Below are 241,584 nucleotides of genomic sequence, written 5' to 3'. Positions count from 1 at the left end.
CCGAATACGCACCAGGTTGTAGGCACTCCTGAGGTCTAATTTGGTGAAAAAACGGGCCCCATGCATTGACTCAATCACTGAAGGAATGAGGATAACTAAATCGTACCGTCACATTATTCAGTGGTCGATAATCAATGCACGGGCGTAAACCGCCATCTTTCTTCTTCACAAAGAATAAACTCGAGGAGGCAGGTGAAGTGGAGGGACGTATATACCCCTGGCGCAGGGACTCTGTGACGTATATTTCCATAGCCTCCGTTTCAGCCTGTGACAGGGGATACACATGACTCCTGGGATGTACAGCGTCTACCCGAAGGTTTATCATGCAATCCCCCTCCAGATGAGGTGGTAATTTAGTCGCTTGTGTCTTGGAAAACGCGTGCGCCAGATCATGGTATTCGGGGGGAATGCGCATGGTGGGGGTACCGTCTGGACTTTTCACCGTGGTCGCACCAACGGCAAAACCTAGGCACCTACCCGGACACTTGGGGTTGTGAAGGGCTAACCACGGGATACCCAAGACTACAGGGTAAGCAGGAGACTCAATAATCATAAAGGTGATCTGCTCAACATGCGTCTCCTGCGTAATCATGGTGACTGGTACCGTAACTTCCTTAACCAACCCGGACCCTAATGGTCGACTATCAAGTGCTCTGATGGGGAGTGGAATGGTTAGGGGAACAAATGAAATGCCTTGACGGTGTGCAAATGGGTTAAATTCCCAGCTGCGCCTGAATCGACTAGCGCCTTACACTGGGAACCTACCAAGTGATCGGGAAAGGAGCTAGGTAAAGTACTGTGCGCCGCAAAGGGCTCTGAACATATTTGGGTGTTCGTTACCTGGGGTGATGCGTGAGTACCCTGCCTACCGCCTCCAGACCCAAAATAACGTTGACTGCGAAGTGAGGTGGATTGTCCCTTCGTGAAAAAAGAGTGGCACTGTCGCTGTCCTCCTGCGCTCTCTCGACCGGCGGCTCCCCCCAGCTCCATCTGCTCGGGGTCAGAGTCGTCCAGAGTGGGAACGGGCAGACCCCTTCCAGGACGTCCACTCGCTGCTAGCAGATTGTCCAGCAGGATGGCCATGTCCACCAGTTGGGAGAATGATAGCATGGCATCCCGGCAGGCTAGCTCCCGTCGGACATCCTCCCTTAGGTGGCACCGGAAATGGTCGATCAGGGCCCGCTCATTCCACCCGGACCCCGCTGCCAGCGTCCGGAACTCCAGTGCGTAGTCCTGAGCGGTCCCCGTCCCCTGCCTCAGATGAACCAGTCGTTCGCCCGCCTCTCGACCCTCAGGCGAGTGATCAAAAATGGCCAGAAAGAGGCAAGCAAACTCCCCATAGTTCTCCAACGCAGTACCTCCCTCGTTCCACACCAGGGCTCTCCCACAAAGGCAGGAAACGAGGACGGATACCTTCTCCCGCTCCCGGGGCTCCGGCCTGATGCTGGAGAAATACAGCTCCAGTTGGAGTAGGAATTCCTTAGATCGCGCTGCCGTCCCATCAAACACCGGTGGCCGAGATATCTGGATCCCTCCAGGGGCTGGGGTGTAGGTGGCTGGATCCGGTTGACCAGCTGGCCTCTCCTCTCCAGGCGTTCTACCACCTGAAGAACCCAATCCATCGATTTCCCCCAAGCTGGCCAACATCGAGGAATGCTCCTGGACCCTTGCCACAACTCCAGGCATGCGGTCTTCTCCTGCTGACTCCATATCAGATCAGGTGAGTATTTCTTTGACGAGGTGTGAATGAAGGAGTCAGGCGCAGGAGGTAAAATACCGAAGTCCAGAGTTTATTCCGTTTACATAAATCAAACGCCCCAAGCGTCAAACGAAACTATACAAGGGAAAACATCCACCTTGGCAATAACACAGTGAAATGTAGCTCAATCGAGCTACACGCTCTCACAACAAACAATCACTCACAAAGACAAGGGGAACAGAGGGAACACTTATACACATACTAATTAGGGGAATGAGCACCAGGTGTGTGTGATTGACAAGACATGACAAGTGGAGTGATGAGAATGGGATCTGCAGTAGCTAGTACTCCGGTGACGACGAACGCCGAAGCCTGCCCGAACCAGGAGGGGGGGCAGCCTCGGCAGAAGTCGTGACACTACAACCCATAGGAATCCCCACCCAGTTGACTACTTTGACTACTTTAAAATGGCTGAAGCATGGTGGAAGCCCTCAATGGCGCTGCCCACGCTAAAAACAGCCTTTTGGCCACTAGAGGCCTCTATCATTCTATGGCTTAACTCTAACCCGTTTCCTAAATTTAACCTTATTCTCCTAACCTGCCACATTCATTCTCCTAACCTGCTGTGTTAATTCTCCTAACCTGCCACGTTAGTTCTCCTAACCTGCTGTGTTAGTTCTCCTAGCCTGCCACGTTAATTGAGTCCCACAGTATGAGTCATAATCCCCATAAAACCTAGCGGTCAAACACGGAAATTGTTCCAATGATGATCTGGACGAGACTGCCAAATCAAGGCTACATTAGCCATCTATTTGTCTAGCCATTTAAATGCATGAGAAATTCATAAAAACGAGTTTAGCTTTCTTTGGCTTTTATAAACCAACAGTCTAGCTTGCTAGTTAACCAGCTAGATAACTTAGATGGTGAAGCTAGGGCTAGGTGTTCTTGATAATGTTTGTTTGTGTCTGTGGGTGAGCGGTGGGTAACCTACTTCAAGTACTACTTGACTTGTAGCTACCCTAGCTAGCTGTATTATTTTAGTCTGGCTTTTTGAGCGGTTTCAGCGATGGACTGATTAGCATCCTCTCGAGTCAACCGTGTGCTTACTTTACTGCGGGAAAACATTGATATGTTTGCTGTTACCCTCTGGACAGCAGATCATTAGTATAGCTAGTAGGCAAGGTTATGTAATCTTATTTAGTCTTACCTACTATGGTGGGTTTTAAATTAATGGCTTTTCACACATTTGTTTTTGAGGTAGATTTACTGTCATGTTATTGATGCCAAATTGCAAACCTTATTTGTACCGTCTCTATTCCAGGACCAATGGGTGTGCCTGAGTCTTATCACCTCTCAACTAGGTAAGCTGTTTTAACCTGGAACACTGTGCTCCTGCTTTGGTCCGTTTCAGTCATTGCTGGAAGTCCTGAAGAGCAGGGATGTGTGAAGGGTTTTGTCCCAGGCCAACTCTAACACCTGTGTTAAATAATATATATATATATATATATATATATATATATATATATATATATATATATATATATATATATATATACAGTGGGGGGGAAAAAGTATTTAGTCAGCCACCAATTGTGCAAGTTCTCCCACTTAAAAAGATGAGAGAGGCCTGTAATTTTCATCATAGGTACACGTCAACTATGACAGACAAATTGAGAAAAAAAAAAATCCAGAAAATCACTGTAGGATTTTTTATGAATTTATTTGCAAATTATGGTGGAAAAAAGTATTTGGTCACCTACAAACAAGCAAGATTTCTGGCTCTCACAGACCTGTAACTTCTTCTTTAAGAGGCTCCTCTGTCCTCCACTCGTTACCTGTATTAATGGCACCAGTTTGAACTTGTTATCAGTATAAAAGACACCTGTCCACAACCTCAAACAGTCACACTCCAAACTCCACTATGGCCAAGACCAAAGAGCTGTCAAAGGACACCAGAAACAAAATTGTAGACCTGCACCAGGCTGGGAAGACTGAATCTGCAATAGGTAAGCAGCTTGGTTTGAAGAAATCAACTGTGGGAGCAATTATTAGGAAATGGAAGACATACAAGACCACTGATAATCTCCCTCGATCTGGGGCTCCACGCAAGATCTCACCCCGTGGGGTCAAAATGATCACAAGAACGGTGAGCAAAAATCCCAGAACCACAAGGGGGGACCTAGTGAATGACCTGCAGAGAGCTGGGACCAAAGTAACAAAGCCTACCATCAGTAACACACTACGCCGCCAGGGACTCAAATCCTGCAGTGCCAGACGTGTCCCCCTGCTTAAGCCAGTACATGTCCAGGCCCGTCTGAAGTTTGCTAGAGTGCATTTGGATGATCCAGAAGAGGATTGGGAGAATGTCATATGGTCAGATGAAACCAAAATATAAATTTTTGGTAAAAACTCAACTCGTCGTGTTTGGAGGACAAAGAATGCTGAGTTGCATCCAAAGAACACCATACCTACTGTGAAGCATGGGGGTGGAAACATCATGCTTTGGGGCTGTTTTTCTGCAAAGGGACCAGGACGACTGATCCGTGTAAAGGAAAGAATGAATGGGGCCATGTATCGTGAGATTTTGAGTGAAAACCTCCTTCCATCAGCAAGGGCATTGAAGATGAAACGTGGCTGGGTCTTTCAGCATGACAATGATCCCAAACACACCGCCCGGGCAACGAAGGAGTGGCTTCGTAAGAAGCATTTCAAGGTCCTGGAGTGGCCTAGCCAGTCTCCAGATCTCAACCCCCATAGAAAATCTTTAGAGGGAGTTGAAAGTCCGTGTTGCCCAGCGACAGCCCCAAAACGTCACTGCTCTAGAGGAGATCTGCATGGAGGAATTGGCCAAAATACCAGCAACAGTGTGTGAAAACCTTGTGAAGACTTACAGAAAACATTTGACCTGTGTCATTGCCAACAATGGGTATATAACAAAGTATTGAGAAACTTTTGTTATTGACCAAATACTTATTTTCCACCACAATTTGCAAATAAATTCATTAAAAATCATTAATTTTGTCTGTCATAGTTGACGTGTACCTATGATGAAAATTACAGGCCTCTCATCTTTTTAAGTGGGAGAACTTGCACAATTGGTGGCTGACTAAATACTTTTTTTCCCCCACTGTGTGTATATATATATATATATATATATATATTATTTAACACAGGTGTTAGAGTTGGCCTGGGACAAAACCCTTCACACACCCCTGCTCTTCAGGACTTCCAGCAATGACTGAAACGGACCAAAGCAGGAGCACAGTGTTCCAGGTTAAAACAGCTTACCTAGTTGAGAGGTGATAAGACTCAGGCACACCCATTGTATTTGAACAAGTATTTGATACACTGCCGATTTTGCAGGTTTTCCTACTTACAAAGCATGTAGAGGTCTGTAAATAGGTACACTTCAACTGTGATAGACGGAGTCTAAAACAAAAATCCAGAAAATCACATTGTATGATTTTTAAGTAATTCATTTGCATTTTATTGCATGACATAAGTATTTGATACATCAGAAAAGCAGAACTTAATATTTGGTACAGAAACCTTTGTTTGCAATTACAGAGATCATACGTTTCCTGTAGGTCTTGACCAGGTTTGCACACACTGCAGCAGGGATTTTGGCCCACTCCTCCACGGACTTTCAGCTCCCTCCAAAGATTTTCTATTGGGTTCAGGTCTGGAGACTGGCTAGGCCACTCCAGGACCTTGAGATGCTTCTTACGGAGCCACTCCTTAGTTCCCTGGCTGTGTGTTTCGGGTCGTTGTCATGCTGGAAGACCCAGCCACGACCCATCTTCAATGCTCTTACTGAGGGAAGGAGGTTGTTGGCCAAGATCTTGCGATACATGGCCCCATCCATCCTCCCCTCAATACGGTGCAGTCGTCCTGTCCCCTTTGCAGAAAAGCATCCCCAAAGAATGATGTTTCCACCTCCATGCTTCACGGTTGGGATGGTGTTCTTGGGGTTGTACTCATCCTTCTTCTTCCTCCAAACACGGCGAGTGGAGTTTAGACCAAAAAGCTCTATTTTTGTCTCATCAGACAACATTACCTTCTCCCATTCCTCCTCTGGATCATCCAGATGGTCATTGGCAAACTTCAGACGGGCCTGGACATGCGCTGCCTTGAGCAGGGGGACCTTGCGTGCGCTGCAGGATTTTAATCCATGACGGCGTAGTGTGTTACTAATGGTTTTCTTTGAGACTGTGGTCCCAGCTCTCTTCAGGTCATTGACCAGGTCCTGCCGTGTAGTTCTGGGCTGATCCCTCACCTTCCTCATGATCATTGATGCCCCACGAGGTGAGATCTTGCATGGAGCCCCAGACCGAGGGTGATTGACCGTCATCTTGAACTTCTTCCATTTTCTAATAATTGCGCCAACAGTTGTTGCCTTCTCACCATGCTGCTTGCCTATTGTCCTGTAGCCCATCCCAGCCTTGTGCAGGTCTACAATTTTATCCCTGATGTCCTTACACAGCTCTCTGATCTTGGCCATTGTGGAGAGGTTGGAGTCTGTTTGATTGAGTGTGTGGACAGGTGTCTTTTATACAGGTAACGAGTTCAAACAGGTGCAGTTAATACAGGTAATGAGTGGAGAACAGGAGGGCTTCTTAAAGAAAAACTAACAGGTCTGTGAGAGCCGGAATTCTTACTGGTTGGTAGGTGATCAAATACTTATGTCATGCAATAAAATGCAAATTAATTACTTAAAAATCATACAATGTGATTTTCTGGATTTTTGTTTTAGATTCCGTCTCTCACAGTTGAAGTGTACCTATGATACAAATTACAGACCTCTACATGCTTTGTAAAATCGGCAGTGTATCAAATACTTGTTCCCCACTGTATATATAAACACAGCAAAAAAAGAAATGTCCTCTCACTGTCAACTGCGTTTATTTTCAGCAAACTTAACATGTGTAAATATTTGTATGAACATAACAATATTCAACAACTGAGACATAAACTGAACAAGTTCCACAGACATGTGACTAACAGAAATTGAATAATGTGTCCCTGAACAAAGGGGGGGTCAAAATCAAAAGTAGTATCTGGTGTGGCTTCATTAAGTACTGCAATGCATCTCCTCCTCATGGACTGCACCAGATTTGCCAGTTCTTGCTGTGAGATGTTACCCCACTCTTCCACCAAGGCACCTGCAAGTTCCCTGATATTTCTGGGGGGAATAGCCCTAGCCCTCACCCTCCGATCCAACAGGTCTCAGACGTGCTCAATGGGATTGAGATCCGGGCTCTTCGCTGGCCATGGCAGAACACTGACATTCCTGTCTTGCAGGAAATCACGCACAGAACGAGCAGTATGGCTGGTGGCATTGTCATGCTGGAGGGTCATGTCAGGATGAGCCTGTAGGAAGGGTACCACATGAGGGAGGAGGATGTCTTCCCTGTAACGCACAGCGTTGAGATTGCCTGCAATGCCAACAAGCTCAGTCCGATGATGCTGTGACACACCGCCCCAGACCATCACGGACCCTCCACCTCCATCACGGACCCTCCACCTCCAAATCGATCCCGCTCCAGAATACTCATTCCTTCGACGATAAACGCGAATCCGACCATCACCCTTGGTGAGACAAAACAGCGACTTGTCAGTGAAGAGCACTTTTTGCCAGTCCTGTCTGGTCCAGCGACGGTGGGTTTGTGCCCATAGGCGACGTTGTTGCCAGTGATGTCTGGTGAGGACCTGCCTTACAACAGGCCTACAAGCCCTCAGTCCAGCCTCTCTCAGCCTATTGTGGACAGTCTGAGCACTGATGGAGGGATTGTGCGTTCCTGGTGTAACTCGGGCAGTTGTTGTTGCCATCCTGTACCTGTCCCGCAGGTGTGATGTTCGGATGTACCGATCCTGTGCAGGTGTTGTTACACGTGGTCTGCCACTGCGAGGACAATCAGCTGTCCGTCCTGTCTCCCTGTAGCGCTGTCTTAGGCGTTTCACAGTACGGACATTGCAATTTATTGCCCTGGCCACATCTGCAGTCCTAATGCCTCGTTGCAGCATGCCTAAGGCACATTCACACAGATGAGCAGGGACCCTGGGCATCTTTCTTTTGGTGTTTTTCAGAGTCAGTAGAAAGGCCTCTTTAGTGTCCTAAGTTTTCATAACTGTGAACTTAATTGCCTACTGTCTGTAAGCTGTTAGTGTCTTAACGACCGTTCCACAGGTGCATGTTCATTAATTGTTTATGGTTCATTGAACAAGCATTGGAAACTGTGTTTAAACCCTTTACAATGAAGATCTGTGAAGTTATTTGGATTTATACAAATTATCTTTGAAAGACAGGGTCCTGAACTTGTTGACTGATGCCATGGCGGCAGCTACTAATTAGGGAGCAGCTGTGAACCAGAAGACTGCAGCCAAGCCAGCACTGGTCCACACCTGCCCTGTCTGTCGGGTGAGTAGTATTGATTGGTACTGTATGTGCCTTTTAGGTTTTTCTCCATGTGTAGGCTATTGTACTAGCCTGTGTGTTACAGTCTTTCATATGTGTAGTAGTTTGTTGCTTCGTATTGCTTAGTTTATCATTTGTGTCAACTTTGAATTCAATCTAAGCCACAGATTAACTTCCTCCATTTTGTACTTGACCTTTATAGATGCCATGTCTTTATAGAAGACATTCAAGCAGCACTTTGAGAGCAATCATCCCAAGTCTCTAATGGTCCCAGTACTGGTTAATGTGCAGGCCTAAGTGACCACACACACTCAAATGGACCTACAGCTGGGGTAAGATTCTTCCATCATTCACACACAGTAGACATAGTGTAAACCACCATGTTGTCAACAAAATGCTGTCCTCAATGCTTAAGTTGTATTGTCTATTGCTCAATCTGTGGAACTGCTGTGATCACTCATTATCTTTAATGTTGTGATTCACAGACACACGATGACCATGATTTGAATGCTGCAACTGAGACGGAATGACGTCATTGGGACACACGCTGAGACCCCCATTATGACTGGACTTGGGCCGGATATTTGCGACAGTGTTTTTCATTCTGCTGGAGTTGACCTAGTATTTTACATAAAACCTACCTTACGCATCCAGTTTTTCCATTTGTAACTCACCCACCAAAATCACAATATGCTGTTTTACATTGTGCTATTTGTGCTGGTTTAATTGCTAAAATGGAAAAGCAGAAGAATCTGTGCGCTCTCAGATAGTAATAATAGTTCATATGGTGCTCTTCAATGTCCCATGTTTGTGACATTGATCAATACATTTAAGGTTGACTTAAATTCAGATGTTTAGATATTATGTATAAAAGGTATATGTATGCATTGTTTACTATTTTTATTTATTTAAAACAATGTAATTGTTGGAGTTTAGGTGTTTGACGTGACTGATGGGCGACTAGGTGCATTCTTGTCAAATAAATATGCTTATTCATTCATGATTATGGATACATTCTGCAATGAGTTAATCTGGCTTTGAATCTGCAACAGAACATGTCAACAAGTTAGTTCTGAATTGCTTTAATACAGCAGTGCATTCTGACACTGACTTGAAACAGACTTCACCTTGTTCATGTAGTTGTCAGATATTATAAGGGATTCAATAAAGACCGCCACTGGCTGAAGGAGAAGAGGATCTGGTAAAATAAGAGTATGTTGCTAAAATCATCTACAGTGAGGGAAAAAAAGTATTTGATCCCCTGCTAATTTTGTACGTTTGCCCACTGACAAAGAAATGATCAGTCTACAATTTTAATGGTAGGTTTATTTGAACAGTGAGAGACAGAATAACAACAAAAGAATCCAGAAAAACGCATGTCAAAAATGTTATAAATTGATTTGCATTTTAATGAGGGAAATAAGTATTTGACCCCCTCTTTATCAGAAAGATTTCTGGCTCCCAGGTGTCTTTTATACAGGTAACGAGCTGAGATTAGGAGCACACTCTTAAAGAAGGTGCTCCTAATCTCAGCTTGTTACCTGTATAAAAGACACCTGTCCACAGAAGCAATCAATCAGATTCCAAACTCTCCACCATGGCCAAGACCAAAGAGCTCTCCAAGGATGTCAGGGACAAGATTGTAGACCTACACAAGGCTGGAATGGGCTACAAGACCATCGCCAAGCAGCTTGGTGAGAAGGTCACAACAGTTGGTGCGATTATTCGCAAATGGAAGAAACACAAAATAACTGTCAATCTCCCTTGGCCTGGGGCTTCATGCAAGATCTCACCTCGTGGAGTTGCAATGATCATGAGAACGGTGAGGAATCATCCCAGAACTACACGGGAGGATCTTGTCAATGATCTCAAGGCAGCTGGGACCACAGTCACCAAGAAAACAATTGGTAACACACTACGCCGTGAAGGACTGAAATCTTGCAGCGCCCACAAGGTCCCCCTGCTCAAGAAAGCACATATACAGGGCCTTCTGAAGTCTGCCAATGAACATCTGAATGATTCAGAGGAGAACTGGATGAAAGTGTTGTGGTCAGATGAGACCAAAATAGAGCTCTTTGGAATCAACTCAACTCGCCATGTTTGGAGGAGGAGGAATGCTGCCTATGACCCCAAGAACATCATCCCCACTGTCAAACATGGAGGTGGAAACATTATGCTTTGGTGGTGTTTTTCTGCTAAGGGGACAGGACAACTTCACTGCATCAAAGGGACGATGGACGGGGCCATGTACCGTCAAATCTTGTGTGAGAACCTCCTTCCCTCAGCCAGGGCATTGAAAATGGGTCGTGGATGGGTATTCCAGCATGACAATGACTCAAAACACACAGCCAAGGCAACAAAGGAGTGGCTCAAGAAGAAGCACATTAAGGTCCTGGAGTGGCCTAGCCAGTCTTCAGACCTTAATCCCATAGAAAATCTGTGGAGGGAGCTGAAGGCTCGAGTTGCCAAACGTCAGCAACAAGAAACGTCTGACCTTTGTGATTGCCAACAAGGGTTTTGCCACCAAGTACTAAGTCATGTTTTGCAGAGGGGTCAAATACTTATTTCCCTCATTAAAATGCAAATCAATTTATAACTTTTTTTTTTTTTTTAAATTAATTTTTGTTATAAATTGATTTGCATTTTAATGAGGGAAATAAGTATTTGACCCCTCTGCAAAACATGACTTAGTACTTGGTGGCAAAACCCTTGTTGGCAATCACAAAGGTAAGACGTTTCTTGTAGTTGTAGTTTCTTTGCATATCTTCTCCAAGTCATTAAGGTTTCGAGGCTGACGTTTGGCAACTCGAACCTTCAGCTCCATCCACAGATTTTCTATGGGATTAAGGTCTGAAGACTGGCTAGGCCACTCCAGGACCTTAATGTGCTTATTTTTGAGCCACTCCTTTGTTGCCTTGGCCGTTTGTTTTGGGTCATTGTCATGCTGGAATACCCATCCACGACCCATTTTCAATGCCCTGGCTGAGGGAAGGAGGTTCTCACCCAAGATTTAGACGGTACATGGCGACGTCCAGCGTCCCTTTGATGCGGTGAAGTTGTGCTGTCCCCTTAGCAGAAAAACACCCCCAAAGCATAATGTTTCCACCTCCATGTTTGACGGTGGGGATGGTGTTCTTGGGGTCATAGGCAGCGTTCCTCCTCCTCCAAACACGGCGAGTTGAGTTGATGCCAAAGAGCTCTATTTTGGTCTCATCTGACCACAACACTTTCACCCAGTTCTCCTCTGAATCATTCAGATGTTCATTGGCAAACTTCAGACGGGCCTGTATATGTGCTTTCTTGAGCAGGGAGACCTTGCGGGCGCTGCAGGATTTCAGTCCTTCACAGCTTAGTGTGTTACCAATTATTTTCTTGGTGACTATGGTCCCAGCTGCCTTGAGATCATTGACAAGATCCTCCCGTGTAGTTCTGGGCTGATTCCTCACCGTTCTCATGATCATTGCAACTCCACGAGGTGAGATCTTGCATGGAGCCCCAGGCCGAGGGAGATTGACAGTTATTTTGTGTTTCTTCCATTTGCGAATAATCGCACCAACTGTTGTCACCTTCTCATCAAGCTGCTTGGCGATGGTCTTGTAGCTCATTCCAGCCTTGTGTAGGTCTACAATCTTGTCCCTGACATCCTTGGAGAGCTCGTTGGTCTTGGCCATGGTGGAGAGTTTGGAATCTGATTGATTGCTTCTGTGGACAGGTGTCTTTTATACACGTAACAAGCTGAGATTAGGAGCACTCCCTTTAAGAGTGTGCTACTGATCTCAGCTCGTTACCTGTATTAAATACACCTGGGAGCCAGAACTCTTTCTGATTGAGAGGGGGTCAAATACTTATTTCCCTCATTAAAATGCAAATCAATTTATAAAATGTTTGACATGCGTTTTTCTGGATGTTTTTGTTGTTATTCTGTCTCTCACTGTTCAAATAAACCTACCACTACAATTATAGACTGATCATTTCTTTGTCAGTGGGCAAACATACAAAATCAGCAGGGGATCAAATTCTTTTTCCCTCACTGTAGGTAACAAGCTAGCTATATAGCTTCTTTGCAAAAAACTAGCCTATTCATGGCACATTATAAATATCTGACTGCTACTAGGATAGTATTCTGTACAAGACCAAATGCATAAATAAGAAAAATATTAGTTAAAATATGGAATAGTAAATTAATGTTCAATATCTTTCGTTTTGGATCAAGGTAGCTAGCTAGCTGACAGCAAAGGTGTCCGCTAGAGATGACAAGCAGGAGCTTGCAGTGATTTGTAGTCCTCTGTAGCTCAATTGGTAGAGCATGGCGCTTGTAACGCCAGGGTAGTGGGTTCGATCCCCGGGACCACCCATACGTAAAAATGTATGCACTGTATGCACGCATGACTGTAAGTCGCTTTGGATAAACGTGTCTGCTAAATGGCATATTATATTATTATTATTTGTAGTCTTGCATGAGGTCTACTTTGATGCTAATTAGCATTTTCGAATCTGAGAGTAAATAGGTTGTCAAAACGTCACGCCAGGGTAAGCCTACACAAAACAAAGCCCATATTTGAGGTGTTTCTAAAATCCACAATGGATAAAATGAATGGTGGAAAAAATTATTGAAACCATTTCAGTATTTGACCGCTAGGTTTTATGGGTATTATGAAGGGTCCACTGCAGGGTTCAAACAGAGCTTGTAGTCTTAAAACCTCTGGTTCGTTCAGCCATTCCTATGGGGAAAAGAATATGGTTTTGGGATAAACACCAAAAATAAGGCCGGAGGTTAACTGAGGCTTAGGAGATCTTATACTTTTTGTTCTATGAGATAACATTAACATTACCTTTATGTTTTGAAGCCTTTGTTTTTTTTTATTACATAAATGTTTCAAATTTCACAAAAAGTGACATTAGCTGATGAAGATGATCTTATAGTAAACAACGTATAAGATCTCCTATATGCCTGTGTTTACCACATACGTTATTTACAGCGTTTATCCAAAAACCCTATAAAAATTAAATTTATTTTCCCATAGGCTTTGTACATCGAACTATTGCAGAGTTAGCGCCTACAAAAAGACGGCATAACTATTGTTCTCTATTCTCCTAACCTGCCATGTTAATAATTAACGTTAGCTACTGATGAGTTAGAAAATGTTGGGTTTTTACTACGTTTCCCACAATCCCTCCCCGTACAAAAGAACAACACGCATCTTTCATCTGGGTCTCTATGGTTCCTGTTTGGCGACCTGTCGCCATTACGATCATATATTTTTTTGGGGGAAACCGCACAATTGTCCGTTTTCCAGAGTTTGGAGAACGGTCAACGCCTTGTTGGGGCCAAGTGTTTCCCAGATCGCGAAAAAGCTCAACTTTACGGGGTCTTGGCCCCACGGTGTGAGCCTTCGTTTTCGCTTCCTACACAGCCTCCATTACTGAGACGCCTAAATTGTGTCTCTATTTTTCTCTGCTTGTTTTGTTGTCAATATGTCGCCGTGATGGAGTCTCCGTGTTTGACAGAAATGAATCAGGGCCTTCGCCGCCTGACCCGCAGTCGCAACAACCCGCTCTCCTCTCCCTTTGCCCCATTTAATGCTAGAGAACTCGGACGCTCTCTCCCCGGAGCTCGGCCTAAATACCTATCACAGAAAGGAGACAACCATGGAGAAGAATCCAAACAGCAATGCCAACATCAACAAGGTTCCGCCCCGTTCGAGTTCTACAGGCACAACAGCTGGCGAATCTAAATCGAAAACAGGTGAACATTAATCAATAATTAGAACCAAATCCTAGGTAATCTTTCCTGGCTGGTTTAGCTACCCATCTAACGTTCGCTTAGCTTGCTAAATAGTTAGCTAGCCAAGCACGTTGCAGGGCCTAGTAGTGGTGCATGGTTTGTTTACTTGATATGGGAGATGACGTACCTTGACAGAACGTGTGCGTTCGTAAATTCGCTCTGGCTATCTACTCTGATTTCAGAGCACTCGTCTGAGTGTGCCAGAGCTCAGAATAACTGAGGAATTTACGAACGCTCAACACCCGTTGAAAATGGCAGGTGTCAGGAAACGTCGGCAAAAAAGCGTAATGAAATTGTTGCCAGCAGCACAGTTAGTCACCAACGCTCTGGATAACATAACAGCCTAACCAGCTCAGCTAGGGAGAGTAAAATGGCCAGTGAGGTGTTCTCTCATTTGTCTGGAAGTAGTTAGCTTGGGTGTTAACTACTATTCCAGGAATACCTGGAATAGTATAAAGTAATCCTTCTACCCCCCCCCCCCCCCCCCCCCCCCCCCCCCAATAAAAAAAGAAGAAAAGTGGTTGTCCCACTGGCTATCATAATTTGAATGCACCAATTTGTAAGTCGTTCTGGATAAGAGCATCTGCAAAATAATGTAAATGTGCTGCCGTTGTGAGGTCAGAACTCTTGGATCAACCCTACTCCTCAGACAGAGCGTCCAGTGTAAAAACGCTCTGAATTTACAAGCTCACTCCAGATTGAATTTACGAACACACCCAACATTGACACATTCACCAAGATTCCAATGCATAAATTAAGGATATATATACAGACAGACAGACTACCAGTCAAAGTTTGGACACACCTACTCATTCAAGTGTTTTTCTTTATTTTTAGTATTTTATACATTGTAGAATAATAGTGAAGACAAACTATGAAATAACACATGGAATCATGTAGTAAACAAAAAAGTGTTAAACAAATCAAAATATATTTTATATTTGAGATTCTTCAAATAGCCACCCTTTGCCTTGATGACAGCTTCATGAGGTAGTCACCTGGAATGCATTTCAATTAACAGGTGTGCCTTCTTAAAAGTTAATTTGTGGAAGTTTGAGCCAATCAGTTGTGTTGTGACAAGGTAGGGGGGTATACAGAAGATAGCCCTATTTGGTAAAAGACCAAGTCCATATGGCAAGAACAGCTCAAATAAGCAAAGAGAAACGACTGTCCATCAATACTTTAAGAAATGAAGGTCAGTCAATCCAGAAAATTTCAAGAACTTTGAAAGTTTCTTCAAATGCGGTTGCAAAAACCATCAAGCGCTATGATGAAACTGGCTCTCATGAGGACCGCCACAGGAAAGGAAGACCCAGAGTTACATCTGCTGCAGCAGATAAGTTAATTAGTTACCAGCCTCAAAAATTGCAGCCCAAATAAATGCTTCACAGAGTTCAAGTCACAGACACATCTCAACATCAACTGTTCAGAGGAGAATGTGTGAATCGGGCCTTCATGGTCGAATTGCTGCAAAGAAACCCCTACTACAGGACACCAATAAGAAGAAGAGACTTGCTTGGGTCAAGAAACACAAGCAATGGACATTAGACTGGTGGAAATCTGTCCTTTGGTCTGGAGTCCAAATTAGACATTTTGGTTCCAACTTCCGTGTCTTTGTGAGACGCAGAGTAGGTGAAGGGATGATCTCTGCATGTGTGGCCTCCCGAGTGGCGCAGTGGTCTAAGGCACTGCATCGCAGTACTAGCTGTGCCACTAGAGATCCTTGTTCGAATCCAGGCTCTGTCGTAGCCGGCCGCGACCGGGAGACCCATGGGGCGGCGCACAATTGGCCCAGCGTCATCCAGGGTAGGGGAGGGAATGGCCGGCAGGGATGTAGCTCAGTTGGTAGAGCATGGCGTTTGCAACACCAGGGTTGTGGGTTCGATTCCCACAGGGGGCCAGTATGGAAAAAAAAAAAATAATAATAATAATGTATGCACTCACTAACTGTAAGTCGCTCTGGATAAGAGCGTCTGCTAAATGACTAAAATGTAAATGTAGTTCCCACCGTGAAGCATAGAGGAGGAGGTGTGATGGTGTGGGGGTGCTTTGCTGGTGACACTGTCTGTGATTTATTTAGAATTCAAGGCACACGTAACCAGCATGGCTACCACAGCATTCTACAGTGATACTCCTTCCCACCTGGTTTGGGCTTAGTGGGACTATCATTTGTTTTTTAACAGGACAATGACCCAACACACCTCCAGGCTGTGTAAGGGCTATTTTACCAAGGAGGAGAGTGATGGAGTGCTGCATCAGATGACCTGGCCTCCACAATCCCCCGACCTCAACCCAATTGAGATGGTTTGGGATGAGTTGGACTGCAGAGTGAAGGAAAAGCCACCAACAAGTGCTCCACATATGTGTGAACTCCTTCAAGACTGTTGGAAAAGCATTCCAGGTGAAGCTGGTTGAGAGAATGCCAAGAGTGTGCAAAGCTGTCATCAAGGCAAAGGGTGGCTACTTTGAAAAATCTAAAATATGTGTTATTTAATAGTTTTGATGTCTTCACTATTATTCTACAATGTAGAAAAGAGTAAAAATAAAGAAAAACCCTTGAATGAGTAGGTGTGTCCAAACTTTTGATTGGTACTATATATATATATATATATATATATATATATATATATATATATATATATATATATATATATATATATATATATATATATATATATGTATGTATGTATGTGAGGGAAAAAAGTATTTGATCCCTTGCTGATTTTGTACGTTTGCCCACTGACAAAGAAATTATCAGTCTATAATTTTAATGGTACGTTTATTTGAACAGTGAGAGACAGAATAACCCCCTCTCAATCAGAAATATTTCTGGCTCCCAGGTGTCTTTTATACAGGTAACGAGCTGAGATTAGGCGCACACTCTTAAAGGGAGTGCTCCTAATCTCAGCTTGTTACCTGTATAAAAGACACCTGTCCGCAGAAGCAATCAATCAATCAGATTCCAAACTCTCCACCATGGCCAAGACCAAAGAGCTCTCCAAGGATGTCAGGGACAAGATTGTAGACCTACACAAGGCTGGAATGGGCTACAAGACCATCGCCAAGCAGCTTGGTGAGAAGGTCACAACAGTTGGTGCGATTATTCGCAAATGGAAGAAACACAAAATAACTGTCAATCTCCCTCGGCCTGGGGCTCCATGCAAGATCTCACCTCGTGGAGTTGCAATGATCATGAGAACGGTGAGGAATCAGCCCAGAACTACACGGGAGGATCTTGTCAATGATCTCAAGGCAGCTGGGACCATAGTCACCAAGAAAACAATTGGTAACACACTACGCCGTGAAGGACTGAAATCCTGCAGCGCCCGCAAGGTCCCCCTGCTCAAGAAAGCACATATACAGGCCCGTCTGAAGTTTGCCAATGAACATCTGAATGATTCAGAGGAGAACTGGGTGAAAGTGTTGTGGTCAGATGAGACCAAAATCGAGCTCTTTGGCATCAACTGAACTCGCCGTGTTTGGAGGAGGAGGAATGCTGCCTATGACCCCAAGAACACCATCCCCACCGTCAAACATGGAGGTGGAAACATTATGCTTTGGGGGTGTTTTTCTGCTAAGGGGACAGGACAACTTCACCGCATCAAAGGGACGATGGACAGGGCCATGTACCGTCAAATCTTGGGTGAGAACCTCCTTCCCTCAGCCAGGGCATTGAAATGGGTCGTGGATGGGTATTCCAGCATGACAATGACCCAAAACACATGGCCAAGGCAACAAAGGAGTGGATCAAGAAGAAGCATATTAAGGTCCTAGAGTGGTCTAGCCAGTCTCCAGACCTTAATCCCATAGAAAATCTGTGGAGGGAGCTGAAGGTTCGAGTTGCCAAACGTCAGCCTCAACCTTAATGACTTGGAGAAGATCTGCAAAGAGGAGTGGGACAAAATCCCTCCTGAGATGTTTGTAAACCTGGTGGCCAACTACAAGAAACGTCTGAGCTCTGTGATTGCCAACAAGGGTTTTGCCACCAAGTACGAAGTCATGTTTTGCAGAGGGGTCAAATACTGATTTCCCTCATTAAAATGCAAATAAATGTATAACATTTTTGACATGTGTTTTTCTGGATTTTGTTGTTGTTATTCTGTCTCTCACTGTTCAAATAAACCTACCATTTAAAATTATAGACTGATCATGTCTTTGTCAGTGGGCAAACATACTAAATCAGCAGGGGATCAAGTACTTTTTTCCCTCACTGTATATATCTATCTATCAATGAATAATACTGATATCTAACCACAGGTTAACTATTGTTCAGGTGGGCTGTCTCATAACTACAATATGAATCTAGTTATTCAAAGTGTCTGTTTCATGCATACAAAGTGTTCATTTAGAGTGCTCACTTAACTCCAGAGGCTGGTGGAGTTAAAAGTGAACTAGCCCAATAATGGACTAAAGCAGCCTTACATTACTCCTTATAGTCCAAGGACCTTACATGTTCTGTTTAGAGGGGAATTGTTCTGGCAGCCAAAACAGCCAAATACTCCATCTAAATGTGAATCGATTCTCAATTGCGTTAAGGTTCTAGAAACTGAAAGCCCTCTACATAAAGCCCTTTGGCTTTCCTGGCTATATGCTGGAAAGCCAAAGTTCCAACAGCTGGGCCTAAAATAGTGTATAAGAGATCATACAAAAGATTTTGCTGTGACTTATGTGGATGATGTTAAAAATATTTGTTGGTCTGATGTGATTAATAAGGAGCATCTAGACGCTGCACTTTGATGAATTTATGAAATTGCTTCTTACAATTATTGATAAACAAGCACCTGTTAAGAAACTGACTGTTAGAACTGTTAAGGCTCCATGGATTGATGAGGAATTGAAAAACTGTATGGTTGAAAGAGATGAGGGCAAAAGGAGTGGCTAATAAGTCTGGCTGCACATCTGACTGGCTGACTTACTGCAAATTTGAGAAATTATGTGACTAAACTCAACAAAAAGAAGAAGGAACAGTATTATAAAGTTCTTTAAATGAAATTATGGGCATAAAGACAAATTCAACTACATCTTTCATCAAATCAGATCAGGCTTATTCTTCACAAAACCATTTTGATGTTGCCAATTATTTTAATGACTACTTCATTGGCAAAGTGGGCAAACTTAGGCAGGAAATGCCAACAACTAACAGCGAGCCATCCTATTCATGCATAAAAAAACTAATAATGAAAAGCATTGCAAGTTTGAATTTTGTAATGTTAGTGTGGGAGAGGTGGAAAAATTATTATCGATCAATAATGACAAACCTCCTGGCATTGACAACATAGATGGAAAGCTACTGAGGATGGTAGCTGACTCTATAGCCACTCCTATCTGTCTTTTCTTTAATCTGAGCCTAGAAGAAAGGCTTTGTCCTCAGGCCTGGAGGGAAGCCAAAGTCATTCCGCTACCCAAGAGTGGTAAAGCGGCCTTTACTGGTTCTAACAACAGACCTATAAGCTTGCTGCCAGCTCTTAGCAAACTGTTGGAAAAAATTGTGTTTTACCAAATACAATGATATTTCTCTGTAAACAAATTAACAACAGACTTTCAGCATGCTTATAGAGAAGGGCACTCAACATGTACTGCACGGACACAAATGACTGATGATTGGTTGAAAGAAATTGATAAGAAGATGATTGTGGGAGCTGTACTGTTAGATTTCAGTGCAGCCTTTGATATCATTGACCATAACCTGTTGAGAACTTATGTGTTATGGCTTTTCAACCTCTGCCATATCGTGGATTCAGAGCTACAGTTGAAGTTGGAAGTTTACATACACTTAGGCTGGAGTCATTAAACCTTGTTTTTTCAACCACTCCACAAATTTCTTGTTAACAAACTATAGTTTTGGCAAGTCGGTTAGGACATCTACTTTGTGCATGACACAAGTAATTTTTCCAACAATTGTTTACAGATGGATTATTTCACTTATAATTCACTGTATCACAATTCCAGTGGGTCAGAAGTTGACATACACTAAGTTGACTGTGCCTTTTAAACCGCTTAGAAAATTCCAGAAAATGATGTCATGGCTTTAGAAGCTTCTGATAGGCTAATTGACATCATTTGAGTCAATTGGAGGTGTACCTGTGGATGTATTTCAAGGCCTACCTTCAAACTCAGTGCCTCTTTGCTTGACATCATGGGAAAATCAAAATAAATGGTAGACCTCCAAGTCTGGTTCATCCTTGGGAGCAATTTCCAAACGCCTGAAGGTACCACGTTCATCTGTACAAACAATAGTAAGCAAGTATAAACAGCATGGGGCTACGCAGCCGTCATACCGCTCAGGAAGGAGACTCGTTCTGTCTCCTAGAGATGAACGTACTTTGGTGCGAAAAAGTGCAAATCAATCCCAGAACAACAGCAAAGGACCTTGTGAAGATGCTGGAGGAAACAGGTACAAAAGTATCTATATCCACAGTAAAACGAGTCCTATATCGACATAATCTGAAAGGCCGCTCAGCAAGGAAGAAGCCACTGCTCCAAAACCGCCATAAAAAAGCCAGACTACGGTTTGCAACTGCACATGGGGACAAACATCGTACTTTTTGGAGAAATGTTCTCTGGTCTGATGAAACAAAAATAGAACTGTTTGGCCATAATGACCATTGTTATGTTTGGAGGAAAAAGGGGGTAGCTTGCAAGCCAAAGAACACCATCCCAACCGTGAAGCACGGGGGTGGCAGCATCATGCTGTGGTGGTGTTTTGCTGCAGGAGGGACTGGTGCACTTCACAAAATAGATGGCATCATGAGGAAGGAAAATGATGTGGATATATTGAAGCAACATCTCAAGACATCAGTCAGGAAGTTAAAGCTTGGTCGCAAATGGGTCTTCCAAATGGACAATGACCCCAAGCATACTTCCAAAGTTGTAGCAAAATGGCTTAAGGACAACAAAGTTAAGGTATTGGAGTGGCCATCACAAAGCCCTAACCTCAATCCTATAGAAAAGTTGTCTGCAGAACTGAAAAAGCGTGTGCGAGCAAGGAGGCCTACAAACCTGACTCAGTTACACCAGCTGTATCAGGAGGAATGGGCCGAAATTCACCCAACTTATTGTGGGAAGCTTGTGGAAGGCTACCCGAAACGTTTGACCCAAGTTAAACTATTTAAAGGGAATGCTACCAAATAGTAATTGAGTGTATGTAAACTTCTGACCCACTGGGAATGTGATGAAATACATAAAAGCTTAAATAAATCATTCGCTCTACTATTATTCTGACATTTTACATTCTTAAAATAAAGTGGTGATCCTAACTGACCTAAGGCAGGGAATTTTTACTTGGATTAAATGTCAGGAATTGTGAAAAACTGAGTTTAAATGTATTTGGCTAAGGTGTATGTAAACTTCCGACTTCAACTGTATCTATCTAATAGAACTCAAAGGGTTTTCTTTTAATGAAAGCTTCTCTAATGTCAAACATGTAAAGTGTGATGTACCGCAGGGCAGCTCTCTAGGCCCTCTACTCTTTTCTATTTTTACCATTGACCTACCCCTGGCATTAAACAAAGCATGTGTGTCCATGTATGCTGATGATTCAACCATATGTGACTGACCGGCTCGATTCCGTATTATGTAGCAAAATTGGAAAGTTTTTTTATATATATTTTTTTACATTGGATAAAAGTAGAGACTCAGAGCTAGAAAATTGTATATCATACACTACAGTTGAGGAACAATGGGAAAGTAATTCTGCTTTGAAAGTTGATAAACTTGTAACCTCACTTGAGAAAATGGCCCTCGAATGTTTTGGTACCTACTGGAGAGCTCTTCTTTGTCTACACCCATTCAGCATCGTTCACACCCTTTTTAAGCTTTAGCCCCACCCATCTCTTTAAGGATTCACATGTGAGGCTATGTGCTAAACAACCAAAGATTTCAAGACTAAAGGCTGGTTTACACTACAGGTGTGTTCGTAAATTTAATCTGGAGTGCCAGAGTGTGCTCTGGGCTTTCGTAAACTCAGTGTTGTCAGATTGGCCGTTCGTAAATTCAGAGCGTTTCGCTCTCGGAGCGCACACTGGACACTCTAGCCAAAAGTAGGGTTGATCCGAGCGTTCTGACCTAACAGCAGTCAAGCACCCAAGCTAACATTGGCTAGCTTGCTAGCTACTTCCAGACACAAATGAGAGAACAGCTCGCTGACCATTTTACTCGCCATAGCAGAGCTGGTTAAGCTGTTTTTATGTTTATCCAGAGCGTTGATGACTGCAACTGTGCTGCTGGCAACAATTTAATTACACTTTTTTTGCCAACGTATACTGACACCGACCATATTCAACTGGTGTTGAGCGTTTTGTAAATGTGTCAGTTATTCTGCGCTCTGGCACACTCAGACTAGTGCTCTGAAATCAGAGTAGATAGCCAGAGCGAATTTACCTACGTCTATCGACAGTTGTTGCAGTGACATCATAAACATTTTATTGAAATAGTTACTTGCATAGTGGAGTCTTTTGTTTAGACATGTAGCTAGCTAGCTAAACAATGAACCATTATCCCAACTCATAACGTTACTACCCTGCATGAATCTGCAGGTAGCTAACCAACCAGGTTCAATGTTAGCTAGCTAACATTAGGCTATAAATAGCAATGCAAATAACTCTGAGATACGAATAATATTACTACACAGATCCTACACTTTAACTTGAAATAAAAACAACTTTCTGACAAAATTAGAAATGTGTAATATCTGAAAATGTAGCTAGCTAGACACTCTTACCCATATACATGGATGGACGCTTCTCCCTCTCTGTCACGGATGCCATGGTTGCCCTTACTTTAAAGATGTAATCCGGTGCCTTTTGTGTTCTCTTTTCGACTCCGTCTGCATATTTGCAATCAAACGGCAGAATTTACTCCATCTCCTTAGCTATCATACTCCAATTCCACTGATTTCAAAACTCGGTCCTCCATAAAGTGGAGAGCAACACTTATACAATTCTACTACGTGATATCTTTCAAAAAAGCTGCGTTAGAAAGGATTTCCTACACATACTGACCAGCTCATATTATAGACAGAAACATGCTACATAGCAGACCAATCTGAACTCATCTCTCGGCATGTCCAGCCCACTCATTATCTCAGCCAATCATGGATAGCGGGAAGGTTGCTGTCTTTTTTTCCATGGCTAAACCAACTAGGCTCATAATTTAACAATTTTATTCGTATTTACAGATGGCATACAAGTTTGTTATTAAGGCACATGAAAGTTCACATGTTCCAGAAGACATTTCTGCCAAAAAACACATTTTGATTTAAAAAAAGTTTACGTTCAAATCGCGCTCCTGTGACGTAGTGACGTGCGACATACACCTAGTTTCCTGAAACAAGTCACATATTACGCATCAGCAACCACAGCTAATGAATTCACTGAAACCCTTAACAAATAGTTGCAGTCTGTTATGGAATGGGTGGCTAGTAATAAACTGGTCCTGAACATCTCTAAAACTAAGAGCATTGAATTTGGTACAAATCATTCCCTAAGTTCTAGGCCTCAGCTGAATCTGGTAATGAATGGTGTGGCTGTTGAACAAGTTGAGGAGACGAAATTACTTGGCGTTACCTTAGATTGTAAATGGTCATGGTCAAAACATATAGATTCAATGGTTGTAAAGATGGGGAGAGGTCGGTCCGTAATAAAGAGATGCTCTGCTTTTTTGACACCACACTCCAAAAAACTAGTTCTGCAGGCTCTAGTTTTGTCTAATCTTGATTATTGTCCAGTCGTGTGGTCGAGTGCTGCAAGGAAAGACCTAGTTAAGCTGCAGCTTGCCCAGAACAGAGCGGCACGTCTTGCTCTTCATTGTAATCAGAGGGCTGATATAAATACTATGGATGCCAGTCTCTTTTGGCTAAGAGTTGAGGAGAGGCTGACTGCATCACTTCTTCTTTTTAGAAGAAACATTGTTGAAAATCCCTAATTGTTTGCGTAGTCAACTTACACACAGCTCTGATACACACACTTACCCCACCAGACATGCCACCAGGGGTCTTTTCACAGTCCCCAAATCCAGAACAAATTCAAGAAAGTGTACAGTATTATATAGAGTCATTATTGCATGGAACTCCGTTCCATCTCATATTGTTCAAATAAACAGCAAACCTGTTTTCAAAAAACAGATAAAGCAACACCTCACGGCACAACACCTCTCCCCTATTTGACCTAGATAGTTTGTATGTATTGATATGTAGGCTACGTGTGGTATGTATGTATGTAGTTCTGTCCTTGAGCTGTTCTTGTCTATTAATGTTCTGTATTATGTCATGTTTTGTGTGGACCCCAGGAAGAGTAGCTGCTGCTTTTGCAACAGCTAATGGGGATCCTAATAAAATACCAAAATACATCAACATAATTTCACAAATGCAAAATATACACTTAATGTACACTGTTTTAAAACAGTTGCAGCCAACAGTATTTTTTTGTGACAACACGTTGGTAGCATCAGTCTTCAGTTTACACACAGGTGTTCGGACATGCAGATGGCTAATTGGCACAGGTACGCTTCTGGCTGTTTTCCGTAAACAAGCGCTGTAACATCGAAATATGGCCGTCTGGGTGTCCTAACCCTATAAAGGTGAGTAGTAATTTTAACATTTTTTAGAAGAAGAAGAAAAAATCTCGCTGATATGAAAGATACGTTCTTTATGTTTCCATAACTGTACAGCGAGCAATGCATTTTAACGTTCGGAACGAGCGTTGGGGCTCTTAACAAAACTCCCCCCGGCCAAAAGATATTATCGTCAATAGGCGCTAAGGTAGTTAGCGTCTATGAATTGTGTAAAAGTGAGCTATAAAGGCCTTAGACAGTGGAGGACACATCTAATTTCAGCATTGTAGATTGTCTCTCTTTGCCATTCATTTGTGATTGAGGCATATCCCAATAACAGGAGCTACACAACAGGTCCAACAACTCCTGACAAACTTTGATTTTCGATTTTTTCGATTTTCGAGTGGTTTTTGCTCTGACATGCACTGTCACCTGTGGGACCTTTTTATATAGACAGGTGTGCCTTTCCAAATCATGTCCAATCAATTGAATTTACCACAGATGGACTCCAATCAAGTTGTAGAAACATCTCAAGGATGATCAATGGAAACGGGATGCACCTGAGCTCAATTTTGAGTCTCATGCAAATAATTATGTAAATAAGGTATTTCTGTTAAATTTTGTATACAATTTTGTATACAATTTTGTATACAATTTTGTATACATTTGCAAACATTTTTAAAACCTGTTTTCGCTTTGTCATTATGGGTTGTTGTGTGTAGATTGAGGGGAAATAATTAATGTAATCAATTTTAGAATAAGGCTGTAACAAAATGTGGGAAAAGTAAAGGGGTCTGAATACATTCCGAATGCACATTCTAGTCGCCAATGACAAAATCTACCTGCATTTGGCGGGTGTTAATTTCCAATCCTGAATGCAGTGTTTCCCATATAGATGGGTTGGTTGTTTAACAACAAAACCGATGCGTGCACAACCATGGGCCATAACAGACTGTGTTGGCTTAGATTGACAACTAGTAAGCTATATTTATTCTCCAATGTATATTGAAAACATAAATACATTTGCATAATGAGCACTTGTCTCTCAAATACATCGTTACAGTTGTTGGTTAGCTAGCTAGCGAATTTTTGCCATATTAGCATTGACTTGAAATGAGTCAAAACTCCTCAAAACAAGACATGGTATCAAGAACAATATGAAACGAGACACCTTACAATTCCCCACATGGCAGTTTCTTGTCATTCTTGCCTGCAATCTGGCCATACAGAATCACAGCAAAACGCTGACTTCTGCCCCATTGACACACACACAATGTTTTCATGACGTTGTCAGCCAACCCACCTATATTCATCTAGCAGCTGCAGGCAGCAACTGCAAAAAATATGATTTTTGAAAATAATTTGTGATAAATCGTTTTCAGTGTGAACTTAAACATCTAAAACCAGATATAAAATATGTCAAAGATAATGGACCTATATGTTTTTATTAGATGAGAGCACTAAAAAGCATGGCATGGGGCCCCCATTGATTTTATGTTTGAGTCGCTAAAATAGCATAAAAATACGGCATAAGGCATGGCCAAATTTGTAGAATTGCAGGAAATTGACGTTAAACCTGTATATTTTCCTCTCGGGCCCCATGGCAAAATGTGTAGAAAGGAGTGGTGAGGAGGCGACTTCACCATACATTTTCTTGATTTAGGGTTCACTAAAACATCATTTTAAGCTTTGTTTTACTATTGACCGTTACAGCTGATTTCAGTATTGTATATTGATTCACTCTCTTTAAATAGAAGTAATCTGATTTTGATTTGTTTGTCTGAATTGTTCAGTCAACCTTTTCGCTGCCAGCTCCTGATATCCAGGCATAAAAACTTCAATCTGTCTCCTGAATAAGTTTTCGTCCTCATTGCCAAATCTCCTTTGCTAGTTATACAATCATGTAACTAAGAAATTAGCTGGAAAGAAAATAATGTATTGTTATGTTGAATAGTCATGACTGGTTTGAGATCTGTCGTAAGACGCGGATCCAAGTTCAGTTGAGAGATCCACCAGCGTCTTTGGCGTAAGGTTAGCTGGACGTTTCTGACTGGTCTTGGAACTGTGGCAACGGACAGCCTCTCCCCGCTTGGCTTGATGGGATATGTAGTGATTTTTGCCAACACAGCCAGATATGTACAGTCTTGTTTCCTTAAACTTTTTTAAACTGACTATCGTATTTGTTGAGGTAAATCGGACGTTTATTAATATAATGCGTAATCGAGGAATGTCAGGAGTTAATTGACACGAGAAAACTAGAGAATAGTAACTCTACAGAGCGCAATGACTACAATGAATGGCTAAATTACTTTCGGACATGAAGGGTCCGCAGAGTTCCTCACCACTCTATTGCAGGAAACTGGCTTTAAAACACGCAAACTGTGCCAGCATTGCTGAAAAAAATCCTAGAGGAAACACTGGAATCCTGCTAGAATGATAACTCTCCATATTGTCCCCTTTCATTCTCCCCAGATGGTAAGAATAATGGAAGCTCTAAGCGCTACAGCCGTAAGCGAGAGCCCTCCCTTCCCAAGAGTGAAAGTTTCCCTGGCCCTCGTCGCACCTATTCACAGAAAAGCAAGAATTTTGACAAGAGACCCACCCAGAGAGGTGAAGCCCGGCAGTATGGCATTACAGGTGGAGGAAGACGCGAAGAGGTGAGCTTTCGCAATACTTTACTTTAAAAAAAATCCTTGTTTGGATATGAAAAGAGAGCTTAGTTAAGTCCTATATTTGTATATTCCCACTGATTGTATTAATATCAATATAATAGCACTTATTGACAAATTAATGGTAGAATTATTTGAGTCACTGAACGGTAGAAACAAGGCAGCATCAACCCACATACATCTAACTGGAATATTATTATTCCTACCTGTGATTCAGGAAAGTCAGGCTCTAATTTTCTTCTCCCTTCCCCCAGGTAGCAGAGTGCCGCCGGGCCGAGTTCAGCCCAGCTCAGTTTTCTGGACCCAAAAAGATCAGTCTGAACCACTTGCTCAACTTCACGTTTGAGCCTCGTGGGGGCCATGGTGGCCTAGTAGGAGAGAAACACTCATGCTGGGGCCGCCGCAACAAGTGGGGCCACAAGCATAAGCCCTTCAACAAGGAGCTTTTCCTGCAGGCCAAGTGAGCTCCCGATCAATTCAGTCTACTTTGTACAGTATGAATTGTTAGGTTGGTATTTATTAACTAATTGGTCTCCTTTTGCCTTAGCTGCCAGTTTGTGGTGACTGATGACCAGGACTACAATGCTCACCTCACTGACCCAGACACTCTGGTGAACTGGGACTGTGTGCAGCAAGTGGTAAGTTCCATTTACATTTACGTCATTTAGCAGACGCTCTTATCCAGAGCGACTTACAAATAGGTGCATTCCCCTTATAGCCAGTTCCATACACCAGCCCTCTCTTACGCTTGAAATCTCCATGTCTAATTAGACTTTTAATGCAAATATTATTTACCCCCTCCAGCGCATCTACAGTCATGAGGTTCCCTCCTGCCCCATCTGCCTCTACCCCCCTGTAGCGGCCCATATCACCCGCTGTGGCCACATCTTCTGCTGGCCATGCATGCTGCACTACCTGTCTCTCAGTGACAAGAGCTGGTCCAAGTGCCCCATCTGTTATGAGGCTGTACACTCTGACGACCTCAAAAGGTTAGAGAGAGAGAGCGATGTTAAACAGCCTTATTAGAACATTCTGTATCGCAACCTTTGGGAAATAAAATATTATGGTTGAAAATGGTTAGTAACATGCTCTATCCCCTCATACCTCACTGCAGTGTGGTTGCAATGGAGACCAGGCAGTATGCAGTTGGTGACCTCATCACCATGCGCCTAATGCGGAGGGAGAAGGGGGCTCTGGTGGCCATGCCCACCTCCCAGTGGGTGAAGGTGGAGGAGCCTATTTGCTTTGGAGGTGAGACATTTTCACGGTCTTAATATCCAGTGACTTACAGTTAGTGCATCCATCTTAAGGTATCTAGGTGAGACAACCACATCAGTCATAGTAAGTACATTTTCCCTCAATAAGGTAGCTATCAGCAAAGTCAGTGCTAGTAAAAAAAGACAAGTGTTAGTGCAAAGAAGGTTGGAGGATGATGATGACCAAATGTTTACCATATACCTGTGTTTGTGGTATGGTATATGTGAGTTTTTTTGACATGGCTGTACCCCTGTGTTGTAGATGTGCATCTGAGCCCGTACTCCAAGCTGCTGCTTGCCTCTCAGGAGCAGGTGCTGGGCCTGGTGGCTGAGGAGAAGGTCGTTTTGCAGGCTCAGCTCACCCAGGAGGAGGATGCCACAGCCTGCTTCATCCAGAGCGCCTTGTGCAATCTCCAGGTAACACTGACCAACTAGCAGCTTTTTAATTTAAAACACAGGCAGTGTCTACTGTATTGTTACTCAAACTTAGTTCAAGTCATATAGGCCTAGATGGCATGAACTAACCCCATCTCTTTCCTCTGCTGTGGTCCAGGAGCGAGAGGAGGCTCTGCTGAAGCACCAGAAGGCATGTACTAAGAACAACTTGAACCTGTCAAGTCTCACTCTGGCAGACCCCCCCTCCCCTGAGGAGGAAGTGGTGACCACCTTCAGTAGTACCAAAGTAAGTGTTGTCATTTATAACCCCTTTCTGTAACGTTACTCTCCAAACTCGCCCTTGTTATTGGGTCTGAGAGATTCTCCATGTTTTGCTATTTCCAGCCGGTGCTGCAGTACTCCTCTGCATTTGATGATGAGGTAGCAGAGGAGGACCCAGATGAGGCCCCTGGTAAGGAACCAGAGCTCCCTGAAGGGCTCCTGGAGAGCGTGCTGGAGGAGTCCACTGAGGCCTCTGGGGATGCAGCTCCAGAGACCCAGCCTGCAGAGGAGAACCCTCCCAGCCAGGCTGAAACAGTGCGCCCCCAAACCTCAGAGCATGGACCCTCCTACTACTTCTACCAAGGTAGGATACCCTTTAGTAAAATGTCTTTATCAGTGTCTCTCCACACAATACCTACCTTGTCATCTATATTGTAATCAAAAGTCCAGTCTCTGTACTTACTCCTTTCCTTCTCCCTTCAGCGGAGGACTGCCAGCAGATGTTTTTGCACCCAGTGAACGTGCGCTGTCTGCTGCGTGAGTACGGCAGCCTGGAGGCCAGCCCTCACGCCATCACTGCCACTGTGGTGGAGATCGAGGGGCAAACTATCACAGAGGTAAGTGATTTAGATCTGTAACATACTACTTAAATATGTTTATTCATGGTAATGTACCAAGACTTCTGTTTCTTCTGGCTCATTTCATTGTTTTGATTCTCTTGGCTAAAGGAGATTCGCCGTCGACACCGCTACCTGGCTCACCTGCCGCTCACCTGTGAGTTCGGCATCTGTGAGCTGGCCCTGCAGCCTCCCACCCTGTCCAAAGAGACCCTGGACAGCTTTGCAGGTTAGATATCCTAACACACACACACACATAATGTATTCATGGGTTGCTGCAGTACTACTCCTCAAATCCAAATCTTCTTTCTCCTTCTCTCGTCACTCTTATCTGACTCAGATGACTTGGAGAAAAGAAAGCGTCTTAGACAAAAGAAAGCAAGGGATGAGAAGCGCAGGGAGAGGCGTATCGAAATGGAGGAGAACAAGAAGCAGGGGAAATGTGAGTACATTTTACTTTTGGTTGTTTCTCAATGTATAATGTGTAACTAAAAACCTGTGGTCAGATGGGGTATCTTAAGTTGACAGTTTTCTCTCTCTCAGATCCAGAGGTACATATTGGGCTGGAGAATTTTCAGCAGTTCCCGGCGTTTGGGTCCCCACCTCACAATGGCAGTCCACCAGTGTACCCTGAATTTCTGTTGGCCCCTCCCTCATTCCTCAGCAGCAACCCTGTCTCTGGTGAGACCAGCTCTTTCAACTGTCCTTAATTTTGATACGTTTGGAAATGTTAGTGTTCCCGTCTTATCGACTCAAGATATTTTGTGACATGGAATTCATATTTTGGACAAAATATAGCACATTACAAACAGTGCCTTGGAAGTGTGAGCCTTGTAAACTGAAAACACAATTTCCCTCTTGTTGCAGATGGGCTGATGTTCCCCAGTCTGAGTGGACACAGCCCTGTGCACAGCGTGGGCAGTGTGGAGGATGACTCTCAATGCATGTCGTTCGCTCAGGTCTGTTAGCCTAACTCATTAATTTACTCACTCCTACATGTATTATTTTCATTACGGACTGATTACCTTGGATGTCGGGATGTATCACAACTTTTGGATATGGACAATATAGACCAGTAATAGACAATTTGTATGACATTCTCTCTCATCATCCCTTATTCTCCCCTGTATAGATGCTGAGAGATGGGAAAGCCAGGGCAGATGCTGGGCCATGGACCACCTCCAAGAAAGGTGACAACTACTTGTCTAAATCCTTCATTTCTCCTCAGTGCCTGTTAGTACTTGCTCAAATCAGTTGGCCAGACAAGTATTGTCAGCTGAAACTGATATTGGACAATGGAGTGTCAATAATGGGCAGTGTTGGACCATGTTTGACTCCACTTTTTCTGTGCCGCTCCCTCAGACATGCTGCTGGCTCCTCCAGTGGCAGACAGCGATGGAGAGAGTGATGGAGAGAGTAACCGTGTCCCAGTTCCCAGCTTCCAGAACTCTTTCAGCCAGGCCTTCGAGGAGGCACTCCTGCAGCACCACGGTCCAACTGCTCCACCCCAGCTGGTGGTCATCCCTGGTCAGTATTTCACTGTCTTTGCTTGTGAGTGATGCCTTATTTATGGAGTTAGAAGACTGCATACTCATCTCTTCCTCACTCTCTTTCAGAGGAAAAGGGAGGGAAAAAGAAGAAGAAGAAACAGAAGCTTCTGTTCAGCACCTCCATGGTTCACACAAAGTAGACTACACTGAAGTTGAAACTTCTCCCTTTACCCTCACACTTTTTTTATTTGATCCATCTCCTGCTATCACTCTGTCATTTTTCCATGCAGCTCTATTTTAGAATTATAAGCAATGGAGAAAGTGTTTAGTATGTAGCCAAAGTAAGTAATACCTCCATCACAGTCCCACTCACTATTTCTTCACTGGAACACCATGCAATTGGTTTATTATGTATTCTACAATAATGCAGGCGCGCAAAGATTTTTTCCACGTCTAAGATTTTGTCATAGACACATACTTTGGGGTTAGACTGATCAGTTTACCATAGTAGAATCTACTTAGGGTTGATTTAGAATGGAATAGGTTTAAGGGGTGCATTTTATTGGGGTAGCAGTCAGACAGCTGTAGGTACGTTACACCCAATGAACCCTTCACAGATTTTCAATCCCGAGTCCAAACACTGTCAGCCCTGAATTTGATATTTTAAACACATTTCTACCTAACTAACTGGTAAAAGGCAGAAGCTGACACACACCTAAAACATTTTTAGAGGTGCAGACTGGGTAAACTATAAAAATAAAGATGCACACTCTGTTCCCAAACATTTTAATGGGTATAGTAACCAACGTTTCAGCATTGCCGAAACATTGGCTGCTCTACCCATTGAAATGTTTGGGAGCATAATTGGTGTGCAACTTTATTTTTATACTAAACTAACAAAAACTCTTCCATTGAAAGTTGTATGTTTATATTTGAGCACCACTCAGAGATGGCCTGAACATAGCAGAACCTCTCTCTATGCATGAGTCTGATTCTCATACCGGTCTGGAGGAAATGCAAGGAATACAGTGTAGCTTGTATTAAAGAAAGGCTTGAAAATCTGTGTGTTGGTGGCTGAGAAATGCACTGTAGACCTTGTTTGATTTATTAGACCATGCATATGCAGTTTCTTTGCTCTGTTCATTTTTCCCCATCTACCACAAGCATTTTTCCTTTTTCTTGCTCTGTAGAGCCAGTTTTCGGTCTAATTTGTAACATTGGCACTTTACCCCCTGGTTTCAATTCAGTATTGCAAATATATTTTGTGTGAAGCTAGAGATTTGCAGACGTTTGATTGCTTTCTATATAAGGAGTGAAAGGGTGGGATTTAAAGATACTATAGAAGTTTTGTTTGAAGGTTATTTTATTGACCTTTTTGATTATTTTGGAAGTTTATAGTGAACATGAAATAGGCTTACATTAATGTTCAACTGGCCTGACATTGGAATTAATAAAGGATTATGCACAAGCAAACTAATTGTCTGGATATTTTTGGTATTGCAGCAACATGAGAGGGTATTGATGCGCCATTGTACTAGGTAACAAAAATGTAACTAGGAGGAATGAGTTGATTTATGAAAAATGTATCGGAGTTGAAAATGTCCCTAATCAGAACCTACCCATACATTTACATCTCACCTGTCGCAGACCGTGTCAGTGTAGTAATGAAAACATTCCACACGGAGGGACACCATTCTGTACCTACCAACTTGTAGCTAGCAGGCAGCCAGCCAACTACAGTATCAAAACAAATCCCTCACCTCTACTACCAAGTTGGAGTGAGCCAGGCGGCAAGGGTGTGAGGAGAGAAAAGTAAGTCAACTAGTTACAGATAGCTATGAACTCAACTTTTTTTAAATAGCTAGTTTCAAATGTATCTATTGAAAGCTCATGTCTCCGAATAGCTGCGATTCAACAAATAATTTTGTTGACATTTGGTGCTGGGAGTCTCCCAGCACAATGTCAAAAGACAATTATTGGTTGAATCGCAGCTAGTCTCCGAACAACCTGGCTACTAGTGTGTTCGCAACAGGTTTGCCACTGCCTGACTGATATACCATTTCCCACACCGCAGAGCGATTGACTGAGACTTAGTTGAAGAAAATAATTAGGTCCTTGAGGAAAGGTGCGGATAAACTCGACAGGTGGATGGATTTCTCAGTGAAGTAAGTTCATTTACCGTCCACTCCTGTATTAACGTTAGCTAGCTAACGACTAAACGCTGATACGGGATAATAGTTCACACCAGCCAGGTTTTGTTGCTAGATACTCAGCTGGCGGTCAGTATCTATCCACTGATTGTTTAAACTAATCGATTCACATAAAACGCAGGGATATGCATGGCTAAGTTGGTAAGTAAGCTAGCAGCTAACGTTAGCTACTGTAGCTAGCTACATTGAGCTAATTGTCATATAGCTAGCTAACGACTTAGCTAAGTACTAGCTAATAATACTACGCTACGTATCTCTTACTAGTTGGTATTTTTCTCCTTCTCTGATCCTCATGGTTTCACATTTGCTAGATAATATTGTAATGTTTTGTTAACTCAGCGTCTCTTGACTTGAGTCAGACTAGTTAGCTAGCTCCGACTAGCCAGTTAACGTTACTAGCTATGTTCTGACATAGGTAAGACTCACTACTCGTTTGCTAACTTTTTGCAAAATTACATGAAATGCATTTCAAATAATTGATTCAGGATCGCATGTAGCAAGTGTTACATCAAAGGCAGTTTCAAAACTTGGCTAAAAGTTGGTTAGCCTACATTTTCTTTGTGCTCATGCGGTGGTGCGTAGCAGTTGCGCTAACGTTAGTTAACCATCTAACGAATAACGTTAGAGAACGTGTCTGGTCAAGACGACTGGCCGCCGAATTAAGTATCATAATGCATGATGTTATATAACTTTCTGGGCAATGAACTATCATCGATCTGACAGAATAAGAGTGAACAAGCTAATAGAAAAATAATCTCACCCTTATTTTCTACACCACCATACTACTAGTCTCACACAGCAACTTCTGTATTCATAGCTAGGTTCAAGTGTTGCTTAGTCTTTGTTCACGTAACACAGTTTGGGAAGTATTTTGTCCTCTGCAAAACTTAAACAGGATAAACCAGACTGTCATTAGCATGACAGTGTTACCCACACAAAGCCAAGGCACAGCACAGGAAATTAGGTTTCATTTGAACAATTCCAGATGCCTTTTTACTACAAGGGGACTCTAGTGTTACTCATAACCATTTCAGACAGAAGATGTGGTATATTTCCTGAAAGAAAATATAAGGCAATGTTTATATGACCCCCTTTCAAACAGCCCTTTATTTACCACTTTCTTGCAGGTACCTTAAAAAAAAATACATATCAGTGGTTAACTGGCAAATTGGGAGGGGTGGGGGGGGTGTTTTATTTTACCCTTATTTTACCAGATAAGTTGACTGAGAACACGTTTTAATTTACAGCAACAACCTGGGGAATAGTTACAGGTGAGAAGGGCCAATTGGAAGCTGGGGATGATAAGGTGGCCATGATGGTATGAGGGCCAGATTGGGAATTTAAACCATGGGGGGCTATTTGCATTTCAAATTAGGGGGGTATTAAACAGTGTTAATTAATTTTCATGCAAAAAAACAGAGAACCATTCACATAGACCCGGTACCTGTATTTTGGTTACAGGGTCTGTGAAAAATGCAGGAATCATGACTAGGTCTATCGGTGGCTTTCAATTGACCATGTTTTTTTTTACCCCCTACCCCATTCAGATGTGTGAAAAAGCTGGTATACAAAAAGCAGGCATGGTAAATTAGTGGGATTTTGGTCTGTATGAAAGGTATGTCAATGTTGTCACCTAATGAGTAATGACTAGTAGTGAGTACAATATGTGTATCTGGACCACACTGTCAAATAGATCCTTAGATCCTATTAAGAACAGTGACTTGAAAGTTTAAAGGTGTTGTCTATACTTACCAATATGATAGAGGACATAGTGGTGTGCATGCATCACACACTGACACTGGCAGGTTGCAAAAAATAATTTTGGCTGAGGAAAGTTGTGGGTCTAATAGTCAATTCTCTAAAGATCTTTATTTTCCTCTCTTCTTCCTCTTATGTTCGTATCTTTTCCTTTCATCTCCCAAATTACCTTTGCTCTCTAGTTCTTTGGTAGTCAAGTCACCACCAAGTTATTCCTCATGAGTGTCAATGTGTGTGTGTCACATATGGTTGCTTATGTTCTATACATGTTTTTCTAACCAAATGTAGGCTAGATGCAGTGTTAAAGCCTGCAGGATTGCTCTATGGACATTGCATTCTAGGCCTTTGCTCTGCAGGTGTACTGCACTCTACTGGTAGACATATTCTCAGTTAGAGCACAGAAGCTGAGCGGTTGTTGCTCCTAGACGTTTCCACTTCACAATAACAGCACTTACAGTTGACCCGGGCAGCTCTAGCAGGGCAGAAATTTGCCGAACTGACTTGTTGGAAAGGTGGCATCCTATGACGGTGCCACGTTGAAAGTCACTGAGCTCTTCAGTACGGGCCATTCTGGTGCCAATGTTTGTCTTTGGAGATTGCATGGCTGTGTGCTCGATTTTATACCCCTGTCAGCAACGGGTGTGGCTGAAATAACAAAATCCACTAATTTGAAGGGGTTTCCATATACTTTTGGCCATGTAGTGTATTTAGTTTTGAGAGAAAAAATCTGCCATCTGTAAGTTTAAGTTTAAGAAACATTGCCTTGTGCCTTGAAATTCCGTTACCAAAAACCCACATATCTTGAACAAAAATATATATGCATGTAAAGTGTTGGTCCCATGTTTCATGAGCTGAAATAAGAGATAATCCATCCACCTGACAGGTGTGGCATATCAAGAAGCTGATTAAACAGCATGATCATTACACAGGTGCACCTTGTGTTGGGGACAATGTGTGGTGTACAATGTAGGCCTACATTCCAAGTGACTTGGGAAAAAAGACATGCAGGGCTTGATATTAACCTGTTTATCCACTTGTCCTAAAGACAAGGAAGTGACTGAAAATGTTGTTGTGTTGTTTGATGCAAGAAACCACAGGCCCACCCACTTGGGAGCCAGGCCCAGCCAATCAGAATGAGTTTTCCCCACAAAAGGGCTTTATTACATACAGAAATACTCCTCAGTTTGATCAGCTGTCTGGGTGGCTGGTCTCAGACGATCCCACAGGTGAAGATGCCGGATGTGGAGGTCGTGGGCTGGCTTGGTTACACGTGGTCTGCGGTTGTGAGGCCGGTTGGATGTACTGCCAAATTCTCTAAAACGACGTTGGAGGCAGCTTATGGTGGAGAAATGAACATTAAATTATCAGGCAACAGCTCTGGTGAACATTGCTGCAGTCAGCATGTCAATTGCACGCTCCCTCAAAACTAGAGGCATCTGTCCTTGCGCATTGAGTTGTATGGTTTGTTAAACTTTGAAATCAATGGTTTTCGTTTGGCATACATTTTAATGCCCATGTCAAACACATTTTTATTTTTTATTTTATTTTTACATAATATGGCAGACGCTCTTAACCCTAATTGCTCCTGTAAGTCGCTCTGGATAAGTGCCTTGCTCAAGGGCACATCGATAGATTTTTCACCTAGTCGGCTCGGGGATTAGAACCAGCGACCTTTCGGTTACTGGCACAACGCTCTTAACCACTAAGCTACCTGCCACATTTCTATCTACTGTATTCTTTTCCCCAGTTGCGATGAGCTTATTTAGAATCTGTCTCATAGCAGAGCTCATTCTGTGTTTTTACCTCATTTGTCTCTAGTTGAAAGGTAGGCTAGTCCCTACTCAATTGAACTTGGTTAGATCTGGTCCAGAATTTGTGTTTGTACTTTAAAGCAAATGGCAGTTGTGCAGGGCGATTCTTACAGCCAGTGGTTTCTCCTCCAGTCCCTGCTGTGTTGCTAGACCCATCTACAGTGAATGTTTAGCATTCCAGCTTTTCAAAAGCGTTTCCTGTCAACAACCACTGCCTCAATTTATCAGACCCCTGTTAGCAGTAGCACACTCGCTTTCCCTTTACTCCCATTCTTGTTTTTCTCTTCTCCATTTTATCTATTATGCATGTTGTGAAATCTACTATTCTTGTTAGTAGTTTTTGAATCTTTGTTTACATCCTTCAAAATGTATGTTAGGGTGTTTCTCTGTGTGTGTCTTTCCATACATGAAAAATGCTAAATGGATTTCCGGTGGGAGGTCTGAGACTATTGTAATGATGTAGAAGTCTGTGCTACACTTTGATGTATACAGCCGCAGGGTCTACTGTTACAGGAAACAGAGTTCCTTCCTTTGTAATGACACCAAATTGTGCTCTCTCCTCAGGCTCCTTCTACTCCTTACTCAAGTGTGATATGACATCACTGAGTGGTTACCACAGAAAACAGGGCTCCACTGCAGACTGTTGACAGTCAGTCAAGTGAGTGATGATGGGATTGCCCACAACAACAACAACAACTAGGACGTGTATGCGACCAATACAATTTGCGACCAATGAAATTGTATCTGAACTGCAGTCAAAGCAGAATTAGATAATTGCACCACCAAACAGTTCTGTGCGTCCCCCTCTCACACCTTAGGAGAGCAGTCAATCCCTTACAGAGAAGCCTATCTCAAGAGAAGAACCAGTGGAATACATTATCAGATCTGGAGGAGCCTCTTAAAGGGCAGCAGTCCACCAAAATATCAGCTTTTTAACGTTGTTGCTTTGATGTTTTTGCTCTCCCTCTTCATGATTTGACTCAGTGTTTATAGTTATTACATACTTATCCCTTATACCACCACAACACATCTCTCAAGTGAACATGGTCCTCTGATAACTCCCAACATTCACAACAGGAGTCTAGCAAGTTTAGAGAAACTTTTAAAGGGTCTACGTAAATGGAGCCGACGGAGGTCAGTTTGCATCGCTCTCTATGTAGTTCTACGTACATTTGTGCAGCTGAATTTTTTGTCTGCTCCGTTTGCGTAGACTGTGTAGAGCCCTTTAGTAGTGGAGGAGCAGAATATCTAATTACTGGTGTAGTTTTTCAATGGAATTCCCCTTTTACTGCCATAGGCCAGACCTGCCCTGCATTACAACACTGACTGAATGGAAAAGACAACAATGAGCCTTCCTGCCTCTGCCTCTCTGGTACTGATATCTGGTGCAGCTCTGTAATCTTCAGATTACTGTTGATCTTCAAAACAAGCACCAGACAGTAATTGTGCTGGCAGGATTTCTGCTGTCTCACCTGTAGCTGCATCTATATTTTGAGATCTTGGGATTATAAGGTTCTATCTGCAAAAAGATGATTCTGAGATAATTGGCTTTAAAGTTCCGAACCCTAATTGATTTGAATGGTGTCAGCTATTTTTATTTTGTATTCTTTAGAATTTATATAAATTGGGGTGTTTTTAAAGTACTATATAGGTAGAAACATTGAACAGACCAAGGCTATGTCATTAATTCAATTTTGACAAAAATGCAGATAGAACCTCGATTTGTCTCAGACTATGGGTAATGGTTATCTCTGAGTCAGACCCAGTCACGGCAGACAGAGAAACAGTAGATGAAAACGATGCTGCCAGTGAACTGAACCCTTCCCATACCCAGGGAACTGAACCCTTCCCATACCCTGGGAACTGAACCCTTCCCATACCCTGGGAACTGAACCCTTCCCATACCCAGGGAACTGAACCCTTCCCATACCCAGGGAACTGAACCCTTCCCATACCCAGGGAACTGAACCCTTCCCATACCCAGTGAACTGAACCCTTCCCATACCCAGGGAACTGAACCCTTCCCATACCCAGGGAACTGAACCCTTCCCATACCCAGGGAACTGAACCCTCCAGAGGTGATGGATCTCCCCCTCTCCCCCTGGCGGAGGCCTGCCATACTGATGAATGGCCTCTGTTTAACAGCCCATCTGCTTCTAGAGCAGCCAGCCACATCTCTGGGTGCATGACGCCTCCCAAGGCAAAGTCCAGAGTAGTGCCCAGATAGAGGCAGTAAAAGCTGTCTTGGTTCTCCCATGTTCCTGATGTGAATGCACCAGTCGTAGTACAGTCAGTGCATTGCATCAGAGAAAGGAGTGGCAGTACGACTCACTGAATAGATGGATCATTTATTGGACTTTGTTTATAGTTTTATTGGTAGACGGACAGTTAATGGCCAAGGCTGCTGATAGAGATTTGTACATTCCTCTCACTAGGTGTTTTTCCACAGGGATGGCTGCACAAGTGGAGGTGCAGACAGGGGAGGTGGGAAGGACAGGTGTAGGTGGACGACTGCACCTCAGCCCTCTGGCTGACTCCAGCAACAAGAGCCCTACGGAGGGCCCCTCCAACACCCAGGGCTCCCTCATCATCACTCCAGAGCCTAGTAAAACTATGCCTGCACCCAAACCACGGCTCACTCCCAAACCTTTCACTGTGGAGAAAAACCCCACCATCCGGCCAATACTTGCTCCTAAGCCTAATACCAAGCCCCGATCAGCGCCCACTCGCCCTACTTCTTACAAACCTGACCCACCCAGCCCCCCAAAACCTCAGCAGCCAAATGTCACCAGCAAACACAGGCCAGTGCCGACCAACCCCAGCCGTCCTGCTCCTACCTCCTACAAACCCTCTCCCAAGTTGAGCACTGGACAAACCACAAAGCCTGTAGCCCAGCCCTTCAAACCCTTCCCTCTTCTAACCCTTGGGGACCCCAGCAAACCAACTCCCTCCCAACCGGTGCGGCGTCAGAAGCCAGCAGCGGCAGGCTTTTCCCACTCACGAGGCCCTAAGAAACCGCCTTCAGCAGAATGGTCCGGATCCACCAAACAGGAGAAGGAAAGGAACAAAACAGCATCCAGTATCAGAGCTGGGGGAGCCTCTATGACCAGAGCCAAGTCTATGGGCTTCCTCAGTCAGATAGGGCAAGATGAGGAAGAGAGGAAGGGGGATGAAGGGCCAAAGGTCAGAGTCCAACTCCGACCCCAGTCTAGAGGCTCCAGGCCCAGACCTGTGTCAGCCATCTTCCTGCCCTCTCCCACTCAGGCTGAGCTGCCCACCCCAGCTGCTCGCTGGGCAGTGAGACGGCCCCTCTCAGCCGACCTCACCTCCAAGTTTGAGTCCATTGGCCTGTCGCTGCACCACGGCCGACCTGCCAAGACAGACAGCAAGGAAAACACTCCAGCAGAACCGCTACGGAGGAGAGAGAAGGAGAAAGGAGCAGAGAGGACCACTGTTACACCACCAGCCCCAGACAGCAAGCCCTCAGCCTTAGCACGAGGGAGCGAGAAGAAAACAGAGGAAGAGAAAGAGGATGATCAGGATGAAGGGAAGGGTGGAGGCAGCATCAAGAGACGGATCAGTCTCTTGCTTGATTCTTCCTCTTCCTCTCCTGTGGTTCCTCTCCGTGTTGCTGCCCAAAGACCAGAGCCTCACTGTCCAGTACAGCCAATCCTAGAGGCAGATGTATCACTGGGTGCTGTTAAACAGCGAATCAGGAAGCTTACTGAAGATACTGTTACACCACCAGCCCAGACCCCTGCTGTTAGACCACCGTTTAAGTCCCGCCCTCTGCCCCCTGACCTGACCAAAAGGTAGGAGCTCCTCACCACACTCAGTCTGTCAGTCCTTTTATGGCTCTCCCATTGGCATGACCTGTCCTGTCCTGTCTTGTGTGATATGTATGTTTCTCTTCATCAGGTTTGGCTCTGAGAGGTCCACAGACCTCAGCAGTCCCTCCCCCAATGAGGCGACAGACTGCCATGAGAGTGACACTGATCTTCAAAGGAGGGTAAGAGAGGTTCTGGGATCTGCTTAGGTTAATCTGGTGTAGGTGGTTTGGTGTAGGATTGCAGTGAGCCCTGTGAGAATTTTTCAAACTCCCATGCCTACCAGGCAAATCCAGTTGAAACACTACTGTCTATAATAGGCAAGCAATGAGGTAACAGTTCAAGCTTGAATCCTTAATTGGTGAAACTGCCACGTCCGTTTGGGATATTACAATAACAATTAAGTTACTGCAAACAACAAACACTGTTTTTTTGTGATAGAACAGCAGAATATGTACTGCAGTTTATTTTACCACGTTGCCAGACGCTCACCTCAAAACAATAACAAAGGTGTTGGGACGAACAGTGACACTGTTTTCCCAAATGCCAATTTGATTTAAAATCTCTGGTCTTCAGTAACCAGTTTTTCATCCAACCTTTTTATGAGAGTAAAATACATGTTGGATAGAAAATGTCACGACGCGCCTGATGGAAACAGCTAAGTTGTCGGTAAACTTGACCAATGTCGACAAAACAAAATATGCTAGACAAGGTGGGGTCTTTTTGTGTCTGTACAATTAATTATGCCAGAAATGGCGGCGCAAATGTTTTTATCTGCAAATATTGATATAATAACCATCATATCGAAGTAAACTTGGAGTCACGTGATGGCATGTTGTATGGTCCTCCCACTATGACTCGGGAAACCACACAGTTTATTAGGCTTCACAGGGTGGTGAAAGTGCAAAGTGATGAGCTTGTTGCTCCTTTCAAATAAATATCAAGGGTCTTATTCTGATGACATGATAGGTGGCAGGTAGCCTAGCGGTTTAAGATTTGGGCCAGTAACCGAAGGTTGCTAGTTCGAATTCCTGAATAGGTGAAAAATCTGTTGATCTGCCCTTGAGCAAGGCACTTAACCCTAATTGCTACAGGATCGCCGTCAATAATGGCTGACCCTGGCCGTGACCCCGCTCTCCGAGGGTGTCAGTGGGATATGCAAAAAAAAACATTTCTATTTCACACCACACGTGTACAGGTTACACACTTGTACATATGTGAAACAGGACAAATATAAGCACCCCCTATTTGGCCTTTTACCTTTTGATGCTTGGCTGCCGTTTGAGAAATAAAAATAATCTTGCTGTTTTGTCCATTATAATTTCATAATGTAGGCTATACCTGCACTGTATATGCGATCTGTTGGCCAGGACGCACGTGACAATACCAGAGTGGGCACATACACTATATAACGCAACAGTTTTCTGTTGTTGTGACAAAACCATCAGTGGAGTTGAAAATGCGATGGAAACCCTTTTAACTTGTACTTTTTGTGGGAATTTAACTACAAAAGTTATTTTTATGTGCACTACGTCATCACGCACAGTCTTTTATCCGCAACAAGGCAATTTGATGGAAATGCATATCTCGTGGGAAATGCGCATTGTTTTTATGCAGATTTTAGAATATATGCATGAAAATCTGTCGCCAATTGGAAGGAAACTTAGCTAGTGACACAAAATAAAGTTGTCTGTTTTGCTGTAAAAACAGAATGAGAGCCATTCCAGCAATTTACTAATGCCCATCCAATTTGAGTTAAGTAGCAAATTACCAAAGATGATAATAATAATAATAATAATATGCCATTTAGCAGACGCTTTTATCCAAAGCGACTTACAGTCATGTACGCATAAATTTTTACGTATGGGTGGTCCCGGGGATCGAACGCACTACGTTGATAGATCAATGTTGATAGATCAATTGAATCAGCCTGTTAAATGATCTGTCACAACACTGGGGGATTGGTGAGTGCTTGGACTGTATGTGTCCCATCTTGTCTTGTTTTACGGTCACTGTTTGGTTGATTAGCAACATTTGAAGATGGTGTTAACTTAGTTAAAGCTTTGTGAATACAGTATTTTCCTTTATTTTTTTTTATAGTTTAGATTTGTGAAAATGTAATGTATTGATATAGTAGTTTCTGTGTTTGCCACTGTAAGCCCCCAAAAAATTACTTGATCATAGTTCTGATTTGCATTTAATCTCTCAAACAACCTGGGCACAAAACGTTTTCTCTGAATCAGTCTTTGCTTTCCTTATGGGAACGGGGCATGGAAGAGAAAAGGAACGCCACTGCCACAGAGGTACAAAGAACTGTGAAACCTAATCTGGGGCATTGCTCATCTCTGTTGGTTCTCTGTGTGTTGGTTATGAAACATGCTGAGAGAGAAGCACTGGGAAAAGGTCAACACGGAGAGGCTTTTATTACCACATCTGCACCACACCCACTTTTACGGCCCCAACAAAGAGGAGTGGGATCCCCTTTCTGCCCAGACACAGTTGCCTCACTCAATCACTTCCCTTTGTATCACCCTCTCCTTTTCTCTGTCATGATATAATGCTTACAACAAATTAGACTATTTGTTCAAACAGAATCCCATATCACTCCCATATCTTGTATTATAGACCAGCTAAGTGTATCTGTTTAAATGAATTTCTTGAAAGAAAATGGCAGATGATTTTGACTTTAAGCTAAAGGTTAGAAAATCGTCCCCTTATCAATTTCTTATCATTTACATCTACATTTACATTTTAGTCATTTAGCAGACGCTCTTATCCAGAGCGACTTACAGGAGCAATTAGGGTTAAGTGCCTTGCTCAAGGGCACATTTACGTCATTTAGCAGACGCTCTTATCCAGAGCGACTCACAAATTGGTGCATTATCCAATTTGGTTTATTGTTAGGTTTATTGACATGAGCACTCATAAGTAAATGAATAACTAGTTAATAAATATTGAAGAAAGAAAGCTTGATTTAAGATGACGTACAACTTGTCAAGGCAGTGCTCATAAGAACTATTGCAGAAAGTGTCCAGCCTGTCTGACTTAATGTAACCAAACTCATTAAATTACTTATATTTAGGTGGAGGACTCAGTTTTCAGCTTCAGTGACCAAAAAAAGGTGGATGAGGACATCAGAGGCATACAAGAGCAGCCCACCCAGACCTCCTCTGACTCCTCAGCTGTACTGACTGAGGCAGGGCGATGGATGGAGAGCTGCCCCAGCAGTGGGGCGCAGATGGTGCGTGCAGCCCTGTTTGAGAATGTGGTGGAGAGACACAGCGTGCTGTTGATGGAGGAGGACAGGGCACAGAGTGCCACAAAGGGCTGTCCCAAGAGAAGTGTGTCCCTCAATATGGGGGATGGGGAGAACGATGGCAGCCTGGTCACCGCCACCTACCGTGAGCCTGTGTCTCCCTCCAGTCCGCTTCTTGTAGAGCACTCGTTTGACACTGTGCAGGCGGTGGGAGAGAGGAGAGCTGTTAGTGAGAGTGTTCCTTCGGCTCAGCTGGAGGACAAGGCCATGACCCTCCGTTCCAGGCGTTCTGTGGGGAATAGGCCATCCAGGGCCGAGCCAGTGGAGGAGAGACATGCTCAGGTCCAAGGAGTCCTCAGTTTGGCTCAGAGGGGAGCACCAGCCTCTCAACAGGAACAGGTACCACGCTACCTGAGGGTTGGAGCTCTGCAGAAGTGGAATACCGCTGAGATGGATAGGGACGCAGAGGTAGAGAAAGGAAGGCAAATGGAGAGGGAGAGAAAGGAGGATGAGAAAGACAGGCAGAGGGAAGCGGAGAGGAGGATGAAAATGGATGTAGACAGAGAGAAGCCGAGAGAGCAGGAGAGGGAGAGAGAGGAAGTGGCAGCACCGAAGCGGTTGAAAATGCTGGAGGCAGATGAGCAGCCACCCAAACCCAGGGCCACCTACTTTGCTCTGACTGGTCAGATCCAGGAAGCCGTATCCTATGGGGACGAGGAAACAGAGAGAGGGGACATGGAAGTTCCCTTTGACGATTTCTCTTTGAAGTCTGGACAATGGGGCTCTCAAGGGAAGGTCTTGCAAGTACGAAGGAACCCCTCTCTAGATGAAGCTTTTGGAAAAAGCTCCCAAGAAGAAGAACTGATGGAGCGGAAGCAAACACAGGAAAGGGAGAGAGGAACGGCATGGGACAGACAGACATGGATGGAGGAGATGGAAATAGAAAAACAGAAACAAGTAGACCTTGAGAAAGTAAGAGAATTGGAGAGGGAGAAAGAACGGCAGAGGGAGAGAAAGGAGTTTGAGAGGGAGAAACAGACACAGCTGGAAATGGAGAGACAGAAACCGTTAGAATATGCAAGAAAGAGAGAGAAGGAGAAGCAGAGAGATTTAGAAAGAGAGAGACAAAATGAGTTGGAGAACGAGAGACAAAGAGAGCTGGAAAGACAGCGACGGCAAGAGCTGCAGAGGGAGAGCCAGAGAGAGTTGGAGAGCGAGATGGAGAGGGAGAGAGAGTTGGAGACAGAGAGACAGAGAGAGTTGGAGAGAGAGAGGGAGAGGGAGAGAGAGATAGAGAGGGAGAGAGAGTTGGAGAGCGAGATAGAGAGGGAGAGACAAAAAGAGCAGGAGAGGGAGAGACGGTGTGAGCTGGAGAGACAGAAAGAGTTTGAAAAGGAGAGGCAGAGACAGTTAGACTTAGAGAGACAGAAGAAGTTGGAGAAGGAGAGGACTGAAGAGTTGGAGAGATTCAAGGAAATGGAAAGAAGACAACTGTTTGAGTTAGAAAAACAGAGACTGAGGGAGAAGATGGAGAGAGAGGAGCAGGAGAAGATGAGACAGCAAGCCATACAACAGGAGGAAGAGAGACTGAGAGAGTTGGAGAGGGAGAGACAAAAAGAGTTGGAAAAGGAAAGACGGAAAGAGTTGGAGAGATTAAAGGAAATGGAGAGAAGACAACTGTTTGAGTTGGAAAAACAGAAGCAGGCTGAGAGAGAGAGAAAACAACTTCTGGAGCTTGAAAAACAGAGACTGAGGGAGAAGATGGAGAGAGAGGAGCAGGAGAAGATGAGACAGCAAGCCATACAACAGGAGGAAGACAGACTGAGAGAGTTGGAGAGAGAGAGGCAGCGTGATCTGGAAAGACAAAAACAGAGAGAGTTGGAGAGGGAGAAACTGCGAAAGTTGGAGAGAGAGAGGCAGCGCGATCTGGAAAGACAAAAACAGAGAGAGTTGGAGAGGCAGAGACAGAAACAGTTGGACTTTGAAAGACAGGAATTGGAAAACCAGAGGGAGAGAAAAAGGGAGTCAGAGAGGGAGAGACAGAGGGTAGAAGAACTGGAGAGAATAAAGGAGATGGAGAGAAGACAAGTGTTTGACTTAGAAAAACAGAAGCAGAATGAGAGAGAGAGACAACGGCTTCATGAGCTTGGAAAGCAGAGACTGAGGGAGAAGATGGAGAGAGAGGAGCAGGAGAAGATGAGACCGGTAGCCAGACAACAGGAGGAAGACAGACCGAGAATCATGGAGAGGCAGAGGAGAGAGAACCAGGAGAGGGGGGCACTGGACTCCTTACCTCTCAGACCTAAAGTGCTGGATCTAGACTCTGTGTCTCTGGGTGACCAGCACTCCAGAGGCAGTCCCCACTCACCTGGAGTCCGATGGAAGCAGCCCTCTCCCTGGGCAGACGACCACTACAGACCTGGCATCCTGGACATAGACTCATTCAGGTCCCAGACCGAGACACAACCCTTGTCCACTCGAGAGGTGTTCCCTGTCGCTGGCATCCAGGGCTCAGACCCAAGTAGTGTGGCGAGATCCCACCCCCACTCTCCAGAAAGGGAAGGTGGCCATAGGATGGCTCCCAAGGGCACAGTGGGGAAACCCAGTACAGTGCGGGCCCCCTCTCAGCAGGAGCTGTGGGAGCAGAGGCTAGGCATCAACGAGGAATCAGTGGATAGGCCCATGGCTGGACCAGAACCACCCAGGAAGCCTGCCAATAAACCCAGCCTGGAGCAGCTCCTCCACAGGCTGGAGGACAGGGCCACGGCCCCAATCCTGGTCCCAGAGAGACGCTGGTCTGGTATGCCCAGTGAACCATCCTTCCCCAGGAGAGAGCCCCACAGCTCTGGGTCCCCCATGGAGCAGACCTGGTTCCCCCAGGACTCAGAGCCCCAGGGGCACAGGGTAGAGGCCAGAGGACAGAGGAGATCTCAGGGCTCCCAGGTAAGAAACAGTATCATATAGAGAGACATAGGCTATGTGAGTCAGTAGCATTTATAGATTCAATTAATTCAACCAGTACAAGTGCTTTTGTGTAATGTTATGATTATGGGGGGTAGTTTAGTGTTGACACACAGTTAGGCAGTACACTACCAGGATACACTTCCACACTCCTTTCCCAGGTGGCAGCACCAACCGGCTCAGGGGCAGGTGCTATGCCAAGCCTTATTAAGCCCACAGGTGGAGGCAATCGAAAGATGATTAGGGTGCAAGCTTGCAGAACCGGGAGGATGCAGGTTTTTCTTTCTTGGTGGCCTTTGGTTTTGGGTTGAATCCTTAGTTTTGTCCATTTTTGTTTATTTTTGTATATATGTATTTCGTCCACCATTTTGAATGAACAATAATCTGCTTGGGCTAGCCGAGGAGGTGTTAAGACTGAGCTAGACCTAAGGTAAGGTTGCTGTCTCCTGGATACATGTACATACAACACGGTCCTCATACGCTGATTTCTCACATAGTGAACACCTTAAATCAGGTTACAGACCAGTTAACCAGGCCTAAAACCCCTAGACTTAGCGAGCGTATCAATATTAGCAGGCTAGTAAACTGTTCCGTAACAGCAAACATTCGATTTCTGTCTTAGGATCTGAACCGGATGAGGTCCCGCAGTGTGTCCCGTAGATCAGCCCCGTCTGAGAGTGCTATGGAGGGGACCCTGTCTAGGATGAGGAGTAGGAGTGCACATAGAGAGAGGGACCGACAGAGCTGGGTGAGTCATGATGCTCTGTTTCCATACACACACAATCACCTCATTTCTGACTCAAAGTTGGATCCGTTTCAGAAATGAGCTTCTGCTACAGTGAAATTACACTGCTTCATCATGGTAACAATTGAAGCCCCTCAATTCTTTTTCATCACTGTTTATACTTTTGAGCTAATTCTCCCAGAAGAGGGGAAAAAAAAGTAAATGCTTGTAAATGACTTAATTAGAAGATTTGGTTGTGTGAGTTAAAGTAGGGTGGAGTAGGAATGCAGTTAGTTCACTGGGAGAGTTGAGTGCTGTGCGGAGCACTGGAAGTAATGAGTTGATGAGTAATGTGAAAAGCATGGTCTCACTCATCTCTCCACCTCCTTTTACCGCACAAAGCAGAGAAATTAAATGATATTTTCAGGCCTGTAATTCAGGTTTGTTATTAGTCAAATAGTTAATAAGTACATGTGCTGCTCATTTTGACAGCTTTCTGTTTGCATAGCTGAAGAAAGGCTCTGCGGTGACATTTCCCATAGTGATATTGACATTCCTTTTATTCAAGCACCTGTCTAATACTTTAGTGTTTGCTTCTCCTTACCACTGGTACACTGCAGAGACCCATGCACCATGTAATTAGCCTACATATCAGCCTGTGCTACAAAGCAGATTCCATTCAGAGACAAAGCAAATGTGGGCTACACGTTTGCATGGATAACCATGTCCATCTGCCCAAGTGTAAATGGCTGAAAGTGAAATGTTTATAAGCATACAATACATTCATTACATTATTAGAGAATGGGCTGCCCCCCTCCCCCAATGAGCCCTCCCTCTCCAATGAGGCCTCTGTGTTACTCCATGATGTTTCTATTTGTGTGTCTGTCACCTCCTGCTGGTCTATGGTGTGAAATACAATATGAAGGCCTGAGTGATGCTGCAATTACCGCAGGGATTCTAGTTTTTAATTGTTTGTAGAGCAACTGGAGACACAGGTGTGAAATACCTTGTCTAGAATGAGTTATTGATGTAACGGCTACCAACCAGAACATTAAGCTATCCAAGACCAACAATACAAACAGACTATACTAAACGAGTTAAATGTCTTACCTGTAATGACAAGTTTTCCACACACATAGCTATGTGTAGCCTATTTAGATACTGGGTCTCCATAATTTCCCAGTCTCCCACGCCGAATAGCCTGAAGCCACAGGGCTCTTCTCGCAAGCTCTATTTCCCTATGTGTGTGCATGGCGAACCGTAGGTCGGGATCTTTTACATGGTTAAATCAACAACGAAGTTGGCTCTTTTACACTGGGGGTCAATGGGAAATAATGTTTTGCCCCAATTTGTGGGCGTGGTTGAGGGGAATTCCTTATTACGTGAGTATCAACATGTGTCAATGACTCTGTCGCTTGCTGTTGTGATGATAGTGTTTTTCTGTATCAGTGTGGAGGTTGGGCCTAGTGAGTGCGCACTATGGGAAATGTATGTCTATCTCATGAGATCACACGGGTATGATCACATCATTACTAATATCATGGTTAGCGAGGGGAGAGGTAAAGACGGAGAGATGGTTGCCAGGCTCAGAGACATGGTATACTACACGAGCTGTCGTGCTGTCTGGCTGTGATGGGAGATCATTCATCAGAGCAGGGAAGCCAGTGAGAGGACAGACGAGACGGATACAACTGAAGTCTGTGGTCCTCTGTAGCTCAGCTGGTAGAGCACAGCGCTTGTAACGCCAAGGTAGTGGGTTCGATCCCCGGGACCACCCATACACAAAAAAAATTGTATGCACGCATGACTGTAAGTCGCTTTGGATAAAAGCGTCTGCTAAATGGCATATTATTAAGTCATTAGGCTTACATCCCTTTGTGGACTCTGTTTAGAGGTGACTTGAGGGCTGTCATTTCTTGTTGAACAATTGTTAAAGCAGAGTTTTTTTTTTTTCTGTAGTAAAACGGTTATCTCCATAGTCAGTTGGTGTTGATGAAACTTGAGTCTGTGTTTGTGGAGAGAACTGTGATTTCCAGCTATAGGATGGTTCCTGGAGGGAGATGGTTTGTTTGCTTTTAGAATGTTGTTCCTCAGAACTATTCTCCAGAAGCCCACCAGGGGGCACTTGTGGGCAGCTCAGAGCAGCAGTCATCAGCCTCTGCCCCAGTTTGTTCTGAGGGGGGGTTCTGTTTGAGAATAAATCTGTGGTGCTCGGTTGTCTTACTGAGTGTCTTAACTCAGTGAGATGAACGGTGGAGGACTGAAAGGGGAAAGGAGAGTTCTGTGACCTGACATGCAGTTTACATGAGTCAGGGAGACATTTGTTAGGCAAACTCTGTCGTGATTCCTCCCTTTAGCCATGAGCTCACTGTGCTGCTGACAACCACAACCCCAGCTCTTGAAAACAGCCACACCTGTCTCCTCCACTCCTCCTCGCTCTCTTTTGCTCCCTCTCTTTCTTTCAGGCATGCATTTTCTCCATCTATTTGAAGGTATAGGCTCAACAACATAAACATCCACCCATGAACTTGAACTATGTCTCTTAGTTTCTATCACTGTCAACCCCCCCCCCCCCCATCCTTCCTATGTTTGCTTTCTACCCCCTCCGCCCTGTGCTGACTGCCTGTGAGAATTCTCTCTTGCGTGCTGCAAGCAGAAACAGGCAGGAGAGACGGAGCACCGCAGAACATATATCGCCCTCCCCTCCTGCACTGCAAATCAGGGCCCTCCCTCTCTCCACTTCTCCCTCGCTCCCTGCCTCCTCTCTCCCCTCCCTCACTTCGTTCGCTCAGTTTCTCCTTGAGCGTGAGTCCTGTAGCGCTGGGGACTGGGAGCAGGAGACTGACGCATTTCTCTATCTGCCTGTACCTGCAGGGGAAGAGGGAGGGAAGGAGAGTGCACTGGTCTTACTTTGTCTCTCATGGATTTGACCTTAGCATCACAATCTCCTCTCCTGTTTGTGCTTCTATATCCACGGTGCTGCTCTGCTGTTGGTATGCTGTGTACTCCGAGGGAATAGGAATCAGTACAGCTCTTCCTCCTGCCTGACACCAGCTGTTCTGTTCTTCCTGTAAAGTTTTCCACCAGGAAGACGACCGCAGCGTGGGCACTATGGAGAGGTAGATTTTATGAATTGTGTTCCTCTGTGATTCCGGACGTGTCAGAGCGATAGCAGCAGCGACAGCTTCAGAATCCCACTGTCAGGTTTGATGTGTGAGGGGCGTGAGAATCAGAACAGATAAGCTATGTTGTGACATTGCATTGCACTTCTACGTCTGTGGATTTATTGCTGCTACTTGGTGTGATCATCAGTATGTGGCTGAAGAACCCGTTTACAGACGGTGCAGCAGTATATCTGCTGTGATCACATCGTCACACCTGAGTCTCTACCAGCTGGGGTTGTCTGTAAAACAGCCGTAACCCCTTTGGGTTCCCGCTACGGTCTTGCCCTTCTGTATAACTGTGTATGGAAATAGGCATCTTGCAGAACAACAGAAAGCTTAAATATAGTTCACCTTAGCCCCAGATCCTGGGCCCCTCGCTACTGATGATGGACTGAAATGGAGTCATGATGGCTCCAGTGGGAATGGACAGCACAGAGGCTCACTGAAAAGCACTAAGGGACAGTGAAGCTGGACAGAGACACTAGGGCATCTGACTGGCTGTGCTATCCTTTACAAACAGCCCAGCTACTGCAGCATTGACCTAGCTACGCACCTCAACAGTATCCAGGACACCAGCTCTGGACCTGGATCACTACCTGGCTCAAGGGCTCACCCTCGACCACGGTATCACACTGGACTGCTACTGGACTCAGTAACCTATAGTAATCTGGACCACAGCCTGACTGAGCGCTTTGTCCGGACTTCATTCTGTGAAGTTGGTCTTTCAGTGTTCTGATCTGAGATGGAGTACCTGGGGGACAAGCTGTCGGTGGCCCAGTCCCAGGTGTCTGGGTGGATGGGGAACGTACGCCGCTCCCTGCAGGGGGCACTCAGCTTGGTGTCCAGTGCAGTGGAACGTGGGGGCAGGGGGGCCGAGGACAGCCCCGGGGGCTTCAAGAGGGCCAACTCGTTACGTTCTCTAGCCTCTCGCAGCCGGGACTCTTTCCGTAGGTTCTCTCTGCGCAGCCAGCAGCGCCTGTCCCTACGCAGGCGTCCTGGGACCAGCACCCCCAACACCCCCACTGCTGTAAGACACACACACAATTTGACACACTCCCCCGCATCAATCCTTCTCACCACCAACTGTCCTTCCATCACTCACTGCCCATTCCATGGACCTCAAACTTGTCAAGGCCTTCTCTACTTGTGTGTTTTATGTCTGTATTTGTGTTGCCATGTGCATTCTCTCTCTCTGATCCTGATAGTTCCTGACTGTTCTGCTTTTCTTCGCTGCTCAGTGCTCACCCCCCTCTGTGCCTCATCTGCTTCTGTGTCCTCTCTCTCGCCCTATGTCTCTCATACCATCTTTGAAATAACACTGACCTTTGTCTGTGTGTGCACCATAGCTCCCACTGCAGAAGCAGTGTCATTGGCTCCTCAGGTCATAGCTTACTGTGGGCTGGAGTTGGGTTTCTCGCCCCCTGTCCCTCACTCCTAAACTATGGTCTGGTTTAATCTAGTCTGTGTATAGAGCAGTCAACAACAGTGCTGGAATCCATGTATGGATATAGGCTATATAGCTATGGATCCCATTTAGTTGCAGTAGTTGTGTAGTGACACCCATTGTAGGTCAGTTGGGGGGGGGCTATCTTTTATTAGACAATGAAGTTTGGGTGTGAGATGATGATGAGGAAATGTGTTATTTGAACTGTTAGTCTGGAAACGGTTTGATTGCAGTTTTTACTAGATTTGCAGATTTGCTTGAATGGTGAGATGTGATGAATGGTCAGAGAACTGAGGCCAGTGAGATGTGGGGAGAAAGAGGTGGACAGGGGCCAGCCAGATAATGGAGCGGTAGAGAGGATGAGAGGAGGTTGGGGGGGGGGGGGGGGTCTACTCACTGAAAGGACCACAGGGATGGGGGTGCTGGGATGGATTGTACACAAAACTGCACATGCACAACTCCAGTCCTCAAGGACTGCAGTACTGCTGGGTTTTTCCCCTCCACGGTACCTAATGCCCAGAAAGTCCACACACCTGGACTCTTGTCTGAATACAAAGAAAGAACAAAACCCCACACAGACACAGCAGCCCTTTACTGATTCACTCTCTCGGTCTGGTTTGTGTGTACGTGTGTCCTGTTTTTAGCTAGAGCCTGTGTTGGTTGCCCGTACAGTACCTGAGAGCCAGCTGGTGGATCATCCAGATGCCCTGGTCTCCTTCAGGCTGACTCAGCTGACCTGAACCCACCACCTCTCCCTCTGGACCCAGTCCTCCACCCTGCAGCCTGTATCAGCCAGGCCCACTGGTCTTAAGTTCTTAAGCCGAGTCAGTCAGGTTTTAATTACATTCTGTTCTGCATTCTTAGCAAACACTTGTACATTGCTGAGCCCCTTGTCTGTACATTACACTTACAGTGGGGAGAACAAGTATTTGATACACTGCCGATTTTGCAGGTTTCCCTACTTACAAAGCATGTAGAGGTCTGTAATTTTTATCATAGGTACACTTCAACTATGAGAGACGGAATCTAAAACAAAAATCCAGAAAATCACATTGTATGATTTTTAAGTAATTAATTTGCATTTTATTGCATGACATAAGTATTTGATCACCTACCAACCAGTAAGAATTCCGGCTGTCACAGACCTGTTAGTTTTTCTTTAAGAAGCCCTCCTGTTCTCCACTCATTACCTGTATTAACTGCACCTGTTTGAATTCGTTACCTGTATAAAAGACACCTGTCCACACACTCAATCAAACAGACTCCAACCTCTCCACAATGGCCAAGACCAGAGAGCTGTGTAAGGACATCAGTGATAAAATTGTAGACCTGCACAAGGCTGGGATGGGCTACAGGACAATAGGCAAGCAGCTTGGTGAGAAGGCAACAACTGTTGGCGCAATTATTAGAAAATGGAAGAAGTTCAAGATGACGGTCAATCACCCTCGGTCTGGGGCTCCATGCAAGATCTCACCTTGTGGGGCATCAATGATCATGAGGAAGGTGAGGGATCAGCCCAGAACTACACGGCAGGACCTGGTCAATGACCTGAAGAGAGCTGGGACCACAGTCTCAAAGAAAACCATTAGTAACACACTACGGCGTCATAGATTAAAATCCTGCAGCGCACGCAAGGTCCCCCTGCTCAAGCCAGCGCATGTCCAGGCCCGTCTGAAGTTTGCCAATGACCATCTGGATGATCCAGAGGAGGAATGGGAGAAGGTCATGTGGTCTGATGAGACAAAAATAGAGCTTTTTGGTCTAAACTCCACTCGCCGTGTTTGGAGGAAGAAGAAGGATGAGTACAACGCCAAGAACACCATCCCAACCGTGAAGCATGGAGGTGGAAACATCATTCTTTGGGGATGCTTTTCTGCAAAGGGGACAGGACGACTGCACGTTATTGAGGGGAGAATGGATAGGGCCATGTATCGTGTGATCTTGGCCAACATCCTCCTTCCCTCAGTAAGAGCATTGAAGATGGGTCGTGGCTGGGTATTCCAGCATGACAACGACCCGAAACACACAGCCAGGGCAACTAAGGAGTGGCTCCGTAAGAAGCATCTCAAGGTCCTGGAGTGGCCTAGCCAGTCTCCAGACCTGAACCTAATAGAACATCTTTGGAGGGAGCTGAAAGTCCGTATTGCCCAGCGACAGCCCCGAAACCTGAAGGTCTGTATGGAGGAGTGGGCCAAAATCCCTGCTGCAGTGTGTGCAAACCTGGTCAAGACCTACAGGAAACGTATGATCTCTGTAATTGCAAACAAAGGTTTCTGTGCCAAATATTAAGTTCTGCTTTTCTGATGTATCAAATACTTATGTCATGCAATAAAATGCAAATTAATTACTTAAAAATCATATAATGTGAATTTCTGGATTTTTGTTTTAGATTCCGTCTCTCACAGTTGAAGTGTACCTATGATAAAAATTACAGACCTCTACATGCCTTGTAAGTAGGAAACACTGCCGATTTTGCAGGTTATCAAATACTTGTTCTCCCCACTGTATGTCAATGTTCTTTTCAGTTCTCCATCATAGGTCAGTGATTTGGTAGCTATGTGACGTGGCTGGAGTGCTGCTCTGTTGTTGACAGGGGATTGGTGCTCATGGGATCTGTAGTCATATTAGGATAGCTGCGGTGTCGTCATTGACCAGTCCACTCCATGATGAATGTGTTTACTGTTAAACATTCCTAGTGAGGAAGACTCCACCTAGAGGGGTTAGAACAGGAGGGAGGTGCTGGGGCGTACTGGGGGCGGTGTGATGTTTGTTCTGTAGTGTTTGTGTTGGGGTCATTGTACCTGCACTAACTAACCGGCCTGCTATATGTTGTCTGCTTCTAGGCAGTAGGACCATATGTTAAATGTCTTAGAGCTGCACAGCACTTCCTCATTCATAGAGCTGTGTGACTGACTGGCTGTTATTCAGGGCGGATATTCATTCTTGTTTTGCAGTAAGGAAGTGGATTAATAGAAATCATATCCAACTTAAACTGACTATGCCTTTACACAGTAACGTGATGGGCCTAGCGTGTGTTTTCAGCATCTCAACCCAAAGTAGGCATATTGGATTAAAATAAGAGGAAGGGCCTTTACGGTAAACATTTTCAGAAATGTGATGGTGATGGTGTCATAATAGCAGGCTGTTGTTCAGAGCCGTGATGTCTGACAGGTCTAACTTTCCAAGGCCTCGGCTCCTCCACTTCCTCAACCATGTGTCAGATTGTCAATCTCCCTTTCTCTCCTCCCTCCTGCCATTCATCCGCTCATTGTTCTGTCATTTCCCTTGACACACCCTTCCTGTCCACAGAGGGGGTATCTTAGTAGAGGGGGCTGGCCAAGGCTAATGTTATTAAGGAAAAGTCTACTTCACTACGGCTCTGATTCACAGCAAGAAATAAATATATTGGTCAGATAAGGTGCCTTGCAGGCCTGCTCCTCCCTAGTATCCAGAGGGCATTGTTGATAGCAGAGCCTACACCCTCACATGGTCTTTAAGCAGCACTAATAGTCAGCCTATGTTATTTCTTAACCCTCTCTGTCTTGTTGCTATTGTTTGTTTGGCAGGTAACCGGGTAGCCTCAGGAGCGGCAAACGCTAAGTGAGGGTAGGTTTGGGCGTGCTAAAGTTCAACCACGTACACTGTGTATGGTACATGTTCAAGGAATTTAGATTACAAGAGGTTTGCTTATTGAATCGTACATGCTTAGTCCTGTGAATTAGTTGTACTAAACCTTAGGGCTGAAATTCATGATATTATGGAGGGATTAAGAAGTCTGAGACGTCTATTTCTCTATATGACTGTCTTTTGACATATCAGAAATCATTCCTGCCTCTGACAAGAAATGACAGAGGATTTTAGAAGGCAACACTTATGCTTTCATATCTTACTGCACCTTGTTGGTCTCTTCACTTTCTCTTCACTGTGTTGCTATTGTTACTCCTGTGTTTCTCAGTAACCCATCACGTCGATAAACGTAGCTGTACCATAACACTGACCCAACCTCATCTGTTTGAAAGGCCTACGCATGTAGCTCGATTAGCATGCCTGTTTAATTGACTCAGAGCCCAGCCCACCTGTTAGCCTGAGGCATTAGTCATGTGACCACCAGCATGTTCAAACCAATAGTTGTAACTCTAATGCATGTTATCTGAAGCCAGATTTGGCACAGAGATCAGTGTGGATTTGAAAACAAGCCTAGGTTCCTGTGCTGTGGTGTTTAGATACTTTTTTAGCGCTGTAAAGCCTGGATAGGAGGAGCTAGTGTACAAATGCTTTCTCAGATGGAGGGAGTTTCTCACTGTTCTCCCTGGCCTTCTTTCTTCCTGTCAGGAAGGGCATTGATGATGAATGACATCCTGTACTGTTGTTCTCTCTCTCTCCCTCCCTCCGGCCCTGCTCTCACTCCCTTGCACAGTGCACACACAAACCAAACAAACACCTATTACATTTCCCTCAATCATTCTCTTTAGACATGGTGTTGTGGTGTAGCAGTGCGTCTGTATAGCACTGTCAAGGAAGTCAGTAGAGATCATGTAAGTTCAGCAACATTTCTCTATTTCTATACTGTGTGTGTGTGTACTTACACAGGCTTGAGTGCATGCACAGGAGTAGTGAGTGTGTGCTTTTAGGACAGTGTGCCCTCTGTAGAAGCCTCATTAAAAGAGCCACGGTCCAGTAGACTGCAAACACACAGTGGCTCACCAGTCTCTGTCCCTGAGAGCTCATCCCATTACCTCTCATTATCCTTCTCACCAACTGCTGGCCATAGCCACACAATACAGGGCTATCAGGACCAGCACCACTCTCTCTTTCTCTCTCAACTGGCCAACTTTCTGTTACTGTAGGCTGGGCGGAGCTTCACTCCACAGGCGTGGTGATGGATTGAACCGAGAGCCAATAAGATGCCTTGATAGTTTGATTCAGGCTGGTGGAGATTAATCCAGTTCTGTCATATTGGAATGTGTTCTCTCTGACCTCCGAGGGATACTCCAATGGCACATACAGTGCATTCGGAAAGTGTTCAGACCCCTTGACTTTTTCCACATTTTGTTACGTTACAGCCTTATTCTAAAATTTATTAAATTGTTTTTTTCCCCTCATCAATCTACACACACTACCCCATAATGACAAAGCAAAAACAGGTTTTTATACATTTTTGCAAATGTATTACAAATAAAAACGGAAATATCACATTTACATAAGTATTCAGACCCTTTACTCAGTACTTTGTTGAAGCACCTTTGGCAGCGATTACAGCCTCAACTCTTCTTGGGTATGACGCTACAAGTTTGGCACACCTGTTTGGCCGGGCGGCCAGCTCTAGGAAGAGTCTTGGTGGTTCCAAACTTCTTCCATTTAAGAATGATGGAGGCCACTGTGTTCTTAGGGACCTTCAATGCTGCAGACATTTTTTTGGTACCCTTCCCTAGATCAGTGCCTCGACACAATCCTGTCTCGGAGCTCTAAGGACAATTCCTTTGACCTCATGGCTTGGTTTTTGCTCTGACATGCACTGTCAACTGTGGGACCTTATATAGACAGGTGTGTGCCTTTCCAAATAATGTCCAATCAATTGAATTTACCACAGGTGGACTCCAATCAAATTGTAGAAATATCTCAAGGATGATCAATGGAAACAGGATGCACCTGAGCTCAATTTCGAGTCTCATAGCAAAGGGTCTGAATACTTATGTAAATAAGGTATTTCTGTTTTTGTATTTGTAATACATTTGCAATAATTTCAAAACCTATTTTCGCTTTGTCATTATGGAGTATTTTGTGTAGATTGACAAGGGGGAAAAATCATTTTATCCATTTCAGAATAAGGCTTTAACGTAACAAAGTGGAAAAGGGAAGGGGTCTGATTACTTTCCAAATGCACTGTATACACTCTACTCCTTTTTCACTGACTTGTCATTTTCTCCATCTCTCTCTCAGGAGCAGTTGAAGCAGAGTGTGGATGGTGAGGAGGAGGGGAGGGACATGGACACACTGGTCCATGAGACGGACAGCCAGTACGGGACCTGGGAGACAGGACTGCACACTGACGATAGGTGAATATACACACCCACAACCCATCACAGGTGTGGCTGCTGTGGGCTGGACCAACACCTGTTAAACAGGATGTGCTCATGTTTTTGACTGACTTGTTACTAAATTGGTTACTAAATATGCTGATCCTCATTCCTCAATATGATTACTAATTTCCCCTGAGGCTGTACCCTGATATCAAGACATCTCGACATCCCTAGTACTGAATGCCACCCAGTCCCAAATCCTGCTGATTTACTTCTCCCTCTAAATATACAATTCTCAACCGTTTGATCTCCAATTTAACACCCCCTGGATCGATAAGTAGTATCGAATGGATGCAGCTAAAGGGAGAGATGTACTCTATCATGTCTTCTCCTGGAGCAGCATTGACGTTAGGACAAAGTCACGGAGCCGCGTTAGATCCAGCCTTCTAGATAGGGCAGGGTAGAGAGTTAACCCGAGGCACTAATTCTCTGTTGTCCTACCATTATGGCTAATAATAATCATCTCAACCTTACAACATACATTTACATTTTAGTCATTTAGCAGACGCTCTTATCCAGAGCGACTTACAGTTAGTGAGTACATACTTTTTCATACTGGCCCCCCGTGGGAATCAAACCCACAACCCTGGCGTTGCAAATGCCATGCTCTACCAACTGAGTTACACGGGACCTACAACACCCACAAGCATCTCCTCCAAGTCAGAGACACAGTTACTGAGATTGAAATAAATCAACAGATACTATGGTATCTATAGGTACTTACTGTACAGATACTGTAGAATATCAGCACTCCTGACACATTGTGGTCAAGGAGCAGCAGCTCACTGAAATCTGGTTTACTCCAGCACTCAAAATGGCCTCTCTCAGCAGGACGATCTATCACTGACCTCCTGTGGCCAGGAGATGGTATCACAGCAACAAACTCAACACAGGTGGAAAATCTGGAGAATGTTTAGTAGAAATGACTGTATGCTGTAGTAGAGTTTCAGATAAAGATACAATATAACGAACTGTTAATAGACAGTGGGTCATTTTAATATAATTGAAATGAATCACCAGCTAGTATGGTTGTGTACAGTATGTGACTCCCCACTGTTTGCGTCCCTCATTGTGAAATAAAGAAAGTGAAGCATGAGTCTGCCCGGTCATCCATTGTCGTCATGCACATACATCCTCTATGAAATCTGATGCTCCTACAGTAAACCCATCAGGAGAATATTACTCGTTCACAGAGCTAGTAGACACAGTACCTGTCACATTGTTCTCTCATTGCCAATGCATGCATATAACAGACTGTAGTGTAGTTTTAGGAAGATAGCCTAAAGTACTAGTCCTGTGTTTGTTCCTGTCTGTCCTTCCTGTAGCCTGACTCCTGCCACGCCCACCTCAGACAGCCACCTCAGTCAGTCCCCTAGGAAACCCACTCCACTCTACACGCCAGAGGAAGATGCCCACACCCCGCCCAGCGACCTTGACACTCCAGACGGCTTCTCCTCCTCGGCCCAGCCCAACATACAACCACTCCCCTTCCCTGAGGTAAGACTGACTTCACCTTTTTAAAAGGACATATCAGTGTAGCAGTCAGAATTGCTTTGTTTCCACAGATTTGCTTTGTTTGTGTTTATGTGTTTCTCCCTCTCTCCAGGCCTCCACCATCCTACTGGACTCCAGTGCTCTGCGCTCCAGGGTGCAGTTGAGTAAGATGCGGGGGCCACGTTCGCGCCCCTCCAGGGTGGCTCGTCAGACTGCTGCTCTGTCTGTAAACCCAGAGGGACAGGCCACACCTACTGAGGACTGGCGCTCTCGAGACTCCACAGGTCAGCCTTGGACTCTGCTCTCATGTAGACCCGCTTGGCCATGTCTCTATCCAGTACCTTGTTCTGCCGAATACCTTTTAGTATGGATTGAGTGGACATGATTTGACCAGTTAGACTGGAGATGTGACTTAGATGGTCAAAGATCTGTTAGACTTCTGAATAACCTCTTATTTGTTTTGCTTGTGAAATGATGTACTCAGAGGTGTGTGTTGTCCTCTATAGAGGACAAAGTGGGGTCTTCCAAGAAGGAGGACTCAGACTCTGAGGAGCAAGCGAGAGGCGCTGACCCCCGCTCTGCTACTGCCTCCTCCCAGCCCCAGAGAGTCGCCCTCTTCCCTGGGATGGACCCCTCCGCTCTCATGGTGAGCCTCCCCAAGAGTTGACAAGGAGTGTAATGTCACTCATACTGCTCTGAAAAAGTAGTTTTTGATATGTTTTCTTGGTGGTTTCCCCCTCTGTTTGGCAGGCCCAGCTCAAGAAAAGAAGTGACTCTGACAATCAGACAGACGGACCCGCCATTTCTCTCTCCCAGCTGTCCCGTTCTCCTAAATCCCCCTTCCTGCCCCGGGCGTCCCGTGTGCTGCCCCCTTCCGGAGGGAAAGAAAATGGGTAAAATAGTGACCCTGTCTCTTCCCTCTGTTCAGCCTGGATCTAATAACCCAAACCAGGGATTGTTGATAGTTGGAACAGAAAGATTTACATTTTAGTCATTTAGCAGACCGAAATCATTACCAGTTGTAATGATTGTGCCTCCCTTTGTCTGTCTGTCTCTTCTTAGTGAGGAGGCCTCACCACAGTGGCTGAGAGAGCTGAAGTCGAAGAAGCGCTTCAGTCAGTATGAAAATGACAGCTAGGTGTGAATGAGCAGGTGAGCTCTCTTCTCACAAATGTTCCTCATGGTGAATCATTCTTTATCATAGGGTGATTGTGCTGTATGCAATAAACCTGACATTTTACCACATTTTCATAATTAGACAATATTCTAGTGTCTGTTTTGCAAATACGTAACCCTAAAATGCTGATGGTTTGTATCCGTTTGCATCCTCCCTCTGTAGGTTGCCTTAACTGGAGAATCTGGTGGCGAATCGGAGACAGTAGCCTTAACCTTTGACCCTGAGAAGATGGGAATTCTGCTGCTGACATTGTAATTTGTCATCTGTTTGTTTGTTTTCTCTGTTCTCTTCCTGCCTGGCTCAAATACATGTGCATGGTGCCTTCTTTCAGACAACCTTGGTCTTATGGATGAAACGAGCAAGGGAAACCACTACTCAGAGCGTCCATGTCACTACTAGCTTCTCCACCTCCTGTGTCAGGGAGGTCTTTGCATAAAGCCACTTTACCCTCTCACATGACAGGGAAGACTACGGAAGGGGGGATCCCATTCTCTCCTGTCAGGTTGTATTTCAGTAATGGTTAACTTGTGGGACCACATGCCTCTTAACCTGGAAGTGCTTCAATACGCTGGAGGACATATAGCACCTCCACAAGACATATTTTTATTTAGTTTTCTCTTTTAAATATAATTTTCAGGTTAGTCTATGTGTTAACTGTATCTGTTAGTGAATGGGTGTTGGTAAAACCTTTGCCATAGGATAACATTTCTGATTTGATTTTTTGTCATTGATCATAGAGAACAAAACACTGCTGAACTAATGGTCAGCCAGGCTGTATTATGTGTTAGTAATAAAGATGGTATCTGTAATCATGAAATGTTATATTTGTATTGTTGCTAATTTGAAAGATGAATCATAACATGTCAAAGAGTGCTAGGTTTGTATGGAGAGCATTTAAAGCATCTCTACAGCAGAGGCCCCCAAGCCCGTTCCTCTGGTCCACTCAGTGAACTAACTGAGAATATGTTGTGTTGACTTCATGCAGTCCCTTTTAAATTATGGGTAAAGAGGAATGCTTTGGGTTCGGTGTCTTTTATCATATGTCTGAATATCTGTTTCTACTGGTGGAAAAGGGGAGGGTTAATCACAATGGACATCTATCTCCATCTCAATTACACTCCTAAATGCATGAAAACACTAATCAGCCTGTTCTTCCTCCCTTTACCTCAACTTATCTCTTCAGCGTAAGATCAAATGATTGAGTGTGTAATACTGATGGATGAGTGAGTAAGGATTGCAAGGGAAATGTTCTAACTGTATATGTTACCAATGAGCCATACATTAAATGTGCACTCCCTGGGTTCTGTTTTACCAGCATGTCTGCAACACATCTCCCATTTAGCCACCTCCTGTGCAATTTCCCAGCATTTTTTGGAAAAAGATGTGCATGCACACTCTGCTCCTTTTCACCATGCTTTGCTCAGACACTAACTGAATGGCCACACCAAGTAGCAGTGGTACAATCATACAATCTGGATATCATGGCTTCATCCACAGAACTGTTATGGTCCCATTGTGCACATGGTCGATGCAGCGGTGGGGATGTATAGTGGAATGGTAGGAGTATGGCTTTCACTACTCCAGTGGGGAATGCCAGTAAAGTATATTGTTTTGAGATGAGGGTGGTTATTCTACCCTTTTTTGCTGCACATGACTTGGACTATTTGCACCAGTTGTTTAGGGCTTGTTTGAGCTGACTTAGGCCATTCCTCTGACCATGTTAGCCATGCTCCACTGTCCCACTACTTCCACTTTATTGCTTGATGCACTACAGCACTGACCGCATTCCACAGTTTCATAGACAGACATTGGAATGCTAATGCCATGCAAGTGAATGTGTTGATTGAATCTTTGGAGTTGTCGTCCCTATGGTATCTGTCCATGGCATTTGACTTTGTCATGACTTATTTTATTTTTTTCTCTGTTTCTCTTGTTTTATTTTAAAGTAAAATATGTATATTGCACTGTTGTAAGGCCGTTGTTCAAAAGTGTAAATTCTCAATAAAATTTACTGCGTTAATAAGCTTCTGACTGATGTAATTATTGGGCTAAATGTTACTTATGCATTACACCCATTTCAGGTCAGACCCACCCCCTCCAGTCGGCTGTTAAGTGTTAAGAATTTAAATTGGTGTGTCTATTGTTGGTGAGGGGTATAAGAGTGTTTGGTGTACCGGGTAACAGAGCGGTCGATAGTGTTTGGTCTAGGGAGGTATGTACAGTGCCTTGCAAAAGTATTCATCCCCCTTGGCGTTTTCCCTATTTTGTTGCATTACAACCTGTAATTTAAATGGATTTTTATTTGGATTTCAAGTAATGTACATACACAAAATAGTCCAAATTGGTGAAGTGAAATGAAAAAAAATTACAAATAACGGAAAAGTGGTGCGTGCATATGTATTCACCCCCTTTGCTATGAAGCCCCTAAATAAGATCTGGCGCAACCAATTACCTTCAGAAGTCACATAATTAGTTAGATTGCACACAGGTAGACTTTATTTAAGTGTCACATGATCTCAGTGTATATATACACCTGTTCTGAAAGGCCCCAGAGTCTGCAACACCACTAAGCAAGGGGCACCACCAAGCAAGCAGCACCATAAAGACCAAGGAGCTCTCCAAACAGGTCAGGGACAAAGTTGTGGAGATGTACAGATCAGGGTTGGGTTATAAAAAAAGATCAGGAACTTTGAACATCCCACGGACCACCATTAAATCCATTATAAAAAAATGGCGGCAGGTAGCTTAGTGGTTAAGCGCGTTGTGCCAGTAACCGAAAGGTCGCTGGTTCTAATCCCCGAGCCAATTAGGTGAAAAATCTGCAGATGTGCCCTTGAGCAAGGCACTTAACCCTAATTGCTCCTGTAAGTCGCTCTGGATAAGAGCATCTGCTAAATAACAAAAAAAGAATAATAAATAAATAAATATGCCACAACAACAAACCTGCCAAGAGAGGGCCGCCCACCAAAACTCACGGACCAGGCAAGGAGGGCATTAATCAGAGAGGCAACAAAGAGACCAAAGATAACCCTGAAGAAGCTGCAAAGCTCCACAGCGGAGATTGGAGTATCTGTCCATAGGACCACTTTAAGCCGTACACTCCACAGAGCTGGGCTTTACAGAAGAGTGGCCAGAAAAAAGCCATTGCTTCAAGAAAAAAATAAGCAAACACGTTTGGTATTCGCCAAAAGGCATGTGGGAGACTCCCCAAACATATGGAAGAAGGTACTCTGGTCAGATTAGACTAAAATTGAGCTTTTTGGCCATCAAGGAAAACGCTATGTCTGGCGCAAACCAAGCACCTCTCATCACCCCGAGAACACCATCCCCACAGTGAAGCATGGTGGTGGCAGCATCATGCTGTGGGGATGTTTTTCATCGGCAGGGATTGGGAAACTGGTCAGAATTGAAGGAATGATGGATGGCGCTAAATACAGGGAAATTCTTGAGGGAGACCTGTTTCAGTCTTCCAGAGATTTGAGACTGGGATGGAGGTTCACCTTCCAGCAGGACAATGACCCTAAGCATACTGCTAAAGCAACACTCGAGTGGTTTAAGGGAAAACATTTTAAATGTCTTGGAATGGCCTAGTCAAAGCCCAGACCTCAATCCAATTGAGAAACTGTGGTATGATTTAAAGATTGCTGTACACCAGCGGAACCCATCCAACTTGAAGGAGCTGGAGCAGTTTTGCCTTGAAGAATGGATAAAAATCCCAGTGGTTAGATGTGCCAAGCTTATAGAGACATACCCCAAGAGACTTCCAGCTGTAATTGCTGCAAAAGGTGGCTCTACAAAGTATTGGCTTGTATGTATAGCGCATAGAATTAAAAAGGTATTGTCGGACATTATTCATTCTAATCAGACAGGTTTTTTTTTACATGGAAGATACATTGGAGATAATATAAGGCAAGTACTGGAAACAATAGAACACTATGGAAAATCTGGGAAACCAAGCCTGCTATTCATAGCAGACTTCGAAAAGGCATTTGATAAAGGACGACTGGGGTTTATGTATAAAATAGTAAATAATGGCTATTTCTCCGAAAGTTTTAAACTGTCAAGGAGTGAAACAAGGTTGTCCAATATCGGCATATCTATTTATTATGGCCATCGAGATGTTAGCTATTAAAATCAGATCCAACAATAATATCAAGGGATTAGAAATCCAGAGCATAAAAACAAAGGTGTCAGTGTACGCTGATGATTCATGTTTTCTTTTAAATCCACAACTTGAATCCCTCCACAGCCTCATAGAGGATCTAGATACATTTTCTAACCTCTCTGGATTACAACCAAATTATGACAAATGTACTATATTACGTATTGGATCACTAAAAAATACAATTTTTACATTACCATGTAGTTTACCAATACAATGGTCTGATGGTGATGTGGATATACTCGGAATACATATCCCAAAGGAAATAAATGATCTCACTCCAATACATTTTAATAGAAACTTAGCAAAAATAGATAAGATCTTGCTACCATGGAAAGGTAAATACCTGTCAATTTGTGGAAAAATCACCCTGATTAACTCTTTAGTATTATCCCAGTTTACCTATTTGCTTATGGTCTTGCCTACGCCTAGCGAACAGTTTTTTAAATTATATGAGAAAAAAAGATTCCATTTTATTTGGAACGGCAAGCCAAACAAAATTAAACGGGCCTATTTATATAATGAATATGAATTCGGAGGACAGAAATGATTAAATATTAAAGCATTAGACCTATCACTAAAAGCTTCAGTCATACAAAAGTTATACTTAAATCCGAACTGGTTCTCTAGCAAATTAGTAAGATTGTCTCACCCAATGTTCAAGAATGGCCTTTTTCCCTTTATTCAGATTACAACCTCTCACTTTCAGTTATTTGAAAAGGAAATAATCTCCCAAATATCACTATTTCTAAAACAAGCCATAGAAAGTTGGTTGCAATTTCAATTTAATCCTCCAGAAACAACAGAACAAATAATGCAACAAATATTGTGGTTAAACTCAAAAATACTAATTGACAAAAAAACTCTATTTTTTGACAAAATGTTTAAAAAAGGTATAATCTTTGTAAATTATATCATCGGTAGGACTGGTGGAGTTATGTCGCACATGCAGCTAACAAAAACATATGGAAATGTCTGCTCTACCCAAAATTACAACCAAATAATTGCAGCATTACCGCAAAAATGGAAGAGGAAAGTGGAAGGGGGAAAAAGTAAGGAACTTGTCTGTCAGCTCTGCATTAAAGAACATAATTGGTTAAAGAAAATTGTGATAAATAAAAAAGTATACCAGTTTCATTTAAGGACCAAAGGATTGACAGCCGTCCCATATAGATTGCAAAATAGTTGGGAAGAGATTTTTTACGTACCGATCCCATGGCATAGTGTTTATGAACTGATACGCAAAACCACACCGGATTCAAAACTTAGAATCTTTCAATTTAAATTATAATATAAAATTATTGCTACCAATAGAATGTTATTTATATGGGGGATACAATCTTCCCAGCTCTGCAGATTTTGCTGCGAAGAGACAGAATCATTAGATCATTTGTTTTGGTACTGTCCATTTGTAGCTTGTTTTTGGACACAGGTCCAGGAATGGCTAAAGGATTGCAATATTTACCTGGAGCTAACCTTGCAGATAGCATTACTGGGTGATCTGAAAAGTCATAGTCAATCGATCAATAATATAATAATACTTTTAGCAAAAATGTTTATTTTCAATTTACAATCTGTAGAAACAATGAGAATAGAAAGGTCCAGAACTTTTGTAAAACATCACAGTACAGTTGAAAAATATATGGCAAATAGAAATCCTATATGGATGGTGTTAAGAGATAGAAGGGTGGTGTTGAATAGAGTTGAAGGATGGGACTAATAACAACTAACAACAACTAATAACAAGATAACTAATAATGTAAGCATACTGTGTCCATAATAAGTACAGTGAGGGAAAAAAGTATTTGATCCCCTGCTGATTTTGTACGTTTGCCCACTGACAAAGACATGATCAGTCTATAATTTTAATGGTAGGTTTATTTGAACAGACAGAATAACAACAACAAAATCCAGAAAAACGCATGTAAAAAATGTTACAAATTGATTTGCATTTTAATGAGGGAAATAAGTATTTGACCCCTCTGCAAAACATGACTTAGTACTTGGTGGCAAAACCCTTGTTGGCAATCACAGAGGTCAGAAGTTTCTTGTAGTTGGCCACCAGGTTTGCACACATCTCAGGAGGGATTTTGTTCCACTCCTCTTTGCAGATCTTCTCCAAGTCATTAAGGTTTTGAGGCTGACGTTTGGCAACTCGAACCTTCAGCTTCCTCCACAGATTTTCTATGGGATTAAGGTCTGGAGACTGGCTAGGCCACTCCAGGACCTTAATGTGCTTCTTCTTGAGCCACTCCTTTGTTGCCTTGGCCGTGTGTTTTGGGTCATTGTCATGCTGGAATACCCATCCACGACCCATTTTCAATGCCCTGGCTGTGGGAAGGAGGTTCTCACCCAAGATTTGACGGTACATGGCCCCTTCCATCGTCCCTTTGATGCGGTGAAGTTGTCCTGTCACCTTAGCAGAAAAACACCCCCAAAGCATAATGTTTCCACCTCCATGTTTGACGGTGGGGATGGTGTTCTTGGGGTCATAGGCAGCATTCCTCCTCCTCCAAACACGGCGAGTTGAGTTGATGCCAAAGAGCTCGATTTTGGTCTTATCTGACCACAACACTTTCACCCAGTTCTCCTCTGAATCATTCAGATGTTCATTGGCAAACTTCAGACGGCCCTGTATATGTGTTTTCTTGAGCAGGGGGACCTTGCGGGCGCTGCAGGATTTCAGTCCTTCACGGCGTAGTGTGTTACCAATTGTTTTCTTGGTGACTATGGTCCCAGCTACCTTGAGATCATTGACAAGATCCTCCCGTGTAGTTATAAAAATAATAATAATAATAATATGCCATTTAGCAGACGCTTTTATCCAAAGTGACTTACAGTCATGTGCGCATACATTTGTACGTATGGGTGGTCCTGGGGATCAAACCCACTACCCTGGCGTTACAAGCGCCATGCTCTACCAATTGAGCTACAGAGTTCTGGGCTGATTCCTCACCATTCTCATGATCATTGCAACTCCACGAGGTGAGATCTTGCATGGAGCCCCAGGCCGAGGGAGATTGCAGTTCTTTTGTGTTTCTTCCATTTGCGAACAATCGCACCAACTGTTGTCACCTTCTCACCAAGCTGCTTGGCGATGGTCTTGTAGCCCATTCCAGCCTTGTGTAGGTCTACAATCTTGTCCCTGACATCCTTGGAGAGCTCGTTGGTCTTGGCCATGGTGGAGAGTTTGGAATCTGATTGATTGATTGCTTCTGTGGACAGGTAAGTTGCTCTGGATAAGAGCGTCTGCTAAATGACTAAAATGTAAAATGTGTCTTTTATACAGGTAACAAGCTGAAATTATGAGCACTCCCTTTAAGAGTGTGCTCCTAATCTCAGCTCGTTACCTGTATAAAAGACACCTGGGAGCCAGAAATCTTTCTGATTGAGAGGGGGTCAAATACTTATTTCCCTCATTAAAATGCAAATCAATGTATAACATTTTTGACATGCATTTTTCTGGATTTTTTGGTTGTTATTCTGTCTCTCACTGTTCAAATAAACCTACCATTAAAATTATAGACTGATCATGTATTTGTCAGTGGGCAAACGTACAAAATCAGCAGGGGATCAAATACTTTTTTCCCTCACTGTATATATACAGTGGGGAGAACAAGTATTTGATACACTGCCGATTTTGCAGGGTTTCCTACTTACAAAGCATGTAGAGGTCTGTAATTTTTATCATAGGTACACTTCAACTGTGAGAGACGGAATCTAAAACAAAAATCCAGAAAATCACATTGTATGATTTTTAAGTAATTAATTTGCATTTTATTGCATGACATAAGTATTTGATACATCAGAAAAGCAGAACTTAATATTTGGTACAGAAACATTTGTTTGCAATTACAGAGATCATACGTTTCCTGTAGGTCTTGACCAGGTTTGCACACACTGCAGCAGGGATTTTGGCCCACTCCTCCATACAGACGTTCTCCAGATCCTTCAGGTTTCGGGGCTGTCGCTGGGCAATACGGACTTTCAGCTCCCTCCAAAGATTTTCTATTGGGTTCAGGTCTGGAGACTGGCTAGGCCACTCCAGGACCTTGAGATGCTTCTTACGGAGCAACTCCTTAGTTGCCCTGGCTGTGTGTTTCGGGTCGTTGTCATGCTGGAAGACCCAGCCACGACCCATCTTCAATGCTCTTACTGAGGGAAGGAGGTTGTTGGCCAAGATCTCGCGATACATAGCCCCTTCCATCCTCCCCTCAATACGGTGCAGTCGTCCTGTCCCCTTTGCAGAAAAGCATCCACAAAGAATGATGTTTCCATCTCCATGCTTCACGGTTGGGATGGTGTTCTTGGGGTTGTACTTGACCTTCTTCTTCCTCCAAACACGGCGAGTGGAGTTTAGACCAAAAAGCTATATTTTTGTCTCATCAGACAACATGACCTTCTCCCATTCCTCCTCTGGATCATCCAGATGGTCATTGGCAAACTTCAGACGGACCTGGACATGCTCAGGCTTGAGCAGGGGGACCTTGCGTGCGCTGCAGGATTTTAATCCATGACGGCGTAGTGTGTTACTAATGGTTTTCTTTGAGACTGTGGTCCCAGCTCTCTTCAGGTCATTGACCAGGTCCTGCCGTGTAGTTCTGGGCTGATCCCTCACCTTCCTCATGATCATTGATGCCCCACGAGGTGAGATCTTGCATGGAGCCCCAGACTGAGGGTGATTGACCGTCATCTTGAACTTCTTCCATTTTCTAATAATTGCGCCAACAGTTGTTGCCTTCTCACCAAGCTGCTTGCCTATTGTCCTGTAGCCCATTCCAGCCTTGTGCAGGTCTACAATTTTATCCCTGATGTCCTTACACAGCTCTCTGGTCTTGGCCATTGTGGAGAGGTTGGAGTCTGTTTGGTTGAGTGTGTGGACAGGTGTCTTTTATACAGGTAACGAGTTCAAACAGGTGCAGTTAATACAGGTAATGAGTGGAGAACAGGAGGGCTTCTTAAAGAAAAACTAACAGGTCTGTGAAAGACAGAATTCTTACTGGTTGTTAGGTGATCAAATACTTATGTCATGCAATAAAATGCAAATGAATTACTTTAGAATCATACAATGTGATTTTCTGGATTTTTGTTTTAGATTCCGTCTCTCACAGTTGAAGTGTACCTATGATAAGAATTACAGACCTCTACATGCTTTGTAAGTAGGAAAACCTGCAAAATCGGCAGTGTATCAAATACTTGTTCTCCCCACTGTATAAACATGGGGGATTGGAAGTGATGCAGACCATTACAGTGATGGAAGTTACAATCTATCTGCAATATGAAGCTGATCTACCCCACAAAAAAATAAAATAATGTATTGACTTTGGGGGGGTGAATAGTTTTGCACGCTCAAGTTTTCTGTTTTTTTGTCTTATTTCTTGTTTGTTTCACAAATTTTTTTATTTTGCATCTTCAAAGTGGTAGGCATGTTGTGTAAATCAAATGATACAAACCCCCCAAAAATCAATTTTAATTCCAGGTTGTAAGGCAACAAAATAGGAAAAATGCTAAGGGGGGTGAATACTTTCGCAAGCCACTGCATAGGAGAGGTAGTGTTTGGTGTAGGGCGGTATTGGAGAGGTAGAGTGTTTGGTGTAGGGAGGTTGAAGATAGATGGAGGGTCAGGGTTTGGTCAATGAAGGTATATGATGTCAACAGGATATATTAAAAGGAGGTCAATGTTATGTTTGTTTTTGGTGAATGGTTTGGTTCCTCATTGTGTGGTGGTGATGTCATTGGTCAGAGTGGTGTGAGGAGGTTAGGCGATGTTTAGACTGCTGGGTGTGGTTAGTGTGTGTGTGAGCGTGTATACCAGTTTGTGCTGAGTGGGGCTGTTTGCTGAATCCTCTTGGCTCCCTCTCCGTGTGCCCGTACACACCACGCACTGGCAGCCAGGCGGACGGGCAGGGTAGAGTGTGCCAACACAGCTGCGTATTGAGAGGCAGCGTTATGGACACAATGTGAGCGACAGACTTGCTGTATCAACAGCTCCCCCTTTTCTGCTGTTGTGGCCAGAAATAAACCATAAATACCCCCCCTGCCCCTGCCCTCCAACGGCTCAACCCCAAACACCAAGTGGCACCTAGAGAGAGAGGCTATCAATACACAGCAGGCATATCCAGGTAAAACCAGCTTGGTTCTGAACTTTGAAACCTATTTTTATATGAGAAGTAAAAGAGACCCCACAGTCATGGTTGTTGACGGATGGAGAAGGAGAGGTTGGATGGGGGGTAGGAACAATAGTATAGTATGATAGAGTGAGTTGAGTTGTTTGTAAAGCTGCATATGATAGGGATTCATAGATTTTTTGAGTTGGTAAAGATATCATTTGGTATGCTGAAATGTTTGTATTGAAAGATATGATTGAGCAAGTGAGGAGTTTGCAGAATAGAGTATTATGGAATGTGTGTTGTTTGTAGTGTTAGGTTTGATTGAGTCAGGGGGTTGCAGAACTGGTTATGACACAGACTGAGGCTTGCACGGTTGGACACGATAGACAGGGAAAGATGGAATCACTGATTTGAAAGGTTGCGCATTAGGCTATGAGAATAACATGGATCTTCTTAGGGGATTACTCTGGGCCCTAGTTATAGCCTACGGTCAGGAAAAACTCCTGGCCCCAGGACAAAGTGACCTCCTGGAGATAGAAAGGGTAGAATACAGCCCCTCAGGTCCTTATTCTCAGCTCAGGTTATGTCTGCACCAATGTGCTCTTCTGCTCTCTGAAGTGGACGCAAATCTTGACTGATTCAAAGGAGTAAAAGGATCCATTACTATTGAGAGGACTGATGGTCATCATTGTGAAATGAATGTCATCATGGTGTCTGTGTTTCTCTTCTCTCTGTCTCTCTCCTGATTGTGCTCCTGAAAGAAGAGTAACCAGTGGACCAGGAGGATGTCGGAGCAGCAGAGCGCCCCTGAGCAGCTGGCTGCAGGGAAAAGCCAGGGTGGAGCAGGAGCCACTTACAAGGTACTGTATCCTCCCTCTCCCCATCTATCATCTCCTCTGTGTATTTCTCCCTATACTCTTGTGATCGTTCTCTTCATTTCTTTTTCTCTCCTTTGCCCACTTCTCTATTTTCCCACTTCTCTATAAACCCTCTTCCTTAGTCCCCCATATATTTCCTCTATTTATACTGTAAGCTTGACTTTCTCAATATGACTCTTTCCTCCTCTTTCCCCTCTCTGTCTCTCCTCCTCTCTGATCCAGGTGGTGCTGTTTGAGTTCGAGAATTTCCAGGGCCACAAGGCTGAGTTTTCTACCGAGTGTAAAGATGTTTCAGAGAAGGGCCTGGAGAAGGTGGGCTCTGTGCTGGTTGAGTCTGGCCCGTGAGTACTGGTGCATTGGTGTCATTCACAGACAGTCATATTCTTACACATACAGAATATGTATTTTCAGGTTCAGGTTAAGTGTTAACTCTTTTTAAATTATACTGTATATCTGTTACCACATATTGCCAAATACAACGTCATACATGCTGAGGAGAGATATTCTAACTCAGCCTCGTCCTTGTCCTCTCTCCTGTCAGATGGGTGGGGTATGACCGCCAGGGGTTTGCAGGTGAGCAGTTTGTCCTGGAGAAAGGCGAGTATCCACGCTGGGACACCTGGACCAACAGCCAGTACAGCTACTCCTTCTGGTCCATGCGGCCTCTCAAAGTGGTGGGTAGCACTCAAACAATGTCTACACATACCCCGTGTAGCTCAGTTGGTAGAGCATGGCGCTTGCAACGCCAAGGTTGTGGGTTTGATTCCCACGGGGTACCTGTATGAAAATGTATGCACTCACTACTGTAAGTCGCTCTGGATAAGAGCGTCTGCTAAATGACTAAAATGTAAACATGCTCAACATACTCACTGACCATGTTCACGCGTTTACCATCTCACCACTCTGCATTCTCTATCAACATTCTCTGAGCCACAATCTATCTGCAGTATTAAAGCTGATTTATCCCTTTAAAAAAGTAATAATATATAAAAAATGTAATACTAAAAAAACGAACATTCTCTGAGTATCTCAATACTCCCGTTTATCATTTTTGGCATCTTTAGCATCTCAGTACTCCTCTGTTTATCTCAACACTCTCAGATTATCTCAACACTCTTTAACCATTGCAGAACTCCATGTTCATCTCAACAGTCACTTATCATCTCAGCAGACTGCTCTCATTTGCTATCTGAATACTCACTGATTACCTCAAGACTCTCTCTATCTCAACAGTCAGCTCTCAATAAACATCTTAACACTAAGTGTATCTATCTGTTTGTGTGTGTGCATATCTCAATTTCTCCTCTTTAGGATAGTGCCGAACACAAGCTCCATCTGTTTGAGAGCCCAGGCTTCACTGGTAGAAAGATGGAGATTGTTGATGATGACGTTCCCAGTTTGTGGGGACATGGTTTCCAAGATCGCGTAGCAAGTGTCCAGGCCCTCAACGGAACGTAAGAGCTCCATTTTACCCTCTCTCAATTTCTTCCCGTTTCACCTGCTCTCTCTCTCTCTCTGTCCTTTGGGCTTTTTCTGTTTCTCTCATGTCTCACTTCATCTCTCGTCTTTCTCCTGGAAACCTTTAAAAGATGGTCAATTATGCTAACTGTAATATTCTGACGTCTATTTTGGTCCTGTCTCATGGACTCCTTCTCTGTTCCTTTGTTGCAGGTGGGTCGGCTACATGTACCCAGGCTACAGGGGGTGCCAGTATGTGTTTGAGTGTGGAGACTTCAAGCACTGGAATGACTGGGATGCCCCTGCACCTCAGATCCAGTCTGTCCGACGTGTGCGGGATATGCAGTGGCACAAGAAGGGGTGTTTCACCGTCCCTGCTCCTGCCCCTGCCCCAGCTCCTGCCCCTGCCCCAGAACCCGCACCCCCTGCACCCCCTGCCGCCTCCGGGGCCAGCTGAAGAGGATTCTGATCCACTTCCCCCCCAGAGCCTCTTCCATGAGCCTCTTCCTACTATCAGTGCCTGCCCTCTGCCTCACCCTAACCATGGCAAATGCTGCTCCTGCTTAGTGAGGAGAAGTGCTATATATGTTTCAGTGGCAAATAAAGTTTGTTTGACCAGAAATGTATTGTGTTTGTTGGTGCTGTTTCTATTGTTGGTATCCCTGGGTTTGTCAGGTGTAGGGTTGCAACATTCTGGTAACTTTTCAAAATGCCCAGTTTTTCAAGAAATCCTGGTTGGAGGATTCTGGATTTCCTGCTTCTTTCCTCTTTATTCTGAGAATCCTGGGAATTTGGGGGAAATTACTGGAATTTTGCTAACCTAGTCAGCTGTGGTTGGTTATGAGTCAACATGAACAATGTTATTGTAGATTATTGTTGCCAAATGGCACAGACAGTCATAGAACACATATTTAAACACAAATTCAACAGTAGGCTTTAGTTACAAATCTGACTCATAGATTAGTTTCGACATAGACGTCTTATTTCTCCATTAGTTTTCCACAGCTTTTTTGTTGAAGTCATAGAGGGACAGGCTATTTAAGTCTTACTGACAGTTAGGGGAATTCTGACATGAACAACACATGGTATGTTAGAAGAAAGCTTTGATCCACATCTGCAGCACATCTCTCTGGAGATGCTGATCTCATCTCCACATTTCCTCAGCTGGCCATCACTGTCTTGAAATTGTGTGGTGAAATGCTCTTGATAAAAAAAAAGATAAATAGCCTATGTCAACAATGAGAATGAATTTAATTGGATCACACCAAGAATGATGTCTCAAGTTACAAAATTGGAGGCTGTGAGTGTACTAAAGTAATCGACAAACATTGCACTACTTCATATACTATTATTATCATAATATCATATTCTAATGGTTAAGAACCACAAATCCACTATCAATCAAACAAGGGTCCTATCATGGTCAAACACTCATCAGGGAGAGATATATGCTGATAGAGCGTAGACCAGCCCCCCACTGCCTTAGGTGGGTCAGTCTTCTCATTCTCTGAACCTTGGTCCGGTGAAGCCTGCATCGATGTGCTCTTCTGCTCTCTGAGATTTGACTGATACAGTGAAGTAAAAATAAACATTTATTGTGAGAGAATTGAAGGTCATCAATCATGGTGAAATGTTTAGGCTCAATTAAATCTCATAATAGTTATGTCTGTATGAAATGTTCAATGATAGAGTAGGGCCAGGATTAATTCAGATCAGTATTAACCCGCGGTAACCAACAATCGCATAGCTTTTCTTTGCTTTTGTGTGTTGGATGTGTAACTGCGTTGGAGCTGTCAAATCGGTGGGTGGGTGCTCTTGTTGTCATTCACGAAACGACACCCTTCCCAGAACGAGAAAGTGTAGGCTTTATAGAAATATTGATACTCAAATAGAAAATCATTAAACAAAATAATAAGGATTTATATCAGACTTATCAAGGTATAGATTACATCACACATTCCAGTGCATAGCTGCAGGAAGTAGGGGTGCTGAGGGTGCTGCAGCATCCCCTGGTAAATGATAATAATAATAATAATAATTGTAAAAACTATTCATTATTACTCCTGTATGCTCCTCATCATTTTTACTAATGCAATTTCTATGCTTTCAATGGCAATGTCTGCATAGGTATAACGCCGGGAGCCGTGGAGATTTGACAGCTCCAACGCAGTTATACCTCTGTCACCGGCTAAACAAAAGCAATGATAAACTATGCTATTTTTGGTTACCACGGGTTAACACTGATCTGATTGAATCCTGGCCTAGATTAGGCCTACACACTACAACAATAACATTGTGGGCCTGTGCTAACTGTATAGAGAAAGTGCCTTCGGAAACTATTCAGACCCCTTGACTTTTTCCACATTTTGTTACGTTACAGCCTTATTCTAAAATTGATTAAATAAAAAAATGGCCTCATCAATCTATACACAATACCCCATAATGACAAAGCGAAAAATGGGTTTTAGACATTTTTGCCAATTTATAAAAAATATTCAGATCCTTTGCTATGAGACTCGAAATTAAGCTCAGGTGCATCCTGTTACCATTGATCATCCTTGAGATGTTTCTACAACTTGATTTAAGTCTACCTGTGGTAAATTCAATTGATTGGACATGATTTGGAAAGGTACACACCTGTCTATATAAGGTCCCACAGTTGACAGTGCATGTCAAATCAAGCCATGAGGTCAAAGGAATTGTCCGTAGAGCTCCGAGACAGGATTGTGTCGAGGCACAGATCTGGGGAAGAGTACCAAAACATTTCTGCAGCATTGAAGGTCCCCAAGAACACAGTGGCCTCCATCATTCTTAAATGGAAGAAGTTTGGAACCACCAAGACTCTTCCTAGAGCTGGCCGCCCGGCCAAACTGAGCAATCGGGGGAGAAGGGCCTTGGTCAGGGAGGTGACCAAGAACCCGATAGTCACTCTGACAGAGCTCCAGAGTTCCTCTGTGGAGATGGGAGAACCTTCCAGAAGGACAACCATCTCTGCAGCACTCCACCAATCAGGCCTTTATGGTAGAGTGGCCAGACGGAAGCCACTCCTCAGTAAAAGGCACATGACAGCCCGCTTGGAGTTTGCCAAAAGGCACCTAAAGACTCTCAGACCATGAGAAACAAGATTCTCTGGTCTGATGAAACCAAGATTGAACTCTCTGGCCGGAATGCCAAGCCTCACGTCTGGAGGAAACCTGGCACCATCCCTACGGTGAAGCATGGTGGTGGCAACATCATGCTGTGGTGATGTTTTTAATCTGCAGGGACTGGGAGATTAGTCAGGATCGAGGGAAAAATGAACGAGCGATCCTTTATGAAAACCTGCTCCAGAGCGCTCAAGACCTCAGACTTGGGCGAAGGTTCACCTTCCAACAGGACAACGGCCCTAAGCACACAGCCAAGACAACGCAGGAGTGACTCAAGGACACTCAAGTCTCTGAATGTCCTTGAGTGGCCCAGCCAGAGCCCGGACTTGAACCCGATCGAACATCTCTGCAGAGACCTGAAAATAGCTGTGCAGTGACGCTCCCCAGCCAACCTGACAGAGCTTGAGAGAATCTGCCATAAAACCCACAGAAGAAGAAGAAGAAGAAGAAGAAGAAGAAGAAGAAGAAGAAGAAGAAGAAGAAGAAGAAGAAGAAGAAGAAGAAGAAGAAGAAGAATTGGAATTCGACAGTAGGACTATCTAAAGGATATAGCAATAGCGAATTTGATCAAATGTTGGCAGAATGTTTCCTTTTGCAGTGATATTTGCTGTAACATATCTGACGTTTCTGAAAGACAAAAACAATAGCAAATTGTTGTGGACCTGTAAGCAGATCGTTTGAATTCAATAATGTTTTGCATTTACTTTTTCCCGAAACCTAAATAAAGGCTACTGCACTGCCTGCGAATTCTGAAACAATGTCTACTCAGGGGGAAAAAATAAACTAGGCTACAGTAGGCCAATTTACAGTGGTAGCCTACACACTTCAATGCTAAATATAAACTGTCAACATGTTCAATTCTACTGTATGTTATAGACCGTGCTCCCTTTTGGAAATAGATTCTAATTTCTAATCATTTTAGAATGTAAAGATAAAACAAATAGATTTTTTGCTCTTCTCACTAACGGCAAATTATTGCATCTTGTTATTATATTTAGCTACCTGTTTTTTGTTGTTGTTATGAATAAGAGTGTCATCATATTTTCCTGCACAAGGCTAGTCTACTTTTGCCTTCTTATCATGCAAACGTTATTCCAGGTTGAAGATTGAAATGGGGCAATGATTTAGGTAGGTGGTCAATGCCATGGGATGTCCATCTTGGATTCAGCCCATACAGGCCAAGGGTTGTGTAAATAGCACTGATTGCCAATGTACTTTTTCCTATTTAATAAACATACTTTTCAACCATGTATCTCATTGTCCTCTATTCATTTCCCCATTCCATCACAACCACAAAAATCCTAACCCTACGCTACCTTTATCCAGTGCAATGCATTTGATTCTATTCACAGCACTGCACATGTTCTTCTATCTGTGCACTAGGCCAACCTCTGATTCCTCCAACCACGGAACTACCCCTGCTCCATCTTACTATTGTGCCACGTTCATTACCTCTAACTCCAACCATCTATAATTACTCGATCCAACTATATTTATTTCGACCAATTTACAGAATTATCTACATTCAACAAGTGAAATGTACTCCAGTGACTGCATCCAACGAGTGAAACACTATGCCCTCTTATTGACAGCTCACATGTGTGTGCAACTCTGCACTTCTCCTGCCAACAGCAGAAAGTTAACTTGGCATGACAAAATTTTTGTCAGCTTAGTGCAGATGACTTCTGGATGTGTAAGCTTCCATATGTGGCAATGATAGGAAAACTGTTATATTATACCTTGCATGCACTTACAGTAAATGCTCTCCAATAGAAAGCATTGCCAATAACGACCCAAATGAATACTATGTTAACCTATGTAAGAGTAAACGGAAATATACTAGATTTTGTGAGTTAAATCAGTCTCTTTCTATCAATTTGGCACTCTCCCTTCTCTCTATCATCCTCTCTCTCTATCCCACTCTGGTGGTCCAGGCATACAGGCAGCTCTCATTGTAAGTGTGGGACTCTTGGCACAGGTTGTGCTGAATCATGTGGATATCGAACAATGACCGGCTGGATGAAATTGACAAGTAATGAAATAACTTTGAGGGGGAGTGAGAAGGGGGGCCAGGCAGAGCGGTGACCCCACAGTCCCGTCTGCTCAGCCTATTGCAGGCTGATCTGGAGGGTGGCTTGGACACAGAGGAGTGTTGGCAGAGTTTCCACCCCTGAGCGCGCCGTATATATTGAGCTCAGCATGCCATCGCAAACACACTGGCACAGACAGGTACTGGTAAGAGATTCACGACCGTCGCTCTCCACATTATTTTATCTAGTTTTTAAAAAACAAACATCACTTTGAAGTTAATTTATTTAACATGTTGGGGTAACACACTTCTTTGTCATTCACTATACATAAAATTATTTAACTTACAAACAAATAGATTAACATGAGGACTGTTGTCAATTTCACTTTTTTGCCCCGAATATTTTTTAGTAGAGAAAGGGGCAGGGACTTTTGTTTACATACATGAGAGAACCAGTTTTGTGCAGAATTTAACTGCAGATTTTCTGGCACTATTATTTCATTATTTTTGCCACTATCCTATCAAACTGCAAACTACCCATTGGAATATAAAAATGTTCAACTAGTCTACTGGACCCTAAAAATATATGTTATGCGCTCCATAATTTCTCCTTTATCTCTGTACAGTTTCATCATAATCCATCCTGTTCACTATGGCCACAGACCACCAGAACCCTGCATCCAAGCAGCAGCAGCCAGGCACCAGTGCTTTCAAGGTGAGGGGGAGAGAGGGAGAGGGGGAGAGGAAGGGCAGAGGAGGGCAGGGCAGAGGAGGGCAGGGCAGCGGAGGGCAGGGCAGGGCAGAGGAGGGCAGGGCAGAGGAGGGCAGGGCAGAGGAGGGCAGGGCAGGGCAGAGGACGGCAGGACAGAGGAGGGCAGGGCAGAGAAGGGCAGGACAGAGGAGGGCAGGGCAGGGCAGAGGAGGGCAGGGGAGGGCAGGGCAGAGAAGGGCAGGACAGAGGAGGGCAGGGCAGAGAAGGGCAGGGCAGAGGAGGGCAGGACAGAGGAAGGCAGGGCAGAGGAGGGCAGGGCAGAGGAGGGCAGGGGAGGGCAGGGCAGGACAGAGGAGGGCAGGGCAGAGAAGGGCAGGGCAGAGGAGGGCAGGGCAGAGGAGGGCAGGGCAGAGGAGGGCAGGGCAGAGGAGGGCAGGACAGAGGAAGGCAGGGCAGAGAAGGGCAGGGCAGAGGAGGGCAGGGCAGAGGAGGGCAGGACAGAGGAGGGCAGGGCAGAGAAGGGCAGGGCAGAGGAGGGCAGGGCAGAGGAGGGCAGGACAGAGGAGGGCAGGGCAGAGGAGGGCAGGGCAGAGGAGGGCAGGACAGAGGAAGGCAGGGCAGAGAAGGGCAGGGCAGAGGAGGGCAGGGCAGAGGAGGGCAGGGCAGAGGAGGGCAGGACAGAGGAAGGCAGGGCAGAGAAGGGCAGGGCAGAGGAGGGCAGGGCAGAGGAGGGCAGGGCAGAGGAGGGCAGGACAGAGGAAGGCAGGGCAGAGAAGGGCAGGGCAGAGGAGGGCAGGGGAGGGCAGGGCAGAGGAGGGCAGAGGAGGGCAGGGCAGAGGAGGGCAGGGCAGGGCAGGGCTGAGGAGGGCAGGTGAAAGGAATGGATAATGGTGGGGCAGGGTGGATCAAGGACAATGCGACACCGTGGGATTGTTCAAAGCAAAAGTTACACAGTATTCTACATAATTTCCCTGTATAACTTGAGAGGCCATCAGGACGAGCAAGGAGACCTACACATCCATGTTGTCTCTCCTTGTCTTCCACAGTTGATCATCTATGAACAGGAGAACTTCCAGGGGCGTTGCCATGAGCTGACTGGTCCCTGTAACGACCTCCAGGAAGCAGGCGTGGAGAAAGTGGGCTCCATACTGGTGCTGTGTGGACCGTGAGTGTGGCTCAGAGATAGTATGATAGAGAGAGGGAGAGGGAGAGGGAGAGGGAGTACGAGTGAGACAAAGGGTGAGAGTTAAACAAAAGAGAAAGATAGAGACAAAAACAATAGGAGTTAGATAGTGGTGTGTGTGGGGGGGCAGATAGGACAAAAGAAAATGGTTCTGTACAGGAAAACAAACACTTCCATAACACAAATATAGTCACTGCATTGTGCACAAGGCACAGTATGTTCATGCACCGTTCATCTTGTTTTTGTTATCCTTCACTTCCCCCCTCAACCACCTTGTGCCCTCCTTACCTGACTCGTCTGTGCTTCCTCAGATGGGTGGGATACGAGCAGGCTAACTGTAAAGGGGAACAGTATGTGTTTGAGAAGGGGGAGTATCCTCGCTGGGATTCCTGGACCAACAGCAGACGTAGCGACAACATCTTTGCATTCCGCCCCATTAAAGTGGTAACACAGCACACCTTCTCTACTACAACACAAATCAGCCATTTTGTTCAGCCTTTTTGAAGATTCTCTGTGACTGTTTCTTATGGTGTGTTTTCTATTCTCCTCACAGGACAGCCAGGAGCACAAGATTGTCCTTTATGAAAACCCCAGTTTCGCGGGGAAGAAGATCGAGATCATAGATGATGATGTCCCCAGCTTCCACTCACACGGATACCAAGAGAAGGTGTCCTCTGTCAGAGTTCAGAGTGGCACGTGAGTCTGTCCGCCAACAGCAGAGTTCTGTTACAGCAATATCTGCCCAAACATTGCCATATCATATTGCCATTTTCTCTTAATCACATGTATTGATCTTATCTCCATGGCTTTCTTCTCTAAATACTTTTCTCATTTTCTCTCTCCCATTCCATGACTCTCACACCTCTGCTGGTTGTGTACCAGTTGGGTGGGGTACCAGTATCCTGGCTACAGAGGCTATCAGTACCTGTTTGAGAAGGGGGAATACAAGGACTGTGCTGAGTTTGGTGCCCAGTTCCCTCAGATCCAGTCCGTCAGGCGCATCCGAGACCTGCAGTGGCACCAGAGGGGAGCTTTTCACCCTGCTGCTGGCGCTAACTAAGCTTATATGACTCTTTCCTGCCCCAAGCCCTAACCCCTGCAATCCTGCTCATTCCCACACCCCTCTCTCCAACACCTACTCAAAATTGCATTTTGATGCCTATTGTCATTGTTTCAGTAGCACAATCCTTTAAAGCAAAATAATAAATCCTTGTTGCTTATCTTTCAAGTGGTCATGTGACTCAACTGTGTTTTCACTTCTACACATTTCCTGCTGTATTGTTTATCTGAACAAACAGTTAACCTTTCAATTACTGAGCCACAACAGCAACTAATGCGTTTCAGACCAAAATATGTAGATGGAAGAGTGATTGGATGATGAGTAATTTTAATGGTATCAAATATAAAACTGAATATGTGACTTGGTCCAATTTCATAGCAGCCCTGTAATAGCCTACAGATGACAGTATCAGAACCTCATCATTATATGAAGCAAAATGCTACAAAGTAATCCAGTACTGGAGGAAATACTGTATTATTACATTTTAATACAAAATAATCTCCAGTTATGTAGGGCAGCTTTCTAACTTGCTGTGATTGGTTACCCGCGCAGAATGGACACTCACTTAATTTACTGTAATTAATAACAACACCGGAAAAGAAAGAAGAACATGCGGGTCGGTCGTTTTTCTGTGTGTGGCCACTACTCACGCTCTCAAAATGTTGGCGCCCTAAGAAGACATGTTTCCGAGGAGAGCAGGACGATTATGAGATGGAGTTACGTCGGGATGCCACCGGGCCGCAAGCAAAGTCAGGAGAAGAGGAATATTGGGACAGGGACACAGAAAGGTGGATTTCTGAGGAGGAATGGAGGGAGAAAAATAGGAAGAAGAGGTTGAAGATAATGAGGAAAGCAGAGGTTGCATTTGAATTTGAGGAAGATGGCGATACAAATGGAGAAGATTGGTGTCAGGTGCGAACAGAGTGAGCCAGACCGAGTTCTGGAGGTGAAATGGAAGTGAATGAGGGCGGCGAGTTAAGTGAGGTGGAAAGTGTGGTGAAGAGCTCAGGACCCAAGCCTGGCATCAATGGACATGATAAAGAAGAATCTGGTCCAGTAGGAGTGACATTTTTGGAGAAAGTGGATCCTTGCCTTTTGGCGAATTTGTTAATGGTTTCAGGGTGGGTGGGAAAGGAGGTGGGTGCAGTTGAATCAGTGAAGGTAACCTGTAGTGGACTTGTGATTTTTGTTTGTGTTTCTTCTGAACAGAGGGAGCGGGTGCTCAGTGTCACGCAGCTTGGGTCAAGATCTGTTTCTTGCTTTGCTATTCGGAACAGGGCACCATTGAAAGGAGTGATTTCTGGGGTAATGTAGAGGCGGAGCAATTGAAGTTGAAGATTCCTGGTGTTCCTGATGCCAACCGTTTGGTGCTTCGCAAACCCGGTGGTGAGCGTGGTGAAACAGAGGAGTCACTGTCAGTCCTTTTGAGTTTTGAGTCAGAGTTTTTACCCGACAAAGTCATGTTACCATATATCAGTTAGTTTTTGTGCCGAATCCACTGCGCTGTTTCAGGTGCAATGTTTATGGTCATGTCGCAGCAGTTTGTAGGAGGGAAATTTCAAGATGTGGGAAGTGTGCAGGAGGGCATGGGATAGAGGATTGTGTCGTTTCGGTGGATAAAGTTGTGTGTGTCAACTGTAGGGGTGCCCATGTTGCTGGGGATCGGAAGTATCCGGTGCGAGAGAGGCAGGTTGAGGTGGTTAGAGTCAGAGTAGTGCAGAAGGTGTAGTATGCTGAGGCAGTGAAGAAAGTAGAGGAGGATGGGTTAAGGGTGAGGGATCCTGAGAGGACCCCTGTGAGTAGTAGATCTGTGCCAACACAGAGGGATATGCCAACAAGTGATATATGCTTCAGTAAGGTTGGCTTCTTAGCGTTCATAGCAATGGTTATGAACAGTACCACAGAAATGGAACGTAAATCACAGAAAATAGATGTTGTGGTTGCAGCTGCAGAGAAGTATTTGGGTATTCAAGATTTGACTTCAGAAGAGTTACAGGGTGTATTGAGTGGTGGTGTCCCGTCCTCCCAGGCCGTTGGCATGTTGCAGGAGTAGATAGGGTAAAAGTAGTGGAATGGGGTAGTGGGTTTTTATTGAGTGTAGGGTTAGTTAGGTGTAGGGCACAGGAGGTTGGTGGCACCTTAATTGGGGAGGACGGGCTCGTGGTAATGGCTGGAGCGGAATCAGTGGAATGGTATCAAATACATCAAACATGGTTTGATGCCATTCCATTTGCTCATTACAGCCATTATTATGAGCCGTCCTCCCCTCAGCAGCCTCCACTAGCATAGGTTTAGTTTTCATTTTGTATCACAAAGTATAATGGATTTATATTATAGTCCAGTTGGGGGCGGTAATGTAACATATTGGATGCCAACCCCCGATAAACTCCAAAGAAGAAGAAGAAGAAGAAGAAGAAGAAGAAGACGACGTAGCATTGGTAAGATATTATGCCGCGTTCAAAACAACTAGGAACTCGGAAAAATACGAAGTCAAATCATGACGTCAGTGATCTTTAGTTCGGAAAGTCGGAGCTATAGAAAGAGGCCCGAGTTCCCGATTTGGATGACCGTTCAAATCGATTTTTCCCTTTTTTTTTGTATCGAGTTCCCAGTTGTCTTCAACGCACTGAAGTCGGAAGTCGAAGTTTTCCGATTTCCCAGTTCCTTTTAACGCGGCATTAGCCCTGTTTTTTAAACAAGTTTAGACATGGCATAAAAGCACTGCGCATCGAGCACGGCTAGAGGCGATACTTAACATATTTTCAATTGGAGTTTGGTAAGGCATTTTCAGTTTTTAGCAGCGGTTAAGTAACTGCTAGCTAGCTAGCTAGCTAGCATCTTTAGCTAACACCTGTGAGCTTCCGGAGCTAACGTAACTTGCTAGCTAGCTATCAAGCCGCTCATCAAAGTATGTGTTTCTAGCTAGCTAGATAACTAACCTAAACTGACATATTGTTGTTAGCTAGATAACTGTTATTTGCATAGGTTGTCCAGTATCCTGCAGAACCTTCAGTTTATATGCAGAACCCTTAGCTGGCTAGTAGTCTGTTTGACATCCTATACTTAACTCTTATAACACAGATGAATACTTCAACCTTGTAAAGGGATAATTATTTATGCTATTGCCTTCATATAGCAAACTCTCCTGTCCTCCACAGTCAAGATGCCAGTCCTTTGTAGCAGCTGTGCTGAGAAGCGTGCAGTGCTGAAACGTCCAAAGACAGCCCATTCCCTGTGCAAAGAGTGCTTCTTCTGGGCCTTTGAGGAGGAGGTGCATCAGACAATAATGTCAGCGCAGCTCTTCAAAGATGGAGAGACTGTGGGCATTGGTGCCTCGGGCGGGAAGGACTCCACTGTGCTGGCACACCTCATGAAGGTCCTAAATGAGCGCTATAACTACGGCCTGAAACTACTGCTGCTGTCTGTGGACGAGGGCATCACAGGTTACCGTGACGACTCCTTGGAGACTGTGAAGAGGAACCAGCAGCAGTATGAGCTACCTCTGAAGATTGTGTCCTATGAGGAGCTGTATGGCTGGACCATGGATGCCATAGTGAAGCAAATCGGACTGAAGAACAATTGCACTTTCTGTGGAGTGTTCCGAAGGCAGGCACTGGACAGGGGAGCCATGATGCTGAAGGTTGATAAGATATGTACAGGTAATATAAGACAAATATATTTGTTATTGAGCAGGCTTATTTTATCTATCTTATTTCAGATGAGGCGTAGCCTAGTTTAAACAGTCCCTCCAGGATTTTGCGATTCTGTGATCACAACCCTTTTAGCAAAATCAACATTTTCCTGCATATAATGCGAGGGCATGCAAATTTGACCAATCAATGCAACTTGCCATGCAAAATGTAATTATTGCCACAGCAAAATCAAGCATTTTGGCATGCAACTATCACAAAAAAACTGCGAAATCCTGGAGGGACTGATTTTAAAGGACTGTTTGTGTTTCTGACTGTTCTCAGGTCACAACGCTGATGACGTGGCAGAGACAGTTCTGATGAATGTCCTCCGAGGAGACATCGCCCGTCTGCGTCGCTGCACTGCCATCAGCACAGCCAGCGAGGGCGAGGGGGTAGTGCCACGCTGCAAGCCCCTCAAATACGCCTACGAGAAGGAGATTGTCCTCTACGCCTACTTCAAGAAGCTGGACTACTTCTCCACAGAGTGCATTTACTCCCCCAACGCCTACCGAGGTCATGCCCGCACCTTCCTGAAAGACCTGGAGGCTGTGCGGCCCAGCGCCATCATGGACGTCATCCACTCTGGGGAGAACCTGTCAGTGAGGGAGGGTGTGAAGATGCCCATTCAGGGGACCTGCGGCCGCTGTGGCTACATCTCCAGCCAGGCGCTGTGTAAATCCTGTGTTCTGCTGGAGGGCCTGAACCGTGGCCTGCCTAGACTAGGAATCGGCAAGCACCACCGCCTCCACGGGAAGATCCTCTCACAGCAGCCTCTGACCCAGGCAGAGGAGAGGAAGCTCAAGGCTGTGGACTTCTGAGAGGCAGAACGTCTCAGGATCACCACTGTTTCTGTGAAGTTACACTTTGAAATGAGTAACCGAAGATGACTAAACCAGATGTGGAGTTGTTTTTAAGTTTCAGCTTGGAATTGAAGGAGAGCCTCTAATGAAAGAGTAGCCAGCGTTTCCCCTTTTCGGCCACTGAACAATGGGGAAGTGATAATGATTGATTAAAAAGGTCCTTGCAGTTGCTGGAATCCAAATAAAATGTACATTCGGCTATGTGGTCAGTGAATTATGGAACCTCTGCCAGCTGATGATTGAAATAAAAGTGTATTTTGTGCGGTATCTGTATAATAAAGCCATTCAACGTTTGCATGGCCTCTTATGATTTAGTCTCTGAAACATTCCTCAAGAGACTTCTTACACGTACTTGTGTTAGGATTACATTTTTCACAAATTGGAAAAAAAAGTCCTAGCTGAAACAATTTTTATGTATGAAAATTATTTTCGTTATTGAGGTGGAATTGACCTTAACACTGCCTTGTAACTAAGGTCAAATTAATAGGCTACTATGCCTATTATAAAATATATAGGTACACTACCGGTCAAAAGTTTTAGAACACCTACTCATTCAAGGGTTTTTCTTTATATGTACTATTTTCTACATTGTAGAATAATAGTGAAGACATCAAAACTATGAAATAACACATATGGACTCATGTAGTAACCAAAAAAGTGTTAAACAAATCAAAATATATTTTATATTTGAGATTCTTCAAATAGCCACCCTTTGCCTTGATGATAGCTTTGCACACTCTTGGCATTCTCTCAACCAGCTTCATGAGGTAGTCACCTGGAATGCATTTCAATTAACAGGTGTGCCTTCTTAAAAGTTAATTTGTGGAATTTCTTTCCTTAATGCGTTTGAGCCAATCAGTTGTGTTGTGACAAGGTAAGGGAGTATACAGAAGATAGACCTATTTGGTAAAATATAATGTCCGTATTATGGCAAGAGCAGCTCAAATAAGCAAAGAGAAACATTTTACATTTAAGTCATTTAGCAGACGCTCTTATCCAGAGCGACTTACAGTTAGTGAATACATTTTTTTTATTTTATTTTTTTATACTGGCCCCCCGTGGGAATCGAACCCACAACCCTGGCGTTGCAAACGCCATGCTCTATCAACTGAGCTATATCCCTGCCGGCCATTCCCTCCCCTACCCTGGACGACGCTGGGCCAATTGAGCGCCGCCCATGAGTCTCCCGGTCGTGGCCGGCTGCGACAGAGCCTGGATTCGAACCAGGATCTTTAGTGACACAGTTAGCACTGCGATGCAGTGCCTTAGACCACTGCGCCACTCAGGAGTAACGACAGTCCATCATTACTTTAAGACATGAAGGTCAGTCAATACAGAACATTTCAAGAACTTTGAAAGTTTCTTCAAGTGCAGTCTCAAAAACCATCAAGCGCTATAATGAAACTGTCTCTCATGAGGACCGCCACAGGAAAGGAAGACCCAGAGTTACCTCTGCTGCAGAAGATAAGGTCATTAGTTACCAGCCTCAGAAATTGCAGCCCAAATAAATGCTTCACAGAGTTTAAGTAACACATCTCAACATCAGCTGTTCAGAGGAGACTGTGTGAATCAGGCCTTCGTGGTCGAATTGCTGCAAAGAAACCACTACTAAACGACACCAATAATAGGAAGAGACTTGCTTGGGCCAAGAAACACGAGCAATGGACATTAGACCGGTGGAAATGTGTCCTTTGGTCTGGAGTCCAAATTTGAGATTTTTGGTTCCAACCGCTATGTCTTTGTGAGACGCGGTGTGGGTGAACGGATGATCTCTGCATGTGTATTTCCCACAGTAAAGCATGGAGGAGGAGGTGTTATGGTGTGGGGATGCTTTGCTGGTGTCTATGATTTATTTAGAATTCAAGGCACACTTAACCAGCATGGCTACCACAGCATTCTGCAGCGATACGCCATCCCATCTGGTTTGGGCTTATTGGGACTATCATTTGTTTTTCAACAGGACAATGACCCAACACACCTCCAGGCTGTGTAGGGCTATTTTACCAAGAAGGAGAGTGATGAAGTGCTGCATCAGATGACCTGGCCTCCACAATTCCCCGACCTCAACCAAATTGAGATGGTTTGGGATGAGTCGGACCGCAGAGTGAAGGAAAAGCAGCCAACAAGTGCTCAGCATATGTGGGAACTCATTCAAGACTGTTGGAAAAGCATTCCAGGTGAAGCTGGTTGAGAGAATGCCAAGAGTGTGCAAAGCTGTCATCAAGGCAAAGGGTGGCTATTTGAAGAATCTCAAATATAAAATATATTTTGATTTGTTTAACACTTTTTTGGTTACTACATGATTCCATATGTGTTATTTCATAGTTTTGATGTCTTCACTATTATTCTACAATGTAGTAAATAGTAAAAATAAAGAAAAATCCTTGAATGAGTAGGTGTTCTACAACTTTTGACCGGTAGTGTAGGTGTATCTGCTGTAAATTATGTCTTGTGTAAAAATGTTTCTTCATCAGTCACGGTTACAATGTTTTCATAAACAATGTTTATTTGAGGCAGCCTGTCTGTCCACTGACGTATAATAAGTACGAGCCTGTGATATACAGTAGTAGGCTACTTTGTATAAATGTAGTTTCACTCGCTAGAGGCCGCGCTTTATCACGTTATTTAAATTGCCCGGGGTTCTCGTTTATGTCGGCGTATATAAATGCGCGTGCTCGTGAAGAACACGCGCACATCGCTGCGTGGTCGTGTACGGTACTTCCCAACCAACTTCAGCACAGTGAGTAAACTAATTGAGATTTTGAGAGGAAACCACGGAAATCGAAAAACGATTACAGGAAAACATTTTCACTGGTCAAGCCAATTCTGGAAGTATGGACGATTTAGGTAAGTTTCAAGCCGTGTCCTTTTCTAATCTCTGCCTTTTTCTATTTAGCATAGCGGTAAGTATGGGTGGAGAGAAAATAATGTATTTCGAGGCTGCAGAGATTTCAAGGTCTTGGGATAATAGACGGCGTGGGATTTTAAAAAAAAGTTTAAACTACGTACAAAGGCTTAGAATTAAACACGGTTTATCCACTTTTCATGTCGGATTTCCATCCTTCGAACTGAATAGTGACAAGTCAACTCGTTTGCATAAATTCTTTTTCTTAAGCTAACACTTTGGCAAAAGTCCGTCTGATGGTGTCAACATTGTTTGTATAAAAACGAGGTTCCACCCATATTGATTGGCTTTACCATCGTAGGCCGAAAAGCTATGGGCGTTTTTTTTACTACAACACTGTCTCATTGCAGTTGGTACAGATGCTTGAAGTTTTTTATTTATTTTGTAGGCAAGTCAGTTACGAAAAAAATATTATTTACAATGACGGCCTACACCGGCCAAACCCGGACGAATTGTGCGCGGCTCTATGGGACTCCCAATCACGGCCAGTTGTGATACAGCCTGGAATCGAACCAAGGGGTCTGTAGTGACGCCTCAAGCGCTGAGATGCAGTGCCTTAGACCGCTGCGCCACTCGAGAAGTTGTCCAATGTAACGCGGTGCAAGCTAGTAACGTCATAGCCTTGTAGGTTCAGCGTTAGTCATGGTACAGTTATACAAACGTTCTAAATGGCGACACCATCTCAATATGGGAAATGTCATAAATAAAGTGTATGTCTGCCCCTTGGAATTTTAATCAAGCCCATTGTCACTTATTGTATGGAAAATATGGTCGTGCCTTCTCAGGCATCCTGCTCAAATTAGCAAAGACTCACTATCTTTTCATGGCAACCTTTATGGCATATGAGTAAAACTAAATAGTTACTTATTATATAATGCTTGGGTCCATACTTAGATTTGGTTGTCTCTGACTTTCTATTTATAGTGGTAGTCCTTCTGTGCTGATAGTAGGCCTAGTGTCTCCTCTGTTTTATATATGGGTCTCATGACCGCTGTCCAAAGCCTACCCAGCTAATAATTCTAGGGAGAGAGAACATTTTTGTAATGTTCCCATAATGTTTGCGTGTCCAGTTTTCCATTAGTTAGGTGAACATTCTATCTATGTTAGCAAACACCTTCTGAGAACCTTTTTAGTATATTTCCGTGTTAAAGTTAGGTGAAAATTCCCTTAATGTAAAACGGAACTTATCTAGAATGTGGTTACAATGTTCTCATTAATGTAGTTTTCTGACGGTTAGGAGAATACTCCATCAACATTCCACCAAACATACATAGAACATGGCCATGTTCTCAGAATACAAGATACTAATGTACTAGACACGTTTGATAGGAACGTTGTGTATCAATCGTCAGGACGCCGCCTGATGTTCCCGTTCTTCTTCAAAAAAATTACACATCACCCCTTGTTACTGTGGCCAAGCCCATCAAGGCTCTGATTGGTGAACCACTGATCCATTCACAGCTTTGTTTGTTAGCAAGGTTTGGGGGACACAGGCACAATGCTGTTAACATAGTGTTTTTTTGACATACATATTGGACACACTTTGACATGCATGATTACATTGTGCATGTTCATTTATACAGTAATTATTATTCAACATGTCCTCCCCTGGGATTTGAACTCACAACCTCTTGATTCAAGGCATTCTGATCTTCCTGCTACGCCACCATGTCTGTCATTTATCCTGTGGGGAACCATGAGGGCCTTCTAAAAATTTGTGTATACTACCGGTCAAAAGTTTTAGAACACCTACTCATTCAAGGGTTTTTCTTTATTTGTACTATTTTCTACATTGTAGAATAATAGTGAAGACATCAAAACTATGAAATAACACATATGGACAGTCTTGAAGGAGTTCCCACAAATGCTGAGCACTTGTTGGCTGCTTTTCCTTCACTCTGCGTCCGACTCATCCCAAACCATCTCAATTTGGTTGAGGTCGGGGAATTGTGGAGGCCAGGTCATCTGATGCAGCACTCCATCACTCTCCTTCTTGGTAAAATAGCCCTTACACAGCCTGGAGGTGTGTTGGGTCATTGTCCTGTTGAAAAACAAATGATAGTCCCACTAAACCCAAACCAGATGGGATGGCGTATCGCTGCAGAATGCTGTGGTAGCCATGCTGTTAAGTGTGCATTGAATTCTAAATCAATCACAGACAGTGTCACCAGCAAAGCACTCCCACACCATAACACCTCCTCCATGCTTTACGGTGGGAAAAACACATGCAGAGATCATCCGTTCACCCACACCGCGTCTCACAAAGACACAGCGGTTTGATCCAAAAATCTCAAATTTGGACTCCAAACCAAAGGACACATTTCCACCGGTCTAATGTCCATTGCTCGTGTTTCTTGGGCCAAGCAAGTCTCTTCTTATTGGTGTCCTTAAGTAGTGTTTTTTTTTTTTTTTTGCAGCAATTTGACCATGAAGGCCTGATTCACACAGTCCCCTCTGAACAGTTGGTGTTGAGATGTCTGTTACTTGAACTCTGTGACGCATTTATTTGGGCTGCAATTTCTGAGGCTGGTAACTAATGACCTTATCCTCTGCAGCAGAGGTAACTCTGGGTCTTCCATTCATGTGGTGATCCTCATGAGAGCCAGTTTCATCATAGCGCTTGATGGTTTCAATGTTCTTGACATTTTCCGTATTGACTGACCTTCATGTCTTAAAGTAATGATGGACTGTTGTTTCTCTTTGCTTATTTGAGCTGTTCTTGCCATAATATGGACTTGGTCTTTTACCAAATAGTGCTATCTTCTGTGTACCCCCTGTCCCTTGTCACAACACAACTTATTGGCTCAAACGCAGTAAGAAGGAAAGAAATTCCACAAATACAATTTTAAGAAGGCACACCTGTTAATTGAAATGCATTCCAGGTGACTACCTCATGAAGCTGGTTGAGAGAATGCCAAGAGTGTGCAAAGCTGTCATCAAGGCAAAGGGTGGCTATTTGAAGAATCTCAAATATAAAATATTTTGATTTGTTTAACACTTATGGTTACTACATGATTCCATATGTGTTATTACTAAATGTATATAAATATTACATGTACATAATTATTCAGACCCTTTACTCAGTACTTTGTTGAAGCACCTTTGGCAGCGATTACAGCCTTGCGTCTTCTTGGGAATTACTCTACAAACTAGGCACACCTGTATTTGGGGAGTTTCTCTGCAGATCCTCTCAAGCTCTGTCAGGTTGGATGGGGAGCGTCGCTGCACATCTATTTTCAGGTCTCTCCAGAGATGTTTGATCGGGTTCAAGGCCGGGCTCTGGCTGAGGTCCTGAGCGCTCTGGAGCAGGTGTTCATCAAGGATCTCTCTGTACTTTGCTCCGTTCATCTTTCCCTCGATCCTGACTAGTCTCCCAGTCCCTGCCGCTGAAAAACATCCCCACAGCATGATGCTGCCACCACCATGCTTCACCGTCGGTATGGTGCCAGGTTTCCTCCAGACTTGACGCTTGGCATTCAGCCCAAAGAGTTCAATCTTGGTTTCATCAGACAGGAGAATCTTGTTTCTCATGGTCTGAGAGTCCTTTACGTGCCTTTTGGAAAAATCCAAGCGGGCTGTCATGTGCCTTTTTTTACTGAGGAGTGGCTTTCATCTGGCCACTCTACCATAAAGGCCTGATTGGTGGAGTGCTGCACAGATGGAAGTCCTTTGTGAAAGTTCTTCTTCTGGAAGGTTCTCCCATCTCCACAGAGGAACTCTGGAGCTCTGTCAGAGTGACCATCGGGTTCTTGGTCACTTCCCTGACCAAGGCCCTTCTCCCCTGATCGCTCAGTTTTGCCAGGCGGCCAGCTCTAGGGAGAGTCTTGGTGGTTCCAAACTTCTTCCATTTAAGAATGATGGCCACTGTGTTCCTGGGGACTTTCAATGCTGCAGACATGTTTTGGTACTCTTCCCCAATCTGTGCCTCGACACAATCCTATCTCAGCGCTCTATGGACAATTCCTTCGACCTCATGGCTTGGTTTTTGCTCTGACATGCACTGCCAACTGTGGGACTTTATATAGACACGTGTGCCTTTCCAAATCATGTCCAATCAATTGAATTACAACCAGTGGAAAACTGGATGCACCTGAGCTCAATTTCTAGTCTCATAGCAAAGGATTTAAATACTTATGTAAATGTGATATTTCAGTTTTGTATTTTTAATATATTTGCAAAGAATTCTATAAACCTGTTTTCGATTTGTCATTATGGTGTATTGTGTGTAGATTGAGGATTTTTATTTAATCAATTTTAGAATATGGCTGTAACGTAACAAATTGTGGGGAAGGTGTCTGAATACTTTCCAAATGCACTGTATGCTGTGCTTTGGACAATCTGAATGATTCTGTTGTACCATTTGAGTAAAGAGCACCTTCACCTTGTCGTCATGACAAAAGTGCCCCTTTAAACCATATTCATTTATATAATGTAATTTGGAACGCTGCTGCTACTCTGTTAATTATTTATGCATAGTCCCTTTAACTCTACCCACATGTACATATTACTTCAACTAGCCGGTGCCCCCGCACATTGCCTCTGCACTGGTACCCCCCTCTATATAGCCTCCCTACTGTTATTTTATTTTAATTCTGCTCTTTTTTTTCTCAACACTTTTTTGTTTGTTTTATTTTTACTTTTTTGTTAAAAATAAATGCACTGTTGGTTAAGGGCTGTAAGTAAGCATTTCACTGTAATGTCTGCACCTGTTGTATTCGGCGCATGTGGCCAATAAAATGTGATTTGATGTGGATATTGGAGGACTTCCAACAGACAGACTTTGGTCTTCCAACATGGTGCCTGGTGCGCTTGCTAGGTGATTTGTGACGCAACTGCAAGCCCGCTATCAAATGTTATTAATGAAAATCACAAAAGTAGTGCACTGGGCCTTTACTAGTCCTGTATTAGTGGACCACAGCCATCTGTAGCGCGGGGAAAAAAGTCAGGCCTGTCTATTGTGTCCGTGTGCTTTCTTTGTGCTGCAGCCCGAAGCACGGCTCAGGCCTGTTTGATTTCAGTCATCAAAAAGCAATGCGTCTCCTGCACTAGAGTCTGCAATGGTCCAACTACACAATATAATGTTGGCGCATTAAGTGATGCTCTGTTTCTGTTATTTTCTTGATATTGATCTGACGTATTGGAATTTATCTCCCCAACTGAAGGTCCAATAGTCACGGTTCGCCACCGGAGTTGTCAGTTAATCTGACTATTCCCTCATTGATTTGATTTCCTTATTTCAGCAATTTTAGGGCTTTTTGTATAGTTGTCTAATGTTTGTGGGCCATAACTCTGTTTTTTAATGTTACTCCTGAATCACTATGATCAATGCTTACACCTATCCAGTTGTTTCACAAGTGCCTACAGAGAAGGGGTTAGGGTTTGCTTCTGGACAGGCCCTAACTATACTGGCTCATTAAGCAAGCACATGCCCTAAGGATATCCCTTATTGGGCAGTGGTTATGGCGTTCGTCATAGGTGCTGGTGGCCTGGGTTTGAGACCCGCTAGGGGTGTCTCACTACTCTCACATTCTTATCAATATATGTTAATGTTATTATTTGATAAGACCCCTAACTTACACTATATACAAAAGTATGTGGACACCCCTTCAAATTACTGGATTCGGCTGTTTCAGCCACATACATTGCTGACGGGTGTATATAATCGAGCACACAGCCATGCAATCTCCATAAATAAACATTTGCAGTAGAATGGCCTTACTGAAGAGGTCAGTGACTTTCAACATGGCACGGTCATAGGTTGCCACCTTTCCAACAAGTCAGTTTGTCAAATTTCTGCCCTGCTAGAGCTGCCCTGGTCAACTGTAAGTGCTGTTAATGTGAAGTGGAAACGTCTAGGCGCAACAACGGCTCAGCCGCGAAGTGGTTGGCCACACAAGCTTGGTGGAGGAGGAATAATGGTCTGGGGCTGTTTTTCATGGTTTGGGCTACGCCCCCTAGTTCCAGTGAAGGGAAATCTTAACACTACAGCATACAATTACATTCTAGACGATTCTGTGCTTCCAACTTTGTGGCAACAGTTTGGGGAAGGCCCTTTCCTGTTTCAGCATGACAATGCCCCCGTGCACAAAATGAGGGCCATACATAAATGGTTTGACTAGATTGGTGTAGAATAACTTGACTGGCCTGCACAGAGCCCTGACCTCAACCCCAATGAACATCTTTGGAATGAATTGGAACGCCGACTGCGAGTCAGGTCTATTCACCCAACATCAGTGCCTGACCTCACTAATGCTCTTATGGCTGAATGGAAGCAAGCCCCTGCAGCAACGTTCCAACATCTAGTGGAATGCCTTCCCAGAAGAGTGGAGGCTGTTATAGCAGCAAAGGGGACCAACTCCATATTAATGCCCATGATTTTGGAATGAGATGTTCGACGAGCAGATGTCCACATACTTTTGGTCATGTAGTGTATCTAATTAAAATCAGTTTCTCATTGAAAGATGACCACCACCTTTCCAGTACCTCTCATAAATTATCAGTATTAGCTGAGCATCTTGCCATAGTCTTCTTGAAATTATGTGGAAAAATAAACTATTTTGTTATCATAGTGATTCAGCAGTAACATTAAAACAGGGTAAAATGCCCCACCAACATTAGACCACTATACCAAATGCTCTTAAATTGCTGAAATAAGTAAATCAAATCAATGATGAGAGAAGAGTCAGATTAACTGATACCTGACACGGACATGGTGGCGTAGCAGGAAGATCACCGTATTGTGAACCAATAGGTTGTGCGTTCAACTCCCAGGTGAGGATAGGTTGAATAATACTTACTGTATAAATTAACATGCACAATGAAATCATGTGTGTCAAATATGTAAGCTGAGAACACCATGTTAAAAGCACTGTGTGTGAGTATCCCTAATCTTGCCAACAGACAGAGTTATAATCAATAGTTCGCCAATCAGGGCCTTGATTGGCAACAAGATAAGTAATGACAATTTTTGATACAAATGTTCTTGCGACGTTTCCATGAAACGTGTCTAGAGCATTAATAGTTTATGTTCTGAGAACTTGGTAACTTTGTTCTGTGTGTGTTTGGTGGGACGTTGATGGGATATTCTCCTAACCATCAGAACTGGACACATTAATATTCTTGCAACGCTCCCATGAAACGTGTCTAGAACATTAATATCTTAAGTTCTGAGAACATGGTAACCACGTACTATTTGACATTAAGGGAATAGTCTCTTAAACATTCCTAGCACATCACGGGAACATTCCTATGAAAACGTTAGTTAATGACCTATTGAGACTCTTAAGGGAACGTTCTCTAAAGTTGTGGGAACATTTGTTAGCTGGGTAGTCATGTTTAGAGTACATACTCAGACATTAGAGTATCCTGCAGCAATATGGGTCTTCAAAAGACTAGAGAACCTTTTCACATACAGATATGCACTAGAGATATTTACACAAAGAAACACCTGGAACCGGCATACCTCAAATAGCAGAGCCTACTGTACGCCAACCTGCACTGTTCATACTTGTGCACACAGATCATATTCCATGGTTACATGCATCAATGCATTTTAGGCACCAAGCCTCTGGCTGATGGGCACTGTGGTAGAGCATGCCCCCCTCCCCCATGCCAACATTTTATCCTTCAGTCTATTTTCTGAGACAAGATAGCTGACCAGTCAACTGTCACAATTCAGCGGCCCTTGACCTCTGGCACAACCACACTTATTTTGTTTTTACAGATTTAATCAGGTGGCCAGTTCACTAAAGCTGCCCAGATTAGACAGGGTGTTATTGAACAAATAGAGAATACCTCCAGGGCTCATTAGATGCTAAAGCTGCTCTGGGTCAGTGAAAGGACTGATTGTTAACTGAGAGGGAGCCTGCTGTCTCACTTAAGCCGGAGGAAGCCAGGCCTGAGGGAGGGGGAGAGGCGGCTGTGGAATGTCTAACATCACTGTTTGTCAGGGTCCAAGGCCAAATACTCCCTGGGTTACGGCTCACCACCTCCCACCACTCAGTTCCACACTGGCCCTGTAAAGAGACGGCTCTTCACAAACAGGTACGCTCAGTCAGTCTTACTGTGTCCTTCTAGTAAAACCCTATTCCCTGGTCTCTGCAGGGATGCCTCTGATGATGTAGTGCTGCGTAACCCAATCATCCCATCCTCTCCTCTTTCTACTTGTCCCAGTGTACTAGAGATGTCCCCATTTACTACCCTCCCAAAAAGCAAGGGGGATTCTGTAGTACTGTGTGAGTAACCCTAGGTTAGACGAGGCACGTGAACCTTCCAGAGACTCAGACCTGTCTCACGCAGCTCAGATCAGGTGGTGCCCAGCCCCAGGCCCAGAACCATTACTGATGTGGCTGCAGTGCAGCTGAGCCTTCTCCCAGATGTGACTCTTTAACCACATGTGACACACGGTGTCAGTCAGTGTCAGATGGCCTGTCTTACTGGTGTGTTTGTGTGGAGTGTGAAGTCCCCACTCTCCTCTCTGTGTGAATTCCTCAGGAGCCTGTGCGATTGACTCTCCATGCTGGGGAAACACACAGACTGGCTGTCCCTGTGGGCTGAAGCAGCCTTTGTTTATGTCATGACCTGTCATCAGGATAAGTGGTGTGTAGGTGGGCAGCTGGTTGAGAGGACAACATTGCAATCTGTTGAACAGTAATCACATTTTATTTGTCACATGCTTCGTAAACAACGGGTGTGAACTAACAGTGAAATGCTTACTTATGGGCCCTTAACAATGCAGAACGAAAGAAAGATAAATAATATAAAAGTAAAACACGTAATAATAAAAGTAATAATAGATCCACAATGAGTAACAATAACCTGGCTATGTACACGATGTACCAGTACCGAGTCGATATGCAGGGGTGTGAGGTAATTGAGGTAAATATGTACATATAACTAGGAATAAAGTGACATAGTAAACAGTAGTAGCAATGTACAGTGGGGAAAAAAAGTATTTAGTCAGCCACCAATTGTGCAAGTTCTCCCACTTAAAAAGATGAGAGGCCTGTAATTTTCATCATAGGTACACGTCAACTATGACAGACAAAATGAGGAAAATAAATCCAGAAAATCACATTGTAGGATTTTTAATGAATTTATTTGCAAATTGTGGTGGAAAATAAGTATTTGGTCAATAACAAAAGTTTCTCAATACTTTGTTATATACCCTTTGTTGGCAATGACACAGGTCAAACGTTTTCTGTAAGTCTTCACAAGATTTTCACACACTGTTGCTGGTATTTTGGCCCATTCCTCCATGCAGATCTCCTCTAGAGCAGTGATGTTTTGGGGCTGTCGCTGGGCAACACGGACTTTCAACTCCCTCCAAAGATTTTCTATGGGGTTGAGCTCTGGAGACTGGCTAGGCCACTCCAGGACCTTGAAATGCTTCTTACGAAGCCACTCCTTCGTTGCCCGGGCGGTGTGTTTGGGATCATTGTCATGCTGAAAGACCCAGCCACGTTTCGTCTTCAATGCCCTTGCTGATGGAAGGAGGTTTTCACTCAAAATCACGATACATGGCCCCATTCATTCTTTCCTTTACACAGATCAGTTGTCCTGGTCCCTTTGCAGAAAAACAGCCCCAAAGCATGATGTTTCCACCCCCATGCTTCACAGTAGGTATGGTGTTCTTTGGATGCAACTCAGCATTCTTTGTCCTCCAAACATGACGAGTTGAGTTTTTACCAAAAAGTTCTATTTTGGTTTCATCTGACCATATGACATTCTCCCAATCCTGTTCTGGATCATACAAATACACTCTAGCAAACTTCAGACGGGCCTGGACATGTACTGGCTTAAGCAGGGGGACACGTCTAGCACTGCAGGATTTGACTCCCTGGCGGCGTAGTGTGCTACTGATGGTAGGCTTTGTTACTTTGGTCCCAGCTCTCTGCAGGTCATTCACTAGGTCCCCCTGTGTGGTTCTGGGATTTTTGCTCACCATTCTTGTGATCATTTTGACCCCACAGGGTGAGCTCTTGTGTGGAGCCCCAGATCGAGGGAGATTATCAGTGGTCTTGTATGTCTTCCATTTCCTAATAATTGCTCCCACAGTTGATTTCTTCAAACCAAGCTGCTTACCTATTGCAGATTCAGTCTTCCCAGCCTGGTGCAGGTCTACAATTTTGTTTCTGGTGTCCTTTGACAGCTCTTTGGTCTTGGCCATAGTGGAGTTTGGAGTGTGACTGTTTGAGGTTGTGGACAGGTGTCTTTTATACTGATAACAAGTTCAAACAGGTGCCATTAATACAGGTAACGAGTGGAGGACAGAGGAGCCTCTTAAAGAAGTTACAGGTCTGTGAGACAAATCTTGCTTGTAGGTGACCAAATACTTATTTTCCACCATAATTTGCAAATAAATTCATTAAAAATCCTACAATGTGATTTTCTGGATTTTCTTATTTTGTCTGTCATAGTTGACGTGTACCTATGATGAAAATTACAGGCCTCTCATCTTTTTAAGTGGGAGAACTTGCACAATTGGTGGCTGACTAAATACTTTTTTTCCCCACTGTGTGTGTGTGTATATATTTTTTTTATAGCGCCCCTTGTGTGCACATTCGGTAATACCGTATACCCCGATATGGTATGACTGTATGAAAATCTGGATACCGCCCAACACTAGTGGTACTAAATGTTTACGATATTTGCCAACCACACTCTAATTTAGACAGCTGTCCTTACAACTTTGGCAGTTGGTGAGTTTCTGTATGTCAGCAGTGGGCAAGTGTTACCAGACTAGTCATCACCCCTAGGGACCTTTAGTGTTTCTCCCTGTATGCCTACCACTACTGTATGTTTCAGTGGGCCTGCCTTCTGAACTAATGCGAGGGTACTGTCTGTAAATCAGTCCAGTCCTTGTGCTCTTTCTGTGCTCCGTCCACACCCATCCTGTTCTGAGTCTGGGGAGGGGAGCTGCATGACTGACCTCATCGCTTAGGCAACGAACCCTGCCTCACATCCTGAGGAAACATAGGAGAAAACAATGAGCAGAATCGGCGTTCAGGTCCAGGAAATACAGCAGGAGATGCAGGCTCTGCCACCTCTTATGGAAGTTTTTGACCAATAAAAGTTAGTCATGCTCTCTGTCCTATCCACCCCCCCCCCTCTCTTTTGCTTTTATTTCCCCAACTGTTTCTCTCTCTTTCTCTCTCTCTCTCTCTCGACTTGTTTCTTGGCTCTGAAAACAGTGCTGATTATTTTCCTGACGGGTCAGTGTAATGGAGCAGGAATCAGAGTTCCTGCTGGATTCTTCCCACATTACTCAGGCTGGGAATCCCCAGGGCATGTTGTTCAAATAGCTCAGTGTGGAGGATTCCACAGAGCATGGAAAATGGCTGGCTGTTTTTGGAGGTTGGTTGGTGTGATTCAGTGTTGTTGCACAAGCTGAACTTGGAGAAGAGGAACAAGACTGTCTATCCTTGAGGTTTCACACCCCCTCCCCCAACACACACAAACTCACAAGCTCTCTCACTCATCTATTGGTGCGAGTTTGTTCTCAAGGTCTAAATGTGACTGTGTCAAAATGGTCTTTTAGACTTTCCCCTGTCATCTGATTTACTGGTCTGTGGGGAAGTGCTTTTATTTTGGTCCAGCTCGCTCTTCAGGGGAGTGTCATCTTTCGGATATGGGGCTGCTTGGGCGGGTATTTTTGGTGGTGATTATTTTGAAGCCATTGACCCAATCTTGCTTCAATATCTTTCTGTCTTTCTCTGAGACACCACACCACTCTCTCTGTCACTGTGTCCCTACTCCCTTCAGTATGTCTTTACACTCACTGTTCACCCTTCTCTCTCTGTGCTGCATACTCCCTCTCTCCCTACCCTCCTTCCCTATCTGCTATTCTCCTCTTTGGTATTTATCTCTCCACCCTTCTCTGGCCCCGGTCTCTCCTGGTTGATATAAATATCATGTTGGGAAGGCCTGATGGGATAGTGTTTCTTTCTACATGGGGCTCTGGCCAGTTCTGCTCTCTGCCCCCAGCTATAAACAGGTGAGTTGTGGACCCTGGTGGCCCATCACTGTATCCAATGTGTTAAAGATGTGGGAAAGATTAGCTTGCCTGTCTGCCTGCCTGCCTGTTAACCTGGGAAGCATGGCACTCTGGGCCTGCCATGGGTAATAAAAATTGACATCTCTCTTCTCCTGGAATTTCAAGTATGTGGTACTTTGTTGATCTGGCCCTGTTATCTAAATTATATTATAAACTGGGTGATTTGAGCCCTGAATGCTGATTGGCTGACAGCCGTGGTATATCAGACAGTATACCACAGCTATGACAACATTTTATTTTTACTGCTCTAATTACGTTGGTAACCAGTTTATAATAGCAATAAGGCACCTCAGGGGTTTGTGGTATATGGCCAATATACCACGGCTAAAGGCTGTGTCCAGGCACTCCGCGTTGCCGTGGTATATTGGCCATATACCACAAACCCTCGGGCCTTATTGCTTAAACGTAGTACTTTGATTGTTTTGAAACTAAAGACAGAAACATTTTTTTCATTCCTCTCTCATCTGGAACCTAGTTGTAGTGCAACTGATTGAATGATGGTTTCTGTCTTGCCAAATATAGCCTGTATTATAAAACATTGTATTCTGTGTTTTCTCTTTTAATATTTGTTAATTTCATGTAGGTTACATATTACTGATGTTTATAGTCCCTGGGTAAACCAAATCATCCCTCTCTTCCATTCTTGGCCTCCATCTCATGCCTCTCCTCTGCCACCCTCCTCTCTGTATCCCTGGCTGCTTTCTCTCTTGGAGGCGGACAGTGGAATTTGTCGAATTCCCCATGTACCTTCCCGCCAATCAGATAAAAACTGCAGGGCTTTGGTATGGTTAGGAGGAGGGGGCTATGGACAGAGGCAAGAATCTACACGTACCCACCACCCAAAGAATGCACATACAGTATGCACACAACACAAGGCTGTTGGCCTATGTTTGAACATTATGACTTTATGTGAAGATTCTTTCAATGAAAGGGCAGGACAGGAATGACAGGAATGTATTGCAAATCTATTTAGGTCATAGAAGCTACAATAAATAGTCAGATGAACTGATCTCTATGGCATTTAGCCCTGCTTAGAATCCACAAATGGCAGAATAAATGCGTTTCCCATAGAAAACGGTTATATAAATAAAAACAATTCTCAGAAGTAGTCAGTATTTCCTCTGAAAATGATTGGACTTTACCCATCTCATGACCTTTACCCCCCCCCCCCCCCCCGGTATGGAAAAGATAAGTCTGTTACTTGGCTTACAGTACTTCTTTGCATTCTTAATGCCACTAACTCCCCCTAGACCAACTCAGGCCACAGATCCTCTACTCATTGTTCTTAGTTTGTTAACGAACTATTCATTTACAATGAAGGTGGGTAGTGGGTACCAGCTTTGCTGTATGTGATCAAGCTAGCGACACCCTTGAGAGTAGTCTATACATTACCCAAATATCCATGAAACACTTAATCAGATTTGGACTGAGATCTCTGACGGATCAGTACCACAGGGGTTGGCCAGTGTCACAGATGTAGTAGCAGCGGGGGGTAGTCTAGTCGTGCTAGGCAGAGAATAGACATCCCAGTCAGGCAACAGATACTGAGGAACTTGGCGGTGTGTCTGCCATTCCTCACTGCCAGGAGTAAGGTCATGAAGTTCTTCTGTGTACTGTATGTCATACCTGCTTAGCCATGTGCGATTCATTGTTTCAGTAATAACTTCTATGATTGGGAAACCACACCATAATGTGTAAGATATCAATTCAGAAGTGAATGACGGGATAGGGAGATGACAGTGATTTTTCATGAGGCTTTATTGTAAGAGTGATGACGTCAACTTTAGTAAGACCTTGTTCAGCATGTCAGCACCAGGTGCAGCTTATTTTGAGCTGGTAGTTATATTTCAGCATGTTTGCGCAGACTTACTTGCTGAGCTTACAGCTTTAAATAGATTTTGCTCCCATGTGGTTTAACTACATGACTTAAACATCTAGCTACTGGTTGGGGTCTCTATGTGGTCTGAATGAACAGTGGGGGGAGTACTGTGGTAGAGAATAGGTTAAAGTGAAAGCTCTGTTCCTACAGAACAATTGTAACGTAGTCCTATTCAAATTAAGTTGTTATGGATGAACAATAGAGATGTCATTGACATCTAGTTGATGGCAATTTAAAAAATCATTGCAACTAGAGCTAAAATCTTCAGACTGTTTACAGAAGTAGACAGACTTGATTTTTATGAGCGAGAAAGGTAGCCCTGGGGTGAGTTGGAGGGAGGGGAGAGGCTTATTGTAGGGGTTAATATCCAGTGTCTGTCTCTGATGTCCCACCTGCCTCCAAACCACACCCTCAAAAGACAGGCCACTAGCTAGTCCTCTGTCCCTCTCTGGCTGCATACACAGTTGTGCACACTTTTGGGTACTGGATCTGTCAGGTGGCATATCGTGAGTATAGTAAGGGGGCATTTTACCCAGAAAAGCTTGAATATTCTCAGTTAACCTTATGTCATCTTAATTTCGTGTGTCTGTTTTTGCTTTGTTTTTCTTCTTGCAAAGAGGATTTTGTGTGTGTGTGTGACCGAAGAGGTACTTTTGGACTGTGGTCTTAGGTGGAACCTGTAAAAATAATTTGTCTATTTGTTGTTCACCTCATAAGTTTTTTGTAAGGTTGGCATCTTACGGACTGTCCATTTATCAGATAATTTAGTTGAGCCATTTTTAAGGTTCTCTTGATTTGAAGCTTATTTATGTAAATGGACTCGTATGATTGAGAGAAACTGGTCTTATGGGGTGGCTTTTGAATTGACTTGGTTCTGTTATATGGAGTAGACTATAAGGATTCCCTTTGCCACCATCCAGTATGAACAGGAACATTTTAACAGGCTCTGTTTGACTGACTGAGGATGGATGGAGTGGGTGATGTAAGGGTCTATTTTGTTCTGGTGTTCCAGGGGACAGTAATGCTGTACACTCTAGCCCTGGAGGAGATGTATATGATGTCTGTCTGATGCCCACACTCACACAAAGCTTTTTGAAAAGAGCAACAGGTTAAGAAAGGCATTTTTCTGTTAGGAAGATAAACGGACGGACGGACGGAACAAAGACTGATAGCCAGGTACTTACTGACAGCAGCAATATATTTTAGGGCCTGATGGAAAGATTGATGGACTGAAACAGTTGTGGGTTTCACTGGGGATGTTAACCAGACGGGAGTGGGTTTAGAAATTACACTGGGGCTTTGTGAGTCCGTGTCGAGCTGTGATGATGACAGGGCCTAAACTTGGCTCCTGGTGGAGGGGCCCTTGGGAGCAGGCTTTTTTTGGAGTAAGGAGGCTGAGTGACAGGAGGTTGGAATGAGAGGCTGACACATACGCATAGGCATTGTCAGTTTCCAGACACCCGCCTCTCAGTAGACTCCAGCCGGAGAGGCCCATATGCTGGGTGTAGAATGTATAGGTCTCCACACATGTTACGTACTTAGAATTATTTTCAGTCTAATGGAGGCAATATAACTAAATCTGTCATTATAATTCAAACTATTCACATTATTGCTAAGCATAGGCGAAGTTGTGTTGAGTCTTGGTCTGATTTGCTCCAGAAAGAGGGGAAACAAATGTCCACCCTCAATCTTCCAAAAACACATTTTGTATTGATGTAATGATACTGTGGCAGCCTTGGGGTTTGTGTATTTCTGTCTGTAATGTTTATGAGTGAGCGTATGCTGTGTCTAACAATGGAGGCATCTCTTTCCTTCTCAGACGCTTTGTTGGCGGACCTGGAATCCACGACGTCCAACATCTCCAAGCGTCCTGTGTTCCTGTCTGAGGAGACCCCCTACTCCTTCCCCACTGGAGGGAACTCCTACCAGGATGTGTCAGTCCCTCCCCCGGTGCCGCCCCCTCCCTCGGCTGAGGCTCTGAATGGCTCTGTGATAGACTCCCTGGACTCCCACCACTCCTCCCAACAGGTCAGTCATACTGTACCTCAGAACCACAACTCAGACTCACAAATCTCATTAATTAAATGGCTTTTCATTACTAAATGTAGTGAATGTTCTCTTCTCTGCAGTCCTTGGGTTCAGCTCCAAAGAGCTCATGGTCCAAGGACAGTAGCAGCCCGCCCCTGTCCCACATTGAAGAGGACCACGTCTACAGGTAGGCAGGAGGGCCATAGGAACAGATCTCTAGGAAGGGACCCCCACTGGGAGACTACTCTACCGTCTGTCACTGTTTTATACTTGACCACAATTGACACCCATTGTCTCTCTGCCTCTGTCAGTTTCCCCAACAAACAGAAGTCTGCTGACCAGTCTGCGGCTGCCATGAGCTCAGCTCTGGGCAGTAACCTGTCAGAGCTGGACAGGCTGCTCCTGGAGCTCAACGCTGTCCAGCAGAACTCTCCCTCCTTCCCCACCACAGGTACACAGACAGCTAAACACATCCTACATCATTTTTCACTAGGTTTTGGTGTTTATGTTACCTAAGTGGCACTTATCTCAGTCATTCTCTGTGCCATAGGTGGTCTTGTCTTTGCAGTATGTGTTTACTACATGATGCTGTGATGATATCAGAGATATCATGTCCCACTGTCCTTTCTACCCACAGAGGAAACCGCCCCACCCCTGCCGTCCTGCAGCATAACCCACTATGTGCAGGAGAACGGGGGTCCCCCTGACATCATGGTGAGCCCTCCGTCTCAGGAGAAGACCAAACTGAACGGGACCCAGACGGTGGAGGAGGACCGGCCCACTGTGGAGAGTCTGCTGGATGAGCTGGAGGTCTCTGTACCCACTCCCAGGTAAGCAGTTTGGCAGTTACTCCTATTCAAGAATCACAGATGGACAAGGAGGAGTTTGTCATCAGCTTGAATTATAGGATACAAGCTAGCTAGCAATGAGATCATGTTAATCTACTGTAGCCTGGGTTTTGGTGCTCTTACTGATCGCATATTAGGATGAAATGAATAATGACTAGTTTTAGGAGGTCAATGTTGGATTGTGTGTGTGATCATGTTTTTGTTTGTGTATTCTGCAGCCCCAGCCCCTCTGTCCTTCACAGTGAGTTGGACTCTTCCTCTCAGCAGCAGGCCAGAATGTCAGCTTCCTGTGCCACACGTGAACTTGATGAGCTCATGGCCTCCCTTTCCGACTTCAAGGTGTGTGTGTGTGTGTGTGTGTGTGTGTGTGTGTTTCTTACTCTTGTCCTCTTATCACCTCATGAAAAATCCTTTAATAGATTCCTTTAATTCTATATCTATTTTCTGATCTGATTGTTTCTCTTTATCTTCCTCTTCTTGTGGTGTCCCTTTCCTCTCTCCTGCCTGTCCTGTCCTCTAGCCTGTCCTCGGCTCCTTGGGGTCTATGAACTCTGACCTCCAGCTTGATCAGGCAGGAACTTCCCCCAGCATCACTCTGGAGGTCCATCCTCTTCCACGTACCCCCTCCTCCCTCTTAACCTCTCAACCTGCCTGTGACTCTCCTCTCTTCTCTCTACCTGCCTGGGAGCTGCACATAGAGGAGGAATGTGGGGACTCAGGGGGGGCAGTGTCCCCTCCACATCCCTCATTATCAAGCCCTCCCCCAGCAACTGTAACCTCCCAGAGCCCCCTGTCATTTGCAGAGAGTGACCCAGAACCAAATGTGGTCATCGACGTCTCTGCCACCATGCTGTCCTCTCGTCAGAAATCTCTGGTAGTCCTCAACCACTCCAACCCTTCACCTAGCACATACGCCAGTCCTCCTAATGCTGCTAAACCATCACTGAGCTCAGCCAGCGTCACCCTGGACCATAACCTCTTAAAATCCCCTAGTCCCTCTCTAGAACTTGGTACAACTCCCCCTACTGTTACCAAGAGCCCTAGTCCCATAACTGACATTAATCTACGTTTCTCTACTCCAACCACTACCAAGAGTCTTAGTCTTGTTCCTGTCTCTACTTCCAGGACCCCTTCACCTCTCCCTGCTTCTGTCACCAAGTCCCCTACCTCTCCTCTCACTGCTTCTAAAGCCCCCTCACCATCTCTGGTCATGTCTCCCAAGTCTCCCTCTCCCCCAGCTCTCACCAGCCCCAAGATCTCCAGGACAGTGCTGGAGCCAGTCCCTGCAGCTGAGCCCTCTCTGGATGAAGCCCTGGATAAGCTGCTGGCCATGAGTTTCACCAACATGGAGAACAATAGAGTCCCTACTGAGGCACTGCAGCTGAAGGGAGGGGCACCTCAGCTGAAGAGGGAAGTGGTGCATGAGGAGCCCATCATGCCCTTAGACAGAAGGGAGGTGCAGCCAGACACCACCGGGAGTATCCGGGATGGGGCAAGTACCCGTGAGGGGACAATTACCCGTGATGGGTCAGTAATGAGTGGACACATAGATGGCCACAGGGAGCTCATGGACTGGGCTGATGTGGAGCTGAACATGTGTCTCCAAGATGGACTGGATGGTAGTATGACTCCTTATACAGAGAGACCTTATACAGATGGCAGCATGACCCCTATGACTGAGGCCAGCTGGATGGATGACTCCCTGGATGGCTCCTCCTGCCCTGGAACTCCTGATGCTGCCATGGACCTGCCTCTGCTGCAGCCTGCCACCATGGACAGGGTCTCTGCATCTGGACATGTATGGGACTGCCCTCACCACCACACTGTACTGTTCTGCACAAACACGCATAGAAACAACAGAGTTAAATGTTATTCATACAATAACATAAGACATTTTTGCCATCTCAGAAAGTTGTTTGATACCAAAACATCTGTTTGAGAAATGGTGTGTATATATAGATACTGTCCTTACAATCTGCACACCTGGATGTTTGCTGCTACTGCAGTCTCTTATTGTTGACTGCCTGGTAGTGCTGAGCGATTAACCAAAATGTTGTTTATTTTCTGTTTGTTTTTAACAACTAATTGACCAATGTCTGTTCAGTTATTTGAATTCTGTAATTTTTGTTTTCTTTAGCTCGAGGCGCAGTTTCTCTAGAGATAACTCAGATCAAGCCCGAACTGTGTGATGTAGTAGGGAGTTGTAGTTTCCAACAGGCCAATATTCTACATAGTCTGGCACAGAAAACCTGGTAATTAACTACAATGACCATAATCTATTGCGCCCCCGCCTACTTGTCCATTAATAATCAAAACCGAAAACCGTGATTATTTGTTAATGATCGAACCGACCTCAAAAAGCACTAATCGCTCAGCACTACGGCCTGGCTGTGACCTTTGTTGGCATGTCTTGTTAAAACCAAACAATTTGAGTTGTGACTGCATCCTATGACTGCCTCACTTGTTGCATCAGCATGACGCCCCCATCTTGCACAACTATGTTCTGCTTAACGGTCAGATAACATATGGGACTGTGTGATGGGTGGGAGGTGAGATGGGGTCTGAGCATGTAAGACAGCATGGAGTGTGACTCTGAGCTCACTGACACATTCCTTTGGACATGCCTTTACCCTCCGCTGCTACATACCCTTGAGGAGATGGCTGCCTTTGGCTTTGAGTGAACTGGAATGGTGCTTCATCTGAATGGACTGCTTCCTCTGAACTGAACCACTCACCTGGCCTGCGGTATTGTAAATGGATCACAGTGGAGTCCTGATGCTCATTCTCCTTCTAGCTTAAGTCAGTGATTAGGCGCACCAAGGAGACACCCAACGTGCACCCCATGAACCGAGAGGGTCACCCCCGGAGGGGGCGGATGGGCCCCATCATCGTCAACAAGAGCAGCTCACAGGACCGGCTCATAGAGGAGCTGCAGGGGAAGCTGGGGATTGGCCGATTGGCTGACCGCCGGCGCAAGCAGCCAGACGATTGGCTCACTGAGGGCATCATCGTCATGTCCAAGCCACAGCGTTTCCGTGGCGATGGGGCCGCGAATGAGGTGGACAAGGTTGGCCTGGATCCGATCACAACAGGATCACACCATCCCAGATACTATTACACATTTCTCATGATTTCTTTTACCTTTTCAAGTTTCACTTTCCTTTCTTTACCATTAATTTTCTCTCTCACTCTCTGGTTGTCCCCGTCTGTGTGTCTCTCTTCTCCTCAGATCATTATTACCCCAGAGTCACCTATACCTCAGAGGAGGGTCATTTCCCCACCCCAGTCTCCCCCAGCCCCTCGTCACCCTCCTATTATAGAAGAACCCAGGAGACCCCCACCTGTTAAGCAGATCCATGCTCCCCTACCTCCTCCCCCTCCCCCCTGTCCCCCTCCTCAACCTCCTCCACCCCAGGAACCCATCCCTCCCCCACCTCCGCTTGTACAACCCCCACCGGTCCCAGTACAGCAGCCCCCTGCCCCCAAGCCAGAGCCCCCTCTGCCTGCTCCCCCGGCCCCAGCGCCCCCTCCAACGGTGAAGTCTGCACCACCACCACCTCCCCCCAAGGTCCTGGTGTCCATTGGCTGTCAAACAGAATACGATCCAATCTTCCCTCCAATTGAGGCATGGATCTCTCTCTCTCCTTTCTCACTGGCTTCAGTTTCCTTTAGTTCAGCCACAGTTTAGTTATTTGTTTAGATTTATTTTATTTGATGCTCTGGTGTCTGTCCTCTCACTCTCCATCTTTTGACAGATCATGGCCCAGGGGAAAGGTGGCCCAGGAGGCCCCCCAACACAGGTCAACAAGCTGGACAACATGCTCGGCAGCCTGCAGTCTGACCTCCATAAACTGGGTGTGCAGACTGTGGCCAAGGGAGTGTGTGGGGCCTGCTGTAAACCCATCGTGGGACAGGTGAGGGGCTTGGGTGGGCCATAGATCAGACTCTGGTGGCCTTTCTAAGATCATGCTCTTTTTAACTTCAAGTTACTTTCAATTGAATTGCAGAGATTTGTTGGCATGGTAAATGTAAATATACTGTCTGTTTGTCCAGGTGGTTACTGCCATGGGGCGCACGTGGCACCCAGAGCACTTTGTGTGCACACACTGTCAGGAGGAGATAGGCTCCAGAAACTTCTTTGAGCGTGACGGAGCGCCCTACTGTGAGATGGACTACCACAACCTGTTCTCCCCACGCTGCCACTACTGTAACGGACCTATACTAGACGTAAGTAAACACCTGTACTACACTGAACAAAAATATTAACGCAACATGTAAAGTGTTGGTCCCATGTTTCATGAGCTGAAATAGAAGATCCCAGAAATTTTCCATACGCACAAAAAGCTTATTTCTCTCATTGTGTGCACAAATTTGGTTACATCCCTGTTAGTGAGCATTTCTCCTTTGCCAAGATAATCCATCCACCTGACAGGTGTGGCATATCAAGAAGCTGATTAAATGGCATGATCATTACACAGGTGCACCTTGTGCTGGGGACAATAATAGGCCAATCTAAAATGTGCAGTTTTGTCACACAACACAATGCCACAGATGTTTGAAGTGTTGAGGGAGTGTGCAAATGGTATGCTGACTGCAGGAATGTCCACCAAAGCTGTTGCCAGATAATTTAATGTTCATTTCTCTACCATAAGCTGCTTCCAACGTCATTTTAGAGAATCTAACTGGCCTCACAACCGCAGACCATGTGTAACCACGCCAACCCAGAACCTCCACATCCGGCTTCTTCACCTGCGGGATAGTCTGAGGCCAGCCACCCAGACAGCTGATGAAACTGTGGGTTTGCACAACAGAAGACTTTCTGCACAAACTGTCAGAAACCGTCTCAGGGAAGCTTATCTGCATGCTCATCGTCCTCACCAGGGTCTAGACCTGACTGCAGTTCGACATCGGAACCGACTTCAGTGGGCAAATGCTCACCTTCGATGGCCACTGGCACGCTGGAGAAGTGTGCTCTTCACGGATGAATCCCGGTTTCAACTGTACCGGGCAGATGGCGTTGTATGGGCGAGCGGTTTGCTGATGTCAATGTTGTGAACAGAATCCCCATGGTGGCAGTGGGGTTATGGTTTGGCCAGGCATAAGCTACAGACAACAAACACAATTGCATTTTATCGATGGCAATTTGAATGCACAGAGATACCGTGACGAGATCCTGAGGCCTATTGTTGTGCCACTCATCCGCCGCCATCACCTCATGTTTCAGCATGATAATGCACGGCCCCATGTCCCAAGGATCTGTACACAATTCCTGGAAGCTGAAAATGTCCCAGTTCTTCCATGGCCTGCATACTCACCAGACATGTCACCCACTGAGGATGTTTGGGATGCTCTGGATCGACGTGTACAAAAGCGTGTTCCAGTTCCCATCAATATCCAACAACTTCACACAGCCATTGAAGAGGAGTGAGACAACATTCCACAGGCCACAATCAACAGTCTGATCAACTCTATGCAAAGGAGATGTGTTGCACTGCATGAGGCAAATGGTGTTCACACCACATATTGACAGGTTTTCTGATCCATGCCCCTACTTTTTTTTTTAAGGTATCTGTGACTAACAGATGCATATCTGTATTCCCAGTCATGGAAAATCCATAGATTAGGGCCTAATGCATTTATTTCAATTTACTGATTTCTGTATATGAACTGTTTACGGCTGAGACCGCAAGTTTATGTCCCAGATTCCTGATAAGTAGCAGTTAGCTGCTAGCCATCATTAAAACGAAGCAGGCTAACGCTAGCAGTGTTAGCCCACCTCAGTTTTTATCCACGGCTGGGCACAAATGCTTCAGGTGTGAGGTGATTTCCACACAAACACAAGATGAAGATAAGGTGGAACTGGAAAATGGACAGGGATTTGTCTGCCCTAAATGCACCACCATCAAGCAGCTTAGGGAAGAGATCCTCCGGCTGTTAGCTCAGCTGCGAGGAAAGGATAACCTGCTTTCTAAGTACACCCCAAGCAAACCAAATCTCAGTTTTAAATGCCTCCTATAGCAAAGTTGTCGACGAGTCGGGCAGCGTTGATCTGTCCCAATCCAACGGACAGATGTTAAGCTCAACTCTGTGGCCCATGGGAGACTGGACACTCGCAAGGCATAGGAGATTGGGAAGGCAGCTGGCCACCCTTCATCTATCCGAGAAGAGCCGATCCAGCTATCAAACAGCTTTTCCCCGCTTGAGACTGACCTACCAGCCCCGGGAGTCAGCACAGATCCAGCCGGCTCTTTGCCCTAAACGAGTACCTGAAGAAACTTTGCAATGACAGGAATGTCTCTTTTTGTGCCAAAGGGTGCGTTCGTAGATTCACTCTGGAGTGCCAGAGAGCGCTCAGGGCGTTGTCAGATTGTCCGTTTGTAAATTCCGAGCGTTTCCCTCTCGGAGCGTTCAGAGCGCACACTTGACGCTCTGGCTGAGGAGTAGGGTTGATCAGAGCGTTCAGACCTCACAACGGCAGTCAAGCACCCAAGCTAACTGGCTAAAGTTAGCTAGCATGCTAGCTACTTCCAGACATAAATGAGAGAACACCTCACTCTGACAATTATTCTCGCCCTAGCAGAGCTGGTTAGGCTGTTTTCATGTTATCCAGAGCGTTGGTCGTTGGTGACTGTAACTGTGCTGCTGGCAACAATTTAATAAAAAAAATTTGCAGAGGTTTACTGACACCGGCCATATTCAACAGGTGTTGAGTATTCGTAAATTCATCAGTTATTCTGCGCTCTGGCACACTCAAACGAGAGTGCTCTGAAATCAGAGTAGATGGCCAGATCGAATTTACGAACGCACCCACATTTTATTTGCTGTGGGAGTAACCAGCACTTTTTAAAAAGGTGGGATTCACCCTAACCGCAGAGGTTCCAGGATTATTTCCAGCAACATCGCAAACTGTTTTAGAGACTGACGGACAGGGTCAGGTAGTGCTCCAGTTCTCCCTGTCAGAATAAGCAACAGAGGACTTGGAAAGCATATCAACTCCTGTAGAAATGGCACTATGGTTATTGTGAGTAACGTAATTTATGTTCCTTTAACTCCGCCTTCTAGTGAGTTTATTCAAACTGTCATCTCCTACCATTCTGATAGATTGCAGATTGTCAGAAAACGTGGGTGTAACGTTAATCATTTGGTTGTTATTCCATTGGTTACCTCAAGGCAGATGCCCCAGGGGCAGAGTGGCCCATACTCATTGAATATGGCACTTTTAAATGTTAGAGTAATCACAAGTAAAACCTTTCTCGTGAATTACCTCATTACTGAGCGCAAAGTTGATTGCATGTTTCTCACTGAGACATGGCTGTTATCAGACTGTAGTGCCGCTCTTATTGAAGCCTCCCCCCCGGACTACAGCTTTTCATACTCTATCAGAAAAGGGTGAGGGGACAGCCTCTATTTTCACTAATGCTCTCAGCAGTGGTGGAAAAAGTACTCAATTGTCATACTTGAGTAAAAGTAAAGATACCTTAATAGAAAATGACTCAAGTAAAAGTGAAAGTCACCCTGTAAAATACTACATGAGTAAAAGTCTAAAAGTATTTGGTTTTAAATATACTTAAGTATCAAAAGTAAATGGAATTGCTAAAATGTACATAAGTATTAAAAGTACAAGTATAAACCATTTCAAATTCCTTATATTAAGCAAACCAGACGGCACAATTTTCTTTTCTTTTTTTTATTGGCGGATAGCCAGGGGCACACTTCAACACTCTGACATAATTTACAAACGAAGCATTTTGTGTTTAGTGAGTCCGCCAGATCAGAGGCAGTAGGGATGACCAGGGATGTTCTCTTGATAAGTGTGTGAATTGGACCATTTTCCTGTCAAAATGAAACGAGTACTTTTGGGTGTCAGGGAAAATGTATGGAGTAAAAAGTACATTATTTTCTTTAGGAATGTAGTGAAGTAAAAGTTGGCAAAAATATAAATAGTGAAGTACAGATACCCCCAAAAAGTACTTAATTAGTACTTTAAAGTATTTTTGCTTAAGTACTTTACACCACTGGCTCTCAGCTGTAAGGACATTTCGTTTTTGGCGACTTTGGATATTTTGAGCATCATGCTGTACTGTTTAAATGTCAGCCACCAGTGCAGGTCATAACCATGTATAAGCCACCAAAGCACTGCCCCACTTTCTTTACTGATTTATCTGAACTATTGTCTATTGTCCTTGAACTATAAAAAAATCATTGTGTTGGGCGATTTTTTATATTCATTTTGGCAAAGAGACTGACTCCAAGGCCATTGAATTCATGAATCTTTTGAGTTTTATGGACTTCATCCAACATGTTACTGGGCCCACCCATAACCGCGGCCATATTCTGGACCTTGTTATTACCAAGGGGCTTTTTATTGACCTATCCTCTATTGTTGATGTTGCTTTATCTGATCACCACTGTGTATTTTACTACCTTGTAGTTGATAGCACAAGGTAATAGTGACTGCATTATTAAGAAACGCTATCTTACCTCTGAAGTTGCTACAGATTTTATTGAGTGTATGAACAATACTCCACCTATTCTGCCTGCCTCTTGTGATGATTTAGTTGATCACTTTAATAGCAAACTAAGGGCAACCATTGATGCCATAGCTCCAGTAATGTTGAAAAAGGCCACATCCAAACAGAGAGCCCCTTGGATAAGTGAGGAAATGAATCAAATAAAGAGAAATTGCAGAAAGGCAGAGCGGAAATTGAGAAAGTAAAAGTTGCAGGTCCATTATGATATTCTGAGAGAGCAATTTGGGATATATAACAAAGCAAAAATAATTTTTTCTAACCTGATCATCATTAATTAGAATAATTCGAGAGTGCTCTTCTTGACCGTTGATGGCCTGATAAATCCTACCCCTGCAAACCTATGTGAACTTTCTTCCACATCTAAATGTGATGAGTTTGTGGCATATTTCAGAGATAAGATACCCAGCCTAATGTTAGTTATCAGTCAAGCAAGACCTGATGAGAAGTTTGAAATGTGCCCTAGCCTACCACGCAAAGGCAGTATGGATTAGTTTTCCCTGGTTGACACAGACATGCTCAGGAAAGTGATATCACAACTTAAGCCTTCTACCTGCCTTATCGATCCTATCCCCACCACCTTCTTCAAAAAAGTTTTTAATTGCATATCTGAAGAAGTGCAAGCTATTGTTAATCCCTCCCTGTTCCCCACTGCACTAAAAACTGCTATGGTGAAACCCCTTCTGATGAAAAGTAATCTAGATTCTTCATCTCTTAGCAATTATTGGCCAACCTTCCATTCTTAAGCAAAATTCTGGAGAAATTGGTTTTCAAACAGCTAAATTATTTTTTAAAGTGCCAACTCTATTTTTGAAAAATTCCAATCTGGTTTTCGTGCCCAACAAAGCACAGAGACCGCCTTAGTTAGTGGTAAATGATCTTAGAGCCAACACAGATGTCAAACAGCTCTCTGTCCTTGTACTCTTAGATTTAAATGCTGTATTTGACACTGTTGACCATGATGTTCTTCTGGACAGACTGGCGAGGTGGGTTGGCCTCTCCGGTCCAGTTCAAAATTGGTTTAAGACCTATTTAACGGGTCGAGAGTTTATTTTTTTTGTCACCCTTGGTGAACATAACTCAGAGAAAATAAATATTACATGTGGCGTTCCACAAGGTTTGATTTTGGGTCCGGTACTGTTCAGTTTATATATGTTATCCCTTGCCAGCGTTATCAGAAAGCACAGCATTGATTTTCACTGCTACGCAGACGATACACAACTTTACATTTCTGTGTCACCAGAGGGTTTTAGCTCCACAGATAAATTATTAGACTGTATTAGTGATTTAAATACTTGGATGGCTCACAACTTCCTCCAACTAAATCAAGACAAGACTGAGGTACTTATTGTTGGAGCCAAAGAACAGAGCGAATCTAGCCGCACATTTTAATTCACGGGCAATAAAGATAAAACACCAGGTAAAAAACCCTAGGTGTTATTTTAGATTCTGAACTAAATTTCTAATCACACATTAGGAATGTGACCAAAATAGCTTTTTACCACCTGAGGAACGTTGCAAGGTGCAGACATTTCTCTCTGACTGATACAGAGACTCATCCATGCTTTTATTACAAGCAGTCTTGACTACTGTAATGCTCTCCTGTCTGGTCTACCCAAGAAAGCCATTGGTCAACTGCAAAATGCTGCAGCACGGGTACTGACCAAGACCAGACGGAGAGCACACATTACACCGGTTTTAAGGTCTCTGCACTGGCTGCCTGTGAGTTTTAGAATTAATTTTAAGGTTCTTCTATTGGTTTTTAAATCAATCCACAATTGTGCACCCCAATAAATGTCAGACATGCTTTTAAGTTATGTACCTAGTAGGTCCCTCCGGTCCTCTGGCACTGGCCTTTTAACTATCCCAAAGCCTAGGACCAAGAGGCAGGGAGAGGCAGCCTTTAGTTATAATGCCCCCGGCTTCTGGAATAGCCTGCCAAAGAACCTGAGGGGGGCCGAAACTGTGGACATATTTAAAAGAGATCTTAAAACACATATTTTTAGCTTTGCTTTTCCTTAGGTTGCTTTTTAGTTGTTCAGTTTGTCATTCTTTTGCGTTTTATCTTATGTTTGTGTAGTAAATATTTCAGCTTTTATTTTAATTGTTTATTACATTTTTCCTGTAAAGCACATTGCGTTGCATTCCATGTCTGAAATGTGCTGTATAAATAAAGCTTGATTTGATTTGTTCAGTGTATATTATTACTACATAGGCAGTTCAGTGTCAGCTAGCATAGAGTTACTGTTCCTATGTTTATGTTTACAGAAAGTTGTGACCGCGTTGGACAGGACATGGCATCCTGAACACTTCTTCTGTGCTCAGTGTGGATCATTCTTTGGCCCAGAGGGTGAGTTTTACCCATTCTTGGAGCTCACTTGAAATGACCATTTCTATAGTGAGGTGCAGAACTCATGATCTGTATGTGTCTTCTGAAGGCTTCCATGAGAAGGACGGGAAGGCGTACTGTAGGAAGGACTACTTTGACATGTTTGCACCTAAATGTGGCGGCTGTGCCCGAGCCATCCTGGAGAACTACATCTCTGCGCTGAACTCCCTTTGGCATCCAGAGTGCTTTGTATGCAGGGTCTGTAATCAGCCTATTTCACTTTCTATAAGGGCATTCATGTTGAAGTGTCCTGACTTGTACTTACTCATTACTCTCCCCTCTCCCTCTGTTTGGGTATGCAGGAGTGCTTCACCCCTTTTGTGAATGGGAGTTTCTTTGAGCATGATGGGCAGCCCTACTGTGAGGTGCACTACCACGAGCACCGCGGCTCCCTCTGCTCTGGCTGCCAGAAGCCCATCACCGGCCGCTGCATCACGGCCATGGCCAAGAAGTTCCACCCGGAGCACTTTGTCTGTGCCTTCTGCCTCAAGCAGCTCAACAAGGGCACCTTCAAGGATCAGAACGACAAGCCCTACTGCCAAGGCTGCTTTGTGAAGCTCTTCAGTTAGGGAGTGGATTTTCTATGCCTGGAGGTGTGTGTGTGTGTGTGTGTGTGGCTCACAAGCGTGTATCGGGAAGTGTCTGTGTAGCTCTGGTAGTGTGTGCAAATCAGATTGTGTGTGTGTTTCAATCGTTTTAGAGGGATGTCTGTATACTGCTGGTGTGTATGGCGAAAGTGTGTGTGTGTATGTGTGTGTGTTTCAGGTAGTATGTGTGAGAGATTCCAGCATTCTCCTTTCAGCCCTTGAAGTGTAATGGACAATCTCACCAGGTCTATGCCTGTGCTCTCTCTGTGATGCTCAGAATAGTGTGTGATTTCAAGCCCAAATAGTTTTGCCACTGTTTTTGCAGTCAGTGTAAATGCTTGCTGAACATTGTAAGAACACATGGAATACGTACATGGAAGTGTGTTTGAGGTTGCTGCTCACTGGTTGAGTGTGTCTCTTGGAAACCATTTGAAATGTGTCATGTTATTAGATCAGGGAGCAGTTGACCTGTCATTGTTTAGTTTTTATATCAGCTGAGGCCTTTTTTCAACTGCTAAAGCAAAGGCCTTGGTGACATTTCTTTCTCTTGCTGTCCGAGTAACAGAGAACAGATGGATATAATGATGTCATTGTAGCTTTGACTGGAAATAGGCTGTGGGTCAGTCATTATTTTAGTCGTGTCATCAGACCCTTGTGGACTCATTTTCACAAACACGGCCTTGTGACACACAATCATTAACACCTCCACACAAGCATTTTGTGTTTTTGACAAACATACTAATGCTGACATGTTACAATTTGATTTTATGTGTAGGAACATTTCTATAAAATGTATGTGAGAAAGATATTAATTTACAACAAATAATATTTGACTCCCTGTTTGGAAAATAGGAGTCACATATAAGGACAAATGGGCAGATGGTTAATATTGTTACTTTGTCACCTTCTCTACTGCCTACTCAGTCCTTTAGAGCTTAACCCTTAGTTGGACTGGTTTGGAGTTTCCTTTCTGTTCAGAAAGTGCTCATGCAGTATAAAAGAGCATGCCATGATAAACAATTGAATTTATTCTGCAGACAGGAAACGGTTACATTTTACTGTGAGAATATTGTATACAAAGCGCTGGTCAGTTAATAGTTTGAATAACCACTCATTAAGAGATATCCTCTAAGAAATGTCATAGCAGAGATGCATTTCTATTTTTCAATATCTGTGACATTGCTGAGCCAATGTGAAGTTACTGTGCATTGAGTTTCACTTTTTGTAAAATAAATAGAAAAATACTGCACAAGGTTAACCCCTTATGTACGTACACACAGATTATATGCAAACAATACTGTGTGCAACTGTAAACATTTAACTCGACAACCCCTTGACTCTATCCAAGTGTGTGCTTTCAAGGAATAGGCCTATCTATTTTTGTGCCAATATCAATGCAATGTATTTTACACTGGGGAGACCAGCAAGGTATCCTACTGTTTATAGACTGGGAGTCTCGGACTATCTCTTCAGATTTCTGTCAGTGTGAGTCCACTGGATAATGTGTGTTGATATTGGTCTGATAGTGGTCTCTGAGAGTGTGCACTGTGCAGGATCTGCTGTACACCAGTTGGGTTTGTGGGCTTGTATTCTTATCTATCATGTAATTTTATTGGGCCTGTATCTTGTTCAGGGATTTACACCCAGAGCCTGTAAATCTCTGTTCATAATGTTTTATTTAAATCATTTAACCATTTGTCTACTCAGAATCATGCTGTTATTTAACCAACATAACTTTTTTCTTGAAATTGTGTCCCTTGTCACCTTTTCTCCTTTTCATTTGTGATGTCATAGTACTGAATACTGATCCAACTCATTTCATAGGCTATGCTAAAAAAAAAAGAATCTACCCAAGTGTGTATTATTTGTGATCATGTTTTCCTTTGGAGAAACAAAGGCAATTATGCCTATTTATCTAGGAATGGATTCTGCACACTCTATTGGACCACACTATCCATCTGTGACTGTGGTGAAATCTAGAGTAGAATGTGATGGCATTATGTTCATAACAATGGTGGGGTAAAACTTTTTTGGCAGTGATATTGTGGTGTGAGGAAAGCATGAAGTACAGACTAAGTTATGCCCTAGAAGCAGCTTGTTTCTCATTCAGTTTGTCCCTGGCCTTGACATGAGAAACACTCTATTCACGCCACTTCGATACAGCAACAACCAGAAGTGACTTTTTCATAGCAGATCAGGTAAAGGGTTAGCGAAAATGCTATCCTAACCGGCTACAAAAACCACTTCCGGTTGTTGCTGTATCGAAGTGGTGTGGAAAGTGTGTCCCGTGGAGTGAAATCATACAGGTGGTGGATCTTTTGATGGTCCTTGCTATCCGGAATCTTTGGGACGTCCCAACTCTGACGTTACCCCATTGAAGTTGAAATGTAAAATGGTTAAGGCTAGGGTAGGGACGTTCCAGGGATCCCTGATGGCAGTAAGCATATTTTGAAACTCATCTTTGCAAAAAATACACAACCTAGTTAACTCTGCATATACTATTGTAGAAGGTAAATCTCAATTGATTCCTTGTCTAAACTTTCCACACACCAAGGGCAAAAGAGTAGGCTAGGGTTATGTCAAGGCGGGACACACTCTTTTGATGCCACTTCAATACGGCTTCGATACAGCTTCGACCGGAAGTGATTTCCGTAGTAGGTTAGGAGAGCGTTTTCGTTAGTGACCCTAACCAGAGAGGAAGAGGCGAAGCGAGAGGTTTTACTCCACCCAAAATCTGTCCACGAAAATAAGACTTCTTCTTCAATGAGGTTTAACGGCGGTTGGCATCCAATTTGTTGCATTACCGCCACCTACTAGACTGGAGTTCAACTCCCTTATCTTTTCTTGAAAAATAAAATAAATCAAATTTTATTGGCTACATGTGCCGAATACAACAGGTGCAGACATTACAGTGAAATGCTTACTTACAGCCCTTAACCAACAGTGCATTTATTTTTAATTACAAAAGTAAAATAAAACAAAAAAGTGTTGAGAAAAAATAAAATAACAGTAGGGAGGCTATATATACAGGGGGGTACCGGTGCAGAGTCAATGTGCGGGGGCACCGGCTAGTTGAAGTAATATGTACATGTGGGTAGAGTTAAAGTGACTATGCATAAATAATTAACAGAGTAGAAGCAGCGTAAAAAGATGGGGTGGGGGGCAGTGCAAATAGTCCGGGTAGTCATGATTAGCTGTTCAGGAGTCTTATGGCTTGGGGGTAGAAGCTGTTGAGAAGTCTTTTGGACCTAGACTTGGCACTCCGGTACCGCTTGCCGTGCGGTAGCAGAGGGAACAGTCTATGACTAGGGTGGCTGGAGTCTTTGACAATTTTGAGGGCCTTCCTCTGACACCGCCTGGTATAGAGGTCCTGGATGGCAGGAAACTTGGCCCCAGTGATGTACTGGGCCGTACGCACTACCCTCTGTAGTGCCTTGCGGTCGGAGGCCAAGCAGTTGCCATACCAGGCGGTGATGCAACCAGTCAGGATGCTCTCGATGGTGCAGCTGTAGAATTGTTTGAGGATCTGAGGACCCATGCCAAATCTTTTCAGTCTCCTGAGGGGGAATAGGCTCAACTTCAAAACTCAAAACAACAGACAATGACTCTTCTGTTTCTGCTACCCCAGTAATCACTCCTCTCAATGGCGCCCTTTTCTTAAGAGCGAAACAATTCTTTCCCCCATTTGTTTAACTCTGAGCGCCTTCTCCCTCTGCCCAACAGAAACACAAACAATTATCACTAGACCACTTCTGATTACCCTCACTGATTCCACTATACCCAACGCTTTTTTCACCCATCTTGAAACCACAAATGGATCAACCAAAAGGCAAGGATCCACTTATTCCACAAACTTCACTCCTACTGTCACATACTCATCTTTATCTTGACCCTCTGCACAAGCCTCTGGCTCCCAGCACTTCACCACACCTACCACCAACGATACTTCACCCTCTTCCATTTCTACTCCTGTCTTCAGCTCACTTTGCTTACATTTCCTACCACTCTTCTTTAACAAACCTTCTCCCCGCCATTTTTTACCGACTCAAACTCAGTCTTCCTCCCTCTCTCTCAGACCTCTGCCTCTCTTTTTCCCTCCATTCCTCCTCATTCATCCAAGTATACGTCTCCTTATGATAATACTGCATTTCTCCTGACCAATATCTATTTCTTGACTTCTCAAAGGACTCAATTTTCCCCCTCCTTTCCCTTCCGGCGTCTATTCTATCCTCGGCCTCACAGTCCACAATGACCTCTTCATTGCTCCCTCCGGTGTCTATTCTATCCTCTGGACTTGTGTCGACATCTTGGCCTGCGTCTTCCATTGGAACAAATTTGGTCCGCCACATAGTCCCCAATCGCCCGACGTCATTTCATTCATGATTCCGGTCTCCTCCACAAAACTCTCCCCCGCCGGAAGCCCGCGTGCTGTGCTCACTCTGGACACACGAAGTGATTCCTTTTTGTATGGAGGTCAATATCTAGGTTTCCATCCAATTGGCAACAGATTTTCATGCAAATATTATAAAATCCGCATAAAAACCAATATGCGCATTTTCGAGATGTGTTCATCTAATTAAGTTGTTGCAGGATAAAAGGCTAGCGTGATGAGGTAGAGCACATTACAAAAAAATTTAATGGGTTTTGATTGCATTTTTAACTCAACTGGCGAGATCATTTTTATTTGTCAAATGGCAGCAAAGCATCGTTCATGTCACCAGAATAAGTTCCTGATATTTATTGGAAAGCAGTATCAAGCTCATCACCGTGCACTTTCACCACCCTGTGAAGTTCATCATAACGTATTTCATCTGTAGCCTAATAAACTGCATGGTTTCCCGGGTCATAGTGGGAGGACAACACACAACATATCATCGCGCCAATCAAATTTACTTCGATATGATGGTTATTATATAAATATTTGGGTATAATAGCCTTCACCTTCATTTCTCGCATAATTAATTTTACTGACACAAAAAGATCCCACCTTGTCTAGCGTATTTTGTTTTGTCAACATTAGGAAAGTTTACCGACAAATTAGCTGTTTCCATCAGCAACCTGGCCTGTCATTACTTTTTTTTTTTATCCTAGGTACTTTACTCGCATAAAAAGTTTGGATGGAAACCTGGTTAATGAAAGTGTCGACTTGGATAAAAAAAAATGGCATTGCTAATTAGCTTCGTGAGGCTCTGATCTAATAGAAATGTAATGTTTAGGTTGATCATAGCGGCGGGAAGTAGGGGTTCTGAGGGTGCTGCAGCAGCCCCTTATAAATCCTAATAATATATGTTTAAATATCTACCAGCCAAAAATTCTCACTGTATGTGATATTATGCCAACAACAACAAAAATACTATATCTGAGTGGTGCCGGTTGTCATAGAGATAGGGGGAAGAAATATGTTTTATTATTATATTATATTATTATACACCCAATAGGTGCAGTGACGTTTGTTGTTTTACAGGGTCAGCCAAAGCAGGATGGCGCCCCTAGAGCAAATTTGGGTTAAGTGCCTTGCTCAAGGATACATCGACAGATTTTTCACCTTGTCAGCTTGTGTATTCGAAACAGCGACCTTTCAGTTACCGGTCCAACGCTCATAACCACTAGTCTACCTGCTGCCCTCATAATGGACATGAATATAACCAGTTTTAGCATGGACATTGAGGGCTTCCACCATTTTAAAGTAGCCTACTGGGTGGGGATTCCTATGAGTTAGGAGCAATCAGCCAATGAAGAAGAAGAAAATGTACTACTTTAAAATGGAGATAGCCTCAATGGCGCTGCCCATGCTGTCACAGACACCATGGCACAGATACAAAGATGAGTCCTCTATCTCTGGTCTGTTGTTCACACGCGTATCTGCCTTCTCATTGGCTAGAATGGTTCCAAATCTCGCCTCCTCCAGCCTGCCTTCCATCTTTGAGGACATGTATTTCCATTTTTAAAGCGGTCACACAAAAATCTTGTCAGAATAGTAGACAATGTTTGCCCTAACCCTTTTCCTAACCTTAACCTAATTATCCTAACCTACACTAATTCACTCCACTATTCCACATGGTCACAGAGTTTCTAAACCCAGAACATTGTGAGACTTCTGGTAACGCTTGCAAAGCAGGCCAGGGTTTGAGGTTTGAGAAGTCAATGGGCGCGTTCGAGTGGATCACTTTTGTCAAGTCCAATACCATCGCTGGTCACCGCCTTTGAAAGAGTGTTGTATTCTGGGGATATAAATTGTCCGACTTGCATATGCATATGTTGACTGCATAAACTTGACAAAAATCATGTGATCAAAGGTCAAAGTTTCTGCAGTTGCTCTTCACCAACTTCATCCTGCAGGCATCACCTGCATTGTGGGAGGTTCTATTGTCAACCAATCATTGGGCTGTTTTTGTTTGACCCACGCAAACGTGACCAAAGACATGACTGACAGAAAGTTCAAGTTTTAATGTCATGTGCACAAGCACAGTGAAATGCCTTTCTTGCAAGCTCCAAACACAACAATGCAGTAATCAATATCAACGTAGCACTGAAAATAACATAAGGTAGAACAAAAACACACAAGAAATAAAAATAAGAAATAAGAAGAACACGAGAAAGTAAGAAGCTATATGAAGGGTCAGTTCCAATACCATATTTACAATGTGCAGGGATACTGGAGTGATAGAGGTAGATATGTATAGGGGTAAGGTGACTAGGCATCAGGATACTGTATGGTAAACAGAGTAGCAGCAGCGTAAATGATGATTGTATGTGAGTGTGTGTATAAATGTATGTGCATGTTATGTGTGTGTTGGAGTGTCAGTGTGAGTGAGTGTGTAGAGTCCTGTGAGTGTGTATTTTTTTATACAATGGTCAACTCAGATAGTCCATGTAGCCATTCTGTTAGCTATTTAGTTGTCTTATGGCTTGGGGATAGAAGTCGTTACCGCTTGCCGTGTGGAAGCAGAGAGAACAGTCTATGGCTTGGGTGGCTGGAGTCTTTAAAGATTTTCCGGGCCTTCCTTTCACACCGCCTGATATAGAGGTCCTGGATGGCAGGTAGCTTAGCCCCAATGATGTACTGGGCTGTCCGCACCACCCTCTGTAGCGCCAATGCGATCGAGGGCGGTGCTGTTGCCATACCAAGCAGTAATGCATCCTGTCAAGATGCTCTCAATGGTGCAGAGGATTTGAGGGCCCATGCCAAACCCTTTCAACTTTCTGAGGGGGAAGAGGCGCTGTCGCGCCTTCTTCATGACTGCACATGTGAGTGGACCATTTTAAGTCCTTAGTGATTTGGACACCGAGGAACTTTAAGTTCTCGACCTGCTCCACTGCAGCCCTGTTGATGTGGATAGGGGCGATCAGCTCCACGATCAGCTCTTTGGTCTTACTGACGTTGAGGGAGAGGTTGTTGTCCCGGCACCACTCTGCCAGGTCACTGACCTCCTCCCTGTAGGCTGTCTCATCGTCGTGTCATCAGCAAACTTCATGATGGTGTTGGAGTAGTTCGTGGCCACGCAGTTGTGGGTGAACAAGGAGTACAGGAAGGGACTAAGCACACACCACAGTGGGGCCCCGTGTTGAGGGTCAGCGTGGCGGAGGTGTTGTTGCCTACCCTCACCATCTGGGGTCAGCCCATCAGGAAGTCCAGGATCCAGTTGCAGAGGTTTTCAGTCCCAGGGTCTTAAGCTTGGTGATGAGTTTGGAGGGGACAGTGGTGTTGCATGCTAAGCTGTAGTCAATTAACAGCATTCTCACATAGGAATTCCTCTTATGTGCAGTGTGGAGTGCACTTGAGATTTACATTTACATTTACATTTACGTCATTTAGCAGACGCTCTTATCCAGAGCGACTTACAAATAGGTGCATTCACCTTATAGCCAGTGGGATAACCACTTTTACAATGTTTATTTATTTATTTATTTATTTTTTTTGGTGTGTGGGGGGGTAGAAGGATTACTTTATCCTATCCCAGGTATTCCTTAAAGAGGTGGGGTTTCAAATGTCTCCGGAAGGTGGTGAGTGACTCCGCTGTCCTGGCGTCGTGAGGGAGCTTGTTCCACTATTGGGGTGCCAGAGCAGCGAACAGTTTTGACTGGGCTGAGCGGGAACTATGCTTCCGCAGAGGTAGGGGAGCCAGCAGGCCAGAGGTGGATGAACGCAGTGCCCTCGTTTGGGTGTAGGGACTGATCAGAGCCTGAAGGTACGGAGGTGCCGTTCCCCTCACAGCTCTGTAGGCAAGCACCATGGTCTTGTAGCAGATGCGAGCTTCAACTGGAAGCCAGTGGAGTGTGCGGAGGAGCGGGGTGACGTGAGAGAACTTGGGAAGGTTGAACACCAGACGGGCTGCGGCATTCTGGATGAGTTGTAGGGGTTTAATGGCACAGGCAGGGAGCCCAGCCAACAGCGAGTTGCAGTAATCCAGACGGGAGATGACAAGTGCCTGGATTAGGACCTGTGCCGCTTCCTGTGTAAGGCAGGGTCGTACTCTCCGAATGTTGTAGAGCATGAACCTACAGGATCGGGTCACCGCCTTGATGTTAGCGGAGAACGACAGGGTGTTGTCCAGGGTCACGCCAAGGCTCTTCGCACTCTGGGAGGAGGACACAACAGAGTTGTCAACCGTGATGGCGAGATCATGGAACGGGCAGTCCTTCCCCGGGAGGAAGAGCAGCTCCGTCTTGCCGAGGTTCAGCTTGAGGTGGTGATCCGTCATCCATACTGATATGTCTGCCAGACATGCAGAGATGTGATTCGCCACCTGGTTATCAGAAGGGGGAAAGGAGAAGATTAGTTGTGTGTCGTCAGCGTAGCAATGATAGGAGAGGCCATGTGAGGATATGACAGACCCAAGTGACTTGGTGTATAGCGAGAATAGGAGAGGGCCTAGAACTGAGCCCTGGGGGACACCAGTGGTGAGAGCACGTGGTGCGGAGACAGCTTCTCGCCACGCCACTTGGTAGGAGCGACCGGTCAGGTAGGACGCAATCCAAGAGTGAGCCGCGCCGGAGATGCCCAGCTCGGAGAGGGTGGAGAGGAGGATCTGATGGTTCACAGTATCAAAGGCAGCAGACAGGTCTAGAAGGACAAGAGCAGAGGAGAGAGAGTTAGCTTTAGCAGTGCGGAGAGCCTCTGTGACACATAGAAGAGCAGTCTCAGTTGAATGACCAGTCTTGAAACCTGACTGGTTTGGATCAAGAAGGTCATTCTGAGAGAGATAGCAAGAGAGTTGGCTAAAGACGGCACGCTCAATAGTTTTGGAGAGAAAAGAAAGAAGGGATACTGGTCTGTAGTTGTTGACATCAGAGGGATCGAGTGTTGGTTTTTTGAGAAGGGGTGCAACTCTCGCTCTCTTGAAGACGGAAGGGACATAGCCAGCGGTCAAGGATGAGTTGATCAGCGAGGTGAGGTAAGGGAGAAGGTCACCGGAGATGGTCTGGAGAAGAGAGGAGGGGATAGGGTCAAGCGGGCAGGTTGTTGGGCGGCCTGCCGTCACAAGTCGCAAGATTTTATCTGGAGAGAGAGGAGAGAAAGAAGTCAAAGCATAGGGTAGGGCAGTGTGAGCAGGACCAGCAGTGTCATTTGACTTAACAAACGAGGATCGGATGTCGTCAACCTTCTTTTCAAAATGGTTGACGAAGTCATCCACAGAGAGGGAGGAGGGGGGGGGGGATTCAGCAGGGAGGAGAATGTGGCAAAGAGCTTCCTAGGGTTAGAGGCGGATGCTTGGAATTTAGAGTGGTAGAAAGTGGCCTTAGCAGCAGAAACAGATGAAGAAAATGTAGAGAGTAGGGAGTGAAAATATGCCAGGTCTGCAGGGAGTCTAGTTTTCTTCCATTTCCGCTCAGCTGCCCGGAGCTCTGTTCTGTGAGCTCGCAATGAGTCATCAAGCCACGGAGCTGGAGGGGAGGACCGGGCCGGCCGGGAGGATAGGGGACATAGAGAGTCAAAGGATGCAGAAAGGGAGGAGAGGAGGGTTGAGGAGGCAGAATCAGGAGATTGGAGGGAGAAGGATTGAGCAGAGGGAAGAGATGATAGGATGGAAGAGGAGAGAGTAGCGGGAGAGAGAGAGCGAAGGTTGCGACGGCGCATTACCATCTGTGTAGGGGCAGAGTGAGTAGTGTTGGAGGAGAGGGAGAGAGAATAGAATACAAAGTAGTGGTCGGAGACTTGGAGGGGAGTTGCAGTGAGATTAGTAGAAGAACAGCATCTAGTAAAGATGAGGTCAAGCGTATTGCCTGCCTTGTGATGTCTATGTATCTGTTGGGGCAGTATGCAAATTGGAGTGGGTCTCGGATGAAGGAGTTTATGTGTGCCATAACCAGCCTTTTTTATTTATTTTTATTTAGCGGACGCTTTTATCCAGAGCGATTACTGGCCCAATGCTCTTAACCGCTAGCCTACCTGCCTTTCCAAGCACTTCATGATTACAGATGTGAGTGCTACAGGGCGGTAGTCATTGTGGCATGAAGCCTTAAAGTTATTGGGAACAGGAATGATGGTAGTCATCTTAAGATATTACAGACTGGGACAAGGAGAGGTTGGAAATTACTGTGAATATGCCTGCCAGTTGATCTGCGCATGCTCTGAGAACGCACCCTGGAATACCATCCCGCCCAGCGGCCTTGCGAGGGTTGACCTAGATATTACTCAGGCCGGCCTCGGAGAGTGAAATCACCCAGATCTCTGGGTTGGCTGAGGCCCTCACGCACCATACAGTGTTGTTATTGTCCAAGGCTGCATAAAATACATTGAGTTCGTCTGGAAGAGAAGCATCGTTGGGCAGATCACGGCTGGGTCTTCCTTTGTAATCCGTAATTGACTGTAGCCCCTGCCACATGCGGCAGGCGTTGGAGCCTGTGTAGTATGATTACATCTTATTCCTATATTGTCCTTTTGCCCCTCTTAATGAGGTGGTAATAGGACTTCTTATACTTGTTCCTGTCCTCAGGAACCAATTTGTCGTGTTTTATTTGTGATACAAAACTATGTATTATTAGCTAACTTGCTAGAGCAACTTAGTGTGCAGGCTAACTCAAATGAGCTGCTAACGTAATGTTCGCTAGTTAGCTACATTTACATAATGTATAGCTAGCTAAGTTAATTAAATATCACCAGCTTGCTAACTTCAGTTAGCTAGCTATCTTGATGTATTTATCGTTGTAACTCTAAATGCATTTGTAGCTAACTAATAGCCACGGAAGAGGGTGAAAGGGTTAGCTACCAGTTCCAGCTGTCAGAGAAGGGAGAGTAGGCTACTCTGGATAGGGCAGGTACCTTTGTGGGAGGGCATTATGAAAATATTATCCAGTTCCAGTCCCTAGTGAAAAAAACTGAGGACAGAGAGATATAGCAACAGAATATTCAGTGCGGTCTAATTTGAGTATAATGCAGCCTGTTTCTTTATAATTTTTTCTGTCCTCAGATACAGAGAGCCATGTAACCCGGTCTGCAGATGAAGAGGGCCCAAGAGAATAAGGGAACATCCTTGTGTCCCATGAATTATAGGTGTACATATGTTAGCAAAATGTGAACAAAAATACAGTTTAAAAGTCACACACAATGTATAAACCTGTTACAACTGGAGTAGGCCAACCCTGCTGGGTGTGCAGGCTTCTGTTCCAGCCCAGCACTAACACACCTGATTCACTGTATCGAATCTAATTGGTTAATAATCAAGTGTGCTATTGCTGGGCTGGAACAGAAGTCTGCTCACCCAGTAGATCAGGCATCAGTGGAGCGAGGTTGGCAGCCTCTGGTATTTACTTTTTTTTGTTCACCTGAAATTATGCTTTAGTAATAATAGCCTACTTGTTACTAAAATGTCTAACCATTACATATACGTTAGCTTACTTGTACACTTTGAAATATGAAAGTGTTGATGCTTTCAAATTAAGTGTTAACAATTAAAACAAGTTTCAACTTAACTATTATTCAAGATGAACTAGTGTCAATGTTGATTAATCACAGATCCCAAATCCTGCAATAAAGAGGGGAAGGGAATCTGTCTCTAATTTGTCTGTGTTTCTGTGTTGTATTCTCAAATTAACATTACCTTTTTGTTCAGTCATAAGCTCTCCAATTAGTTTTATTTGACTGTCATAATATTTTCAGGATATCAGCCATGTGAATCCATTTTGCAGCTGATAATAGCATGCAACGCCAATGCAGATATAGGCCTACAGCAGTGGTTCAAAACTCCAGACACTAGTTCATCTTGTTGAGTACCCCCAACAGCACATATTTTTGCTGTAGCCCTGAACAAACATACCTGATTCAACTCAGAGGGCCTGATGATTAGTTGACAAGTTGAAATAGGTGTGTTTGTCTGGCGCTACAATAAACTGTACTGTTGGGGGTACTCGAGGACTGGAGTTGGGAACCACTGGCCTAAAGTATGATGGCATTAGCCTTATGGGCATTTGCAATGCACCCTTAACATTGTGCATCTGAAGCAGAGAATAACTTAACTCACACATTGTTTACATATTGTTCAGCTATATGTTCTCAAATTAATAATAATAATAATAATATAATAATAATAATTAAAAAATTTAATTAAAAACAATACCAGTGGACAATGTATGAGGCTAATCATTATACTAGATTTTGTACAAGCCTTGTGCTGACATTAAAGGGTTTAGTGCAAATCCAACCTTTGTAATCTAGGTGGTGAAATATCTGGAAGCAGGAGATGAAGGCATCCTTCACTTAAAACATACACACAACTACTACCACCAAGTTCAATGCCAGATACTTTTCTCCCAGGTGCTACTGTGATAATGAAGATGGCAGGGATGTAGCTCAGTTGGTAGAGCATGGTGTTTGCAACGCCAGGGTTGTGGGTTCGATTCCCACGGGGAATAAAAAAATTAAATAATGTATGCACTCACTAACTGTAAGTCGCTCTGGATAAGAGCGTCTGCTAAATGACTCAAATGTAAATGTAAAAATGGTTTGCCTAAGACTACCACAACAATTACATTCTTTGCTAAATATGTTTAAATTGTAAAAGAAAATAGTTGGCCTATAAGAAACATTTTTATTCAATGGGGCTAGGCAAAGCAGAGATGACAATACTTTTAATTTCACCCATACTTCAATATAGTCTATTATTAAAGTACAGTATGTTTACAATATCATAAACAATAGTATTTTTCACGTTCCAAATTACATTTTATATATTCATATGGTTTAAGGAGGCACTTTTGTCATGACGACAAGGTGAAGATGCTCTTTACTCAAATGGCACAACAGAATCATTCAGATTGTCCAAAGCACAGCATACAGTGCATTCGGAAAGTATTCAGACCCCTTCCCCATGTTTTAAAAATAGAAAACGGAAATACCTTATTTACATAAGTATTCAGACCCTTTGCTATGAGACATCCTGTTTCCATTGATCATCCTTGAGATGTTTCTACAACTTGATTGGAGTCCACCTGTGGTCAATTCAATTGATTGGACATGATTTGGAAAGGCACACACCCGTCTATATAAGGTCCCACAGTTGACAGTGCATGTCAGAGCAAAAATCCAAGCCATGAGGTCGAAGGAATTGTCCTTAGAGCTCCAAGACAGGATTGTGGCGAACCTATTTGTGCTTTGTCATTATGGTGTATTGTGTGTAGTTTGATCAGGAAAAAAAGCAATGGAATCAATTTTAGAATAAAGCTGTAACATAACAAAATGTTGAAAAAGTCAAGGGGTCTGAATACTTTCAGAATGCACTGTATATACAAATAAATATGATATTGAAGGCTCTCTCACTAATTGATTGTACAATGTGTACACACAATATTTATTATGATTTCAGTTTGTGAGTGTGTGATATGGGGGTTAGATACATAATACATTATAAAGAAAACCTTTTATAAACAATGGTGCCATGTTGATCTGAGACTTTCTGTCAGAAAACCACGTTAGTGGTCGGCAGCAGCAGATGCACCTCCAAAGACTTCCCTCCTTACAACTCAAACGCACCCAATGAGAGACGTTAAAAGTTCTTCCTTAGGCACAACCTTGATTCGAGCCAATCTCTTAAGTAGTTGAACATGTTATTACTCCAACCTCGTGAAAGTGACAAACACGTTTTCATTTTCATTTTCGTCAAAAACAACTTTATATCAAAGGCAGGGATGCGGGTAAAATAACAATGTTTATCAGATGTCATGGGTTAAGTGCAAGTACAGATGATCACGAAATTGTGGAGAAAAAGGGGGTAAATATTTTTTTTAATTAAGATCACATGTAGTAATTAGTAACAGCGCCACCCTCAGGCACTCTAGGTAAGTGCATGTACATACATGACATCCTTTCTTTAGATAATAAAAAACTAACAAAAATGTTCTTTCAACTCAGTGTTTCACATTGCAAACAATAAGCAAACCATAAACTATTTTTAAACAATTTTTTTTTTACAACATAACATAGACATCACAATTGTCATCACATTTGTTATTTTTAATTATTAAAATTGTCAAAGAATCCAGTCACCCAAGTCATAGACTGTTCTCTCTGCTACCGCATGGCAAGCTGTACCGGAGCGCCAAGTCTAGGTCCAAAAGGCTCCTTAACAGTTTCTACCCCCAAGCTATAAGACTGCTGAACAATTAATCAAATGGCCACTCTGATTATTTACATTCTTATTGAAGAACACTGGACATTAGCCATTGATTATGATCTATATGGGTGTAAAAAAAAGGCTGTCCTGCTCCCCTCCTCTCTACCTAACTTTCCCTCACAGTCCCTTCAGTTTCCCTTGAGTCCCGTTAGTTTGGCTGTTCATCCTACCTTAGTTATCCCTCACATCATAGCCCTGCCATTCCCAACTAATCAGAGCGCTTGGAAAGCTGCATCTGGACACCCACTCAGGTCAGAGTGTTATCATTGTCCGAAGAGAGAAGATGCACATTTCTTAGGACTATTTTTATTGTGGACAGTAACAAGAATACCTGAATGTGGTGCATGCATTGAAATAACCACAATTCATTCGGATTAACACAGGTACTATTCCACCAAGATTCACTCCCAGTCAAGATTCATGTTATATGACCAAAACTGTGTGTGTGTGTGTGTGTGTGTGTGTGTGTGTGTGTGTGTGTGTGTGTGCTTAATGTCTGTTGGTGTAGAGGAAAAGGAAATAAAAAGCCTGAAAAAATAAGCATCAGCATTGTTCTTACCGGACATCCTGTGGAGGGTCAGAACCCAAATCACAGTCAGCATAATTGTACTATCGGATGAGGGCATTCACAGCCGACCGCTCAGACGGGTGAGGGCATACCAACCAACCGTTTTTAAAATGTGAAATACTGGAACTATTAAAGTTTAAGATTAGAAGATTGGCAATGAGGCATGGCAAGGAACATGCATAAAAAAAGAGGTTAAGGATAGAAAGCATTGTCAGTGAAATTACTTCCCTATCTGAACATCAAAAAGAAGGTACAGAGTTGTATGATATTCAGTTACATAAACTGCTAAATTAGTTAGATGAAATTTACAAAGAAAAGGCTAGAGGGGCTTTTGTTAGATGAAGAAGACAATGGATGGAGGAAGGCGAGAAGAATAGTACATATTTTTTTGGCTTGGAAAAGAGAAATACTGAAATTAATGTTTTAAGGAAACTAACAATTGATGGGGCTTTAAGTGAAGATAATAATCTCTACCTTTGTGGCTAGTTTTTACAATAATATTTACAAACTGACTCCTTAACAGGGAAGCTCAGAAATATTTAAGTCTATTATTAATCCAGTAACTATAAATGAGGAAAGTGAATGTTCAAGAAGTATAAATGAAATTAAAATGGGGATTAAAAATTTTAATCCCTGTGCAATGATGGATTAACTGCATAGTTTTACAAGGCCTTTATAGATAATATTGCAAAATGTCTTCTTGTAGTTTAGTTTTCTTCTGGTAGTTTACAAGGCCCTACTTCATAAACTTCTGTCTTATTGTCACGTCTCCTCCCGTTGCTCCCCGCTGGCACTCAAATTCGCCGGTCTACTGAGCCACCGGTCTGAGCGCACCACCTCGGCAACACTGGAATGGAAACCCAACGCACCCTAATCACCTCCAGCGCACATGCACCTCATCACCACCCCGATATAGCCCTGGACTGTTCAGTGTTGTGTGTGCTTGTTAGTGTCATGGCGTGTACTCACGTTTTTGTTGTTCGCTTGCTCAGTATTAAGTAAACCTTTACATTGTTGATTCCTGCATCTACCTCTTCATATCCTCAGTACTCGTCACAGAATCACACACCTCTCACGAAGATGGATGCAGCAGGTAATCCTCCTGGAGTTTCCCAGCGCCTCGACCAGCAGCAGATTGCCCAGCTGAACACTGCCATGCAGGAAGTGCTCCAAACGCTGCATAAACTGACCATCGCTCCGGTTCCACCTCAGGGAGCGGCAAGTGCACCTAGTCCACCCCTCCCATGTTATCACCAACGTCTGAGGGACCTCTCGCCCTGCCGGCGCGCTATGACGGGAAAACGACTAAATGTAGAGGCTTCCTGCTACAGGTTTCACTGTATCTGGTTCGTCAGATTGGGGCATCTCCATCGGACCAAGCCAGGATAGCTCTGGTGATTTCGCTACTGAAGGGAAAGGGACTGGATTGGGCCACAGCAGTCTGGGAAGGAGGTGAGGCCGTGGCGCTTCCATACTCCACCTTCCTCGATCGGTTCAGGTGTTCGATTATCCCACGGAGGGAAAGGACGCGGGTGAGCGTCTCCTCCGGCTACAACAGGCAGAGGAGGCCGCGTTTGAGTATGCCCTGAACTTTCGCACGGTGGCTGCATCTTCCGGCTGGAATGAGCGTGCTCTGCGCACGGCCTTCAGGAGCGGCTTACGGGAGGACATCACAATGGAACTCGCATGTCGGGACGCCGAGATGGACCTTGATACCCTCATCGCCACGTCCATTCGTCTTGACGACCTGTTGAGAGACCGACGGCGTTCCCAACACCACCCGGAGCCTCGACGCTCACCCCATCTGAACTATGGAAGCCGCCCTGCCTCCGAGTCCTCACCCAGGGAGGTGGGCAGCAGCCCCTACACCACCATGGACCACAGATATCCTGGCGGCTCCCTATCAAGGCGGTATGACTCCCGTCGCCGCTCCGTGAGTGTTCTGCCATCACCTGTCACCAAACCATTGTTTTTAGTACTCCTAACAGTGAATGGTTCTTCTTTCTCTTCGCTTTCCACTGCAATGATAGATTCCGTATCAGCGGGGAATCTTATCGATAGAGAGCTGGTCTCTGATGAGTGGAAGACTGCATTCAGCACTACCTCAGGCCACTATGAATACTGTGCCATGCCCTATGGCCTCACCAACGCACCTTCTGTGTTCCAGTCCTTCGTCAATGAATTGTTCCGAGACATTCTGTGTAGACAGGTGGTGTACATCGACGATATCCTGATCTACTTGGCTACGTTCGAGGAGCATATCAGGGACGTCCGAGCGGTCCTACTCCGCCCCCGGGAACACAGCCTGTTGGTGAACGGGGAGAAATGCGAATTCCACCAACAGGCCTTCTCCTTCCTGGAATACAGGATCAGTCCTCAGGGGGTGTTCATGGAAAGAGCTAAGACTGATGCTGTCAGGTCATGGCCAGTCCCCACCACCATCAAGGGCCTACAGAGCTTCCTGGGCTTTGCAAATTTATACCGGCGTTTCACCAGGTCCTTCAGCTCCATAGCTGCCCCGCTCACCTCTCTCCTTAAGGGCTGGCCTGGAACCCTGAGGCTGACGCTGCCTTCAAGAGGCTGAAGGAGAGGTTCACCACAGCGCCCTTCCTAAAACACCAAGATCCAGCTCGTCCTTTCATCCTGGAGGTGGACGCATCTGAGGAGGGTGTGGGTGGGGTCCTCTCCCAGCGGGAAGGTAAGCCAGAGAAAATTTATCCCTGTGCCTTTTTCTCAAAAAAGCTTACCCCCGCAGAGAGCAACTATGGAGTTGGAGACAGGGAGCTGTTGGCGGTGGTCCTTGCTCTGGAGGAATGGCGACACTGGCTGGAGGGCGCAGTCCATCCATTCCGGATTCTCACTGACCACCGGAATCTGGAGCACATACGGGCAGCGAAACAGACTAACTCTCGTCAAGCCAGGTGGGCCCAATTTCCTACTCTCTTTCAGTTTATTCTGTCCTACCGCCCAGGATCCCAGAATGTGAAAGCCGACGCACTCTCCAGGATGCACCATACCGGAGAAAGGAAGGATCTGGGGGGTCCTATCCTGCCCTCGTCTCTCATCGTGGCACCTGTCGTTTGGGATGTGGACGAAGACCTCCGCCTGGCGGCTCAGGAGGACCCAGCCCTTAACCAACAATGCAGTTTTTAAGAAAAATAAATAAAAAGTTACGTTAAAGATAGCAAATAATTAAAGAGACGCAGTAAAATAAAATAACAGTAGGGAGGCTATATACAGGGGGTACCGGTACAGAGTCAATGTGCGGGGGCACCGGTTAGTCGAGGTAATATGTACATGTGGGTAGAGTTAACGTGACTATGCATAGATAATAAACAGAGTAGCAGCAGCGTAAAAGAGGGGGTGGGGGTGGGACAACATTCAAAATACATTTCATCTTGATGTTCTGGTGCCATTCAGGCAATTTAAAGTATTGATTGGGGACTTCTTTGTGGAGGGATGTAACTATTTTTCTGTGTGATTTGTGATCAGCACTTTGGATTTTAAATGATACAAGACTGAGGTTAAAGTGCAGACTGTCAGCTTTAATTTGAGGGTATAAGAATAGAATGTTTCTAAATACTTCTACATTATTGTGGATGCTACCATTATTACAGATAGTCCTGAATGAATCGTGAATAATTAATCATTAGAGAAAGTTAGAGGCATAAATATCATACCCCCCAAAAAATGCTACCCTCCCCTTTTATTGTAATTGTGAGAGGTAAGCATGTCTTGGGCGTATGATATTTGTATATCTGTAACTTTCTCACTCATCATTATTCATGATTAATTCAGGACTACCCGTAATCATGGTAGCACCCACATTCATGTAAAAGTGTTTAGAAACATATTATATTCTTATTTACAATAAAATGTTTTCTAAAATGACACTACATTATTTACCATTCATTTCTATTGCACACAAAATAATCTGAAACACAACCAAAACAAACAGTAAATGCATCCAACAAGTTTGTAGAGTGACAAGCTTGATGTAATCATTGCGTGCTAGAAATATGGGACCAAACACTAAGCTTTTGACTACTTTAATACACATATGTGAATTTGTCCCAATACTTTTGGTCCCTTAAAATGGGGGGACTATGTACAAAAAGTGCTGCCATTTATAAACAGTTCACCTGATATGGATGAAAATACCTTCATATTAAAGCTCACAGTCTACACCTTAACCTCATAGTCAATGTGTCATTCCAAAGTGCTGGAGTAGAGCGCCAAACCAACAAAAATGTGTCCCTGTCCCAATACTTTTGGAGCTCACTGTATATATATTTAGTGTATAATGTGTATTGTCTAGAGCCTCTTATGTGTTCTCTTGTCTTGACAATTAGATAAGACACTGTTTAACTTTATATGCAAAAATAAACCCCACAAAGGGAAAAAAATATGTTCTTATAAACAGAGTGTGTGAGGGTGGTCCTAATGTGTTGGACTTCGATTCTTTTAGCCAAGTCTTAAAGATTTATTGGATAAAGCGTTACTTTAAGGACCCAAACAGCTCTTGGTTTACAATATCAAATCTTATTTTAAATAGGTTTGGTGGTTTAAGTTTCCTTTTGCAGTGTCCTTATGCAGTTGAAAATCTTCCTGTTAAACTGGCTGATTTCCACAAACAAATGCTTAATTGTTGGTCCCTTCTATACAAGCATCATTTCCCCCCTCATATGTATGTTATGTGGAATAATATTGTCATAAAATATAAAAAAAAGTCACTGTTTTTAGAACATTGGTTTAGAAAGAACATTTTACTTGTGTGCCAGCTGCTCAATTCAGACGGACATCTGTATCCATACAACACATTTTTAAGAATGTGTGAGCGCCCTGTCTCACCAAAGGAATATGAAATGGTGTGTAAAGCAATACTAGATGGTGTTCTAACCCTTTTGAAACAAACTGTGGTCATTACAGATCCATTGCTTGTAAATTCAAACATAGTAATTAACAGTGTCTCAATTATTGATTAAAAAAATGCAATAATGAATTCATTAGAGAAGCTTTTTATGACAGTGTTGTTCCAATGGCAAAATGTAGGTGGAACTGGCAATGTGTTGTAAATCGGCCAAAGGTATGGACTTTATCATACAAATATGTGTTCACAAACAAAGCGAGGGAAACACTCTTTCAAATAACTCATAGATGTTAGCCATCCAATTAAAGTATTTGTAGATATATTAGAAAAGTTGATGAGAAATTTACATTTTGTCAATCTGGGACAGAATCACTTTGTTTTTCCAATGTGTGTATGTCACTATGTTCTGGGTGGATCTTCGGCTGGACTTGGGTAAAAAATTTGGTAGGGACATCCATCTGCAAGCTTGTGATGTTCTTTATGTTTTTGATAGTCCAAGATTCTTCACTAACGAAAAGAATGTGATGAATTTGATGATAATTCTTGCTAAATATTATATCCATAAAATGAATCTTTAAAGAAGAAACCATCCTATTCAATATTTTTTGAGGTAGATGTTAATAATTACTTTGCCATATTAAATACTATGATCTGTAAGAATAAGAAGGTAATGAATTCCAGGGGTGCAACTTTCACTAGGGATGGGATGGGGGATGGGGGGGGGGGGGGGGGGGGGGGCATGTGCCCCCCTATATTCTGAAATTTAATTTTTGTCCTATTTACATTTACGTCATTTAGCAGACGCTCTTATCCAGAGTGACTTACAGTTAGTGAGTGCATACATTTTTCATACTGGCCCCCCGTGGGAATCGAACCCACAATCCTGGCGTTGCAAGCGCCATGCTCTACCAACTGAGCTACAGGAGGCCCCCCAGTTTTATAAATAATATAATAATATAATAATAATAATATAATAATAATAATATGCCATTTAGCAGACGCTTTTATCCAAAGCGACTTACAGTCATGCGTGCATACATTTTTTTGTGTATGGGTGGTCCCGGGGATCGAACCCACTACCTTAGCGTTACAAGCGCCGTGCTCTACCAGCTGAGCTACAGAGGACCACAGCCACAATAATTGGAATGTGATACAAAACGAGCCAATGGTATGCTTTAGGACCATGCGGAGGCCTCCAAGCGGTCGGGTAGGCTGTTTGGAGTGTTTATCAGACTGAAGAAAAAAAAAGAAGAAAAAAAAATTATGTCCCCCCCACTTCTAAAACCAAAGTTGCGCCCCTGATGAAATCAATTAATACTCTTAAGCTTTTCAAATTTCTTTGAATGTAAAAACCCTGTATGTGTTCCTGTATTTGTGCTTATCTGTTTGTGTTACAATTTTTAAGAAGGATCTATAGATTTGGACATAATAATAATAATATAATAAAATAAATAAACAAACAAACAAAAATCTGTCCTTGATGTTGTGCTCAAGCGTATCATGAACCGGAAGTGACAACAAGTTCTTCCTAGTTTGAGACCGGCAAGATGGCAGCGGACACGCAGGTTTGTGTCGCTGATGTTTAAAATGGTGCTGATTCCTCCTCGAGAATTTGTCAACCAAATACTGTTGATAATGAAGATGTGATATGAGGGATAATTCCTTTATTGTGGCTGGCTGTATGGTTTCCCATAATTTTTTTTTTTGTTAAACATTATCCAGCTGGCTAAGCTAGCTAACTGTTACCCTGGCTAGTGCAGGCGGAGAGTGCAGATAGCTGACGATGTTAGCCATAGGTAGCGTAAATATAGTAGCCTGCCAACTAGCAATACGTGGCTAGCTAGCTAGTCAGTTTTCTCGTGGTGACCAAATCCGTTGTTTGAGATAAATCGAAATGCCAACTGTTGTAGATGAGTAGGTTTTAGCCAGCCTAGTTTTTAATTTAGTTAGCGGTTAGCTACCATGAAACATTTCATGAAGTTGTTCTTGGTTGGCAACAGCCAATTTTAGTGGGAACGTATACTTGTTTGCTACCTAATGTTAGCCAGTTATGAGAAGCCAAACACGACTGTCTTCTGAATGGAATATTGTATTTGGTGACCACGCCTCAGTATCCAGAAATTGGATAAATAAAATGTTTTAATTGTTGTTATGGGTGGTCTGATCACTTTCTGCCTGATGATGCCATGCCATAAAAATCTCAGAAGATGTATGTTTTCCATCTTGATCAATTGAAGACTAATTACAAGTTACAACTTCAATCACTGTGGCATTTTTACAGATGCAGTACTATTGTTTTAAATGATTGACTTTACCCTAGATACACACATTGACAGACACAACTTTCTTTTGATTTTGGATGTCTGTGTGTATTGCACAAGGTTTCGGACACACTGAAGAAATTTGCTGTGAAAGTGACCACAGCCAGTGTAAGCGAGCGTAAGGAGGTCCTTGGCGAACTGAAACAGTGTATTAGCGGCAAAGGTGAGTAGACAGATGCCAATGTAGTTGGCTTAATTTGTTTATTTTCTGCTCTCACTCTTTGTTTATTTTTTGTCTTGGATTGTCAAGATTAAAGCAAACTGGTGTGAGTGATTGACAATGTGTATGTCCTTATAGAGCTACCAGAGCCAGCCATCAAAGGGCTATGCAAGCTCTTCTGTCTCACTCCACACAGATACAGGTAGGTGCCCTCAATTAGCCTACTGCTCTTCAGTATTCCCCAGTTATTGATTTGTTGGAAGTGTGTGTTGAGTGTTAAATGACATGTCTTCTCTAGGGATGCTGCATCTCGACGAGCGCTCCTCTCTGTCATTGGCCTACTGGCCGAGTCTCAACCTGACATCCTAACAACCAGCCTCCTCCACTGCCTCCTCAACTGTGGAGTCATCAGCAAGAATGGAGCACCCAGGTAGGACATGGGGATAGGAAGAGGGCTAAGACTAAATGCTTTGTATACATTTTACAGTGAGTTCTGTGCAATATTGTACTAATATCACCACACACTGAATACCTTCTTTCTGTTCCCTGTCCGTCTTGTTGTGGTGTTGTCAGTAAGAGCACAGGCTCGGCTGCCTTCACTGGGCTGGCCTGGACCTGCCTGCTGGTTCGCTCTGTGTTCTTGGCTCCAGAGAAAAGAGTGGGCCCCATTTGGAAGAAACTGGTAAGTGAACAAGGAATCAGACACTGCTTATAGAAGCCATGCCTTTCTCCCAGCAATCACTATTTACATATATACTGTGAAACGATTTCGGCATGAATTTAGATGTTGTCTAGTTCCACACAGGTGATGGGATGTTGGAATTGGTTGTTAAGGGACTTGTTAAGCCCTACTACTGTTTCTACCCATCCATGCTTCACTATCTTTCCTCTGACAGGTGGAGGTACAGAGTTTGCTGCTGGCTGAGGTGGTGGGTGGGGCTCAAGCAACAGCACTGAAGTCAACCCTGAAGAACCTGAGCCACCTGTGGAAAAAGGTAAGGGAGGTGTGGGGTTGGTATTCAACGAACGCCAGACAGTTATAAGGAATATTTGGACACTGTCATCATGGTCCAGTGTAAAATCAATATCAATCTGTTGTTTTTTCCAGAACCCTGGCCTGGCTGATCAGTATATAAGCACCCTGTTGAGTCTGGAGCAGAACCCCAGCTCACTGGCTCTGCTGGGGGTGTGTCTGGACTTCTGCACAACACACAAAGACATGGCCACCGTAGGGAAACACAAGGTGAGTCTGATGTTATTTTAATTCAATTAGATTAAAGATATTTCTATAAAAATTAAAAAAATTATTGCAGATTGAGTCAGCACATATGGTCACATTTGATATCTGTAACCAAGCCTCTCTTTTGTTTTTAGAGTGCCATATTGGACCTGTATATGAAGGCAGTCCTCATGAGCAAGACTATACCACACCAACACCTATTGGTGAGTGGAGCTGGACTGGCCCTGAAACTGCTTTTGTCAGAGATACCCAAAGATTGAAGTTCACAACCTAAAGACCACCCATAGCCACATTGATGTGTATTGTGAAATATCTTTTGGGTGTTGGTGCTGAAAATTATTCTCTGTAATGTGTTTTGTGTTCCTCTGCAGGACAAGAGTGGTTCCTTGCTGCGCCATGTCTCCCACTCTGAGTTCAAGGAGCTGCTGCTGCCTGCCCTGCAGAAGGCCATGCTCCGCAGCCCAGAGAACGCCATGCAGAGTGAGTACAGTAGCTAATATAATAATCAATATCACAACACACTTTTGTGTATATTATCTACTATGTATTGTAGTTTTGTCCTTTCAAGATATCATTTCCTCTCTCCTTCAGCCGTCTCCTGTCTACTGGCTTCAGTGACTCTTGACCTCAGTCAGTATGCCATGGATATTGGAAAAGGCATTGCAAGTAAGTCAGGCCTTTATTTGTAGAAAGTTAGCTTTTTGAGGATGTTTCTCTGTGTGTGTGTGTGTAACCAGGCTGTAATGTGTGTTTTTCAGGTCAGCTGAAGGCCAATAACCCCCAGCTGATGGAGCAGGCAGTGCAGGCCATGCAGAACCTGGCCAAGCAGTGTAGCGACCCTAGCGCTGTACAGGACGTCGTCACACATCTCTTCAGCATCCTGGGAGGCAAGGACAACTCACTTTACTGTCACCTAAGAAACATTTGAGCACACATCGCACAACACCCAAGTGTAAAGTATATTTTTGCACTACTGCACTAACAGAACTGTGTATTTTCAGGGTCAGAGGGGAAGCTCACAGCGTTCGGCCAGAAGATGAGTGTGCTGTCAGGTAGCGTGGTCACTAGTCTTCTGTCCTTCATAACCCACACTTAGTATGTAGTCTTGCAGACTGATGGATGTTGTCTTTTAACCCTTGTTTTGACTTGTTCTGTCCAGGTATCGGCAGCTGCAGCCATCATGCCGTGTCAGGCACCTCCAGCCAAACTCTCAGCTCTGCAGTCGCTGTGCTGTTCATCCCTTATCTTCAACAAGAAGGTAAGAACTATGTCTCATTCCTTCCTCCTTCTTATTCCCTTCATCCATAAAGAGAGGTGCTCATGTTGTGTTTCTGTCTGTCAGTCCATGAGGGGACTCTTGTGCATGCGGTGGCTGTGCTGTCTCAGTGGAGTGGTCGGCTGACGGTGGAGGTCCCCAAGGCTCTGCTGGACTGGTTCAAGAAGGCCTTCACCCTCAAGACCTCCACCTCTCCTGTCCGCCACGCATACCTGCAGGCCATGCTGGGGGCTTTCAAAGGTCAGTTAGTCACAGGCACTGGGCAACTATGTTACCTGTTTGTGTCTGTGAGCTTGTCTTTGAAATTAAATAACTCACTTGTCTGTCTATTATTATTTTTATTTTTATTTTATTTCACCTTTATTTAACCAGGTAAGCCAGTTGAGAACAAGTTCTCATTTACAACTGCGACTTGGCCAAGATAAAGCAAAGCAGTGCGATTAAAAACAACAACACAGAGTTACATATGGAATAAACAAAACGTACAGTCAATAACACAATAGAAAATCTATACACAGTGTGTGCAAATGTAGTAAGTTATGGAGGTAAGGCAATAAATAGGCCATAGTGCAAAATAATTACAATTTAGTATTAACACTGGAGTGATAGATGTGCAGAAGATGATGTGCAAATAGAGATACTGGGGTGAAAATTAGCAAAATAAATAACAATGTAAATAACAATATGTGGATGAGGTAGTTGGGTGGGCTAATTACAGATGGGCTGTGTACAAGTGCAGTGATCGGTAAGCTGCTCTGACAACTGATGCTTAAAGATAGTGAGGGAGATAAGTGTCTCCAGCTTCAGAGATTTTTGCAGTTCGTTCCAGTCATTTGCAGCAGAGATCTGGAAGGAATGGCGGCCAAAGGAGGTGTTGGCTTTGGGGATGACCAGTGAGATATACCTGCTGGAACGCATACTACGGGTGGGTGTTGCTATTGATCCAGTTCTACGGAATGCAGGAGGCACAGAATCAAAGCCCTGCCCTCTCTCTCCTCTCCAGGTGACACTCTAGGACAGGTATCTGACCTCGTGCCCCTCCTCCTCCAGACAGTGGAGAAGGCTGCGGCCCAGAACTCCCAGCATGCTCTGCTCTCAGAGGGCGTGGCTGCTGCTGTTCTCCTGAGTCGACTGTCTCTGCTGGAGACCCAGACAGGTGAGAGAATTTAGATTTAGTATCATAACACCCCATGATTAGTGAAGGTTGAGGTTCCCAGTAGGGGACAGCGTCCTTGTTCATCAGTTTAGAGACTGACATAGAATATTGTTTGTCTTTGCTGCAGAGGCCAAGTTGGCTGGCTTCTGGACCCTGATCCTGGATGAGAAGAAACCTTTATTCACCACAGGGAAGTTCCTCTCCCAGGCCAGTGAGGAAGGTGAGGCATAATAAACACGGTACACATTACAAAATGAGCTTAAACACTAATGCAGAAGGTCAGTAATCACACAAGTGTCAAGATATGGGATGACATTGAGTAGTAAATCTGTCTTTCACCCCAGCGTTGTGCACAGTGATACAGCTGTGTGAGAGAATTTTCTTGGACCACTCCCACCGACTCACCAACGGCAAATCACCGTGAGTGATTGTTTTACTGTCTCAGTTTTTCTGAATTTGTATCAGCATTTTGCAGAACACGTTTCCACATTTAGTGCTCCTTAAGTGTTGACTCTTTCTGCTCTTCTCACCTGTTAGGATGTACCACCGTGCCACTGTGGCGGTGCTGCTGTCTCGTAGTTGGCGCGTGCGGAAGCGGGCACAGCAGACCGTGAAGAAGCTGCTCTCCTCCCTGGGTGGCTCCGGCCTGGCCCATGGCCTTCTGGGAGAACTCAGAGTGGTCATCAACAAACATAAGGTACGAATAGTTGACTGTGAGGCACTAAGAATTTTTATAGATTTGTAGTGGCAGCTCTCACCTCAGTGGTACTATAAACTAGTAATGATTGAATGATTAAATTGGGATGTTAAGTAAAAAGATTTTAATTGATTTGTAGTGTAATATGAATCTCTACATTATCCCTTTGTCATTGACTATATACTGTGTCTTTGTCTTTCCCAAGGTGTTGCCTCAGGAGGTGCTGCAGACAGAGTCAGGGGAGTTGTCTGAGGTGGGCAAGGCCTACAGTCCCCCCCGTGTCCTGCTGGAGGCGCTGTGTGTGGTGTGCACTGTGGCTGGCCAGTGGAACGACCCGGCCGAGGCAGACAAGATGGCCATGGATATCCTCGTCATCACCCACCATCCCTCCATAGGTCTGTTGGTTTACTTGTTACTGCACTCTACAGCATCTTTTACACAACTAGGGATGGGCAAGGTTAATCACATATCCGGATATCTGAACGGACGTTAGTATTCGATTACGTGTGTTAATTTTCAGATAAATTTTTAGGCCTATTTTAACGAAAAAGCTTTGTTTAAATTATATTCCATGGATAAACCATGCCATTTGAAATTCTTAATTTAATAAATAAACTAACTCTTGAATGTAGTTTTTATAACTGTGCGTTGAGCTACTGCTGCGCATTTATCCCTCCAGGCTGCCCTGACATCAGTATGCTATTTTCCCCACTTCAAATAGCAATTACATGCGCTCACCTAACGTTTCCACAATACCTGACACAGATCAATGCAAAGCACTTATTACATTTTATGTTTTGGTTTTGTATTATCACTTTCTTTTAAATATTGCATTGTTTTAAAATGATATGCAGAATCTTTTTGTAACAGAATCAATTCTATCATGGCGAAAATCGTATCTTTCGTTGTTGCTGTTAGCCAAATTACTGGAGAAAAGCAGCGTGTGCGCTGTTTACCTCTGCCATGTACATTTGCGTCATTCTGATTGGTCGAGATTCAATAGTAAAGATCTTTTCTTTTTTTGAATTTCGATTATCAGGTTTTCTGAAAAAGTATGATATTATTTGAATAGTGAAATTATTTCAAATGCCCATCCCTAGTATAAACCCACTACTAGTACTGACATATTTTCTCCCCCCTCTACTCTCTGACGATGCAGTTGAAGCTCGACCTGGTCTCTGGCCGCACCTGCTGTCCAGCATGAACATCAAGGCAGATGAGTTCATAGACAAGAACCTGGATGACATTCTGCCACGGCTGTTGCAGGCCAACACTGACAATCAGGTCCGAACATATTTCACATATTGACATCCTTATATTAGATGTACACATACATACTTACACTCACAGCCAAGGGTTGGTTGAGGCCTACTTTTGCTCTTGGTGATTGGATGAGACAAGCCTATGGTCCAACTTGTCATGTTCTCTTATTGGCTGACTGATGTTAGGTCCTCTTGTTTCACCAGGCTATAAGGAATGCGGTCGGTGCCCTGTCCGGTCTCTCTCCCATCAAGCTGCTGCCACGGGTGATGGAGCATGTGACACAGTGGCTGTCCAATCCTGCATTGCGGCAGGTCACCAGAGAGGAGTACGCCATCATGTTCACCCCTGAGGGAGAGCTGTATGATAAGAGCATCATCCAGAGGTAGGACACTAACACACTGTAAGAGCTGTTCTGTGGGTTTAACATTGTAGACAGCAAGAACGCTAATCATTGTTTCAAAGACCTTGGCTATGTTGATTTCTTTGTTGCTTGTAACTAAAGCTTGTTTCAACATTTCATTCTCTTCCTCCCACCTCCCATGTCCTGTGCAGTGCCCAGCAGGAGAGCACTAAGAAGGGCAACATGAAGAGGGAGAACAAGGCCTACTCGTATAAGGAACAGATCATCGAGCTGGAGCTGCAAGAGGTGAGACTGGGGGCTATGATTGATCAACTAGATGGAGAGAGGGCTGTTAACTGTTGTACACCTACCTCTTACCGTAGAAAGTATTCACACCCCTTGACTTTTTCCACATTTTGTTGTTACAGCCTGAATTTAAAATGGATTGAATTTAGATTTTTTGTCACTGGCCTACACACAATACTCCATAATGTCAAAGTGGAATTATGTTTTTAGAAATTGTTACAAATTAATTAAAAATGACAAGCTGAAATGTCTTGAGTCAATAAGTATTCAACCCCTTTGTTATGAAGAGCCTAAATAAGTTCAGGAGTAAAACAAATGTCTTTACAAGTCACATAAGTTGCATGGGCTCACTGTGTGCAGTAATAGTGTTTAAGATTATTTTTTAATGACTACCTCATCTCTACCCCACACATAGAATTATCTGTAACGTCCCTCAGTCGAGCATTGAAAATGCTAACACAGATTCAACCACAAAGGCCAGTGAGGTTTTCCATGCCTCGCAAAGAACGGAACCTATTGGTAGATGGGTAAAAAAAAATGCAAACATTGAATATCCCTTTGAGCATGGTACACTTTGGATGGTCTATCAACACACCCAGTCACTACAAAGATACAGGCGTCCTTCCTAACTCAGTAGCCAGAGAGAAAGGAAACCGCTCAGGGATTTCACCACGAGGCCAATAGTAAATTTAAAACTGTTAGAGTTTAATGGCTGTGATTGGAGAAAACTGAGGATGTATCAACAACATTGTAGTATCTCCACAATACTAACCTAATTGACAGAGTGAAAAGAAGGAATCCTGTACAGAATCAAAATATTCCAAAACATCAGTGTTGGAAAAAGTACACAATTGTCATACTTGAGTAAAAGTAAAGATACCTTAATAGAAAATTACTCAAGTAAAAGTGAAAGTCACCCAATAAAATACTACTTGAGTAAAAGTATAAAAGTATTTGGTTTAAAATATACTTAAGTGTCAAAAGTAAATGTAATTGCAAAAATATACATAAGTATTAAATGTACAAGTATGAATCATTTCAAATTCCCTATATTAAGCAAACCAGATGGCACCATTTTTAAATGTATTTATTTATTTACAGATAGCCAGTGGCGCACTCCAACACAATTTACAAACAAAGCATTTGTGTTTAGTGAGTCCGCCAGACCAGAGGCAATGGGGATGACCAGGGATGTGCTCTTGATAAGTGCTTGAATTGGACCATTTATCTGTCCTGCTAAGCATTCAACATGTAATGAGTATTTTTGGGTGTCAGGGAAAATGAATGGAGCAGAAAGTACATAATTTTCATTAGGAATGAAGTGAAAGTTGTCAAATATAAATACTAAAATACAGATACCCAAAAAAACTACTTAAGTAGTACTTTAAAAGTATTTTAACTTATGTACTTTACACCACTGCAAAACATGCATCCTGTTTGCATTAAGGCACTAAAGTAAAACTGCAAAACATGTGGCAAAGCAATTCACTTTTTGTCCTGAATACAAAGTGTGATGTTTGGGGCAAATCCAATACAACACATTGAGTACCACTCTCCATATTTTCAAGCATAGTGGTGGCTGCATCATGCTATGTATATGCTTGTAATTGTTAAGGATTGAGGAGTTTTTCAGGATAACAATTAAACGGAATGGAGTTATGCACAGGCAAAATCCTAGAGGAAACCTGGTTGTCTGCTTTCCACCAGACACTGGGAGATGAATTCACCTTTCAGCAGGACAATAACCTAAAACACAAGGCCAAATATACACTGGAGTTGCTTACCAAGAAGACAGTGAATGTTGCTGAGTGGCCAAGTTACAGTTTTGACTGAAAGCTACTTGAAAATCTATGGCAAGACCTGAAAATGGTAGTCTACCAATGACCAACAATCAATTTGACGGAGCATAAAACATTTTGAAAATGGGCAAATGTTGCACAATCCACTTGTGGAAAGCTCTTAGAGACTTACCTAGAAAGACTCACAGCTGTAATCTCTGCCAAAGGTGATTGTACAAAGTATTGACTCAGGGCTGTGAATACTTTTAATTTTCAATACATTTGCAAAAATGTCTAGAAACATGTTTTACTTTGTCATTATGGGGTATTGTGTGTAGATGGTTGAGACAAAAAAAAAAAAAAAAAATCCATTTTGAATTCAGGCTGTAACACAACAAAATGTGGAATAAGTCAAGGGGTATGAATACTTTTTGAAGGCACTATGTATGGGCTAATAGATGCAGGATGGTATTAGTACTGTTTGATGATCCTCTTATCAGAGAATGTAAACTGAACAAAAATATACATGCAACAATTTCAAAGATTTCACAGAGTTACAGTTCATATAAGGAAATCAGTCAATTGAAATAAATTCATTAGACCCTAATCTATGGATTTGACATGACTGGGAATACAGAAAGCATCTGTTGGTCACAGATACCTTTTTAAAAAATGGTAGGGGCGTGGATCAGAAAACCAGCCAGTATCTGGTGTGACCACCATTTGCGTCATGCAGCGTGACACATCTCCTTCGCGTAGAGTTGATCAGGCTGTTGATTGTGGAATGTTGTTCCTCTCCTCTTCAATGGCTGTGCGAAGTTGCTGGATATTGGCGGGAACTGGAACATGTTGTCATACACGTTGATACAGAGCATCCCAAACATGCTTAATTAGTGACATGTCTGGTAAGTACAGTGGGGAGAACAAGTATTTGATAAACTGCCGATTTTGCATGTTTTCCTACTTACAAAGCATGTAGAGGTCTGTATGTTTTATCATAGGTACACTTCAACTGTGAGAGACGGAATCTAAAGCAAAAATCCAGAAAATCACATTGTATGATTTTTAAGTAATTAATTTGCATTTTATTGCATGACATAAGTATTTGATACATCAGAAAAGCAGAACTTAATATTTGGTACAGAAACCTTTGTTTGCAATTACAGAGATCATACGTTTCCTGTAGGTCTTGACCAGGTTTGCACACACTGCAGCAGGGATTTTGGCCCACTCCTCCATACAGACCTTCTCCAGATCCTTCAGGTTTCGGGGCTGTCGCTGGGCAATACGGACTTTCAGCTCCCTCCAAAGATGTTCTATTGGGTTCAGGTCTGGAGACTGGCTAGGCCACTCCAGGACCTTGAGATGCTTCTTACGGAGCCACTCCTTAGTTGCCCTGGCTGTGTGTTTCGGGTCGTTGTCATGTTGGAAGACCCAGCCACGACCCATCTTCAATGCTCTTACTGAGGGAAGGAGGTTGTTGGCCAAGATCTCGCGATACATGGCCCCATCCATCCTCCCCTCAATACGGTGGAGTCGTCCTGTCCCCTTTGCAGAAAAGCATCCCCAAAGAATGATGTTTCCACCTCCATGCGTCACGGTTGGGATGGTGTTCTTGGGGTTGTACTCATCCTTCTTCTTCCTCCAAACACGGCGAGTGGAGTTTAGACCAAAAAGCAATATTTTTGTCTCATCAGACCACATGACCTTCTCCTATTCCTCCTCTGGATCATCCAGATGGTCATTGGCAAACTTCAGACGGGCCTGGACATGCGCTGGCTTGAGCAGGGGGATTTTAATCCATGACGACGTAGTGTGTTACTAATGGTTTTCTTTGAGACTGTGGTCCCAGCTCTCTTCAGGTCATTGACCAGGTCCTGCCGTGTAGTTCTGGGCTGATCCCTCACCTTCCTCATGATCATTGATGTCCCACGAGGTGAGATCTTGCATGGAGCCCCAGACCGAGGGTGATTGACCGTCATCTTGAACTTCTTCCATTTTCTAATAATTGCGCCAACAGTTGTTGCCTTCTCACCAAGCTGCTTGCCTATTGTCCTGTAGCCTATCCCAGCCTTGTGCAGGTCTACAATTTTATCCCTGATGTCCTTACACAGCTCTCTGGTCTTGGCCATTGTGGAGAGGTTGGAGTCTGTTTGATTGAGTGTGTGGACAGGTGTCTTTTATACAGGTAACGAGTTCAAACAGGTGCAGTTAATACAGGTAATGAGTGGAGAACAGGAGGGCTTCTTAAAGAAAAACTAACAGGTCTGTGAGAGCTGGAATTCTTACTGGTTGGTAGGTGATCAAATACTTATGTCATGCAATAAAATGCAAATGAATTACTTAAAATCATACAATGTGATTTTCTGGATTTTTGTTTTAGATTCCGTCTCTCACAGTTGAAGTGTACCTATGATAAAAATTACAGACCTCTACATGCTTTGTAAGTAGGAAAACCTGCAAAATCATCAGTGTATCAAATACTTGTTCTCCCCACTGTATGCAGTTGTGTTCATTGTCTGTAGCTTATCCCTGCCCATACCATAACCCCACCGCCACCATGGGGCACTCTGTTCACAACGTTGACATTGGCAAACCGCTCGCCACATGATGCCATACACGCTGTCTGCCATTGTCCCGGTACAGTTGAAACCGGGATTCATCCATGAAGAGCACACTTCTCCAGCGTGCCAGCGGCCATCGAAGGTGAGAATTTGCCCACTGAAGTCGGTTACAACGCTGAACTGGTGAGGACAACGAGCACGCAGATGAGCTTCCCTGAGACGTTTTCTGACAATTTGTGCAGAAATTCTTTGGTTGTGCAAAGCCACAGTTTCATCAGCTGTCCGGGTGGCTGGTCTCAGATGATCCAGCAGGTGAAGAAGCCGTCCTGGGTTGGCGTGGTTACACGTGGTCTGCGGTTGTGAGGCCGGTTGGACATATTGCCAATTCTCTGGCAACAGCTCTGGTGGACATTCCTGCAGTCAGCATGTCAATTGCGCGCTCCCTCAAAACTTGAGACATCTGTGGGATTGTGTTTTGTGACAAAACTGCACATCTTAGAGTGGCCAATATATTGTCCCCAGCACAAGGGGCACCTGTGTGATCTTTTTATATATATATTTATTTTTCTTATTTTTTTACCCCTTTTTCTCCCCAATTTCGTGGTATCCAATTGGTAGTTAAAGTCGTGTCCCATCGCTGCAACTCCCGTACGGACATGGGAGAGGCGAAGGTCGAGAGCCGTGCGTCCTCCGAAACACAACCCAACCGAGCCGCACTGCTTCTTGACACAATGCCTGCTTAACCCGGAAGCCAGCCGCACCAATGTGTGGGAGGAAACACCGGCCCGCCACAGGAGTCGCTAGTGCACGATGGGACAAGAACATCCCTGCCGGCCAAACCCTAACCTGGACGACGCTGGGGCAATTGTGCGCCGCCCCATGGGTCTCCCGGTCGCGGCCGGCTGCGACAGAGCCTGGACTCGAACCAGCATCTCTAGTGGCACAGCATGATCATGTTGTTTAATCAGCTTCTTGATATACCCGACCTGTCTGGTGGATGGATTATCTTGGCAAAGGAGAAATGCTCACTAACAGGGATGTAAACAAATTGGTGCAGAACATTTTAGAGAAATATGCTTTTTGTGCGGATGGACAATTTCTGGGGTCTTTTATTTCAACTCATGAAACATGGGACCAACACTTTGCATGTTGCGTTTATATTTTTGTTCAGTATAATAGCTCTAAGTTGAATTACGATTTAACCATAATTAATTGAAGAAAGTAGAGTTATCATGAAATTAACTGGGATTTCTATGTCTGTGTTTTAGGAGATCAAGAAGAAGAAAGGCATCAAAGACGAGTTGCAGCTGACCAGCAAACAGAAGGAGATGATGCAAGCCCAGCTGGAGAAAGAGTCCTCCATTCGCAAGAGACTACAAGGGGTACGGCCAGACACTTTAACATTTTTCACACTTATCCTGTTTCTCAAACGTTAAACTGTAGACATTGACATAATAATGTTCCTGTTGATTGATTGATTGATTGATCGACTGTTGTGTGGTTGTCAGTTGGACATGGAGCTGCAGTGTGCGGTGGGTCTGCTGGAGGCAACGTTGATCCAGAAGCCTCCCCAGATCTCCTGGCAGCTCCCAGGGGTCCTCCAGGTCCTACTGCCCCTCCTCCACTCCCCCCTGGCCGCCCCACGCCTGCAGCAGGCCTTCCTCGACATAGGAGCCTGCCTCATGCCCACAGAGCTGCACTACCTTGGTACATATAATAGATGGTGTAATTTATTCCATTTAGCTGAGGCTTTTATCCAAAGCATAGACTAATACACTCAGGAGAGCTTTCCTCTCACTTCCCTCTTATGTCCTTGTTCACACACCTTCACAGATCTGACAGGACTGGATAGGAGAAAATAACATGATGGAAACTCCACCTAGCCTACATGAAAACTATGTGGAGTTATTGCTTATACCTGTCCAGTTGTCTCCGATCTTTAAATGGGAGTGAACAAAGATAAAATGGAGGGAAATACTTTCTACTTTCTGTGATGAAACTTTCTCTAATCTCCTGCATGGTCTACTCATGATTTTCTCTACAGCTGTGCTGGTGGGCCAGGTGACACTGCGCCTGATGAAACCTGAGTGTCATCTGGACGAGGCCTGGGGACAGGAGGATCTAGAAACAGCCACCCAGCGCACGGTCGGGCTGCTGCACATGCACACTGTCCCACACAGAGAGGGAAAGGCTGGTGGTGAGCACACACACACACAGAGAGGGCAAGACTTGTGAAGAAACACTGACACAATACAGACATACATCAACATAATTATACCTGCTGGTGGCCTAATGCTCTCATCCTGTTGTTTCAGACATGGCTCCGCTGTCTGCCCCAGCCTTCTCCTTCTGTTTCCCCCTGCTCAACACCGTGCTCAGGGACTCCTCAGGCAGCACTGAGGAGACGGAGAGCATGCAGGTCCGCGCCCTGCAGGTCATTAATGTGCATGCTCAACTTCGCGCTGAGGTTGACACCTCAGACATACTCATCGATGAGGTAAGAGTTGATCAAGTTTATCGTCTAGCAGTGTGTTGTTACCTCCCTTTGTCTGAGGTGTTCTCCTATCAATGTATAATACTCCTATGAACGTATAATACTGCTATCAACGTATAATACTGCTATCAACGTATAATACTGCTATCAACGTATAATACTGCTATCAACGTATAATACTGCTATCAACGTATAATACTGCTATCAACGTATAATACTGCTATCAACGTATAATACTCCTATCAACGTATAATACTGCTATCAATGTATAATACTGCTATCAACGTATAATACTCCTATCAACGTATAATACTGCTATCAACGTATAATACTGCTATCAATGTATAATACTGCTATCAACGTATAATACTCCTATCAACGTATAATACTCCTATCAACGTATAATACTCCTATCAACGTATAATACTGCTATCAACGTATAATACTGCTATCAATGTATAATACTGCTATCAACGTATAATACTCCTATCAACGTATAATACTCCTATCAACGTATAATACTCCTATCAACGTATAATACTGCTATCAACGTATAATACTGCTATCAATGTATAATACTGCTATCAACGTATAATACTCCTATCAACGTATAATACTGCTATCAACGTATAATACTGCTATCAATGTATAATACTGCTATCAACGTATAATACTCCTATCAACGTATAATACTCCTATCAACGTATAATACTGCTATCAACGTATACTACTCCTATCAACGTATAATACTCCTATCAACGTATAATACTGCTATCAACGTATAATACTCCTATCAACATATAATACTTCTATCAACGTATAATACTCCTATCAACGTATAATACTGCTATCAACGTATAATACTCCTATCAACGTATAATACTTGTCGTCTCTTCCTAAACTCTCCACTCTGGCTGGCTATCATAGACAAAGGGCTTATGTTTGTATGACTTGTCTCTCTGTTTTGTCTCTCAGAATGGACCTGAGCTGCTACCTCGTTTCAGTATGCTGCTGCTCCTGACCAGAGTCATCTCCACTGCAGCACCCAGACTGCAGGTACACACTCCAACACCATGCTTCTACCACATTTACAGACAAATACTAACCAGTAGAGCTATCACATACGTTTATACAGTGTGTCCGAGTGTAGATCTGTAATTGTGTGTGTTTCAGGTGCTGGCGTCCCAGTGTCTGACGGCGGTATGTGCCAGTGCAGGAGGAGAAAAGGGCTGTGCTCTGGCTGAGCAGAATGAGATAGATGTCCTGCTGGAGGCTCTGCTCTCCCCCTGCTTCTCTGTCAGAGACGCTGCCCTCAGGGTGAGGAAATAGTGTGTGTCTGTGTGTGTGTACTGTGTGTAGGTCTTTGGATGTGTGTTAATGTCCCACCTCTCTCTCTGTCCAGGGCCTGTTGGAGATGGAGATGGCTCTGCCTACAGAAAGTACAGATGCCAATGGTCTGCGTGTTCTCCGCAGGCTGTGGGTGTCCAGGTTTGATGTGGAGGAGCAGTGCAGGACCCTGGCTGAGAAGTGAGTAGCTAACGTCGTCCCCTCTATGTAATACTTAGCTAGTTGAATATAGCTCCCGTCTTCAAAATTACTTTGCTTTCGAGAAGTAGCGCGTCTCTCCTCTCATGTAGCGTAGCTGCTGTGACTGACCATACCACTCTGCTCCCCTTCTGTCCCCCAGGCTGTGGCAGGCTCTGTGTCTGGAGCTGGTCCCTGAGCTGTGCTCTATGCTCATTGGGGATGTGACCCACCATGAGGAGGCTGTGCGTACTGCCGGGGCTGAGGCTCTGTCCAGTGCCATCAGCGAGTACCGCGACCAGTCCCCCACTGTCCTGGGTCAGCTCAATGAGCTCTACCACCAGAAACTCTATGTGAGTCTCCCTCCCCATGGCCCTCCTATCACAGCTCAGGAATAGCCACTAGTCAGGTATCAAGAGTGGTGTGTTGTTGTAAGATCCGCTATATATAAAAAGGTATGTGGACACCCCTTCAAATTAGTGGATTCAGCTATTTCAGCCACACCTGTTGCTGATGGGTATAAAATCGAGCACACAGCCATGCGATCTCCATAGACAAACATTGGCAGTAGAATGGCCTTGAAAAGCTCAGTGACTTTCAACCTGGCACTGTCATAGGATGCCACCTTTCCAACAAGTCAGTTGGTCAAATTTCTGCCCTGCTAGAGCTGCCCTGGTCAACTGTAAGTGCTGTTATTGTGAAGGGGAAACAGCTCAGCCACGAAGTGGTAGGCCACACAAGCTCACAGAACAGGACCGCAGTGTGCTAAAGCGCGTAAAAATCCTTTGTCCTCGGTTGCAACACCAACTACTGAGTTCCAAACTGCCTATGGAAGCAACGTCAGCACAATAACTGTTAGTCGGGAGCTTCATGAAATGGTTTCCATGGCCGAGCAGCCACACACAAACCTAAGATCACCATGCGCAATGCCAAGCGTCAGCTGTAGTGGTGTAATGCTCACCGCCATTGGACTCTGGAGCAATGGAAACGCGTTCTCTGGAATGATGAATCACGCGTCACCATCTGGCAGTCCGACGGGCGAATCTGGGTTTGGCAGATGCCAGGAGAACGCTACCTGCCCCAATACATAGTGCCAACTAAAGTTTGGTGGAGGAGGAATAATGGTCTTGGGACTGTTTGTCATGGTTCAGGCTAGGCCCCTTAGTTCCAGTGAAGGGAAATCTTAACACTGCAGCATACAATGACATTCTAGACGATTCTGTGCTTCCAACTTTGTGGCAACCGTTTGGGGAAGGCCCTTTTCTGTTTCAGGATGACGATGCCCCCGTGCACAATGTGAGGTCCATTCAGAAATGGTTTGTTGAGATCGGTGTGGAAGAACTTGACTGGCCTGCACAGAGCCCTGACCTCAACCCCATCGAACACCTTTGGGATGAATTGGAACGCTGACTGCGAGCCAGGCCTAATAGCCCAACATCAGTGCCCGACCTCACTAATGCGCTTGTGGCTGAATGGAAGCAAGTCCCCACAGCAATGTTCCAACATCTAGTGGAAAGCCTTCCCAGAAGAGTGGAGGCTGTTATAGCAGCAAAGGGGGGACCAACTCCATATGCATGCCCATGATTTTGGAATGAGAGCAGGTGTCCACATACTTCTGGTCATGTATTGTAGAACCATGGTCAATGTGAAACTGTTGTCTTTTTACAGAGACCCCCTCCTGTCCTGGATGCTTTAGGACGAGTCATCTCTGAACAACCACCTGACCAGTGGGAAGCCAGGTAAGAGAACGCTCTGCCACTCAACAATGTTGATACAACTCTTATTCCAGTGTATAGCACTGGGTGATGATAATGTTGATAGCTTTCTATATCCTAATTTGCTGTGTTTTTAAGTGGGACCACCTTGTTGCGTGGTGTCTAAGGGTGTGTTGGTGTCTGCAGGTGTGGAATCGCCCTGGCTCTGAACAAGCTGTGTCAGTACCTGGATGAGCCCCAGGTCACCCCTCTCTTCCTGTTCTTTGTTCCTGACGCCCTGAATGACCGTCACCCTGAGGTGCGGCGCTGCATGCTGGACGCTGCCCTCTCTGCCCTCAACACACATGGAAAGGTACCAACATTCTTTATTTACTCTAGACAACCACACGCATCTCCTGGCACCCAATGCAACGGCTCCTCTCTCAATGGACTGCTACAGTATATCCGTTTTCTTTCTGAGTAGTGTGTTGTGTTGTGTTCAAGGACAATGTGAGCTCCCTGCTCCCCGTGTTCGAGGAGTTTCTGAAGAACGCCCCACAGGATGCCAGCTACGACTCAGTCCGCCAGAGTGTGGTCATCCTAATGGGCTCTCTGGCCAAACATCTGGAAAAGAGTGATCCCAAGGTCAAACCCATCGTGGCCAAGCTCATCACAGCACTCTCCACACCGTCACAGCAGGTACTGGAAAAATCCCTTTAAGAGTGTGCTCCTAATCTCAGTTTGTTACCTGTATAAAATACACCTGGGAGCCAGAAATCTTTCTGATTGAGAGGGGGTCAAATACTTATTTCCCTCTTTAAAATGCAAATCAATTTATAACATTTTTGACATGCGTTTTTCTGGATTTTTTTGTTGTTATTCTGTCTCTCACTGTTCAAATAAACCTACCATTAAAATTATAGACTGGTCATTTCTTTGTCAGTGGACAAACGTACAAAATCAGCAGGGGATCAAATAATCCTTTCCCTCACTGTAGGTTTCATCTTGATTTCTATAACCTATATGCATTGACCTTTACAATGAAATGCCTTTACATTGTCACATTGGCCTCAGCTGAGCATCACTAAGCCTTCTTATGGTAATCGTGATCTTGTCTGTCTCTTTCCTCCCTCAGGTCCAGGAGTCTGTGGCTAGCTGCCTGCCTCCTCTGGTCCCTGCCATCAGGGAGGATGCTGGGGGGATGGTGCGTAAGCTGCTGCAGCTGCTGCTGGAGAGTGACAAGTACGCTGAGAGGAAGGGTGCGGCCTACGGCCTGGCAGGCCTGGTCAAAGGCCTGGGCATCCTGGCCCTCAAACAGCAGGACATCATGAGCACCCTGAGCGACGCCATCCAGGACAAGAAGAACTTCCGACGCAGAGAGGGTCAGTGACTCCTTGCCAGTTGCTTAACCTTGCTGGGCTCTATGGTGTAGTTTGTTCACCCGCTATCTTTGCCTGTGATTTCTAACACTTAACTCTCTCGGTCTTCTCCAGGTGCCCTGTTTGCCTTTGAGATGCTGTGCAACATGCTGGGGAAGCTGTTTGAGCCCTATGTGGTCCACGTGCTGCCCCACCTCCTGCTCTGCTTTGGGGACGGGAACCAGTACGTCAGAGAGGTAGAGTTAACATTACCAGCTTCTCATTTCAATCCCACCTACTTTCTCTCTTTATCCCGCTTTCTCACACACTTCTCACTCAACACTACTTTTCCACCTAATAATTCTCACATTCACTCACGTTTTGTTGTGCATTACGCTCTACCTAACGTAACTGCCCTTTTCCAGGCGGCAGATGACTGTGCCAAGGCGGTGATGAGGAACCTGAGTGCCCACGGGGTGAAGTTGGTGCTGCCCTCCCTGCTGGTGGCTCTGGAGGAGGAGTCCTGGAGGACCAAAGCAGGTGAGGGTCCACCCACTGCATCATGGGCCTTTTTTTGAGAGCTGTGCCATGTTATCCCAAATGATAGGATTGAACCATTCAGCAATCACCTGATGGTAACCACATCCTTGTCTTGTCCTCCCTTCCTTTGCCCCCACTCTGCTCCCAATTTATCTCTCTCTCCTTAATCCTTATACTCTCCCCTATCTACTCTACTTTCCTCCTCCAGGTTCTGTGGAGCTCCTGGGTGCCATGGCATACTGTGCCCCTAAGCAGCTGTCCTCCTGCCTGCCCAGCATTGTGCCCAAGCTGACCGAGGTGCTGACTGACTCCCATGTCAAAGTGCAGAATGCCGGCCAACAGGCCTTACGACAGATCGGCTCTGTCATCCGCAACCCTGAGATCCTAGGTATGGAGGGCTGTGCTCAACTCTGAGATTTAGCTATAGAAATGCAAAAATTCAGTTAAAAAAAATTCTGTTAATTTTACTTATACATCTGTACAGTTGTGTGAAAGTAATTAAGTAATTTTTTATATCTGTACTCTACTTTACCATGTATATGTTTGACTACTTTTACTTCACTACATTCCTAAAGAAAAATAATGTACTTTTAATTCCATACATTTTCCCTGACACCCGAAAGTACTCGTTACATGTTGAACAGCAAAATGGTCTAATTCACACACTTATCAAGAGAACATCCCTGGTCATCCCTACTGCCTCTGATCTGGCGGACTCACTAAACACACATGCTTCATTTGTAAATTATGTCTGAGTGGGGCCCTGGCTATCAGTACATTTTAAAAACAATAAAATGGTGCCGTCTGGTTTGCTTGATATGAATTTGAAATGGTTTATACTTTTACTTTTGACATTTATGTATATTTAAAACCAAATACTTTTAGACTTTTACTCAAGTAGTATTTTACTGGGTGACTCACTTTTACTTGAGTCATTTTCTATTACGGTATCTTTACTTTTACTCAAGTATGACAATTGGGTACTTTTTCCACAAATGCATATGTAGGGGTAATACAGATACCGATTGGTATTTTAGGGTGGTCACGAACAGTGTTTCTGTCCCCCTCTCAGCCATAACCCCCATCCTGCTGGACGCCCTCACTGATCCCTCCCGTAAGACCCAGAACTGCCTGCAGACGCTGCTGGACACCAAGTTTGTCCACTTCATCGACGCCCCCTCCCTGGCCCTCATCATGCCCATCGTCCAGAGGGCCTTCCAGGACCGCTCCACTGACACTCGCAAGATGGCTGCTCAGATCATCGGCAACATGTACTCCCTCACTGACCAGAAGGTACATAGCAACACTGGGATATTGAGCTGCATTGTACCACAATTCATCAATTGATCTTCTCAAAATGCTCTAAGTTTATAATATATGTGTTTCTAATGGTTGACACAATGTGTTTGTCTCTTTGTGTTACAGGACCTGTCCCCATACCTGCCCAGTGTCATTCCTGGACTCAAAGCCTCTCTGCTGGACCCTGTGCCTGAGGTATGTGCCTGTGCCTAACAGCTCAACAACAAACACGTTAACGTTAAGTGGTTTGGTTACCTGATAACTCTCTCTCTCCTCTCAGGTGCGTACAGTGTCAGCCAAGGCCCTGGGTGCCATGGTGAAGGGCATGGGTGAGTCTTGCTTTGATGACCTGATGCCCTGGCTCATGGAGACCCTGGCATCTGAGCAGAGCTCTGTGGACCGCTCTGGAGCTGCCCAAGGTCTGGCTGAAGTGATGGCTGGGCTGGGCGTGGAGAAGCTGGACAAGCTGATGCCAGACGTGGTGCAGACGGCCAGCAAGGTGGACATCGCCTCCCACGTCCGCGACGGTTACATCATGATGTTCATCTACCTGCCCCTCACCTTCGGGGACAGGTTCACCCCCTACGTTGGCCCCATAATCCCCTGCATCCTCAAGGTAGGGGAGCACTCACCATTCACTACCATCTCTCCAATCTCTCTCTCTTTCTCGTTCTGGTTGTGAACACCTCTCACCAGTCTCTCCCTCTCTCCTCGGTATTACAGGCTCTGGCAGATGAGAACGAGTATGTGAGAGACACTGCCCTGCGTGCCGGCCAGCGCATCATCAGCATGTACGCTGAGACTGCCATTGCCCTGCTGCTGCCTGAACTGGAACAGGGCCTGTTTGATGACCTCTGGAGGATTAGGTCAGGCATCTACCCATATATACACACAATATACATTTTATGTCAGTATGTAATGGTTTTACTTGGCAGTGATAGTAATGTATGCCTCCATGTTGTCTCTGGTTCACAGGTTCAGCTCTGTGCAGCTGCTGGGAGACCTACTGTTCCACATCTCTGGAGTCACAGGGAAGATGACCACCGAGACCGCCTCAGAGGACGACAACTTTGGCACAGCGCAGTCCAACAAGGTATTCTGACAAATATACATGATTGTACTGTATAGATCGTTGATTATATAGTGGTGTATATTAGAAGTAAAGAATGTTGAAGGTATGTAGTGTTGCTGCTGAGCTCTCTTCCTCGTCTCCCAGGCTATCATCGGAGCCCTGGGTGGAGAGAGGCGTAACCGAGTCCTGTCTGGCCTCTACATGGGCCGTTCAGACACCCAGCTGGTGGTACGACAGGCCTCCCTCCACGTGTGGAAGATCGTGGTGTCCAACACGCCCCGCACCCTCCGGGAGATCTTGCCCACCCTCTTCACTCTGCTGCTGGGCTTCCTGGCCTCCGACTGCCCCGACAAGAGAACGGTAACGCTACTGCTCCCCAAGTCTAGAATCTATGGAGTTGTTTCCTTCTTTCCCTCTCACAACTATTAAACTGTATCACATCCCCTTTGTCTAACTCTCTGTTGTCCTGTTCTTTAGTTGCACATTGTAAGACTTTAGATTTCTGTTATTACTGAATTACAGTATTCTTGTCTGAATTTGAGTGTGTTTGCGTTCTGTGTTCTCTCCTGCTTCTGATCCCTGGGTTACTGAATGTGACTTCTCTCTCTGGTTGTAGATCGCTGCGAGGACACTTGGAGACTTGGTCCGTAAACTGGGAGAGAAGATCCTCCCAGAGATCATTCCTATCCTGGAGGAGGGTCTGCGCTCAGACAAGAGTGATGAGAGGCAGGGCGTGTGCATCGGCCTCAGTGAGATCATGAAGTCCACCAGCAGGGACGCGGTCAGTTCCTCAACACATACCTGGCCACTTTTTCCTTTATTTAACCTGGCAGTCCCTTGAGATGAGTATCAATTTTTCAAGGGAAACCTTTAAATGTCTTAGACATAGCAGGGGTATGTGATGTGATGCCTTGGTAGAGCAGTAAGGTGACAATGTGTGTGTTGTGTATGTTTCCAGGTGCTGATATTCTCTGAGTCCCTGGTCCCCACAGTGAGGAAGGCTCTGTGTGACCCCCTTGAGGAGGTACGAGAGGCTGCAGCCAAAACCTTTGAGCAGCTCCACGCCACCATAGGTCACCAGGCCCTGGATGACATCCTGCCTGCCCTGCTCAAACAGCTGGTGAGAGACACATCCACACACACACACACACACCATCATAAACCCAATTCACCTCTAAAAAACCCTCTGTATCCACCATAGACATTAAAACCAGTAGATAGTGATTGCGCTGACGTCATCCACGTATTCCAATGGAAAACTTCCGATGGCGCATGAAGCCGGAAGTATTTGAATTTGAAGCGTGCCATATTGCTGAATGGGGCTTGAATGGCACCAAAAAATCGCTAAGCATTATAGTTCAAGTGGCCGTAACTAGCAAAGGATCATGGTCGATGTCGTAGCTTTCATCCTGCCTGGGAGAGTCAACCGGGAGCCTCCTCGTAGCCTGCCGGCATGTGATTGGTCTGTGTCACGTGGTCCTGTGTAACAACAAATGTAGTCGTCAGAATGGATTTAATAAAATGTCTCGATTTGTAGCGAACTTGATAAGAATTCACTGGGGGGATCGAACTCGATCATAATAAACACATTTTAGAGCTCAAAACAGCCGTCTAAAAAAATTGTTTGGCCGTTCTGGCGATCGTAATTTACATAGGCTTTCTAGGGCAGACTAGGGCTTTTAGCACTGCTACGTTGTTACGTAGTAGCCGACCAGTAGAGCTCGTGACTTAACGCTCCAGACCAGACACTGGGGGCCTGGTATCCACACATTGTGTTCAGTAATACTCACTCCCCTGTACCTCCCTAAAGCAATTCTGGAGAGGGCAGAGAGGACCCACCATGGAACAGAATATTTACATTTGACATTTTAGTCATTTAGCATACGCTCTTATCCAGAGCGACTTACAGTTAGTGAGTGCATACATTTTCATACTGGCCCCCCGTGGGAATCGAACCCACAACCCTGGCTTTGCAAGCGCCATGCTCTACCAACTGAGCTACACGGGACCTATATAGAGTGAGGTTAATGTTTCTCTGTGTGCAGGATGATGAGGAGACTGCAGAGTTTGCTCTGGATGGTCTGAAACAGGTGATGGCAGTAAAGAGTCGCTCTGTGCTGCCCTACCTGGTGCCCAAGGTGAGCTGTCCACACATTATACACTACTAACAATGGTTAATCTCAATTATAATTTATTGGATTTATATAACACTTTTCCTGATGCTCAAAGTGCCTTTAAGTCTTTTATAGTATGAGTGTACACTACCGGTCAAAAGTCTTAGAACACCTACTCATTCCAGGGTTTTTCTTTATTTTTTACAATTTTCTACATTGTAGAAAAATAGTGAAGACATCAAAACTATGAAATAACACAAGGAATCATGTAGTAACCAAAAATGTGTTAAACAACTCAAAATCTCTTTTATATTTTGAGATTATTCAAATAGCCACTCTTTGCCTTGATGACAGCTTTGCACATGCTTGGCATTCTCTCAACCAGCTTCACCTGGAATACTTTTCCAACAGTCTTGAAGGAGTTCCCACATATGCTGAGCACTTGTTGGCTGCTTTTCCTTCACTCTGTGGTCCAACTCATCCCAAACCATCTCAATTTGGTTGGGGGATTGTGGAGGCAGGTCATCTGATGCAGCACTCCATCACTCTCCTTCTTGGTAAAATAGCCCTTACACAGCCTGGAGGTGTGTTGGGTCATTGTCCTGTTGAAAAACAAATGATAGTCCCACTAAGCCCAAACCAGATGGTATGGCGTATCGCTTCAGAATGCTGTGGTAGCCATGCTGGTTAAGTGAGCCTTGAATTCTAAATAAATCACAGACAGTGTCACCAGCAAAGCACCCCCACACCATAACACCTCCTCCTCCATGCTTTACGGGGGAAATACACATGCGGAGATCATCCGTTCACCGACACCACATCTCACAAAGACACGGCGGTTGGAACCAAAAATCTCCAAATAGGACTCCAGACCAAAGGACACATTTCCACCGGTCTAATGTCCGTTGCTCGTGTTTCTTCTTATTGGTGTCCTTTAGTAGTGGTTTCTTTGCAGAAATTCAACCATGAAGGCCTGATTCACACAGTCCCCTCTGAACAGTTGTTGAGATGTGTCTGTGACTTGAACTCTGTGAAGCATTTATTTGGGCTGCAATTTCTGAGGCTGGTAACTCTAATGAACTTATCCTCTGCAGCAGAGGTAACTCTGGGTCTTCCATTCCTGTGGTGGACCTCATGAGAGCCAATTTCATCATAGTGCTTGATGGTTTTTGCGACTGCACTTGAAGAAACTTTCATAGTTCTTGAAATTTTCCGGAGTGACTGACCTTCGTGTCTTAAAGTAATGATGGACTGTTGTTTCTCTTTGCTTATTTGAGCTGTTCTTGCCATAATATGGACTTGGTCTTTTACCAAATAGGGCTATCTTCTGTAACCCCCCCCCCCTACCTTGTCACAACACAACTGATTGGCACATTAAGAAGGAAAGAAATTCCACAAATTAACTTTTAAGAAGGCACACCTGTTAATTGAAATGCATTCCAGGTGACTACGTCATGAAGCTGGTTGAGAGAATGCCAAGAGTGTGCAAAGCTGTCATCAAGGCAAAGGGTGGCTATTTGAAGAATCTCAAATATAAAATATGTTTTGATTTGTTTAACACTTTTTTGGTTGCTACATGAGTCCATATGTGTTATTTCATAGTTTTGATGTCTTCACTATTATTCTACAATGTAGAAAATAGTAAAAATAAAGAAAAACCCTCAAATGAGTGTGTTCTAAAACTTCTGACTGGTAGTGTAGTTCTGTGTATGAATGCTATCCTCTCCTCTCCCCTGTCAGCTGACTGCTCCTCCAGTGAACACGCGTGTGCTGGCCTTCCTATCTGCCGTGGCTGGAGACGCTCTGACACGCCACCTGGGGGTCATCCTGCCCGCCCTCTACTCCTCTCTGAAAGACAAGCTGGGAACAGAGGAAGGACAGCAGGTAATAACAGCATTCATGATTACAAGATGGTTGTAAAGCAGTAGCAAGTGGACGGGCACTACTATTACAGTCATCATCATGGGGATAATATTACAGTGGTTCTTAGTGGGCTGTTGTGATCACTAGATGATGGCTCTGTCTCCAGGCTCATATAACCCCTGTCCTCACCCCACCCGTCCTCTAGGAGCTGGCCAGCTGCCAGGCAGTGATCCTGTCTGTGGAGGATGAGGTTGGTCAGCGTATCATCATCGAGGACCTGCTGGAGGCCACCAGATCACCTGACGCTGGTCTCAGACAGGCCGCCGCCACCATCCTGAATGGATACTTCTCCCGCACCCGCCTGGACTACAGCGCCCACACACGCAACCTGCTGTCAGGCCTCATCCGCCTGCTCAACGACTCCAACCCTGAGGTCCTGGTTCAGAGCTGGGACGCCATCAACTCCATCACCAAGGTTAGCTGTTGGCACCATGAGCATTACAGGCACTGGGAATTAGTTTGTCAGGGTTTACTGACGTCATACAGTATTTGTTATTCATGTGTGTTGCAGCTTTATGCAGCATTGATTTTATAGATAACCAAAGGCCACTAGGTTAACTGACATAGTATGTATCTATGTGAGGTAATGTTAGACTCTTGTTTGTTTGTTTTTGTAGAAACTGGACGCTGGCAGCCAGCTGGCTCTGATTGACGACCTGCACAGAGACATCCGATCAGTGGCAGCAGACGTCAAGGGTCAGCATCTGCCTGGGTTCTGTCTGCCCAAGAAGGTAAGCCTCTCCTCTAGACACATATGGCGCATTTCCACTGAGGATTTAGCCCAGTGTTTTACTCAGAAGGCTCAGACTTTTCTGTTACCATCTACGCGGGCCGGCACCCATGTCTCACTGGGCCATGGCTCCGGTGGACCTTAACTTGGAACCAAGCCCCCTGGGTACTTTTCAGCTGGCATTTACATAACACTGGCTAACTGTGAACTTTAACACCTTCAAACAAAGCAACAGTCTTGAATGATGCAGAGGCTGAATCTGCTCGCTACAAGTCTTTAGTGTCACACTCCTGATGGAAACACACTAAAGGCGTCCGCATGCTTCCCAGCCAAACAGTTCGGAGTTTGTTCATTCGGAAAGTATTCAGACCCCTTCCCTTCCACATTTTGTTACGTTACAGCCTTATTCTAAAATGGATTAAATAAAAAAATGTCCTCAATCTACACACAATACTCCATAATGACAAAGCGAAAACAGGTTTTTAGAATTTTTGGCAAATGTATTAAAAATGAAAAACAGATACCTTATTTACATAAGTCTCGAAATTGAGCTCCGGTGCATCCTGTTTCCATTTATCATCCTTGAGATGTTTCTACAACTTTATTGGAGTCCACCTGTGGTAAATTCAATTGATTGGACATTACATTTTAGTCATTTAGCAGACGCTCTAATCCAGAGCGATTTACAGTTAGTGAGTGCATACATTTTTCATACTGATGACACCAACAGTGAATTGAACATGGGAGTATCCCCATGCCAGCTGTTTGTACCTGCTAAACAACAGGCTGGCAGCTGATAGGAGAACACTGTGGCAGATAGTGAAACATATCAGTTTGTCGATGACAAGTGATATCCGGACGTAGATCATTTCAGCCAATCAGAGCAGGAACTGCATAGTGATTATGAATGATGGCACCAGACTGCGAGAGAGAGAGAGAGAGAGATCCCAAAAAGCCTGGAGTCATTAAGCCAAGCACAGCCACATTACAGTACAGACAGTCATCCAACTTTTTGCCAACAGAGGAGACAGATTTGCAGTATATTTTCACGCCTGTGTATCAAAACGGCTGACAGTACTGGCAAACCTTTCCATTACTTTAACTAGCTCTGCCCTGAACTTTAGTCACTGTTATTAGCCGGCTACCATCCGGTACTCAACCCTGCACCTTAGAGACTGCTGCCCTATGTACACAGTTATTGAACACTGGTCACTTTAATAATGTTTACATACTATTTTACCCACTTCATTCTAGTCAAGGCTCATCCTATATAATTAATGCTGTACACTCCTTTTCTATTCATATAATGTCTATAATACACCATCATATACATATATATTTATATTCCGGACTCTGACATTGCTCGTCCTGATATTTCTTATTTCCTTTATTTTTGGGATTTGTGTGTATTGTTTGTTTTGTATGGTTAGGTATTGACTGCACTGTTGGAGCTAGAAAAACAACAATTTTGACATGATTTGGAAAGGCACACACCTGTCTATATAAGGTCCCACAGCTGACAGAGCATGTCAGAGCAAAAACCAAGCCATGAGGTCGAAGGAATTGTCTGTAGAGCTCCGAGACAGGATTGTGTCGAGGCACAGATCTGGGGAAGGGTACCAAGAAATGTCTGCAGCATTGAAGGTCCCCAAGAACACAGTGGCCTCCATCATTCTTAAATGGAAGAAGTTTGGAACCACCAAGACTCTTCCTAGAGCCGACCGCCCGGCCAAACTGAGCAATCTGGGGAGAAGGGCCTTGGTCAGGGAGGAGACCAAGAAGCTGATGGTCATTCTGACAGAGCTCCTTAGTTCCTCTATGGAGATGGGAGAATGTTCCAGACGGACAACCATCTCTGCAGCACTCCACCAATCAGGCCTTTATGGTAGAGTGGCCAGACGGAAGCCACTCCTCAGTAAAAGGCACATGACAGCCCGCTTGGAGTTTGCCAAAAGGCACCTAAAGGACTCTCAGACCATGAGAAACAAGATTCTCTGGTCTGATGAAACCAAGATTGAACTCTTTGGCCTGAATGCCAAGCGTCACGTCTGGAGGAAACCAGGCACTGCTCATCACCTGGCCAATACCATCCCTACGGTGAAGCATGGTGGTGGCAGCATCATGCTGTGGGGATGTTTTTCAGCGGCAGGGACTGGGAGACTAATCAGGATCGAGGTAAATATGAACGGCGCTAAGTACACCGATTTTTGATGAAAACCTGCTCCAGAGCGCTCAGGACCTCAGACTGGGGAAAAGGTTCACCTTCCAACGGGACAACGACCCTAAGCACACAGCCAAGACAACGCAGGAGTGGCTTCGGGACAACTCTCTGAATGTCCTTGAGTGGCCCAGCCAGAGCCCGGACTTGAACCCGATCAAACATCTCTGGAGATGAAAAATGTATGCACTCACTAACTGTAAGTCACTCTGGATAAGAGCGTCTGCTAAATGACTAAAATGTAAATGTAAAAAAAATGGAGATACCTGAAAATAGCTGTGCAGCGACGCTTCCCATCCAACCTGACAGAGCTTGAGAGGATCTGCAGAGAAACTCCCCAAAAACAGGTGTGCCAAGCTTGTAGCGTCATACCCAAGAAGACTCGAGGCTGTAATCACTGACAAAGGTGCTTCAACAAAGTACTGAGTAAAGTGTCTGAATACTTATGTAAATGTGATATTTCAGTTTTGTATTTTGTATAAAAAATCTAAACCTGTTTGCTTTGTCATTGTGGGGTATTGTGTGTAGATTGAGGGGGGAATAAAAACAATTTAATCTATTTTAGAAATAAGGCTGTAATTTAACAAAATCTGGAAAAAGTCAAGGGGTCTGAATACTTTCCCATTGCACTGTATATTATGGCAACAATTTGAAGTTTTTGTTCGTTTTGGACTTCGGTAAGGGTTTTTTCGGCTGTTTGGGCACACATTTTTTCCCCCCTGGAGGCAAGCCGAAGTCGGTAGCCAAAGTCTACGCCCCCTCGTCCGTGATTGGTGAACAGTAGGGTTTCTTCAAAAAAGTATTTGTTGTCATTCAATGAGAGACGACTCCTTTTCATGCACATTATTTCATTGAGAAATACTGCACGAAACATCATAGTTAGATGTAATTCTGACTATTTTGAGGAAGTTTATTGGCTACTGCGTCTTAAAATGGACAAACAGTACTATTGCCGCTTTTTTTCTCGTTTTTCAAGCTAAGGTCTTTTTAAGGGAGTATGCAAGCACACTCCTTCGGTTCACGTTGCCGAATTCGGCTAGCCGCCAGTTGAACTGAAGCAAGCTGACGCCTTAACACTAGTTTACATTAGCAACATGCATGCCCCGCCCACCTGAGGATCTGTCTTTATCAACTATCTATTTACTGTGTTTGAGGGTGCAAAATCCACTTGTCATTTAACTCTCGCTGGATTGATTGCTTTCATTTTACTCCTGCGATTCTTTCATACTCTTGCTTGTGCCTGTCGTTTTCCCCCGTTAATGTTATGACCGCTGAAACGTTTACTGACCTGTCAAACACTGGTAATGGCTGAAATGGCCTCAATGGAATACATTGTCTTTTTGTTGGATCTATAAGAAAGCTTCGTCGGGGATTTAACGCACTGTTTTGACACTTACATCACAAGAAAGAGAAGAAAGATAACTTTATTTTGATGGCTGTTCATTTTTTGTGGAATTGAAAGTAATAATTTAATACAGTTGAAATGTTTACAAATTAGATGCGCTGAAATGAAAGCAACTTCCTGAAATGAACACTCGGATTATAGTGATATTATGTTTGATCTTGCAAACAATGTCAAGTATGTTTAGATGGGTGTAACCTAGAGCCAAGCGTGTTGATTTTTAATCCGAGGGTAGCCTGCTATTGACACACTTGAATCATGCAAGAGAAGGTGACAACGTAATTAATGAGGCAGTCTAGACCGTGCATTAGGGTAGACTGAGCAAGTGTTGTGGTTGCAGCCCTGTTTCACACCTTTATATTAATATATGCTAATACCTCTGGTCTATTTATGCAAATGAGGCACATCATTTTCTTAATCTTAACACAAAATATTTAAAAAAACTGATACAATAAGTGTATATGAGTGCATTTTAAGATTTGACAATAAATTGACCTGAATTCCACCAAAATCCCTGAACACCATTCATTATTTGTCTGTGCCAGAAATGTTTTATGTGCTATAATTCAGTCAATATCTGATGGATTATAAAAATTCAAAACGTTTAGAGTATCTTCATCCATTGTCCAACTGTTGTATTTATTAGAATTGTTTTTAAAACCTTGTAACAATTGTGATGACCGTTGCTATTAATACTGGCAACACCCTGGTGTGGGGGTAAGTCTAGATAGAAAAACACCAATACAGTCATATCTACAAGTTACTCAGGCTGACTAATGTTATAATACCTTGTATCCTCCCTCGTCTCCTCTTCCTCTTTACCCCTCTTCTTCTCCTCTCTTTCCCACTTCCCCAGGGTGTGACCTGCATCCTGCCAGTGCTGAGGGAGGGAGTGTTGACAGGCAGTCCTGAGCAGAAAGAGGAGGCTGCCAAAGCGCTGGGAGGAGTCATCAAGCTGACCTCCCCCGATGCTCTCCGACCGTCTGTGGTCAACATCACTGGACCGCTCATCCGTATCCTGGGAGACCGCTTTACCTGGACCGTGAAGACCGCTCTGCTAGAGACACTCACCCTGCTGCTGGCCAAGGTCAGTGTCTGCTGATGATTCTGATGTTAAAGGTTGTGTTCGGTAAGCAGAAAATGGGAGGGGACCTTTTTGGGGGGGGGGGGGGTTAATACATGAAATAGTCATTAAACAACAATTTTTGCTCTTCCATTTCTAAAAGTTTCTTCCATTTTGTGCCTAATAAACAATCCTGTAGTTTCCTCCCTGCTGGAAGGATGGATGGTGTCTGGCTCTGGTCCTGACCCTGTTGCTCTGCCCGTCTCCAGGTGGGCATAGCCCTGAAGCCCTTCCTGCCCCAGCTCCAGACCACCTTCCTAAAGGCTCTGCAGGACTCCAGCCGGGCGGTCAGACTGAGGGCTGCTGAGGCCCTGGGCCAGCTGGTCTCTATCCACAGCAAGGTGGACCCCCTATTTACCGAGCAGCTCTCTGCCATCAACAACGCTGAGGACTCAGGAGTCAGGTATGCAAAACCATGAAATTATGGGAATGTTTCCGGAATTTTGCAACCCTCGGGTGTTCATACTGAGAAACAATATCAAGAGTAGTGATCAGTTCCATATAGGATTCCTCTCATTTAGAACATTATTTTTGATTGATTGGATTTAATCAATCAATCAACCTTGTGAGCCTAGTGTTCTGCTCCCATCTTTTAGGGAGACCATGCTACAAGCCTTACGATTTGTCATCCAGGGAGCGGGGTCAAAGGTCGACCCAGCCATCAGGAAAAACATTACCACGACATTGCTGAGCATGCTGGGACATGATGAGGTATGTCCAAAGATGGTGGATAAATGAAGATGGTTCACTCAGGCCGTTTAACATTGAAAACAATTGTCAGTTCTCGTCTACTTAACGGGGTGGGTCTCCCATAGGCACCAATGCAATAGCAGCTGGGTCTGGTCTACCTACATTGAGCTCAAAGTATTTGGACGGTGACAAATGTTTTGTTGTTTTGGCTCTGTACTCCAGCACTTTGGATTTTAAATGATATATGAGGTTAATGTGCAGACTGTCAGCTTTAATTTGAGGGTATTTTCATCCATATCGGGTGAACCGTTTAGAAATTACAGGAGTTTTTTTACATAGCCCCCCCCCCCCACCATTTTAGGGGACCAAAAATATTGGGACAAATTAACTTATGTATTATAGTAAAAAGTTAAGTATTTGGTCCCATATTCCAAGCACGCAATGATTACATCAAGATTTTGACTCTACAAACTTGTTGGCTGCATTTGCTGTTTGTTTGGTTGTGTTTCAGATTATTTTGTGCCCAATAGAAATTTATGGTAGATAATGTATTGTGTCATTTTGGAGTCACTTTTATTGTAAATAAGAATATAATGTTTCTAAACACTTCTACATTAATGTGGATGCTACCATTATTACGGATAGTCCTAACTTAATCATGAATAATGATAAGTGAGAAAGTTAGACACACATATCATACCCTCAGACATGCTAACCTCTCACCATTACAATAACAGGGGAGGTTAGCATTTTTGGGGGGGAGGTATGATATTTATGCCTTAACTTTCTCACTCATCATTATTCACAATTCATTCAGGACTATCTGTAATCATGGTAGCATCCACATTAATGTGGAAGTGTTTAGAAACATATTCTATTCTTATTTATAATAAAAGTGACTCCAAAATGACCATTCATTTCTATTGGGCACAGATAATCTTAAACACAACCAAAACAAACAGAAAATACATCCAACAAGTCATAAACTTGATATAATCATTGCGTGCTAGGAATATGGGACCAAATACTAAACTTTTGACTACTTTAATACGCATATAAGTGAATTTGTGCCAATACTTTTGGTCCCCTATAATGGGGGGGGGGACTATATACAGAAAGTGCTGTACTTCCTAAACGGTTCATCCAATATGGATGAAAATACCTTCAAATTAAAAGCTGACAGTCCACACTTTAACCTCATAGTCATTGTATCGTTTAAAATCCAAAGTGCTGGAGTACAGTCTCAAAACAACAACAAATGTGTCACTGGCCCAATGCTCACTGTAGTAGACTTTCATTGAACCAGAAAAAAACAGCGAATGGGGTGTCTCACTTCCTCTTCCATCTCTGGTATGTCTTCGAGCAGACACACTGACTACAGCATGTACAGTGAGGGGAAAAAAGTATTTGATCCCCTGCTGATTTTGTACGTTTGCCCACTGACAAAGACATGATCAGTCTATAATTTTAATGGTAGGTTTATTTGAACAGTGAGAGACAGAATAACAACAACAAAATCCAGAAAAACGCATGTCAAAAATGTTATAAATTGATTTGCATTTTAATGAGGGAAATAAGTATTTGACCCCTCTGCAAAACATGACTTAGTACTTGGTGGCAAAACCCTTGTTGGCAATCACAGAGGTCAGACGTTTCTTGTAGATGGCCACCAGGTTTGCACACATCTCAGGAGGGATTTTGTACCACTCCTCTTTGCAGATCTTCTCCAAGTCATTAAGGTTTCGAGGCTGACGTTTGGCAACTCGAACATTCAGCTCCCTCCACAGATTTTCTATGGGATTATGGTCTGGAGACTGGCTAGGCCACTCCAGGACCTTAATGTGCTTCTTTTAGAGCCACTCCTTTGTTGCCTTGGCCGTGTGTTTTGGGTCATTGTCATGCTGGAATACCCATCCACGACCCATTTTCAATGCCCTGGCTGAGGCAAGGAGGTTCTCACCCAAGATTTGACGGTACATGGCCCCGTCCATCGTCCCTTTGATGCAGTGAAGTTGTCCTGTCCCTTTAGCAGAAAAACACCCCCAAAGCATAATGTTTCCACCTCCATGTTTGACGGTGGGGATGGTGTTCTTGGGGTCATAGGCAGCATTCCTCCTCCTCCAAACACGGCGAGTTGAGTTGATGCCAAACAGCTCGACTTTGGTCTCATCTGACCACAACACTTTCACCCAGTTCTCCTCTGAATCATTCAGATGTTCATTGGCAAACTTCAGACGGCCCTGTATATGTGCTTTCTTGAGCAGAGGGACCTTGCGGGCACTGCAGGATTTCAGTTCTTCACGGCGTAGTGTGTTACCAATTGTTTTCTTGGTGACTATGGTCCCAGCTGCCTTGAGATCATTGACAAGATCCTCCCGTGTAGTTCTGGGCTGATTCCTCACCGTTCTCATGATCATTGCAACTCCACGAGGTGAGATCTTGCATGGAGCCCCAGGCCGAGGGAGATCGACAGTTATTTTGTGTTTCTTCCATTTGCTACTAAACGCACCAACTGTTGTCACCTTCTCACCAAGCTGCTTGGCGATGGTCTTGTAGCCCATTCCAGCCTTGCGTAGGTCTACAATCTTGTCCCTGACATCCTTGGAGAGCTCTTTGGTCTTGGCCATGGTGGAGAGGTTTGGAATCTGATTGATTGATTGCTTCTGTGGACAGGTGTCTTTTATACAGGTAACAAGCTGAGATTAGGAGCACTCCCTTTAAGAGTGTGCTCCTAATCTCAGCTCGTTACCTGTATAAAAGACACCTGGGAGCCAGAAATCTTTCTGATTGAGAGGGGGTCAAATACTTATTTCCCTCATCAAAATGCAAATCAATTTATAACATTTTTGACATGCGTTTTTCTGGATTTTGTTGTTGTTATTCTGTCTCTCACTGTTCAAATAAACCTACCATTAAAATTATAGACTGATCATGTCTTTGTCAGTGGGCAAACGTACAAAATCAGCAGGGGATCAAATCCTTTTTTCCCTCACTGTATGAATGCATCAGAGACGTTTTTAAGGCAGACTACTGATCGCCCCCGTCTCTTTTAGTGGTAATTGCTAGAATTGAGTGCAAAACAATTATCAGTTTTATCTTGCTAGCTAAATATATATTCTACCTGCAATACTGAACCTGACATAAGGACAATCAGATCCAAGTTTCAGTGTCAGTGCAATGTTACATTTTAGCTCTGATCAGACTTGACTTCCGTCAGTCAAGGCAGGATGTGGCTTTATGAAAGTGGTTTTCGGCCTCCTTGTGTGTATGAAAGCCTTAAAGCTGCAATATGTAACTTTTTGGGCAACCCAACCAAATGCACATAGAAATGTGTTAGATCTGTCATTCTCATTGAAAGCAAGTCTAAGAAGCGTCAGATCTGTTCTCTGTACACTTTCTATTCTTCCTGTTCTCAAGTTTCATTTTCGCGTCTTATACTTTGTTTTGTACACCAGCTGAAAATACAATATTTTTGGTTATGGAAAATATATTTAAGTGGTTTTGCTTGTTTTGTCACAAACTGAAATGAACCAGGTGCATCTTTAAGTAGACTCATGTCGGTGTGTGTGTAGGATGCTACACGAATGTCCTCAGCAGGGTGTGTAGGAGAGCTGTGTGCCTTCCTGTCTGAAGAGGAGCTGAGAAGTGTGTTGCTTCAGCACGTCCTGGGTAGGAATTTACACTGTCACACCATATTCTCCACCACACACTACCCTTTACGTGGCACAAACATTCACACTTATGATAAAAGGTATTCACACATTCATTAACCCTTTATAATTTCTTACACTTAATCCTTTACAGTTGTGGGATTTGGCCTATATGGATAGGGCTAAATTGAAATGTTTCTTACAGAATAAATATGAAATGCATAAGCATGGTAGCAATTGAAAGGGGACATTTTGGAGATGGAAATTATTAGACCAAAGTTGAGGACACAACAGTTCACAAGACAGATTTTATGTGAATTTTACATTGAATGTACTTTTCGCTGCATTTGTTGATAAAGAAGTCTGAAAATACTCTGGATATATTCAGTAACATAAGAATATTTTTGGAAAATGTGGGGTAAGTGCAACATAAGATAAAAAAAAGACAAGGGTTTGAGTGAGAGGACTAACTGGTGTCCAAGTGGCCACACACCTTTCCAAAGTAATTTCAATGCACTTTTATGTTGCAATGTCCACAAATTGGTAAAGAAAAACATCTTATACCACTTCCTGGTCTTGTGGTGGACCTGGTAGTAGCCTATCAGATAGGTCGACACGCCCCATGCTGGCATTGTAGTCCTTCACAGAAACAGGAATGGGGACATTCTTCCTCACCCTTGCATGCCCCATTGGCATTTTTCACCCTCCTTGAGACTTGGTCGTTATTGAATGCCTTATGCTGTGTGGTGAGCATGGTTACTTCCCTAGTGTCCCATTTCACAAAAAGCAGCTTGTTAGTCCTGATCCAACGTATGGTCCCCCTCTCCGCTGTCTTTGTCATGTCGCTTACCTTGGTCTTGGGTAAACACATTCTGTTAGGACGAATGGTGCCGAATGGTGCCACAAGACCCTATTTTCTTTTTCAAGAGGTCTATGAAAAGTGGATATAGAACCATCAGACTGGGTGTTTGACATAGCAATAGGGGGTGAAGACCGGCGGGGGCGCTTGCTGGGGAGGGGTGGCTCCCAAACGTCATCATCTAAATCCTCTGCATCCTCCACTCTGTGGTGAATAAAATAAAGGGATAAATTGTTGTAAGACACATAGAATTACCATTGACTAAATGTACAAAACGACATTACTGTAAAGTAAAAACACCAAGCCTAAACTTTATCTGTACAGTTATTCAAATAGGTGTGAAACACACAATGCAAACAGTAACACTTTGGAGACAAAGGCAGAGGTGAGAACCACAAATAAACAATGGCCATGAGAGTTTAGTGGCTTCTCCAAAGGATGAAACATAGAACAGCAAACAGTGAACTAATATGAAACAGACAACTACTTTGGAATTATTTAACATTGAAATTACTTGTTACATAGGCCTATGTAAACTAAATCCAAAGCACAAATACATATTGTAAGTTAGCTAAATAAAGTCATGAAAATAATTTACTTACAGATCTAAAAGTGAATCCAATCCTTCTAGAAAGCAATCTTCGTCGGCCGAGTCGAAATCCTCGTTGTCCAAATCGCTCACCAGATCCGAGTCCGACTCCAGTATTTTATTCAAAGCTTCTATGTCGGTATACTTATTCATAGCTGCGTTCTTTTTATGTTCCTGTTCGATATTTTTAGTTTCCCCCCTTGAGAAGCCATGGGTCAACTGCATATCCCTGGCAAGCTTACCTCATTGGCTACAAGACTGTCAAGGTGCCATAGTAGCCAATTCCCTGTGTAATGGATGCCTACAGCGCGTAAGCACGCAAAGATAGTCACTCGGTGGACATTTGATGTTGAAATTAAGTCATACATCATCAAATAACATTGGCAATTTGCTAGATTTGTTCCTACAAACCTATGGATTAATTAGATACCCATCACGTATTTATAGCTCAAACACAGACCAAATCGAAGCTTACCTTGTAAGATGTTTGCTGTTCGGTGAAAACGTTGTGTAAAATAAACATTTTGACTCTCAGGGTTGGTGGTCAATAACGGTAGCTAGGTCATAGGCAGACAAATAAGACATCCTCATGATCTGTGGAGTCCCTGCTTTCGGTGTGTATCAACGTATTCCGTGTTTATTTCGTTTATGCTTCACAACGCTAACCGGAATGTAGGTAGCAGCCATCTTCAAATTAGATCATCGGCTCGGCCTGTCCTTATAAGTTTGTATGCCCATATGATAGTAAGTACACCAAAGATTTTAAGGCACCGATCAATAGCCAAGATACTCAGCTTTCCACAGACACCCTGCTTTTGCAGATAGGGGCTACTGTTCTCATACCAGACTGAATTGAATAAAAAAAGTCATATGGGGACTTTACATTTAAGAGGTTAGTGGCCAAATCTGCAATTTTCAACCCATATACGGGTACGAGTGTAAAGTGCTACCTCTCACTCTATCAAAATGATAATGTAGTAAGGAAAGACATTCATGTTTGTACTATGTAGTACGAAAAATGTATGCACTCACTGTAAGTCGCTCTGGAAAATAGTGTCTGCTAAATAACTAAAATGTAAACAAATGTAAATGTACTAAAACTGTGCTCTCTCTTCTCCTAGCTGACATATCAGGCGTGGACTGGATGGTGCGTCATGGTCGCAGTATGGCCCTGGCCATTGCAGTAAAGTCTGCCCCTGAGCAGCTGTGTGTGGAGGAGTACAGTTCAACTGTGATGGAGGCCATCCTGGCCAATGCCACCGCAGACAGGGTAGAAACATCATACATTTGGTCAGATCTAAGTGGATACTGATCCCTTTAGTTTACTAATTCTGTTCACCCAGACCATGGAAGGATTTGCTTTCCAAGCACTCTCTTCCCCTGTCTTGACCCTCTCTGACTAAACACTGCCCTGTCCTGTCGTCTCCTCAAGATCCCCATAGCCACCAGTGGGATCAGAGCCATGGGCTACCTGATGAGACATCATCTCAGAACCGAGGAAGGAAGTGGCTCATCACACCGCATTATCACACAGTTTGTCAAGGTGAGGCGGGGGTACTTTCTCTTTTATGTCACTTTTTTCCCATTTACAAAAATGTTTTGCCAATCGAGCACTGAAAGTGGGTATATTGTTTAACATTTGGGGCGCATGAATATGGACATTATCTGTAAGAAATAAGAACACTATGACAGTGCTCCTCTGAGGATTTGTCAGTAACCTCTCCCCTGTCATTTCCCCTGCAGTGTCTCCAGAACCAGTCCAGTGACATCAGGCTGGTGTCGGAGCGGGTGCTGTGGTGGGTGTTTAAGGACAAGGCCACGCCCTCCCTGGAGCCCGCCCTCATCAAGCCTCTAGTGAAGAGCCTGCTGGACAACACCAAGGACAAGAACACCAGCGTCAGAGCCCAGAGTGAACACACCATCGTCAGCCTGCTCCGACTGCGGCAGGGAGAGCAGACCATGCAGGTCAGTGACACACACAAACATCCACACAGTCTCAATACTCATTATAAAGAGGACTATACCTGGCCTGATGGATTTAAGTTGTGCATTGTGCATCTGGTGTACTTATCCAATAATATGCAAATCTCTCACTCTGTAATGTTATGTTTCTCTTTCAGAGCGTTAGTGCCATCCTTGACTCCGCAAGTAATGACCTGCTGTCTGACTGTCACCGCCGCTCCCTGAAGAAGATCTCTAGTCTTCCAGACTCTAAGGAAGAGATTGACGACACCATCCTCACGTGATGGGCAGGACAGATCACAGCTTGACAAATCCATACTGTTGCTCATGTACTCAGAAAAGACCTCCACAGCAATCAAGAAAAACTCTGCTGTTATGTCTTACAAATAAATACATCTATGGAGAGAGCCCTCACACACACATACATCCCCATTAACTCCATGTTATCCATGGACCAAGGAAAAGTATGAACTTACTCGCTTTACTTCATATTCCCCCCTCTTTGGACAATTATTTTATTTGTTGTTTTAGTGACTCTATAAACATACATTTAGAATATTTGTTTCATCTCACAAAGTGCAGTTAAAACTCCTGAGTGAGCTCACTGCATAAAGAAAGTAATTTGTGCCAATTCCTTTTTGACATTTAAATGTATTCAATATCCCTCTTATTTTATTGCATTTATTTCGAGCATCACTGACACCAGTTTAACAAAGCAGCAATTACATTTCTCCCATTGCTTTTCCTCTGGGTTTTATACCTGCTTTTGTGTGTGTGGGGAATGCAACCTGTTATCTTTATGATAAAGTTGATATTCTAATCAATTATACGGTTGTAAAAAAAAATCAAATAAAGACCTTGATTTGATAATGGTTTTGACTGTCTGAATTAACTCAATATTTTTGCCACCATGTGAATGTCACTCATTATCTGTATCTAATTGTATTCACAAGTATACAACACAAGTTACACAAATTGGATGTAGATGCAGAGAAGTATGCCTTAGTTAAATGAGTGAAAAACTTACTGCCTGTGACTTCGATACACATGAGACTGGATGTGGTGCGTTTTAGCAATGAATTGTGTTGCTCCGATTGCAGTCTGTCTAGGTCAAAGGTGTAGAGTTATTTAGGAACAAATGGAAAGGTGCAAACCTGAAGTCAACAGCACCCTGCATGGTGACTTGAATCAATGGGCCCGAATGGATTAGTGGTCCCACTTTGTCGTGCGTCTGCGCAGTGAGCCTGGGTCGCGTACGGTTGGGTGCACAGTGCAGTAACGACCAGAGAAGGAAGCGGAGTTTCCGGCTATTTGCAGCGGAGGGGGAGGATTGCTGACACTGCGAATCCCCGATAAAAAAGCCGCCGGCTCGGGGGCTAGCAATTCGGCATCGGAAGTAATCATTCTCATTCATATCGGGGGTAGGGTTGGTGAATTACAAGCCAAGGGTACAGAGCGGAAGACCAGAGTAACAGCAAAAGGCGGGGTGACCCACCAACTACCGGCATGGCCAGGGACTACGATTACCTCTTCAAGCTGCTCATCATCGGTGACAGTGGTAAGCGAATACCGGGGATGTGTGACGGGAAATGGGCCTTTCCAGGTTTTTACACGATGAGTCGCAGAAATGTAGGTCGAGGTTCATAACGTGATTTTGGACTCATTTTTAAGTTGACGTCTTCGTTCGTATGTGTAGTTTTAAAAGTCTGCATGCAATATTTTCGAGCAATGGGGAGAGCGGTGACTAGGGCGGAGGTTGTGTATAGCAGGCTGGGCATGTCAGCCGATCAGGCCGGATATCGCTCGCTGCACGATAGCGTTTAGCACTGGGACGAATTCCACCCATTCTAAGAATGTTTGTTATTTAGCGGGATACTTTGCTACCTAACTATTATGGTATTCCAAGTATGTACATTGTAGCTAAAGGTTTTCCTTATTTCGTACAGCTAGCCAAGTGTTGTTAGTTTGCTAGTTATAGGTACACTACTACAGTCGCTAGTAAGCTAACTATATAGATAACATTAGAAGGTCAGCTAACGTTAGATACTTACTGGCTCGTGTTTTTATTTTGTTATCCCAATAGCTAGCGGCTCCCTTGAAGTTGTCAACCAACCGTTATCCTGCTGTGCCAGCTAGCTAGGTGACTTGTCAGTGTAGTAGTAAAAAAATTAATAGTTTAAGCAGTAGTTATGTTTATGTGATTGCATATTAAAATGTGAAGTGCAGAGTTGTTTACAAGAACCGTGGCTTGAATTATTTGTAGATGCTCCCTGGCTAGAGCCTAGTTGACAAATGAGGCAGTAATTAAACATTCTTACTATCAAGATCCAATTAAATGCAGAAGTCCAGAATATAAGGTATATTAGCTAAGAACAATATTACCACATCAAGTGCTGTTTTTTCCTACCTCATATTCATTAAACATTTTAAAGACCGTTGCATTCAGGTAAGACCATAAATCCACATCAACATTGGCAACTCCACAATCACAATCCCTTTGTTAGGAAAGATCTGTTGACACTCCCGGCCCTGGCACTACCCCATCAGCTAGCTGATCACAATAGTGGGCAAGAAAGCAGCCCCCTTACTAACACAGACAGACAGGGGCCTGTGTCCCCTCAACTGCAGTCTGGTACCAGTATTGGCACCGCTGTTATGAGATTCAGAGAAAATGTAAACCAATACTCAAATGCAAGTCCTGTCCCCTCCCCTGTCACACTTACACATGCAATTGTTGCTGAGATCGATCTGACACACACAGGGTTTAGGAGCTTCGATCAAGGGTCCCTTTCTGCACCTCGTGGTCCCTCTGCAGTTAATTGGTCAAGGAAAACCATTATTTGGACTGACAGAGGTCAAGTTTTGTATGACAACAACGAAGCAGAAACCAACTGGCACCCAGGCTACTGTGCCTCACCTTTGATTCCTGGTTTAAATACAGTATTGATGACGTACTGTATTTTGTGACATGTGCTTTTGCATATCATTGTCCTAGACACAGTCGTTTTTACAGGAGAGCAGGGACTATATTTTCACCAGCTAGGTACTCCTTCAGACCGGGCTGCACTGATAATAGTCCTCCCAGGTACCAGAGTTTCTACAGGTTTACCCTCGAGCCTGATTAAAAGGTAGAAAAGATATGGTGATGTGGTTGTTAGTGGCCTGACAGATGAAAGTATTGTTACCCACAGAAAGAACACTATATCTGTTTCTTGTAGCTGTAAATAATGTTGTCTGGTGAAAGTGAACAAGAAGACTCAGTGAATGATCAGAGGGATTTGTTTTCTGATTGGCTTTTAACTCCGGACCAATCAACCGCTGCCAGGCACGATCACATTACCTTCAACTATCAACTGATTTGAGCTGTTAGTACCCCTGCCTGGACTCACAGTTCAGCTCTGACGTTTTGGCCATCTCCTCATCTGACAGTTGGCTAGCCGCCTGTCCGTGCCTCTTGGGGAATTTGCTGAAAGTGTTATCTTATTACTGATTGGTGCACAAATTACAAAGTAATTTGCAACACAGAATGTTATGAACTGTACCGGCATAATTTGTAGCAAAGCATCACCTCTATTATTGTGATCTTAAACCTACTAAAGGTTATGCAGAGTTCAGCTGTCACTGTCTTTTATACATAGGCTAGATAGCATGTATTTGTCTGAGTGCATGCTGTCAAGGCCTGGCTGACTGACTGTGCTAATATACACTACATGACCAAAAGTATGTGGACACCTGCTTGTCGAACATTTCATTCCAAAATCATGGGCATTAATATGGCGTTGGTCCCCCCTTTGCTGCTATAACATCCTCCACTCTTCTGGGAAGGCTTTCCACTAGATGTTGGAACATTGCTGCGGGGACTTGCTTCCATTCAGCCACAAGCATTAGTGAGGTCGGGCACTGATGTTGGGCGATTAGGCCTGGCTCGCAGTCGGTGTTCCAATTCATCCCAAAGGTGTTTGATGGGGTTGAGGTCAGGGCTCTGAGCAGGCCAGTCAAGTTCTTCCACACCGATCTCGATAAACCATTTCTGTATGGACCTCACTTTGTGCACGGGGGCATTGTCATGCTGAAACAGGAAAGGGCCTTCCCCAAACTGTTGCCACAAAGTTGGAAGGACCGAATTGTCTAGTATGTCATTGTATGCTGTAGCGTTAAGATTTCCCTTCACTGGAACTAAGGGGACTAGCCCGAACCATGAAAAACAGCCCCACACCATTATTCCTCCTCCACCAAACTTTACAGTTGGCACTATGCACTCGGGCAGGTAGCGTTCTCCTGGCATCCGCCAAACACCGATTTGTCCGTCGGACTACCAGATAGTGAAGCGTGATTCATCACTCCAGAGTCCAATGGCGGCAAGCTTTACACCACTCCAGCCGATGCTTGGCATTGTGCATGGTGATCTTAGGCTTGTGTACGGCTGCTCGGCCATGGAAACCCATTTCATGAAGCTCGCAACAAACAGTTCTTGTGCTGATGTTGCTTCCAGGGGCAGTTTGGAACTCGGTAGTGAGTGTTGTAACCTGAGGACAGGCGATTTTTACGCGCTTTAGCACTCGCCGGTCCCATTCTGTGAGCTTGTGTGGCCTACCACTTCACGGCTGAGCCGTTGTTGCTCCTAGACTTTTCCACTTCACAATAACAGCACTTACAGTTGACCCAGGCAGCTCTAGCAGGGCAGAAATTTGCCGAACTGACTTGTTGGAAAGGTGGCATCCTATGACGGTGCCACGTTGAAAGTCACTGAGCTCTTCAGTAAGGCCATTCTACTGTCAATGTTTGTCTATGGAGATTGCATGGCTGTGTGCTCGATTTTTATACACCTGTCAGCAACGGGTGTAGCTGAAATAGCCGAATCCACTAATTTGAAGGGATGTCCACATACTTTTGTGTATATATAGTGTACCTATACCACAGAGGTCAGGAGACTCACCAGCCTATTTTAAGGTGGTTATGATCCTCTGTTATTCCTCCTGGCTCTTTCATGGTTAGAGAAAAACAGACCTGTGGAAATCTGATGACTCCTTGGTGGCAAGCATATGTCTACAAAACATAACGCGAAGTCAGATAAACCTACATCTTCCTTCAAATTTGCTTACTCATTGAAACCTGTGTAGCCTAAATGTCATAATTAAAGGGTGGTAAGAAATCAAATCTCCTGAGTTGTAAGCCTTTTTAATCTGACTCTCAACCTGTCATTTTCTCTTCATTTCAGGAGTGGGGAAGAGCAGTCTCCTTCTGCGGTTTGCAGACAACACATTTTCAGGTAAGAGTAAATATTACTCCTAACCCCCCTAGCAGGTTATGAGTTGTTTGTTCTAATTTAGTTGAACAACTGTCCAACCCATACTACGTACAGTGAGTATTTGCCTTGCAAAATCAGACACTGGGTCTCATAACTAGTTGTTTTTTTGTGTTTCCAGGTAGCTACATCACCACGATTGGAGTGGACTTCAAGATCCGGACAGTGGAGATCAATGGGGAGAAGGTGAAGCTGCAGATCTGGGATACGGCAGGACAGGAGCGCTTCCGCACCATCACCTCCACGTATGTACAGGCAGGGGCGACTAACACGCACACGCACACTAACACGCACACTAACACATGGAGAGCTGCAGCATTTTTTATGAGGCCAACTTTGACGATAGTTCTGAAAGACTAGAATAGCTTCCATGCTCTTTTTGGAAACTGATGGAATTTCCCACAGACAAATTTTAGTAAGAGGTGGTTTTTAGTCACAGAATTATAGGACGGTAAAGGTTGGAGCTCTCTGACTTGGGTGTCATCCCCATGGATTTGCTTGACCTTGTTTCAAGTGAAGAATTTGTGCCAATGGGATTTCTTTTTGACATTTTCTTGTCCTTGCCCCCATTGTCCGCATGTTTTCCTTTTCTGTCCGTTGTGTATCTCGGCTCCATGTTTGACAGATAATTACTTATGTGCAGTGTGGAGCCTGGGTTTCCAGGTATAGAGTGGAAGACATTCCTCTCTGAATTCATCTTATTATTTTTTGTTTATTTTTACTATTACATTTACATTTTACATTTTAGTCATTTAGCAGACGCTCTTATCCAGAGCGACTTACAGTTAGTGCATACATTATTATTTTTCATACCCCCTGTGGGAATCGAACCCACAACCCTGGCGTTGCAAACGCCATGCTCTACCAACTGAGCTACATCCCTGCTACCCCATGTATTTTCTCTCAAGCAAGGGCTTCCTAATCTGCACTGGATGAGAGAGTGTGCCCTGCCTTTCTCCTCTCTGTCATGATAAATATGTGTAGTAATGAGCAGTTAGTGTTCCTGAACAAAAATGCAGTCACTCAGGAGGGTGGACTAAAGGTCTGTGAGCTAGTGAGCATTACCTAACAACCGTCTGACTCTCACTGCTCTGTTTGACATGGATAGGACAGCGTATAAAAAATACATTCACCCCTTTGGACTTTGACAAGGACTGTACAGTACTTTGACACTGTTTGGCTTTGATGACCTGCGACTATGACAGAGTGGAGATAGTAAAAACCTTGGTGCTTTGGCCATTCACTCAATTTACAATAATGACAGTGAGGAACTAACAAAGGTGTTGAGAAAGAGAGGCATTTGAACTTGTGTATTTTTCCGCAAAGCCCCCTGGGAAATTTGTCAATTTACACTCAGAAACAGAGCTGCTGGTTTTCCTGTGGGAATACCTCTACAAGTCTCCAGCATGGAGTCAGTGTGTGTGTGCTGCTGAACTGAGGGAACCTGGCTGGCTGTGTGAGGAGGGAGGTGGAGAGTGCTGCTGCTGGGTTGTTTTCGCTGTTTGTTAATTGTGGAGAAGTAGAGTGGCATGGTGCCTCATTAGGTCTAAGTGAATATCAGGATAGAGATGGCTCACAGAGCCCTGTGTGCTGTAGTGGGAAACCCCACCTCCGTAAGGTAAATGGTCAACCCAGCCAGGGTGTGTTTTGCCATATGTCCTTCTGTCATGCAGTCACAGTCCAGTAGCTGCCATATGTCTGTCTGTGTGTCTTTGTAGTGGACAGCAGCCTGTGTGTTGTGTTGTGCGTGTACTGTTTAGGTGATGTGTGTTGGGAGGGACTGGGAGTCTGGCTCCAGCGCCTGCTGTGTGTTTGTGGTTCTCCATTAATCTGTGCAGAACACCCCCGCTGACTGGTCCATTACTGCTGGGCTGAGTGAGACAGACAACACTTCTGTCAGGCCAATACAATGACACACACACACACACACACACCCCTTTGAAAGGCCTATTGTGCTTTTCGTGTGTATGGTGCAGTCAGATTGGGGATGCAACCTCATTCTGGGTCCTAGTCAAACTTATTCAGACTTTTTTTTTCATGAATACTGTGGATGTCCTCTACTTCCAGCTCTGTATAGCCTATATACAGGTAACTGCCAAAATAAAGGAAACACCAACATAAAGTATCTTAATAGGACGTTGGGCCACCAACAGCCGCCAGAACATCTTCAGTGCGTCTTGGCATAGAATTTACAAGTGTCTGGAAATCTATTGGAGGGATGTGACACCATTCTCCCACGAGAAATTCCATCATTTGGTGTTTTGTTGTTTATGGTGGTGAAAAACGCTGTCTCAGGCACCGCTCCAGAATCTCCCATAAGTGTTCAGTTGGGTTGAGATCTGGTGACTGAGACACACACACACCCTTTAAACCCCCTACGCTCCTTTGAGACCCCTCTTTCAAAGTCACTGAGATCTCTTCTTCTAGCCATGGTAGCCAAAATAATGGGCAACTGGGCATTTTTATACATGACTCTAAGCACGATGTGATGTTATTTGATTAATTAACGCAGGAACCATACCTGTGTTGAAGCACCTGCTTTCAATATACTTTGTATCCCTCATTTACTCAAGTGTTTCCTTTATTTTGGCAGTTACCTGTACATCAGTCTTTGTCATAATCCTCTGGACTCTAGTCTTCAAAGGAAAACTGTGATGAGCATTATCCCTGGCTTCCTGCTGACCGTTGCCCCTCCCTGCCTCAGAGACACTCCTTCCTGCTGACCGTTGCCCCTCCCTGCCTCAGAGACACTCCTTCCTGCTGACCGTTGCCCCTCCCTGCCTTAGACACTCCTTCCTGCTGACCGTTGCCCCTCCCTACCTCAGAGATACTCCTTCCTGCTGACCGTTGCCCCTCCCTACCTCAGAGATACTCCTTCCTGCTGACCGTTGCCCCTTCCTGCCTCAGACACTCCTTCCTGCTGACCGTTGCCCCTTCCTGCCTCAGACACTCCTTCCTGCTGACCGTTGCCCCTCCCTGCCTCAGACACTCCTTCCTGCTGACCGTTGCCCCTCCCTACCTCAGAGATACTCCTTCCTGCTGACCGTTGCCCCTCCCTGCCTCAGAGACACTCCTTCCTGTTCTCATCCTTTCAGGAACACTACAATTAATATGGATTATTGAACTCTGAGCGGCATGTGGAGTTGGTGTATGTTATACTCTTTCAGTTAATTTTGCCTGTTTATAGGAATGACAAAAGGAAATAAATGATTGTTTATATTGTGCCATTTATTGGAAATGGTCTAAGTCTATGGGATCATAAAGAAGTATTTCTACTTGCTGTGAGCATGGGCAGTCCTTTGCTCATTTGTCTTCAATCGTACTCTTTGCTTTGTTAACACCAGTTAATTGAAATCTCCAATGTGTGTTTGTGTAATAGTGTGACTCTGTTCTCTCCAAGTTGGGCTCCCCCTATTGGACTTGAGATCAACATGCTGACTGCTCTCTCTTTCTGTCTCTGTCTCCAGATACTACAGGGGAACGCATGGGGTCATAGTGGTATATGATGTCACGAGTGCCGAGTCCTTTGTCAATGTGAAACGATGGCTTCATGAAATCAACCAGAACTGTGATGACGTATGTCGAATATTAGGTGAGTCCAGTCCACCTGTTGCAGCAGGGACCCTTGCTTAGGGCCGTATGAAATCCTTGATGCACCAATCTAGACATTAAAATGGAATTCAATTAAAACATTTGTTGAACTTAATAGAACATTTATTGAACTAATTAGAAAAGTAGTTCATTTGCACAAGTTTCTCATAAGACATTAAAAGAATGAAGAAGCAACAACTCCCGAGTGGCGCAGGGGTCTAAGGCACTGCGATGCAGTGATAGCTGTGCCACTAGAGATCCTGGTTCGAATCCAGGCTCTGTCGTAGCCGGCCGTGACCGGGAGACCCATGGGGCGGCGCACCATTGGACGCCAGGGTTGTGGGTTCGATTCCCACGGGGGGCCAGTATGAAAAATAAAATAATGTATGCACTCACTAACTGTAAGTCGCTCTGGATAAGAGCGTCTGCTAAATGACTGAAAATGTAAAATGTAATTGGAATGCCCCTGTCTGTGTGCTGCAAAAAAAAAATGGTGTAATTTTGAGAGTGAAAAACTTAAAATAATCTGAAACCAGGAAAAACTAAACTGAAGAATCTGGAAAGAAAATGCAACAGATTTTAACGGTTCCTACATGCATTTGAGCGGAAAGATCAAAAGGTCTTCCTTTTCCTATTGTCCCTCAGTGGGAAACAAGAATGATGACCCCAACTCAAAGGTGGTGGAGACGACTGACGCACAGAAGTTTGCAGAGCAGATGAGCATCAACCTCTTTGAGACGAGTGCAAAAGAGAACATAAATGTTGAAGAGGTAAGTCATTGGTCAGGGGCCCTCTAATATTAGTAATGGGAAGTTGAGGGTATACCTCTCCCTCATCCAAAACAAGGTAGTTGATTGTTTACCATATTGTGTTTTGTGAATTCCCCACAGATGTTTAACTGTAGTTGATGGTGTTCTCCATGTTGTTTTTGTGGTTTGCCCACAGATGTTTAACTGCATCACAGAGCTAGTGCTGAGAGCCAAGAAGGAGGTGATGGCCAAGCAGCAGCAGCAGCAGAAACAGAATGACGTGGTCAAACTCACCAAGAACAGTAAACGAAAGAAAAAGTGCTGCTAGCGAACTCAAACCCACTCACAAAGTCCAGCAGCGTCTGTTCCAGAGAACACACACAGGATGGGACTCCAAGCATCTAAATTAAGACGAGATAGATTTAATAAATATACGATGAAAAAAAAGTCCCCTTTGGACAAACAAATCATGAAGACTTAAAAAAATACATGTACAGATTTTATTAGAAGTCAGAAGTTTTATTTGGAATTCAGCAGATGAGCACTATTTAACAGTGATCCTCCTTTCTTGAAGGATCTGCAAGCAGACAAGTGATGGCCATAATGCTCAGATTTCTATATGCCTATACAAATATTCTTACATCGGTATCTATTTTGTCCTTGTCATTACACTTCACACGGGATATTATGAGTCAAGTGAAACTCTGCACCTGAAGTGGAGGACTCACTTTTTTGGATGATTTTTAGTTTTGGGGGAGGGGGTTCACAACCTTTGTACATTTTTATTTTGACATTTCAGACACCTGTATGGCTCATCCCAACCCATTATAAACTTCTAGTTTGTTTTTGGACTTGATGGGGAAAAAATCATGAGGATGATGATTGATAGGCAACCATTAGCAGCGAATCTAAAGGACAGAACTGGTGACTTCTATCTTATCTTTGGTTATCTTTTTTTGCCAAGCTTTTTCTCCTCTTCCCTTTAATCTCCAGCCAACGACCGGTTTTTAGAGCGATGTTCAGAGCAGTGAACCACTCCCATGGCCCTGGCTGGGAGACAATGCTCTGCCATCACCACTCACTGCAGTCTTATTGTGCGCTAAGTTTGCTTTTAAAAGAAAAAAAATCGTCCACTTTTTTAAAACAATGATACTGCCAATATGATGTGAATGAAAGAGTTAGAAGCTCTGTGTCTCCCCCTATTGGACTGTTGCCATAGAAGCCCAATGGGTGTAGTAGTTTGGGGTTAGGGTCTGTAGGGGCCCGGGTAGCCCTCAGGGAGAGAGCCCAGGAACCACTCTCTCTAACCACACTCCAGCCTCTGGCCTCTCTACTCCCATGCACCAAACACCTCATATCAACACCTCTCACAGCTATGGATTCAACCCCGTTAGCTGCAGTCAGTTGTGGGGCATTTTAATTATAACATCTTTATCAGTGCAGGGTGCATTTGGTTTGTGCCAGGAGGAAATGGGAGGTTTATTGTAGTTGGTGCAGTGACCCTGATCCATAGCAGACTGTGGTTAGCCTTGTGTGTGTGTGTGTATGTTCAGCACGTAACACTGTTTGAAGGGGTATGTATAAGGTATCTGATATGCATTTTAGTATTCATAAACTATCAAGGAGCTTGCAAAATGTTCTGAACTGTTAACACGTGTATGCCTGGTGGTGTCGTCATGTTTTTATCTAGGACTTGTCACTATCTGGTTACCTGTTTAACTGAAGTCTTACTATCCAGTGTTCTGCTTGACTGTGAGTGTGTGGCAGGCTGGCAGTGAGAGACAGGTTCCTCCCTGAGGGTCTGCTATGGGGGAGCATTAGTGATGGAGAAATAGGAACCTTGACCTCAGCACTTTCCTACACACATCGGGGCCCTGAATACCTCTCCCTCTGCTTGAGGGTAACTGGTGTAGGCTGAGGTGGCCATGATGTGGGTTTGGGAAATCTCTATGTGACCGTAACCAGACAACCATTGAGGTGGGAAACATGACAGTGCCACAACCTGAGCTCAGGGTGATGCAAGCCAAGCAGTGGAGAAAGGGTATCAAATTCCAGACTGTATGATTTCTATTCATTATGTGTATGTATGTGTATATAAATATAGTTGTGTGTTTATATTCAATATATAGAACATACACACATTCGCACACATAATTGTGCATGCATTGACATGCATTGTGTGCTATGGTTGAAACACACTTATCAGCTGTGGTTTGCTGTACACTGGAGAAAAGAGATGTACTATTCCGTTCCCCTACATGAATTTAATCAATAAACGTTTTAAAAGAATAAATATTTGACAAAATGACTGATCTCTTGTCAATGATTTGAAGCTTGGTCTTGATTCTTTTTGAGCTTCTGTCTTGCTTTTTGTGAAACTATGTAGGAATTGTGCCACTTAAATATCTCAGATAAAGCTGTTTTATTCTTTGTTGTTGACCACAATGAAGCTATATGAACTCACAGTGTAGGTCATTCATTTATTTTGACTAAGTGGCATGATAAATGGAGTTTTGTCCATATATGGAGTGGAGCCAAAGTAAGAACACTACCAATACATTTTCTTTATTTCTGTCCCCATTTTATTTTCTCATAGTGGCCTCCACATATAGAAAGACATTTGTTGGGTGCACTCTTTCCCTTAGAAAATTGCTATAAAAATCATTTCTCATTTACAATGTTTGGATATTTTTTCCCCCATTACTAAAAATAGTAATTTGCTATGAATATAAAACCATACTCTTACACATTTCTTCCATCATAAATATTATGTACCTCTTTATGAAAGTGTCATCAATATAGGAAAAACGAGTTTGCCATGTCATATGTACAATATTTGAATGAGTATGCATATTCATAATGTGTAAATACATATACATCCACACTTACACATATGAAACCTGTGTCAAGTCATATAGCTTTATGTAATTTCTCTTTTGTTCACTTAACATTTCAAACTGAATGTCTTTGATACTAAGTTCACTTGTGATCTGGAATATTGCCTTTCAGTGTCATGACAGTGTACATTATCCATATTCAATTGACTGGGGCGGGGTATAAGGTCCCTTACCATTACAGAAAAGATTTAATGTGTCAGGAGAGAGAGGGTGAGCTGGTTAAGTTCTGTACCACATTCATTTATGAAGGATAAATGGCAAAAGTGTAATTATTGATGATTGTCCACTAATGAGGTTGACATGAAGCTATGTTTCTTACCCTATGTCTATAGTGGTGAGTCAGGGGGGAAATGGGTGTACTGATGCAAAAATAATCTTTACCAAGACCTTCCACAGATTGCCCAAATTCATGGTCAATTACCTATTTTGAAGGCTCCAGGCATTTTGGCAACCCAAACAATGTTTGTCATTGGTGGTTGAAAAAGGACAAACACACACTGAGACCAAGTGAAATTCCGAAGAACAGGACCCGTAAGGACAAGCAGGTGACACACACCATGGAATGTCTGCTTTTTCCACAACATGCACACACACACAAACACTCAACGCAAGAGAACATCTCTTCCCTCAGCATTCAGGATGGTTAACAGTTAATAAGATTGAGGACAGGAGACAGGCTTTAAAAATAGTATTCAAATGAAAAATGAAAACAATACAATTGACAGTAATTTTGGACATAACATATACATGAAGAGTACATAACATTAAACTGAAAAAACAAATACATGGATGGAAATTACAGGCCAGAGCTCTTGAACCGACCCTCCCTGAATGAACAGAATGGCCAAACTTTTAGACCAGAGGCCATGCCCAGGAACACCTGGTGCCAACAGGCCATGAGGCTGAGTTCAAGACCTCAGCTCTGTAACATCACAAAAAACTACAGAATTGTGTTGTTTTTTTCACCAAGGACACAAGGATATGAGAACTAACATTCTGGTCATGGTAAGTGTTGTTTGATCCAGTTCGTAATATAGGTAAATGCTCCATCCATGTTCAACCAACCCATAGCTTGGCCTGCAGAATATACTTCTCATCACTCCGTTCTGAGGCTGCAGTCTAGCTGTGTGTGGTTGGCTTCATGCCCAATATAATAATGTCGCCAGTTAGTGCCTTTCCGAGCTGACCAGCTCCTGGAGTTACACCCCCTTAACCATGCCCTCAGATCAATACAACACCACAGTTGCTTAGACTACAGACAAAAAGACAGAACTCGTTCCTTTACCCTCTTAGAAAAAAATCTAGAACCTAAAAGGGTTATTGGCTGTCCCCATAGGAGAACCCTTTGTAGAACCCTTTTGGGTTCCATGTAAAATCCTCTGTGAAAACATGGAACCCAAAAGGGTTCTACCTGGAACCAAAAAGTGTTCTATGGGGACAGCCGAAGAACCCTTTTGGAACCCTTTTATCTGAGAGTGTAACTGTAGGCTGGAGTGAAGGCTATGGTAGCAACTCTTACTTTGTAGAAAATGTCACTTTTGATTCAAACATTGGTCGACTGACTCACAGAATCCTAACTTGTGATTCAAGAGCATAACCCTAACTTCGACAACATTCTGTGATTTGGTGAAAGTTAGAATGACTTATTACTTGGACAGAACTGAACAGTCACATGAAGAACATAGAATCTCCACCCTCCTACACATCACCCCTCCTCTCCCTTTCCATAGCGATCCCAATTTGAATGTAAACACTCAAAACACAAAACAAAACTACTGGAACAATGAAATAATTATTCTAAAAAGAAAGAGTACATTTTAATTGTCTGCATTTATAAATATATTGATTTCATCCAAACCTACTCTCAACTCTTTAAAAATAACCCTTCTTTGGGTTGATCCTAACCAACAACCTAACTAATTGAGATGGTGAGAAGACATCTGCATAGGTTTGCTCAGGTGCTCTAGATATGACTTCCCATACCCAGACAGAGGTCAGAAGACTGTGCCAGTCTTGTTTTCAAACGCGCCATGAGGGTTCAAATGCATCACATTTATCTACACAGACTCTACAAATATGGAGTCACAGATTCTGTATGTCTGGCCTGAATGGAAGCCCAAAAGCTAGGAAATAAAGTGTCCACTATCATAAGTTTTGAAGCAATGGGAATGGCAGTAGACCATCTATATTACTGTGACACTATAGCTAAAGCACTCTGTAGGCCCTGTCAATAGGGTTTCCTGTGGAACTCGATTGGTGGTAGCTGACTGAGTAGGTTACTAAATCAATACCACATTTGTGTTCCAATTAATGGAAATTTGACAATTAACTATAGCACAATATGGATGCCTTTGACTTGCCAAAGTTAGGCACTGCAGAAGTATTGAGAGACCGTTTTGACTTCCCCTTTCTCACGCTAGCCTAATGTAAACATTTCTGAGGATTTGGTTAGCTAGGAGAAAGATACATGATGATCGCCATTGTACAGACAATGTTTGAAAATACAGTTTTCTTATCACTTTTTGTATGTCAAATGTATGCTAAATGTGGCATTCTAACTGTAGAAGTCCACCTGGATAGAGGCTGCAACTAACGCCAGCTGCCCAGAGGTTTATTCAGATGTCAGAGACTGACAAGAGGCCTGTGTAGAAATGTCCACGGACCTGAGATAGACCCATAATCACTTTGACTGGTTTTTATACACTCAGTGCTTGGTAAATGTAACTGACACTTTGTCATGCTGTGGTTGCTCAGTCAGTATTGAGTATGATCTGAGGTAAACTTATGATCGATATACAGTGGGGAAAAAAAGTATTTAGTCAGCCACCAATTGTGCAAGTTCTCCCACTTAAAAAGATGAGAGAGGCCTGTAATTTTCATCATAGGTACATGTCAACTATGACAGACAAAATCAGAAAAAAAAATCCAGAAAATCACATTGTAGGATTTTTAATGAATTTATTTGCAAATTATGGTGGAAAATAAGTATTTGGTCAATAGCAAAAGTTTCTCAATACTTTGTTATATACCCTTTGTTGGCAATGACACAGGTCAAACGTTTTCTGTAAGTCTTCACAAGGTATTCACACACTGTTGCTGGTATTTTGGCCCATTCCTCCATGCAGATCTCCTCTAGAGCAGTGATGTTTTGGGGCTGTGGCTGGGCAACACTGACTTTCAACTCCCTCCAAAGATTTTCTATGGGGTTGAGATCTGGAGACTGGCTAGGCCACTCCAGGACCTTGAAATGCTTCTTACGAAGCCACTCCTTCGTTGCCCAGGCGGTGTGTTTGGGATCATTGTCATGCTGAAAGACCCAGCCACGTTTCATCTTCAATGCCCTTGCTGATGGAAGGAGGTTTTCACTCAAAATCTCACGATACATGGCCCCATTCATTATTTTCTTTACACGGATCAGTCGTCCTGGTCCCTTTGCAGAAAAACAGCCCCAAAGCATGATGTTTCCACCCCCATGCTTCACAGTAGGTATTGTGTTCTTTGGATGCAACTCAGCATTCTTTGTCCTCCAAACACGACGAGTTGAGTTTTTACCAAAAAGTTATATTTTGGTTTCATCTGACCATATGACATTCTCCCAATCCTCTTCTGGATCATCCAAATGCACTCTAGCAAACTTCAGACAGGCCTGGACATGTACTGGCTTAAGCAGGGGGACACGTCTAGCACTGCAGGATTTGAGTCCCTGGCGGCGTAGTGTGTTACTGATGGTAGGCTTTGTTACTTTGGTCCCAGCTCTCTGCAGGTCATTCACTAGGTCCCCCGTGTGGTTCTGGGATTTTTGCTCACCGTTCTTGTGATCATTTTGACCCCACGGGGTGAGATCTTGCGTGGAGCCCCAGATCGAGGGAGATTATCAGTGGTCTTGTATGTCTTCCATTTCCTAATAATTGCTCCCACAGTTGATTTCTTCAAACCAAGCTGCTTACCTATTGCAGATTCAGTCTTCCCAGCCTGGTGCAGGTCTACAATTTTGTTTCTGGTGTCCTTTGACAGCTCTTTGGTCTTGGCCATAGTGGAGTTTGGAGTGTGACTGTTTGAGGTTGTGGACAGGTGTCTTTTATACTGATAACAAGTTCAAACAGTTGCCATTAATACAGGTAACGAGTTGAGGACAGAGGAGCCTCTTAAAGAAGAAGTTACAGGTCTGTGAGAGCCAGAAATCTTGCTTGTTTGTAGGTGACCAAATACTTATTTTCCACCATAATTTGCAAATAAATTCATTAAAAATCCTACAATGTGATTTTCTGGATTTTTTTTTCTCAATTTGTCTGTCATAGTTGTCGTGTACCTATGATGAATATTACAGGCCTCTCTCATCTTTTTAAGTGGGAGAACTTGCACAATTGGTGGCTGACTAAATACTTTTTTCCCCCACTGTACATAAAGACAATTTTGGATTTACTGTGGCTTGATCTGGACATTTACACTTCTGTCTTATTTTTGTGAATGCAAAAGTTCAGTGATTTTGGTGTGTTGTGTTAGAGCTACCTTTAACTCTATTAACCAATGCTATGGCATGACCATAATTGCGAAGTGCATACCAATTGAATAAAGTCCATCCATTGGACTGTATTGATTGGGAATAAGGCCTCTTTGTAAAATCCCTGAACACCTGAATAAATGAAAACATGTCTGAGTTAGCTGTAACAATGCTGCTTCCCACCCAGAGGCTGGTCCTTGTCCTTCTCGCCCTTACCCAGATCACTGGCCCACCGTCCCAATCCCTCGACTCCAAGGCCTTGGTGAGTCCCGTATTGAACACCCTCTCCCCAGACTCCTTGGCCTGTGGCAGTACACAGGAGTCAGCCCTACTGTATGGATACACTCCCAGTCTGGAGTTTTGGCAGTGGGGTAAAGACGCTGGGAGGCACTACTGGGGAACGGACCTCTTTGGAGGTAATATATGTAACCCTGTTAATGTAAGCACAATGGGTGTTTATGGGATTGTAGCCAAGGCCTCTGGGGGTGTCTTACAGTGCTACTCACTCATTCTCTAAGTGTCTGTAAGGAAGGGCGTGATGGGACAGATAAAGTGCAAATGACCTCTGAACCCTTTAGCCCCCCTGTCTGATAGTCTGTATCACTGCCCTTTGTCTTTGGCTTTACTGTCTTTACTCTTTCTCCCTCTGCACTCTCTTTTTCTTGTTATTTTCTCTCATGTTCACTTGGGCCAGTCCAGAGGCACTCAGTTCTTTTTGAAGAAGGAAAAGAGCCTCTTCTCCCCATCGGAGAGACGATGGGCTCGTCTGGAGGACTGGCCGGAGGGGCCCCCGCGACCCCCAGAGGGCCCAGCAAGGGAGTAGGGGGTCACCCTCCACTCCTCCTGGTGCTTTTCCATAAGCTGCTGATCAATCATACTGTGCATATCATCCTAAGAGAGAGAAAGACAGAATGAATGAGTGACTGAGAGAGAGAGAGAGAGAGAGAGAGAGAGAGAGAGAGAGAGAGAGAGAGAGAGAGAGAGAGAGAGAGAGAGAGCACAGTAGAGTGATAGATAGGTAAAGGGAATGTGAGGGTATGTTAAAGTGGACAGGGGTTTTTAGAGAAGAGAAACAGCAGGCAGGAGGATGGTGTGACGGATTGGCATGGAAGTGGGTGGTTTTGGGTGATCAAATGGATCAAATGGCTTAGAATGGGTGAGCGTATTTCTGTTGAGTCAGCAGGCCATGGCATGGAATGGCTCAGCGTGGCATGGAAGAGTCGCACAGGACAGAACCAGGGCAAGATGGAACACCTCACCTCTAATGCAGTGGGGGGGAGGGGGGGTACCACAGGGGAGAAAGGGTGGTACGGAAGCTGAGAAAGGCCACTAGATCAGAAACCACAAGAGCCACACAGTAAAGAGCCCTGAGGAGGCAAACTGCAGCCAGGGAAAGAGAGAGGAAAGAGCTGCTAGTTACGGGTGAGGGAGGGGAGGGAAAGACACATACACAAGTCCTCAATTTAGTTAGTTAGCTACTAGTCCTACTTGCTGAATTGTTTGCAGTATGTTCAATGAAAACCCAAGGTTGAAACTCATTGAGGTTTCAATGAGGAGTGTATTAGTTCTTCAGACACTTGTGTAAATTGCTGACTCAGAGTACGTACAGTATTGTACATGTTAACACATACACACACTTTGGACAGTGGTAAATTAGAGGAGAGGACAGGATGTGGTGGGGAAAAGATCACCAGACACACATTTTCACCTAAACCTACAACTGTACATTTCAGTCCACTAGTATACTCTTATTTAATGAATAAAATACAGTACACATTAATAATGATAATTGCTGTGTGAATGTAATCATTCATACATTTTGTCATTCGTACACATTTGAGCTGTCAGATACACATTCATATGGTATCTGTTATTATAACTATCAGTTTGACAGTCCATTCAGTTTGACAGTCCATTCAGTTTGAAAGTCCATTCAGTTTGACAGTCCATTCAGTAACAACCAGAGGACAACAATGGAAATAAGTTGTTCAACTTTATTGTGTTATCCTCCATTATTCTAAATACAGTGTATCCACGTGTGGCTGAATTGTGTTTTAAATAGTCCAAAAATTCAAATGAAATAACTCATACTATGAGTCTAGTGTGCCCCCTCATGAACCCTGACCTCTGACCCACCTGCCAGGCCTCCAGCTGCTGTGATAGGTTCAGCTTCTGCTGGATGGCGTCCAGGAGCTGGCTGTTCAGAGACATGATATCTATCTTACACTTGGCCAGCTCCATCTCCACCGCTTTCTTCCTGTTAGGCAGACAGACACACAGCTTAGAGACAGACAACACCGCTCTAGTTTCTTTGCTCTCATTATGTTGAATGAGAGTTTATGACTGGCCTGCTTATTCGGGAGATTAATGTAAAACATCAAATTGTTGTTATATGCTAGCCTATTACATACAGGGCAAACATACATGTGGTTGTGCCCAAAAAATGTGCTATGTAAATGTGGTCTTACTTGGAAATAGCGTCATCTCGGTCTCGTATAGCACTTTGGAGCTGTTCACTGGGGTCTCGTGCTTCAGACATGGCCCTCATACGCTCACTCTCCTCCTGTACAGAGCACATCTCCACAGAGAGCATCGCCATCTTCAGGACAGGGGAGGAATGACATAGGAGACACTCATCAGACACTTTGTCAACCTCATGAGTAAGAAATCACATCTGTGTCTTGCTTGAATAACAACGCTGTGTTGAAATGATCTTGTTCAAGAACAACACTGAAGATAAAGCTCTGTGAGCAGTAGTACCTGATTATGGAGTTGTAGAACCTCTTCTTGGCTGTTCCGTGTTCTATCCTGCTCTGCTTCGTACAGCTCTCTCACTCCTCTCAGCTCTTCCCCAAGTTTTCGAACCTGGTCTTCTAGAGCCTCCTCGTCACTATGCCGAGAACCCTGCTCACACACAACCACAACAACACACATAGATTCATTATATTGTGAATTCAGGTCAAACTCAACTCAATTCATTTGGAGTTGTTTTGAGTATGTACTGAATATCGCACACTCTTTATTGGATGCATGGAGGAACTATATATCTGTATAGTATATCTGGTCAGTATTTTCGTATGTATATCTGTGTGTGAAGGTCAGTACCGTGGACTCGTTGCCGTCTAGCAGGTTCTGTGTGAGTCTGCGTAGCTCCAGTAGACTGGCATGCAGGCTCCCCATGGGAACGTCCTTGGCTGGGTATGTCTCTGAGGACTCGTCCATGGAGGAGTCTGTGGACAGGGCTGAGTCTGTGATGTCATTGCCCCGCAGGTGGGAGACGAGCGAGCGCACCTGGCAGTAGGCCTCCCACAGCTGGAGACGGAGCTAGAGACAGAGAGGGAGAGCTGCTTAGCAAAAACTGTTTATGATACACTATGAATCACTGATATGATATCTAGGACTCTCTGTATGCCACTCTATCTCACAAAGCAGGGTGTGCATGTATGCGTGTGCGTGTGTGCGTGTGTGCGTGTGCATGTGTGCGTGTGCATGTGTGTACCTGCTCCCTCTCCTGTTCCTGCTCCTCTTGCTCCATGCTCTGTTCTATCTCACAGAGTAGACTGGCAGGGTGTGGGCTGAGGCCTTGTAGACTTCTCTCCTCTGTGAGCTCCTCAAAGCGGGCACTCAGATGTCTGTGGGACACCCGGACCTCCTGGAGCTCCAGCTGGCTCTGCCGTAACTGGACACACACAGCAATACAGTGGACAACAAACAGTAGTCAACACAGGGGTCAACACAGTAGTCAACACAGTGGTCAACACAGAGCACTGATACCATACAGATCAACATAACACACTCAGACACACACACCTACAGAACATGTCTTTAAACCCATATATACGTTCACACATAATACAGGAATATTATGGAACTGTACAAATAGCGACAGAGATCGTACCTGTAAGTCCTTCTCGTGGTGATGTTTCTCCAGCACTAGTGTTCTTTCCCTCAGGTCGTCAACAGTATTCTGAAGTAGCTCGTTTTCCTCTAGCACAGCGTTAACCCGACGCTCCAGCTCTCTCTTACGCTCCGACAGCATCTTAATCTGACAAGATACACAACCCCAATAGCCAAGTAACACATTGTGCTATGGGAACCAAGGACAGAGAAGAGAAACTGTTTTGGTAGCTATCTGCACTCAGTGTTAGCCTCTATTAACCTGTTTATCTCCTGACTGACTGAGGAGTTCAAATGTTCCAGAAGATGAAAGTACTCCCCCTGGTCCAAAGAATGTTTGTTGCCTAGCATCGGCGTAGGCGGTTTCTGCCACCCTCATATACAGGAATGTCTCTGTGGTAAGTTGATAGTCCAAATAGACCCGATAACAGTTTATTCCTTCATCAGTCTATAAAGTGGCCTTGGACTGAATGCTAACATTGCACAAACACTGCACATTTCTAGAGATACAAGGAGAGTTGTTTGTCTGTAATATGTTTGGTAGCGGTCTGCGCAGCTTAATCCATTAAACAAACATCAGTTATTGTTCTTTCTCTTTACTCCCCATCCATGCTTTGACCTACATCTGGTAACCTACTTCACAGCGCAGTATGTGGACGTCTTGGCCACCATGTGGATGTCTTTGTAGATTCATGTTCTTCGTGTATCCTTCAGATATTTTGGTTGACATTGCTGTGATTTTCTCTGTCTAGCAGGACTGTAACATATCCATCCTTGTCACTTTAAATTCAGAAAACCCGTTGCAATCCTGGGAACACCCAGACATTGCAGTATATCTGCTAAATATAGAACGGCAGCTTTTTCACTCAATTACAGTGCAGTCTCTGCAGTGAGGTTACTGCTCTCCAACAAGACCCACTGAGCGGTATAATATATCTGTCATGTTATCATTCTATGACCCTGAGCTAGATGGCTGACATTACACATCATTGATATTACTGTGTATTCTCTTGATAAATGTATCACAGACAGAAACATACAGAATCTCATGCTCCATAGCAGTACAGTGGGACATGTACACACATGCGATATGCAGCATGCAGACAAACCAATATAACCACTCACTTCTAGCCCTTGCTGCTCCAGTGAAGTGGAAGGATTCAATCACAGTATTAGAGGAGGGGAACAGGGAGAAATTGAATGATTGATAGAAAACGAGGGAAAACTGATAGGGGAATAGTTTGAATACTACTGTTGGAATTAGTTTGATAGAAAACACAGCACAACTTGAGGTGTGCATATTCAAATATCTCAGGATATTACATTTTCTCAACCCCACACAGCACATTAAAACACATTTTTTAATAAATGACACTTTTGATTATGACTGGGTAATATTCGTTAAGTTGAAATCAATTTTTAAGAAGGTATTGTTTTTTGAGACGGTTAAAAATGACTACTCGGATGCCTCACCTCAGCCTGTAGGCTCTCTAGTCGTGTCATGTGCTGGTTGGTGGAGACGCTCTTCTCTCTGAAGTCATCCCGTAACGAGTGGACCTGAGTGGACAGCTGCCTCTCCACATCTGTAGCCTGGAGACACACAAACACACCCCAGACACAGAGCGTTAGCACAAATACATTAACAAATTATTTTATAACATGTTATTAATACAATTCAATACAACTTGTCTCAGGGGCAATTATGAAAGGCATTACCAGATGACAAATATCTACATCTTCCATATAAAATACAAAGTGCATAACGGTAGTGTTGTAAAGTCGTAATTCAGAACAGTTCAGTATTCTCACAACATATTGTCCACACATACTCATGCCACTCACATACTTCACATTGTGCCATGGTGAGACACGTTCTGAGTGAGTACCCAACACGGCAATGCTTTGAGGGCTATTTGATTTGACACACTGTTACCTCTGAGTCACCACAGTGTTCCTGTAACTGGTATCCAGCTGCACAGCAGAACTGTTCCTGTGAAAGCACAGGTTTGAGTAACTCAACCTTAAAAATCTGAAATGTTCTGTTTAGAGCTTGGTCCCTACTGCCCCCTTCCCTGGCTGAGCACATTGGACTGTTCTGATCAATAACCCACTGCCTACCGGCCGTGTGATGTTTATAGGATCTTTCAGTCAGTGGTTGCATTGTTGGCCACTGTGGTGACTGGTGAGGCCTTCGTGAGTAGTGACTGCATGGGACAGGTAAGAACAGGAAGTGACCAAACACAGCCGCTCTCTAATGCTCTGTCCTTGTTGTAGACCCACAGGTATAATGTAGTTGGACAGAGCTCTCCACCCATCTGTCTGTCTGAATCCTAAACAGAGTTGGCTTTTCTACTACAGTCAGTCTACTGTAAGTGAGTTAGAGATTTAGGTGAGATAAATGGTTTCCCCATTGGACATCTGTTGGTGTTTCGTGGAACTAGCATGGCATATTGCGTAATAATACAAGGCTTATACTCAGAAATCTACACTACACCATGCTTTCTGGAAAGCTTTTAGCGGTGAGGAGAGATGTCCACTTTGGAACGTCTGCTGCTAAAAGATGGGTGAGTTCCATTCACACTTGAATGCACTTGTGTCCTTAAGTAACTCAGAGAGGGGTTGTAATGTTTATGTATTCTGTGTGGGAGACCAAGGGAAGAACAACCTGAAAACTAAAACCTGTGCTTTGTCATAACATTGTTTGGTCAGTGCACTATGCTTACAAAAATAAGAAAACGTTTGTTGTGGCACTTCTACAAGTCTTCCACTTCTATGTACCCCGTTTTCATAATGGCATCTTGTTGTCCCCAGTGATGCTTGGGAGGAATGATATAGCCTTTACCAAACGCAGAATCATAATTAGTTTGATGTATTCTTAGACATTCAGACACAGGAGCTCTACTCTGCAATTCTGAATGTGCTTCACATTCTCCTAACCAGGCCAGGAAGATGCATACAGCTCTTCCTCTCTGCTAAACTGACTGATGTATCTGTCTCCTCAGTGGAGGTCTATGCAAAGCCCAGTCACAGTGGGAATGTGACATTTGACTCAGTGTCACACTGCGTCTGACAGATTGAGATCAGAGGAAAAACAGGACATTTCACTGTGTTGCCAGATGTACTGATATTCCCCTTAATCTGAGCATAAAGTCCTCAGATCCCAGATCAAGCATTATCAGTACATGGGGGAAATCAGACTACTGCAACAGAATCCAGGCCAACAAACTAGGGCTCAATAATCTGAGAGACAAGCGTAAATGCTAATTCTTCCTCCAGAGTCCGAACACAAAGGTACAGTACCTTGTGCAATGATCCCTCAAATTTTCTGGGGCACTGAACAATTTTTTTGTCTTGTGAGCAGAAACTTGAACGTTGTGAGAATTTTGTGCAACTTCCGGTGCATATTTACAGTTAACACTGAGGCTGTACCCTTACAGTTTTAGACAGTAGCCAATAGGCTATTGTGGCTATCTGAGCATTATGTAGGCCAATGGATCAAATCCCATAACATTTTCACATGGAAATAGGTTTTTATTTCTATGATATAGCCTACAGTAGCCTATATGTGGTGTTCAATGCAGGCCTACATTGCTTGAGACTTTTAAAACGTTTTTACATTAGGATGGGTTTGACATTCATTAATGATTTTTTACTTGGTCTGTAACACCATGGGCCAAATAGGTGACTGTAAATTGCATTGTATTGTGTTGTATGATGCAAGAAACCACTTTACAAAATACAATGAATTATTATTACCATACAGAGAATTAGACAATGTAGGCTACCCCTCTGCCTATTGGCTTATTTACATATTCAAGCCTGTCTCAAAATACAACACTGCCCCTTTAATTAAGACATAAGCTTTTTACCTTACTGGCTTTTCAAAGACAGCTTGAAATGTAGCCTACACGTTTTGTGCTCTTGTACGAATCAGTAACTCTCCATTGCTGGCCTATACTTATCTATAACTGGGCTAATAACTCGCTAACTAGCTAAGAATATCAACAAATGTGCACACGCGCGGCTCTGCACTCTGATCTGAAAAGCGCATTCACTTGCGGGTGGGTGCGGTTGCACTCTGGCTCTGCCTACAACAAAATCACAGACTCAATCTTGCAAAGTTAGATTTGTTTTGTTTTGTTGCATAGAAAAGGGGCTGATATAATGTTGATTCGATCACAGCAAAAACGTTGATCTATATAGTGCAAACTAATGGTGCGAACTCAGTGAAGTTCAATCTCTTGCGTCTCTGCGCGGCATAGCATTTCTTCTGCGCCGCAGTCCTGGAGGAGGTGGCGGCCGCGCACGCGCGCAGCTTTGAGGGAACATTGACCTTGTGCCAAGCCATCCTCTTTCATAGGGAAAAATTACAACATTCTCAAAACCCTTTCATTTACAGTAGTCTTTGATATGAGAGGAACAATATATTCCCTACATACAGGCCTAATCCATAGCGCCTGTCACGGATCCCCCCGGTACTGCTGCTCATTCCGTTCACCAGCTCCGGAGGTCTAGGTCACCGGCCTTCTAGGCGTCACTGAACTGGTTCATTACCACCAACCCCGGACTGTCTTGTTTCATTACGCACACCTGGTTCCCATTCCCCCTGATTAGTATGTGTATATATGTGCCCTCTGTTCCCCATTGTCCTTGTCCCACGGTCTCGTGAGTACCGTGTATTGTTATTAGGGGTCTCGTCCCTTGTATTGTGTAGAGGTTACACCTCGCTCTTTTGTTTGGGTTACATCCCTTTGTTATATACAGTCGTGGTCAAAAGTTTTGAGAATGCTACTTCAGTGTTTTTAGATATTTTTGTCAGATGTTACTATGGTATACTGAAGTATAATTACAAGCGTTCCATAAGTGTCAAAGGCTTTTATTGACAATTACATTAAGTTTATGCAAAGAGTCAATATTTGCAGTGTTGACCCTTCTTTTTCAAGACCTCTGCAATCCACCCTGGCATGCTGTCAATTAACTTCTGGGCCACATCCTGACTGATGGCAGCCCATTCTTGCATAATCAATGCTTGGAGTTTGTCAGAATTTGTGGGTTTTTGTTTGTCCACCCGCCTCTTGAGGATTGACCACAAGTTCTCAATGGGATTAAGGTCTGGGGAGTTTCCTGGCCATGGACCCAAAATGTAGATGTTTTGTTCCCCGAGCCACTTAGTTATCACTTTTGCCTTATGGCAAGGTGCTCCATCATGCTGGAAAAGGCATTGTTCGTCACCAAACTGTTCTTGGATGGTTGGGAGAAGTTGCTCTCGGAGGATGTGTTGGTACCATTCTTTATTCATGGCTGTGTTTTTAGGCAAAATTGTGAGTGAGCCCACTCCCTTGGCTGAGAAGCAACCCCACACATGAATGGTCTCAGGATGCTTTACTGTTGGCATGACACAGGACTGACGGTAGCCTTGTCTTCTCCGGACAAGTTTTTTTCCGGATGCCCCAAACAATCGGAAAGGGGATTCATCAGAGAAAATGACTTTACCCCAGTCCTCAGCAGTCCAATCCCTGTACCTTTTGCAGAATATCAGTCTGTCCCTGATGTTTTTCCTGGAGAGAAGTGGCTTCCTCGCTGCCCTTCTTGACACCAGGCCATCCTCCAAAAGTCTTCGCCTCACTGTGCATGCAGATGCACTCACACCTGCCTGCTGCCATTCCTGAGCAAGCTCTGCACTGGTGGTGCCCCGATCCCGCAGCTGAATCAACTTTAGGAGATGGTCCTGGCGCTTGCTGGACTTTCTTGGGAGCCCTGAAGCCTTCTTCACAACAATTGAACCTCTCTCCTTGAAGTTCTTGATGATCCGATAAATTGATGATTTAGGTGCAATCTTACTAGCAGCAATATCTTTGCCTGTGAAGCCCTTTTTGTGCAAAGCAATGATGACGGCACGTGTTTCCTTGCAGGTAACCATGGTTAACAGAGGAAGAACAATGATTTCAAGCACCACTCTCCTTTTAAAGCTTCCAGTCTGTTATTCTAACTCAATCAGCATGACCGAGTGATCTCCAGCCTTGTCCTCGTCAACACTCTCACCTGTGTTAACGAGAGAATCACTGACATGATGTCAGCTGGTCCTTTTGTGGCAGGGCTGAAATGCAGTGGACATTTTTTGGGGGGATTAAGTTCATTTTTATGGCAAAGAGGGACTTTGCAATTAATTGCAATTCATCTGATCACTCTTCATAACATTCTGGAGTATATGCAAATTGCCATAATAAAAACTGAGGCAGCAGACTTTGTGAAAATTAATATTTGTGTCATTCTCAACTTTTGACCACGACTGTATATACGTGTTTGTTTTTGGCTTCGTTCCCATCGGTTTTCATGATGTACCTTGTGTTGGGTGGAATAAATAAAACCCCTAATACGTATTCCTGCGCCTGCCTTCTAATAATTATAATACAAAAACATAGCAGAGTTTCCGTGGTTTCCAGTCTAATGTTCTTGCTTACACATGGGTGTGGAATTGAGAGGGGGTAGGGGGATCCTTTAGGGATTTACCACTTGTATCCTCTTATTTTGTCATATCGGTAATTAAATCCGTGATTTCCAATGGCTTATCTGTTCCCTCTCACTCTACCCTCTCATCAGGATGCAGAACATACTGTACAGTACAAGCTATTATACACGTATGGTTGAAGATGACTTGCAAGTCCATGTGTGTACATGTCAGCGGGATCTGTGTTGCAACCTGACATCGGGTTGGCTGTACAGCACACAGTGCCTCAGAGAGCATATTCCCATGGTAACACATTAAATCTCATATGACAACCGGGTTGTCATAGCAACCAGAGACAGGATTGGTGGACCTGTGTGACTAGGTGGCCTCATCACAACTGATGGCCTGGAAAGATGTCCAGTGTCTGTGTCGTTCACCCCTGTGTTTTATACAGTGGTAAGTAGCCATGGAGCAGAGCACAACAGAGTATTGCCCATGGTAATACAAAGTCAGCTCATTAAAGTTAGTTGGGGTCTATGAGTTTATCATAGTGTAATGCAGAGCCTCAGTGTACACTTACACATAGTCCTAACAAAAGGCCTTAATGGGGTCTTAGTAACCACACAGCACATTATTACTCCCATCTACACATTGGCCTTAAAACAAGCAGCTCCAATAAGGTCACTGGAGGTGCTATGGGCGTCTGATCATCTTGGCAGAGCCAGAGATTTTGGGTTTTGATTTGATCAGGGTTATAGCCTTAAACATGTAGGCATTTGTGCTGGAGTCAGGTCTCCCCCTTTCTAAATGTGTGCTGTAATGCAATTAGAGAAATGTTCCCTCCTCGCTGGTTCACTCTGATCAGATTAGGCCTCAGGGGATTGGCCAACCTCACACCCCAGTCCAGCCAAGCCTACCAGACCAGCAGACACCACAGGGTTTAGGTGTGTTTTTACATCTGTGCTTCTTTGAGTCTGTATGAGTAGTAAGTGTGTCTGTGTGTGTCTACAGTATGTGGCTGTGTTGAATATGTTAGTGACATTGTGGCTCTCATAGATTTAAGTCTAGCTCATAGAGAATGGCTCCTGTGTATTAGTGCTAGGTTTGCACTGTCCCTTGACATGAGGGGCAATGGCTCACACACAGACAGTTGGGTGACAGTTTTTAATTAGCTGTGAGTGCTGTATGGAGTAGTGTTGTTCTGGCTGCTGATTGAATGCATAAGAAAAGGCTATTACAGAGGATTATGACCTAATCCCTTCAGTGCTGCATCTTACACACTGCTTTTTACATCACTTCCTGTGGCCAGCCCCGCCACACCAAGGTCATTCCAGCTGCATCCAAACAGAGACTTGGTTCCAGCAGACTATTGGTTCCTCCCTCTAATCTGTTATTATGAAAGTGCATTGTTATTGTGAATGTGAGTGTAATCTTTAAAGCTTTGTTTTGAGAATGGCCCTTGAAAGAGCTGTCAGACACATTATAGGATTCTAGCCATTCTCCAGGCTCTCTACTGTCATGACTACAGCCTGCAACAGATTACCACTTATTTCCATCACTCCTTCGCAGGGGGGTGCCTTATTTTAGACTGGAAGACAGTGGACGCATGTGGCACTCCTGTCATGTGTCTGTGTCTCGTCTCCAGTGAATGTGTCTAGAGTGGGCCAGTTAGAATAGAGTTTACACTTGGGAATAGATCTTAAAGAACCTTGGAAATGAATTCATGGTTGCTTGTTTTGTAGTGAGCCTTGCCAGACTAAATGGTCTGTCTGTAGATAAAACAGTCAGCATCCTTGTCCCTACTAATGCTGCTACAAAGATTGTCATTACAAAGCCAAAACATCTCCTAATCCATGTCTTTGGATAGGACTACACACAGGCACACAGACAGACCTACTTGAATCCTAATAAGACTGTTGCAGTACAAGGGGAAATGATGGGGAAAGACAGAGTGAGAGCAGATGATTTAGCGCTTCTCTCGTGGCTCTACTACTGGGGAGGTTTCTCAGAGTCAGGCTGGTGTGGGTTCACTAGGAGGATGTGTACTCAGAGCTGTGGTTTAAGCAGGCTATTGCTTAGTAACAGAGAGACTACCATGGCTGACCTCATTCATTTTATTACACAGGAGGTCTCTCTGGCATCCGACAGCAGTGAATCACGCAAGCCTGATCAATACTCTCAATTAGCACTCATAAATTACCCCCCCCCCCCCCCCCCCATCTACACCGATTTCATATTAACCAGGGCTGCTTTTAAATCAACTGCAACTAAATTACATACCTAGCAGGATCCATAGAAAAATACCAGTTCAGGGCCCCCTCATTGGTCAGAGACTGATGGTGGATGACATGTATTTTACTTTAATCTGATCAGAGATGGAAATGAGAGGTAAAGCAGGTCTGTATGACCCAGCGGTGCTGCTGTCTCTGTATCTGTAACAGCACACAGCCAGCAGCAGCCCTCATGAGGAGGGCTAAAAACAGCCATTGACCGCTAACTAGCTCTCTCCCTGCTGGGCTGTGGAAGGAAGCAGCATCTGCCTGACTGCAGCCCACATCTATTCCCAGGACAAACAGCACTGCATCACAGGCATTGTCACCCACAACACTGTCACTGGTGTCACCAGAGCACCACAGCAGGCAACAACCGCCTATCTCCACATCTGAAGCTCCTCTGGCTTTTAAAAGGAGACTGGCCCTCTGACACAGCTTTCTCCATTTAACAAACCCTCAGATGAAAGGTATCAATATATCCCTTCAACTCGCACAAAAGCATATCCCTGTGCCTCGCGTCAGTGGAAAGCTAGTGTCTTTTAGAAACAGCTATGTGACGCCGTGCCTATCAGCCTCAGCCTGGTATGCTAGTGGTAAAATGAGCAGCAGTAAAATCATTTCAAACAGTCTGTTGATGTAGAGGATAATCCATGAATGGGAACATTGGCTGTTTCTGTCCTGGAATGAATGTCTATTAAGAAAAATAGTTTTTCCAGATATTCATGTGATTTTTTTGCTGCACCTTGACTCAAGTTGGTAGAAGCGCTGTCTACTCCCTTCCTGACTGGAGTTTCCATTCGTTTCCCATTGGGATTTAGGCCTAAAAGGAATTGACCACTCTGCTAGTCAGGTTGTCAGGGCAATGCCTCCCACTATAGTTAGGATTGAGTGATTTGACTTCAGCTGTAGTCAAGCCAGCTTCTTATGGGAGTCTAATCAACAGTATTACCTACAGCACTGTTACTCAGCTCCATCAATCCAGCCTTTCCATGGAGTCGATTCAATGACAGCTTCTCCTGACACATGTCCATCACTATTTACAAAGTGGATGTGCTCTGATTTAACCTTGACTTCCTCCACTCTCCCTGTCATCCTGTCATGCGTTCTCTGTTTTTTTTCTGTTCTTAACCGAGTCACAGGCTATCAAAATTTTTTGTTACCTAAGACATCAAATCTGTTTTAACAGCCTGTAGTTACTTATCAATATGGATAGGAGGGTTGCATAAGTAGTATGCAGCCCGAATCATTCTAAATGATTCAGTGTTTAAGAGGTGAACGTTCCACTTTCGATGACTTAGCATATATTGATCTGTATGAGAGAGAAAGAGAGAGAGAGATGAGGAAAGAGATTGAAGCAGTCTATGTACGTGCATGTATGCATTCTATATGAGAACATAGTTGTACCCTCTCTAGAAATGAACACGGCAGACTGAGACATCAGCAGACTGAGACATCCAGTGTTGAGTCCCACTGACAGGTCCACAGACAGACAAAAAGGTCCACAGACAGATAGTTATCTCCACTCACCCGGCTAAGTTGCTCCAGCAGGCGGTGGTTCTCTTCTGACAGCTCCCTCATAGCCGTGGACTTGTCGCGGTCGGCCTCTCTCAGCTGGACCTGATGGCGCTCCAGCTCTCCCTGCAGCTGCTGGACGTCTGTCTCCAGCTCCGCCACGCGGTCCCCCCACTCCCCCTCCCTATTCTCCAGCCGCCGCCGCAGCTCGTGCTTCTCCTGCTCCAGGTGCTGTGGGTGAGGGGAGACAAGGGACAGGGTTAGAGATGATACTGGACTGGAGGGACCAGGTTAGGCCTGAGACTAGTAGTAATAGACATTGGATCGTGAAAGGATAGCACAAAGCTTCTGCTCTTTTCTATCCATGGCTTTATAAGGCTGAGGCAGGGGATGGGGATGTGAGTGTGGGCTTATGAGAGAACCAGGGGGTCAGGGGATGGGGGGATGGGTGGCATGGTTGGTCACACACATGATGTAGCCCAGATCATGTTGGGTGATCAGTCCTGAACAAAGAGGCACGTCAGGAATAAAACAAGGTTTGTAAAAGGATAACGAACAATGTTATCTGTCCCTAAAAAGCTTTGAAATAGCTTGATGAATACTGTGCACTGGGTAATAGCGTAGTTCTGTGTTGTTAGAGATCAGGGCCCTGAGCAGATGTAGCCTACAGTAGATACAGTAGGCCATCTCCATGGGACATTAACAGGGGATTAGTCGTTGTTCCACTCCAGGCCATGTGCTGAGTGGAGTGGGGGTTTCAGATGTGATGAACAAAAGCTCTGTTGTCAGCGTGAACAAATGCAGCAGACATCTATGGGGTTTCAGGGCTTTAGTTGTTGTGAACACCTCTCCACCTGTGTCAATGCTACCTGTCAGTGTCAGGTAATGACAGTAAAAGCATATAAATAAAAAGTAATTGTGAGAATTGAGTGACCTCAGTCTGCTGTTAGAGCAGTGTTTTGTGCCCAAGTGTTTTTATGGGAGAGGCATTATACTGTTATTACACTGTATGGAGATTAGCTGTAAATTGTAGACAGTCTGAAAACACTGTCAAGCTAATTGTTTACAGTGTGTCATCTGCTCAATAGCATTACAATAATGGAGGGCAGTCCTAATCAGTTGAATTTACTGAGACAAAAATGATGGCCAAACAACTGTGAATTGAAAAACTGATCTGGCAGGACTGAATCGTGATTATACAGTATTTGGCAGTGTGTGTAAAGCTACTTACCTCTAGTTTATCGTTAAGATCTTTGTTCATTTTCTCATATTGCTTAGTCAGGTCTTGGTTACGCTCTAGCAGTGCCTTGCCTAGTTTAGCAGCTAAAACCAAGTCCTTCTCTTTTTGACGGAAGAGCGACAAGTCTGTATTCTGTCCAATTACAGGCGTCTCCAATTCGGATAACTCTTCCTCCTCCTCGTCGTCCTGCTCCCCAGTAAGCATGGCTAATTCCTCTTCCAACGCCATCCCGAGGCCTCCAGAGCCGGTGTGTAGCAGCGAGTGGCCCTGAAATCCTCCCTTTTCTTGTGGGGTTTTGTTGCCCTGATCCAGCGGGTGCTCCATGCAGTCGCTGTCCAGCTCGGGTGGTGCTGAAATCGCCGCCTTAGATGTGTGCAGGTCGAGGCAGAAAGCTGACATCGCCGCCCGACGGACAAAAAAACAAGAGATTAGCCTACCCAACTGATTTATTCCGGCTGAACCCGCTCTGTCACTGGGTCGGCCTGACCGGATCCTCTATGTGTCGACAATATCTCCATAGATAGGGTTCCTTGGTAGGCATATGTTACAGTTATTAAGAATCACGGCAATAGCTAACCTGTCTGACTCAAATTTCCCTCACACTTCGAAGACCACCTCCCCTGAACCGTACACACCAAGCTCTCTCTTTAATCCTGCAAACAGTGCCGCCGCCTCTGCAGTTGAGCAGCCTCTTGATGTCTGCTGCAGGCTATCTTGGATGTAAAGATTGTCGGTCCACAGCGTGCTTTGTCCCCACATTAACCGCCCTGACGAACTCTCAATAGCGGTCGGTCTGTCCACCCCGTTGAGGCGGGGTCCCGGCTCCGCATAATTGTTGGCCCCTTTACACCGGAGGCATTTGGCAGAACCTCAGGCCTGGGCCAGATATCCAAAATACCCACTCCAGCAGAGCGCGAGCCCGATGGCGCCACATCCTTTCCTTCCTCGAATGCGCGCCACACGTTGCTGACGTCAACAGCAACCTGATACAAATATCCATCGATTGGCTGAGGATGATAACGCCATATGTTGTTATTTTGCATGACGTAGGTGTGTATTTACTTCGCTTTGAGTCTACATAGTTTCATAAAGCTTTTCAACGATATAATATTACATCAAGAACTTTCTCTCCTAGTCCTCACAGACATGGCCTCAGGGTAAATTAGAGCAGATGTTTTGACAGATGAATAGGGGAACACACACGGGTGGTCTAGGTCTGACCCCATTATTTCACAGCGGGTGTTCATGTATAAACAATGCAAAACCCACGTGATTGTCCTAATCTCTAATGTTAGACATTTCCTAGAGGAATGCCCAATGATAAACATGTCTGTTATAATAAATTCAGAACATAAAACATAAAAGGTCAGTTTGCTTTTAACCCCATCTTACTAGGTCTATATACATGATCAAACCAGAAACCACTATACTCATACTATTTTATAAACAGGCCTAATGAGTTACCACCCTCACCCTCTGTGTCCGTCCATATTTCAATATGGTCCATATGTCATCATACTAATTACCAGGAGCTTTCAGATAGTATGCTATTACAATTTATAAACTGGGTGGTTCGAGCCCTGAATGCTGATTGGCTGACAGCCATGGTATATCAGACCGTATACCCCAGGTATGACAAAGCATTTCTTTTTACTGCTCCAATTACGTTGGTAACCAGTTTATAATAGCAATTAGGCACCTCTGGGGGTTGTGGTATATGGCCAATATACCACGGCTAAGGGCTGTATCCAGGCACTCCGCGTTGCGTCGTGCATAAGAACAGCCCTTAGCTGTGGTATATTGGCCATATACCACACCCCCTCGGGCTTTATTGCTTAAGTAGCCTATTGCGTTACCTTTTATGCTTCTCTCACCAACAAACTCCCTGAATGAAATTGCCAGTAGAGTGACCTGTGAATACTTTATGATGAAAGTGTATGATGTGCAGGAAAAACATTTATTTAAAAACAAGCCCTTCGTGTAGACTGAAGTAAGGACACAAAAGAAGTGGGTCACGGCCTGACTGCCCTTCAGTCAGCTCTATGGTGGTTATCCATCCAATCGCTTTTGAGTGATTTCTTCCAAGTGGATAGGAATGGGGTACATTTGATAGGCAACCAGGCATGGATTAAGCAGCAGCCTTCAATCATCTATATTACTGTAATGCTTATACTCTTATACTGGAGGGTAAATGTATAAAAACAACTGTTGCTTCAAGATGTTTCAGTACAGTAGCCTCACATGGGCCAAACCACAGGGGTTCCCGGATTATCTCCATCAACATAGCGAACTGCTTAAGACCCTACTGGTGACCAGCCTTCACTGTGTTTTTTCGCTGGTGACCAGCCTTCGTTGTGTTTTTGCTGCTGACCAGCCTTTGTTGTTTTTCCTACTGGTGACCAGCCTTAGCTGTGTATTGGACACTGGTCACCAGCAACAAGTCACATTATGCTGGCTTGCAAAGTGCTGTCTAATTCCTATTGGAATCCAGCCTGAGTGGGGATATCCAACAATTGGAACTTTTATTCACCCACAATCTACATTCAGATTGACTCCCAGGGTTAGAAAGTTGAATAACTAAGACTACCTAAACCATCTAAACTGGAACAACCATTTCAGTAACGGGTGCAATAAGTCCAACTAACAGATTGTATTAGTTTAGAAAAATGTATGTTATTTATCTTTTTAATTAATCAATCAATGTACACAGATATACACAGATATTGAAACAATCAATTAAAATAAAACTGCAATCGAGCATACTGGGAAATATGATAATGATGGGTGTGGTTTAGCAGACCAGCTTGACCAGATAGACCATGCTGGACAAGCATACACACAAAAAATAAGATATTGAGGGGTTCTTTGTCAGTGGTGAGGGTGATACAGTATGTGTAACCATATTTTTATTTTTTGCGTATTAGGAAGAGTTCTTTACTGCTGTGATGGTTGTGAAGAACCATCCTGTTCTTTCCCTTTCCACCATGTTTTCCTTTTATGCCATGAAATGCTACACTGTTCAAAAGTTGCTTTAATTGTATGGTACACTACAGGCTGTTGGTTGCAGTGAAAGTAAGGTAAACAACAATGTTACTGCTGTAGAAGGACAGTATGCTGCTGAATGCTGGTTACCTCACTTTTTGAACTCACAACCTCTTGGTTGCTAATGACCTGAATTTCCAGCTACGCCACCAGGGATGGGCATAAATTACAATTACAAAATACAACTACAAAATACCCTAAAGACCAATGTATCAAAATAAAATATACTTTTGCAAAGTATTGTATTTAATTAAAATACATGTAAGTAGCCAGCCAAACAGTGTCACACCCTGGCTCTGGGACTCATTATGTTGAGCCAGGGTGTGTTCATTCTATGTGTTTATTTCTATGTTGGTAGTTCTGTTGGGTTTATTTCTAGGTTGGTCTGAGTGACTCCCAATCAGAGGCAACGAGTGTCAGCTGTTTGCTAGTTGTCTCTGATTGGGAGCCATATTTAACTGTCTGTGTTTCACTTTGGGTTTGTGGGTTTTTGTTCCGTGTCGGTATGTTAACCGTTGGACTTCACGAGTCGTGTTTTGTTTGTATTTAGAAACTTTAATTAAATAAAGTCATGTTTCTTTCACACGCTGCGCCTTGGTCTACTACTCCTTTTGAAGACGATCGTGACAGAAAAACCCACCGTAAAAGGACCAAGCAGCGTGTCCAGGAGCAGGCAGACTGGACAAGAGAGGAGCAGCGGCGTCAGCAGTGCCATCGTCGGACGGACGAGAGGCACCCCCAATAATTTTTTAGGGGGGGGCACACGTCATGGGCGACTGGGCAGCAGGAGGCTGCCACAGGGCGTATTGGGCGATTTGGAGAGGAGGCCACCAGGTTAAGGGGGCTACTGGCGAAGAGGGAGCAGGAGTTAATGTTGCAGAGGATGGAGCTATTAGAGGCGATTAGGGAAAGGGTGAGAAATGAGGCACGGCGAGAGGAACTCGGTAGGCAGCTGAGGGAGCGGAGGGTTATGATGAAACCCAGTCCCGCTCCTAACACCAAGCAAGTGGTGTGCGTCACCAGTCCGGTCCGGCCCGTTCCTGCTTCCCGCACTAAGTGTACGGTGCACGTCGCCAGCCCGGCCCGGCTCGTTCCTGCTTCCCGCACTAAGTGTACGGTGCGCATCGCCAGCCCAGCCCGGCCTGTTCCTGCCTCTCGCATCAAGCCTACGGTGTGCGTCGCCAGCCCTGCCCGGCCTGTTCCTGCTCCTCGCACTAAACCTACGGTGTGCGTCGCCAGCCCAGCCCGGCCTGTTCCTGCTCCACGCACCAAGCCTACGGGGTGCGTCGCCAGCCCAGCCCGGCCTGTTCCTGCTCCACGCACCAAACCTACGGTGTGCGTCGCCAGCCCTGCCCGGCCTGTTCCTGCTCCTCGCACTAAGCCTACGGTGTGCGTCGCCAGCCCGGTCCGGCCTGTCCCTGCTCCACGCACCAAGCCTACGGTGTGCGTCGACAGCCCAGCCCGGCCTGTTCCTGCCACCCGCACCAAGCCTACGGTGTGCGTCGACAGCCCAGCCCGGCCTGTCCCTGCTCCACGCACCAAGCCTACGGTGTGCGTCGACAGCCCAGCCCGGCCTGTTCCTGCTCCACGCACCAAGCCTACGGTGTGCGTCGACAGCCCAGCCCGGCCTGTCCCTGCTCCACGCACCAAGCCTACGGTGTGCGTCGACAGCCCAGCCCGGCCTGTTCCTGCTCCACGCACCAAGCCTACGGTGTGCGTCGACAGCCCAGCCCGGCCTGTTCCTGCCACCCGCACCAAGCCTACGGTGTGCGTCGATAGCCCAGCCCGGCCTGTCCCTGCTCCACGCACCAAGCCTACGGTGTGCGTCGACAGCCCAGCCCGGCCTGTTCCTGCTCCACGCACCAAGCCTACGGTGTGCGTCGACAGCCCAGCCCGGCCTGTCCCTGCTCCACGCACCAAGCCTACGGTGTGCGTCGACAGCCCAGCCCGGCCTGTTCCTGCTCCACGCACCAAGCCTACGGTGTGCGTCGACAGCCCAGCCCGGCCTGTCCCTGTTCCACGCACTAAACCTACGGTGCGCGTCGCCAGCCCGGTCCGGCCTGTTCCTGCCACCCGCACCAAGTGTACGGTGCGCGTCGCCAGCCCGACCCGGCCTGTTCCTGCCACCCGCACCAAGTCTACGGTGCGCGTCGCCAGCCCGGTCCGGCCTGTTCCTGCCACCCGCACCAAGTCTACGGTGCGCGTCGCCAGCCCGACCCGGCCTGTTCCTGCCACCCGCACCAAGTCTATGGTGCGCGTCGCCAGCCCGACCCGGCCTGTTCCTGCCACTCGCACCAAACCTACGGTGCGCGTCGCCAGCCCGACCCGGCCTGTTCCTGCCACTCGCACCAAACCTACGGTGCGCGTCGCCAGCCCGACCCGGCCTGTTCCTGCCACTCGCACCAAACCTACGGTGCGCGTCGCCAGCCCGACCCGGCCTGTTCCTGCCACTCGCACCAAACCTACGGTGCGCGTCGCCAGCCCGGTCCGGTCTGTTCCTGCCACTCGCACTAAGCCAGGGGTGCGAGAAGTCAGCCTGGTAAGGCCCGTTCCTCCTCCACGCACCAAGCCAGGGGTGCGAGTCGACAGACTGGACCAGGGGCACTATGGGGGGTGTATTGGAGGGTGGTGGTCAAGGCCGGAGCCAGAACCGCCGCCGAGGAGGTATGCCCGCCCAGCCCTCCCCTGTTTTGTTTAGTTGAGGCGCGGTCGCAGTCCGCGCCTTTAGGGGGGGGTACTGTCACACCCTGGCTCTGGGACTCATTATGTTGAGCCAGGGTGTGTTCATTCTATGTGTTTATTTCTATGTTGGTAGTTCTGTTGGGTTTATTTCTAGGTTGGTCTGAGTGACTCCCAATCAGAGGCAACGAGTGTCAGCTGTTTGCTAGTTGTCTCTGATTGGGAGCCATATTTAACTGTCTGTGTTTCACTTTGGGTTTGTGGGTTTTTGTTCCGTGTCGGTATGTTAACCGTTGGACTTCACGAGTCGTGTTTTGTTTGTATTTAGAAACTTTAATTAAATAAAGTCATGTTTCTTTCACACGCTGCGCCTTGGTCTACTACTCCTTTTGAAGACGATCGTGACAAACAGCAACAACATTCTCAATTAATGGTTACAGAAACGTCTTACTTGCTATGACTGTGATATGTTGTTGCTTACTTTAGTTGAATGCACTGTCACTGGATAAGAGCATCTGCTAAATGACCAACATTTTAATTTATATATGAAAATGAGCAACAGCAAAGCACACTGGGTATTTTCATTGATCTTGTTTCGGGGCGGAGCTCATTATAGTAATAATGAGTGCTTTGCAATTGTTCATTTTTATACATTTACAGTTAGTTAATTTAGCAGACACTCTTATCACACTATAGTGCCATCAGACTTTTGATACCAATGTAGGGTGAAAGGGGGCCACAACATTTTGAAACGCTTTAAAGAAATGGTATAGAAAAGTATGTTGTATTTTGAAAATACTGGAAGAAATAAAGACCTGCACACTGTCGAAAAAAGGAATAGATCCAAAACTGAGGCTTGAATGCAAAATAAAGATGTTTATTGAAACATCATGGTGCCCAAAGAATATATCATAGTGCATAAAAAAATGGTGAAAACAAAACGCAAACATTTCGGCCTCAGGCTATCATCAGGGTAAATGATCTCTGATCAATCCTGTATTTTGAAAATATAAATTAGAGCTTTCGAAAGTATTTTGATACAAAATACATTGGAGTGTAGTTCAGACCAGTGTAATACAACATACAAAATATGCAGAAGTAATTAAAATACGTATTTCAAATACATGTAACAGAAATACTGCATCTCTGTACAACACCAGGTCTGTGGACATGACAGAGGATTGGCCACAGATTTAATGGCAATAAGTTCTGCCCTTTGCTAAAAGTTGTCCATAAGCAAGTGAATAATTGTCTGATTATTTGACGATTCGAACATAAAATAGCAGTGCTCAGGGACAGTTAATGTAAAGTGTGCATACATGCTTTGGGGATTTGAACTTGCAAGCTTTTGAGCAGAAGTGCATTAATGTTTCAGCAGTGCCACCAGGTACATCTTTATGACCAAGAACGTATATCCACATACTCTCAAAATTAGGGTACCGTTAGGGTACAGTGTTGTTCCCTGGGTTACAAAAAGGTCAAAGATACACATAAGGTACCTTCAGAGGTACACATAGAAACTCACATGGTACTGGTCGGTTCCTTTTAGGGTACATATGCAGATACTATAGTATAATGTTTTAAAACATTAACCAATATTTAGAAGATAAGGTACAATCATTACTGTACTTTGAAATGTCGGTGTGGGCAATGTACCGGTGGTGCTCATTAGCATATTAGGGGGCATGGTCTAATATATGTGTATTTGTGCCAACCGTCAGTGGAAGTGTTGTACCAGTTTTAGTGGTTGATGGTTATGTTGAGCACCTCTTTAAACACTGGCAGTTCTGCCATTATTGTTAAAACATTATATTAAAGAGCTGCACTGTTAAGTGATTACTTTGTATCTCACAGTAACTTAATAGAAGGTGCTGGGAATTTTGTGTTACTGAGTTGGGAACCAGCTGTCAGTAAGTAATTATAAAATTCACAGTAACTTAATAGCCAGTAACTGCTAGTAACTCACTGGCAACTAACTGCCAGTAACATACTGGCAGCTTAACTGGCAACCTAATTGTGATTAAGTTATTGTGTATAGGTTATTGTAAAATGAACAGTAACATACTTGCAACTAGCTGCCAGTAGCTCACTTCAATTAACGTTTCTGACTACAAGGAAGCTTATAACATTAGGCGACAACTATTAAGCATTCTTTGTAATGAGCACACCTGGGACCCAGCCTCAACCTCTAGGTTGGCAACAAACTGACCTTCCTGACACGCCATCAGGTCAGTGAGTGTGAGAGAGATCAGGCACAGTAAGTTCTATATCGTGGAGCTCCGCCCCATAGGGGAGCTCTGCTCCTAATGGTTTACCCTCTGCCCTAAGGCAGCAGCAGCCTGAGACAAAATTATGCACACACCTACAGCCAATAGGAGTACAGGTGTCCCTATAAGAGGGGACGCTTCCCCTCAATCAGCCTCCCTTTTTCTTCAGCGACTGGACTAGACTGAAGAAGCCAAGAAGAGACGAAGAGAAGACTCAGGACGAAGAAAACGCAGTCGATTTTCCAGATCATCGACGTCGTCCTACAATGAGCACACCAAGCTTATCCATAGGGTAAGTATTTAACAAAAGCTATTTTCAGAGCTCAATGTCGCTGTTCCCCTTGGCGGCTGTCGACCCCCCCGACATATGTTTCGTGGGTTGAGGGACACAGCACGCCAGGGACAGCTTCATTAATCCCCCACTATGCGCCAGCTGCGCCCTCCCTTTTGAAGGAGTGGAAGCAGCGTTGGGCATTTTTAGGGAGGATATCCCTCTTGAGGATGTGCTATCAGTGTTAGTCTCAGCTTCTGAGGCATCATCTGAAGGCGCTGACTCAGGAGATGACAGGGCTATTGGGGAAGAAATGAATATTCTATTGGAACAATTCATTACACTGACCCAGATGTTTAACACCCCTTTTCCTTCGGGAAATTGTGAGGTCATTACATCCCTGGATGATGACGCCACAGCCTCTCTGTGCCTGAATTCTCAGGTCTCATTGAGTGGGCTGCTAAACAGCGGGAGATTAAGCTGCCCCCCATTCCCTCCAACCCGGAAGTGGATATGAGGAAGGGCGGCCGTTACTCTCGCTACAGCTTGGCGTCAGACGGCGGCCTCCAGCAGCAAGGGAGCGGGCCTCGCCCCCCCTGCAGCGCCAGAGGTGCCGGCGAGAGAGGTCATTAAAGCGTCATCCTGGCATCACCCGAAGGGCGGCCAGAAGAGACGCCGTTTATGACAGGCGAGGGGGAGAGAACGGAAGACGGCACAGCGCCTGCTGTGACCGAGCCCACTGCCCCCCCCCACTCTACCGTTGAGTGTATGGAGGAGAATGTTTTTTGTTGATGTGTGTAATAAAGAGTTGGCTCTACTTGACACTGTCAAAAAAGAGCCCCTTTTCCATAATACATCCGAGAGCGTTCGACCTTCCTCACTCTCGCTCTCTCTCTTACCACTATGAGTGCAGCTCAGCCCACCATGGTGCGTTGCTGAATGCACACATAAGGCAGGTATATAAAAGGTATTAAGTGTACCTTATAAAGACCTCACTTTACAGACTCCTAGGAGTGCTGTAGTGAGTGTCTCACATAGCAGGCTGCAGTCTCAGCCAGATAATGGCATGATGACGCGACCGCTATTCGGGACGGCGCTCTGTCTCAGGCTAACGCCTCAGTCAGTGCAGTTCAGACCCGTGCTGCGTTCACGGAGGGCCTGATTACTACGGTTACGGGCGTAACCAACGTATCGGTGCCCCCGTTTCTCTCAGAACGCGCTGATAATAACCACATTGGGGATGGCGCACTATCACAGACTAAGGTCTCTGTTAGTACGACCCAGACCCATGCTGCGTTCAGGAAGGGCCCGATTACAACGGTCACGAAGGTGCCCAGTGTATCGGCGCCCCCACCTTTTTCTGAACGCGCCCAGGCTCACCACACTGAGTGTAGTTCAGCCCACCAGAGGTGCAGAGCTGAACGCACACAGGAGGTGAAAGGAGGAATAATACCTAGACGCCGTCTTGGTTTATCTCAAAGAGACCTCACATTACAGACTCCAAGGAGTACTGTAGTGAGTGCCTCTCATAGCAGGCTGCAGTCTCAGTCAGGAGACATGATGACGCAGCCGCTAGTTGGGGATGGCGCACTATCGCAGACTAAGGTCTCGGTTAGTGCGATTCAGACCCATGCTGCGTTCACGGAGGGCCCGATTACCACGGTGATGAAGGTTCCCAGTGTATCGGCGCCCCCACTTCTTTCTGAACGCGCTAATACTCACCACACTGAGCGTAGTTCAGCCCACCAGAGGTGCAGAGCTGAACGCACACAGGAGGTGAAGGGAGGAAAGATACCAAGACACCGTCTTGGCTTATCTCAAAGAGACCTCACATTACAGACCCCAAGGAGTACTGTAGTGAGTGTCTCTCATAGCAGGCTGCAGTCTCAGTCAGGAGACATGATGACGCAGCCGCTATTTGGGGATGGCGCACTATCGCAGACTAAGGTCTCGGTTAGTACGAGCCAGACCCATGCTGCGTTCACGGAGGGCCCGATTACCACGGTCACCAAGGTGCCCAGAGTATCGGCGCCCCCAGGCATCGTAACACAGCAGCTATCTGGGGACGGCGCATTATCGCAGACCAAGGTCTCGGTTAATGCGATTCAGACCCATGCTACGTTCACGGAGAGCAGGATTACTAGCGTTATGGGTATAACCAAAGTATCAGCTCCCCTGACAGAATGAGCCAGTACTCACCACACTGAGCGTGAATCAACCCACCAGGGGTGCAGAGTTGAACACACACAGAAGGTGAAAGTTAAGAAGGTATCAAGGCGCCGCCTTGTTTTACCTCATAGAGACCTCATACTACAGACTTCTAGGAGTACTGTAGTGAAGGGCTCTGATAGCGAATTGCAGTCACCTAAGATGACGCAATCGCTCGCTGGGGATGGTGCCCTGCCGCAGGCTGTGGCCTCGGTCAGCGCAATTCAGACCCGCGATGCGTTCAAGGAGGGCAGGAATACGACGGTTACGGGTTTAACCGACGTCCCTACTCCTCTTTCTTTCTCAGAACGCATTTCCTCTCCCTTTCACGGGAGGCCCACCTTGGGCCCACCTTGGGCGGTAAGGGCCATAGAGGAATACAGGTCCTTCCTACTGGATGCACCACAGATTCGCGCCCAGCCACTTTCTCTGCATTGCTGGCAGTGGCGAAGAAGCTGCACCCTCTCACGCTGGCTAGAACAGACGTTGCAGAAGGGTTATGCTCTCCAATTCCACCGGACCCCACCCCCGTTCAGGGGAGTGGTGGAGACGGTGATGAAAATGCCAGACAAAGTGGCCGCTCTGATGACAGAGATTACAGAACTTTTGGCGAAGGAGGCGGTGACAGTAGTTCCCCGGGAGCAAAGGAACAAAGGGCTATATTCGCCTTATTTCCTAGTGTCCAAAAAGACGGGGGGAGTGAGGCCAATTTTGGATTTACGCATTCTCAACGAGAGCATAACCAAACGGCCCTTCCGAATGCTAACGACAAAACGTCTGCTGGAATGTGTCCAGAGAGGGGACTTTTGTACGAGCATAGACCTAAAGGACGCGTACTTTCATGTGCCGGTTCAGCCGCGTCACAGGAAGTTTCTGCGGTTCGCCTTCCAAGGGGTGGCGTACGAATACACAAGGATGCCATTTGGGTACGCCCTGGCACCTCGCACATTTTCCAAGTGTGTGGAGGCGGCATTGGAACCGTTGCGTCGTCAGGGAATACGGCTACTAGCCTACCTGGACGACCTACTGGTTCTCGCCCCGTCAGCAGAGCTGGCGATCACTCACACAACACAGACAGTGATGCATCTCACAAGTCTGGGGTTTGCTGTGAATTGGAAAAAGAGCGCGCCCTGGCCCACTCATCAGATTGTCTATCTGGGGATACAGCTAGACACTGTGAGGATGAGGGCTCGAATTTCGGACCCCGAAGGGTAGCCTTGTTGCTAGCCCTAAGGAAGTGTCGTCCGAATCACACGGTGACGGCGCTGTCGATCATGTCACTTTTGGGTCTCATGTCGTCAGCCCACTCTGTGGTTCCGCTGGGACTCCTGCACATGCGCAGGACGCAGCGATGGTTCGCCCAACTAAGACTAGACCCATTGCGTCAACGTCATCGGTTGGTGGTGGTTCCCCTCTCGCTCAGTGCAGACCTAAACTATTGGAGAAACTCGCGCGTTCTCACGCACGGAGTCCCGATAGGAAAGGTGTCCTCTCACATCCCAGTATTCACGGATGCGTCCCTGACGGGATGGGGAGGGACATGTCAGACACAAGCGATAGGAGGTGTGTGGCCTCAATCAGGTCGTCACATCAACCTCCTGGAGTTGGAAACGGTTCGACTGGTTCTGACCCACTTCGCGTCTACCCTTCGGGGTTGCGATGTGCTGGTCTGGTCAGACAACCGGACCACAGTAGCCCACATAAATCGCCAGGGAGGAGTCAGGTCTCCTGCTCTCCATCGGGCGGCAGAGGAATTGTGGCTGTGGGCTCACGAGCACCTTCGCTCATTGAGAGCAGCACACATTCCGGGCTACTTGAACGTAGGAGCAGACCTCATGTCAAGAGGGGGTCCTCGAGACGACGAGTGGTGTCTGCATCCAGACATTGTTCTCCAGATTTGGGAACAATTCGGGAGAGCCGAGGTGGACCTATTCGCGTCACGCGTGAACGCGCAATGTCCTCTGTGGTTCTCTCTGAGGGAACAGGACGAACCGCCACTGGGAAGGGACGCCTTTGCGCACCAACCGTGGCCGAGAGTTCTCCTGTATGCATTCCCTCCGCTGTCCTGCATTCTCCCACTGCTAGCCAGGGTGAGGTCAGGGGGGCTGTCAGTGATACTGATAGCGCCCGATCGCCCGGGGGCTCTGTGGTTTGCGGAGATGAGTCAGATGTTGATTGCGCCACCTTGGCCAATTCCACATCGACGGGACGCGTTGTCTCAGGCGGCTGGCACGATAGGGAAATTGCCCATAATCGGCCAACCACTGAAGGCCTGGCTGCTGAGAGGGACAGGCTAGAGCGCCGTGGGTTATCTGATGCAGTGATCAGGACCATACAGGGTTCACATGCCAGTTCCACTTCTAAGATGTATGCCAGTAGATGGAACGTGTTTTCACGATGGTGTGTCACACAAAGTGTGGACCCCATGAGCTGTCAGGTGGAGAGTATTCTCTCTTTTCTGCAGCTCATGTTTGATAAGCAAAAATCGCCTGCCACGATTAGAGTGTTTGCAGCAGCGATTTCAGCTTGTCATGAGGGTTTTGGCAGAGACAATGTCTTTAGTCACCCTCTAGTGAAACGCTTCCTATTAGGAACGCGGCGACTTAGGCCAACACCTAGAGTCACGCTTCCTCAGTGGGATTTGGCTTTGGTACTCGAAGCGCTATGTAAGTCGCCGTTCGAGCCATTGAATCAAATACCCCCCAAGATGCTGTCTATCAAGACAGCACTGTTGCTCGCTTTGACTACAGCTAAGCGGGTCAGTGATTTGTGTGCTCTTTCGACGAGACCTGACTGCCTGGCCATCAATGGTGACCTGAGCAGAGCAGTGTTACGTCCTAACCCGGCATTTGTGCCGAAGGTTATTAAGAGTTCATATAGGTCACAGACCGTGGAGCTGTGGGCTTTTTCTCCTCCTCCTCATAGAGAGAGGAGTGAGGAAAAGCTCCATCGCCTGTGCCCGGTACGCGCTTTGGCGTGTTACGTCGAGCGCACAGCAGCGATTAGGTCATCGCCTCAGTTGTTTGTGTGTCACGGTGCGGCTGCACTAGGTAGACCACTTTCAAAACAGAGGCTGTCTCACTGGCTTTGTGAAGGCATTGAGACAGCTTATGAGGTAGCAGGGCGGCAATTGCCTCAGGGTATCAGAGCTCACTCCACTCGTGGAGTAGCGGCTTCTACTGCCCTTTTCAGAGGAACGGGAGTAGAGGATATCTGTAGAGCAGCATCCTGGTCGACGCCATCTCCATTTATCCGTTTCTATCTCTTAGATATGTCTTCCAATTCTCTGGCTCGATCTGTACTCGGCGTGGCTGAAGGGAGATCTTGAGCAAGAAGGAGAGGAGAAGCAGGACTGTGGACACAGGTTTCCATCAGGTCCGCTTTGGTTAGGAAGACGTGTTTTTGACAGATGTGTTTTCTAACTCTTTGGCTCGGTCTGTACTCAGCATAGCTGAAGGGAGATCTGGAGCTAGGAAGAGAGGGAAAAGCAGGACTATGGACTGGGTTTCCATCAGGTCCGCTTTGGATAAGAAAACATATTTTGTGGCATGAATCCTGACTGACAGGCTCAGTACAGTAGAGGCATGCGTGGATTAACAGAATATGAGGTCATCTATCTGCTCGTTCATTGAGTGAGTGAGGCGGTCTACCGCGTTCATAATGTAGAGTGACATTTGATGTCATTCCATTAGTGGTCGGTAGTGTTTTCATGGGATATTGAGGCACATCTATCTGCTAGTACAGATTAGTATGGCTTCTATTCTGGTGATCTGCCCACTAGTCATTGGCATTGCCATTGGACTAGGTGGGGCGGGTCTTTCAACCGATGACGCGGTATATTGTGACGCCCGTAGGGGTTTTTAGTTGCAGTACTGCGGGACTCGGTTACAGCCATTGCTGGGCTTGACTTTCTCGTTTTGATGGGAGGTGTTAGGCTCGGCAGGGAGTACATTTTGGAGCGCTACGCTCCGCCTTAAACCATTAGGAGCAGAGCTCCCCTATGGGGCGGAGCTCCACGATATAGAACGATTAGTTACCGGAATGTAACTCCAGTTCTATGAGTGGAGCGGAGCCCCATAGGACTTAAGGCTCTCTAGTCTCGCTGAAGAAAAATATCTCGGGAGGCTGATTGAGGGGAAGCGTCCCCTCTTATAGGGACACCTGTACTCCTATTGGCTGTAGGTGTGTGCATAATTTTGTCTCAGGCTGCTGCTGCCTTAGGGCAGAGGGTAAACCATTAGGAGCAGAGCTCCCCTATGGGGCTCCGCTCCACTCATAGAACTGGAGTTACACTCCGGTAACTAATCGTTACTGTGAATTTCACAATAACTACTTGCAGCAAACTGAAAGTAACTTATTCAAAATTAAACATGACTTCCCATTGACCAACTGCCATTTTTGTTACTGGAAAATGCACAGTAACGTCTTAACAGCGCAGCTCTTGATTGTCACAAGTTTTTACAAAGATTGTAGAACTGGGAGTGGACAAAAGCTGTGCACAACCTTTATCAACATAACGATAAAACCTCTTAAACACAGATTACAACATTTTTTAGACCATACCCCCAAATATGCTAACGAGCCCCCACCAGCACATTAACCCACCTACATTTCAAAGTGCAGTGAAAATAAGGTAAACAGGAACAAGTCATTTGACAACAATAACACATTGATTCAACTGTAAAAATATTGTATTTGTTCTGCAACTCAGATTCTACAGGTAATTTTTAACAGTGTGTGCCATAAACACATCTGAAGTATCCTATAAGTATAACTGTAGAACCTGTCATTGGTTCTACCTGGAAGCAGAGGGTTCTTCATGAGATGGTTCTAAATTGAACTAAAAAAGGTTCCCCTACCTACAGGGACAAATCAAAGGGTTTTACATGGCACCCAAAAGGGTTCCCCCATAGTGACAAATTACAGAATGTCTATTGGTTATAATCTTTTAACAATATTTCTCACACCCACAGATTCAGTGGCGTAGCAGGAAATTCAGGTTGCTGGCAACGGAGTGGTTGTGAGTTCAAATCCCAAGTGAGGTTGACTCCCAAATAATCTGAATTTTGCTGGTCTGCAAAACCACGCCCATCATTATCATATTTCCCAGCACGCTCTATTGCAGGGTTGAACAGAACAGGATTGAAATCATCCACGTCTATTGACCACATCTTTACTAATATGACAGAAATCTGCTCTAAAGCAGTATCCACAGCCATCGGATGTAGTTATCATAACATAATAGCCATATCTAGAAAAAACAAAATTGAGTATAAGTGATCATACGAGTGCTTTTGCAATGATTACTATGTCAAATATGTGAAAAATATCTGTTGGTCTGTTGTGGAACAACCTGACACTGCACTTGAATCATTAATTAAATTGCTTCTTCCGGTTACTGATAGGCATGCGCCCATCAAGAAACTGACTTTTAGAACTGCCAAATCCCCAAGGATAGATAATGAATTTAAAAACTGTATGGCTGAGAGGGATGAGGCAAAAGGAATAGCAAATAAGTCTGACAACACAGCAGATTGGCAAACATACAGTAAATTGAGAAATCACATAACTAAACAAAAAGAAGAAGAAACTATACTATGGAACAAAGATACATTATATAAAGAATTATAGTAAAAAGCTCTGGAGTACCTTAATTGAAATTCTAGCCAAAAAAGCTAACTCAGCTCCATCCTTCATTGAGGCAGATGGCTTGTTCATAACAAAACCCTTTGATACTGCTAACCACTTTAATAACGTTTTATGTTGACAAGATTAGCATACTTAGTAATGACATGCAAACAACAAATGCTGAGTCTTCATATTCATGCATAACGGACCAAATAATGCACTGTCGTTTTGAGTTCCACAAAGTGGGTGTGGAAGAGGTGGAAAAATTGTTGCTGTCTACAATTAAGGACAAGCCACCTGGTACCGACAACATGGATGGTAAATTGCTGAAGTTGGATTTACAGTACATCCTCTGCCTATCATGGATTGAGAGTTACCTATGTATTAGAACACAGAGGGTTTTCATTCAGAAGCCTCTAATGCAAATTCGTTTGAGTGTGGTGTACCGCAGGGCAGCCAGTTTTGGACATTATTGTTTTCTGTTTTTACTAATGATCTTCCACTGACCTTGAATAAAGCATGTGTGTCTATGTACGCTAACGACTCAACCGTATACACGTCAGCTATGACAGTAAAAATAAATAGTCAGTTTTAGAATGGGTAACTAGCAATAGGCTGGTGCTAAATATCTCAAAAACTAAAAGCATCGTTTTTGGGACAAATCACTCACTCAACCCTAAACCTCATCTAGATCTATTACTGAATAATTTGTAGATTGAGCAAGTTGAGGAGACTAATCTTCTGGGTGTAACCCTAGATAGCAAGCTGGCATGGTCAAAACATATACTGTAGACTCAATGATTGCTAAAATGGGAAGAGGTCTGTCCATGATAAGGTGTTGCTCTGCTTTCTTGACATCTAAATCAACCAAGCAGATCCTACAGGCCGTAGTTTTGTCGCACCAGGCCAGTTGCGTGGTCATATGCGGCAAAGAAGGACATAGGAAAATTGCAGTTGGTCCAGAACAGAGCAGCACGTATTACACTTAGATGTACACAGAGGGAGAATGTCAGTGGTATGCATGTCAATCTCTTCTGGCTCAAAGTTGAGGAGAGATTTGACTGCCTCACTATTAGTTTTTTGTGCGAGGTGTTGATGTGTTGAAAGTACCGAACTGTCTGTTCAAGCAGTTGGCACAAAGTTTGGACACTCATCAGTACCACACAAGACATGCAGCCAGAGGTCTCTTCACAGTCCCCAGGTCCAGAACAGAGGCTGGGAAACGCACAGTATTAAATAGAGCCATGACTACATTGAACTTTCTGCCACCCCAGGTAACTCAAGCTAGCAATAAAACCAGATAAAAAAATCAGACTGTGAAGAGACACAGACATTTTAATATATTTTGTATTGTATTTTGCATTGTATTATATATTGTATTATGTAGTGTTATGTATGTTATGTCTTTTATTTGTTGTGTTTTGTTTCCTGTTTGGACCCCAGGAAGAATAGCCGCTGCCTTGGCAGTGGCTAATTCGGGATCCTAATAAAATACAAAAAATACTAAATACTACAAAAACATGTTCTTGTTTTGCTCAACAACAAACACCATCATCATTATCATCACAGTAATTATATTCTTTGACTATGATTTGAATGTGGATATGACTATATTTTTGTTATAGGGTTGACAAGCAGCTGGTATAATATGCACAACATGATTTTAAGATTATTATTTTAACATGAAGTTGTTATGAGAACACACAGGGGTCCAGGCACAGGGTGATGGTCCAGTGTTCTACTTAAAGCTGTAAACGTTAAACTGCACGTGAATACATACAGTATATTCCTCTCCAGGATTGCTGTTTATATGGCGAAGGTTGACGTTTGGCGCCCTCTGTGGAGAAGACATGGTATCTCCATCACAGACTCAGCTCACTGGTTAGCACAGTAAGTAGCCTACCTCCTTTCCCTACCTATTTGTTGTCTTAAACATATGAACACGCACACAGACAGTGTGTGAAATAGACAGTGGTAATATGTAGGTGGTGGTGGTTGCAGTGCATTAAATATGCTACAGTAACTGTATCTTACTGTCTGGCAGTAAGGTCTGGTGTGAAAGGAATAGAGTGAGGGAAAAAAGTATTTGATCCCCTGCTGATTTTGTACGTTTGCCCACTGACAAAGACATGATCAGTCTATAATTTTAATGGTAGGTTTATTTGAACAGTGAGAGACAGAATAACAACAAAAAAATCCAGAAAAATGCATGTAAAAAATGTTATAAATTGATTTGCATTTTAATGAGGGAAATAAGTATTTGACCCCTCTGCAAAACATGACTTAGTACTTGGTGGCAAAACCCTTGTTGGCAATCACAGAGGTCAGACGTTTCTTGTAGTTAGCAACTCGAACCTTCAGCTCCCTCCACAGATTTTCTATGGGATTAAGGTCTGGAGACTGGCTAGGCCACTCCAGGACCTTAATGTGCTTCTTCTTGAGCCACTCCTTTGTTGCCTTGGCCGTGTGTTTTGGGTCATTGTCATGCTGGAATACCCATCCACGACCCATTTTCAATGCCCTGGCTGAGGGAAGGAGGTTCTCACCCAAGATTTGACGGTACATGGCCCTGTCCATCGTCCCTTTGATGCGGTGAAGTTGTCCTGTCCCCTTAGCAGAAAACCCCCCCCAAAGCATAATGTTTCCACCTCCATGTTTGACGTGGGGATGGTGTTCTTGGGGTCATAGGCAGCATTCCTCCTCCTCCAAACACGGCGAGTTGAGTTGATGCCAAAGAGCTCGATTTTGTTCTCATCTGACCACAACACTTTCACCCAGTTCTCCTCTGAATCATTCAGATGTTCATTGGCAAACTTCAGACGGGCCTGTATATGTGCTTTCTTGAGCAGGGGGACCTTGCGGGCGCTGCAGGATTTCAGTCCTTCACGGCGTAGTGTGTTACCAATTGTTTTCTTGGTGACTATGGTCCCAGCTGCCTTGAGATCATTGACAAGATCCTCCCGTGTAGTTCTGGGCTGATTCCTCACCGTTCTCATGATCATTACAGCTCCACGAGGTGAGATCTTGCATGGAGCCCCGGGCCGAGGGAGATTGACAGTTATTTTGTGTTTCTTCCATTTGCGAATAATCGCACCAACTGTTGTCACCTTCTCACCAAGCTGCTTGGCGATGGTCTTGTAGCCCATTCCAGCCTTGTGTAGGTCTACAATCTTGTCCCTGACATCCTTGGAGAGCTCTTTGGTCTTGGCCATGGTGGAGAGTTTGGAATCTGATTGATTGCTTCTGTGGACAGGTGTCTTTTATACAGGTAACAAGCTGAGATTAGGAGCACTCCCTTTAAGAGTGTGCTCCTAATCTCAGCTCGTTACCTGTATAAAAGACACCTGGGAGCCAGAAATCTTTCTGATTGAGAGGGGGTCAAATACTTATTTCCCTCATTAAAATGCAAATCAATTTATAACATTTTTTGTCTCTCACTGTTCAAATAAACCTACCATTCAAATTATAGACTGATCATTTCTTTGTCAGTGGGCAAACGTACAATATCAGCAGGGGATCAAATACTTTTTTCCCTCACTGTATATACTATATACACTACCAGTCTAAAGTTTGGGACACACCTACACAATTAACTGATTGGCTCAAACGCATTAAGAAGGAAAGCAATTCCACAAATTAACTTTTAAGAAGGCACACCTGTTAATTGCAATGCATTCCAGGTGACTACCTCATGAAGCTGGTTGAGAGAATGCCAATATTGTGCAAAGCTGTCATCAAGGCAAAGGGTTGCTATTTGAAGAATCTCAAACATAAAATATATTTTGATTTGTTTAACACTTTTTTGGTTACTACATGATTCCATATGTGTTATTTCATAGTTTTGATGTCTTCACTTATATTCTACAATGTAGAAAATAGTAAAAATAAAGAAAAACCCTTGAATGAGTAGGTGTGTCCAAACCTTTGACTGGTACTATACATATATATATATATATATATTATATATATATATATATATATATAAAGTGGGTAAAACAGTACTTAAACATGATTAAATAGACTATATGTACAGTTGAAGTAGGAAGTTTACATACACCTTAGCCTAATACCCTTCAACTCAGTTTTTCACAATTCCTGACATTTAATCCGAGTTAAACTTCCCTGTCTTAGGTCAGTTAGGATCACCACTTTATTTTAAGAATATGAAATGTCAGAATAATAGTAGAGAGAATGATTTATTTCAGCTTTTATTTCTTTCATCACATTCCCAATGGGTCAGAAGTTTACATACACTCAATTAGTATTTGGTAGCATTGCCTTTACATTTTTTAAACTTGGTTCAAACGTTTCGGGAAGCCTTCCACAAGCTTCCCACAATAATTTGGGGTGAATTTTGGCCCATTACTCCTGACAGAGCTGGAGTCAGGTTAGTAGGCCTCCTTGCTCGCACACGCCTTTTCAGTTCTGCCCACACATTTTCTATAGGATTGATGTCAGGGCTTTTGTCCTTAAGCCATTTTGCCACAACTTTGGAAGTATGCTTGGGGTCATTGTCCATTTGGAAGACCCATTTGCGACCAAGCTTTAACTTCCTGACTGATGTCTTGAGATGTTGCTTCAATATATCCACATCATTTTCCTTCCTCATGATGCCATCTATTTTGTGAAGTGCACCAGTCCCTCCTGCAGCAAAGCACCCCCACAGCATGATGCTGCCACCCCGTGCTTCACGGTTGGGATGGTGTTCTTCGGCTTGCAAGCATCCCCCTTTTTCCTCCAAACATAACGATGGTCATTATGGCCAAACAGTTCTATTTTTGTTTCATCAGACCAGAAGACATTTCTCCAAAAAATACGATCTTTGTCCCCATGTGCAGTTGCAAACCGTAGTCTGGCTTTTTTATGGCGGTTTTGGAGCAGTGGCTTCTTCCTTGCTGAGCAGCCTTTCAGGTTATGTTGATATAGGACTTGTTTTTACTGAAGATACTTTTGTACCTGTATCCTCCAGCATCTTCACAAGGTCCTTTGCTGTTGTTCTGGGATTGATTTGCACTTTTTGCACCAAAGTACGTTCATCTCTAGGAGACAGAACGCGTCTCCTTCCTGAGCGGTATGACGGCTGCGTGGTCCCATGGTGTTTATACTTGCGTACTATTGTTTGTACAAATGAACGTGGTACCTTCAGGCTTTTGGAAATTACTCCCAAGGACGAACCAGACTTGTGGAGGTCTACAATTTGTTTTTTGAGGTCTTGGCTGATTTCTTTTGATTTTCCCATGATGTCAAGCAAAGAGGCATTGAGTTTGAAGGTAGGCCTTGAAATACATCCACAGGTACACCTCCAATTGACTCAAATTATTTTCTGGAATTTTCCAAGCTGTTTAAAGGCACAGTCAACTTAGTGTATGTAAACTTCTGACCCACTGGAATTGTGATACAGTGAATTATAAGTGAAATAATCTGTCTGTAAACAATTGTTGGAAAAATTACAAAGTAGATGTCCTATCCGACTTGCCAAAACTATAGTCTGTTAACTACACATTTGTGGAGTGGTTGAAAAACGAGTTTTAATGACTCCAACCTAAGTGCATGTAAACTTCCGACTTCAACTGTACATAGGGCAGCAGTCTCTAAGGTGCAGGGTAGAGTACCGGCTGGTAGCCGGATAGTGTACTGGGCAGAGGCCGGATAGTGGTGACTGTTTAACAGTCTGACGGCCTGGAGATAGAAGCTGTTCAGTCTCTCGGTCCCAGCTTTGATGCACCTGTACTGTCTCCATCTTCTAGATGGTAGTTGGGTGAACAGGCCGTGGCTTGGGTGGCTGAGGTCTTTGATGATCTTCTTGGCCTTCCTCTGGACAGCCCTGTGGTTGCGGGCGGTGCAGTTGCCGTACAAGGCATTGATACAGCCCAACAGAAAGGTGCATCTGTAGAAGTTTGTGAGGGTCTTAGGGGCCAAGCCGAATTTCTCCTGAGGTTGAAGAGGCGCTGTTCGCCGCCTTCGCCATGCTGTCAGTGTGGAGGGACCATTTCAGGTCCTCAGTGATGTGCACGCCGAGGAACTTGAAGCTTTTGACCCCCTCCACTGCTGCCCCATCGATGTGGATGGGGGCCTGCTCGCTTTGCTGTCTCCTGAAGTCCACGATCAGCTCCTCCATTTTGTTGACGTTGAGGGAGAGGTTATTTTCCTGGCACCACTCCGCCAAGGCTCTCACCTCCTCCCTGTAAGCTCTTGTCGTTGTTGGTAATCAGGCCTACCACTGTTGTGTCGTCAGCAAACTTCATGATTGAGTTGGAGACGTGTGTGGCCACACAGTCATGGTTGAACAGGGAGTACAGGAGGGGGATGAGCAGCACCGCTGAGCTGCTCCCGTATTGAGGATCAGTTGCACAGGGCGAGGTTCAGACCCAGGGCTCTGAGGTTAGTGATGTGCTTGGAGGGCACTATGGTGTTGAAGGCTGAACTGTAGTTGATGAACAGCATTCTCACATAGGTATTTATCTTGTCCAGATGGGACATGGCAGTGCAATGGTGATTGCGTCGTCCGTGGATCTGTTGGAGCGGTATGCGAATTATAGTGGGTCTAGGGCAGTGGTCACCAACCGGTCCATCACGATCGACTCGTCGATCTCCAAGGCATTCGTAGTCGATCACCAAACATTTCTGTAAAAAACAACAACGATAAAGCCTTGCGTTCCTATTTTTTATTTTCGTTTAGTGCTGTTGCCGGTATGTGCAATTGATTCAGCAGCCATAGCGCCAGGAAGGCAAAGTGTTCCCATTTTGAACCATTTCATGTGTCTGAAGGTAGAACTCCGCATACCCGGAAGGCCCAGAGAGCGAATCAAATGCACCTATAGGCCTACCGCTGGCCAATCAGATAGCTCAGATCACCGTGTCTGTACGAGCCATAGTCTGTAAAACGAAGCCTTGGGCGCAATGCAAAGTTGATGCTGTGAGATTTCAAAATGTTTAAAACCATGACTAGAGAGGGACTCAATGAATACAGCAAAGAGATGCTGTTTTTATAAATTAATGTTTAAGTTGTTATTCAACACAACCTAGCCTGGTCTGCTCTACAGTGCAAGTAAGCTAGCTTGATTTGCTATAAAGTTACAGAAACAAGTTGAGGAAAAAGTACACAAATAATAATGTATTATCACCTGAAACAATATATTTATCCTGTCTTTAATTACTTGGTCATATTTTGCAATCTCCCCCCAAAAATGCAATTTCTGACGAGAGACTGGCTTTTCTCAATCGTGCTTACAATCACTACACTGTTCAGTAGTGGGGCGAGAATGCGTGAAGATGACGTACGGCGTAATGAAATACGTCACGATGTAAACAAGGCATGAGTATAGCAAAGTGTTTCGATAAGCTTGCGTTGTTATTATTAGCGGCTTGTCGTTTTTAATATCAAGGAATATTTCATTTTCTCTGGTCATAGGAGTAACAACATGAATTGGTGCATGAGGCAGACATAATGCAGTGTTACTTGAGTTTCGCCATCAGCTAGAAGACTGTCCCCTTTTCTCAGCGGAGGGAGAGCCTCACCGCTGCTCTCCCTCCATCCCTCCCCTCAGGCTGACCATCAGATGCAGGCCATCAGTAAAAATAAAAAGCAAATGATTATGCTCACTCAGCCGTGCCTCACAGTGTCATCATATACCTAAAAATGTTAAATATAATTTCAAAATGGTCTGAGAAGAACAACATTGGCAGGGCAATTCAAGCAAAGTCAATATGCAGTGATAATGTATTGGGCCTATAGCCTACTGCACAAACCTCATTGCTACATAACTGTTTTTAATAGGTTAATGTTGCATAAGCTTATGTTTTTATGTCATGTTTTTAAGAAATCAGAGCAGTAGATCTCGGATTGGACTCAGAAAGTGATCTTGACTCAGAAATGGTTGGTGACCAATGGTCTAGGGTGCGGGGTAAGTGCCATGCTCTACCAACTGAGCCACATGGGAATACACAATGCATGGTGGGAATAGAGCTGTGTCTCCTTGTTAGCAGTGAATATTTTCTACTGGGTGAGAAGAGAACAACACTTATCTAACATCTGCCTTAGTCATACAGCAGGCCTGGTCTGGTCTGACACTGTGTCTGTCTGTCAGTGTGCTGGGCGTTGGCTACATTTCAGCCAATGCAAGGGTGATCCTCCAGACTCCGGTTATGTAAGAGTCACTTTTGATAAATACTCATCTCTGATAACTATTATGTGTTATAGCCTGTAATGTCATTTCATTTTTGTACCAATGGAGGGCAATATTTCATCACTGGTATTTTCTCTAGGAGAGCCTCAGTGTTCTGCACCAAGTGGTCATCAGCATTCTCCCTGACTAATCATCTTACTGTATTACAGCCTTATCTATTGAGCTTTGCATAGAGCTCTCACACACAAAATAACTTTGTCCCCCTAATGTCCCTGAAATTCAGCATTCATTGTGCATGAAAGAAGACTGTGATGCATTGTTATAAAGTGGAATATAGGTTGAATTGATTGTCCTTTGTGGAGTGTCATTTTCCCTGGATTAAGAATTCCTCTCTGTACTCTAGCAACAGAGAAAGACAGTCTGAAGGATCATTCATATAAGCTCAGTGAATTGTGATGAAATTTGGGGCGGCAGGTATCCTAGTGGTTAAGGGCGTTGGGCCAGTAACCGAAATGTTCAAATGTTTGAGTCCCCGAGCAAGGCCCTTGAGTTTATGTGCTCTTGAGTAAGGCACTTAACCCTAATTGCTCCTGTAAGTCGCTCTGGATAAGAGTGTCTGCTAAATGACTAAAATGTATTCTCCCTCCTTCGATAGTATGCTGTGATTGGCCTTGGGGACTTACAATAGCTTGTTGCTAGGTAACATCAGCAGAAAGCCTCTACCATCCTCATATTCTCTCTACGAACCCATAACTATTCGTGTGTTTTGAAGAGGAGTGTCATCCTGAAAACCAATAAGATCTGTTGACAAATGTTAACAATAGTTATTAGCTAACTTTATTCATATACTGAACGTTTATACTATTGCATGCATTTATCTCAATGAGCTACAATACAAATGGCACAAAATGTGTTTGATGCACTATAAAGACTGTGTAATGATTTTGAATTGTTTCATTAGATTTCATTGTATTTTAGAGAGACAGTGAGGAGGCAGATTGGCAGGTTTTAGCTGCAGTTAGATCAGATAGAAGTGGAAATTCAGTATAAGGCTATTGATCGTGTCCCTCTGGCAACACACTGCATTAAGCTATTCTGTTGAGCCAAAAGTGGGTTCTGTTTATAAATCCTAACAATTAGTTGCGCTTCAAAGGATTTTAAAAGATGTTTAGAGAACACTGATTGGTTCTGCTGGTCTATATATACAACGCATGCACAAACATCAAATGGCATAGCATGGTATTCCTTAGAGGATAGCAGTAAACTGTATTTGGTTCTCAGCCTAGTCCAAAGACAAATGTACTGTTTTCATATAGAGCATGACCTCATGCTGCAATATCGGAAGTCCGCTCTGAGAAATCAGTAATTGAGGGTTTTTACTGGATTTGCTCTCTTGCAAACCCAGATTTGTGTTAAGATTGAGAGGGCTGCTTGACTGAAACATTGGGAGTCTGAAGCAATTATATTCTCGGCTCATAAGATAAAGCATGCCTCCAATGTTTTGCTTTCATCATAGCTGAGTAGACACTAAACAGAAAGAAAAAAGACAAAGTCAAAGCCCTGTGTGCTGGTCCATTATTTCCCACTCATGCTTGATGGTTATAGCCTACTTATTGCCTACTTTGCTCCACATCCAATTTGAGTTGAAAGTTCATTTTAAACAGTGCTTCACTTTATGAAGTGAAAGAAAAAGAAATAATGATTGCATAGACTCATAACAACAATATAGTAGCCTACAGTATGAGTGCCGAGTTGTGTTCTGATGCTTGACAGGGTCATAACAGCCATTGATTGGTTACCTGGACTGGCCGAGCTGTTTCATTTCTCTACTGCTGTGATGGAGTGTTGCTTGCCAGGACAGGTCCTGCCATCTGTTCCAAAGCCGGGATCTCAGAGACCCCAGGGTGATGTCTGTGCGCTTCTGGCCGTATGTACGTGTATGTGTCTTGCTCATCTCAGCACTTAGACAGTGACAGAAAGCCCAACCAGCATGACCGTGACATAGGGATTATCTTTATGTGATGAATTTGCTTCATCACGACTTTCTGTACAATTCTGTAGAATTTCTAATACAGCTTAAAAGCATGTCTGAACAGCTGAGCTTTGAAGTGTATTCATACACTGTAGTTGATTTGGAGCAGGTGTGGAGAACTAGTAGCTTTAGATTTTTCTATAGCAAAGAAAAGTATTATCAGTTAGAGGACCACTTTGTCTTCCACTAAATTTGACATTTGATAGCAGTGTGATAGGAGAGACTATGTTAGGTAGATAGATCTCTGTGTTTGAAGTCTGAAAAATAACTGGGGTCTCTGTGGAGTGGTTGTTGTTACTGTAATGCCTGTGTTATGCAGGAGAGAACACACAGTTTAGGCAGTGACTCAGGCTGCATATATTACTGTGATTAGCTGGAGCTACTGCAGTGTGGGGGGAGAGAGAAAAAGCAAGCGAGAGATAAAATAATAGAGAGTGGGGAAGCGAGAGCTTCCCTGCATGTCTATGCGATTGTGTTTTCACTGGTCTACTGCATTACTATACAATGCAGTTTCCCTCTCTCCACTCCCTCCCTCTCTCCTCCACTCTTTCTCTCTGTGTGCTAATCTTAACTCGCTCTCACTGCTCAAATCTATCTCTCCTGCCTTTGGTTCTACTCTCTACAATGAAGATGACATCCCCAGTTTTGATGAACCAGCGAGCCCCTCCTACTGGCCGGTGGCTGCCCAGCAAGACCCCACAAGCTCGGGCGTTCTGGCTGAGGACATGCCCCCTCTAAAGTGGTTCTTCAGCAAAGGCACTGACAGCAACGGCCAGGTCTGAGTAAGTACTGCTCTGAAGGAATCTTTAACTGATAACAGGGTGGTATTGATAGCACTGACAGAGTAACAACGAAGACTGTGTGTAACATCAAGACTATGTGTGTAGCACATATTAACTGCCTGCAACTGCTCTGCTTTTGTTTGCCCATCTCTTCATCTCAGCATGTTGTTCACATTGATTGATTTGTGGTTATACTATGACAGGGGAGTTTTAATCAGATGTGATAGCGCTATAGCACAGGTGCCTGCTCCTGTGGTAGGGAAGAGTCTTCTATTGTCACGACACTGAGATGCTGTGTTAACATTAAATGTGTGTCTTTGTTAACCCATCTTCTTCAGCATCAATGTGCAGTAGCATCCCTCCTCTCATACAGTAGATCTCCAACTTCATAGGGGAATCACATCGTTCACATTCTGATGCCTCTCTCTGTTATGATGTACTGTTTTCTTCAAAGGATTCTGAAATAATCTGTGTTGAATCTCATTTATTTCTGATGGCTTTCTTTTGCCTAGATCTCGATGTAGGAAGTTCATGTAGGAAATAAACATACAGTGCAGGTTAGATCGAAGCTTGGTAGAACAAAGAATCATCTCTCTTGAGAGTTCAATCGTGAATCACATGAATAGTTTGCCACGGATTTTGGGCCACAAAACTTTGATTTGTGTCCTGAGTTTGCCATTGGTAAGGCACTTGGTGAGTTATTGTTAGTTGAATGTGTGCGTTGGTAGGCCTGTGTGGCAAAAATAAATAAAGAGAGTCGCACACTCCATATACAAGCTCCAAGTAATTTATTGGGTAAACCACCAACGTTTCTGCATCACTGTGCCTTCTTCAGGGTGAAGCCGAAACGTTAGTGATTTACCCAATACATTTCTGGGAGCTTGCATATAGAGGGTGCGACTCTCTTTATTTTTGTAGCCTACAGTTTACTAACCGTTAGTCAGCACCTCTACCAACTTTTTTGGGTGTGTGCCAGCTCATGCTTTTTATAAAAAATATATTCTGTAACAAAAAAAGGAAAAGCAGAAAAGTCGGAAATTATCAACCAAGGCTATGTTGAGAAAATGTATTTCTGTGGAAACAGTTGTCTCTCTCTCACTTCTTCCTCAGGTTCCTCTCAGAGCAGGTGGCAGCTCCTGTTTCTTTATATGGCCCACATTCAATTTTATTACAATACATACATATTAATCATATTGGTTCAGAATACTTGCTTTAAATGGTCATCATTAAAAATGTATGATGATTACTATGAAATATCTGCCTTTCCCCTCTGTCTTACACTTAGGTGGCTGATGAAGGTATATTACTGTATTTTCAATGGACTAAGTTCCACAAAGACAGATGTGGTTTGTATAGAGAGCGGTTTAACTAGGGACAGATATAGTTGGGTTTATAGGGGTTCCAAATGGTGCATAGAGGGGTATAGGGAGTGGACTGAGTAAGGGGCATAGCTATATATTTAGGATAAAATATATCCATACAGTGCCTTCAGAAAGTATTCATACCCCTTGACTTATTCAACATTTTGTTGTGTTAAAGCCTGAATCCAAAATGTATTTTCAACCATCTACACACAATACCCCATAACGACAGTGAAAACATGATTTTAGACATTTTTGCAAATGTATTGAAAATAAAATACAGAAATATCTCATTTACATACAGTAAGTATTCACACCCCTGAGACAATACATGTGGCAGCGATTACAGCTGTGAGTCTTTATGGGTAAGTCTCTAAGAGCTTTGCACATCTGGATTGTACAATATTTGCACATTATTATTTTTAAAATTCTTCAAGCTCTGTCAAGTTGGTTGTTGATCAGTGCTAGACAGCCATTTTCAAGTCTTGCCATAGATTTTCAAGACGATTTATGTAAGTCAAAACTGTAACTCGGCCATTCAGAAACATTCACTGTTTTCTTGGTATGCAACTCCAGTGTATATTTGACCTTGTGTTTTAGGTTATTGTCCTGCTGAAAGGTGAATTTGTCTCCCAGTGTCTGCTGGAAAGCAGACTGAACCAGGTATTCCTGTCACACCCTGGCTCTGGGACTCTATATGTTGAGCCAGGGTGTGTTCATTCTGTGGTGTTCATTCTAGTTTGTTGTATTCTATGTTTGCCTGAGTGACTCCCAATCAGAGGCAACGAGTGTCAGCTGTTGGCTGGTTGTCTCTGATTGGGAGCCATATTTTAACTGTCTGTTTTCCCTTTGTGTTTGTGGGTTTTTGTTCCGTGTTCGGTCATTGATACCGTTGGACGTCACGAGTCGTTTCTTGTTTTGTGTTTAAACTTTAACTAATTAAAGTATGTTTGTTCATCACGCTGCGCCTTGGTCTGTTCCATATGACGATCGTGACAGAAAAACCCACCTCGACTGGATCAAGCAGCGTGACGAGGAGAGAGGATGGACTTGGGAGGAGATGAGTGCGAGTCTGGCAAGAGGGATGGAGGCCTTGGCCACGGGTAGGAGTGAAACCCATAAATTTTTTAGGGGGGGGCTAACGCCGTGGACGACGGGGCAGCAGGAGGCCGCCAGGTTACGGGAGTCACTGGTCACCAGGGGGAAGGAGGATGTAGAGGCACGGCGAGAGGTACTGGCGTGTGTTGCCAGTCCGGTCCGGCCTGTTCCTGATCCCCACGTAGGGCCAGTGGTGTGTGTTCCCAGTACGGTCCGGCCTGTTCCTGCCACTCGCACCAAGTCAGTGGTGCGCTTCGTCAGCCCGGCACGGCCCGTTCCTGCTCCCCGCACCAAGTCAGTGGTGCGCTTCGTCAGCCCGGCACGGCCCGTTCCTGCTCCCCGCACCAAGTCAGTGGTGCGCGTCGTCAGCCCGGTCCGGCCCATTCCTGCTCCCCGCACCAAGTCAGTGGTGCGTTTCGTCAGCCCAGCTCGGCCCGTTCCTGCTCCCCGCACCAAGTCAGTGGTGCGCTTCGTCAGCCCGGTCCGGCCCGTTCCTGTTCCCCGCACCAAGTCAGTGGTGCGCTTCGTCAGCCCGGTCCGGCCCGCTCCTGCTCCCCGCACCAAGTCAGTGGTGCGCTTCGTCAGCCCGGTCCGGCCCGCTCCTGCTCCCCGCACCAAGTCAGTGGTGCGCTTCGTCAGCCCGGTCCGGCCCGCTCCTGCTCCCCGCACCAAGTCAGTGGTGCGCTTCGTCAGCCCGGTCCGGCCCGCTCCTGCTCCCCGCACCAAGTCAGTGGTGCGTTTCGTCAGCCCGGCGCGGCCCGCTCCTGCTCCCCGCACCAAGCCAGTGGTGTGCGTCGTCAGTCCGGCACGGGCCGTGCCTGTTCCACCGGTGGCTGGTCCGGCACCGGTCAGATGCTTCGCGCCGGAGCTAGAGCAATCCGCTCCACCAGTGTCAAGTTCAGCTCCAGCCAGCGGGGCCAGACTGGACCAGGGGCGCTATGGGGGGTTGATTGGAGGGTGGTGGTCAAGGCCGGAGCCAGAACCGCCGCCGAGGAGGTATGCCCGCCCAGCCCTCCCCTGTTTTGTTTTAGTTGAGGCGCGGTCGCAGTCCGCGCCTTTAGGGGGGGGTACTGTCACACCCTGGCTCTGGGACTCTATATGTTGAGCCAGGGTGTGTTCATTCTGTGGTGTTCATTCTAGTTTGTTGTATTCTATGTTTGCCTGAGTGACTCCCAATCAGAGGCAACGAGTGTCAGCTGTTGGCTGGTTGTCTCTGATTGGGAGCCATATTTTAACTGTCTGTTTTCCCTTTGTGTTTGTCGGTTTTTGTTCCGTGTTCGGTCATTGATACCGTTGGACGTCACGAGTCGTTTCTTGTTTTGTGTTTAAACTTTAACTAATTAAAGTACGTTTGTTCATCACGCTGCGCCTTGGTCTGTTCCATATGACGATCGTGACAATTCCTCTAGGATTTTGCCTGTGCTTAGCTCTATTCCATTTATTTTTATCCTACAAAACTCCCTTGTCCGTACCGATGACAAGCATACCTATAACATGATGCAGCCACCAACATGCTTGAAAATATGAAGAGCGGTACTCAGTGATGTGTTGTGTTGGATTTGCCCCCAAAATAATGCTTTGTATTAATTTCTTTGCCACATTTTTTGCAGTTTTACTTTTGTGCCTTATTGCAAACAGGATGCATGTTTTGGAATATTTGTATTATGTACAGGTTTCCTTCTGTTCACTCTGTCATTTAGGTTAGTATTGTGGAGTAAATACAATGTTTTTGATCCA

At 44.4% G+C, this 241,584-nt stretch overlaps 9 protein-coding genes across 12 annotated transcripts; 8 read left to right on the top strand and 1 right to left on the bottom strand.

Moving 5' to 3' along the window:
- The first annotated feature begins 13,310 nt into the window (after nucleotides 1-13,310).
- Nucleotides 13,311-32,603, top strand: LOC311141796 (E3 ubiquitin-protein ligase RNF10-like). Its single transcript, XM_084177259.1, has 17 exons — nucleotides 13,311-13,860; nucleotides 26,920-27,104; nucleotides 27,371-27,576; nucleotides 27,664-27,754; nucleotides 27,921-28,105; nucleotides 28,231-28,367; nucleotides 28,635-28,789; nucleotides 28,926-29,054; nucleotides 29,153-29,393; nucleotides 29,513-29,646; nucleotides 29,758-29,875; nucleotides 29,987-30,088; nucleotides 30,190-30,327; nucleotides 30,514-30,605; nucleotides 30,779-30,836; nucleotides 31,009-31,173; nucleotides 31,263-32,603. Exons 1-17 carry the CDS (start codon nucleotides 13,695-13,697, stop codon nucleotides 31,334-31,336), a joined length of 2,376 nt encoding a protein of 791 aa, XP_084033385.1. The 5' UTR covers nucleotides 13,311-13,694; the 3' UTR covers nucleotides 31,337-32,603.
- Nucleotides 32,604-32,897: 294 nt separating this feature from the next.
- Nucleotides 32,898-63,066, top strand: LOC311141795 (uncharacterized protein). 2 transcript variants are annotated; one of them, XM_084177257.1, is made up of 14 exons: nucleotides 32,898-32,948; nucleotides 33,211-33,301; nucleotides 37,480-37,573; nucleotides 39,365-40,727; nucleotides 40,834-40,924; nucleotides 43,825-46,941; nucleotides 47,582-47,707; nucleotides 58,232-58,347; nucleotides 59,697-59,868; nucleotides 59,978-60,149; nucleotides 60,372-60,511; nucleotides 60,616-60,758; nucleotides 60,928-61,017; nucleotides 61,205-63,066. In XM_084177257.1, the coding sequence occupies exons 4-13, from the start codon at nucleotides 39,367-39,369 to the stop codon at nucleotides 61,001-61,003; spliced, it is 5,514 nt and encodes a 1,837-aa protein (XP_084033383.1). In that variant the 5' UTR covers nucleotides 32,898-32,948; nucleotides 33,211-33,301; nucleotides 37,480-37,573; nucleotides 39,365-39,366; the 3' UTR covers nucleotides 61,004-61,017; nucleotides 61,205-63,066. The 2 variants fall into 2 exon arrangements, with proteins under 2 accessions (XP_084033383.1, XP_084033384.1); XM_084177258.1 differs by lacking the exons at nucleotides 60,372-60,511; nucleotides 60,616-60,758; nucleotides 60,928-61,017; nucleotides 61,205-63,066 and having other exon boundaries at nucleotides 59,697-60,020.
- Nucleotides 63,067-72,099: 9,033 nt separating this feature from the next.
- On the top strand, nucleotides 72,100-74,107 carry LOC311141809 (beta-crystallin B3-like; the record flags this gene model as incomplete). The annotated part of the gene is made up of 5 exons (XM_084177280.1): nucleotides 72,100-72,174; nucleotides 72,415-72,533; nucleotides 72,734-72,866; nucleotides 73,504-73,646; nucleotides 73,864-74,107. The coding sequence occupies 5 exons, from the start codon at nucleotides 72,100-72,102 to the stop codon at nucleotides 74,105-74,107; spliced, it is 714 nt and encodes a 237-aa protein (XP_084033406.1).
- Nucleotides 74,108-79,477: 5,370 nt separating this feature from the next.
- On the top strand, nucleotides 79,478-81,780 carry LOC311141810 (beta-crystallin B2-like; the record flags this gene model as incomplete). The annotated part of the gene is made up of 5 exons (XM_084177281.1): nucleotides 79,478-79,540; nucleotides 80,584-80,702; nucleotides 81,032-81,164; nucleotides 81,274-81,416; nucleotides 81,603-81,780. 5 exons carry the CDS (start codon nucleotides 79,478-79,480, stop codon nucleotides 81,778-81,780), a joined length of 636 nt encoding a protein of 211 aa, XP_084033407.1.
- Nucleotides 81,781-84,176: 2,396 nt separating this feature from the next.
- On the top strand, nucleotides 84,177-86,626 carry LOC311141804 (cytoplasmic tRNA 2-thiolation protein 1-like). 3 transcript variants are annotated; one of them, XM_084177272.1, is made up of 3 exons: nucleotides 84,177-84,556; nucleotides 84,939-85,439; nucleotides 85,755-86,626. In XM_084177272.1, the coding sequence occupies exons 2-3, from the start codon at nucleotides 84,944-84,946 to the stop codon at nucleotides 86,288-86,290; spliced, it is 1,032 nt and encodes a 343-aa protein (XP_084033398.1). In that variant the 5' UTR covers nucleotides 84,177-84,556; nucleotides 84,939-84,943; the 3' UTR covers nucleotides 86,291-86,626. The 3 variants fall into 3 exon arrangements, with proteins under 3 accessions (XP_084033398.1, XP_084033400.1, XP_084033399.1); XM_084177274.1 differs by having other exon boundaries at nucleotides 84,189-84,218; XM_084177273.1 differs by having other exon boundaries at nucleotides 84,378-84,556; nucleotides 84,917-85,439.
- Nucleotides 86,627-89,018: 2,392 nt separating this feature from the next.
- LOC311141799 (paxillin-like) lies at nucleotides 89,019-119,410 on the top strand. The gene is made up of 11 exons (XM_084177264.1): nucleotides 89,019-89,179; nucleotides 104,991-105,199; nucleotides 105,301-105,386; nucleotides 105,511-105,650; nucleotides 105,837-106,029; nucleotides 106,266-106,386; nucleotides 109,803-109,961; nucleotides 110,101-110,274; nucleotides 116,844-116,925; nucleotides 117,014-117,162; nucleotides 117,267-119,410. The coding sequence occupies exons 1-11, from the start codon at nucleotides 89,167-89,169 to the stop codon at nucleotides 117,531-117,533; spliced, it is 1,593 nt and encodes a 530-aa protein (XP_084033390.1). The 5' UTR covers nucleotides 89,019-89,166; the 3' UTR covers nucleotides 117,534-119,410.
- A 19,734-nt stretch (nucleotides 119,411-139,144) lies between these two features.
- LOC311141886 (stalled ribosome sensor GCN1-like) lies at nucleotides 139,145-178,812 on the top strand. Its single transcript, XM_084177384.1, has 57 exons — nucleotides 139,145-139,163; nucleotides 139,980-140,082; nucleotides 140,218-140,281; nucleotides 140,378-140,509; nucleotides 140,653-140,761; nucleotides 140,976-141,074; nucleotides 141,188-141,322; nucleotides 141,454-141,522; nucleotides 141,691-141,799; nucleotides 141,911-141,985; nucleotides 142,078-142,206; nucleotides 142,321-142,371; nucleotides 142,479-142,577; nucleotides 142,662-142,835; nucleotides 143,599-143,751; nucleotides 143,879-143,971; nucleotides 144,096-144,171; nucleotides 144,289-144,448; nucleotides 144,654-144,843; nucleotides 145,608-145,732; nucleotides 145,915-146,093; nucleotides 146,264-146,357; nucleotides 151,968-152,081; nucleotides 152,208-152,406; nucleotides 152,744-152,896; nucleotides 153,015-153,196; nucleotides 154,169-154,249; nucleotides 154,367-154,510; nucleotides 154,596-154,720; nucleotides 154,881-155,070; nucleotides 156,386-156,456; nucleotides 156,619-156,784; nucleotides 156,916-157,110; nucleotides 157,547-157,793; nucleotides 157,905-158,026; nucleotides 158,195-158,309; nucleotides 158,518-158,697; nucleotides 159,382-159,602; nucleotides 159,735-159,803; nucleotides 159,889-160,224; nucleotides 160,332-160,474; nucleotides 160,584-160,701; nucleotides 160,825-161,040; nucleotides 161,297-161,461; nucleotides 161,639-161,800; nucleotides 162,726-162,818; nucleotides 164,535-164,678; nucleotides 164,863-165,132; nucleotides 165,335-165,448; nucleotides 169,924-170,154; nucleotides 170,400-170,593; nucleotides 170,787-170,901; nucleotides 174,453-174,549; nucleotides 177,100-177,248; nucleotides 177,411-177,521; nucleotides 177,722-177,943; nucleotides 178,099-178,812. The coding sequence occupies exons 1-57, from the start codon at nucleotides 139,146-139,148 to the stop codon at nucleotides 178,222-178,224; spliced, it is 8,016 nt and encodes a 2,671-aa protein (XP_084033510.1). The 5' UTR covers nucleotide 139,145; the 3' UTR covers nucleotides 178,225-178,812.
- A 374-nt stretch (nucleotides 178,813-179,186) lies between these two features.
- LOC311141746 (ras-related protein Rab-35-like) lies at nucleotides 179,187-189,893 on the top strand. The gene is made up of 6 exons (XM_084177180.1): nucleotides 179,187-179,498; nucleotides 183,159-183,209; nucleotides 183,367-183,490; nucleotides 186,713-186,837; nucleotides 187,482-187,606; nucleotides 187,782-189,893. Exons 1-6 carry the CDS (start codon nucleotides 179,447-179,449, stop codon nucleotides 187,911-187,913), a joined length of 609 nt encoding a protein of 202 aa, XP_084033306.1. The 5' UTR covers nucleotides 179,187-179,446; the 3' UTR covers nucleotides 187,914-189,893.
- Nucleotides 189,894-195,688: 5,795 nt separating this feature from the next.
- LOC311141020 (BICD family-like cargo adapter 1) lies at nucleotides 195,689-210,752 on the bottom strand (the record flags this gene model as incomplete). Its single annotated transcript, XM_084176299.1, is given in 14 exon segments — nucleotides 195,689-195,874; nucleotides 196,243-196,251; nucleotides 196,254-196,303; nucleotides 196,306-196,312; nucleotides 197,120-197,240; nucleotides 197,452-197,582; nucleotides 197,744-197,887; nucleotides 198,089-198,307; nucleotides 198,483-198,662; nucleotides 198,882-199,028; nucleotides 200,006-200,017; nucleotides 200,354-200,470; nucleotides 209,129-209,344; nucleotides 210,345-210,752. Coding segments are annotated over 14 exon segments (1,947 nt in total).
- Between the last annotated feature and the right edge of the window lie 30,832 nt (nucleotides 210,753-241,584).

The sequence above is a fragment of the Coregonus lavaretus genome (genome assembly GCF_964263955.1).
Source record: "Coregonus lavaretus genome assembly, chromosome: 14".
Classification (NCBI taxonomy): Eukaryota; Metazoa; Chordata; class Actinopteri; order Salmoniformes; family Salmonidae; genus Coregonus; species Coregonus lavaretus.
Note: the sequence above shows the minus strand (reverse complement) of the source record. Positions and strands in the feature narration are given on the sequence as shown.

Bases quoted from the DNA above. Each gene is read 5' to 3' on its own strand.
- LOC311141796 (XM_084177259.1), top strand. From the start codon at position 13,695: ATGCTAGAGAACTCGGACGCTCTCTCCCCGGAGCTCGGCCTAAATACC. The intron at 28,106-28,230 runs GTTAGAGAGAGA...ACCTCACTGCAG, and splicing joins CACTCTGACGACCTCAAAAG to TGTGGTTGCAATGGAGACCA. The intron at 29,876-29,986 runs GTTAGATATCCT...TATCTGACTCAG, and splicing joins GACCCTGGACAGCTTTGCAG to ATGACTTGGAGAAAAGAAAG.
- LOC311141795 (XM_084177257.1), top strand. From the start codon at position 39,367: ATGGCTGCACAAGTGGAGGTGCAGACAGGGGAGGTGGGAAGGACAGGT. The intron at 58,348-59,696 runs GTGAATATACAC...TCCTTCCTGTAG, and splicing joins GGACTGCACACTGACGATAG to CCTGACTCCTGCCACGCCCA. The intron at 60,512-60,615 runs GTGAGCCTCCCC...TCTGTTTGGCAG, and splicing joins TGGACCCCTCCGCTCTCATG to GCCCAGCTCAAGAAAAGAAG.
- LOC311141804 (XM_084177272.1), top strand. From the start codon at position 84,944: ATGCCAGTCCTTTGTAGCAGCTGTGCTGAGAAGCGTGCAGTGCTGAAA. The intron at 85,440-85,754 runs GTAATATAAGAC...GACTGTTCTCAG, and splicing joins GGTTGATAAGATATGTACAG to GTCACAACGCTGATGACGTG.
- LOC311141799 (XM_084177264.1), top strand. The intron at 105,387-105,510 runs GTAGGCAGGAGG...TGCCTCTGTCAG, and splicing joins GAAGAGGACCACGTCTACAG to TTTCCCCAACAAACAGAAGT. The intron at 117,163-117,266 runs GTCTGTAATCAG...TTGGGTATGCAG, and splicing joins CAGAGTGCTTTGTATGCAGG to GAGTGCTTCACCCCTTTTGT.
- LOC311141886 (XM_084177384.1), top strand. The intron at 140,083-140,217 runs GTGAGTAGACAG...ATGTCCTTATAG, and splicing joins ACAGTGTATTAGCGGCAAAG to AGCTACCAGAGCCAGCCATC. The intron at 177,249-177,410 runs GTAGAAACATCA...CGTCTCCTCAAG, and splicing joins CCAATGCCACCGCAGACAGG to ATCCCCATAGCCACCAGTGG.
- LOC311141746 (XM_084177180.1), top strand. From the start codon at position 179,447: ATGGCCAGGGACTACGATTACCTCTTCAAGCTGCTCATCATCGGTGAC. The intron at 186,838-187,481 runs GTGAGTCCAGTC...ATTGTCCCTCAG, and splicing joins TGACGTATGTCGAATATTAG to TGGGAAACAAGAATGATGAC. The intron at 187,607-187,781 runs GTAAGTCATTGG...GTTTGCCCACAG, and splicing joins AGAACATAAATGTTGAAGAG to ATGTTTAACTGCATCACAGA.